Source organism: Astatotilapia calliptera, chromosome 13, assembly GCF_964374335.1.
Source record: "Astatotilapia calliptera chromosome 13, fAstCal68.1, whole genome shotgun sequence".
In the NCBI taxonomy this organism is placed as follows: domain Eukaryota; kingdom Metazoa; phylum Chordata; class Actinopteri; order Cichliformes; family Cichlidae; genus Astatotilapia; species Astatotilapia calliptera.
The window spans coordinates 9,010,070-9,298,427 of record NC_137434.1 but is presented as its reverse complement, the minus strand read 5'-3'; the positions used below and the strand labels follow the sequence as shown (position 1 = coordinate 9,298,427).

Here is a 288,358-nt window from a genome sequence, read left to right as displayed (position 1 = left end):
ACTTTTTAAAAAATCTGCAATATGGAAAATCATTTCAAAGAAGAACTTCACTAAAGCAGACAAAACAAGAAGTGAAACTCTACTTGAAAACAGGGGGATGCAGTGGGAAGATCAATGTAAGAGTGCTCATTCATCTCATAATCCAGGAAGCATTCAGTACTCCACGTCAGGGTCAAGGAGTGCAAAGTTTATTACTCCATCCCTGTTTTTAGCATGGATGTGCCAGCCACCGTTAACCTCTCCACTCGTGGTCCTGGTCTATTTACATTTTTCAGTTTATTTCTGCTCATTGCCAGGATATATAGCCTCAGGCAGAAGCAATTGAAGCACCTATAATATAAAGCCCCCAAAATCATTTCCTGTCACACTGCTTTGGTTTTGAATTGATGCCATCAGCAATCAGGGGAAATTGAACATTTTGTTTTTGCTGTAGACACAAGCAAATATGGAAAAGTGATGAATAATACTATTGTACGATCTCTGTTTTTACTGACTAAATTAAGTGACATTCATTTTGAAAGCTGTGATAATTAAACACGTGTCATTCTTTTGTCCAAGACAATTAAACATTCAAAATGCACTTCTTTGTCTACAGAAAAATGACAGATATGCATATGAATGGATGATTAGGGTTCGGATTAGTATTCCAAGTATTATGAGTCTAAGTGGAGGGATTTCAGTAATCACATTACATGCACTTATTTATTTTACTATATTTTGAATGTGAGTTTATAAAAAGGTTTGGCTAAAGCACACATACAACGCATTTACACAGGCTGAGATACAGCTTCATTGTGATGCAGGCCATGATAATAGTGCTGTTAAAATTGTAGCTCAGGAGCACTGACAGAACCTGACAAATGACTGAAGCATCTTAAAAGCAGAAGCAATGTCGACATTTACAAAACAAACAGTGAAAGTGCAGCTGCTTTTCTTTATGGATGAAAAGCAAAAAGAGTCTGAGCCTAGTACTTGGATTTCTCTTGGAGTTCCTGTCAAAAGTCCTTTAGACAGATGAAAGCAGTTGATTAAGCGGCCTTGTCTTTGATCAAGGTCTACACCTTTTGAGCCGGCTGACAAAAAAAAAACAGATAAAACTAACTTTGTGCAAGCAAAAATGTGCAACACAATAGCTAACGTGTTTACTGGCTTGTCCTTAACGGTGACTGGATGTGATATAGCAAAGAAATATTTACAAACAGAAAGTACAGCTTCTATGCAGAGGTGATTATGATAAGTCTAATGGAGCCATAGGCAAAGAGGTCATTGCTATTATATTATAAATATAATATAATAAAACAGAGTAGAATAGAATAGAATCAAATAGAATAGAATATAAATTTAACCCTGAGTGTGATTTCATTTTATGATTCTGAAAAAACGTTAAATACAAAATCTTTAACATTAGAGAATTAGAATTCCTGAAATTCAACTCTGAAGGTTGCTCTTGGGTGCACCTTTTTATTTTGTTTCTATTCATTTGATAGAAGCTCTGTAATATTTCCAATACTGACAATTGATGTGCTGGCGCCTGCACTGTCACATATGGGAAATACAGCAAATTACACACACCACATGGTGTTAATTTACACCTTAGAGAACACGCCCAAACTTTCTTGCATCTACATTTCATAACGTAGCATTCACAGCTTGATAGCTATGGCTGTCAGACACAGCTTTCATCAGTTTATTACAGAAAACTGTTGTCGAAGGTAGAAGATTTCACCTCTGTTAAACAGGTTGAGTTGCTACGGGATGATGTTAAGCAGGTAATTCATGCTGGAAAACCCTCAAATGTGGCTGAAAATAAATATTTCTGCAAAGAATAGTGAGGCCAAATTGATCTCCAATGAAATAAAAGACTCCTTGCTAAATATGCTTGATTGCAGTTCTTGCTGCCAAGGGTGGTGGAAACATTTATTACGTTTAAGAGACAATTAGTGAGGACAGGTAGGTTTGGATAGCTTTTTGCCCCTTTACAAATGAAACCATTATTTAAAAACTGCATTTTTTTTAATTTACTCGTGTTATAAATTTGTTTTGATAATCTAAAACATGCATCTGGAAAAATGATATAAACACACCCTACTCAGTTAACTGATATTAAACGTCAGCATACAAAAAAAAATAATGTCATCCTGCTCGGAGTTACATTTACTCCAATTATTTAGCAGTTTATTTAATCATTATTATATGTGTAACTTATCACTGTCTTACTTTTTTTCTCATGTTTCCTTTTCTTTATCTTTCTATTTTCAATCGCAGGAAAATAATTCCTCTTCGTTTTCATTTTCCCTAGCTGTCACGTTAGGGAGGTGTCTCTGAATGTCACTGCAAATTTTGCCTTTGTTGAAGTTTAAAGTTTGTCAGCCCTTGGGGACCCGGCACAGGCCAGGAGCCCCAAGCAGTTGCCTGCCTTGCCCAGGTGGCATGCTGCCCCTCTTCTTCTGTGTGAAGCTATGTAACTTAAAAAGATTAATATCTGATGAGTCCACCCATCTTTTTCACTTATCCAGTTCAGGTGAAGCCTATCCCAGCTGTCACAGGGGCAAGAGGTAGGGACAAGTCACCAGTCTGTCGCAGGGCTAACAAAGACAGACCACATTCACAATCATACCTACAGAGAATTTAAAGTCACCAGTTTAACTAACCCTATGTCCCAGAGAAAACCCACTAAAGTAGAGATCACACAAAGCTCTACATTGGTGGATGCAAACCTAGGCTATGCTGTCCATAACTAAAGTACATTTACGGCTCAAATCATACTTTTCTTATTTTTATAATGCCATATAAAATGAGCTGAATGACACATAAATGTGTATATCCTACATTTTCTCCATGGCTGCAGTACTCGCCATCTATCACCTGAAAACTTTGAATGGGCTTTTGAGAGTGTTGTAAGTGGCCCATTTTTTAAGCAATTTCCTAGCACAGAAGGTAAATCTGTAAGTACTTTAAAGGAAATGAGACTAACTGCATGCCTCATGTAGCTTCAGCTGCAACAATTTCTCCCTTGGCTACAGATCTATTGAAAGTGTAAAACCGAGTGTCTTTCCCCCCAGCTTCTCTCTTGTCTGAAATTCCTTTTTTCCTTCCAGCCAAAAGCCAACTACTCCACCAGATAATAACCTGGACCAGCTATTCAGACAGTGCTAGGGGAGCTGATAATGGCCACTGTCACGGTCTGTCAGCAAGAGCAGGTAACACCTGTGTGTCACCTTATTGTGATACTGGTCAGTTGGGGCTGAAGCCATTCCAGGGTGCGACAGATGGGCTGCGAGCAGACTGAAACTGAAATGGCCGGCTTTTTTTGTTTGTTTATACTGAGAATCGCAATCACCAAACAACTCACCTGCCAACTCCTCCTTTTAAACATCTGCACCACACAGGTAAATATTTGTACAGTGCTTTGAGTGTTTGACTGTTAAATTTAAAAAAAATGTCAGTGCTTTCATAACAGGCAAACTGAAATGACTGTGTGCGCTCTTCTTCATGTACAGCCTCTTGTTTCGAGGGTTTTTTTTAACCCACACACCAGAGACAAACTGCTTTATATCAAAAGGAATTGCTTTAGAATGCAGACATAGCTCTCAACTTGCAACCAGGCTCTGCGATACACATAACTTCTACATTTCACCCTGCCTCTGCTGCAGCCACACTGCATGAGTCCACGATGCCTGCTGGCTTCAGCCTAAATTGTAGTGACTGGATGTAGAGAAAAATGAAGGCTTCTGTCAATCATAGCAAGAAAACTCGCATTCCTCATGAAGTGTGGCTCTAAAAAAGGAAACACCAATACTTTTCCTCCCCTATAACCCCTCAGTAAACACAGACTGACAGTGTTGGTTAATCCTGCATTTGCATTTATTATATCCTGTCTACATAATCTATATAGTGTCCAGTCATCTCCTTTTGCTATGGGAGGGAGACCTTCACAGGCGACCTCTAATCCATCTCATATGCTTCCGCAGCAACAAACCCGGTGAATCGTTTAAGACTTAAACGTACTGTAAAATTAAAAGAAATTGTTCTTGTGGGACAGCCTGAACAAAGTTTCATCGTCAGAAGGGAACAGAGTGCAGAGATGTACAGAGAGAAAATGAGCAAGTTAACACCGAATGACCTGAAAGAAATGAGATGTTTTTTCAGCAGATTTGACATTCACCCAAATTTCCTCCAGTCCTGCAAGCTCCAAATGGCCTGCAGAGGATTTTGGAAGCCAAACTGTACCGACTCAGATTTCAGTGGGCAGAAAAGGAGTTAACTAAAAGAGAAACACTGAAGAGTTACCATAATCTGCACACATGCAGGTCACACGGCTCCCATGTAAGGCATGCCATAGATTTGCATATTTTGAAGCAGCGCTGGCTGAGCCCATAATCCCTGAGCAAGAATCCTCGACTGAGTAAACTCATCAGGAGTGGGCTACATATTAATGACACTTCACTTTTACTGGCCACCATCAGTTACTGCTTTCGCTGTCTTTAAAGGGACAGTTCAGTGCAAAAAGTAGATATAAATATTCTACCTCTGGCCTGTAGTGCTACGTATTCATCTAGATTGTTTTGGTGGGGATCCAATGGCTGAGCTGGCAGAAGGGCTGAGTGGAAAGGCAGTGCATAATGAGCAAGCAGGCAGGAGTTTGAAGCTGAACATGGTCAGTGGAGCTGCAAAACAGGGTGGCGGTGAGCGTGACAGAAGGTCGGTTTGGTTGGCAAGCAGATGGCTGTAGAGTAGAGCAGGCTGGCAAGTCTGACGCGCAGGGAGAAGCGGCCTTAACACGAGGAAAAACACGAGGAACAACGCATAGATTTAATGCGGGCCCGAGAGTTTTACTACCTCTTTAAAGGACCGAGCAATCTGGCGGCATATGGGAGGAAAACTGGCTTGATACTCAGCGGAGCAACGGCTGCACGCAGGCTGAGTGACTAGGAATTGTGTTGATGCAAGCTAATAACACTTGGCTCCATATAAACACAGGTTATCAGCCTCCACTCTTCAACTGTGTTTTCACACCAACTTCTGGACTTCGATACTTTCTAAACTCTGATCCTGGTCTGCTTTGGCACCATTTGCTCTTTGCCACTTTCTCTCGGTGATGGATTTTTTTTCCTCTCTACAATCAATTTCCACTTTCTGGGGCTGTTATTTAGTTTCTTTGAGGTTCACCTCAACCAAGACCAAGGTCTGCATGACCCTGTTGTTTTCTTCTTACCTTACAACACCCCTCTGTGTTTTATCTGTTGCGCTTAAAGAGCTCCATTCCCTTAAAAACTAGATCCACTACACTGTTAGATTCGGTTAACATTTCATCCTCTCCTTCTTTTTAAATTGTTATGCCTGCCTCCTGTTGAAACCTTATTCCCTATCTATAGCAGTAGCACACTGTGAATTGTACCCTTAGACGAATACAAAGGCAAAAACTGATCATTCCATTGTGTGTCGTATGCATTATCAATGGTAACATCAATCTTACGTTTGCTTTGTAAAACAAGTCTTTATATGCACTCCAAAGCTGCTATCACGCCCAGTCTCAAACCTAAACCTGCTCTTTATCTGTAATTTTCCGTTACCACTATTTTCTTTTGCAAAGATGGAACCCCTTTTCAGTTTTCTTTGTATTTAATTTTTTAATTGGTGCTGGAACTCGTATTCTTGCCAACCAGCACCTCCAAAGCACACTGATTAACACACTCATCTGCTTAATCTTTGTAAATGTATATGTAGAAGAGGGTGAATCCATCCAAATATAGATAGTATTGATTCAGTAGCAATGCTGGTATTGATATCTGATCGATACCGGTGCTAATATCCAAGTTTGTTAAGTAGCACACTGAGTTAAAGAAATTGGGGGTTTTTTCATTTTGTTTTCTTTTTGGAAATGGAAAATATACCTCACACATGCATTATATGAAATATCTGAATCTTTTTGTGTTGACTGTTGCGTGCACAGCACCTTAAAACAAGAGAAGTTGACCCAAAGTCCTTTAAAGACTTTGGGTCAACTAAAACTCAGTGATTTAGTGTAGTGATTCATCTCATAAATCATGATATACTGCTCTCCCCTATATAAGCCTTTATAGTTTAAAAGTATCGGTATCAGTATTTGTAGTATTTGTATTTGTAGTATCGCACAGGAATAATCTACAGTTTGCCAGAGGGGATACTGCAAATCCACAACTTGTGGTTTCTATACTTTCGGTTTTGTACTTGCTATATGTAAGTGTATATAATCTCAGTTAACAAGCTTTAGAGAAGCTGAATGGCAGATTTTGTTTCAACTGGAAACACGAGCTAAAAAAACAAAATGAAACAAGCAAAAGTCAACAGCTCATGCTCTGCAGGGCTCCAGTGTTATCTATTCTTTGCACTGAGAAAACAGATTACTCAAGCACACCTGCTCTTCAGAATCTGATGTTTGGTCTGATGGACTGCAGATGTGCTTGGAATGTCAAAGTTGTCCTGGTTTGTTATTGGCCCAGCATCTGCATGCATTTTTGTCTTCCCCTGTTTCAGGGCATAGCGCTAAAATAATCAGTAGCTGACAGGTATGTCCTTAATTTAAAGAAATGGGTTTTTAAAAAAAAACAAAAAACTAAACAATAAAAGAGCATTTTACCCGATACGTTAAAGTAGCAATAACCCACTTTGATATGTGTGTTTCCAGGTGGCAAGGCTGCACCCAAAGTTGCAATTCGACCTACCACAGTGGTGTGGATCAAGATGGATAGAATACACGGAAAGCGAAAACTGGAGCAGAGCTGACAGTGTGATACTAAAAACAAGGTTTAGGATCACAAGGAAAATAGGTCTGAATGAAAGATGATCCCATTTCTTTCCAATGTGTCCTCGTCCCCCTGTGCACTCTCAAACCCTTCGTGGGTTTGATACTCTTATACTATGCTGTTTACTCATCGGCAGCCAGGACCTGAAACTGGCACTTGGCTTGTGTTTGTTTGTTTAATAATGCAGGAAAAATGGAAATAAGCTCAAGATGTGTGATGAATATTTAGCAGGTTTGGGTTTTAAGCAACACATGCATATTCTTGTATATACATACATAAATTAGTATGTAAATGTTGAGCACTTTTGCTTATGTCTCACTTATCTGCTTCATTACCAGTTGTTCAGTATCTTCATTATCATACTAAACATTGTCCTCTAAATCCTTCAGAGGCATCCCTTAGTTTGGATGGAGTTTTGCTTTCACAACCAACTATGTGTTTTGAAAGAAATGCCTCAAAACAAAGAAGTTCCTTGTTATTTTATATATTTTATCATTTTTTATTTTTATTTTATTAATTTCTTTTTTTATTTATATATGTATTTAGAATATGTATTTCGACCTGGAGAAGTGTTTTTTTCCCATACATACCGCCTGCTCAAATGCAGTCAAATTGATTGGGTGGAGTTTCATATTACAGACAGACAATGACCCAAAACACACAGCCAAAGACACCCGGAAGTTTATTAAAGCAAAGAAGTGGAATATTGTTGAATGGCCAAGTCGGTCACCTGATCTTAACCCATTTGAGCATGCTTCAGGTGGGTTAAGATGGGTTATACTTATTGAAGACTAAACTTTGGACAGAAAGGCCCAGAAACAAACAGTATCTGAAAGCCGCTGCAGTAAAGTTCAAGACTTCAGGCTGTCATTGCCAGCGAGGGATTTCAACTATGTATTAGAAATAAACATTTTATTTTCAGTTTTTACATTCATCCACTTGCTTTGTAGCCCCTGAAATGAAGAGATTGTGTAAAAAGAAATGCTTTATTTTCTCACATTTTTATTCTTTTTTTTTTCATCTGAATTAAAGGTGAAAGTCTGCACTTCAACTGCATCTGAGTTGTTTCATTTAAAATTCAATGTGGTGATGTACAAAACCAAAATTAGAAAAAAAGTTGTGTCTGTCCAAATATTATATATTTTATAAACTTCACTGTTGACAACACTATTTTCAGATCCAGAAGGCAGATTTATAATACTTAATTTATGTATTCAAAATATGGATCTGTGTATTGCTAGTATATACGGTTCAAATGTTGATGACTCCTTTTTTCATTCCTCCTTTTCTTCCCTTTCGGATTACTGTGATACCACGCTTATAATAGGAGGAGACTTCAACCTAGTCTTTAATCCTGAACCTGACAGGCTCAATACAGCAGTGAGTCAAAGGAACTGGCAGCCTACAGATATTCTTAAACAATACATGAGTGATTTTGGTCTTTGCAATACTTGCCGTTTACATCACCCCACTCTCAGGGATTACACCTTCTTTTCACCAGTACACCACTCACAGTCTCACTTATACTGCTTTTTTGTTAGCGGCTCCATTATGCGGGATAACACAGACACTCAAATTTATCCTATCACTGTCAGCGATCATGCACCGGTATTGATCTCTCTGACACAGAAAAGAGTGACACTACCAATTAGGAGCTGGAGATTTAATACGACATTATTGAAATAACAAGATTTCATTAATTAGTACAAAAAGAAGTGGGCAATGTATTTAGATAATAATGACCTGCCAGGAATATCGCCATGTAATCTATTGGAAGCAGAAAAAGTAGCAATGCAGGCAGAATTTTACCTTACTGTTCATATAAAAAAAGAAGGGGAAAACAGTTGTATTAGAACTAGAACAAAAAATTAAATCATTAGAATCTGCCTATGCTTCCTCATCACAAGAACACATGAGTAACAACCTGAGAAAACTAAAACAATAATTAAATTAAATAATTAACGAGAGAACAAAATTTCTGATGCAAAGGCTACATTTGAGTGTGTGCATGTGTGTTTGTGTGTGTGTGGCTCGGCCTGGGTCTTGGGTTTGCTGAGCCTTGACCTCTGTAGGACACGGTTCCACTCTCCCGCTGGACTCTTCTGCTGTCCCTGGGACACAGGTGCTTCTTTGTTCCAGGGTGCGTGTCTGCATGTTCTGGTGCGGTTGTTGGCCCGCTCCTTTCGTGGGTGCCGGGTTCTGGGTGGTTCCTGGGCACCTAGAACCCTGTTCTTAACTCGTACCAGGGTTCTAGCTGGGTTGACTGCTCACTGCCTCTACGACTCTGAGACCTGGACCATGCTAAAAGGAGACCTGAGTAATAATGAGGTGTTTAGAATGAAATGTCTCAGGCAGATTACTGAGTTCAAATCTGTCTAAGACACATTACTAGTGCTGTCAGCGTTAATCTCGTTAAAATGACGTTAACGCCATAACCGCATTAACGCAGCAAATCTCTGTTAGCAAGTTAACGCGGATCACTTAGCTGGTGATGGAAAGCAGAGTGGAGGGCGGTGGAAATTGCATCCTCGGTGGACCTGTTTGCCCTATAGGCCAGGGCTCGCAAAATCGCTAGCCCGACATCCCAGTACTAGCAATTTTTCCAGTCAGGCTACCAAAATCTAACTCAGCGCTGCCCGTCTGGCTATCATAGGAAGGAAAAATATATGCGAACTGTGTATAGAGAGCGGCAGCACTGATTGGTGAGCAACAGATTAATTGCGCACTAATTCCTCTGACATCGTCTTATCACTCATTAGCTTACTATTCAAACATGATAAGAGAAATCTCCCACAGCAAGCTTAAACATGTGATAGAGGTTGATTGCGCAGGGAATCGCTGACCCTTATGTGTGTGCGTGTGTAAAAAAAGATGGATTTACGCAGGTATTTTAGTTCTGAAGAGCCAAATAAGGCAGGTCAGGGTGAAGAAGTCATATCTGCTCTTGGCTCTTGACAGAGGCGGTCACACTTTCTCCTTCTCCCTCTCCCTTTCTTGCTTGGCTTCTCATGTCTTTTGTATAGTCTCGCTTATTCTCTAACCCTAAGAGAGTCTCCCAGACTTGTTCTCTAAAAACCTAAAGAAGAATTATGGATTTGATCAACTGGTCCCTTAATGGAGTTGACACCCTCCTGGACTTGGGAGAGCCCGATTGTCCTGCGGAGACGTTTCCTGCCAGATACTCGATGGTTGGTTGCGTCGTGTGTCTGGTGACACTCTTGATGGAGGACATTGAACGACATCTACCAATTCGGAACTACGGTAACAGAGTTCTGGCTGATTGGAGCTGGCTCAGGCCTGGCTTATCGAAGAACAAGAAGCGGCTACAGCTGTTCAAAATCCCACAAGGCTGGCTGACATGATAAACGATGGGCATGGCTGTGAGTACTCAGACAGGGCTCTAGACTAACTTTTTGCCATGGGCGTACCGGTACGCCTAACTTTAAAAAGTTAGGCGTACCGGCACAAAAGTTAGGCGAACACAAATTTTATAATAATTTATATAATATAATGTGTTTTTCTGGATACACTGTGCTTTTTCAGCATTCAAAGATTGATGACACCGTGTCAGAGCACTGGCTATGAATTTCAGAAGGATCAGGCCTTAACTTAACAGAAAAGTTAGCAATAGTTCTTTTCCTATTACAGCTACATCCACTTCTGTCGTGCCTAGGCTGCTCACTAGGGCTGGGTATCATCACTGATTTCTATAATCCATTCGATTCCGGTTTTCAAAGTCCCGATTCGATTCAACTTAGCCTCAGACAGTCAGATATATTATAATTCTGATCATTTATCAGTACTGACTTCATCAGAATTGTGAACATCACAGCAGATGCCTTTGTGTGAAAGTAACTGAGAATAAAACACAGAAAAACATGAAGGAGATTTTCCTGGTCTGGCTTTTTATAGCAGATAACCTTAAAAATATTCTACAATGTTCTGCATATAAAGTTTAAATTTCTTCAGTATTGAACAACAGAAAAAATAGGCTTTCTTGTCCGAGGTCATTTAAGTGAAAAAAGTGAAAAAAAGTGAAAAAGTGAAAGTGAAAAAAAGAAAAAGAAAAGAAAAAGACAGCAGCCGACAGCGCTGTAAACAACGGTAGACTGGTGGGTAATAAGCGAATGAATAACACAGAAAACAGAGATTGGAGACGGGAAACTGTTCTTGAAGTACAGAGAGAGATAGAGAGAGAGCTAGCTGTGCATGAAGTGTGTTTTTAATAGTCGTGGAAGCAAAACAGCAAAATTCATGATGACATTGATCAAATGTGAAGCACAGTTTGCTGCTTCTTTTGCTGCTGGCTCGGTGAATTTTGGTTGGAGAGACAAAACCTGCAGCTCAGAATCAGCGCAAAAAGACGTAAACACAGCGCGGACCGGACGCATCAGGATCGCTAAGCTCCGACAGCGTGTCCGTCTACGGGCTGTCGGGTGAGAAAGCCGAGAAAGACAAAGTTGATTCTGAAGCGTCGGTCCGTTCTGTGTTTATGTCTTTGTGTGGAGTCCGTGTACCTGCTCTCGTTTGCTGTTTGGTTGTTGTTGAAATGGTTTTGTGAGCTTTAATCTGAGAATCTGGCGTTTCTGGCAAAACACAGTTATATTTAAAAGTCGATTCAGGATTTAATGAATTGATATCGCTTTATTCAAGCTACTCACCTCCCACTTCCACCTGCACTTTCAAGTGGACCACGGCCAATCAGAGAGGTCCTGCCCCTTACTATCTCTGATTGGTTTAGTCCACGATAGGGGCATAATGTGTGTCTGTTGTTGAACACAGGGAAGGTTGCAGATTTTTTTTTTTTTTTTTTGCTACCCGAACAGTTGGTCGCACAGGTGCAACCAAATATTTTTTTTTAGTCGCACCACTGAAAAATTTGGTCGCATTTGCAACCAAATTGGTCGCACTCTAGAGCCCTGTCAGACTATGTTCTTTTGAACGCAATATGGATAAGATCTTGGAGAAGAACAACGGGAATTGAGAGACCTGGTGACCAGTGACGGACATTAGACCTATTGTAAAAACTGGAAGCTGTGGTCTTCTACATTGTGCAATGTGATGATTCATGAGCTATGTGCTGAGGTGGGGGGGTTTTTCTGTTCTCAAACTGATCTCCCTGTTGGAGCTCAGTCTGGGGAGAGTTCTTTTTTCTCCTCGTCTTTCCTAATGTTGTGCATTTCCCATTGTTATACCTCACTGACCTGTCTCCCCCGTGATGTTTGTGTAATGTATGTATGGTCCGAAGGGTAAGATGGCGCTGGCACGGCTGGCAGCCTTAACCCAATTTCCCTCGGGATGAATAAAGTATTATCAATCAATCAATCAATCAATCAATCAATCAATCAAGAAGGGACAGGCAAAGAAAAGCCTACCACAAAACGGAAAAGTTATGACAAATCAAACTATAAGGCAAAAAAGTGCAGCTTTTTTGGTTTCATGGACAAAAGAATTTCTGTGGCTGGAATATGACAAGCTAAATAACATAATGTTCTGCCGGGTGTGTCGTGAGTTTCCCTTGATTTCTGAGTCGACAAGTGCCTTTGTTACTGGGACCAGTAATTTTAAGAAAGACCCCATCAGAACATATGAGAAATGCAAGAAATGCATTATTGCTCAATCTGCAGTATCTTTCCCAGAACAAACATCAACTGCAAAAAGCATACTAAAAATAAACCAAGCACAACAAGAAGTCCTGAAAAATCTGTTTAGAACAGCGTACTATGTTGCAAAGAGTGAACTACCATTGGCAAAATTTAGCAGTCTTTGCAAACTTCAAAAAGCAAATGGCCTAGATCTTGGTTCTACTTACCTCTTACCTGTGACTTCAGTGGAAATTTCAGATTGAGGATCTGACACAGACTGATTCATGTCCTACACAGTTCTTACAACTTCATAGAAATTTCTCTTCAATTAGAACCAAGTGGCAGCACGGTGGCACGGTGGTTAGCACTGTTGCCGCACAGCAAGAAGGTCCTGAGTTCAATTCCAACATCAGGCCGGGGTCTTTCTGTGTGGAGTTTGCATGTTCTCCCCGTGTTTGTGTGGGTTCCCTCCGGGTACTCCGGCTTCCTCCCACCGTCCAAAGACATGCAGCTTGTGGGGATAGGTTAATTGGATAACCCAAATTGCCATTAGGTGTGAATGTGAGTGTGAATGGTTGTCTGTCCCTGTGTGTTGGCCCTGCGACAGACTGGCGACCTGTCCAGGGTGTACCCCGCCTCTCGCCCTATGACAGCTGGGCTAGGCTCCAGCGCCCCCCGCGACCCTGAAAAGGATAAGCGGAAGGGAATGGATGGATGGATGGATAGAACCAAGTATTTGAGTTGATGATTGTAATTGTTGTAATTTGTGTTTTAACAATTTTTTGATTGATGTTTTGTTTCCTTTACAATATTATACTTTAATGTATAATATTGTAAAGGAAACGAAACATCAATCAAAAAATTGTTCTCTTTTTTATTTGGGCTACTTAAATTTATTTTGGGCTAACAAAAACTGAAGAGTGCCTGCCCGAAGGGCTACCAGGGATTTTGGGCAGGGCGGTGTGGATGGTGGGGGTGTTTGCAATTCTCTCGAAGCGGGCAAAGAAGTGGTTAAGTTCTTCTGCTAATGAGATGTCCATATTATCTGTATTTGTCCCGTTGCCTTTGTAATTGGTAATGTGTTTCAGGCCCTCCCATACCTTTCTGGAGTTATCAGAGAGGTGATCTGAAAGCTTATTTGAATAGTCCAGTTTTGCTGCTCTGATGCCTTTTTTAAGGTCTGCACTTGCTCTGCTGTAGATACTCCTGCAGAGTTACATGCCTTTAACAGTGCCTGAACCTTACTTGTCATCTTGGGTTTACGATTGGGGTAGACCCGGACCCGCTTTTCCGTGGTGACAGTGTCCATGCAGTGTGTGATGTAACACAGCAATATGTTTTAGGTGTTCCTGAGTGTTTTATGGTTTGGCTGAGATTAAAGTTATAGTTTTCACACAGCTGAATGAACGTCAAACAGAAAACTGATTAAACAGAAGTGTGAAATCGTAGAGAATTTACTCCAATGTCCTGTTATATTTTAGATAGCAAAGAGCTGCCGGCTGACTTTATTAAACTCCACTGAGACAGAAGGTGATGCAAATGTGAAGGCTAGACCGTCCCAGTTCACAGCCTCGCACTTCCAGCCTTCTAGGTCTTCGGAGGACCCGACCCACGACCCCGAGTCCTACGAAGGATGCAGCCCCTGAATTGAGACACAGCCTGTGTCAGACAAATGATAGGGGAAGAAAAGCCAAACATAACACAAGCAGGACAAGAGACTATCAAAATAAAACAGGAAACTAACATTGAGACTGAGACATATAGACATGACGAACGCAAAGGGAGAAACAGAGACATGACTGGGGAGACACACAGAGAATACACAGAAAACAAACCATCAAAATCACTATGAGAAAAACTAGAAGACTTCAACCAAAAATCCTTTCAACTAAACAAAAACAAGAATACAAAACTAATACTACTCTTAAGAACTGACCACACAATGTTGCATTTAAAATTACTTACCACTTAAAAAATATTACTCACTTTATGCTTGCTCATCTTGTGTAGGGCTAGCTAGATGCTGAAGTACTGCATCCACGACCTGCAGTCATTCCAATGTTGTGCAAAACAAAGAAAGAAAAACACTGGACCACTTTAACCCCTGACTATGCCATACTGTTTTGGCTCTTTCATCTATTTTTGTGGTGATTAATAGGTGAACAGGACATCCTTTCCTGTGTTGCTGTTTAGGCTCAAATTGGTTTGATGTTTAATGGCCCACAGTGATGAAATAATAACTTCCGTCAAATGCCTTAAAAAAGTAACAAGCCAATTTTGAAAATGTAAGGAGTAAAAGTACAAAGTTGTCAGAAAAATGACTACTTAAGTAAAGTACAGATACCTGAAAATTCTACTTTAGCACAGAAATGAAGTATATGTACTTTGTTACTTCCCTGGGTAACAGTGTTCTATTAATCACACACACACACACACACACGCACACACACACGCACACACACACACACACGCACGCACACACACACACATACACACAATAATAACACATCTAATCTCATCTAACTACCTCATTGGCTTGTGGAATGTTGATGTCACACTATTACCAACAAGGCTTTGATCCGTTTGAAGTTTTTGCATAAAGGGAAGTGAGAAGCAAACAACTTTTAGTCTGTTATTCGCAGCATCTGTGTTAGCAGCACTTATGTCGCAGCATTCAAGTGTTTGCTAGAAAAACATTTTAAAACATTTGGATCCTTTTCGTAGTCACTGTATACAGACTCCAACGTGTCTCAGAGAAACGATCAAGAAAGACGAGAAGCTGACCCCAGCTCTCTTCCCTGGGATGAACCCCTAGACCCTTACCTCAGCTCTCTTCCTTGGGGTGAACAAATAGCACTAGAGGAGAAGCGCTTGGAAGAATTACAGAATGAAAATCTCATGAACAGAGAGAAGATTTTGTTCCTGACGCAAGAAAATAAGAGAAAGAGTGCGGAATTTAAAAAACTGTCCTACCAGCTTCAAGAAAAAGAAGGAAAGGAGAAACAATGGGCTCTCCAAGACAAAAAGAATCGGGAGGTCCAAGGAAAACTGAAGCTCTGGGAAAAAAAGTAAAATCCTTCAAGAAAAAGAACAGCAGGACATAGAGCAGAGAGACATGCAGTGGAAACTCCAAGGCATGGAGGAAAAATACAGAGCGCTGCAGGTAAAGCACAATAAAATACTGCACAAAAATCAACAGTTGCTTCAAGAGAAGAAGCAACAGGGCATAAAACAGCAAGAAATGGACTTCAAGCTTGAAGACATGGAGGAAAAATGCATGGTGCTCAAAATAAAGCTCAATAAAACACAACTGGCCACATTTTACATGTGTCTGATCAATGCTTTCATTCAACGATAATTCATCTCAAGTAGAAGAAACAAGAAATGGGTAATAGCTGCATGTGTGTTCTGTGCGTGCATAATATACATACTTAAGTTGTTGGATCCAAATCCCAGAAGGAATTAAATAAAAGAAGAAGTCAAACAGAAAAACAAACAAAAGATAATACAGTTTTTCTCAAATGTTAAAACACAAAAGCCAATCCTGTAACCCAAATGACCAGTAGTCTAAACACATTTACTAAATGTAGCCACCATATTCCAGTACCATAAACACATGTCACATGAAGACACAATTCACAAAACACAACCCTCTGTACTCATAAATCTAAACACATTTTTCCTTGCTAAAACACATGTTGCAAAACAACTCTGCTCATATCCTCAAATGAAAGCCCATGTGATGCAAAATGCTTGCCACAGTCACCAATCTTTGAACACAGGGAACACACCTGGCGTCATTCACTACACACAATGACTCAAAATTGAAGACACTTGTTGCTAATGCTGTACTAGAGCTGGGCGATAGAACGATAACGATATGTATCGCGATATAACTTTTACTCGATAGAGAAATTAAGCTATCGCGATAGACCTCGCCGCTCTTGTCCTCTTTTTTTTTTTTTTTTTTTTTTTTTTTAAAAAGTCAGCCAATCCAAATTAAGTAACGCAGAGCCGAACCAATCACAGCCGCAGCGTCACGTCGCGTGGCTTGTTACGTACAGCACAAGTGCCAAGCCACACGTGTGTTTGTTTGGGAAGCAGCCAGCGGGTAATGGAGCCAGCGCATAATGGAGGAAATGAGTGTGCCGACTAGAAAAATCAACCGAGCGTGACCGAAGAGAAAACAGATGATGGTTGCAATGCCGGAGAGATTGTCGAACGGAAGAGCCATAGAAGTTCCGTAGTGTGAAGGTATTTCGGCTATTTCAAGTCTGACAAAAAACAGAGTAGCGTGCACTGTAAATTGTGCCGAAAGCAAGTCTGGAAATACAATAAACTGGTGCATGCGTCACACTGTGCGCCACGTTATTGTTTCGGTGAAATGAATTTCTACAATACTGTTACTGTTAATTCTACTCTCTGCAGTGTTTAAATGCTTACATATACACACAGTTACTCTCCGTCCACACATACGACTCGGTTCTGCTTCTATGCCCCAGCTTTGTTTACTTTTTCCCACCGAGGCTTCTAGACTTCTGATTGGCCAATATTTCTGCACGGTTAGGAATCTAGCGCCACCTGCTGCTTTGGCACGTTCATAGCAGCGTTTTCCTTCATTTCTGCCTTTATGTGTGGACGGGATTATTTTTTAAAACGAAAACGGAAAATCTCCGTTTTCAAAAATACCCGTGTACGTGTGGACGTAGCCTCAGTCTCTGACTGGAAGCGCTAATTCGTCATTCGGCTTTTGTCAGACTAAAGTAACTGTTAAAACTGTTTGAAAAGCTAAGCTATACAACAAGGAGAGATTGAGAATTTCCTTTTAGTTCTCAGTTTATTTGATATTGACAAAAGTTAGTCAGTTTTGTCTGTTCTTCTGTAAAACAAACTAAGATTTATTTTTAGAATTAATATTTTGTTTCTAAGTGGAATTGACAATTTAGTCTGTTTCGTTTGTTCTATTTTGAAACTTAAACGCTTTAGCGGCTGCCTTTTGTGTAGTTTGCAATATTTGCCTTTATCTATCTGAAAAAGTCTCATGTTCCTTAAGTACATCTACCCTGTTGAACTTATTATGGGAAATAAATATTTAAATAAAAACAAGCTGCTGATTATTTCACATTTTACTTGTGAGCAACGGCACATTTAAATCTTACAAATATAGTTATTTGGCTTATATCGTGATAGATATCGTTATCGCCTGAAATGAAAAAAACATATCGTGATATGAAAAAATCTCATATCGCCCAGCTCTATGCTGTACCCACATGTAAAAGCAAGTTCAGAGTGCACAGTATGCTGAAGGTTCCAAACAAACACAATGGATGAAGGCAGAGTCAGGGGAAGAGGAATTTGATGCAGAGGAGGGAGATAAGATAAGATAAGATAAGATAAGATAAGATAACCTTTATTAGTCCCACACGTGGGAAATTTGTTTTGAGAAGAGCTGGCCCTGGAAGAAGAGGAGCAGGCCAATGAGGAAGAGGAGTTCAAATGAGAGGAGGAAGAGGAGCGACCAACGAGGAAGAGGAGAAGGCCAACATGGGAGAGGAGAAGGTCCAGGAGGGAGAGCAAGACAACCTCGCACCATCATTACGGACGAGATGCGAGCAACAGCTCAGCGACATGATGCCGCACAGTGATTGTGGTGTGTGTGTGGTGTGAATAACGTAAATAAAAAAACTTCACACCCTGTTCATGTTTTCAAGATTACTGTTGTGTGCAATAGATTCTGTTTTTGCATTGAGTTGTGTTACAGTAGTGTACGTACATGCAGGATTTTCTATAGATTTATACTACTCATATGAAACTCACAAATCTAAATGCCTAATCCTCTGCAGAGATCTACGACGATCCGTTACTGTATAGTTTCTAAAATATGCATTGGCAGTTATGGAACAAAGAACCTTCTCACAAATTGAGCATTGTGTTTTCAATTGTTTTGCTGTAGTGTGTAATGCTGTGTATAGTGTTTACAGTTTTGACAGCTTCGAGCTGCTCTCTTGGTGTGGGAGTTTGAGTTTTGCAGTGGGAAGGTGTGGTTGTGTTTATGTAGCTTTAGAGAAGGGTGTTGTGTTTGGACATTGGGGGACCTGGTGGTAACATTTGTGAAATGTGTTTTAGCATTTGAGAAAAACTGTAATATGATTCCCTCCCTTCACAGGTTTGGTTTTAGATCCTGATTTGTATCAGCTAACAGTTAACCTACATTAGTTCCTTTCAGATTAATCTATGTTTCTTTTAGTTGTTGTAACTCTCTGATCAGTACGAGTCCACTCAGTTCTATCGATTTAATTTAGCCTGATGCAGTTCACCCAATGCTTTCACTCACTGTATGCGCAAAGTGGCTGGTTATGAATACCCAATAGCACTTCAATGAGTTACCAATATGTCAGGGGCTGGGTCTGTGATCCAGCACTTTGAGTTTATTCTGTTGTTTGTTTGGAACTGAGATTCCTTCATTGTTTATGGTTTATTGGCATAAGTTTATTGGCAGAACTTTGTGCAAGAAACTGAATTTGAATAAGTTCAATTCGAATTTGAATTGCTCAAATTGAATCTGAAATCTGAAAGTTAGCTAAAGATGATGCTGTGCAAGACATAAATAAACCTAAAATAAAACGGTTTGGATATTCTTTTGCACATTTCCCTACCTTAGGGGTCTCTGCAAGCATACAGGGCTCTGAGAGGGTACACGATAACAACTGTGGAATTCTACTGGAACCAGTCGATCATATTTGTTTGTCAAATCTCAACCCAGAGAAAACTAAGCAAAATTAGCGTTTTTAGCTAATAGCTACAATAAGCATAACAGTTACTGCTAAGCTATTGATTTTTTACATGATGCTTTTTCCTTATACAGGTAATACATTTATTAGCAACCTGAGAGTTTATCCACTGGTCATTTGGCATGACGAATGACTTCTGAATACTTGATCTGTGCCCCATTGCAGCTTAAGATGCTGTCGGTCCGCTCAGTAGCAGTGGGTCCGCAGGTACAACGTAGCTCTATTTACCTGGCACTCAATGACTCTGCGGCTTTCACGAAAGACCCGGATGTATGACCCATAAAACTGAATTTACTGAAATTGAATTGTAGAACTGAAATTGAATGGTAAGCAGTAAAACTGAAAGCATTCAAGAGCTGAATTTAAAGAAGGCTGGAATACAATTTGAAATTAAATTAATTCATTTTCAAAATATAAAATTCTGTTTCAATTTAGTGATGATAATTTTCAAATCAATACATTGGATTTCAAATTAGGCAAGTTCAAATTCAGTTTTAGAAGCTTTTATTCAAGTTGAGCAATTTAGATTCAATCTGAGCAAACAACAAAGTTCAGCCCATACATGATGCCGTAAAGCACAGAAGAACATGGATAGAGTCCAACATCCAGTGGCACCTACAGGAGCGTATTAGCTGTGAAGAAAACATTGCCCTCCCATAGCCAGCTAGCGGTTAAAAAAAGTAGAATGAATGAGAATTTTTTTTCATTGGCTTGTATAAAGATGCATGTATCATCTCTCCCTTTTTAAAACCTATTTAGCTCAGCCAAGCAAGTGTTTAATCATTCAAAGGTATTTGATATATTACAGAATCTAGCCATTTGTTCATTTGTGTTCCAATTGATTAAAGTCCATAAAGGTCTCTGCTCTTCATTGGCTTAAACGATGCAAACATTCTGATGATTTCATGATATTTATATGTAGTTGATGATGTCCCATGAGGTCAAATTTCTGTGCACAAGATTTCAAATGCACACAGCTACCATGAAGTGAAAGGACTCAATGGACCCAGTTTTAGCTCCACCTAATTCTGTCATCATGCTCTTACATATAAATCATTTCAGTAAATGTGGCAAATTATGACTATATACAATATAAGAGGAGCAACACTTTAACTATTACTTTATTAACTCTCTCGTCTTAAATTGTTCAGGCATCCTAGTCAGATCCCCAAACAACCGTAGCCAGTTCCTTTTGATGCAGAGGATGAGGAGCTTTCCTCCATCTGACTGAGCTGAGGACTGAGCTGAGCTTCTCACTGCTTTGGTTGTGCTGTGCACGTCATCGCAACCCTGCCACTCTTTATTCTGATGCCTATCATTCAGGCTGTCCTGAATGATAGGTGCTGCCACTAAGAGAATCAGTGTTGGTATGGGAGGAGAACGACTTAAAAGTTGAAACTAAAACTTGCTGAGGTTTCTCTTTTTTTAAGTTTTCTGTCTCCGTAACCAAACTGTTACTGAATTTCTTCCATAATCTGTAGATCTCTGACCTCTGTATGGTTGTATAATTGAAATGGTGGTAAAAGTCAATATGATCACATGCTTGCGTCTTCAACTCAGCCATGCCACAACAGCTGAGGTACAAAAGTCAAGACGTGTACAATTGTATTGCATACTCCTTTAATGACTTTTGAAAGAAAAAAATGAAGCACATTAAGTAGGTGATACAATGTCATTTAACTTGACATGGTCTTGGTCAGTTAATTTTTCTCAATGGTCATCATGATTTACTGCAACTAGCAGTTTCTATTTGCCAGACTTGAAAAGGATTTGTTTGAAAGCAATCACTAGATTGACCAATACTCAGAACAACGGGACAGTCTAAAGAACTCTGAACTGTTCATTGGGCCGACAATGAGCTCTCCTGCTCATCCTCCGACAAACCATGGATGTCCAGGCCGATGTCCAGCACGTCATCATCGTCCTGGGGAGCGCTGGCGGGCTTCAACTCAGGCTGAAGCCCGTCAGCGCTCCTGCATGGTTCCGGCTCGTCATCGGCTAACCCGTCAACATATTCCATGTGGTTAGCCCAGCTAATTGCGGGGACATCGACCGGAAAATCCTCGTCTTCGGGCTCAGACGAAGCCGGGGCTCCAGACTCGGAAAGGAGAGGGTCATGCCGTGTGACAGCCGAGCGTCCCAGCACTTTTTCCACAAACGTCACCCGTCTTTCCAGGGTCGAGCGCCGGAGCTGGCGACAAAACGAAAACTGCTCTGTTCCTGTGCTACTGAGTGTAACTACCACCCCTCCCCCCTCTTCCCAGCGTAAAGCACAAGGCTCGCATGCTGAGTGAAGCAGAAAAAAAGTGCGAGAGAGAGGGTGAAAGAAAGAAAAAAAAAAAAACACGGCTCGCGATAAGGAGCCGGCTCGCGTCGTTCACGTCAAAGATCCGGCTCTAAGAACCATTTCGTTCCCGACCGACCCATCACTAGTTCCGACAAGACAGTGATCCCAAACACACATGAAAACAGACTATTGAAAATTTGTGGAATACACTTAGAAGCTGGGCCTGTGCTAGGACACCAACAGGTTTTAAAGATCTCTACCAATTCTGTCAAGAAGACAGAAGCTTGTTGATGGCTAACATCTGGTTGAGGTGCAACTTGCTGAGGGATGTTTAACAGTAGTGATTGTAGGTTACCAAAATATAAAAAAACAAACTAACATTTGCTCAGTCTTCTTTTGCAAGGCCCACAGATTTGGTACACATTGTCACCAGAAATTAACTTAATTTCAGTTAACCAGAAGTTAACTGATCTTAAAATTTTTATTCAAGATCAGTATGAATGGTTGTCCTTAAATCTTTCTATTTATTTATTGCAATTGCTTTTTTATCATTATTATTAGTAGTAGTAGTAATAGTAACATTGCTTCTTTCTAACTGTGGGGCTATAAAATTGAGTCTTCAGTAGAGTTGTAGTCCATGTTTTCTAATTGGAAAACACCTAAAATCCTAATCAGGGACAAGGTCTGCATATACAAATACAACCAAAAATTAGTGGGGGTGTGTAAGAAACTCCATTCCGGGTTTCTCTGAGGCGTGGGCTTTCATCATCAGAGTTCATCCTTTAACCTATAACAATTAAAATATTCTCAAGTATGATCAACGGTTAATTACGGCACCGGCCGGAGTACCAGGAGCAGTTTGGAAGAACAAAAAGACGCGGAGACTGTTCTAAATTGTCATCCCAAACTAACTCAAAGTTTATTCTTTGTGCAGCAGTTTTTATAGGCAGACAACAAGTTTCAGTTCAGACCCTGCCCACTGGGTGGGGTGGTGTCCTTCGACAGTTGGAATCCTTTGTTCAGCAAGGGCAATAAAGATGCATTCACAAGGCCTATAAATCTTATACAGAGGTCTCCTACATCCATGAGTTCTGACACCACCCAGATGGTCTTCACATAAACATCTTCTGCAAGGGAGTGATAAGTAAAAGAGTGATTTGTTGATGTTTTCCTTCCAACCTTAGTATCTACTTTCAGTTGACAATGCAATTGAAAATGGTTAACATAAAGAGCCTTGTTGATTCTTGTCTAATATCATCAAAAAAAGTACCCAGTACATGCTCCCATAATACTAAAATATCTAACAGGGTGTATTTTTGAGCCTTTATGTATAAATTTGACCCTGTTTGGATTTGAGAAAATCTCAAATACATTCAGTGTGGACCCAATTCTTGTTTTTTTTTTAATCATTAAAGATTTATGCTGTACAGTCTTTTGGGGTTTGGGCAGGTGCAAGGATCCTCTGTGTTTTCTGTTCTTCCAGGTCTTTTTCATCCTGTATCTTTTGTTTTTGTATTTTCTTTTGAAGTCTCCACACTTCGCTCCTGAGTACACTAGAGACCAATCCCTCAACTAATGGTCAGCAACCAGTTGAGTTTTAGTTGTAGCCAACCCCACAAATCTAGTAAGAAAAAATGTCATACACTTGACCCAAAAGTAACAGCCTGCAAACAGAAGCTTTCATTATTTATATGCAGTGCAATTTGGACTAAAAAAGCACCAGAAAGTGCTGAGTTTGGCCCTGGAGGGACAAGCGTGGTGTAGCTTGCTGAGCAGAAAAAGAGATGAGTGAACTTGAAGGCATAAAATTGAGAAAGGCTGTAAAACTGCAAATATCAAAGATCAAATTTAATGGCTGTTAATATAAATTAATATCTACATATTTAATGAAGTTGATTTTGCATATCAAAGTTCAAGAGATAAATATTTATCCATCCATCCGTTCGCTTATCCTTTTCGGGGGCACTGGAGCCTATCCCAGCTGTCATAGGGCGAAAGGCGGGGGACACCCTGGACAGGTCGCCAGTCTGTCGCAGGGCTAACACATAGGGACAGACAACCATTCACACTCACATTCATTCGCACATTCACACCTAGTGGCAATTTGGATTATCCAATTAACCTATCCCCACAAGCTGCATGTCTTTGGATGGTGGGAGGAAGCCGGAGTACCCGGAGAGAACCCATGCAAACTCCACACAGAAAGACCCTGGCCTGATGGTGGAATTGAACTCAGGACCTTCTTGCTGTGCGGCAACAGTGCTAACCACCGTGCTGCCCCATAAATATTTAAAAAACCTTAAAATGTAGTACAGTTTTAGGTCAAAAGAAAATCCTTTTTTCTGTTTAATTAGCCTACTTTTCTTTGCTATTAGATTATTACGGGGGCGACCGTGGCTCAGGGGGTTGGGAAGCGTATCTGTAACCGGAAGGTCACCGGCTCGATCCCTGGGCTCTCTGTCCTGGTCGTTGTGTCCTTGGGCAAGACACTTTACCCTACCGCCTACTGGTGTTGGCCAGAGGGGCCGATGGCACGATATGGCAGCCTCGCTTCTGTCAGTCTGCCCCAGGGCAGCTGTGGCTACAACCGTAGCTTGCCTCCACCAGTGTGTGAATGTGAGAGTGAATGAATAGTGGCATTGTAAAGCGCTTTGGGTGCCTTGAAAAAGTGCTATATAAATCCAATCCATTATTATTATTTTGCTACTACATTTTTAACTAAGGTAAATAGCAAGAACTTCATTAAGAACCCCAGTGTGATTTTATGCAATATTCATAACACATATTTTGACAACAAGTTGTAGTTAAATGCTGCTAGTGATTAAATTAATTAGGGCTCTGTATTTAAATCAACAAGAACCCCCGCTGATATCATTAATATCACACCTTTAATATCACACCAGCTGGGACATATATTCTACTTTTACAAAGCCTACACATTTTTAGCTTTTTATAACATCAGAAAGGTGATCATTCTGATTTAAATGTTGTTATTAATACTGCTTTGGCGTTTGTATGGATTGCACGTTAGTGAGAGATGTTCCTGTATTTTGCACAAGATCGGTAAAGCGTCTGCATCGCTGGTGTGTCCCTTGAACAATGTGGAACAGATTAAACAGAGTACAGAGCCGCCTGTGCACTGCATTCGCTCCTTTTTTCATCTGTCTTGAATCAATAATTTCAATCAGTGCCGTCAGTGTTTCTCCTGACAGTGATTCTTTGTGACCTTGACATAAGTTTAGCCGACAATTACAGTTTCACACGCTGTCCGGGGAGGAACGATCATTATCATTGACAGGCTGTACACACGAGTCGTGAAATGAACATTCACAAGGGCTTGCCTTTCCTAACAGTGACTCAATAATATCTGCAAGACAAAAGTATCCATTGAAGGCTATTTCAACCTAGTAAACACCCAGCCCCCTCTGTCTACCGTATAAACCCACTTTAATTTACAGCTGTGCTTTTCAGCACGGTTACTGATCAGTATGCCCCAGGTGGCTCCACATAGCAGCATACAGGGTTTTCGCTATATTGACCCTGTTGTAATGACACCGCTTAGAGCACATGGGAAGCTGGCTGCGCTGCGTAAAGGCAGGGAGGTGAAGCCGACACACTGAGCCTTTGCGCTGACTGGGAATCCAGCAGCACCAATTTGACAGGCTTGATTTGGTTTGGTATATGCGGGGTAGTGGCCTCCACAAAACTGCTTTGAGATGCAGTTCTCAGAGACGACACGACTCAGCCCAGGCTCCTTTATGTCAAAGTTCTGGGAGAATGTCGAAGTCTGAAAAGCCTTTGTAAAAGTCTGCTCAGCTATACACGACATCCTAAGAAAGTTTAGACTTTTACAACTTGCCACACATCATCACTGGAGCCCACCAGCTTGGTAAGACACACACTGATATGAATCTGAAATATATCTTTAAAGGCACGGTTGCTGCTTTGTTCTTGACCGATGGAGATACAATTTGTAAGAAATAGTCAGAAATGAGACAACAGTTGAGCCATGGAACATAGCGCCCAACGTGGATCGCTACTAGTAATACGCGGTCTGAGGCCATCTTGCTGAAAGTCTTAGAGAAGATTGCAGCTAGTGTTAGAAGAGACTGGAGACCAAGGTGCAGCATTTTTAGCTGTATTAGGTGCCTGTGGTGTGTGTGTGTATGCGTGTGTGCATGTGTGTCTGTGTATTTCATTGCTAAGCTCTTACTTGCTACAACACTTGATGGCGAGCCAACACAGTTACTTTAGCCAAAAAGAGGATTTGTTGTTTCTGCTGTAGCTCCTTAAAGTATCTTAGTGGAATTTGAAGAGGCGTCATTGTTTGGCCACCCATTACATCAGTTTTCATATTTTCATATAAGCAATGACATGTCACATCACTGCAGATATAACTTCTTGACGATTTTTGTAATTTATAAGCTGACAGAAAAGCTGCTTTCTTTTTTGGACAGTGGAAACTACTTCACCATTTTCATGACAGGCTGGATGTGTCATATACAAAATGTATGCAGTTCATTTGCAAATGTATCCCTCCACCTTCTATTTGTGCAGGTAAATGACTTCCAGGATTGTCATGTCATTTGAAAGCAATTTTTGTTCCCAACCAACAGTAAAGTATTAGTCAGGGTCCACTGAGAGCAGCATTTTCAATGTGGATAAGAACATTTACTTACTTTCTATTTTTTGATTCAGTTTCACCATTATGCCTATTTTTAAACTGTAATTTTACTTCACGTCTTGCTGCTTTTATTTACTTATTAAGGAGGAAAAATCATCTTCAGTAATGCAAGTGACTGAAACGTCTTACCAATCTGCATCAACTCAATGTAGACTGATTTCGGGGCACATACTCTAGCCATCATACTGTGCATCTTATTACAGCAGGAACAAAGTGAGCATAAAGATTATTTAGTGCAAAAATGTCAGCGACAGCCAAGTTGGATTTCTTCCAGTAGGCTGAGGTAGTTGCAACATAAGCACAGAATTAAGAGTGATGAACTTTTTCCCGCCTTTTAAACTGTAAGTAGAAGCCCCCTGAGAATCTTAATGACTGTGCATACAAGTGCTAATCAGTGTGTCATTAAGCACTAACCACAGGATGTAAACTTGTCCACCATCTTGGACATGGGATATTCATGGTGACAGTTTAAGGTCAAGTGATTATGGCAGTGAGTATAACAAGACAGTCACATAGGCCTAGAGACCAGTCAATGGCCATCTAGCAACCACCATATTGTAAGGGGTTAAATGTTTATTTCAACTGGTTCCAAAAAAAATCCCTTGGACTCACGACTGGCCACCCATAGTTTGCATGGAACCTAACACCTCATCTACAAACACTCATCAACTACGCTCGGAGCAGTAGTGAAATTGTAAAAACTCAAACTACAAATGGAGACTGTTCACTTTCAAAGTAAAAGTTTTTCCTTTTGGAACATGTTGGTTTCACTGCTGACGCACAACTTTTACTTTAAAGACGAATATTCTTCGTTCAGTTTTACTATTACTTAACTAGCAGTTAGCAAGTAATAGCAGAGTAGTAGCAACTACTATCATCCATGTAGACTACAGCTGACGATGGCTATCTATTAGCAACCACCCCCCATCCAGTCTGGCAATATACAAATTTCACTAATGATGAGTTTTTATCATTCCCAATATTACGGACAACTGATAAGCAATGTGTGTCTGACTTCATAAGAGAACTCTCTATAAAGGAAGCTGAATATAATAATACCTCTCAGCTGTGCTGCCAGTTTTCCCAGTAGTCATTTGCAGTCCTGCAACAAGTAACTGTCATGTTTCGGCTGTGTGGCAGGCAGGAGAGGACCCAAACGCAAACTCACGGAGACAAAACGTAAACTCAAAAACACAGCTTTAATGCTGGCAAAAGGTGAAACACAAAAACAGTACTAAACTAAACTGGGAAAGCTAAACATAAAGTATACCAGGAACCACGGGGAGAATCACACACAGCATGAGGGAGACTACGACACTGACAAAGAGAAATACAGGGCTTAAATACACAGAGGGATAACGAGGGAATGAGACACAGAAGGAGGGCACAGCTGGGAGAAATCAGGACTGACGAGACAAGCAAAGCAGGACACATTCACATAAGACACGGAACTTCAAAGTAAAACAGGAAGGATCACACAGAGACGCGAACTTGTGTCATGCGGCGGCTGTGTGAAGGCAAGAGAGGACCCAAATGCACGGCTCTAGACACACGGGGATGAACTCAAAGGCCGGTCTTTATTAACAGGAACATAAGAAGTCATATAAAACTATACTGGGAGCAACTAAAAGCTGAGGCGCTGGGAAGACACGGAAAATGCACACAACCTAGAGGGACGACGCAACACAGAACAAAGGGACACTCTGACATAAATACACAGAAGGTAACGAGGGAAGTGGGAACACACGGGGAACACAGCTGAAGACAATTACTCATGGCCGAGCAGGGAGGACACGAAACTGACGATACTGACACCAAGATGTGGACCTTAAACACAACACAGTACACAGAGATGAGCACGGAGAGAGAGAGGCAGAGAGAGAGGCAGAGAAGAAGGATGAATACGAGGGGATGAGGAGAACACAGAACACATAGGATGGGAACACGGTACCAGAGCAAACACCACAATAAAAACATGGACACAGGGGGAATCCAAATACCAAACCAAACAATCCAATGGACATAAGAAACAAAATACAAAACTACAGAAAAACTAAGAACACTGGGTCAAAATGACCCAGGACCATGACAACTTGACACAGTGGAGACAGCAACTAAGAAACACAGAGACATAAACCATAAGGCAGAGGACTCTAAGAACCGAAAGACACAGAGGGGAAATCAAACATGCAGACACAGACTTACACAGAACAGAGGGGACACAGAGAAACATGAAGGGCAAGGGATTGAGACTAGAAACCATAAAATAACTCACACAAGTACAATATTACAAACATCACAAGGAACTAAAAACGCTGGGCCAGGACCATGACAGTAACCCCTTATGAACGGTGAGGCTACTTCCTGCTGCTAGCATTAGCATTTTAGTATTACTCGTCGCTTGTCACCAGGAGTCACTCCAGCAGGTCGCACCATATGTTTGATTTGGGGGGGTGTTATGCCGGATATCCTTCCCCTCTCCCAGCAGATTTATGTCTAAGGAGTGTAAATGAACCAGCTCACCAAGGAAATGTGTAAACCACTACTGAGTACTCTGGTCAAATTCCACAATGCGACGTAAACTAGCTATCATTTCAAAAATTAATTCAAATACAAGTTGTCCAAAGAAGTGTAGAGTTTCTTTTTACTTCCTTTGTAACTCCACTTTCGACAATGATGTTTAGGAGCTAAGGTAGAACCTGTGCAATTCTCACCTGCTGTATAATACTGCCAAGCTTGATCTTTGGAAGAAAAATGAAAGCAAAATACTTCAAAGAGTGCCGCTGTCTGATGCTACTCGCATCCATAGGTTCCCTGGGCAGGAAGAGACGAAAGATGTTTGCCAGAAATAGATTAGAATCTTTGGGCTGAGCCAAATGTGTGAGCATACCTAAAAACGCACATTAGAAACACTAATGCATGCTCAGTGGGCTAAACAACAATCAAAAGCTGAAGTTCAAAAACTCTTTAAGCTTGTGCAAAGTGCAACTCATTTTCATTTCAAAGTAGTGGCCACCGTTTTAGACTTTCAGGTGTGGGAAAATGAAAGGACTGTTTCTGCAGCAGTGCAAAGGCATTACAAAGATTATGCTACAGGATTACTGCTGATAATATCACCATTTCATGCAAAAGAAGATCCGAAGCCTTGTTTCTGGTTTCGTAATGTCAAGATTTTACATTTTCAACACTGTCTGCTGAAAAAGTTTTAGCTGCCTAATTTTTCAACAGATCCCTCCAGTATAATTGGGGTAGCAGATCAGAAAATGCTAATGAGCCATTTTTGAAACACTGTGGCTCATTTTGGAAAGCGTTGACAAATGACTTGCTGAATTCTTCCTCCTCCCATCAGAGGCAATGTCACCATAGCAACATCAGCTAGGTGACCATGAACTGGGCTTTCAGTCCGTGCCAGCATCCGTCACAAAGGTTTCCAGAAGTAGTCGTGTAAAAGTGCAGCAGAGTAAAGTGAACACATGTCTGTACGTAGCTTAAAGAAACTTAAAGAAAATATTTGTGAAACTTGGATGACTAATGTGAAGTCAAAGTAATCCAACCACTTGGACCCACTTAGAATAACTTGTATGTTTTCTCTGTATCCACAGAATCCTGTTAACTTCTTCTTGCAACTCTTTTTCACCCATCGTCTAAATATAGGCGGTCTGCTTTTTCTCTTTGAAGCCGCTCTGCTGCTTTGCGTTTTTAATGCAATCGATCCCAAACTGAATTCGCACGGTTGTACTCCCTGTCTTCTGCTCTCCCCACTAAAAGCTTGGTCCAGAAAAAAAGAATGGCACTGCACAGCTTCAGAGGAGACTGCAAATACACAGTTATTCCTCCAGACAGGCAACATATAAATAGATATTTAGATGGGACTGAAGCTCATAACTTGTCAAAAAGGCATACTGTTAGCGCGATGATAAATGTGACATCGGATCAGAACTGACCAATAGACTGTTGCCTTAAATGCCTCAGCATAAATACTGGAGATATATTTCTACCAATTTGTCTTTTTCATAAAACGCCAGCTCCTTTCCTTGGCTATTGTTCGTCAGCTTTTATGTCTCACTTTGCTGCTCTTTTAAACCGAAACCACCTCAATCAATTCTGCTCGTCAGCCCAACACCCTCTGAATGAAACCTTACAGCAGCAAATCCCCCCTCGAGCAACACAGAACCACCTGACAGCTTGTATTACGGTGAAATTGTGCAAGCCACTTCTCAGACATGGCATTTGAAGGAATAAGCAGTTGATTATCACTTGCGAAAATGCTTTTCTTTCAGCTTTCTTATCAGTGAGGAGGATGACCTTCAGAGCTGTGTGGAAGGAGGGGGGAGCCATCAGATTAAATTACAGGCTGCTGCCCTTGTCAGTGAAGTCCTGCTGGTGGTTATGACATGGGGGTGTGATCCCCCCTCCCTCCCCCATCTCACACACACACACACACACACACACACACACACACACACACACACACACACACACACACACAGTTTCTTATAAAATGACACCCAGCACTAAAGGCTATAATTATCACTGTATGCTAGGTAGGCAAGTACTAGATGTAAATGAGACAGAATAAAAGATTACAGGTATAGATCAACTCATAAAATAACTGAATACATCACCCTCAAAAGGACACCTGAATCTATTTTGCAATCTATCATCCATCATTTAACAAAAGGCAGAACAAACCGGGGGATGAAAAAAAGTCTGGGTGATTACGCCGCCCACTCCAGCCTCCTGACACACCAGGTCACAATGTCCCTCGAGGGAGCAGGGTGTCAAGGCCCGCTTAAAACCCCCAGTCTTTCCTTTCATAATTCACTCACATCTCACTCACTGTCTGTCACATCCACAGCTCACAGTCACACCGATTCTATGAGAAAAAATTTTCCCTCCCTTCTCTGCTCCAGACCCAGGGAGGAGATGGGCACATTTTAAAGAGCAATAACTAAAATTTTTACTGGCTCCCAAGTTCTGAATGACCACCATCAATCTAGAAGGGAGCTGACAGTCTTGTTGATCAATACCAATGACTTTAGGATCCCTTCACCGCATGCTGACATTCCTCACTTTCCAAATGTTATGCCCTTATTTTGAAAACTAATCACATTTTTCAGCTGTCGTACGAAGGGAGGACAAGGAGACCGTTGCAAAAGGCTAAAAAACAACCTTGAAAGATGCTGGTAATCAAAGGAGTATTTTAAGATGATTTATAACTTTATAGGATGTATCTGTTTGTGGAAGCCTGCAAATTAATGCCTGATCTGACCTGAGAACACATCTGTCAAGAAGAGAGCCCCATCCCACCCAGAATCAAAGATGTCATCACAGTCAGTAAGAGAGTGGAGGCAATGGTAGTCTGTGGTCTGAACATCGCTGGCTGGTTTTAGAAATAAACATTACAAACTGAACTTCATGTTTTATTCATTGTTACCTGCAATTTGCAATTGAGCCCATTAAGTTATCCCATTAAGTGTTTACTGAGGTCACAGGGCAAGGCAGCTAAGAGCTCCTTTCAAATTCAAATTCAAATTCAATTTGTCACGTACACAGTCATACACAGTACGATATGCAGTGAAATGCTTAGACAACTAAAGAAAAAAAAGGAAAAGGCTATGAATAAGATAGGAAATAAATGTGAAAAATTAAAAAGGGTAAATTTAACTAGGAAGGAATAAAATATAAAAAAAATTAAGGTTAAAAATGAAATAACTGTACAACACAAATTAGAATGAAGGGTAAATTTAACTGGGAAAGAATAAGATAAAATATATAAATTAAAGTTGAAAATAAAATAACTGTACAGCAAAATACACAATATAGAACTATATAAGAATGTATGAAGAAATATAAATAAATAAATACACTGTCATGGTCTCCGTGCCTACCCGGTCGGCCCCACAAGGCTACAATTGCTGTTGCTGTTTTCTCCCTCTCTGCCTGGGCGGAGCTCACTGTGGGCTCCCGCCCTTGGCCCACACACACACCTGACAACACTCACCCATCATCACCGGGAGCACTATTTGAGGCTGGAACACAGATCCTCTCGTCGATGGATGATTGTACCCCTAACGTTAGTGTTCTCACAGCTCTTGTGCTTCATATCCGTGACTTGTGATTTGTTGGTGACCTGCCTTCTCGTCTGCTTCAGATCCCCCCCCCCCCCCCCCCCCCGGACCTGCGACCTCCCTGCTACGGGAAAGTGTGTGAGTGTGAGCGGAGAAGACGTGAGCGAGTTACCCTGTGATTCCCCCCGGAGTTTTTGGATCCCTTCACTGTACATATATTGCACTGCACTGTAAATAAACCACACCTTGGAGATACCTTACCGCTCTGCGTTGAATCCCTGTACCAGATCGTGACATACACAATATAGAACTATATAAGAATGTATGAAGAAATATAAATAAATAAATATATATATACACAATAACAGCAGCTGTACAAGTATTAACTGGAAATGAAGAATATAGTGACCAGTGTTGTGCAATCCACATTATGTCTTGTGCAGTGCAAATATGCTTAAAGTGATTTAAGTGATGAAGTGAAACCAAAGTCCAGAAAGTCCAGTGTGTGTGTAAGAACCATATGTGTGGGTCAGTACTGTGTGGTGGTGTGATTGAGAGACCGTATCGCCTGCGGGAAGAAGCTCCTCCTCAGTCTCTCTGTGTTGGTCTTCAGGGAGCGGAATCGCTTTCCTGACCTCAACAGAGAGAACAGTCTGTTGTTGGGATGGCTGAGGTCCTTCACGATCTTCCTGGCCTTGGTCCAGCACCGCCTGCTGTAGATTGAGTGCAGGTCAGGGAGCTCGGAGCGGATGGTGCGCTCAGCTGACCGCACAACCCTCTGTAGAGCTCGTCTGTCCTGCATGGTGCTGTTCCCGAACCAGGTTAAGATGTTTCCCGTCAGGATGCTCTCTATGGTGCACGAGTAAAAGTTCCTGAGCACTTCCTAAGGGAAGTCTCAGAAAAAGAAGAGTCAGAAGAGTCTCCGCCTCTGGAGAGTAAAAATAATTAGGTTTAACACACTGACTTTACTTAACATCTGTCATTTATATACAGTCTTAATTGTTAGCCAACAGCTTTCACGAGCCTGTGACAGGGTTGCCCATTTAATCAAATTTTAGTCTTAATCGTGAATTTGGCTTTGCACAATTAAATGATCACGATCTAAGATTCTGTTTTAAATAGTGGAGTATGCCGTTTGAACAAAGTAAAATCAAATCAAGCTCCTCAGATCATGCTCCTGACCACATGCTTGCATGAATCAGTCTCAGCTGTTCCAGGCACCACGCAGCCTAAAATTTCATGGACTAGTCTGGATCTAACACTACATAAAAAGACACAGTTACTCAACAAAAATCAAAGGTGAAGAGCTTATCCCTCGAAATCATCTGTTGTTTGAGAATACTTTGGATTGTAGCCCAAGTGATGTTAATGAAAAAGAAATCACATGGAGTGCTGTAGAGTTTTGTCTGCAGCACAACTTAACTTATTTTATTGCTTGAAAGGACACCACAAACTGCAGTGTAATTAATGCATGAACAGTGCAATGCTTGTTAACACAGCCTTGCTTTTATGGACAACAACTCAGATGTCCATAAAAGCGAGGCTGTGCAGTACGCCAGTGTATCTTTCCTGCTCAAAGAGAAATTACGGCCCAGCGATGGTAGTTTGTTGGCAGTCCCCTGACAGCTTTGGACTGCCCTTCAGGGACAGTGTCAAAAATATGTGTTGCAACTGGACTGTGGGGTACCCGTGCTTGCCTTGTTGTTGGTCGATCAGCTAGCTGCAGAGGAGGACATTGTTATAACACACTAAGAGTGGGGAAGAGACCTCTACTCATGCTGGGCTCCTATGGGAGGACAGCATGAGAACAGAAAACAAAGAAAACCCTCTGCACAAAGAGCACATAAATGTTCACATCACAACATCATGAAGCACGTCACAAGCAACAGGGGTGGGTAAGGGGTGCGAAGTAAGCCAATGCAGACACAGCTATCCTGCCCAGCAGCTATTTTCCAGCGCTGGGCCCAGACCCGCCGTCTGTTTAAATCAACAGGACGCACAGTGTAAAAGGCTATTACATAAGATAATTTGCATTTATGTCTTAGGTTAGTCACAGTTGCCATTAGTCAAGAGGCAAGGTACATCCTGGACCAGTTTCCTGTCCATGACACTGTCACCAGTTAACCTGGCGTACACATTTTTGGACTGTGGGAGGGAAACAGAGCACCCAGAGCAAAACCACAGGCACACATATGACATAATGATTACTAATTATATGTAATGAACAGGCAGCACGGTGGCACGGTGGTTAGCACTGTTGTCGCACAGCAAGAAGGTCCTGAGTTCAATTCCACCATCTTTCTGTGTGGAGTTTGCATGTTCTCCCCGCCACAGACTGGCGACCTGTCCAGGGTGTACCCCGCCTCTCGCCCTATGACAGCTGGGATAGGCTCCAGCGCCCCCCGCGACCCTGAAAAGCGGAAGCGAATGGATGGATGGATGTAATGAACACATCTGTCCAATCAATTGGAAGTAAATTGGAAATATTTTAAAAATGACTGGATATTCATTTGTTGATAGATGTTCTTCCTCATATGTGATCTTTTCGGTACTTGATACTTGGCTTAGCTTTTGTTACCTTTCCTGATGAGACGAGCCATGTCAGAGTATCATGTGATCACTCTGCAGACGAAAGGTTCTGACAGACGAAAGTCATCGCTGCAGCACCGCTGCGTTTCTCCAGTAGCCAGATACCTTGTATCTCATTTCTGGTGATGTTACACTGGCTCATGTCTAATGGGATCAACTGCAAACATTATCTGTGCACGAGCTAATCCATTGTGTCTCATTAACTCGCTGTCATTCAGCATCAGAGAATGATTCTGCCATTTCTTTGTTTTCCTGCAATATCCACGAAATTCTCTTAAAATTCCTTAACAGAGTTTTTCACCTTTGGCCTGTAGAAGGAAGTCATGCCACTGGGCAGCCATAATGAAATGCCTCTGGGAGTTTGTTTGGCCAGTTATTTTGAAGCGCTATCTAAATGTACTTAACTCTAAATTAATATCAAACTGAATTTTTATAAAATAAGGAAAGTGTGGCTTGCTGGTTTAGCTCAGTGCTTTGAGCTAGCGACCGCATGCCACATGGCTGAGAGTGGCCGGCCCGCGTTCAAATCTAACCCGCGGCCCTTTGCTGCATGTCTGCCCCTGCTTTCCTATCCTTTTTTCACTGTTTCTATCAAAATAATGCTGAAAAAGGCCAAAAATAATAATTAAGGAAACTGTGACATTGTTGCAAAATTAGTTTTTAAAAAACACTTTTATCCCTAGGAGGTATATTTTACCATCATCCTTGCTTCTGTAGTTCTCAATTCAGGATTCATTTCTCTATTATAATATCTCTGATTTAGTCTAATATGAAAGGGAAAATTGCTAAATAACTTCATACTTCTAAGAATTGTCTTAGAATTTCATCACAAGGAGCAACTCTTTGTACTAGCAAGCTATATTAATACAGCCATTACTATTTTACTAGGGCATGCACCTAAAGATTGAGTAAAATAAATAAATAAATAAATAAGAGAGAGATATTTTTAATTAGAATAGGTATGCCTTTTGGCACAAAAAAAAGGTCAAAATGAAAGTCAAGAATGAAATAATACTGCTTCCTAGTCAAGTTGCTTTCTTACCTCGACACACCTGGGCAATCACCACAAGCCTTGAGTTATCAAAGCTGTCACAGGCGGCCTCTGTCACATTCCATTGTCCTGTAGTGAGGTGATTTCTGCCTGCTCTTCAACAATCTTCCAGCCACTTTGAGCCCCTGAGACTTGTTAGCAGCCAAATCACAAAAGAGCCAGTTATTAAACATTACCATGTCCTGTTTTGATAAGAACTCAAAAGCATCACATAACGTCCAGTAGCAATATGGTGTAAAATACCAACTGAATGATAAAAGAATTGCAATCAAAAAAGTCTTGCGCCGGCAGTGCCAGAGCTGTCAGTGGTGTTGCGAAATATCTTAAAAATCTCATGCGGCTTCACAGCAGAAGTGCGGAGAAAAGCCTCGTATCTTTGACTGGAGACAATGCAAGTAACTAATCTAAAAGGTATGAGCCACAGTGCCAACAGTACAGAGGAGTAAAAGGGAGAAATAATGTGTTTCATGTGAAAAACATTATTTGGACATAATGAAATCAACATTCCAAACATATTCTGCTAACAAGCAGCGACATAAAGAAAGCAACTCCAAAAAAAAAAGACTCTCAGTCATTTCTCCATTCACAGCAAAAGCACAGTCTCACGTTTATCACTGCATGCAGAACAGTGAACTGCTCTCCAGTGAAAGAATTGGAGATGTCCTTGTGTGTCCTTGTGTGCTTGGAAGGACCAGAGTGACTGATTCATTGACTCTTGTCTCCTCCGAGAAGGTTTTGATTAATTCCCATGGAGGTAGTTTGACTGCTGATCCAAATGAATTTAAAAAAACGACACATTTGCCAGCTGATAAAGGAAAAGGCAGCATTATCAGCATTTTGGTTGTGCAAGTGAACCTTTTTTCAATCTGATCAAAACAATAACAAAGTTTACAGTAAAAAATGTAATGATTACTGTTCATAGAGATCTCATGAGGACAACAGCAGAGTGTTATAACAGAAGGACTAACGTAAGAGCTAAGGACATCTTTTTCAGGTGTCCAGAAGAACCATGTACAAGGGATGATGTCAGCAATTGGTTAGTCCCAATTTGAAGCCTGAATTCTGCATCTTCACAAGCCAGTGATGGATCTTATCGAGAAACTGGCGACGCTACATCCTCCTGTGGCAGCGACTTGTCAATGAAAAGGCTGCTAAGTCCTAAATCATTCTGTTTTTTTGTCTATTTTCACTCCAAATAGGAACTTAAAATAAGTATCTTCGAATTAGACTTGTAACTAGTAGTTCAGATCATGAGTTCAATAAAATGGAAGGGGTTTAACGATCCTCCAAGCCCACAGTCTTGCTCATACACAATTTTATTAGTACCAATTTTATCTGGTAAGGGTGATGTGGAGATTAGAGAAAACCGGGGATAACATCAGCAGGGCGTTTGATTCAGGAAATCCATCTTAAACAGGAGCAACCTTTCTTCCCACAGTGGGTGGGGGGAGTATTGCAACATTGGGAGACAACACAAGACTGTTGACATTCATACTGCGATTCAGATCTCAGCTTCAGATCTTTTACTGTCAGGGTTGAATGTAGAGAGAACCCAAAGGCGCGGTTTATTCACAACAACAACAAGGGATAGAGTCTAAAAGTGACAAAGTCCAAAAAGTTAAATAGACAGAGAAGCAAAAACACAGGAGGGAGTAGCATGACAGGACATCAACAGAAACTATGATAAAGACTAAGGGGAAGATACACAGAGGGCTGATGAGGGAGAGACCAACAGCGTTGTGTACTATGAAGAGAGTGCATCTTACCCAGAGAAGCTTTCAGTTATCTGGATTAATTTACCCCAACAGTCGTAAATCTGATTAAGCATTCACAGGAAGTTGCTTATCATCTCGCTAATTTAACCCAGAGTTTTTCCTGCATATTCATCTGACCAAGGAGCATTTAGTGCATCATTTGACTCTGTCCTCAGAAAATGATCCCTGTGAGGGCCACATACTCCAATCACCAACATTATTAGATGATGATAAAATGGTGGCGAAAAATCTCTAAAGAACATTAAAAAGCACTGTTGCAAAAAGGACAAGAGATTAAAGCTGCAGAAAATCATTAATCTGCTGATTTTTCCCACGGAGCAGTAAAATAAACACTTTAATTCCAGTTAATTATTTTATTGGTGAGTGCACTCTCTTGGCTGTTGTTTATTTGTAAGGTGACGGCTGCACATTAGAGCTCAGAAACTTTCAAAGTGATCCTTTTAAACAGCAAAGGTTACAGGCCCATGGCCCAATAAAGGAGAGATGGAAATCGCTTTATTTTGTCGGTAGATCAAAATAAAATCAACTTTATTGATCGGATAAGTATTCTTGGTGTGGCTGCAGTTCCAGCAGTGTAACACAAACTTAGTAGCAGAATGAGGCGCAGTTTGTGCTTCATTCAGTGGTTTTAGTAATGTACAGCTTAACTCCATGCACATATAAAATATATTCCCTCAGCACAGAATCTATGACACACTTAAAACATGCTGTAAATAAAAGGATAAATAAAAACATGATGCTTTAAACCCAAACTCTGAACGTAACTCACAGAAGTTTGAATTTTTGCTCTTTCGGGGTTTGAGAGTAAAGATGAAACATTTTAAAAAAGAAATCAAACATTCAAATTTGATATGAAGTCTGCATTTACAGTGCAGGTGTCCTGTTTCAGGAACATATATTAATGCTTAAATAGGAAATAAGCAATAGAAATGTTGTAAATTGTTTGCTGTCAACAGAGGGAGAAAAATCAAGGAATAAAGAGGCATCTAAGAATCTATATTTATTTGTATATTTATGATCCTCCTACTCTGAGAAATCTTCTAGGAATTGATTTTCTGGAGCATTGATTGGTCAGTTATGATTTCATACATGGTGATCTCTAATCTAGAATCGAATCTGCTCCAGAGCAGGTTACACACCATAAGTTACCAGGGAACCACCTTGATGGTCACAGGACAAGAAACCTTCAAAGTAAAATGTACTACAAACACAGTGTAAACCTGAACAGAAGATACCACAAACCCTGAGAAACTGAAAAGTAGCAACACCAAGAGACTCAAAAATACTACAATAAAAAAAACTATAAAACTATGAGTGCTCAAAAAAGTGACAATAAATAAACAGGAGCTGAGACTCACAGAATCCTGAAAAAATCAACAATAAAAAGAATGTAGAGCACCAGGAAGGCAGTGAGAGCATCCAGGAAACACAGTGAAAAACTACAAATCCAAAAGCTGCAAAGCAACCTAAAGCCCTGGGAATAAAACCAGGTTCCATAACGCTTTACATCCCCAGGAAACAGGCAAATAATATGTCAGTATGATATATGTTTTCCCATTGTTCCACCTCCCCTACGTATTAAGAAAAAAATCAATAACTTAAAATCTGTTTCACTGAGTTTCCTGAGTGGAATAGTTTGCTTTCCCCAGCTAATAAAACAGTGATCAGATGCCAATACTGTCACAGGTGGAAGATCCAGATGGTGATACTGCTCATTAGAAAGGAAGCGAACATAATGGATGCCCTTTTTTTGTGCTCTACAGTCTAATTCACACAACGGTGCAAGATCAATGTTCCCGTCTCTAGTTCAGTTCCTATAAAGCTGTGATTGATCCCACACCTTCCTGACAGCCAACTAGTTCCCTTCGATTAAATGATTTTCCCTCCCAGAATTTAATATAATATCCATTTCAGAATTAAAGTTGAGTAGCATGAGAATTAATTGCTTAATTATTACCAGTTTAAGATCAAGGGTCTTTCTATATTAAGAGAGACGCCTTTCCCACAGAGAAAGCCCAAGATCCAAATCACAGAGCTCGCTTTCTATTCATGTACTAATTTTTAGCTTCAGTAGCTATGCCTTTTTTTTTCCAGACATGTGATAGCATCCTATGAGCCAGAGTGAATTGGCTGAAAGTGTCGTTATGACTGATTAGTTTAAAGGAGATGGAGACGAGCACTAAAGCTTGTCCTAACAGGCTTCCTCCTGTTTTGGGGGGTTTGTGTTTTTTTTTCTTCTCAGCACATCAGTAACCCCGCAGCATCCCAGATCTATCTGCACTCACTCTGTTGCTCAGCCTGTCCCCTTTCTTTCACTCATCAGATAGCGTCCTCCCAGGGCTCCCTCGGTGAACAAGTTATGTGGCTGTTTTGGGCTCCATCCTTTATGAGCAGTTATCAATCTAGTCTGGCATCTTCCAGTGCACTTGTGATAAAGCAGAGGAAGAAAGCTTCAGAGAACACAGAGTGATTCCTTTTTCATATGTCAGATGCTCGGTACAATATATCAAAGCTTTGCGGGAGGAAGAGACGGTCATGATTGGTTGGTGAAATTATTTTTCATTCCAAACATTTTCCATTTGGATCAGCCTGCTGCCGACTACAGATTTAATATGCCTGTTTATGAGTGAGACAGCCCATTTGTAGTGCCGGCCAGTAAAGAACGGAAAAGCTATTTTTTTTTCCTATGCATGCAGTACACGTACTTCCCGAGTAAACACCTGCAAATTATGTGTGTTTTCATCAAAATTAAACAATTAAAAACAAACTGCTAATTTAGGCTTGCAAGAGGGGAATAAGATTAGATCGTAAATGTTCAGTAAAACACCAAGAATCCTTAAAAATTATCAAATAAACAATTAATATGATCTTGTCTTCCTATTATGATTTGCAACCATGGGTTGTACATCAAACACAGACACGGCTCCCAGGTCTCAAATTGCAAAAGTGGAGGATAAAGCAGGATCTTCTGTAGGATGGGCCTGCCTTGTGGTGAATAAGTCGCTACCATACGAGCGTGCAGTTTTTCTCAGTCACATCCAATCCTCGCTCTTTACATATAATTTCAGAAGTAAATGCGGTGAAAATGCTCACCTCAAGGTTTCACAATGCAATTTCACCAACCAAAGCAGTGCTGTCATGGTCCCAACCAAACACCAGTGTTGCCTACAGTCAGGCTGGCTGTGATGACTTCATTTTGCTTGTGCAAGGTGTTCCCACTGTATCAGCTCTTTTACTGTATTTGACAGATGTTTGCTCAGGTCAACTGAGGATTTAATTTGTAGACTTCCTGAAGCATAAATTATGTTGAAATATGGTTTTAATTTCTGACATTTGTCAAGGTTGTTTCCAGCCTTTGTAAAAAATGTGTCCTATCAGCTCCGCCCTTCCCTTGTAGAGAATATCTGGAAATGTGATTAGATTCCTAAACAGAGCATAACCTTTGGAAAGTAAATCCAGTACTGCATCTCAAAGACATAATGTAATGGTTTTCAGATTTAATTCAAAAAGGTTATACATTCTGTATTTGTTACACGTAATGTGAACTATTTGTTTTGATTTTGATAATTATGGCTTATATGTAGCTCATTAAAATCAGAGAAAACCCAGCATCTCACATTATTAAGTATCTCCTAAAATGCATTGAAAGGATTTACAATACACGAATGTGCATCTTCAGAATACTCAGTACTTAGTTGACCCCTGTTTACTTCAGGTTACTGCATCAGTGCAGCGTGTCAACAATCAGCTTGAGGCTCTGGTCCGGTGTTTTTGAGACACAGGTTGCTTTGGTACCGGCTCTCAGCTCATCTGTATTTTGGTGTCGGGGTTTCGCATCTTCCTCTTGACCCCCTTTGATTCTCTGTGGAGTACAGGTCAGGTGAGATGGCTGGCCAATCAAGCACAGTAATAACATGGCTATCCAACTATTCGGTAGTAGTTTTGGCACTGTGGGCAGGTGATATCGTGCCTCTCCACTCTTCTTCCACACTCGGACCTTGATTTTCAAATGTAATCATAGTGTGCGTATAAGGGCTTCATCCCCCTGTTACTAAATGGAATGTCAATGTATTTTATTTTAAACTACAATCTTATTATATTTAACTACAAATACTTAAAGGTAGGCACTCTAACATAAGAGGTGTTAGCAGGAAACAAAGAAAAAGAGACAAATTATACTGTAAGTAATTTAAATACGGCTCAATTTTTTGGTTAGACAAACAACATTTCCCATCTTACTGGAGCAATCTGTTACCAGCGCCAGACCTAGGGGAAATTATTATGAGAAAAACTGTGGATTAATAGAGAGGAGACCAAAGTTAGGGTCTACCTCTAGGGTTGCCAACCGTCCCTTAAAATACGGAATCGTCCCGTATTTAGAAACAAAAGTACACGTCCCGTATTGAGCTAATAAGGGACGCACTTTGTCCCGTAATACAGTGAGAATCAAAAGTAGTCTATAACTTTTAATGGAATTAACACTTTGTTTGAAAAAATAATTCCCAGCCCCTCTCCTGCTTTGTGACCAATGAGCTGACAGCACACTTATGACAATTCGAGTATGACAATTCAGATTACCGCTCATCTCATTGGTCGAGGAAAGGTCGCTTACGGAGAAAATACCGGAAGACAACAGATGACCACAACAAGAAGCATGGCCAACAGGGAAACAAACGCCGACACTGCGGTGCAAGTCTCGGACGTCAGTACACCTAAAGCTGGACATACACTGGGAGATTTTCAAACTGCACGATTGACTCGCAGGGGTTAGACGTTGGTAGGTCACGATGCAGGTCTCACACTATACCGCCCGATGCTCTGATGCGACCTGAGTGCTCACCCTGTGCCTCCATAAAATGAAGGTTATAACAGACAATCTGTCGCTCGCTCTCTCTGTCTTACACTCACACAGACACACACACCACTACCATCAACTTTGCTAAATTGCTAATGAAAAACATTGATCAGGCAGCTGTGATTGAGCAGCAATGTAAATCCAACTATTTTCACGGTTGTTGTGGTCGTGATCATTTTGTGATGCCACATCGAAAATGCTCGGATGAGCTTTTTAAAGTTCTACAAGTTGTGCCTCCATCGCTTGTGTCCAGATCACACGCTGCACAGCCGTGCTGCTCCGTCTTTTTCACCGACGTTTACGTGTTTGCGCGCGAGCAGTGTGAGCGGCTGTGGTGAGACCCTCACGAGCGATTGATGATCGGGAGCTGGTCGTGAGGTGTTAATCACTTCTCGTTACCCCACGTATACTACACGACGCACGATGAAGGCCAAAATCGGTCCGATCACTCAAAAATCGTCTCAAAATGGGCCTAAAACTGCACAGTGTGAGCCCAGCGTTAGAGCAGCAATGTTTGTTCCCCTCAGAGAAAGGGAAGAATGGGAAAAGGAAAACACCTGGCTGGAAAAAGTTAATATGGGCATGTGCAGTGAATATCAGCGCTATGTGGTCAGAAGTGTGATAATATAACTTATTTTGTGTAATAAACAACTGCAAGGATAGATGATTACAACAAATAGATGACTAATACATAAAAGTAATACATAGATGAATAATGATGATGAGTTAAGATGTGTAATCATGGGAACAAGCGGGTTTACAAACAGGAGCAGCTGATTAGCATTAGAAAAGCTGAAATAATACCTCAACTGAAGCCAATTGTACTAAATGCACTAAATGTGCACTGTTACAAGAATGTTTTTCTTTCTATTGTTTTCTATTATTTTAAGTTAAGCAGGACAGAGTTCTTTTAAAGAAAGATTTACTTATATTCTCAAAAGTTAAGCATGACAGGCTTCTGTTTACAGTTTTTTACAGACACTAGGACACATTTCTCAATACTTAGGTCACGTTTGCAAAACTCCTCACACAGTGAGCACAACAGAAGTCTATGTGGGCTAAACTGAGGACCAGTTATCATTGTTTTGGCACAAAATGCATTCAATGACTACATCTCTCAAATTTCATGAATTATCTTCTCACTCAGACACAACAACTGCCAAAAATCTTTGTACAGACAGGACATTTTGCATGTGCTTACATACTGTTTTCAAAACTGTTAAACTTATGGCCAAAACAATAACACAATGCAAAACTTAAAAAGACAGCAAAATGCAACAGCAATATTTTATTGAAACATATTTTAAATCTAAAAATGCAGTTTAACCAGCCACAGCTCATTCTCATTGTAGATGAACATCTACACAGGTGTTACTCCTTCAATTTTACAACTCCTTCAATTCTGGCAGCCAGAAGATGCTTTCCTAGGTGTATTGCCCTAGATGACATGAGATGTGATATGGATGAGAACCTGTGGCCAAATGGAGGAGACCGAGTAGATTAGCATTACTATTGTATGTGTATCAGTGGATGGTGTGTATACAAATTCTTGTATTTTGGGATTACTTAGTGCAAAAAAATAAAAATACATAAACAAATATTACAGTTTTTTCTGATTGCTTAAGCACATTTTTTGTAACTAGTGGCTAATTTTGCAAAACTCTTCACACAAATAAGAAAACCTGTCACCCAATCATCAAAACATTGTAGTTCTCTTGCAAAAGCAAACACAGCTAGATTAACTCTTCACACCTTGGTAAAAATGGTGTTTCCGTATCAAACAGTACACACAAGCCATCATCTACTAAGCACACAATGCGCCAACTGCACACTGATGGTATGAATACAAAACACATCTGGCTTTTGCTTTCTCTGTGCACAAGGTAGGCTATGTCAGTTTGAGCTCATACTTCTGTCATAGATCCATAAGCATAGAGGGATCCAAACTTCAAGTACTGGTGTACTTGAAACACATCAAAACAAACACAAGTGTTTATTTCCAAGTATAGGATTATTTGCAATCGCCATAATGACTATATGGGTTACTTGGTCTGCAGTGAACATGCTTCCTCTGCCCCCAGCATCTGGTCATCTAGCAATTCTGTAAAGTAACAATTTCAGTATTTTTACATCAATGGTATTGGTGTGTTTCTCATTGGCATATGGCAGTGCTACAAATCTTTGTGCGAAGTGACTGTACTAACCGATTCTCATTTCAAGATGTCCTTATGGTACTTGCTACAGTGTAGCGGCTCGAGTTAGGCTGGACCCGTTGGCCAGCTACCCTCAGGGTCATTCCACGGTTGATTACATGGTCCACTATTGTAGCTCTGATGTCATCAGCAATTCTATTTCTTACTCTTCCTACCCTTCCTCTCCCCCCTCCTCATCTTCCTCTCCCCCCTCCTTGTCTTCCTCTTGCTCCTCCTTGTCCTTGTCGTCCTCTTCATCCTACTTCTTCACCTCCACGTCCTCTTCCTCGGCCTCCTCTACTTCTCACTCTTTCTGCTCCCTCCATTGTACTCCGCACACACAGCTTACCTGTATTACAGTTTTTTACAGTCGCTAACAAGCGCCTACCCATACTTCAGATACTTTTTCTAAACTCTTAACACAGACCCACACCTACAAAACACAATTGGCCAAATGGATAATATCCTTCCCAAAAATACACTTTGTTAAATATATACTAACTCCTCATTTCAAAATTAGAACACATCGTTCTCTGCACACACTAACTGTACAAAAACACTATAAATCTGACTCAAAATGAAATTAGTCTGTCAAAGAATAACACTTGTTTTCACTTCACAAGGTACATGCAGTCAATCAAAGTACACCAGGTTTCAAAATACTGGCTATTATTGACATTACAAAAACTGCATAGACTTTTATGTTTCAGTTTCACAGGTATTTGCATGCGAAACATGCAATCCACCATATTGACACCAGAAATGTCTTGGTTGGTAACTGTATGTCCACATGTACAGTAATGTTCATATTCAAAAGCATTCCAGTAAAAAGCAAACAAGTTTTTGTTTCTTTACTGTTTACCACAGGAGGTACAGTAGAAACACGGTATGATAGGACAGAGAAAGTTTTACAGTATTGCTTACAGTGAACAAAATATCCATGAAACACACAAGAGCATTCTGAACAAAAAAACAACAGCAAAAAGCCAAGATAAAAAGGGGGGGAGGGGGGCTAAAAAAAGGCAAAAAAGTTGCATCTAATCTCTGCGATCTTCAGGGTTAGGCCACATGTTTTCATCAACATCACATCTGATGTCAGCCAAGTCGATGCACCTGGGATAAAACCGCCTGGTATGTCGGATCCACCCTTGGCAATCGTCAACTGTGATGTCCCTGGAGCCAGCATCCATGGCTTCAAGGAGGGACATCTGGTCATGTGGCTGATGGTCATAAACCTTCCACCGCCATGCAGAAAAGAACTCCTCTATGGGGTTGAGGAAAGGTGAATAGGGTGGAAGGAAGAGACTCACCAGTCTTGGGTGGACTTCAAACCATGTTGTTATTGCTTGCGAGTGATGGAAAGCCACATTGTCCCAGGTAATTACAAAGGTCCTCATGTTTTCACCCTCCTGACCCTGCTCTGGAACCAGGCGCTGGTGGAGATCATTGAGAAAGGCAAGCAAGCGCTCTGTATTATAGGGTCCAACCTGACATTTGTGAAGGAGTAATCCTGCATTTGCAATTGCTGCACACATGGTAATGTTTGCCCCTCTCTGTCCTGGCACATCAACTGTGGCCCTTTTTCCAATTACATTCCGTCCACGTCGACGCCTTTTGGCCAGATTGAATCCTGCCTCATCGATGTATATGAATTCATGAGGGGCCTGGTTGGCCTCCAATTCCATAACTCTCTGAAACAAAGTTTATGTAAGTCATGTTAGTACTGTATACCATACTGTACTGTAACCTAGTATTGTGTAGGTTACCTACTTGCAAAGTGCAAAGCTTATAGAACTGGACATTGGATTGAATATACACTGTACCTGGACATATTGTCGTCGTAGCTCCTTGACCCTCTCACTGTTCCTCTCAAAGGGAACAGTGTAGAGCTGCTTCATCCGCACTCTATGTTTGGACAATGTCCGCGAAATGGTTGTGAGGCTGATTCTATCGATATTGTCGAATATCTCATGGTCCGCCACAATTCTGGTTTGTATTTCACGCAGTTTTATTGCATTATTTGCAGTAACCATTTCCACAATGGCAAGCTCCTGATCATTACTGAGGAGCTTTCCTCTTCCCCCAGAGGGTGGAAGACGTTGCATTCTTTAGAAAGACAGACAATTCAACATATGCATTACTGTATGACCATATTGACATGTCAAGTGAGAATAGGAACAATCCATGTAAAATGCAATACTTACCTGTTGGTTTGTTGAAAGGTGCGTATAATGGAGGCAACCGTTGACCGCCTCAAATTGGGCTGCACTCTTTCACCAGCCTCTCTTAGTGAAAGACCATGGTTGATTACATGGTCAATGATAGTGGCACGGATTTCATCACTGACTACTGTTCTTGCAGCCCTTGGAATGCCACCACCACGCATTCTTACACCTATACCTTGCCCTCTCCTTGGGCCTGCTCTTCTCTCTGGGCCCCTTGCTCTTACTCCTCCTCGACCAGACATTACAGTGTTTGTCTTTTTTTTGTTTCCAAAAACATCACTCCTCAAGGTCTTGCCTTATGAACCCCACTGAGTCTAAGCCAGAATGGAAGAAGGTGTGGTTGGCCCAATTTACCCAACATAAATCAGCTGTGTGTCAATTATTCAATTGTTTGTTTGTTTACAGCTGAGATATATTTTTGATATTGATATTGTTTTTGTACTGATATCATTGCAGGGGCAGAGGTTTTTATACTGTATCTACGGTTTGGAATATTGTTTTTGCTATTGTGGGATGTTGTGTGTTAACATTCGTAGATACTACAAGAACAGTCCATAGTTTTGTTGGGAGGTATAACTTGTCTGTTAAGAAAATGTAAGCATTGTGGAAATGTGTTCACTGACTGCATATTGGGTGAACACGACATGAAATGTGTGAATGGTATGGCCACAACAGACCGATCCTGTGCTAATTGTGTTTAGAGTTTTGCAAATGTGACAACTGTTTGGACAAACACTTGTTAGCGACTGTAAAAAACTGTATTGACATTACAAAAACTGCATAGACTTTTATGTTTCAGTTTCACAGGTATTTGCATGCGAAACATGCAATCCACCATATTGACACCAGAAATGTCTTGGTTGGTAACTGTATGTCCACATGTACAGTAATGTTCACATTCAAAAGCATTCCAGTAAAAAGCAAACAAGTTTTTGTTTCTTTACTGTTTACTACAGGAGGTACAGTAGAAACACGGTATGATAGGACAGAGAAAGTTTTACAGTATTGCTTACAGTGAACAAAATATCCATGAAACACACAAGAGCATTCTGAACAAAAAAACAACAGCAAAAAGCCAAGATCAAAAGGGGGGGAGGGGGGCTAAAAAAAGGCAAAAGATTTGCATCTAATCTCTGCGATCTTCAGGGTTAGGCCACATGTTTTCGTCAACATCACATCTGATGTTATCCAAGTCGATGCACCTGGGATAAAACCGCCTGGTATGTCGGATCCACCGACATATCATTGCAGAAGCAGAGGTTTTTATACTGTATCTAAGGTTTGGAATATTGTTTTTGCTATTGTGGGATGTTGTGTGTTAACATTCGTAGATACTACAAGAACAGTCCATAGTTTTGTTGGGAGGTATAACTTGTCTGTTAAGAAAATGTAAGCATTGTGGAAATGTGTTCACTGACTGCATATTGGGTGAACACGACATGAAATGTGTGAATGGTATGGCCACAACAGACCGATGCTGTGCTAATTGTGTTTAGAGTTTTGCAAATGTGACAACTGTTTGGACAAACGCTTGTTAGCGACTGTAAAAAACTGTATAGTGCTTAGGCTGATTGCAAAGTGAACTAATTATCTAAAAAAGTTTTCACATGTGAAAGTGTGCCAGACAGTTGGCAAATTAGTGTTAATGATAGCCATACATGTGTATACTTTTGCTAGGAGTGTGTTGGAAATTTGGTAATTGAGTGTTGTGCAGTGAATTGTGCCTACCGTTTTGCAAAGTGTGTGTTACAAAATTGCAAACTGAGTGCAAAGCAGTTTATGTGCTTTTAGTTTTGCAGACTCAGTGAGTGGTTTTGCTATAAGTCTGAATAGTTTTAGAGATTGTGCTACAGGAATCACAGTTAGGGTTTAAGCATTCAGAAAAAACTGTAACGAATTCTGCATGATGTCTGATTCATTCCAGTAACATATATTGAAATTATAAACAGAGATGTGTCCTTGTTTCACACAAGAAAACACTGTGTAATGCTACATGTTGTTAGTGTTTTTTAGGTCATTGTTTTGTGGGTGACAAAGTGTGTTTGTCGGCTGTCAACCTTTGCTAGTGTTCTGGAAGAATGAGTTTATTTGAGACCTGAATGAAGTGTTTTGGTAGTTGTAGTGCATTTTGAATGTGAAATGAACTGCTTTGCCAAGCTGACGGTCAGTTAGGAGGATTGTGTGAAGAGTTTTGCAAAAGTGACCTAAGTATTGTGACATGTGTCCTAGCGGCTGTAAAAAACTGTAAGAAGGAGACCTGTTTTACTGTGTTAATGTTGTCATTTTGAGCTAAAAATAAATGGCTAAATTATCATTTGTTTCACATGTGTTCATATCACAAAGAATACACATCTACTTAAATCAAATTCAAGTCAAAGGGTTAAAAAAATAATTTCACACACAAAAAAAGAGCTAGAAAATTCACCACACTGGGAAGGGTGAAGACAACTGGGTCGCCCGGCCCTGGCCACGAGGTGTCCCTTATTTATTTTTCAGGGAGTTGGCAACCCTATCTACCTCAGTTCATTTATTTCTCACTGCCATTTATTCATTCAACATATACGCAATACAAATCACACACTCATAGCTAAAGCATGACAGCATAAAAGAAAAATAACCGATTTAGCATTCACACAACCTTTCCCCACATTCCCGCCATATAACCAATCTGGTCTTTAAGTCTGATGTCATTATGCATCCCTGAGAGTTAAAAAAATTCTTTCATCTGCAATAAAATGCTCTACCAGGTGTAGCAATTAAGTTTAACATCCAGCCATCCATGAAAACCTAATTTATGAAATTTAAGAGAGTTAGAAGTTAGCAGGGCGTTAGCTCGCTGCTTTCCATCTAAATATAATATACCATGTGATGACTGAGGGATTTCTGAAACTAATTCAAACATACAGCTTTGCTATTACTTCCGACATAAATGAAGACGGAAAACTAAACAACAGTGACGTTTGTAGGGTTACTGAAGTTTGGCTAGCTGGTGATGTGCTACGTGATCGCTAGCGACACAGCTATGCTAGCACAATATAAACAGTGAAGCTGGAGGATGAACGCAAACTTTTTTTCCACTCGATTAAAGTTAACGTGAGGGTTCCCAATAGTTAGGGACAAATGCAAGCGCATGGCAGGATGCTGTAAAGGGACCAGACTTCAGGAGAACAACTGAGATAATCCATCCACAATACGAGGTTAGTCATTCATATACTGCTGCATGGGCTGGGCTGTAGCTACATTGTAAGGTTTTAAAAACTGAGCTTTAAAATGATTAGTGGTAATAAAAACCGAGAGAGACCAACAGTGATCACTGACTATTTTTAAGGGCTTGTTGAGATTAAATAGAATAAAATACAAAGCATTAAAACATATTAAAAACACAGCCTTATTAAACACAGAGTAGTTTGGAAACTAGCTTAGGCTGTAAATGCTGTGACGTGTTGCCTGGTTTTCGTCCCTATGTAAAAAATAAACTAAGCTGAATCGCAAAGCTTACTTTCATCTGCAAAGCAGACTCTGGACCACCGAGAAACAGTCCAAGTCTTTATCTCTTCAGCCCCAGGTTAGAAGCTTCTGAAGCTTTGTCTGGTTCAGGAGTGGCTGAGTGATACTAAGAATGAGTCTGTCAGCCTCCTTCCTGGAGATGTCTGTGGGTGGTAGCTCTTAATGCCTCAGTCCTCTACTTGTGAAGCGCTCTCAAGTTAGGTCTTCCAGTCAAGGCTGGTTGTGCACGTTTTCCTACCACACTTTCCCCTTCCAGTAAACCTTTCAAAAATATGTTTCCAGCCAGCGTTTTCAGCAGTGACCTCCCAGTGACTGTAAAATACAGAGTTATTTCTTTCTGTATTTTAAATACTCATTTTCAATAAAAGGTTTTTTAAAGACACAATTTTTTACAATATTTTGAATTCTGAATGCAAAATGCTCTATTTGTAGACACTATATTAAACATTTGCAAGCCAGGTTTACAAATCTGAGTAATGAGTAAGAGGTTTAAAAAAATAATAATAATAATAAAAACTTAAGAAGAACTTGAGTTGTAAACAGCCATCCCCCGCACTCCTTGAAGCTGGTAGATTTGAATTTTTTTAAGAGGAAAGCAGATTGTGTATGTATTATTATGATGAGTTAAGAATGTCTGTTCATGAATGAAATGCCTTTTATTTAAGGCAGAAATTATTTGGCGCACCCACTGTGTGACAGCGTGAAGTGGCTGCTTAATTTAAACTGCAATAAGTTAGTAACCTGATTTTGAAACACTCAAAAAAGACAGGTTGAATTATATTTTTAGTATTAGTGAGTTACTGTCAGCTATTTTGCTAATGACTCCACGGTGGTTGATACGGGCAAAAAGATTGATCCCAGACGGAAACAGGAAGGGCATCCAGCATAAAAATCTGACAGATCAAATATGTGGAGCTGCCTGCTGTTGCAACACCTTGTGAATAAATTGGCTCCAGTTTATTTTGATTAAGTTATTTAATATTTATACAATAATATAATCTTATTAATCATTTATATTTGAAGGTTATAATGATATCCAGATGTTTGCAGTTCTCGTAAGCACAACCTTAGATCACCTTTTTTAAAGAGTCAGACCCAAACCCTCATGTCGAGAAAGCATAGCTTCTACCTCATATCTTTTTCATCCACCTAATGCAGGACGTGTGTTTTCACACACAGATCCAGGCCTTAAGGGGTGTTGCATTTTTAAGCGAGTGTGTTTGCACTTGCAGCGTGCAGTAAATGCAAATGAACGTGTGAGGCGGCACACCAACGTGAATGCGCCTTGTTTGTGCAAGCGTGAAAAAGTGCAGTCAAATAACTGATATCCAAGGAGATCTAAAGACAAATAGCTGCAAAGGTAGCAGCACTAGCATGACAAGTGTAGATAAGCGATTATGCGTTGGGTCTCTCAGTGAAGCAGGTGATCCCTCGGGCCCGCGGGCGGGGGGATTGGGGGGTGAGGCGTTTCAGCAGCATGGAGAGACCACGGGAACATCAAAAACGCAGCGAGCTACGCCTTCCGAGATCAATGATAGGGGTTACATCTACAGCTGTTCTCACAGGAGGTTTTGTTGCTAGAAGTGTGAAAAATGAATCACAGCACTGATGCGGTGTGTTCATTATGCCCACTTTTGATGTGGGAAAAATGAAATTCATTAGTAAACATGAGAAAAGGACCTGGGAGAGACTTGGGTCACCAAAAGAGCAGTTAAAAGTTCAAGGGGAATAGCTGATTAATTGCAGAGAACACTCATTGGTGTGGTTTGTGATTGAGAGTGTCAAAAGTAATTAAAGACTGTTTGTTAACATAACACAGAAGGTCTGTAGTTCTTTTTAGCTGCAGTACCTCACCGCCGCGTCCTGTTGATGAAGCCACAAATCTGCTGTCAGCATGACCGTACATCCTGTGTCCTCCCACTGCGACAAAACTTAAGGCTCACATGAATAATTTGTCCTTCTGGGAGATGTCTTTTTAGCATAACTGACTCATCTATTCAGGCATGAAGCACAGTGCCAGTCCTAAGACTGCCACCAACACACAGTCCCAACTTTCTGCACATTTTTCTGGACGATTTTACACCAAATAAATTTCACAGAGAGAGTTTCTGCTGTTTTTTGCCGATCGCAGCTACATCAAACTGTCGGTGAAGATGCCACCCCCTGATGTATGAACAACTGAGCCATATCGGGATGAAAGTAAGATGTATGACACTCAGTTGGTTTCCATATGGCAGTGATGCTGGATAATTATGCCATAATTACCTTGAATGTTTGCACTCTGGACCATTTACCTCACCAGCTGTCATCGCGGAGGCATCTGCTGGATATCGCGGTGCACAGGGGCTCGCACCTTGGTCCTCTTTTGACCACCCAGAGAAACACGCTCATTAACCAACGCATTAAAGCCACCGGCAGCAGTGTCTCTACCTCCCTTTGTGGCCTATTTGTTCCTTCACTGCATTGTGCGCTCGATAAATGCCACATCTTCATGACTTAATTAGAGCTCCAGCCGCATTAAATCTCAGTGACTTCATCTTTAATAAGCAGCAGCTACTACTTCATCTGCCGAGCTCCTACTGCAGATAATCAACAAAAGATCATTTACATCACTGAACGTTAACGAGTTACGTCCTGTATTGTTGTTATTGTTGCTTTAACAAGTTTAAAGAAGCATCTTTTCACCTTGAGGCAGCTCTTCAGTGCCCCGCCGCCCTCTCTGCCGGTCAATGTCCCGCCTTACCAAGTGCCACTCATTTTGACAAGCTCTCTCTTATGAATGCATCTAGCCTGAGGCTGAGGTAAGTGCCATCAAACAAGGCACCACGGGGATTGTCTGTGAACACCGCTGATCTGCGGGAAGTGAAGCAATTCTGATATTCATGTGGCTTCTTAGCTCGGATTCCCACAGAGAGCACCGTGAAAAACCGTAAAGAGAGACTTGGGATTTATGTTTTGGCACACGGGGACATACTGTATATTTACTCAATACAGACTGTCAGCTTTAATTTTAAAAGTTGCTTGTCGCTCCTGTAATGTGGCCTAAAAGAATGAATGTGTAGCTGTCTGACAGACAGAGAAATATTTACCGCCTTCTCCGCTTTCGGCTGCTGAATGATCTCGGAGGCCTTCCTGGCTTCGTATCTGACAAACACATCTGATTTGTGTTTTGAAGAGAGTGCCGTGTTCTGGGGGGACAGGTGTAATTAGTCTGGATCTCTGAGAAACCAGGTCTGCATTTTTCGTGTGCTCATTTTTTAAGAAGGTGGGAGACGTTGGATTTATTTCTTCTTGTCCTGCTTTGTAATGTGGAAGTGAGGTATTGCAAATCTGTTGGCCTGAAAATCACTTTGACCTATGAAATGTTCCTAATTTTCCTATGAAACACATTTTTGCACTCTTTGTTATAATCCAAAAAGAAATTACTACACGATCTTCTCATGTGAGGAACATTTGACACGATCAGCTACTCTTTCTGAGTAATGTGTTTGTCAATAAGTCACTCTCATCCCCCACTGGGCAAGAGCTTATTAGTGTTTTGTTTTTGAAATTTTATCAAAGAATCAGTGGGAATGAAGTGACATCTAGCCTTTTTGTGAAAGGCTCTCTCTGTTTGAAAGAGCTGACGCACTGCAAACAGCGTTTATGCGGCGGAAGAGTCTCATAATTGTTCTATTGATTCTCAGTTTGTGAGGCTTTACATATTTATGCAGTCCGCAACTGCACGCAGCTAATCGCTCAGGCTGGGAATCAAACTGCCAATCACAGCACTTGTGTATTGTGACTATCCTACACGTTGTTGCAGGAAACAGTCAATGTGCCACAGCAGGCGCAGGGCACGGCTAAAGAACTGCAGACAAACTCCTCTCTGTGCTCCCAGTGAAGCAGAGGGATGTGCAGAACAATATCATTTGATTTTCCCACAGTGCGGCTCGCAGGCACGTCAGACTGATTCTCCACACTCCCTGAAGATCAATACTCCACGGCTCCTCAAGCCATGTGACTCTATGTGTTATCCACCATACACCAAAACCTTCCTGTATCTTAGGGAAAAATTGTGGGGCACTGTTAGAAAACGTAGCTTCATACCACTAATGGCAAATGTCTGTAAGCTAAGTTTGAAGACAGAATGAGCATGAACCTATATTATGTTCCCAACTCCAACTCCAAGTGCTGAAAAAAGCAACCAAATATGTACAACTGCAAGTAAGAAAATAACTGCTGTCAAACACCAAAACAGGAGAATGTTGCATATAATTACATTCCCACCACATGCATGCAGAATTAGGTTATCATATAAAGCTGAAGCAAGAGAAAACAGCATATTTAAAGAGCATGCCCAAAGGCATTTGTCATTTTTCTTATTAGTAGGCTCATATCTTTTTTAATCAAAAACAGTGACAACACTACAGGAAGTCAAACAAGGCAGGAAATTCCTCCAAAAGGCAACTAACGCTATGATTTCTTAGACTTCTTTGTTATTATTCTTTTATAAACCCGTTTCTGGGGAATTTATTGAAACATGTAATAACACATGGAAATACAGCATATAAGGCAAGAACTGTCTGTACAAAGCTAAAGTCAATATTTCATGTGACCACCTTTATTCGCTAACACAGCCTGAACTCTCTTTCTTGTAATTTCTTTAAGTAATCGTCAGAAATATTCCCCAAGCTTGTTGAAGGACATTCAAAGCTCTTCTTTGGATGTTTCTTTCAAACTCTTCTAAGATGATCCCACTCTGCTTCAATAATGTTGATGTCTGGGCTCTAGGGAGGCCAGTCTATGATTGATAGTGTTTTTTTAGCCAGGTTTGTTTTTACAGTATTGAAATGAGATGAAACGAAAGATTTCAAATTTAGTTAATCACTTTTTTTCTGTTGTTCTGGTGTAATTTGGCATTCTCTTCCTTCAGAATGGCTTAATGGCAGTCACTCTTCAACTGAGACTACCTCTAATGAGGCTTTGGAAAGCAGTAGATGGAGAAGCATCTCAAAGGTCCCGTGTCAGGTCTTCCCTGGATTGTTTTCCTATTTCTTAAGGATATGACTTTCAGATACTGTTCAACTAGTGTAGTTGTTTTTTGCTCATCTCCTTCTTCTTTTATCCTTCACTTACCCAGTTTCCGTGGATTTTGCTGCACACAATGCCGAGATATGCTAAATGTTCACCTAATAGCTCTTTGGGAATAACCCTGCTGATGCAAAAATACTGTTTTATGTCTATTTGTGTTGTCTATTTTTATAGAATCAACTAAAGAAATAAGAACAAATCACGTTTTTATGGTAACAAAGTGCCAAAGGTAAAGATATAATTTAAAACTGTCTCTGTTTTGTGTAGACACAGCACTAACTCATCATTTGAGTTAGGTGTTTTTTATGGTTGAATTAGTCATAGGTAAATGTCAAGTGGCTTGAAAAAAAAAAACAGAAAATGTGAGACCCAAAATAATGAGAACGATGCTTTAAACAGAAAGAAACATTTAATTAAGTGATTTTACTAACATGAACTGACTGAGACAGTTTTGATTAGGATGCATTAAATCCAATCACCTTTACTTTCTGGCAGAAGACACTGTTCCAGATGTAATGGCATAAAAAGCAAAGAGTCAAGGTCAAAGGTACGGCTAGTAATCATTTTGACTTCATGTGCTAGACTTTGTAGAAAAAGAAAATTAGCCCAGAAAGAGTCATTGTCTGGGAGAAATGACCACAAAGGCCTTTATGCACTCAGTGGTTCCAGCAAAAATACAAAGAAATCCATAAGGTCCCATAATGTCAGGTTTTAAAAGGAAAAAAAACTGTTGGTGGATATTCATTTTTCCACCACTCCCCACTGGCTCCATACATGGCTGCACACAGTGAACTTGGCATGGAGAAATTAGAGGATTAATGGTTGTATGTGGAAGCTGAAGGTTGTTCTGTAGAGCAGAGGTCAGAGTAAATTACATATAACATGCTGAATGAAAATGTGAGGGTATAATGAAAGAAATTGTAAGCCACACCTGAAATGAGATGAAGAAGAGGTTTGAAAGGTAATTATAGTTCATTAGAAACGTGCTTTTGGAGCAGAACTCTGACATTCCCCTTTAGGGGAAATTTCAGGGAGCGTTCAGAGGAGCGGCATGACTGGCTTTTGAAATGGTTTCTGTGGTTTTGCTTTTCTGGTTTAGCTTCCCCGGGGAATGAATTGAATGATGACATTTTATGTCTTGTTTGGTTGTTCTCAGACCTCTTCCGTTCTGCAGCAATAATGCTCCACTAAACATTGCACAAGTTTGCTTTGCTTCTCATTAGGAATTTATGCACTACTAAGCACTGGCACGGTAATTTGACTGTGGAGAGAAAAAGTACTCGTCCTGCATTATCTGTACAACAAGCATCAATACGAGGATAACTCTGGACACCGTGGGCTACGAAATAACCACTTGTTGACAACTTAACCACAGGCATGCACTTTAAATACTTCATTGTGACGGCATTAACGCTGGGAAATTATAACACATTTTGTGGTGCTCCAGTGAGATCGCTCATATTCCACTGGCTGTTGAAGATTCATTCATCCGTTTGATTGCATTAAAACAAAACGTGTAACCAAATATAAAAAAGGCATTTATGGATTTGGAGGCTAAGAAACTGATCTTATTCTTCTGCTAAGCAGCTTGGCTTCTAAATAAAAAAGAAGAAGAAGAAGACTGCAGACTACAACAGGCAAAGATGCATTTAAAATCAAAAAATCTTTTAGGAGTAACATTAAGTATATTAGAGATTGTGGGATAGCAATGGGAGCATAAAGCAGTCTTTTATTTCACCTCTTTGGAAGGCTTTTCTTGGAAGCTGCAGCATCAGCAAGACTCTGCACATTAAAAAGGGACATAAAACAAATCCATTAAGCAGAAGAGCAGTCTGCCGAAAGAGAAAAAATATGAAGTTGATGCGAAATTTAAATATTAGAATCACACGCAGCAAAATCCACAGGGACAGGTTGTTTTCGAGTATCAAGCCCATTAAGAACAGACAGGATGATGAAAGAAACACAATCAAAGAAAAGAAAAACAACCTGACAAACTGGCACCGCTCCTTCCTCTAGGCTCTGACAATTATTCTGACCTGATTTCACTATTTTTCTTGTGATGTGTAATAAACACTCTTCTCGGTAGTTTGTGTCTCACGAGTCAGGTTCGTCATGTTTTATATTCCACCGGCGTGCTTTGTAGAAATCACACCTCAGCTGTGCTTGTCTGTAAAAGTTCCGGTCAGTACTGATGCCAAACTATCCAACATCAGCATTATTTCTGAATATCCTGTCAGTAACTGCAGGAAAAGATCTCAAGGTTCTTACTCCTAAAGCTGCACATTGTGGGACTTGTTCTTATTAACAAAGTTGAAGGTTGAGACTGCCTCATGAGGCATTTTGCTGTTAGGCAGACAGGTATGATTCCTTTTGTTTCCATAATTCGTCGAACAATGAGTATTGCTGCTGAGTATCAGCATGTTTAAATGCATGAAACCATTTTGTAGTAATTTATTCAAAAGAATGTATTAAAAAGAGGAAACATCAATTTCATTTTTTAATCCAGAAGAAAATCTGTAGCTGTAAGCGTCATCTTGTTAACAGGTAAAAAAGATTTGCACTAATATGCGTCAATGCATACATGATACAAATCCTTTAATACTACAAATACTAATGGTTTTATATGTAACAGATTTAACAATGATGACAAATGGTGACAAATTCACCCCAAGGTCAGACCATGCAAGGCTTAGAAAAACTGCAAAAAGCCCATGAGCTACATCTCAGACTCGTCTCAGACTCTACAGGCCTGTTAAATGCTAACATTCAACAGTACATTTACAAAATAACTGAGCAAGTATAGCTTTTTGGACAAGCAGGAGAAAGTTACCTTTACTCTAAGAACATGCTGGGACAGATTAGATTTGCCACGTTGCATCTGAACAAACCACAGGATTTCTGGAAAAACGTCCTTTAGGCAAACAAGACCAAAGTGGAGACGTTTGCCCCTAATACACAGTCCCATATTACAGAAAAGCTACATATTAGCCGCAAATCAGCACAGACTCCTCATACCAACTGTTAAGCACGGTGGTGGCTGGGTGATGATTTGGGCTTGTTTTCAGCCACAGGGCCTCAGCCATGAAGTCCTCTCTATACCAAATTATTCTGGAGTCAAATGTAAGACCGACTGTCTGACAGTTAAAGCTTAGCTGAAATTGGACTCAGTATCATGGCAAAGTGTGAAATCGACACAGATTTAAAAATTGCAGTAAGTTGCAGTAAGCTGCAGTACCAGCAGAGGGAGCAATTTTATTTCTGGCGTAGAAAGACCCTGGAATGTACTTCAAATATTCCTTGGTCACCAGCAACTTCTTGGTTCAAATATATTTGGATATATCTGGTACTGCAGCTTCTGCATGTGGAAAGGCAAAGTGTGAAATGGACATGGTGGACCAGCGTGTCCACAACACGTTTTGCCGTGATATCGCGTTGAATTGGATCATGAAAGAGGACACTGATCCCAAACACAGCAGCAAAGCAGAACGGCTAAAAATTTAAAAATTAAGGTGGTCAATGGCTCAGTCACAGTCCAGACCTCAACTTGATGGAAATGCTGGGACCTTAAGAGTGCAGTGTATGTGTAAACAAATGAAGTAAAACAACCCTGCAAAGAAGAGTGGGCCAAAATCACTCAACAACAATGTGAAAGACTGATAAACTCAGAGACAAAAGCATTACTTCAAGTCCTTTCTGCAAATGTGCTTCTAAATAAATCATGGGTCATGCTTAGTTTTTCACACTATGGTTCTGTGAAACTTTTTTCGCAAGACCGTATATATAAAGAATCGTGAAGAAGAGGACACAAGAGAAAACTAACCTTCAAAGAAAGAAATGAACAAACCAAAGGAGACATATACAGGGATGAATATTAGCAACAACAAGGGACGCAGAGGGTCACTAGCATGGAAACAAGACTACTGACATTAACAGACATGACCAGCAAAATAACACATAACTAAATTCATCGCTAAAGAGACATATACACATACATGGATGGCGGGGACTTAATAATATTGTTAGGAATCAATCTCAAAATAAACGAATAAAGCAATATGGGCTCAAAATGTGGTCATAAATATTTTGTACTTGTAAAAAAGATTTGCGTGTGTAAAAAAGATTTGTGTGTGCGTAAAAAAGATTTGTGTGTGGACTTAGAAAAAAAAAAAACCTGCAAGTTACAAGTACGGATTTTGACCCTATTTTTCTTCCTTTCATCTGATTGGTCAATGTCATGTCAATCACAAATGTAACAATCCAATCAGAGAGCAGATGGGTTTGGCTGTCGGAGGGGCGCTTTTTTGAACTGCAGGTCCTTGAAGGGTGATACAGTTTGAAGCTGGAGGATCGCTATATAAATATCCGATAGCAGCTAGGTCCCCTTACTTTCAGTAGCTGTTGAAAGGAAAAAGTTGTGGTATATCAGTGGTTAGAAATACCATTATTACTTTAGGATTAGTTTAACACAAAGTCAGGGCTGACCCAGGACCATTGCTGTGAGTCACAGTGCGCAGCATAAAAGTCCTTTCACATCGGACGCAGGATGTGCTGCTAATGCTAACTGCTAACTAAAAGCAAAGGATCCAGAATTTGTTACGCTGGCTGCTGGGCTCTGTGGGTTTTTGCAGCAGCTCTACCTGTACTAGATGCACCTGCTCCTTGTCTTTTCTATCTCTGACTTTATGTCCTCTACAAGAGTTTGTTTTTTTTGCTGGTTCTTCAAATGTTCAATAAAAACATGTATGCTAATTCATAACGAAGAAAGCTTTGTAACGAAGACTGTCATTTCCAAAACACTGCCCGCCCCCACCCCGCGGTCCGCAGCGCTGTTGAAAAGGCTGTGGAAGTCCCTGTATTAAACACGTAGACCTGTGACACAAAAATCACCAAACTCGGACGACCACAGACTGTTTTCCTTCGTGGTGATGAAGGAAAACGCTGGGTTGGCATGTAAAAGGGCATTTATTCCCTTCAAAGACTGGCAGTTAAAAAAAAGCGTCCCTCGACAGCCAAACCCATCTGTTCTCTGATTGGATTGTTACATTTGTGATTGACATGACATTGACCAATCAGATGAAAGGAAGAAAAATAGGGTCAAAATCCGTACTTGTAACTTGCAGGGGGTTTTTTCTAAGTCCACATACAAATCTTTTTTACGCACACACAAATCTTTTTTACGCACACACAAATTCTTTTTACACATACAAATCTTTTTTACGCACACACAAATCTTTTTTACACATACAAATCTTTTTTACGCACACACAAATCTTTTTTACGCACACACAAATCTTTTTTACACATACAAATCTTTTTTACGCACACACAAATTCTTTTTACACATACAAATCTTTTTTACGCACACACAAATCTTTTTTACACATACAAATCTTTTTTACAAGTACAAAATATTTATGACCACGTTTTGTATGGGCAGAAATCTGTGCCATCAGAAACTGAATTTGAATAAGTTAAATTTGAATTTGAATTGCTCAGATTGAATCTGAATTGTAACTTGAATAAATGCTTTTGAAAACCGAATTTGAATTAGTCTAATTTGAAATTGAATTTATGGTTTGAAAATGATCATCACTAAATTGAAATTGAATTTTATACTTTGAAAATGAATTGATTTGCTTTGAAACTGCATTTTATCCTTTAAAAATTCAGCTCTCGAATAATTTCAGTTTCACTTCTCACCATTCAGTTTCAGTTCTACAATTCAATTTCAATTCCAAAATTCAGTTTTTTGGAACTTACATCCGGTTCCGGTTCAAGCGCAGATTAATAGAACTACGTTTTACTAGCGGACCGAAAGTGTTACTGACGGGAATCTACAGCGTCTTGAGCTGAATTAAGACTTCAGAAGTCATTCGTCATGTCGAATGACCAGCGGATAAACTCTCAAGTTGGTAATAAATGTACTACAGCGCCTCTACTTCCTGCGCAAACTCAAGCGGGCAAGTGCTCCACCACCCATCCTGACTACATTCTACAGAGGCACTATTGAAAGTATCCTCTCCAGCTGCATCACTGTGTGGGGCGGTAGCTGCACTGACTATAACAGAAAAGCTCTACAACGCATTGTGAGAACAGCTGAGAGGATAGTTGGTGTACCACTCCCCTCCCTGCAAGACATTTACACCACTCGCCTCACCCGCAAAGCCATCACAATTGTCAACGATGCAACCCACCCCGCGCACTGTCTGTTCAGCCTCCTGCCCTCTGGAAAGAGATACAGAAGTCTCCACTCCCGCACTACCAGGCTCACCAACAGCTTCATCCACCAGGCTGTGAGACTGCTGAACTCTCTTCCCTCCCGACTCCCAGCCAGCAGAATCACCAGATTGGCAGAAGTATAGGAAGACAGATTGGACTCTACTCCCCCTCACCCACGCACACTCTCCAACAAAGAAACACTCTCTGAACCAAGAACTGAAAACATTCCTGACTTGCATTGCAATTGCACACACCTGCAACTATATATATATTTTTAGTATTTCTTTTAGCACTATTTATATTATTATATTACTATTTATTACTTTATTGTTAGGGCTGTTTTTGTTGTGCATCTGCACCTTATTGTTGTCAATGTCTACGCATGGGACAGTGTGAAACGTAATTTCAATTCCTTTGTATGGCAAGTACATTTGAAGAAATTGACAAATAAAAGTATTCTATTCTATTCTATTCTATTCTACTACATGTATAAGAACAAGCGTCATGTTAACAAAGGATAGCCGTACGGTAACTTTTATGCTTATTGTAGCTGCTAGCTAAAAACGCTAATTTAGCGTAGTTTGCCCTGAATTTAGCTTTGACAACAAATATGATCGACTGTTTCTAGTAGAATTCCAAAGTTGTCATCTTGGACCCTCTCAGAGTACCCCCTCTGTATGCTTGCAGAGACCCCTACAGTAGGGAAACATGCAAAACGGTGTCCAAACCTTTGTATTTTAGCTTTATTTATGTCTTACACAGCATCCCAACTCTTTAGCTAACTTAATAACTTTAGCTAAAGTGAATAGTTAGTCTAATTCATTAGTGCAGCATTACTGGATCACCTCTGTTTGAAGTGATATAATATGATATACAACTATCACTGTGTTTAACTACCATAATAATTCTACTTAATTAGATTTTTTTTTTTTAAAGCATACTGCTCCATTAATATGTTTGACAGGCTGAAGTTGTCGGGTCACCTCCTAAATCGACCATCTGTTACAGGTGTTTTGTGCCAGAAATGGAGTGTCCACTGAAGACTGAAGATACTGAATCTCTACGCCTTGCCATCCATCCCTCTTGTGCCTTCATCTAGACAAGAGACAAACTTAACCACTCTCATATGCTCTGTACCTACATCACCTTCCCTGACAGTCGTAGCTTGGCTCATCTGAGGGTGAAATTATAAGAATGTGTTATTTTGCAAAGTGCTCTCTAGGGTTCCTAAATAAAATATGGCATTGAGGTCTTTTGAATTAATCCCTTCTTCTGAAATATAAGAACCTCTCCTGGTTTTAATGGCACTTTGGATTTCCTTACTTTCTATTCCACTCCCAACCCCAAATAGATGCTGACAAGCTGCCACAGTAACATGGAAGAGGGAAAGAAGTTGGAAAGGACTACTACAAATAAACCTAATGCCTAACAATGTAAAATAAGAACAATAATAAAGATAAGATGAAGTAACAAGTTTTTAGTTTTTTGTTTATTCCAAATGATCATCCAGATGTCTGTGACATGTGATGACAAACACCATAATGGAAGGCCTTAGTCATCACATGCTTAAACTCATATATTTTTGCATATGCTGAACAGGCAGTCAGACATGCTGTAACTGTGGGGTAGAAAACAGCATAAACACCATACAGCAGGGGTCTCAAACTCCAGTCCTCGAGGGCATGGAAAAGTTGCATGACACTGGCCCTTGAGGACTGGAGTTTGAGACCCCTGTCATATGGAATATGACAGGTGTGGTTGAACTGCATGAAGACTGAAGTTTCTCTTCTCTTCTGGCAGGACAGGAATGTGGCCTTGTCCTGTGAGCCACAGTAAGGATGTACTTAGAGTAGAACTGGACTGTCACCGGCCTCAGGCTCTTCACCCTTTTCAAAGACAAAGCAGTCATTTAGATAAAATATTAGATATTGTTTACCTGTAAATGCACAAAGTAAATTTAGAAATGTAATTATTGTTAAGAGTGAACAAGCGCTGATAGTGTAATCTACAGCTGTGGCCAAACGTTTAGAGAATGAGAAGTGTTGTTTGCTTATTTACAAAGTTTGCTGTTTCAGTGATAGTTGTATATCATATTATATCACTTCAAACAGAGGTGATCCAGTAATGCTGCACTAATGAATTAGACTAACTATTCACTTTAGCTAAAGTTATTAAGTTAGCTAAAGAGTTGGGATGCTGTGTAAGACATAAATAAAGCTAAAATACAAAGGTTTGGACACCGTTTTGCATGTTTCCCTACTGTAGGGGTCTCTGCAAGCATACAGAGGGGGTACTCTGACAGGGTCCAAGATGACAACTTTGGAATTCTACTAGAAACAGTCGATCATATTTGTTTGTCAAAGCTGAATTCAGGGCAAACTACGCTAAATTAGCGTTTTTAGCTAGCAGCTACAATAAGCATAAAAGTTACCGTACGGCTATCCTTTGTTAACATGACGCTTGTTCTTATACATGTAGTACATTTATTACCAACCTGAGAGTTTATCCGCTGGTCATTCGACATGACGAATGACTTCTGAAGTCTTAATTCAGCTCAAGACGCTGTAGATTCCCGTCGGTAACACTTTCGGTCCGCTAGTAAAACGTAGTTCTATTAATCTGCGCTTGAACCGGAACCGGATGTAAGTTCCAAAAAACTGAATTTTGGAATTGAAATTGAATTGTAGAACTGAAACTGAATGGTGAGAAGTGAAACTGAAATTATTCGAGAGCTGAATTTTTAAAGGATAAAATGCAGTTTCAAAGCAAATCAATTCATTTTCAAAGTATAAAATTCAATTTCAATTTAGTGATGATCATTTTCAAACCATAAATTCAATTTCAAATTAGACTAATTCAAATTCGGTTTTCAAAAGCATTTATTCAAGTTACAATTCAGATTCAATCTGAGCAATTCAAATTCAAATTTAACTTATTCAAATTCAGTTTCTGATGGCACAGATTTCTGCCCATAGTTTTGAGCCCATAAAGCAATTTCAAAAATAAATATATTTTCCATCACTAGGACAGAAAGTCTCAGGAGAAACTCAAATTTAAATACATTAAAAACAGGAAACAAGGATGCCAACTGGAGATGGTGACAGATAATATCATCATTTCTCAGTGGTCAGAATGTAAACGGTGCTAGCATGATTAAGAAGATTTTCCTCAACCAGATGGAAGAAGAAAAAACTATGACACTCCATCTTGACTTGGTTAGACAGGAAAGCTGCCAATAGTGTACTCCAGTGGAACCAGTTTCCCATTTGGCATGTTTTTATTTATTTATTTATTATGAGGTTTTGGTGTTCTTACATATTTTGTATGCTTATAATGTTTCTGTGACATGCTCTTATTGGAAAATTGTTCAGAATTTTAAATCTCCTCTCCCTGATTCCTCAGTTAAAGGACTAAACAAGTAATAACTGCTCAGTCCGCTCCCATGATAGACCCGTGATTACCAGCCAGAGAGACTCTCACTAAAGCTGGAAACATTAGTATTCCTGGGAGGTGGGAAAACTGTATGGGGGACAATGGAAAAGTGACAAAAGAGAGAGAGGAGGGAGAAAAAGAACACGAGTGAGAGTGGAGCAGACATTATGGATAGAAATAATAAAGTGTGACTGGAATTATATGGAGATGTTTTGCAGTTCGGTGAGTGCCTGGCAAAGTTGCATAACAAGCAGCAGCAGTTGCAGCACGGGGCAAATGGAGCACAAAGAAGTCTGCAGCAGGGGTGTGTTATGGCAAAGAGAGCCACAGACCTATATGCAGTCGGTGGTCCCCATTTTAAGAACCTGCTCACAGTGGGAACGACCACAGTGAAGGAAATGCCAGTTGGTTCTATGGGTCAATAAACTTGGAGGCCACAGACTATTTAAAAGATCCACTTGTCAATTTAAAAAAAAAAAAAAGTTGTCCAGTTTTAGTTTTATCAAAATAAAAATAAATACATTTTGCTCAACTTTTGGATTTGATCCTTAAAAGTCTTTTTAGAATTTATGTCATCCCCTCTGTTTTTCATTCTTCAGTGAGGCCACTGTCCAGAGGTGTGGACTCGAGTCACATGACTTGGACTCGAGTCAGACTCGAGTCATTAATTTTATGACTTTAGACTTGACTTGAAAAAATGTTCTAAGACTTGTGACTTGACTTGGACTTTTACACCAATGACTTGGGACTTGAATTGGACTTGAACCGGTTTACTTGAAAAGACTTGATATTTTACCCCAAATATAAAATTTAACATGCATATTATATAGAGATTGAAAATGTGACGTCATTCACGGGTAGAACCGCAAAGGATTCTGGGAACTCGTGGCAAGCGGTACTAACGCACGCAGGCTTTCAATTGAAATCAGTCACACAGCGATAAAAAGAAACACAAAAATGTCAAGAAGCTGTTGTATTATTAACTGCAATAGCCGGTCGCATGACAGCCACGGGAAGCCGACGGGTAAAGAGATCGGTTGGTCGTTGAAGAGAAATTGTTCGAGCCATGTTTCCAAAGTAACAAAGACGCGACGGATGGCCTGGATTGCAGCCATTCAAAGATCAAATATAACGTCCCAGAACACTCCAGCTCACAGGTTAGTCTGCTCCAAGCATTTACACGAAGGTCAGTGTTTTTTAGTAGTTAATACGTCATTTTCATAACATAATTGGTGATATAGGTTACAAGCAAGTCTGGCACTGAACAGAAATTGTCGCGCTATGCTCCTTTATTTATTGTGCATAAATAGTGAATTGTCCTGACACAATATTGCGTTTCGCTTCTGTTATTATGGTACATTGACAAAAACATATACTTTTATTCACAGGATAAAACAGGTTTTTTGTATCACTAATTGCCCAGTACGATTACAGCATACAATATTATTGTCACTGCTACATTTCTGTGATGCTACCAGAAATTATTTCCACTACTAATTAATTACCGTTGAGCTCAAAGGTCCTATTAATAAACGGTTAAGGAATGTGTATTTATGACGACGATTTGTGAGACTGGTAAACTTATGATACGTACGATGGTCTTTCGTTCTACACGGTGCATTTCAAGGTCCTGTACCCATCCGTCGGTAAACTGTACCTGAGCTTGTTGCAGTGACCTGAAGTTACTAAACTTCATGAGTGTATGCACTCACTCCAAGAACCTTATAATTATAAATATGCATATAAATATGCTACAATGAGATAGCTGACTTTATCTAACTAGCAAATGTTTTCCAGGCTACGTTGGTGATTCAGTTTTTTTTAATGTGTATGATATTTTTGTCATGCGATTTTAAAGTCGGTCCTACAAGCGCATCCAAGAATAACATGCAGCTTATCTCAGAACTGTCGGTGAAAATTATTCTTGGAGCTAAGTTTAATTGAGCTGCATTTTATAGAGGTGCAATTTCACAATTTGTGTATATTTTCTAAGTTCACTATTTTGTCATGTGTTGAGAAAAACACAGATTAAAAAATTACATGGTCTAATATTTACATTTAGCATAACTGCAACATTATTTTTTCGTTTTTTTTTTTTTAAAGACTCGAAAGGACTTGAAATTCAAAGTTTCAGACTTGTGACTTGACTCGGACTTTTACACCAGTGACTTGAGACTCGACTCTGACTTGCCTGACATTACTTGAGACTTGACTTGAGACTTGAGGATAAAGACTTGAGACTTACTTGAGACTTGCAAAACAATGACTTGGTCCCACCTCTGCCACTGTCCCTCCTATAGGATGACTATAAGATGCCCTCCCTGACAGTTACACAAAATGCGAGGCGTCACGGTAAGCAGCAGACTTCACAATAAAAGCATGCAAAAACATCAAGGAAAATTAAGACCATACAAAACACACAAACAATAAATAAATAGCATAAAAACAAAAATATTTCTCCCTGCATTAAGCATGCTATTGAAGCTAGCTGGTATACTTAAATGTAACACGATCTCCATTTGCAAAATAACTATAGCAATCCAGTACATGTCTAAATCGAATGGTAGATGGAAAACAGAACTTTTAGTCTAAATGTAGCATGTTGATTTTCTTAACCAAAGAGGTGTTTACCCTGGACAGGTCCTCAGTATTGATATTGATTGATATTTAGCATGAATCCCATTGTTAAATAAAACGATTTAGTTGCGCTGATATCAGTTAGTTGATTCTAGCTTTGTTAGTGTTAGTTGATATGATGGAGCAGCTAACACAGATGTGTTGAAATGACATTGAAGAGGCTCAGCTCATCACAGGGAGACAATGAGATCTCCCCCCTTGCAGTAAAATAGGTGGCTTACTTTTCAGCCATACCACACTTTCATACCGTTTGATTAATAACATCAAAGTTGAATGTGTGAAGTTACAGTGGAGAGATGCCCAGTTTAGAATTTGGGTGTTAAATAAGTAAGTCTGTACACAAGAAGGTTCTGCACTGAAATAAACCTTCAAACAGCTGGTCTGATGAGATGCTACTACACACAGTATATGACAATTGATTGAAGTATCACGCTTTAGCCAGCGACAGTAAATTCTGAGTGACCATGAAATGAAAAAGATTCACTATAAAAAAATGTTGAAGATGATTCAAAGATGAATCTTTTAGCATTGAAAGCTAACCGCAGTTTATGGCAGCAGCTCATGTGATTTGTTGAATGATCTCTCTCTATAACTTAGTTATATCGTCAACTTCTTTGCATAATATTACAAATACAGATTAAAGAACTACACCAGATGAAACGACTCCACTGCAGCAGTTCATATGCACTTATTAGGTTGGGTTGAGGGTGTACTCACACTAGGCTTGGTTGCCTTGTACCGTGCCTTGAATGATTGTCCCTCCTGTGCACTCCTCCTCTTGCACTCACACTGCGTTTAACATTCTGCGCCCAAGTACACTTCAATTTCTCTCAGCATCTCGACTCCTCTCTTGCACACACACTCACACACACGTACACACACTCACACTTTTTAAAAGTGCTCTTGCAGGGCATAAGGTTCATGATTTTATGCATTTAGAGGCTTAATTGGAGGGGGGGGGGGGGGTAGTGACATGCTGTCCTCACCCATGCCTTATAGATTTGTTAATTACTTAATACAGCAATTTTCACAGAGTTCTGTGCTTGAGCGCAATTAGCAATTACGCTACATGCATACCATGCCCAGATGAATGGCCCGGGCTCACCTCGTCAAGCTTCCCAGGGCTTAGTATGCAGCGATCACATCAGCCACAGAAACCAGACTTCAGCCACGCTTTGGATCCTCTACTTTAATTACACAGTCTTAACACAGTTTGCACTGAAAAATAACGGCTAGTGACCATCTGGATGTTCACCTGCTGATGCATCCTATTTTTACCCATCTAAATCCTTTGTAAAGGTATGTTTTAAAGGTACTCTACGTAAAATCTTACAACTAGATACTAGCATAATCCTGGCTTTAGGACAAACATGCTTTATTAAGCCAACAGAGGATGAAAACATTAAATTTAGCCTGTGTCTCGTAAAGCCCACAGCTGGCTTTACTGGCCGTCTACAGCTTTGCCTCAGATGGGTGTCCATGCCTATTTACAAGTTCCTGACCACTTATAAAATGTGTTCAATGTGCTGCCCATTGTGTTGGATTGTCAATGCAACCCTCTTCATCCACTCTTCACACACTGATAGCAACACCGCAGGAGAAATGCCAGCACAGGCATCCAGTATCCGTAATTTCAGGTGCTGCACATCTCGTATCTTCACACCATAGACAATTGCCTTCAGATGACCCCAAAGATAAAAGTCTAAGGGGGTCAGATCGGGAGATCTTGGGGGCCATTCAACAGGCCCACGATGACCAATCCACTTTCCAGGAAACTGTTCATCTAGGAATGCTCGTACCTGGCACCCATAATGTGGTGGTGCACCATCTTCTGGAAAAACTCAGGGAACATGCCAGCTTCAGTGCATAAAGAGGGAAACACATCATCATGTAGCAATTTCAAATATCCAGTGGCCTTGAGGTTTCCATTGATGAAGAATGGACCCACTATCGTTGTACCTCATATACCACACCAAACCATCACTTTTTTGTTCCAACAGTCTTGGAGGGATCCATCCAATGTGGGTTAGTGTCAGACCAATAGCTGTGGTTTTGTTTGTTAACTTCACCATTCACATAAAAGTTTGCCTCATCACTGAACTAAATCTTCTGCGTGAACTGAGGGTCCTGTTCCAATTTTTGTTTTGCCCATTCTGCAAATTCTGTGCGCCGATCTGGGTCGTCCGCGGTGAGATACTGCAGTAGCTGAAGTTTGTAAGGGTGCCGTTTGTGAATAGCTAATATCCGCCGAAGGGATGGGGGTTTTTTTTGTTTTGTTTTGTTTTTCTCTTGCCTGTCCCGTTTGGCTCTTTTGCCATCAGAATTATTGTCTAAAGGCAAAGAAAGATGCCCAACGGATTTACTTTACCAAATGGACCATCCCAGCCTTGCCGTAATGGTCTATTTGAGTCACCTTTTATTGTTTATTTTATTTTATTTTCACTTGTTAAATAGACTGACTTGACTGGGGAAAAGAAAGGGGAGAAAGAAAGGGAAAGAAAAACAGCGGGGAAGAGGGACGGGGATAAAGGGCAAAAAACAAAAAACAACAAAATAAGCAGACAAAAAATGCATATATCAATCACCTGGATCACCTGTTGAAAAAGAAAAAAGAGAAAACAAGCAGAAGAAAAAAAAAGAGCAACATAATAAACAACATCACGATGATCTATGGGAATGTAACAGTAAATACTAAATATTAAACATTATTGTGTAAGATCAACAGCGCACAGTGTGCTTTGAGGTAGGAGCCAAAAAGGGTGTAGTTTGTATGTGTGAGCACCCGTGTGTACACCTGTGAGCATGAGCGCGCTTGTATTTAAAAGGTTCCTTCATGTAATGATCTGCTAGAGGGTGTGGGGGGGGCCACAGCCCCGTCCTCCAGGGCATGAAGCAGGTATGGAGGAGATCAAGACTCCAGACATCCAGAGGCCCCCAGAACACAAGAGACCAAGGAAGACCAACAGAGGGGCAGCCGCGCCACTGTCCCAGAAAGAGCTGAGGAGAGTCCCAGATGAGGGGTGAGCCGAAGGGATGTTCGACTAATGCCACTCTCCAGTGACATGTGGCGAGTGCTACACTGTGGGCTCTTGCTGAATGAAGCTAGGACAGCCACTGATGTTTCTTCATTAGTGACAGTTTTCTTGCGTCCACATTTTGGCAAATCCAACACTGAACCAGTTTCACGAAACTTAGGAAGCAGTTTGCTAACTGTAGCATGGGAGATGGGTGGTCTCGTAGGGTGTCTTGCATTGAAATCTGCTGCAATGACCCGGTTACTGCGTTCACCAGATATCAAAACAATTTTGATCCGCTCCTCACGTGTTAACCTCTTCGACATGTCAATGGCTGTGAACAAAGAGAAACTTGTAAATAACTCACGAAAGAATAAAGATATGTTAAAACCAAGCACACCATTGTTTTTCTTGTGACATTACCAATAAGTTTGATGTGTCACATGGCCCTCTTCCTATTGAAAAAACAAAAGTTGTATCCAAGATGGCCGACTTCTAAATGGCCACCATGGTCACCACCCATCTTGAGGAGTTTGCCCCCTCACATATACTAATGTGCCACAAACAGGACTTTAATATCACCAACCATTCCCATGTTATTACAGTGTATCCATATAAATGGCCCACCCTGTAGATTAACGCTCACAGTACTAGTATAAATGTTAACTGGTCATATCTAAAGAGCAATTTGATCTTCAAGATCTTCAAATTAAAAGTAGCTTATAGAGCGTACAAAGTATGTGGCTGGTCTTTATCCAGACATGACAACGCTGAACGACCACCTCAGTCACTGTGTTCAAGACGGTGGCTTCCAGTGCCTGCTCCTATGAATTTTAAATTGAGTAATTTTAAATTTATGAAAGTGCATCAATCTGTTGGACGATGCAATTACACAATGTATATTTAAGAGTGCAATATTCTTTTTTCTTTTAAATAACCTCAAAAACTACTAAGTGTAACTTAAAATAGTATCTAGTTAAAATATCTGTGTCAGCATATGAAAGCAAAGTTATAACTTTAATTAGCAGCTGCTTAGCAACTATATTATGTCAGAGAATGTCATAAACCAGAGCCAGTGGGAATGCTTTTGTCATCACTACTCTTACCTGGTTTTACAGATTTGCCACATACTGCACCTTGTAAGATAATGGTGATGTAATCTGTGATCCGATTACTGTACATGCTCATGTTAGTTTCAGATATGTACCATAAAAGAAATCAACCCACTTGGAGCAACATTTCAATAAATTATTCAACTGCACATGCTATGTAGCAAGCTTTTTCCATCATTTTTTTCTTTTATCATCATTTTACCTGAGGCCTAGTTCAATTTTCAGGCACGCTGTCTGGTCTCTGAGGGGCTCTTCTGCCTCAAGGCTTTGCACACATCCCCTGTTAATTTCCTGTGTTAATCAAGGTGAAAAAAATCAACCGGCTACCAGACGGATAGATCCCAGCTAAACACCTCTTTTTGTTTCTTTCCCTTTTCTCCCCATAGTCACTGTCCTCTTCCTCTTCCTCCCTTTTTCTCATGTCAGTCCCTCCTTCATGTGAGAGACTTTTCCTTCTGATCTCATGGCTGCAGTTCTAGGCCCTGGGCACACTTGGCCACAGCGGTCTCTTGGGTCCCCTGTACTGTCAAACTCTCACTGAGCCTTTCTGCTTCTTATCCTCCTTCAACCCACCGCCGTTCAACAATGCTCATTTGAAGGAAGTTCATTCATTATGTAATGCTGTCTTAAATTATTTATCCTCCGCCGAGCTTCCATTAACATGCAGCGAGCTCATCCGTTTCCACTGTGTTCAACAGTGGTGATTTGTGTGGTTGCCACCTTAAATGCTAATAGTTGTCACGCAGTTTGTCATACAGCTCCCTGCAGACCAAATACAAGACTTATAATTCACACCATGTGTAAAATCGTTTTGAAGCTTTCCCCTTTCCTGTGTGTGAGTGTTTCAAAAGGTTTACTATGTGTGAGAGTCAAATAAATGCCAGCTTTTGCATCATAATCATTAACCCTTGTGTATTAATCACTTGTGCATTTAAAAAGCCTCTGTAGCCTCTTACGCTGGACACCCAGTTCTGTTATCTGCCCAAGTCCGCGGGTTTAAGCACTCTTCTGTGCAAGCCAATACTCTGTTTATAGGATGTGACCTTAAGTTTCTCTTTAGACTGCTGTCTGCTCATAATTTTTTGTGTCAGAGCAATTTGAGCCAAGTGATGTGGTTAAGTGTTGGATTCCCGCCAAGAAGTGGTCCTCTATTGATTTGAGTCTTTTATTGTACCATCAGTAGCCATTAGTTGGGGTTTTTTAACTGTGTTTTTATTATATTTCTTCATGAAATGGTTTCATCTAAAGATGCTGTGGAACTAGAACTAGAAATAACTCAGTTTTGTTGAAAGTTGGATTAAATGTTATTGTTTTTTGGTTGTTGTTTTGTTTTCAATAAGCTATCCTGTCAGCTGTACACACTTGGATCCTTTTCTTTTTTGTTAGTCCAAAGGCGCTGTGTGACCGAATTCAATGTGAGCACTGTTTAGTTTGCACATACAAATCGAGCGCTGTTATCCAGTGAGAAAGTTTACAAGGGTTGGAGTTACGTTTTGCTATTTTCTTTGTCGTAAAATCAATATAAAAATTGTCCCAAAAAGAAGTTAAAAATTGGCTTGAAGGAATGTGAGACTGTTTGATGTTGGGTTAAAGAAACAATAAAGAGAGAAAAGTGTTTTTCAGGTTTTTGTCTGATTTTCAGCTGAGTTTGATATTTTTTAGCGTCTCTGTCGTCTGTTGTCTTTTGTGTAAGGTTCCTTCTCGTGCTTTGTTGCACCGTTTTCACCAAGTAAACTGTTTTTTTATCATCTGGCCTCTGTTTTCTTTTTTTCATCGTTCAAATATTCCTTTTAGTCGTGTCTTGCTGCAATTCCTTGCGTCTTCTCACTTGAGACATTTGGTCTTGACAAAGAAATGCACATTTTCTCATGTTTAAACGTTACCGCAGCAAATAAATATGCTGCTTTGAGCTGCCTATCAGGTCTTTGAAGAAGCCTATCTCAATGTCATTTCACTATAGAGGCATGAAGAAGCTGAATCCAACAGAGTTCAATGACATTAATAAAGATCTTATATAAAGAAAATTCTCAGCAAGCACATTAATGACTTAAGGTATTCCTATTATATATTGAGAACCTACCATATTTACTAACAAATAATTAGTGTTTTGTGGTCATGATAATAATTTCTAATGATCTAATCCCTGAGAAAATCAGACTACATGTTTTGTAAGGTTTGCATTTTGTATGCTTTTTTATGCTTTCTACAGAACTTCTTTACCCCAACACTAAAAAATATGTCTCCAATGTGACTTGTGCCTTTGTAAAGTCAGTAAGAGAAAAGTTTAGGATTAAAGCCTTCTGTGTAAAAGGGGTCAGGTGAAGAGTACAGCACCTGGGCCAGAATGAAAGCTAGAATGTCATGGGAGATTAAGCCCTTTTCTGTCAAGGTCTCTAGCCCAGAATACCACAGAGTGGGCCTGTCATGGAGTTACACAGTGTAGGCAGGAGGTGCTTTCGAATGCATATCTAGGGACCTCTATAGGTCAACACTTTGAGATTCAAGTTTCTCACTTTTAGTGAGGATCCAAAGGACCTTGAAGTGCTAAAAGCAAACACAGGCGTTTGGCTCTATGGCCTTGGGCAGGAGAAGCATGAGAATAACATATAGAGTCTGACAGCAGCCTGAAACTGTCTGATGGCGTGGGACATCCTGTACAGCACAAGAGCGCCCCTGGGGCCAAAACTAACAGTTTGACATGTTGCTCCAGCAGGAATTGATGTGCCCTGGAATGTGTGAAAACCCTTCCTGAACTGTCTGTTCTGGTGACCATAAGCAGGAGTGAGTCCTGGTCTGATGATGTTTGAGGGGAGTCTAAATCTTGGTCTACTTAAAAAGTTATCGCCAGATAAACTGCAGTACCACTTTTATTGTCAGTGAATCTATCCTGGCAAACCAGGAGGTCGTAAGCAGAGCAAACAATTTCTTACATTTTCTGTCTCTCTCACACACACAGTTTAAGTGCAATAATATCATATAACAATAACATTCATTTATAGATTTCCTTAGTTTTGGTTCACTGATTGGCCTGCTGAAAATTACAACTTTCTGTTGGAGGTCACTAGTCATGGTTGCCTGGCACTTCCAAGGGGGTACTTTTGTTTTATTGTTATAAAGACATTATTAGTAGCATTACTGGTTTCAGCAAAAGTCCAGCGCCTCCTAGTGGCTGCTGGAAAAATGGCATGAAGGGTTGGGTTGAGATGGATTGTCACTAAAATTTTCGATTTTTGTCATTTAAGGTTCTTGTTCACTCCCACTTTCCCAGTGTTTACCTTTCAAACGTGAGTACAATTCTCAAGGACCTTAATGGTGGTTCTCGTTTTTTACTCATTAAGATAAAGGTAAGAGTACAGTGTGTTCCCTAGCCTTATCCAATGTTGGGATTATTACTGAAATAATAGCTAATTACTCATTACATTTTATAAAAGTAATGCTCTATGTAATTTAATCCTTCCAAAAAGTAATTCAATACACTGTTTGTTATATTAGTTTTCTGTTACACCACAATACAGCCTGTTCCAAGCCCTCACACAAATCTCTATCCCAATGCAGACATATACAAGATCTTTTAGTGTTTAAATTTTAAAGTTGAAAACTCACAAATTATTAACAGTGGAAATCATAGCTCCAATCCAACGAATGCTTTCTCCCCCTTTTTTTTTACCTGCTGAAAATGAGCCTTTGGTTTGGGGCTCAGCAGCAGCTTTCCCGTCCTGCTTTGTCTGCGGTTCTTTGCTACTAGCTTTGTGTTAGGATGCTGTCTCTGCAGATGCTCGCAAAGATTCAATTTCCTGTTACTGGAGAGGTGTTTCTAGCCTGGGCAAGATCTGTGCGTCACCTTTAGCTCTTCGTCCTTTTGTGCAATAAAAATGAATGTAAAGTCCATATCTACAGTCTTTAAAAGTTGTAAGGTTTCTGCTCCTTCCACGCAACGAGAAGCCCGCTGAATGTAGCACAAGTGAGCAGGGTAAAACATTAGATGGGTGATTAACCATAACTTACAATAATCTCAATTAACTGTAATGTGATAACTGAATTTTAGCATGGTAACGCTTTCCATTTTTACTTAACCCAAAAGTACCTTTACTGTGGAGTTTTTGGACTTGATTATCCTTTGAACTCAAGATTAATATCATATGTCAGATCATAAATAAAGTATTTTTGTCTTTTTCTATCAATTAACATTTTACTCAGGAAATGAACCTCTCACTGAAGCATTACAGAATTATTAAAAACCATTATAAAATATGTATCTATATAGATTTTAAGTTACTGACTGACAAAGATTACATTTTTTAAAATGCCCAAGTTCCTTCAATGATTCAAAAAAGAAGGAAGTCAGAGATTGTCAAGAGGAATCAGCCGAGGGACATGAAGTCATTACTATTTTTCTGTAACTGGCAGTTCTGCATAGAATAAAAATAATGTAATATTTCAGAACCTTGTGGTGATTTCTATCAAAATATCAAAATACCTACCAAATTAGGTATCACAGAGCGTAGACAGGCCCCACTCCTACTGGATTCATCCATCAGTCAGTCCATTGTAGTGAGTTACTATGAAGACGTGCATGCGGGAAAGTGGCCAAAAGAATCCTTTCTTGCACATAAAATAGATGTCCTTAAAGGTCCCTGCAACATCTGAGAAAGACTTCTAAAAGCGCTGACCCCCGCAGTCATCGCAGGCACTTAAGAGCCGAGGTCACCTCTCTATATCAGAACAAAGTTGTCTGGCAGGCAGTGCCAAAAGTGAAATGGATTCCGAGTCCGTTTAATACCCAGCTTTGACTCCGCTTTGTCTATGATCTCTTCTGAGTGCCTTGAAGCCATGGGCCATCATCGCAGGGTGAATGCAAACTTTCAGATGACAGGGATGGATTTGGTATATCAGCAGAAAGCACTGAACGTTAAATTTGAAGACCTGTCTCATCTATCAATTCAAGATCGACATACGTGAGTTAACGATAGCACATCCCTCTTTTCCTCCTTTATGAAATACACCTCCGTTTTTCTTTTCTTTTTGTGATGTGTATGAGATATATCTGGAGGTGACTTTTTGGTGCAGAGAATAGTAGGGGGGATTCTTTTTTCTTCTTTTGAGAAAATCAGGCAGCAGTTAAGAAACTCTATCCCTTTGATATGAGCCCAGGATAGACAGCTCTGAAGTAAAAGTAAGCTGCAAAGTATGGTAAAACTCCCAAGTAGTCGCAGAGTGCCAGGGAAAGAGAAGAGTTTGTTGAGGTCATTGTTAAACCCTGTAGTATAAGCTTCTCAACAATAGATTAAGTGGAGGAAGGGGGAAAAAACGCTTTACAGGCACAACACTTGGAAAACTGCACACACGGGGGAGAACTCTTGTTGTGCTTTAAAGTGCTAAAGATTTCACTGATCCCCATTTTCCGGACAGACGTGTTCAAAAACAAAAAAGAAAGAAGCAACTCTAGGCTGTTATTATGTCTTTCACAGATGGTGCCTATTGTTCGCTCCGCTCTTGCTAACAATGCGGCTATACAGATTATTCCAAACAGCATCACCAAATCACAAACTGTTTCCACCTCACCTTCTCTGTTTGCGCTCTCTCCACCTCCTACCTCGCTCTCCTCATCACTGTAAACATGGCTTATTAAGGGTAGAGAGACGTTACATTTGAATAATTAACGCAAAACCCGTCTCCTTGCGTATTGTGTGTTTTGAAGGGTGTCTGTTTTGAAGTCTTAATCTACTGAGCCACATTGTTGCAGAGTGAGCCGCCTGTATGTTGGTAGTGACTCGGTGTCAGTCAGTCAGTGTGAATTCTGCTGACTTTGTTCTCCTGGCGAGCATCAGAACAAGCAGGGGAGCGAGAAGATAGAGACCTCAGAACTTTGCACAAGCAGCCAGCCATACAAAATGGGGAAAGCAGTCTGCAGGACCTTGAGGGAAAGCCCTGATAAGAATTGTGTCTTATCATAAACCCCACAACTGAATTATTCATGTGCTGCAATTATATTCAATCTCTTATTTGATTCGCAGGAGAATGTGGGCGTGAAAGCATTTCTTTGAAGTTTGGAAATGTTGGCCGTTGGCTTGGGAAACAAGTTAACAAAAAAAACATTTTTGCATTAGCGGTGGATGCTGCTGTAGCCTGCTTTGATTACAAATGACAGCTGCCACTGATTGTCTCATATTCATTCAGGACGCGCTGTTTTTCTAAAACCAGCAGACAAAATGACAGATAGTGACAGATGGTTCAGGAGTTAAGTGATTTATTTTGTTGTATTATAAAAACACCAGCAAAACATGGCATCAGTGATGTTATCAGCTGTTGTGTGCATGTATTCATGAAGCTCAGTCTACATAGCTTTTAATGTAGTGTGCCGTTAAATGTATGACAGGTGTCTGTATACACATACACCCAGAAAAAAGCCACATGGGAGAAAAAAAGCCACATTTTATGACAAGTTCCCAAACTTTATTGCATTCACATAAGATAAATCCATTTGAGTGCATGTGATTATTTCATTCCTACATTTCACTCAATTGTGAGCAACATATATAGTTGGTAAAAAGTACGTCTTTCAGTGCTAATTTTCACATATGCATCAGGATATGATAAAAAATAATAATTTGGTTGCTATTAGGACTAAAAATCAAATGAATACAACCGCAGATGGACAACTACACATGATGGTTTTATTATTTATTTAAGAAAAACTAAGTAAAAATCCAGAGGCAGTCTATATTTCCATCCAATGATTCAGTAGTTTGTAGAACCACCTTCGGCAGCAATAACATGAAGTAATGGTGACTTCATCAGTCTCTCAGATCAATGTGGATTACATTTGGCCCACTCTTGAGGTTTGCAGGTGTTCATTTATGCACAGCTCTCTTAAGGTCCCATCACAGTATCTCAGTGAGATTAAGGTCTGGAATTTAATTGGGCCAGTCTAACGCCTTGGTTCTTTTCTTTTTCAGCCGTTATGTTATGCTGCTGTGCTTGGGATCATTGTTCTATGATTAATGACTGCAAGGTATCCAGGTCCTTTGGCTGTGAAACAAGCCCAAATTATCACCCCTCCACCACTGTGCTGACAGCTGATATGAATTATTTGTGCTGATATGTGGTGTTTTATTTTGTTTATTGCAACCAAACATCTCCACCTTGTTCTTATGTGTCAAGCGGATATTATTTGCAAACCTAAGTTGAGACAAGAGGCTATGTCCTCAGAACCTTCTAACCAAGTCTTACTTTTTCAGCATTTTTCTAATTGTACTGTCACAGGATCTAATATTTAACATGCTAAATAAGGCCTATAGAGTTTGAGATGGATCTCCCTGGGTTTTTGCAGCATTGTTTTAGCATTGCACAGTCTGACCTTGGGGGGAATTTGCTGGGATGTCCACTCCTGGGAAGATTGGCAGCTGTCTTGAATGTTTTCCACTTGTGAAAAATCTTTCTCACTGAAGAATGATGGACTTCAAATTGTTTGGAAATGGCCTTATAACCCTTCCCAGGTTGATGGGCAGCACCGGTTGCTTCTCTCTGATTTCATGGCAGATGTCCTGTCTATTAGGCTTTGAGCTTCCACACACCAGAACGCTGCAGACCAGCAAACTGCCAAAACTTCTGCTTTTATAGAGGTGCTCACACTCACACTGATAATCAGGGATTTAATTAGGAGCGCCTGGCTGTTACTTACCCTATTAATAGCTGTGAAAGCAGTAAGGGTGCACATAGTTTTTAATTAAACAGATATTTACACAGTGTAGAGTGCCATGTTTTGTTGTTATTAGGTTGAATTCACTTCATTTTAAGACTTGCTGAGAACCAAATGATTTTTTATGTATTTGATTTTATTAACATATGATATTCATATAAATATTTACGTATTTATTAATTCCTCATACATTAAAACTTAAATAAGAAATGAATTAAAGTGTACTTTTCTTTAAAGTGAAGAAGACTGATGGATGGATGAATATATATGGAGCTCAGCAGCAGCCATGAAGGGATTAAAAAACCCTGAAGATCACAGTTTACTACAACATACAAAAATACAATTCATACATGTTATTCGTTTTACTATGACTAATTCATTCCCATTTTCAATTAACTTGCTTGCATGATGAATGCAGATGAGTGCACATACAGCTGATTCACCCTCACAGCCTGTTCCAAAATACAGTGGAGCCTGTCACGGTCGGATGGTCTTCCCGGACGACCTGCTTGTTTGTTTGTGTGTGTGTGTATGCCCTCCTCTCTTTCTCTCTCCCTCCCTACTCTGCGGGTCTGGCTGCCGAGGAACGGCGTCTCCGAGAGAGTGAGAAAGGCCGATCTCTGACCCGGAAGTGTAATCTTCGGCTCCAGCTGCCGCTAATCTTTCCTCACTAGACGGAGGTATTTAACGATGTGTCCAGACGGCAGTCGACGCTGGATTGTACTCAGAGCTCGGTAGCTAAGTGTGCGCGTGATCTTGTCACCCGCGTGGCCAGGCAAGCCTTCTCATCCATTGTTGTGTTTGCTCGACTTTCAGATTGGAGAAGTACGGGACGGAGGAGTGGAGTAAAGGATTCACTGGTGTTTTCGGGAGGAGGAGCTCACACGGAAGGAGCGCACACAGACCTCACGGGAAAACTCACCTTCACCACTTCTGGGAACTGAAAAAGAAAGGACAATTATTGGATATATTGATGTTTAAGGACTATCTTTCACGCACTTTAAATAAACGCACTGTCTGCTTCAACCCAGAGCTCCGCGCTTGAGTCCATACCTTCCATCAGCCGTGACAGAACAATCCAGCCAGCAATGGACTCAGCGGACTCTACCCCCCTCCAGCGCGAAATCGCGCTTCAGGCTGAACGATTGGAGCGACACGAGACAATGCTGCAGCATGTCGCCAAAGAGCAGTCCGCATTACTAGAGGTGGTATCGGAGCTAAAAGGTATGCTACTCGCTACACCCAGGGCACCCGTTCAGCCACAAGGGGGCCCTGCGCAACCACAACCACCTATAGCCTTGCTTGACGAAGCGGCGGCGTCTCCCCTTCCGCCGTCTCCACCCCCGCCACGACGTGAACACGCGTTGCCGGTGCCTGAGAAATTCGGCGGGGACCTGGATAAATGTCGGGGGGTTTTGATTCAATGCTCCTTGATGTTTAGGCAGCAGACTCAAGCGTATGCTTCTGACATTACCAAAATCACCTTTATGGTCGAGCTACTGACGGGAAAGGCTCTGCAGTGGGCTCAAGCGGTGCTGAGCGCTCAGCCCTCTATCTCATACAGTAACTTCTTAAGCAAGTTTCGATGTGTATTTGATAAGGGGTCTAACCCAGACAGTGCTGCTCATCGTTTGTTTGCATTGAAACAGGGTCGGCGGACCGTGGCTGACTTCTCCGTGGATTTTTGGATCCTGTCCGAAGAAGCCGGCTGGGAGGAGAAGGCACTCCGAGGGGCCTTCTTGAACGGCTTGAATGAGAACATCAAACGTGAGTTGGCATCCAAAGAGCTACCTAAATCATTGAGTGCCTTGGTGAATTTGTGTATCAGTCTGGATGACCATATGCGAGAGTTTGGGAGGCGATCTGGAGATGGGCGGAGGTCAGCAGGGGGCGTGGGAATTCCCTCGCTGGAATGGAGGGAGGAGGAACCCGACTCTCCAGCTGATGAGGAGCAACCCATGCAATTGGGGCGGACTAGATTCAACCGGAGAAGAAGACGACTGGTGGGTGAGTGCTTTGAGTGCGGGAAGAGGGGGCATTTCGCGGATGCCTGCCCCTCTCGGTCAAAAGAGTCTGCCCGTCAGTAAAGGTGGGGATACTGACGGGTGCACCTGCAAGTTCGGTTCTCCACCTTAGCTGTCCCGCGAAATTACAGTTTCTTTCCTGCATTCACCCATGTAACGTTCTGATCGACTCTGGGGCCGAGCAGAGTTTTGTGGATGAGGCTCTGGCCTTCAAGATAGGTTTGCCAGTCGTCCCTCTCCCTGAAACGCTCGAGGTTTCGGCGCTTAATGGCAGCACACTAGCTTCTGTCTCTCACCGCACCCAAGAAATTACTCTCACCCTGTCCGGCAATCATACAGAGAGGATTCGCCTGTTTCTCCTCAAGGCGCCCCACACCCCCTTAGTTTTGTGTTTTCCCTGGCTTCAGCAGCATAACCCACATATAGACTGGGCTAGGGGGTGTATTACTGGGTGGAGCACGTATTGCCACGAGCAGTGTTTACGCTCTGCAGTGCCTGTCTGCGTGACTACTGATCCGGCCGGGCTGCCCACTCCACCCGATTTGTCTTCTGTACCGGATTACCACGACCTGAGTCAGGTGTTTAGCAAGGACAGAGCCCAATCGCTGCCGCCCCATCGCCCGTATGACTGCGGAATAGACCTGCTCCCTGGTGCTCCCTTGCCCTCAAGCCGTCTCTATAACATCGCTAAGCCCGAGCGTGAGTCTATGGAGCGCTACATAACTGACTCCTTGGCTGTGGGCATCATTCGCCCATCCACTTCTCCACTGGGCGCTGGGTTTTTCTTTGTTGAAAAGAAGGACAAGACCCTACGCCCTTGCATAGATTTCCGGGGCCTGAATAAGATCACGGTCAAGAACAAATACCCTCTTCCTCTTCTGGTGTCAGCTTTTGAGCTCCTCCAGGGGGCCACCGTTTTCACCAAACTCGACCTCCGCATTGCCTATCATCTGGTTCGTATCCGTGAGGGGGACGAGTGGAAGACTGCTTTCAAAACCCACCTGGGCCACTTTGAGTATCTGGTGATGCCTTTTGGGCTTACAAACGCTCCTGCTGTGTTCCAGGCGTTGGTGAATGATGTTTTGCGAGATTTTCTTAACCGCTTTGTGTTTGTCTATCTTGATGACATCTTGATTTTCTCCAGGACCCAAACAGAGCATGTCAAGCACGTCAGGCTGGTGTTGCGGCGTCTGCTGGAGAATCGCCTGTTTTGCAAAGCTGAGAAGTGTGAGTTCCACGTTTCCTCTGTCTCTTTTCTGGGCTTTATCGTTGAACAGGGCCGATTGCGAGCGGATCCCGCGAAGATCAAGGCCGTTCTGGAGTGGCCGGTGCCCACGACCCGGAAGAAGTTGCAGAGTTTTCTTGGTTTCGCCAACTTTTACCGGCGCTTCATCCGGGACTTCAGTAAGGTAGCCTTGCCTCTCACTCAACTCACCTCACCCAAACAGTTTTTTCTGTGGTCTCCAGCAGCTCAGCAGGCCTTCGACCGTCTCAAACGCCTGTTCGCGTCGGCTCCCATTCTCGCCCAAGCTGATCTCGCCTTACCGTTCGTGGTGGAAGTGGATGCTTCGGATTCAGGGGTTGGGGCCATCCTCTCACAGCGCTTCGACGGTAAACTGCACCCCTGTGCCTTTTTCTCCCGTCGTCTCACCCAGGCGGAAAGGAACTACGACGTGGGCGACCGGGAGCTGTTGGCCATCAAGCTGGCGCTGGAGGAGTGGCGGCATTGGCTGGAAGGGAGCGAGCATCCAGTAGTGGTTTGGACCGACCACAAGAATCTCGTCTACCTCCAAGCGGCAAAGCGTCTGAACGCCCGACAGGCCAGGTGGGCGTTGTTTTTCACTCGGTTCACCCTGACCATTACCTACAGACCCGGGTCCAAGAACACGAAACCGGACGCCTTGTCACGCCAGTTCGCACCTGACGTCGACCCGGGGGAGAAAGAGAGGCCCATCCTGCCCGCCTCCTGCTTTGTGGGGGTTCTTACCTGGGAGATCGAAAGGGTGATCCGGGACGCCCAGCGACAGGAACCCGACCCCGGGACTGGTCCGGACGGCAGACTGTATGTTCCCTCGGCGGCCAGGTGTAAAGTTATCCAGTGGGGCCACGCCGCGAGGTTCGCCTGCCATCCGGGTAAGAACCGCACTGTCACTTTTTTGCAACGGTTGTTCTGGTGGCCATCTCTTTCTCAGGACGTCCGCGACTATGTGGCGGCATGCCCAGTGTGTGCTCGAAATAAGTCATCGAACTCCCCTCCATTGGGACTCCTCAGACCGCTGCCAGTCCCCGGCCGGCCATGGTCGCACATCGCTCTGGACTTCGTCACCGGCCTTCCGCCATCCTCTGGTAACACCGTAATACTCACGATTATTGACCGTTTCTCTAAGGCTGCCCATTTTGTTGCCCTTGCCAAACTCCCCACCGCACTGGAAACCGCCCGGCTCCTTACCCAGCACGTTTTTCGCCTTCACGGCATTCCGCAGGACATTGTCTCGGACCGTGGGCCCCAGTTCACCGCTCGGGTGTGGAGGCAGTTTTGTGCGGAGCTGGGAGCCCAGGTCAGTCTGTCTTCTGGTTTTCATCCGCAGACTAATGGACAGGCGGAGCGAGCTAACCAGGAGCTGGAGGCCTTGCTGCGCTGTGTCGTCTCCTCCAGCCAGTCCTCCTGGAGTGACCAGTTGGCATGGGTTGAATATGCCCATAACTCCAGCACGTCGGCTGCTACGGGGTTCTCTCCTTTCGAAGCCTCCTTGGGGTATCAGCCCCCGCTTCCCTCCATCTCTGAGGGCGAGGTGGCTGTGCCTTCCGTCCAACAACACATGAGGCGCTGTCGACGGATCTGGAGGGCGACCAAGGCAGCTCTTCTGCGGACGTGCGGCCGTAATAAGGAGCTCGCTGACCGTCGTCGCGTTCCTGCACCGGCCTATCGGGTGGGCCAGCAGGTATGGCTTTCCTCTAGGACTATTCCCCTGCGGACCGAGTCCAAGAAGCTGAGTCCCCGGTTTCTGGGCCCGTTTTCGGTGCAAGCTGTCCTGAACCCGGTTACGGTCCGGCTGGCCCTCCCGCGCAACATGAAGGTGCATAATGTGTTTCATGTTTCTCAACTTAGGCCGGTCCGGACCAGCCCGTTGTGCCCGCCTCCTGAGCCCCCGCCGCCCGCCCGGATGGTCGCTGGCGCCCCGGCTTATGACATTACTCGCATTATGGATGCCAGGCGGCGCGGTAGGGGTTTTCAGTTTCTGGTGGATTGGGCTGGGTACGGTCCGGAAGAGCGTTCTTGGGTGCCGCGGTCTGCGATCCTCGACCATGGTATGGTGAGGGAATTCCGCCGCCGGCACCCGGATAAGTTTCGTGGGTCGCCCGGGGGCTCCCGTTAGAGGGGGGGTACTGTCACGGTCGGATGGTCTTCCCGGACGACCTGCTTGTTTGTTTGTTTGTTTGTTTGTTTGTTTGTTTGTGTGTGTGTGTATGCCCTCCTCTCTTTCTCTCTCCCTCCCTACTCTGCGGGTCTGGCTGCCGAGGAACGGCGTCTCCGAGAGAGTGAGAAAGGCCGATCTCTGACCCGGAAGTGTAATCTTCGGCTCCAGCTGCCGCTAATCTTTCCTCACTAGACGGAGGTATTTAACGATGTGTCCAGACGGCAGTCGACGCTGGATTGTACTCGGAGCTCGGTAGCTAAGTGTGCGCGTGATCTTGTCACCTGCGTGGCCAGGCAAGCCTTCTCATCCATTGTTGTGTTTGCTCGACTTTCAGATTGGAGAAGTACGGGACGGAGGAGTGGAGTAAAGGATTCACTGGTGTTTTCGGGAGGAGGAGCTCACACGGAAGGAGCGCACACAGACCTCACGGGAAAACTCACCTTCACCACTTCTGGGAACTGAAAAAGAAAGGACAATTATTGGATATATTGATGTTTAAGGACTATCTTTCACGCACTTTAAATTCAGTTCAGTTCATTTTTATTTCAAACATTTCAAACATGTGCCTTCACAATCATTACAAAATATCATTCCATTATTTGTTTGAAAAGGAGTAGGCTGAAGTATTTACTTATTTGTCCCTACCCCCTCAAGTTTTACCTCTCATTCATTTAATTTTTTTTTTGTCTTAAATTAAACAAACAACATATGAAACATATAAACATATGAAGTAAAACAAAACATAACATACATAAATCAAAAACAAGAAATTAGCAAGCCCCACCACAGTATAGTTTCTTTCATATGAAAAATACAGAATGTGTATATTTGCAGATACACAAGTTATGGAAAAACAACAAACCAAAACAAAACAAAAAAAACAACCAAAAAAGAACCGCAACACCATTACCAGCAACATTACCGTCCTGGGTTAACCCCGTTTTCTTCATTCTTATACTTATTTAAAATTAGGTTTTTATATTTTACTTTAAACTGTTTTATGTTTTGACTGTCTTTTATTTCTTCTGTTAGACTGTTCCATAATTTAATGCAATTGAGATAGACATAGTTCTTAAAGTTGTTCTAGCACTTTGTATTTTTAAATTCCATTTCCCTCTTAAGTTATACCCACCTTCTCTTTCTATGAACAATTTACAGATTTCTTTGGGAAGCAATTTATTTCTGACTTTATACATTATTTGCGCTGTTTTAAGCTTCACCAAGTCTTGGAATTTAATAGCTTGCATTTTGACAAAGAGTGCATTTGTATGGTCCCTGTACCCTACGTTATTTATTAATCTAATGGCCCTTTTCTGTATTATAGTTATTGTTTGTGTGTTACTTTTGTATGTGTTTCCCCAGACCTCTACACAGTAGCTCATATATGGCAGTAGTAAAGCACAGTATAAAATGTGCAGTGCTTTCTGATCCAACATATGCTTTGCTTTTCCCAGGACGGCAATGCCCCGTGCCAATTTCCCCCGAACATAAGTAATGTGTGGCTTCCAACAGAGCTTGTGGTCAATGATCACCCCAAGAAATTTTATTTCATTTACTCTTTCTAAATATACATTGTCAACACATATTTCTACTTCGATGTTTTTCTTTTGGTTTCCAAACAACATAAATTTGGTTTTATCGAGATTCAATGATAATTTATTTATATCAAACCACTTCTTTAATATCGTTAATTCCTGTGTGATCATTTCCAAAACCTGTGGCAATTCCCCACCTGCACACAGTATATTTGTGTCATCTGCAAATATTACAAACTTTAAAATCTCCGATACTCTGCAGATATCATTTAAGTACATAATAAACATTTTTGGACCCAGTACTGAACCTTGAGGTACTCCACAAGCTATATCCATCAAATTAGATTTATATTCATTTATTTGTACATATTGTTGCCTATTCCCTACATAGCTTTTTAACCATTCCAAAACCACTCCCCTAAACCCGTACTTTTCCAGTTTTTTTAATAGAATTTCATGATTAACAGTATCAAACGCCTTCTTTAGATCTAAGAAAACTCCGAGCGCATACCTCTTATTATCCATACATTCCGTTATCTTTTCCATTAAATCTATCAGTGCCAAAGCTGTTGATCTGTTGTTTCTGAACCCATACTGACTATCTGTCATTAATTCATATTTTTCCACAAAACTGTCAAATCTTTTTATGAAGAGTTTTTCCAGTATCTTAGAGAACTGGGAGAGTATTGACACTGGTCTATAGTTTGTAAAATTATGTCTTTCACCGGTTTTGTAAATGGGAATAACTTTAGCAACTTTCATTTTTTGTGGAAAAACTCCTTTTTGAAACGACAAGTTGAATATATATTTTAATGGTTTTACGATACCATCAATAACTGTCTTTACCGTTACCATATCAATATCATTCCAGTCTGTACTGGTTTTGTTCTTAAGTCCTCTAACTATGTCATAAATCTCTTTCTCTTCCACTGCTCTTAAAAACATTGAGCTACTATTCCTTTCAATATTTTCACCAGTGTCCCTTTCTATTCCATCAACCTTTATTTCTTCTGCCAGTTTTGGCCCTATGTTTACGAAGAATTCATTAAAGCCATTTACTATCTCTTCCATGTTATTAATACTTCTTGTCCCTTCTATAAAGTACCCAGGGTAATCATTATTCCTTGATTCATTTTTGATTATTCTGTTTAATACATTCCATATATCTCTTGTGTTATCTTTATTGTGTTCTAACCTTTTAATGTAATACTCTCTTTTACAGGATCTCATTATATTAGTTAATTTATTTTTGTAAGTCTTATACTTCATTTCAGTTTCTATTGTTCTCTTTTTTATGAATTCTCGATATAAGGTATTCTTTTTTTTGCTGGCATTTTGTAGTCCTTTTGTCATCCATGGTCTTCCTGCATAGTTGTGTTTCCTATTGATTTCAATTACTGGGCAGTTTTTATCAAGTAATGTGTTAAATGTTCTTAAAAATCCTTCGTAAGCTTTATTAACTTCTGTTTGTTCATATACAATATTCCAATCTTGCTTTAAAAGTTCATTTCTAAGACAATTTAAGGTCTTCTCTGTTCTTATTCTTTTGTAAATAATCTTATGTCCATCGTTGTTCACTTTATCATGGCAATTATACGATGCAAAGACTGGTAAATGGTCACTTATATCATTGATTAACAGCCCACTTTTTATCTTTCCTTCTATTATATTTGTAAATATATTATCTAATAGAGTTGCACAATGAGATGTTATTCTGGTCGGTCTTGTTATCAGTGGAAATAAACCTATGCTGTACATGGAATCAATAAATTCTTCTGTACTCTTATTATGATTTGGATTCAATAAGTCAATATTAAAGTCCCCACAAATAAACATTCTTTTCTGATTTATATTTGTAAATAAGTCCTCCATATTATCCTTAAATATCTCAATCTTAGATCCTGGTGTTCTATATATACAACTGACAATTAGGTTTTTCCTTTTTTCTATACTTATTTCCACTGATAAACATTCCATCACTCCATCAATAACAGTTGTCATTCTTCCCATTCTTTTGTACTTTAGGTTTTTATCAATGTAAAGTGCCACCCCACCTCCTTTCTTGTTGATCCTGTCTACATGAAGGAATTCATATCCATTTATTTTAAAGTCTTCTTCTTTTCCAGGAGTTATCCAGGTCTCCGATATGGCTATCACATTGAATGGCTGTTCAAACTGTGTTATGTAGTCTTTGATGGATTGAAAGTTTGCATATAAGCTTCGACTATTAAAGTGAACCATTGTTATACCCTGTTCTACCTTGAATTCCTTTTTAAGTTGCTCATTTGTATAATAATTGCATTCATTTGTCTTATTGTTAAAGAAATTACAATCAGGATCTATGTTGCTGTCATACATCAATGTCTTATTTTCAATATCTATATGAGTTGTTAGTTGAAAATTGTCAGACATCTGCGTTGGTTGTGCACTTGGACGGTCACATCATATTTAGCACTGCTTTGCATTTATCGGTTATATTTTTCTAGTTCCGTCATCTCTTTGATGACTAGAACCTTAGCCTGCTCTGGTGTTCCATTTAACTTAATGAATATTTTACAGTCTGACGTCCAAGTTGACTGTATTTTCTTCTGTTTTCTTAATATTCTTGCTTGTCTTGCAATGTCTGCATTTTTCTTGATTAGGTGTTCATTTAAATAAACATTTGTACCTTTTAGCTTTCTTCCTTGCTTGAGCAGTTCTTTTTTCTGTTTTCTATTAACAAAACGAATGATAATGGCAGGTATTTGATTTTTTCTCGGAAGAGGATGGCATCCCTCAATATTTTTACTGTCCATTTCTATACCTTTGCTTTTAAAGAAGGCCATTACCTGCTCTTCCAAAGAGCGTAGCTCTTGCTCGGGTGGCTCCCCTCTCTCTGCTGCTGCTACCCGTGCGTATGTCTGATGCTTGGTTTCCAGTCCTATCACTATCACATCATTTACTCTTGAATATTGTTCCAGATCTGACACCCGTCCTTCCAGCATAGCAATCTTCTTGTCCTTTTCCTCGCTCTGCCTTCTTAGTTCTTTAATATCATCCATTAAATTGAGTATCAGTTTTTGTTGTTTTGAAATTGTTGTTATTTCTTCAGACATAAAGTTTAGGGATTTCTTTATGTCCTCCAAATAAACGCACTGTCTGCTTCAACCCAGAGCTCCGCGCTTGAGTCCATACCTTCCATCAGCCGTGACAGGAGCCAGGGGAAAGGGCTCTTTTAAATATTTAGAGTATACTATTTTTGTCATACATCTCTACTTTTTGCAGATCTTGGGGGGAAAAAGTCAGAAATAAAGTGCTCTACATTAAATAAAGTCTCTCCCCTTCCATTATCCAAGCCCTTCTGACATTGAAAGAGCAACAAAGCATCTGCTTTTCATTTGTATTCCTAATCTTATGATCCATATTCTTACTTGGGGCTTCATTTATAAATTAAGAGGCACCAGAAAACAGATGATGTTGTTATGGCAGGTCAGAAATGACAACAAGTCACAGGAATGCACTGAAAAATAAAATCTGCAGTGCCTGAAGAACAGGTGGAAAAAACAGACAAAAAAAACTGTCATCAAAAGCAAAATATTATTTATTTACATTTAGTAATCAGAGCATTCACAAATATCTCTCGAAGTCAGCGGGGGGGAGGCGTGAAGAAACAATTGTTTAGAACTTGCGGCAAGCCTCGACGGTGACAAAGCGAGAGAGCTGCTGTAGCTGTTTCTACAATCTGTATGATCCCAGTCGGCGCCTACCTCACAGACAAACACTGTGTTTCCTGTGGCTTCTTCACAACTGAGGACTCTCCATACCTTTTGATGTGATGCAGCAGGTGTTGAAAACGTGGAGTTTACTGCATTAGCAGTAACACAGCTTTGAGCGTGTGTAAAGAGGCTGCACTTTAACTCTTCCACCCGCAGTGATGACACTCGACGACCTCCTCTGTACCGTTAGCGACATTTTGACCACCATTAGAATAGTTTCGGGGTATTTCCGAGGGTAGCTACATAGGCAGAGACCGCCCTTACTGGCTTCAAGGGTTTCTCCAAGTAAGCTTTCAAGGGGCAAACAGTTAAAAAGAGATGCAGATCAATGACGCAATATCACACTGGACTGCAATTCATGCAAATTCATTGTGTGAATCTATAGCAGAAAATGCACTGATCGTCATTTTATCCCACTGATCTGATTAAAGTAAAAAAGTCCGACTTTGCTGCTTTCATTTATGAGATCAAGCTTGTTTATTCACACAGAGCTTGATGACGCTTTGAGATAAAGAAGATCAGTTACACTAGTTTATTCTGGATTTTAGCTTGTTGATTATGAGTACCATAATCTTACGTGTTAGGAAGGATTATGTATTAGACGCCCCTGAGCAGAAACCTGCCCAACGGTGCTCTGTAGTTCACGTATCAATTTGCTGTTTGCACTGATTTTTTTGTATCAATGTAAACAGCAATTTCTACTTATTAATATTCAGCTGGTATTATCTTATAAACAGAGCAGCAAAAGCCCTGATATCATTAAACTATCACATAGTACAAATACACACAGTAGGTCAGGCATTTTTTCTCATCTCATCTCAGAGGCTTCCTTTATGATGTTAAATGCATTTAATATTAAAGTGAGCTCAAGAAAACTCCTTTGATATTAGAATACTCTTACTGTCCAGCTTTAAATTTAATGTATTAATTTTGTTAAGGGTGCACAGCACAGCTATATTTTTGAGAGCGTACGTAGCCAGATTAACCTTCTTAGCTTGAGTGGGTTTTTTTTTTTTAATGACCCGTAAAAAGTGCATCAAAAGGTGCAAGGTCGTCACGCTGAATGCTCCATATTGTGCACATTTTCAGCAAAAGCAAACAAGGACATTCCAGTTTCTCTAACCCCCTCATCGCTTCCCTTTCCAAAGTGGAATAGGTGTTATGCTATGTAATAGTGTAGCAGCCATTACGCTGAGAGCTGGTATAGTCTGAGCCGTCATCTGTCCTCATGACACTCAGGTTATGAGCGTGTGCAGAGTCTGATTGCGCTCCTTAATATGCAGCTCCAGTGCACTGAATTCCTAGGAATGAGAAAACAAATGGAAAACCAAAACACCTGCCTCGCTGGGACAAGAAAAGATATGCACTGCAAATGCGAGATAAGATCACACATAGACAGCTGGAAGCCAAATACATAATATCCATAGGACTGTAAGGATCACATGTGCAGATTCAGCCTGCTAAAGCTGCGGAGGCAAAGCAGATTTACTTTGTTTCTGAGCAGCAAGTTTATATCTTTGGCCTGAAGGGTGGAACTAAGACTCCCTCTGCGAGGGCCGGTCACAGCAGCACAGTATGGCATCATAGAGTGGAATGAGAAATAGCTGGAGAATTCAATGCATCTGCTGCGTGGTGATTTCAAATCGATTACTGAGTTCTGTAGGGGGAGTTATCCAATTGCTGAAAAGTCCCCAAACAACCCACTCCAGTCACATCTAATAACAGGCCATTTGTATTGATCCTGTATATGGAGGTTTTGTCACCGCCTTTGAAAATCCGAACTTATCTGACTCCATGTGGACAACGATAAAATGAAAAAGATTTTTTTTTTAAAGTTTGGAGAAACAGGAGCTATAGCATAGCATGTGGCAAAACTTACACACTCTGTTATACATGCTAGGCCCTTTAAGGGGAAAATATGCACACGAGGCCGTGGTTCGAGCTCTGCAAACAGGGACAAGCTTTGCTAAGCTTGTTACTATGCCTGTGTGAGGGACATGCACAAAGACTGACACACACACAGAGACGGTAAAAGGCTGTGTGCTCCGAAAGTCACTGTGCTGCATGGTCTGTTTATCTTTTACCAAGATGTTTCTCTTTGCTGAAACATTTTGGATTTTCAGCAGCCCCACTGCCACTCAATTTGGACTCTCAGAAATGTCAGCACTGAAAATTCTGCCAGTGTTGCACACGTTTGCTTCACCTGCACCGTGAGGTCTTTCATTTCTGTTGGGATTACACTTTGAAAGTAAAGATGGGCTAAATTGTTGTAATCGTGGGCCAACGGTAGTTTGAGGTATGCCCTTTTGAATTTACAATAATCATAAAAAAGCATTTAAAAGCATTTCTCATGGTGTTTGTTTGCCTTTTCAGCATATATGAGCAAGCAAATACTCGATCCTCTTTAAAAACCAAGCCATAGGATAAAGTTAATTTTCTAAATGACACATTAGACTGACACTGTGTAGTCATTTTCATAAATAAGTAAACAAATGAGCGAATCATTCAAACAGACAAAGCAACTGCATTAGATTAATCACAACGTCAAGCCATAAATTTGAGTCAGAAGTTGCAGATTCTGTGCCAGCAATTAGGCAGTGACAGATGAACCCTGTTTTAATTAAAGCGTTCGCGTGTCCGCTCCTTTCCTTTCAGTGGAGGCGTGCAGTGTTATATTGCCAAGATTTCAAGAGCTCTCTAAAGTATGGCTGTACGGCTGGGAGGGTTGGGGGTTTTTTTTAAACGAATCTTTGTACTGACAGAAAAATCTTGCATTAGATTCCAAATGACTACAGATTGTTCGGCCCCAGCAAATTCAGCCCAAGAGCAAAATGTTTGATGTGAGAAGAAACCCACACGTTCAATCCTGGATCTGCAGGTAACTCTTACTCCTGTTTCTGTCAGAGTCTATATGTCTACGATCAGAACGAGAGAGCACAGGTTTGAGGCCTCCAAAGAAGGTGGCACGTGAAAACTGAACATTAGAGCGAAATGAAAATTTGCCAAATACGTATAAGCAGCCCAAAATGTTTGAATAATGTCCTCAGATGGACAAATCAAATATAGAGTTGTTCGACTACATGAATGGTGCACAGGCAGGACAAGAAAATCCTCAAATACTATTCAGCCGATGAAAATTTGTATGAAGGAGAGGTTAAAAATTCCAGCAACTAATGTTGGAGACTGTTGAACAGTTGTGCAAAAGAATACGATCATTTTTCTCTGCAAAACATCTTTTGATCATATTGATCTTATATACAGTATATATAAATTGCCCAAAAGGCCTGAAAAGTAAATGATTGCCTTTACAGAAAAGTAAAAACCTTTTTCACAGGCTAAGTGATACTTCATGTGTAAAATCTTCAGACTGACCTTTTTAGCACAAACCTAATTAGGTATAAACTGAAATAACTGGGGATTTAAAACAAGGCTTTATAGTCAATGGGAGGTCTACACAAAGGGACCTCAGAAATTTCAAAATTACAGACTAATTGCCACATGGTGAACTGAGCCTCAGGCAGCCCTGAGGATCATGGGCCGCAGGGTAGCTCCCCAATTTGCCTCCTCAGTAACCCAGTCCCGACTGTAGAGTCAGTCACTTTGTTTTTATTGGATCCGTACTTCTGATTTGTGGACAAATACTCTTGACAAGTATACTCACCAGCCACTTTAGTAGGTACACCTGTTCAGCTGTTACTTAAGGCAAATACATAATCAGCCAATAAGGGGGCAGCAACTCAGTGCATTTAGGCATGTGGTCAAGAAAACCTGCTGAAGTTACAGTTCACAGGAGCTCACCACATTACATGATCTGATGAGTCTTGATATGAGAATTTGGCATAAACAACATGAAAGCATGGATCAGTCCTGTCTTATATCAATGGTTTTCTCTGGTTGTGTTGTACTGATGTGGGTTTGTTTTTTTTTTCCATGGGACGCTTTTGTCTCCTTAGTACCAACTGAGCATCTTTTAAACACCACAGCCTGAATATTGTTGCTGACCATGTACATCCCTTTATAACCATGACATACCCATCTTCTGATAGTTGCTTCGTGCAGGATAATGTGCCATGTCGCAAAGGAGCTGTTTATGTCCGACAAAATTTTCACGGATCGGCCTTTAAGGTGTCGTGGATAAATACAACAAAATAAAACCAGTAATGGTACCAAAAAAAAACAGGAGATTTATTCATAACACACAGGAAAAGACCCAGGGAAACTGAGTTAAATATAAAAACGATTAAAAAATAATAATAATGGATACTTTATTGATCCCCATGGGGAAATTACTTGTTTTTCTCTGCATTTGACCCATTCACTCAGTGAAGCAGTGGGCAGCCCACTAAGCAGGCGCCCGGGGAGCAGTGTGTAGGGACGGTACCTTGCTCAGGGGTACCTCAGGGTAGCCGTTAAGTGGATTCGAACCGCCGACCTTCCAATCATGGGGTGACCACTTTACCTACTGAGCTATCCCTGCCCAATATAACGATAAAACCCCTGAAAACCATACATTTCACATCGGAGTCTCAACTGTCGCGGCCCGGTACCAAACGACTCACGGACTGGTACCAGTCCATGGCCCGGGGGTTGGGGACCACTGCTCTACAACAAATCTCAATCCAATAGAGGACCTTTAGGTTGTGGTGGATCCAGAGACTCCCATCATGGATGCCTATGATGGCAAATTTACAGTAACAATGTGAAGCTATCAGTGTCTCCAGCACCTTGTTTATGCCATGAAGAATGAATGCAGTTCTGAAGGCATAAGGGAAGTCCAACCCCATACTAGCAAGGTGAAGCTAATGAAGTTGGTGGTGAGTCACAGCATTGGTGAAGCACTGGTAGAAGACATCACTATTTATGACCATCTTGAGAAAAAGTCTTTCTGCATTTCTAAGTTGAAGCTCACATAACCTCACAAAAAACTTTTCAACCTTTAAGAAACTGCTCTAATTACAAACCTTCATATAAAATAAATGCAAATGCAGTCTCAGTGACAGACATTTGGCCTCAAGTTCACACAAAGGAGTTCAATCAGCCAGTGGCTGCTCCGCAGGTCTGAGGCTTTCTCTTCAATAATAGATGATAGAAAGGTTCTGCTGGAGTGCTGGGAAGTGGGCTGGCAGATGGGGGTGTGCAGTATGGGGCTCAATAGGGGATGGTGTGTTGGTTTGTTAGATCCTATGGAAAGGTGCTGTGTATTTGATCTCATTCACACACACACACACACACACACACACACACACACACACGCAGAGAGGGGCAACAGTACAACACTAGTTCTTTGTTGCTGTCTTTTGTTTGTTTTTGGGGTTTTTTTGCTTTCTTAAATTATGTAATTTGAGGTCTTCCAACATTTTTACTGGATAAAAATGTATTTGTGATCTGCTCTGAAACTGTTTGAACAGCAGACATGCAATAATAAAACACTAGTATAGCATGTGGGGTCCGTGTATTTCACACAGCTCTCTATAAACTGTTGTTACTTCTGCTACACTTCACTTTAATTCCTATAATCTGGTGCTTTCATTCACAGGGTTCTTTTGTTTTGCCATATTTGGCTCGAACAAAAGAACAGAAAAGTTTTTATCTTCAGCACCTCTTACGTCTTAGTTTTCAACTTTCTGTATTGACAAAAATGACACAGCAAATTGTTCTAAATAGAAGTGATGCATGCAGGGACAAATCATTGGCTTTTATTTATTTATTTCTTCTTTTCCATCTATTCATTTACGGAGTGAAATATCTGAACAACTTAGAGATTGAATGAATACCCAGGCAATTCTGCACTGGCATTTCACTTTGTGTGGTTCATGGTCCTTGGAGAACGAATCATACAGGTTTTTGGTGATGCTCGGACTTTTCATAGTCAAAAGAGATTCTCAGTACACCGGATCATTATCAAAGCGTTGTCGTGTCTGAGCAAAAGGCAGCCTGTGGGGCTGAATTGAAGGCAGCACAAAAGTGCCAAACAGCAGCATTTCCTTCACAGGCCATTGGAGGATAGTTTTTAAAGCAGCTAAATCACCACAGACGTCCATCCTGAAACTTTACAGCAGAAATAAACGTGTTCACAGCCTGGTAGAAAAAAGTAAACCCCACCAGCAGGCGGCACAGGCACCCAGGTCTGTGAACACAATAACACAAGAAGGCAACGTAGAAGGCAACGTAGAAGGCCATAGATGTATCTACTAAAAATCTCAGAAAAGTTTAAATACCAGTGAAAAGGTCGAGTTTTCTAAAAATCTTCTTGAATAAGATAACTCGAGAAGATATAACCTAGGATTTTCAAATTGGTGCTATAAGCGTATCTATTAACAATCTTGGATTATTTAGAATCTTAGTGGTATCGACCTCTGAAGGAGATCAAAGGTCAAGTTTTCTTTAAATCTTGTGACTGTGATATTTCAAGAAAATTCACACCTTAAGTGTGTCTACTAGAAGGATGAGGGGTAGTACTGGCGGCCATTAGAATATCCACTATGTGATTAAGAACTTTCAGCTTTAATTTATTTAATAATTTTAATTATTAATGCAACTTGCTAACCAAACTAGCATGCTAGCTCTACGCTCTTTCTCCAAATATTGTCGTGTCTGATTTGATTAATTTGATTGATTTCAAATAAACCACTGGTGCAAACTAGCCCAAATTATTTATTGGCCAACTGATATTATCTGTATAGATATTAGCTATTTAGCTATCTTTGGTATCTTCATTTATAATGGCCAATGAATGAAAATGAAAACAGTCAAAGCAAACAGGTGAGAAACACAGCCATGAATGTTGATTTGCATTGTTTCTCCAACAGAGGGAACTCTGCAGCTTCCTTGCTGGCACCACACAACAGCTAGCTGATCTGAGTAGAATCAAGCAGAGGAAAAGCAAGTAAAGACACAACTATGCATAACAAATGTTTGGGATATGTGCTTATATATGGGAATGTTGTGCTTTAAAAACACCAAATATCATTACCATATTAGTCTCAAAAATCCCTTATCATCCAGGCTCTAGTGCAGATCAAAAGGTCACAAAGTAATGGCTGCAGTCACAGTGGTTGCGTCTATCTTTTATGTGCCTTAGTACAGCCTCACAGGGCTGCTAGCATGACTGCAGACACTTAGTTCTGTTGAAATCATAGAATACATGTCAGCAGAAATCTTGGAGATATCAAAGAATTAATATCTGCTATACATAGGACTGCCTTTTTCAGAAAGCTCCATATTTTTGGACTTCCGCTTTGGGATGATTACCCAACTAGAAATATCAGGCTCTCTACTTATTTGACATGACCCCATTTACATTTGTGCATTATGCGACAGCTCCCAGGATATACAGAAGTCTAATCCCAGTTTATTCCCTTGTTGTTCCCCTGGTGGCTTGGATAATTCTCAGAGCAAGGACGAAAAAGAAGACGACACCAGCTCTGAGAATTATCCAAGTCGTCAGCTCTGATGAAGCCTGTATTGATTAAATAATTGGGGGATTTAAGGTGTTAATGGTTGCACGCATTTGTCAGATATTTGCTTTCTTATGTGACAGCGTGGTTAAATGGCATTTTGGGCGAATACCAGCTAAATGTACCAAACTGAATAAAGCCTTTAGTTTGTTTTTGCAGCTTTGTTGCTTTATCTGACATTTGACTCACTACCCATTATATTATTTGATAGGTGCATCTGTCAAACCATTCAGAATCTCCCACTTAGGAGATAAAGCCAAACAACCATTAACCATTTCTTATCCTCAAAGTATGGCCAGATAAATTCCCCATCTTCCCATCAGCTTTAGAACTGCAGTATGAAAGTTAATAACCGGAAAGTCATTGCTGGAATTCAGTGATATGTTTATGGTGATAAGGAGTTATGAAGATTGGTGTGAGAGGGTAAATGAGGTGACGGGAACTAAGCTGCTTTGTGACTACGCATTGGGCTGAGGAAGAAGCTGAGTCACTGAGGTGACAGTGTGTGGAAGAGATAATGAAAACTTCCGTAATATCTAAGAGGGAGAGAGAAGGACAATAAATCTGTAAGCTGTGACCCAAGATGTGATAACCCATTACCCACATAAAGATAACATCTGGTCCCCACACTCCTCCCTGGCATGAGATAACAGACCATTTTACATTTGAGTTTATTCTTTTCTAATCCCTCAGCATCGCCAGTAAAAGCCATCCTAGTAATCATCTGCACAGCCACACATAAACAAACTCCTAATCCTCTCCAACCCAGAACTTCTGAAAATTAATAAGGCTTGTTTAATGTGAGCGTTCAGGTCATTTTCGGTCATTTCAAACGGCTGGCGAACCGAGACGCTACTTCAAACCGGAGCTGACGTATCTCAAAGCAAATCTGGAAACCAAAACCTCACCTCCTCGTTGTTACTTTGACACCCTTTCCTCTGTATGTTTTGGTTAAAAAAAGTATAACTCTGGCTTAAAAAATACATTCTGATGAGTCCATTCAACATTTTGTGAGAATCTGAAATAGCTTTCTTTCTTTCGCAGCTCCCAACTCTGTACTTGCTTGCCTTATTTATACACTGCCTTCAGCAAGAACCTGAAGTTGAAGTCATTTTAAGCAGCAGTGTAGGTGCACACAGTAAAAACTCTGTCACAAGAAAAACATTCTTGAAGGTGAACTTTGCAAAAGTTTTGTTCCGTATTGTGAGCTTTTTATTTGTCAGAGCTAACCAAGTCAGCACAAAATAAATCAAGACGAGAACGGTTACCCTTGATGGGAGAAGAATCTAGCCTCCAGCTGGAAAGGCAGCAACCTTGCAGCTCCATTGTACCATGTGATGAATTTCGTGGGTGTCTCTATGAACAAATACACAACCTGTCATGATTAGGCTGTGTGCAGGCAGGATGAGGACCCAAACGCAAACTCAACTCAAAATACAGCTTTATTGCTGACAGAAGTTAAGGCGATACAAAATAATATGAAACAAAACTGGGAAGTCATAAAGGAACTGACTCACGAGGAACCACACGGAGGGGCGCACAGTCGTGAGGGAGAACACGACACTGAACTGAGGGAGTCGCGGACATAAATACACAGAGGGTTAACGAAGGAAGTGGGAGCACACGGGGAACACAGCTGACACAGATAATCGTAATGAGACAGGGCAGGAGTGAAGACAACATGACGCATACTGACGAGAGACTGTCAAAGTAAAACAGGAAGTACACAGAGGTTCAGACAGGAGGAGAGAGAGCACGGGGAGAACACAGACATAACGGGCTGGGGAAAACATGGAATAAAACACAAGGAGGGGAAACGAGGGCTCACAGATACATAGAGGGGCACACAGGGGGTAATCAAATAAGGAACATCTTAACAGAACAACCTACCAAGGCATAAATAAGGAAAAAATACAAAACACACGAAAACTAAGAATACTGGGTCAACCAGGACCATGACACAACCCACTCAAAATTGTACTGCTGAGGAGTTTTCAGTTCAGTTATGTGCAGGATTAACAGAATATGATTAAATAATAAATGCCTGGGACTCGTGCTTGACATACCCTGCTGCTTCAGATATTCTGTTTTCATATCTAGGTCAAACATCCCACTGAGAAGCTACCTAAGCTGTGGTTTCTGACAGATAGGGTTCTTTGATTTGTTTGGTCTGTTTGGTTCCTCCCTTTTCAGGTTTTTGCACTGTTCAACTTCCTGTCACAATATGTGCCAGTGCATGTGACTTCCAGATTAAACAACATACACAAAGAAAACCAGACTTTTTCTTATCAATTCCACAATAGCAACATATGCTGTCTCAAAATCGTATTCATGTTGTAGAAAAATAGAAAAAAATTCCACTTAATGTGATGCATGAAGTGCAGGGTTGCTTTAAAATTCTACTCAAGCCTGGGCAAAAATTAGCTTTGGGCACCATATATGTATTGACCACCTATACTCTCTTAGCATTATGTCTGTATTGTATTTCACCGGGGTTGAGTCGATGCTTCAAAATACCAAGGACCTGTCATTACTGTGAGGGTTGCCAGGGGAGTCGACCACTCCAGGAAGTCTTTGTGCACAGCCAAGAAATAGTTCCAGAACAAGAAACACTCAAGAAAACTTTGTGTGGATTGAACCAACAGCAATAACATATAATGTGCAATGTCAAGTAAAAGCATTGCTTTGGCTGTGTGGTCCATTTTACTGTCTACTTTGACAGCTACGAGATATTTCTGCTGTTTATTTCCAGTTTTCTATGGCACACACCCTAAAACATAACTCTTATTTAAACATGTGCTTTTATTTTTCCTGGATCTAATGTGGAGGCTTACAGGTCACACACCGAAGCACAGCTTCACTTTGACGGCGTTTAGTTTTGACAGGGGTCAGGGAAAATGCTCCCGACATTTAAGGCTCGCCGACAAGATAAAGCAAGTACTGTTTTTCCGTTGTGGCCCTCGGGGTAGTGTTTGCAAAGTGATCCCTTCCCCATTTCTGTTCTGCTCTGTCTGTGAAATTCAGATATCCTAGTTTTTCCATGTTGCCTTAACCTGTCCACAGGCAGAGCGGTGAGAGACGTCAGTGACAGGTTAGGGCAACAGTGAGGTCAAAGCATGGCCTGCTGACATTCAGAAGGTACTGCATGCTTCCTGTCACAGCTCAGTGCCTGCTGAAGGACAACGTGAAGCAAGGACAAGCAGTGCAATAACAGCTTTATCTGGTAACAAGGACCAACATATTCTCTCGGAAACAGTGGCACTTTTATTTCATTACTGGCAGCTTGGATAAAGGGATCATATTTACAGCATCTCATCAGGCTTAATCACAGATATTTTCTTCTTGTGCCCATCCATCCTTTCTCCACAGTTCAATAAGAATGGACACATGATCAACTATTCGTTTAATAACACAGCAGTGTTAGTTATCGTCCTCTCTGTTGCTAAAATCTTAAAGCGTGAGTTCTCTGACCTACAAAGCCATGAACAAGGCACTCGTAACTGGGGACTGAACCCAAGTCTCTCTGATGATTTGTGATTTGTACAAAGCAAAGTAAATGTCTGCTGGTACTTAGCTTCTTCTTCTTCTGCCACAGTGGATCATCTGTATCCACCTCATCCTGTTTCTAGCTTCCTTTTATCTCGCACCAACCCTCTGCATGTCCTCCTTCACTACATCCATAAATCTCCACTCTGGTCTTCTTTCCCCCTTCCCTGGCTCTATCTTCAGAATATCCACTACCCCTCCTCTCCACATATCTAAGCCATCTGAACCTTGCGTCTCTTGGATTGTCTCCAAACTGCTTAACCTGAGCTGTCCCTCTGATGTACTTGTTTCTAATCTCGTCCATCCTAGTCATTCCCATCTTCAGCTCTGCCGCCTCCAGCTTAGTTTCCTGTCTCTTTGTCAATAACAGCGTGTCCAAACCATGCATCTTAGCAGGACTCATTGCTGTCTTGTAAATCTTCCCTTTCACTCTTGCCTCAACCCACACCACCTTGCATGCATGCTCTTTTTCACCTCTCCTTTTTACTGCCCCCTTCTTTGGGTGCATTTAAGCTTATCCACTTTCACTACCTCTAATCCTCTGCATGTTCACCTTTTCACCTTAGTCCCTCTCATTCACACACATGTATCCTGTCTTATCTACAGTACTTACATTTATGCCTTTTCTCTGCAGAGCATACCTCCACCTCTCCAGGCTCTCTTCTACCCTCATTTTAGATCACAGTGTCATCTGCAAATTCCTTCCGGACCTCATCTGTCATCCTGTCCAACAGTAAATAAGTAGGGGCTCAAAGTTGTTGTCTTGAGTAGTTAGAAAATCCCCTTCCTTATTTTTCTTTCTCAAAATAAGCTGCAGTTGTATTTTCAAGGATTTTATGTCTTAAATCTTTCGCTGTACTTTTGAAATAAGGTTTCCATGCAGTTGCTCTTTTTTAGACATATCAGACAGGCCATTGAAGTGTGTAGTTCGGAATGCATACTTTAAACAACTACAATTGAAATGCCGCTGTTCTCGGGGGGAATGTGCAAGAAAAATACATTTATTCTGAGTAAGTTGCCATCCCAGCATCACAAAGAAACTCTGTCTGCCATCACAGAAAATAGTCATACTGCACAGAAATTGATCTTAGATTAATCTTGACAGCTCAGCTTTTTGAATTGAAGTCTATCTTTGGATGGGCACGATAAACAATGTGCAAAGACACAAAAACACACACATATAAACAACACTGGCTGTGTTAACCGCATGTCGGACAGAGGGAGCGGTATAGCCTCTGTTAGCATCGCAGTTTGCATAAGGCATTTCAGGACTTGTTTTTTTCAGGGTTTGCTTCTTCTCATCAGATGGCTTCAGGGAGTGTTGTGATAGGCAGATACCTTTTTTATTTAACAGTAAAAAATAGATGAAGTTTGTTTTTGTTTTGTTTTTTTGGGGGGGGGGGGGGTTGTGTGATTGCAGTGCAAGTTCAAAGGACCAAGGAAGAGCAATCAAATGTACCCCGGGGCTGCCATTTTAGATATCTGGGTTAAAAACATGGAAAACACGCGCTAGCAATTCCAGCTACGATTCAAATGCAGAAAAATAATCAAGCGAAGCTTAAAAGGACTCGTTAGGAAATGTTTTCTCTGCGAGGAACATGTCGGCAAGCCGGGAGTTTCCCCCTGTGCCTCTTGTTTTACCCTGGGAAATATAAATGCAAAATGGTTCCTTTCAACAAAGGTTCCCATCTGAGCATATTAAGAAGAAAGGAGGAAGGAGAGCGAGATGGCAGGTGCATTTCCTGCTTCCACTTAAATGGTAATCTTAATGGCTGCAGAACATTTCCCCATGTGTTGGCCATTGTCCAGAGTTGCCCTTTGTAAGGCTACCTGGCTTCAGACCTTCAAGGCCCTCACGTGAGATGCTGCAGGTCTTAAGCACTCCTACAGGGCTTTTTGTCTTGCCTGCTTGTCTATGCAGCCGATATTGATGCAAATGGATTTTGTAGCTCTCTGCTTTCTTGTCTTTTTAGGCTCTATTGTCCACAGTGGAAACACAATATGTGTTGGGAGGGGGGGGGGGGGGGGGTCTGCTTGTGTATTCAGTGAAGCTACACTGGTAACCACTGAGAGACTTCATGTACTGCGAGTTTTGAAATGAGATTTAAAGCCGACACATGATGTCTCCCCTTATTTGCATATTAGTATCCAGCAAGATCACGTTTTCATTTTCCCCTCGGCCAGCTCTCTTTGTTTATCATCTCCTACTATAACTCTGTTTCTTAAGTACACTGTTATCACTCTGAAGGAAAAAAATGGAGAAAAAAAATGACTTTATTCCACTCGAAATGTTAATGCGCCCTGCGTAAGGAGGGTTTCCATAAACAACCAGCACAAATGCATCTTGGCTAGATGGAATGGGAATGTCTCTGTTATTCATGTGCAAATACACAATAAATGTACCGAGTTGTTAGGAACCTCTATTCACAGATGCATTCTTGCCTTGGTTTATTTGTAAGATGATGAAGGGCTTGTGTTAAAGAATCTCATTTCACTCATAACCTCCAAATGGGATTTTCTTTTCAGTGATAAGTGGCAATATGAAGTATTGAATCTATCCCTTTTTTCGCTGGGTTGCAGTTTATTCACAACTGAAATTAAAATACATTTTTTGAGAGTATTTGAGACGTTCCAAAGATCTGTTTTGTAAATTTGATGCCATGTTCTCTTTTCCGAGGATGAGGATGCGTAACCCCTCAAAAAAAGCATCTACAATAGTGGTTTCATTACTGGATATCCATCTTTTATATATATATATATATATATATATATATATATATATATATATATATATATATATATATATATATATATACATATTATTTTGAAGCTGTTTTACAATGGGGCAAAAACACAGTAAAAAAAGGGGAAAAAAATTGGCATCACCCAAGGTCACATCTTTAAATCTTGGCTAATGTACCGATACAGCTTTTACTGTATATAATGGTACATACCGAGAGGGGAGGCAGATTTTAATGTTGTTGCAATACGTTTCCTAGCTACGTATAAGGTGACCTCTATAAATTTTACTTGGTGTTTGTTCACAGATCGACTGACCACGTTTCCCAGTAAACTCAATTCAGGATCTAAAGAAACAGCGATTCCTGTGATATACTCAATATAATTCAGAGGTCATACCAGAAGGGGCCACTTTTATACAGAGCCAGGTACAGTGTACAAAGAAATCAATATCTATACCACACCTAAAGCACATAGAAGAAAGTGAAGACAAAAGAGGTGTTTGTCAATTGTTATGTTCCAGTCTGACTCCCACATCGCTCTGGATTTATGCAAATCTGGTTTGAGGCTCTAACACTGTAAAAAAGGAAAATGCTTCTTTTCTTAATAAATGTAGAGGCTACTTTCCTCTTTCTTGTCGCTAATCCCTAAGCAAAGATCATAAGTGAAAGACAAGGCACAGCAACAAAGATCTTGGGAGCATATGGGAAATTAGAAGGGTGAAATGTAGATAATAATGTTAACGATGAAACATTCATTTGAGGTTCCTTTGAAGGATAATCAGTCAGTCACATACCTGCTCTACTGGGTTACACTCAGTCATAAGACTAGTCCAAATAAGTACCGTGAATAGCGTGACACTCCTAACTCCTACAGAGAGGTATTCACATCACATGCAGTCAGGCAGCTGGTTTTCAAAGAAGCATACTATAGTATGCTATAGTATGCTGCTAACGCTATAAGGACGTTCAACAGCCATTCAGCTGTATCACCTTGCGTTTTACCTGCTAAGACTAAATAACTCCTATTTTCATAAAGAAAAAAAAAAGATGGGAAATAGATTCAAAGTGGATTTTTGGAAATGTTGATTTAAATGAGCTTTGCCACTCAGGTTTAAATTCCTCTGGTGCTTTAGTTTATTTTTTTAGGGATTTTTTTTGTGTGTGTGTGTTTTTCTTCTTGCTGTTGACAGATTTCAGTCATATTTTCTCATTTGTTTTCAGACTCGATGGGCTTCAGTTTCATCCCCCTTACAGATGCTTGCAGCACACAAACTCAAACCAAGCACAGGATTCATGATAATACCTGAGATCAATCAAAAATTCTGGAAATTGTACGTCAATTGTGCTTGAACAGACGATGTAATCCAAGAAAATAATATCGTTAATGTGCTGGGATTGCAAAACCTTAATTAGATCAGCAGCTTATCTGCAGCTGTTAGTGTTTTGAAGTGTTATTAGTAGCGAGAGGTGTACAGAGAGCTCATGAAGACGAAAGAGATACGCTTTGGCTTTATCTGCTCTATACACTGTGTCAGGCCATGCGATAATGTTTTCAGCAGATTACAAATAGACAAGGTCTTTAAATTGGGCCCGACTACTCACCAAAGACCAATCACCGCGAGCCGACACCGGAGCCGGCTGTAATATGTGTGTGAAATGAGAACCATCACAGTAACGCTGTGCACGGCTTCCCTGATGAACGAGACCCCCTTTAAACTAATGTTAAATGGGCTGGCTTTGATAGAGCAGAAAGTTAACCCTTTTTTCCTCTGCAGACCTTTACACCGAGCACTTCAATGAAAGCACAGATAGCAAACTCGGTTAAAACCAACCTTTTTTTAAGATCCTTTCTGTTTTTAAACGGTACAAAACACCTCTGAAATGTGCAATTAAAATTAGAAAAGATGGAGCTCTTTTCATCTGTCTCTTTTGATTGTGTCCACTTAACATCTTTATATGCACAAACTATAAAGTGTGTAGGAAGGCAGATGCTGACTCTGCCTCCAGAGGCACAAACTCAAATAAACACTCTTTGCTGCAGGTATCATGCTGCTCCCACGCAGTATGTTGTGCTGCAAATGAGTATCCATACTCTTCCGCAGCACCACGCCACTGCGCACCTCGGGGGTCAGCATATGGCTGGCAAGAATTTATTCTATGCCCCTCAGCGGGCCCTAAACACTTCTAATTAATGCACCAATATGGTCCAAATTTTGCTGCATACAGGCACCCACTTGTGAACAGATTGACAGTGCTAATATATTCTCTCTCTCTCTCTTCTGGAACAATAGCCACATTATCAGATTTGATTCATTTGCATTGTATAGCCAAACTGCAGTGAGATTGTTGGAGATATTTAGCTTACTTCCTATTAACCTCCTATTCGTTAGACAGAAAAACAGCAACAACAACAAAACAAACTGCTGGCTCCCATTTCTTGGAGAGAGATACAAAGTTTCCTACAAGTCTTGATAACTTTACAAGGTTTTGCAAACACTAGGAAGAAAAGAAAAAAAAGACTGATGCCCTTGAAGTTCTAAATTTAAGCTGGAACATGTGTGACTGGAGCCTGCGCAGTGATTGAGGCGAGTGCTGTTTTTAGCTTCTAATGAAAGGCTTGTTCATTAAAAATGCCTGACTTTGATGGTGTGGAGGTGGTACGCAAACAATGTCACAAGTCTAGAACAATAGCTCACACACCTAAAAATAAAGATGTGCTTGGAAACATGCCTTTGCTTTTTATCACTCTGGAATTATGAAAGATGTGTGGTTTTTATTCAAGGAATAAATCAGTGTTACCTAAGAGACAACACGTTGTTCACTGCCTACAGTATAGTGGTGACGTCAGAGAGGTGCATTGCTATGTTCACTTTCCTGTCTTTGCTAAAGCCTGTCAGCTGTCAGTGCACTGCAGGATCTCTCCTTTCCCAGATAGTTGTTCTCCTGATATTAAAAGCGGAACAATTTCTTTAATTTTGAGGCCGTACGGCTGTCACTGAGCAGGTGTTTATGTGACAGTCTAATGGCTGAGTATTGTAATTCTTGTTGCTGTAACTCAATAAAGGTGAGAGGCTTGGTAATAAAGTGTCAGACTGTCGTGTTGTGGAAACATCAGCAGTGTCACAGTGTCAGAATATATGCATCCACCCACTCACACTTATAGGAGGAGGAGGTTCAATCGAGAGAGCGAGACAAAAAGAAGAAGAGGAGAAAAAGGCGCAGCTCTCTTGTAATATTGATCCATAAATGCAGAAAGTGCGCCATCTATTGGGTGAATTTCAACTTGCAACCATAGCTTTTTAAAGTGTCCAGATTTTTGCTGGATGTAGAGCTATTTTCAAACACTAGGTGGCGATGCACTCATTCAGTAATGCATTTTTATACTAAATAGCTTACTAGTTTTCCTTCTTTTTATTCGGATTTCTATACGCACACTGCCTTAGGGTGGAAGATTAATTCTACACTGTTTTATTGTAATTGATCAGGATTTTGACATGTGAACCATAACATATTTGACACTGTTTTATGTTTGCTACCCTCAGTCAGAGATGTGTCTACTGTCAGGTGTGATAAGGTTAGGTTTGCAGGCAATAAAGAAGAAGTTCTTTCATTAAAAAAATTCACATTTGTTTATCTGTGCGAGCTCTGACAGTGACTCATTGTTGTAGTGAAAGACTGGAAAAAAAACTCTATGAAAAGTAATTAAAGCCAAGGTGAATACGCCAGCAATGATCGATCAGGAAATCCAGAATGACGTGTTAATATTACAAAAGACCACAGAATATTTCAAAATAGAGAAAGGTTTGACAAATGGAGTGTGTGTGTGTGTGTGTGTGTGTGTGTGTGTGTGTGTGTGTGTGTGTGTGTGTGTGTGTGTGTGTGTGTGTGTGTGTGTGTTTTCCCGGTGCTTTAAACAGGCTGTCACACTCGTTACCCAACCCTCCTGAGCATGTTATGTCAAGTCAGGTTTCTAGAGTCTTTAGTCACAGTTACACTCAATGCGTTTCCCAACAACTGCCTTATGAGAACAATAACTGAATCAGGTATCATGCACCAGGTGTTATTATGCAATAACTGACTCACGGTAAAGACTGATGATAAATCTTGAATAACATTTCAACAGTTATTTGAGGAGGAAAAAATATGCACCTGAAAGTGGGCAGATTTTGAATTAAAATTTGAGTACTGAAGATAACTGAAAAGATTTGGTTTGTGTCATTGACGCGCAGTGCTTTGATATTAGTAAACAATTTAAACACATTCACATGAAAATAAAAATAAAAAACAAACCTAATCAGTTTTGGTGGTATTTAGGCTGTCACCTGCTTAGATTCCGTAGATATTAAATGAGGTAAAAGGCTATTACCTAGCTGAATGTTTATTTTGATCTTTATTTTAACTCATTATTTGCACTTTTTTTGAAAATGTAAAAGAATAGATAAATAAAGGACAGTAACGAACTGGATTAAATGAAAGGATAAAAAGACTAAAAAGTCCAGGCTGAACTTTTAATGTAGGCCAGCACTTTTACCCAGCTAAATGGAAATACTAATTAAATTTCACCTAAAACAAGGCCAGAGATAGATTAGTATTTTTATGACGTGTATTTTTTTAATGTATCTATCGTGTGTATGCTAAATTTCAGTTTAATAGTAAGCATGTCCCACCCTGGACGCAGCGACGTGCTCTATCAGTGGTAACAGGCCCCGCCCCGACTATCAGCATCTCCAGTCAGTGGGGAGCAGCTGGGAGTCAGTGTGGAGGAGCAGGAGCAGGTAGCAACGGAGTTCAGCGGCTCCCGCGTTCGTCCGACACTTAGCTAGGGCTGCTCCCCAAGCAGTGGTGGTGATGATGGCGGCGGCTGTAGAGAGAGGGGGCGTCCGTGCCGCTTTCCTGAACCCGAGCAGCGGTGGCGGTGGTGGACCAGCGCCGACGAGCCTCCCGACCGGAGCGTTGGCCGGGGCTGTGGTCCTAGGCTCGGGCTCCGGCAGCATGCCTGTGCCCATGAACCTTTTTGCGACTTGGGAGATAGACCGATCATCTCCAAGCTGCGTCCCGAGGTAACGTTAACATTGGCATGTTAGCGTGAAAATACCACAAATCACAATGTTTGCAAGCCTCCATAACGTTGAATAAATCTTTGGCTAACGTTTGCTTTAACAACGCCCTCGCTGAGTGGAACGTTAGGCAGGACGGACGAGTTGCCTCACATTTCCAAAACACTGTTGGGGAGCTAACTGTCAAGCTAACTAGCAAGGTGGCTAATGCTAAAGCTACCTAGCAAATGTTTTGAAGTTACTATAATGTTTTGTGCTAAATGCACATTTGTTTTGCCACGTTAAGGTGCAGTGCGCCAAAAGTACCAATGTTAAAATTTCCATTTGTATCTTAATAGCTTAGACGAATTAACAAGCCTGTAATAATTTATTAACACTCGGTGTTTTTAATGTATTTCGACCGTTATAACTGGCTAACAAAAGTTCAGCTAACCAGTTCATCTGTTAGACGGATTCTACTAGGTTTCCTTTATGTTCTTTTTATGGTGATGAAGCTTTGCACATAATAAATGTCCGGATAGGCCTGTAGTTGATTAGGTATAAGGAATGCTTGCCACCCAATAGCGGCATAACTATCTATAAATACAGTGGCATGGATGCCGTTCGTCTCATAAGCAACAGACATCCTTTTTATCCTTTTGCAGCCCTATGTGTCATGAGCTGCCTGACCAAACGAGCAGTTTTGCAGCTGCCTGGCGATTTGAAATTCCCAGAATTTTTAAGTTCTTATGCTGTGGGTTGTGTTGTGATTACGTCTCTATAGATCGGAGTCGACTACCCCGTTATAGACAGCAATAAACAATCACAAACAAAGCGACTCACAGTAATGACGAAACAGCGGATATGACAAGAAATTAAATACTTTTGATTGTCTAATGTTATTGTTTTCCTGTTGCGTTATCAGTTATCTGCGACACTTTGCTTAGTATTCTTCAGCAGTGAGCAGGCATTGGTGCCACCTGACCAGAAACCTCTCGGGAGCTGTGGGCACATTAATCAGCTTTGACCTAGATCTGTTCCACTCATTGGGATAGAAGTGGGCTTGGAGGGGAGGGTTTCCTCTACAGTCAATGTGCCGTATGTGTGTATATGTGCCTGTGTCTCTATAGTGCCTGCATGAGCATGTATGTACGAACGGAATCATTGCATGTGGGAAAATTCCTGATCTTTCAGATCCCTGTGTGAATGTTGAATATTGTTCTGTTTGGCTGTGATGGTTCAAACGATTTAAAGCCAGCTTGAATGAGAATGAATCGTCTTTGAAGTGACAGCACTGCTTTTAGATTATACAGCTCCCTGCCCTTTTTCATTGTAGTCCTGTTTCTGAAAATGTGATTTCACTATTTATTTAGTTCCTGGACAGGCCACAGCAAATGCTGCACAGTGACTAATGCATGAGATTATTTTGGATAGTTGTATCTGTTAAGTTTTAAGACTGGATTGCAGAAAACAGCATGTTGTGCATTCATACAACATGCCATACTATGTACATTGATTTCCTACGTCTGTCATTACACTGTTCTCTGAAGTGGATGATGTACAAGGCACTGTATCCGAGATGAATATGGGTGAGGATCACAATGAATTATTAATGAGTTTTACAGTGAAGGTACACTGTTACTCGACCCACAGCTTTCTTGTTGATGAATGGGATACTTTGTTAGATCTGATATGTATGGAGAAGAACTTATTAGGCATATTAATTCATGACACAATTATTTATTCAGCCTGAAAAGCCTTATTGTAATTATTGTTATATGCGGTGGCTTTGAGGTATAGTGCTCACAGGCTATTCTGCTAGTGTAAGCTAGTGTGAAAAGTCCAGTATGAAGCCCAACCCAAGGCTTGTTTTGGGGATTCTGCCTTGGCATTCTTTCAGGGGCTGGGCCATGTTGTGTGCAGCTGTTTGCTCTTCAACTGGCCTTTAGCAAATGTGGGTGTCCAGCTAAGTGGCACGGTTTCAGATGAGGCCACGGGGCTGTTACCAGCTGAGTGTTTTTTATTGTGGTACTCCAAAACATCACGCACAGCTGTTGTTTTCTAATAATTACAACATGGTAAATAATCCTAAGCCCTTCAGCTCCATTGAAAGCCATGCTCAGGAAAGGATGTTTTTGTCAGAATGGAAAACATGTTGTTAGCTTTTATATGCTATTATATTAGCACAGATTTATGGTTTCTAACTGTGGAGCTGGATGAAACAAAATTCATATTTTAGAATCTTGCGCTTGTTAAATTCTGGGTATATCCAAATGCAAATAGAGTTTTATTGCAGTGCACCATACAGTATTCTGGCTCCTACCTGTTGGACGTAGTGTTGTGACAGCTCCATCCTTAACAGGCTTGTTGGAATGGTTAGAGAAGCATTGTTTTGATTCCAGCATTGCCATGCCTGCCAGTCTGCCACCCTCCAGTGAAATACAGCGTGCTGTTCATATTGCAGGTTATTTCTTATAAGCTGATAATTTTTCCCCTTGTTTTTCTTGTTTTTATTATTATTGCAGTGGAGGGGGGAAGTGCAGAAGTCTCACCTGTTTTCCCCTCTTAAAAGAATAGACAACTGCTTTGCTGATGTTGCAGATTTACCAAAGACAGCTGAGGGACATAATACCCACATTATTCATCTTCATGTAACCTGCTTACTGGACACATTTAAGTGTCTCATTGATATTTTGGGAAATTGTGCTGAATATAAAGTTATGCATGTAAAACTAAGCTTTTAAAAAACTGGGGTATTTTTGTACTAGAGTAGATTTAAAAATAATTTAGTCAGTGCTCTGCATGGTGGATGATGTGCTTTCTTAGCTGTTTTGACCCTAACAGTTTTGGTAGAGTGGTTTTATTTTTACCAATCCTTTCCCCTTTATTTAAGCATACGAGAATAATAAAGAGACAGGTGTAGCTGCGGTTACACAGCAGAACTAAAGAAGTTTAGTGGCCTGTTCAAAAATCCAGCTGAGCTGTCTACAGGCAAGAATTTGTTGAGGTAATGATGTGGTATTTGCAGGAATGGCACTAATGCGACGGTCAAAATATGGTCCTGTGTTTATCTTATTTTGATAAAGAATTTTCAGCAGGATGAGAGCATTGGCTTCTTGCCAAGTTCAAAATAGAGGACTTTTTCATAAACATCTGCACTGATAAAACCCTAAAAGAGCTGAAAATATACTACCTGAGACTAAACCAAGCCCAGACATTATTTGAAAAGTGGCACCTAGCTCAAATCTGTTGCAACATCATCTCTACACACGAACAAGCAGCGTGCTAATGTGTCCATAAAAGCTCTCCAACCTCCATTGTGTCCAAAGCTTTAGGTGCATTATGAAGCTATAACTAACTTACTTTCAAGCTGACAATTTGTCTGCTTTCAGAGTAAACATCATCCTCTTTGGGTTGCTAAATGGAAAATGTTTTGTAGATCTGAAAATGTTGGCGTGCCCTTGATTTTCTTTTTTAAATCCTCTGTGTATAAAGATCCCTCTATTACATTTCTCTGGACTCAGAGAAGTGAATACATCTCAGTTAGCTCGCAAGCTACGAAAAAACGTCTTCCTCTTCCCGTCTGATGTTTATCTCTGCCGAGTAGTGCGTCCTTCTTTCTGTCTGTGTGATTCATGTGAGTCCCAAGATGGCTTTACTCTCTCATGAGCGGCAGAGCCTTATCTTGATAGTAATTGAGTGTACTTTGCAGACTCTGGTCAGATGTTTGTATCTTCTGCCTCAATCTGTAGTGTATCAAACAGATTTGTGTTGTGTATGGCAGATATAGATGATAAACGAAAACAAACCCGGGCTCAAGTAGAGCAACGTTATTGTGTCATATTTGTTCTGGGTCAGCAGAGATGAAGCCATCAGCAAGACATTTTTTACTTATCCCTTATGCCTTTATGCTGTGATGCATAAGGGATATGTAAAAATATCCCTCATGCATAACTGTTAGCGTGCAGTTTCTAGTATCATCCATGGCCTTAATCTCTTAGATTTATTTTCGAGTTTTCTGTAAATTCAGTGATTAACCCTTTGCTGAGACCATTAAATCTGGGTACAAGTAAAGAACGCCTGACTGTCAGATAATATGATCTAAATTCACCCTTTCACCTCCTCAATAAGTGTTTCATCTCAAGGCATGGGTATTGTTTCTCTTAGCAGGGGAGCTGCTGTAATCTGATTTCATAACAGGAAAAGAGGAGCTAGTAATCTCATGCTGCACACACACTGTCTGCTTAATCCTCTGCTTCCTTTTGGAATCATATACATCAGCCGCCTCCAGTGCCCTTCAGGATTGTGACACAGTCGCCACATCTGTTTGCACCATGTTTACAATCGTTGTTTGACACCTGATGCTAAATGTTCATATTTGATATGGTATTTTGAATGATGTAAATGAAGCAAGCTTTTAGGCTGAGGAATCATCCCCAAAGAGCATGTTGTTAATGCTCTGTTACAGAAGCAACATTTGACTTCATGGCATGATACTTGGCAAGATGCCCATGCAAAATATAAACAACTCAGAACAAAGGTGCATTTAGAGGGATGACAGCTCCATTTTTAAAGCAGATACTGAAAGTAACAATATTGCAAATGTAACTGGATCGTGACGTTTTTATTTTTCTTGTTAGAGAAATAAGAATCCATAATGTGGCTTTCTTTTAAGACATGTTTCATATTTTAGTCACATTAATAGTTAAACTAGTTCCCTTTTGTTTTATCATGTCTTCAAATAAGATTTCAACTTGGCTCCATGCTGTCCATGCTGTTCACACACTTTGCTGACAGAAGACCAATCAGCACCTTCACGCCCCTCTTTTTCGTGCTTACTCCCACTGCTTGATATGTGTCAAAATTCTCTTGGTTTCCTTCCCTGCTTTCCTGGAGGAGGAGGAATTTCCTTGGGAAACATTCCACATTCCTGGCAACTAGAGAGCTGCTGGTGCAACTGAAATCAGCCTCCTTCAGTCTGGTTTCAGTACCCTTCTCCCTTCCGTTGTTGACTAACAACCTGCTCTCTGGAACGGAGCCAGGATTTGAGCTGTGGATTGTCCACTCTATTGAAAAGTTTTGCTGAATTGGCCCTGAGCTTTATGGTGATCAGGCATGCACTGAATGCTCATGTTGAATGTCTCACAAAGGGAAGAAAGGTTTGTTTCCCCCTGCGTGGACCTCAGTATGGGAGCGAGGCCAGATTCTTCTGTGGGCGGATACTGGGGTCTCTGCTAGTGAAGAGATCCAGCTTCCTGAGCCAGCAAGCGAGGCGAGGAAAGTGTCCTCTGATACAGGGAGGATCCTGTCAAAATAAGCACACTGGGGACAGCGTCTCTCAACTCATATTTTCTCTCTTGTTCTTGCACTGTTTATTTCCCACCTCTCCCAGTGAGGCATTTCCTGAGCTGTATATGCCAGCAGCAACACAGACACCATTATTTCAGACACAAAACATTTATGATGTTGATGAATGAGAAAACATGACAGACCGTTTTAAAACATGAAGATTTGTCATCATGGCAGTCTGAAATCCTGTACTACATTTCTAGCAGAGTCTTCTCTTGTAAACAAACACAGACTGGCAGTGCAGTTATATTTATCCTTCGTCAAATCACTTTACCTTAACTGTCAGCCATACTCAAAGAACATTTCTTTCATCTTACTGAGTCTCATAAATAGAAGATTTTTTTTCCTTGTTTTGGCTAACAGCCCCAGAAAAGAATCAGCATCTTTGCCTTTTCTGTCTGGATGAGGACATAACAGTCCCTGGAGTGAGAAATCTCTGATAACATGGAGTTGGATGCCCTGCTTGCTTGCTCGTCTAATCACAGATTAAGGAGTCTGAACTGTCTGGATTCCAGTTTCTGTCCATGCGCCTTTGATCAGTTGACCCACACTGCAGTTGTGCCACCTTCTCTTTTTCTGTGCATTAAATTCAAGCAGCTTTATTTTAACAAAGAATTAAGTTAGATCTGCACTGAGGTGAAATTAAATTAAATATGAACACTTACTTGGTTAAGGACAAAAAATTGGATGTTACTGTTTTAAATCTAGGTGCCGCAAAGCATTGCACATGAGAATTTTGTATTACATAGTCTAAGATTAATGTTAAAAAGATGGATCGTTAACATAGATCCAACATCTCCCATCTTCATCTCACAAACTGCATTAATTAACGATTCACGGTATTCTAATTTTTGCGTCATAACTTTTGCACTGTCCACTTCCTGCTGTGACAAAACAAATTTCCCACGTGTGGGACTAATAAAGGTTATCTTATCTTATCTTATCTTATCTTATAAAAATGGGCATTTTTCATACTGCGTTCACATGCTTATCTGTGGTAATGGAAAAATGACTGTGCTTGTTACTTGGCAGCAAACAGCATCAGCCTAATTGGCCTCACCTCTCTATTTTTACTCACCTTGCTATCACTGGTGTTAAAATTACTGCTGAACTGATAAAAAGGAAAAACATGATCTGTGTGCAGAATCTCTGAAGAAGCTGGAGCACGGATACAGTTAGTCCATTAGTCATTTGGATGTATAAAATGGGGGGTGGGGTTGTGTCAGGTTTTTAATCACTTTAGGGGGGAAAGTGAACTATTTGCTGATGCTGACCGTTGTATAGTTGTTTGCACAATTCCCAGTTCAGTGTCCTGATCATTTTTCTTTCTTGAAAGTCTTGTCTACTTTGCAGAAAATGGTACGAGTCAGTGCAGGTTTGGAAGGGTGTTTTTGTCAGCTGAAGTCCTTCTAGCATCATTAGCAATGACAACAGGCAAACCTTGCTTCGTCAGGCAATATTTTCTACACTTGATTTATCATACTGCCATATCTGGTTCAGTTACCATAGAGCTCAATACAGACGCGAATCATCTGTAGAACCTGAATAAAGTCGATTTCTTCTTGTTTCTTTTCTTAGGAAGCTGAGGGTGTTTCTAAATTCCCAGATCATTAATGAGAGCAGACAGATTCGGTGTGGTGGATGCAAGAATTAAAGGGCAGACCTAATCCTGTCTGATGCTCAGCAGAGGCACCATATGTCAGTATTAAATATGTATAGGAAAGCTGCACTGATCCTTTAGATGAAATGTCAGCAATGCTTAAATGTAACTGAAAGATATCATCAAGTTCACTCAGTTTCAATGCCGTGTCCTTACATTGGAGATAGGAGCAGCCATGTACATCTTTGCTGGCTAGGTTTTACAGCTTTGAAAATTGATTCTGCTTATTCATATTCATATTAAAGGTGGTAGATTGTCAGACTGCATTAAACAGGACTAAGGACTTCAGATTTACTGTACAATATCATGAAAACTCAGCTGGGGTCTATTCTGACGTGGAGCAATGGATGTGTCAAAGCTCTCGGGGTCAACGCAGCGGTCTGGCTGGCTTTCCCTTGCCAGCCCTTTCATTGCACTTTCATCTTTTCACAATGCAGCCCATTCATCATGGCTTTTAAAGATGAATCATTGTTGTTTTTTTAAAAAGGCTTATATAAGCTCAGCATGCTATAAATCCAGTCTCCTACAGGCTGTGTACATTTTAATATATTCATGCTGTTTAATGCCATTCCAAACATTTCTTAGTATGCATGACGATACAATAAGATTTGCATTATACTTCTTTGTGGATGTGCACATGGACTGCTTTAGTCATCCTTATACTACTTTCTATTTGCCTTTGAGGGCACATGCTCACTTGGTGTCCTTGTTAGTATAGTAGCAGTCATGACAAATTGGAGGGGTACAGAAACCTTATGGAGCCTTGTGTACATTCACTGATCCACTCTAGCATCAGAAAGTGATACTTATATAATGAATGAAATGATATCCAGTAATATTGTGTTTTAAAATTATCAAACTATCTCTGCCAACAAATAACAGTCCCAGATTTAGAGGAAACTGACCTAATGTTAGCCCTGCCTTCTTTTTTTTAATTTAAATCCTCCATTGAGTTTTTTCAATATTTTGTTTCTTCTTTAAAAAATCTAAAACTTGAATTTTCCTGATCACTAGGCTGGACAGAAAGAGTGGAAGAAGGCTTCGCTACTAAGCTTTTGATCAAACCAATAGAACACTTGCAAAAGAATATTTCTAGCAGGAATACTATTCACCTTTAATAGGATTTTAAAATTTAGCCACAACATTGTCAGTGGCAGTTACCATTCACCCGTATCTATTGGAGTAGTGAATGAAGAGTCACATGGAAGCTACTGAATACAGCAGACAGGAACTTATAAACACTTTTATTAAAATAATCTATCATCAGTATCATCTGCATGCTAGCAAGATACTATCTTCCTTGTTATATTCTTTTGTGATGATGATGATCTGGTATCTTTGGATCTGATATTGCCTGTAGTCATGCCATGTTTGGTCTTGTCATGTCTTGCATTTCCTCTACAAACATCGGGTTGCTGACCTCACCAATATGTGTTCAGGGCAGAGACAAAAGAGCTGTTTACCACTGCAGAAACACAACAAAGGATGACAACTATTTACTGAGCTCCTGAAAATTACTGTCAGATCACTGAGGTGTGACTGCAACATGGAGTTGTATTTTTAATTAGTATTAAAGAGGCTGGAGAGTTGAATAAGAAAGTAGCCTGAAAGATCCCAGTGGGAGTGTCTGCAACTGAAAGCTTTTGTTTCAAGGATTCTTACTTGCTGACTCACAAATCATGTTACTGGGTTGTGTTAACCCAGTTAAGGACCAGTTTGGTAATTTGGTAGATTTCCAGTACAACTGGGAAAAGTGCTTTCTCAGTTGGTTTACTGCGTGGTAAAATATAGGGCCAGGTTAGATGTAAGCATGCATTTCCTGTTGTCACTTAACAGCAAGCTTTGCATTTTTTGACTTGCCTCTAACGATGGTTTTCCCTTTAACCCATATTTATATCAGCCAGGAATATAAACTTGCTACCCATTATTTTCAGAGGAGTTTACCAGAACGTCCTCACAACAAGCACATACTGCTTAAACCTCTGATTTACACTTCTCAGACATAAATCTTTTTTCATCTGAGTATTTGAGGTAAAGAACTGAAGGCCTAACTCACCAAACTGAAATAAAATCTAGCACTGAGCTGCAGTGTACCACTCACTTGTAAAATTACCTAAAATTAATCCCGCAGTCATATTGTACCACTGCTCAGGATAGCCTCATGACCAAGAACTTCATAAAGACCTAATTACAGAGTGTTATGACCAATCCCTCCCCTACCTTTGTTTTTTTTAATCACATCTGCCAGGGTGCTTTCATACCTGACTGATGAAACCAATGGAAAGTCATGCATCAACTGGCTTTAGAAAGTAAATGTTCAATTCAGCAGTGACTTAAACTATGTATTGAATATGAATGCTTCCTAAATGGCAATATTTCTATTTTGCACAGTATTAATTATAACCTGTACACTGTTTGTGGTTTGAATCTGTGTAAGATTTTTTTAAAGACGTATTTCCTGTCTCTTGGGGTTTTCCCAGTGGCCGTGTTCCTCCAAAAATCCAAGGAAGTTGTGCACTTAGCCATAGTTTGTCAAAATATGATTTATTGAAATAAACGGAGCATGCAGCCGGAGAAGAGAGAAACCAAAGACAGCACCCTGTTCGACAAGTCTTTGATGTTTCACTTGGAGCTTGATAAACATAGTCAGCTGATGTTACTGATAAGTTTAGGTTTGCTATTTTTATTTATAAAATTAAATGCAGAAAAGTTGATTTGTGTCCTTTAGCGAATTTCTTGCAAATTCCTTAAATCGTGCATATAGACTCAGTGCCTGTGAATCAACAGTCCACTTCCTATAGTGGAGTATGCATCACAACTGAGCGGACCTTGCTTCAGAGTTGAACGTTGGCTTCATGTTATGTTAACAGTTTCCGAAATACATTAATGAACAGTTCATAGAAAGATTGAGTTGTTTTAGTTTTCAGACTTATGGCTGTTATATGTTTTACTACCATAAAAACTGGGCAGTGGATTTAATCACAACAGGAGTTGACTTGTTCTCTGCAAGCTCAAGTATTTGATATTGAAAAGATTTGAGCATTTGATTGCATTGTAAGGATTCTGACTTAGTGAAGTAACCTCAGAGGGGTATACTCTGAAGGTCAAGACAGCCAGAATTACTTTGTGTTAGCTGGCTTGACAAAGCCTAAATTCTCAGTTGGAGATAACAGTTGTCAACTTTTCTGTTTAGCCAGGCTTTCTGCTTAGGGCCTTTGCACACTCACAAAAAAGGAGTTTCACAGATTATATTAGTCTTCTTACATGAAAAACGATCCCTGTGAGTGCACCAAGCTCCAATCAGGGATGTTCAGTTGAGCAGATGATGGTGATGATGATAAACGTGTGATTAAAATTCTATCAGGATCTTTAACATAATATAACGCAACACTGTTATAAATAAGATGAGATTAATTCTGCAGAAAAGTGTTTATCTTGGGATTTATGACACCGGGTGGTAAAATAAACATTTAAATTCAAGTTAATTATATTATGGCTGAGTGGACTCTTGGTGCTGTTCTTTATTTCTACAGTGACAGCTGCACATTAGAAGTCTGAAGCGTTAAACTGGATACATTTAAATATTATATATTACTGTCGCAGCGCCTAATAAAAGATGTGGGAAGCACTTCAGTTGGTTGGCAGATCAAATTAAAATTAGTGTTAATGAGGCAGTATTCATGGTGTGTGCTCTACGTTCTAGTAGTAGTTCCAGGGGTGTAAAAGATACTTAGCAGCCGATTAGAGTCAAGTGTAATTTGATCAATACATTGTCTGCATCACCATTTGTATACATGCATATTCCTGTGACAGTGCAACAAAAACAGTTTGCACTTCTCGCAGTGGTTTTAGAAAGGGATGGCTTAACAGCCATCCATCCATCCAGCAGGAAAAAAATCTATAATTCACTTATAACATGTTGTGGATAAAAAAAGATATATGTTCTGCATAACTTAGCCAGGTAAAGAGAGCTGCTTTTGTGACACAGAAAACTCTTGACTTTAATCTTGACATAGCTCACTAAGTCATTAATCTCGCTTTGTAGTACACCCCTCTGTTAAGGGATAAGCTGCCATCTCTGTAATGTCTGACTCAGTTCTGGCCTTTTGACATTCAACAATGTGCTGGTATAAAAATGGACAGACAGCACGGTCCCCCAAAGTCTATGACTGCAGCTTTAAAACCTCTTTGGCACCATACACACCACTCTACGAAGAGACAGTCTTATCAAAGATATGTTTGCTTCCAATTTTATATTGTTATGGCCATGTGTGTTTTTCCTCACACAAATACTACAGAAATCAGGTTTTACCAGATTAATTGCTTCTCTTGTTCCCTTTGTCTGGTCAAAGCCTTTTCCTGCTCTGTCACTGTGACCATCAGAAGATTTCATTCAGGGAATTAAAGCCCAACCAGCATATGGCCATCTGGCACAAACAACTAGATATTTGGGGGCTAAAATAGCTTTTGCATGCAAGCCTAAGTGCAGGCTAAGCTCTCATGGCACATTCTACTTTTTGAACTTGTTTAAACTAATATATTTGGTCTCATGTATTAGTCCTCATCAATCATAATTTATATTTGTATTTAAAAAATACTCTAGCAACTTTCAAATGTCGTATCACACTTACGTTTGCCACTGCTTTGCAGCCTCTATTGCTTTGTCATATTTGTCTAAACTTTAACAAATGTGAAACAGAACTTTTAAGTGGGTGTGTTGGAGTTTAGATCAGCGAATGCAGGGCTTTGTTTTGTGCCTTTTCACTTTCGTTGCAGTTTGATTGAAAGATGATGAATAAAATATTAAAAAGACAGAGAACATAATTGGTTTGTGGCCCAGACAAACTCAGGAGTTCCATAAGCGAACCCTCTGATGAATAGACTTTTCCTTGTTTTTTGCTGTAAGTGAATGAAATATTAAGTAGAAGTAGCTTTTATACTAGCGTAACTTTTATTTGGGTTAAGTTATGCAACCAGATGTGAAAAAATTATAGTGTTGTTGAGGAACGCAGTGCTGTAGCTTTTCTCTTCAGGGACATGGACTGCAGAGAATTTTGCTTTTTGTCAGTCCCCCATGTATAAGCTGGTACCATATGCAGCCTTCTTAAGAATTTCATGCACTGCATTATGCTCAGCGGTGCTTTATTAGAATGAATGCAACTGCATTTACATCTCAGCAGAGAATACGTAAAATAATACGTTAAACCCACTAAAAGCATTCCCCCCCCCCCCCCCCCCCCCTTATCTGGAAGCCCCCCAGCACATATCCACCATAGACTGTTTTTTTCATTGAGCACTCTGTTACATCACTCATCCTCCATCTACCACTTCCCTCTGCTTTGTGCCACTGACAATTGCTGTGCAGTGATCCGAGGGCATGGAACTGGCAAAACATCAACTAGAATGCTGACCAAGGGATTACAGGATGAATTACAAAAGTGTGTTTTTGTTTAGGCAGCATATAGTTAAATTCAGAGGTTTTGTTTGCCTCCCTTTCAGCACCATGCACATTTGCACATTCATTTGTGTAAAGAAGCATGTCCATATTTGCACAATAAACCTTTTGATGGTCTTGTATATGTTTAGATCTTCTTCTTTTTTTTGGTCACTGGAAAAAAAACTGTCCAAATTAGAAAGCATTGAAGAGCTACGGGTGTTTGTCATTTCAACTGATACGAATGTGCATTGGAAAAACGTGAAGAAGCTGAAAACCCAGCTAGAGTCATCCTGCGCAAGCACCGTTATCAAAATAGGGCTTCTATTTTTCTTGGAATTTTGATTACTTTAGCTGCTGGCTCTTTAAAGGCTCTGAAATTTAGAAGTGTTCTTATCACCTGTGACATGCAAATACAGATATCCAGGAATAGTTTGGTGATAGTAACTGCATGTACTCCTAAGGGGCAGTACATGTTGGGCAACCAGTTTTCAAAGATGTTGATGTAGACAGAATGAACGCCCGTTCACGCCAGAAATACACTTAACTGATGTCGTGATGATGTATTTTTCTGTAGTAAGCTGATTGTTGTCAGCCTAACAGTGGAACTGCATACAGTGGAAATAATAAATACTTTCAGCCCCAAGATTTCCATTAGACATGCACTAATTCCAGTTTTTGTTTTTTTTATTTTGAGTGATTCAGTTTTTCTTTCTAAGATGGCACACTCAATCATTCCTGTAGCTTATCTTTAATTGACTGATGACTTAAGTTTAGTAACATTTATCCTTTGATGACTTGCACTCTAAATCGGCGAGTTGAACAGATTGTGTTTGAGTTTAAGCTAATGAATGTTGAACAACTTTACTGAGATTCTTGCAAAAAGAGAGGAGACTTTGGAATGAATTAAGTCTACGCAGATTTCTAAGAATGATCGAAATGAGGAATCGGATTACTGACCAATCATAAGGTGCATGTCCATTTCCAGTCTTGTGATGGGAAGCTAAGGTCCATGGGGTTCCAGTCTTGAGTTTTAGTTTCTTTTTTTTTAAATACCTTTTGAAGTCAGTGAAATATAGAGTGTATGTGACATAAGCAGTCTCCACACAGTCATATAATTTTACTAAAGTGTCAAACTCAAAGAGCTGACTCCAGAGGAACCTGTGTCAGGCCTCCTCGTGAAAGAAAGCCAGCCTGGCTGCAGAGAGTAGATAGCAAAAAGAATTATTAGCGGTGCAGAATATGTGTTTGACTGACTGCTACTTTGCTGTCCACCTTTTAATCCACCTCTCAAAATTGATTTTCCTCTGATGTTCATACATCTCTTTGATAAGGGGTGAACCGAAATATTCAGTCTTTAGAGGTAGAGATGGATTGGCTTGACTATGACTCTGCAAATTCTGTTGTTATTTCCTTATTCTGGGACAGGTTGAAAGGATTATTCTTATACAAAACTGAACTTTTAAAACTTCAAATGTGTCTTTTACTTCTGTACCTTTATTTGTTATTAGCAGAGAGAAAAGATAAGATGATATGTAAACCCTTCCACAACCCACAATCACAGGGCTCTTATCTGGAACCAAATATTTGGCCACAACTGTTTGAGTGGACTGCCTGATAAGTTGTTTTGTTTGTCCAACACAGATAAAAGTGAAAGGATTCAAGTGTAGCTACAGACAGACCGTCTTTTACAACAGCAACTTCACAGTTTATTTTGCATCCGAGGAAAATTAGAAAAGATTGGTTAAACCTAAAACCAAATACAGCAAAGAGAAACATTTGATCTATAAGGTACATTTTTTTTGCCAGTTCACAGCGTCCATCTGTCTCATAAGAAGTGTTGATTATATTGATTTTTCTCATTGCAGTAATACAGTTTTAGTTCCATGGTTAGACCAGAAAAAATTGATGACTGGCAATAAACTACCAGAGAAATGAGGTTGTGTTTATAGTTGGCAAGGTTTGTTGTGTTTGCTATTTCAGCTACAGAGATTTCCATGCAAATCCTTTATCTTTCCTCTGCTTGTCTGAACAGTTCCTTGCTTGTCTGGATAGTTTTACTTGCTTAACACAAATGGAAACATTTGCCACCTCCATAGTTTTGATTTCCTTGATGATATCTGAACGTCTGCTTGATCTAAAAGGCGGAAATGGCCATGCAATCTAATGACCTTGCTCTACTTTAGAGGCAGAAAAGGTTAACAGTTAGTAATGGTGCAGTGAGTGACTTGGGCGCGCTAATGGACTTAGATGGAGAAGCATTACTCATGCAGCTGAGTGATGACATACCAGCTGGGCTGAAGCAGCCAAAATTATACCAAAGCCACCACGCTCCAGCAGTTGTGACATCATTTTTGACGTGCCATTTGAAAGGAAGTCATTGGTGAACTTAAGCGTCCTGCTAGGATTTGTACAGTCTTTACGCATAGCACTATTTGAACTTAGCATTCTTAGTCCACTCTTCTCTGTTGAAGGTAAAAATGATGTGATGTATAGAGTTTGAATGCCAGGTCAAAACCGTGAGTTTCTTCTTGTGTTTCTTTAGCTGTTTCAGAACAGTTTGTGTGATGTGACAGGGCTCATTAGTCTACCAGTGAAGGTCACTGCTATGGTAGATACACGACAAATGTATAAATCCTTTCCTAACATTCAACTTTTATCAAATAACTGTCTGAGCAGGTGTCGATTCAACCTTCCAGTCATTTTGTAGGCTGTAATCCCCTCTCAAACTCAGCCTGTAAAGACCTTATAACCAGGATTCTAGCATAAATAAACTCAGTGTATCACAATGATAACTCAATCAGAAAAGCTTAGCAGGCAGTTTATTGGCTGAACCAGCACAAGCATTGAAATTGAAAGGAATTTCATGGACTCTTATCAACTGGGAAACAGAAAATATGTCACTTATCTTTCCTTTCCACTGCCTGTTCACAGAACTATTGAATTGGAGACTGTTTTATAAATTCTGCACTCACCCTGCCTTTCCTTATGGATTGATAACACTGTTTTGCTTTGGTCCCATTTGGCACAGACAGGCGTGCTATGATTCCACCCCAGGGTCTCTCTGGGAATGTGGGAATGTTGGGAAAGAAAAAAAAGGGAGGATTAATGCAACTTGTGAAGGGCTCCTGCAAGCCCCTATTTTTATCTTGAGCGTGTGCCAGTGTCTACTAAGTGGAAGGGAGACCACACACAAATAGCAGCCCCCCCCCCTCTTCTGTTAAATCACACACTGTCACAATCTTTTCTGAAACTAGTTAAAATGTCCTTGAATCATTGTGTACTACTTATTTTACCACACTGATTAGTGTTTTTGTGCTACACCTGGTTTGTCACTGAAATCACAGTTTGAGTGGCAAAGTAAACTGGCTCTATGTAGGAGCACAGGGCCAGCCTGGCACCAGGCCACAACAGATGGCCATGAGTTTCACTTACAACACAACACACTGGCAGGCAGGAGTGGTGATAACACTTCTAATAATAATAATAAAAATAAAAAAATTCCCAGTACCCTAGGTGACCCCCTTCAGCGCCTGAAGCTGTTTTGATTACATGTGAATCAGAGTCTGGAGAATGAGTGTGTGCGAGGAGAGATAGCTGTGATGGGATAGAGATGTTGTTAAACCATCAGCCCTACTTTCGGTCTCTCTCTCTCTCCTTGTGTCCTGACAGAGAGCTATGGCCGACTGATGAGTCATTCTCACAGGAAGGCAAGCTGAATCCGTGCATTACCTAGAAGATTTACCATTTAATTACTCCAACCTCAAATAGATTTGCAACTGTTATTCCAAGGCAGATGAGGTACTTTATGTAGCCAAGTGGACTGTCATCACTAAGTGGGCCTAGAGAGAGTCATCACAGGAACACTGAGTTCGTGACCTGTTCAGATATATTTTTTAATTCATAATTGAATGTGTATAAATATTTTGGGACACTTGGAAAAACCTCCCTTGGAATTTATTGGTCTTTATCTCATTTGAAGCCGTATAATAAATTATAGTGTTATTATACAATTTGTTCTTAAAATCTTATTTTAAACTGTTATTTTAATTGTTAAAGCTATCTTTGAGCCTTTAGCAGCAGTAAAGACACAAAAACAAAAAAAACAAACAGTGTTCGTCATCCTCCTGCATGGAATAATAAACAACCACTCCATTTTTGTCATCTGCAACACCGCATTTTTCTTTGTATTGAACAGTATGAGTCTTTGTGAATCATAGTCGTCTAGCAGGAAGTGCCTGGATGAAGTGAGTATAGCAAAGTGGCTCTTGAAAAAAAAAATTGAGTGATTGATTTGTTTTTCTTTCTTGTCTGCATCTCTGGCTCAAGCTGATCACAATTTAATCCAACAGGGCTGGTGGGAAAAGTGGGTCAGGAGGAAGTTTAGTAAACTTGGCCTAAGAGTTGTTGACTTTTTTGTGGAGTATCTCACTGCAGAGGGAAGTTTCCTTGGGGGGGAGCTGGTGTGGGTGAAAGGAAGCAGAATTGTGAAATAGTTGTATAGCCGTGAAAGAGGAAAGGAATTTTGTGTGTGTGTTTGTGTGCATTTTCTTTGTGTGTGTTTGTGTGGGGTTTTTTTTCCTGATTAAACATTATGTGTTACTGTGTTCGATTGCTTCGTTGTATTTCACCCATCCTGGATCACAGCTTAACAGCTCCCACTTAAAAAAACCCCCAAAAAACCAAATTTTTCCTCATCTTATTTAATCATAAACACGGCAGTGAATCCCATAAGCCTCTCTGCTCAGCATTTTAATGTGTATTATCATGCTCAAACAGCATTTGCAGGCTTCACTAATGGTACTTTGTGGCTTGTCAAAGCATCTGTGCTATGCCATCTTTTAGAAGGAATTTGCCCATTAACCAGACAGTATGAATTGTAAAGCAGCAGTACTTTTGTGTATCATCTGTTTACAAAAAGGCCATAGATTTTTCCCTAAGGGGACACAAAGCTGAATAGAAGTAGCCTTGAACACTGAGATTCCTCATCAAGTAATGAAGGTGCTCTTGTACTTGTGCCTTTACTCGGGTCTTTTTCTCAACCTCTGTTGTTTTCTTTTCCACAGGCTTTGCACCCTCACACTGAAAAAGCTGGTCGTCCTCAAAGAACTGGATAAAGAGCTGAACTCTCTGTCTATAGCTGTCAAAATACAGGTGGGTGGGTTAATCTCCCTAGTGTGATTGGAATAACAGGCTCAGTTGTAAGATCGCGGTGTGTCACCATCTGGAGTCTGTGCTTCACTGCTTCCTCTTTACTTGATGCTGTTGAATGTAATTGCAAAGCCTAGACACTGAGAAGACAAGCTAGTAATCCTGCTGGTTGATTAAAAAGAAAAAACCTCCCTAGGTGAACAGGAAGCTGTGGTGAGTCACGTGCTCTCAGGTTCCTTAAATGGCAGACTGGCATTACCATGCTAAGCAGTAGCATTAGCACCTTAAGACGGATTGTGTATCTTTCATTGATTGCTTGTGCATGCACGCCTCGCCTAATCTCGGTGTTATTCAACATTTCCGTTCAATATATTGTATGGAGGTTACTTTGTGTGTGATTTTAATGTCAGGTTTAAAAAAGCTGAGTGTTTTGGACAGTTTTTTTTAAATAAATTAATTCTCTGTCAAAACAACGACCCCTAAAATATATGAATATGAACAAGTGTTTGTTTGGTTTTTAGACCAAATTGCATCAACAGAGACCTCACTTAACATGATGAAGCCTGGGTTTACATGGAGATTAAAGTACAAAGTTGTACTGTCATGTTTTTTTTACTATTTCCAGTTAAATGTATGATTTATATATATATATATATATATATATATATACATATATATATATATATATACATATATATATATATATACATATATATATATATATATATATATATACATATATATATATATATATTAGGGGTGCAACGATACACAAAATTCACGGTTCGGTTCGATACTTTGGTGTCACGGTTCGATATTTTTTCGATACAAAAAAATGTTCATGCATTTTTAATTTGTCATTTATTAAAATTATAAATATATATTTTAACTCAAAAGTACAGTTTTTAAATTTAACCCTAACCCTTGTGCGTGTTTTTTATTTTGACAGCGAATGCGCACCTGCGGACCACTTATGTGCAGCCCTGGTTATTTAGCTCGTCATATTGCAGCCACAGAAATTCTTTTGTCCATGAAACCATAAAGCTGCACTTTCTTTTTGCCTTATAGTCTGATTTGTCATAACTTCTCCGTTTTGTGGTAAGCTTTTCTTTGGCTGTCACTTCTTCACCCTGACCTGTCTTATTTGGCTCAGCAGAACTGAAATATATATCCTGCTGCTTTTACACACGCACTCACATAAGCTCAGCGATTCTCTGCGCGATCAACCTCTCACATGTTTAATAAGCTTGCTGCGGGAGATTTCACTTGTCATGTTTGCATAGTAAGCTAACGATTAATAAGACGATGTCAGAGGAATTGGTGCACAAATTATCATCACTCACAGATCAGTGCTGTCGCTCTCTATACACAGTTCGCGCAATTGCAAAGTGAAAGCAAAAAAACAAGCGCAAATTCAAACGCAACTTCAATATGTCACATATTGACAGTGGCTCACCGATGCCAATGACATAATTACCCAGCTATATTTCTGAAAGAATGCAAAAGCATTGACATATATTTTTCCTACAATAGCCCGACGGGCAGGGAAGAGATAGATTTTGGTAGCCCGACTGAAAAAATCGTCGGGCTAGCGATATTGCAAGCCCTGTATCTGATTGAGGAATCACTCATCTTTGGAAAAGAGAGTTTATTACAGAGAAATGGCTCTTTCCAAAATAAAAGCTATACTATCCGCTTCTTCTGGGCTATATTCTCAGCAGCATAAGGAGAATCATGTGCTAACAGCTGTCTAAATGACTCGGCTAAAGTTAGTATCATGCTTGCTTTTTTTTGTCTGCTTCCACTTGTCTTTGCACTAGGATGATGTCGGCGTAAATGTGCAGTCATATTCGTTGTGTTCCCACTAGTGCTTTCAGGTTAATCTCGTTGAAATGACCTTAACGCCACAACACGGCAAATCTCCGTTAACGAGCTACCGCCGATCGCTCCGTGCATGGGGCTAGACGGCCAACACGTTAACAAGCTAACTGCGCTAACACACTAGTTCACACCAATGTAATTGAGCATTGCATGGCACATTCAACATACTGTTTTACTTTAGTCCATGACTCGCTTACCTTCAGGGTCATACGTCACATGAAAACCAAAATAATTCCAAACGCCAGATCTGAATGAGGGTCAATTTGCCTGTTGCAAGGAGAGCTTAACTTCTGTCTCGCTAGCTTGCCCTGCGCTCTTCCTTCTGACTATGCTGTCTGTGTTGAGCGCTCAGTGGATCTGCGCTGGACAGTGCAGCCTAAGCGGAGTAGTCGAACACAGATTCACTGAGCGCTCAACACAGACAGCATCGTCAGAAGGAAAATTGATAAAATAAATTACAAATGTTGTATTGTTCGATACATATGCGTACCGAACCGAAAGCACTGTATCGAACGGTTCAATATCGATACGAATATCGTTGCACCCCTAATATATATATATATATAAATAAAAGACACTTTATTTTTAAAAAAATCCACTCTTCGTTATTTGACCTTTTTTTTTTTTTTTTAAATCCCATTCTCAAAAGTACCCCCCCTTTTTTTAAATATATATGTATTTAATTGAAAATTTGTCTATGTAGTACTGGACTGGACAATTCTGTTCTAGAAGGAACAAATCATCCTCTCTTTACTGTCATCCTGAAGGAGAAAGAAAGCAACCACATGTGGCTTGATCCATGAGCTACACCGTCTCCAGAGCGTGAAATCTCTCCATTTCTGCTGAGCCGCCCGGAGGACAGCAGAGCGAAGCTCTGTTCACGATGGCTCTGGAACTGGAGCATTAAATGCAATTTCTAGCAGGTTTGGTTAGAGAGAACAGAGACATTGAGGGTATAAAAGAGACAGTCGGGGAGGATGACAGAGGAAAGGAACGGCTTTGTTTTCAGTCAGTAAATGACAAAGCTTCATTACTGCATGTCATCGGGTTGTCTCTGCAGCATGGTCCGTGGCCTTCTCTATTCTTTCTCTGGGCCTCATTAGGTTAAGTGGTCTGCATGCACGCACAGAGCTCATGTAAAGACATTTGGATCGTCTGCTTAAACTGAAGCAGAAAGAATGATGACGTTGCATTTTAGTCTGCAAAAAGTTGTTTTTGTTTTTTTTTCTGGCTCTTTTCAAGTAGCTACGTGTAATACATATTTTTCCATATGTTGCTTCTACGTATGTACTCCATGATCCCAAATTTTTTCCTGTCTTTTGTGTACAATTGACTGAGGCTGTGGGCAGGCCTCAGTGTCATCTGGATTATGATAGGAGAACATCATTCAATTCTCATTTTAGTGCAAGTTGTTGTCCAAAGCACTTCCATTTGCAGTATACTTAGATATGATCCAGTTATGTGTTTGTGCATGTTTGACTTACACTGTTTAATACAATTTCACATTGAGCTCTCATCCCTACCCTTAATCCTTCTCATTACTGCAACAAAAAAAGGGATGGGGGTCCAATTAAGGGAATTGAAAATGTCTAAAAAGGAAACCTTGAGACTGTATAGTTGAACTTGTTTTCACAGGCTTGTAAAGCTTGGGAGAAGGTCTGTAACATAGCCCATCTGGCCCCAGAAAGACAGTCAAAGTGTGCAGCAGGGGAGCGAGGATGAGAGAAAGGGAGGGCCAAAGGACATTCAGTACAAGCTTTCCTTGCCAAGGCTCTGTATTGTTAATGCATGTCATGCAGTTTCAGAGTGTTCTGCTTTTGTGCCTTGATTCATTGTACTAGCCAGTAAGCATGAGGGTGCATATAAGGCCTCTTTATAGAGCTCAAGTTAGTGACAAGGTCAGACTTGGACAGAGATTTGACCTTAATGTTTTATATAAATATATCCATACTTAACAAAAGCTGCAGGTACTGTCGAGGCACTGGCAGCACGTTCCTCTCTGGAGCATATCGTGCCATTAGGTTAGATAGAAAAAGAAATGAATGATTGTTAAGAGTCAGCAACGGTTAACATCCTTAAACCCTCAGTCCTTTAAAGTTTTGTGTCTCACCTTCTGCTTTTTAAATGCACATTGTTCTCTATCGCCTTTTGTGAGTTAAGCTAGAACATTGCATTGTGTTCTTGCTGCATTGAGTTTTAAAGACATAGAAGTACTTAAACCAGTTCTGGATGTGGACACAGTGGAGTGCTTAACAATTATTTTATGAAGCTAAAAAAAGAAAAAGAGTTCTTGTACCCCGGGGCAATGTCATATTAAATATGTTAAACACTTACATAAGTGATTTTCCTACTGCCATCCCACATTGTGTCATAGAAAAATAGTTTATTACCCTTTATTTTCACATGATTGCTCAGTACTAGAAACATAGCAAAAGGCTTTAAGTGTGTATAATGCAATATATGTGTGTATGCATGTGTGTGTTGTGGTGATACATATCTGCACCATTATATTGCTAAAACTTTAAAACGATGAACGAACAGTCCGATCATCTAATTACTCTTTTTTTTCCTGGGTTGCCAGGGAAACAGTCAAAGTAGGTTCTTTGTAGAAACCTAGTTACTGCTGCTTGTACTAAAACCTTGGTACTTTCTCACTACTAACAGGTTGTGACTATGTGAGAGGATGTTTCCATAGTTCATCTGTTAAACTGTGAGTTTTAGGCTCAGCTCTATCTTCGCTGTTACAGCACCTGCAGATTCCTCTGTCAGTCTCTTACTCTATTCTTTCCCACTTGTGAACAAAACTCATGAATTACTTTTACTACTTGACTTGAGGCAACTACTCTTTCCCAACATATGGCAGGCATTCCACCCTTTTGTAACTAAGGGCAGTGGTATCAGATCCGGAGGTGCTAATTGTCATTTCACCTGCTTTACAATCAGCTGCAAACTACTTCAGCGTCTACAGTGCCTATAAGTTTTATGCTTAAAAGCTGCAAATAGAATCTGTGACAAAGCTAGGTCTGGTTTAGCTTAATTTGTACAATTTGCCAAAGAATGTCTTGAAAAGGAAGCCACTTAATCACAAGGACATACAGACAGATCCACGCATTATCACTTAGAACAAGATTTTACAAGCCATCTCATCTGAAGTATATTGCAGTGTAAAGTGACCCCTCTGGTGTCTTGTGATGATTCCTCAGCACACATTCAACTATTTTATTTGGTATCTGTTACATGATTTGGCAGCTCTTGCAACAGTCAGATCCAATGTCGTACCCACTGCGTGGGACTATTCCATGAGTTTCTCTCCTGGGTATTAAGAGAGACACTGGATATCCTCACTACTCCATACTGCTCACCAAGTCTTATTTAATTCTATCATCAGATAGAGCACATACCTGAACTAAGCTTTGAGTGTTCATGACATTTTTGTAGCTGTCAATGGGATGACACAGCACTGCTACTCTGGCAAAACATCAGGAGCCAAAGGCTTGACATGCTATTTATTTCCTCATAATCACACTTTAGTTCCCAATTTTAAGTTTATAAGAGGGAGAAAAAGACGCTTAGTTGTGGAAATCTGTAATTTGGCAAGAAACACGAGAGGCTTTAATCCAAGGCATATCACAGAAATCTAAGGAACTGCTGAGGGCTGAGACAGGTCATCTGAGGACACGCTGTGTGTTGCTGTCTTTACAGTTACACTTAGGGAAGAGGCGGCGTTCAGCCTGTGCCATTTAAATCCCCCGAGAATGTTAGGTCGCCATATCATTGTGCCAGAACCCAGTACTAGCTTAGGTGATGAGACTTTCTCAACCGGCTTAACAGACAATTCTCTACAAGAATAGAAAGCATTAGGTAATGAAGCTAATTTTGGTTTTGAGTAGTAGCTTGAATATCAGTGGAAGTAAAAAGTGTAATACAATAGCTGTGTGAATGTATTTATACTAATAACTTTCTTAGTGTTATGCTCTTAGTTCTGCGTGAACTAGAGATCGCACTCAAAGTATGATTAAGAATACTCACAGCTGTTTCCAATATGTTGAGTATAGCAGGCTTTTGATTAGAGAGTTACTGTTTTAAATATATTAGCACAAGCTATTTAACTTATCCTAGTAGAAGCAAAGGAGTTGAGGACTGTTTGTACTAGGCTACCACAAGGCGCGAATCTGCATAAATGTGTGAATGTGAAGGAGGCTGGTACTAAAATAGGGTATGCACACTCACTCACTGTTGTCTGCATTGATAACCGGTTAAGAAAAAACACAAAATATGTGATTTGTTGGGATTTTTTTTTGTCTTTTTACTTCATTGATTTTTGTGTCAAGGATTTTTAGTCAATTTATCAACCAAGTAGCATCTAATGATTTCATGTATGTGATTCTTTTCTTTTTTTTAACTGTTATTTGTTTGCCCTGATGAAAAGCAAACAAGCGCTTTCAGCCTTGGTATTGGATATCTGCCAGTACCAAGTACCTGTCCAATACCGGTGTTAAAATAAAACACTGTGGTCCTTCACCTAATTTATTTGCAGAAGTCTCATTTCGGTTCATTGCGCCATTTATGGTCTTACTAGTTCCAATTCTGTATCCTCGCAGTTTCACTGTGGGTGCACGACTTCACATGTGCATTACTTATGTAGTGTAGCTGTAAAGCAACAGTCAAGTTGAGGACATGTCATGTTACAGAAAAAACAAAGCCTTCCAAACAAGTTAAACACTGACAGCAAAACAGACAGAAAAGACGTCGTCGTCATCAACAGAGCTTTTATCAACTCACATAACTGCTGTTGATCATAAACTATGCAAACAAATAAAGAAAAGCTGTTGCCTCCTACATGCTGTTAGCTCTCCTGCTAGGAACTTGTGCGCTGCTTCTAATGTGTGGCTGCAAACAAAAAACAAATTGAATGGTTTTGATCAGTCTGTTGTCAGCATTACCTGATATATATTTTTTGAGCCGGGATTGGACCACTAGTCCTTCCCAGTGTCACATTGGAACATCCCGGTCGTGATCGTCTCACCGGCCACGACTGTAACTCTAGCTGTGGTTTTAAGCAATGAAGAAGGGCTGCGAGGCAAAGCCCCCAGCACATGTCCACAGGAAAGCAGTGTTTAAATAGCTGTGCCGAACGCTGACCAGGTGTTTCAAATTTCCACCAATTTCTCTCAGCTCCGGAAAGGATCCCCCGCAACACAGAACAGACAGTCGCGCCGCAAGAGGGCTTGGGAGTGTAACAGTTCCCAGTTTCAACAGCAAACACTGTCATTTTTATTTTTAGAACAGGCTTATGGTGTTTTCAAGTAAGAGTAAGTCACTCCTGGAAGTCCCTGGGTGTGATGAGTTTTTGTCTAGCATTTTTGTGACATTTTGCTTTGCTTTGTCTCCTACAGGGTTCTAAGCGTCTTCTGAGATCAAACGAGTATGTCCTCCCACCCAGTGGACTGATGGAGACAGATCTGGAGCTCACATTCTCACTGCAGGCAAGCGCTCTGACATTATACTGTGAATTCTCACACAAATATGGCGGTTACTTGAGGAGCAAGAGCGTGTGGAATCTGTTGTCTACCCCATTTATAGATCGAAGTTCTGCAGCATCTCCTGTGTTGTTCTCATTGACATTTTTAAGGCATTTGTAGACTGCAATAGTAGAATGCAGTTTACAGAGGTGAAAAAATTAAGTGAACGAGTTTTATAAAGTTGTATAAAAGATAAAAATGCACAAGTTCAGAAGAGTAAGAACTGGGTGAAAATACAGTGATGTTGAGTGAAGGCTTGATGCTGGTAAGATGGAGATGACATGTAAAGATCTGGGACAGTGTGACTTCCGAGGGAGGCAAGTACATCCTAAAAGGTTGAGAAAAAAGTGACGCATTTTTCTCATAAATGCATTTATGGGCTCTAGTTGTGAAAATTTAAATTCTTCAATGGCAGTCCAAGGAGCACAGTGGTTGGTAAAATACCAGATGTATCTGATGACTAATAATATGCCTGTTGCCACAGTATATACTGCGTTTGATGGCAGTTATCTGTGGGGCATCTAAACATTTGTCAGATCAGGATAAAATACTGCCTGGAAGTAAAAACAGTCAGAACTGTTTTATTTTATAAGTATGCAGCAAAAGCTCTTACGTTTTACAGGACATAATGAATTTATTATTTTGCTTGTCTTACTTGATTTGTCTTATTTTCAGTACCCCCATTTTCTGAAGCGGGATGCCAATAGGCTGCAGATTATGCTGCAGAGGAGGAAACGTTACAAGAACCGAACCATCCTGGGCTACAAGACTTTGGCTGTGGGAGTTATCAATATGGCAGAGGTACTGCACAGTGCCTTAACTAAGGCAGCTATTTCACTCACTTACTTTTGTTTCATTGTAAGCTGTTCTTGAGGAACATTTCATTTTGCTTGGAGCCTGCGATGGCATTCTTCTTTCACAGTGATTGACATGGCTATTTGCTTCTGTTTATCATGTCTTGGTTGCCAGAGAGAGAGGCCCTCCTGTGATGCACGTTTTTTTTTTCTCAGATGACTCAGTCATCACACATATTGCCGTATGAGATTATGAACCATCTGGATCTGCCTTCATATGCACTTGTATAAAAACAGTGCAGTCAGGCATGCTGTGCAGAAACACCTGAGTGAGAGCTGGATGTTTGTTTGAAGTGGAATATTTTTTTTTTGTCTTGATTGCAGTCCTTTAATGTGAGTACAGTGCTCAGCTGGATCCTGCACGTATCTTCGGCCATCAAACTGCTATATTTGACTTTCAAAACGGCCGTATTTGTTTTTCTGTTATCAGTGTTAATATCAGACGTTGAAACTTTGCTGCAGTCGTTCCACTGTATTCACTCTCTGCAAACAAGCAAAGATCACTGATCAATAACTGTCATCCCCTCAAAACTGTACAAAGCCGAGTGTGCTCCATGGTTGGGTGTTTGTTTTGTTTTGGTTTGTTTTGTTTTTTTTGGTGGTGGTGGTGGTGGTGGGGGGCGTCTTCAAGACTGCCATTAGGTTTAGACATAATTATTGAGTTCTACATTTATCTGTAGAAAGAAAAAGGTGACAGTTCTCATTACAGCTCCTGATGTGCCTCTCCAAAGTTATTTTCCAGCAGGAGCCCCAGGACGGCAATTGATGGACAGACTAATGCATTATTGTATTTTAAAATACCACTCAGCTGTTGTGCTGTTGGTGCTTGCTGCAATGAAGCAACTCCCAGACCTCTATGAATAAAGCTAGATAGGCCATTATTGGATGCTGTTGGGTAATTGCGTTGTCATCTGCTGTGGCGTAAACCCTCTTGTGCCCTCATTCTGAAACTATCGAAGCATTGTGTAGGAGGAAGTCGCTTATTGGACTTTGAATGGAACATTCAAAGTGCACCCCTGTCAGCGTTTGAGCAAAATGAGCCCACTCTCTGTACAGCAATTCATCAAGTGAAATATTGAAAGCACCCCACAGATGGAGCTCGGAACGAAAGCTCATTCCTTCTCATCTGATTCAAAACAGTTTATGTAAACTGTGTTATTCTGTTTGTCTGGGTGATATGCACAAATTGGCTTGGCTCCTCTAGACATTCAGTTTTTGTGCTAATGAAGATTTATTTAGAGGTAGCATAGCTGTCTGCTTGTAGTCAGTTGGTGTAAAGCAGTGTGGCAGAAGCCATTTTGATCTCTGTGGGATCGTTATCTGCTCTGTAAAGAGACAAATTCTTCCATCCTGATTGTCTGCTGCGAAAAATGTTTGTATTTTCAATATTTGATCCCTCCTGCTCCAGCGTATGCATAGCAAGTATCGAAGTCATGAAGTCTCAGCAAAAACGTTAAAAAAAGAAAGGTATAAGGAACTTTTCAGTGAGGGACAAAAAAGGACTAAAGTGGGGGTTTTTATACCTCAATTTTCAGCCTGTCATTTGAATGGATTCTAAAAAATTATTCCTGGCCTCAATGTTGAACTATGTCCAGGTGATGCAACACCCAACAGACGGAGGACAGATTCTGGGTCTCCATAGCAACGTAAAGGAGGCGCCAGTGCGTGTGGCGGAGATCAGCGTGTACTCTCTTTCCAGCCAGCCCATCGACCACGAGGATGGTAGCGGCCAGGCTGGCCGCAAGACCAAAACCTCAGGTGGGCACAGCAATCTCTCACCTGCCTGTGTTGGGTCTGTTAGACAGGCCTGCACCCATGCTGCCCAGCCAAGTTCTGCTTGTAATTTTAGCCAGCTCACCCTACTCAGGCCTCTTTCTTCCCTCCTTCCACATGGCTCCTATTTCCCAACTGAGGACAGAATAAACTCTATTAATCCCAGGCTGTGCTGTGGCCAAGGATATGTTATTCTCTTTAGCTATGGTTGTAATGTTGATTTGAGAGTTGAACAGATGTAGGGCCTATTACCTTACACAACTCTAATTCTGGACTGAGGAGAAATACTGGGCCCTATTCGGACTCCGTGCTTTTATCCCGCTGTGCTGATCCGTCGCTGTTCTGGATGTTATTAGGGAGGCCGCTCTAACATAACAGATGAGCTCATGCACCAAGTATTAAACTGGTGTCACTCTGAGGGAAGAAAAGATGTTTGCCTTTCTCTCCTCTGCAGTGATCTTTAATAGCATCCATCCCACCTAGGAACGCAGAACAGGATGTTTGACGGGCAAAAGGAAGTCTGCATTAACATTTACCAAAAAAATAAAAAGTAAAGATATTCCATCACCTGATTTGCCCTCAGCTGTCAAACTAACAAACTGCCTCTTTAAAATGATGTCCAGTTCAGATGACACAGAATTTATTAACCATTAGACCTGAAAACTAAACAAAAAGAGCTTTTCCGTGCATTTTTGTATTCTCATATATTTTGCCCATTATTCTTGTCCTGTAGCCGAAACAGTCTACTATTAACAAACAGAAGAACATTAGGCAGAAAACTGAAAAACCTTCCCCGCACAAAATGTAAAACTGCCTTTGGCCTCACCCTGATATGTGTGAAAAATGGACTAAACATTTAATAACAGCCTGATTTACATCTTATTAGCATTATGCAGTTTGGTATGTGTAAGACATTATGCTTTGCACTGGCAGGGTAAGAAGAATATTTAGTGAAGAAAACCATGTTAAACATTAAGTTTAGGAGGTTTCACTTAATAAATTCCTGACCAGAACAATTTTTAGAACCAGAACCATTGTTTTATTAGATATTGCAGTCATCTTGGATTATTGTTTCACACTTTGTATCTCTGTCTTTTGAACTTTTAGAAAAGATGTGTCTTTTCAAAACTTTAAATTTTAACCTTTTTGGTGTAATGCTGCTAATGTTAGCCTAGATATATTCCTCTAGACTTATACCTCAATGTGTTTGTTTGTGTGTGTGTGTGTGTGGTTGGCGTACCTCAGACCGCTCCCCAGATATGGATAACTATTCTGAGGACGATGACGACAGCTATTCGTCAGAGCAAGAAGCCAGTGATGACGCAGTTCACGGCCAGGTTCGTGCCAGAGAATGTTTAGATCCAGACAAATGTATAGTACATACACCAAGAAATAAAATCTCCCATATAAACAAAAGAAGTCTACATCAAATGTTATTCAGGAAGTAGAGAGGGTTTTTTTTCTTTGTTTATAAAAATATAAGAGAAATTGATTTTAATAATTTCTCTATTTCAGGATCTTTACGATGAGGACGACGAGGTCAGGAAGCCCAAGAAGGCCCGCAGGAAAATGATCCGAACCACTTCCATGACTAGGGTTAGTAGCTTTCTTTTCCACTGTATGCAGTTTTCCATGCTCAGCAGTCACTTTGTGAATAGCTTAAAACCTGTGTTTGCTTCTCTACAAGCTTTTAAGGGAAAGCACACACTGTGTTCCTTGTTCAGGCCATTAAGACAATGTGGACAGACGTGTAAATGAACCCAGTGAAGTGGCTAAAATGGCCTTTACATAGAACAGCTCTGAATATGTAATCCAGTGAACAGTTACCTGGAGTGGAGCTATCGTGCTTATTTAACTGTGACTTGGTATCCTTCTATTCTGTTAATCCTTCTCTCGTAACTGCATGTGGGGTTTTTTTCTGTTTTTCTGTTGCAGCAACCTAACTTTAAGCAGAAATTTGTGGCCTTGCTGAAGAGGTTCAAGGTGACCGATGAGGTGAGTTGCAAAAAAAAAAGGTAATTGCATTTGTTTGAACTGACACCGCATAAGAACATGTTCAATGTCAAAGCAAATGAGGGATACAGCATCCTCCTCGCTGTGCCCCCAGGAATTTCTGTCCTTCTCTTATGAAATCTTCTGGAGGTCAGCTGTGAAACTTACATTTAGTAAATTACCCTCGAGGCAGGACGGAATAATCTCAGTATTGACTGTCTAAGCAGCATTCTGTTACATCACTGCTAATGTGCTCCTGACTAGAGGGCAATCACCAGTAGAGAAATCACTGCCACAACAGGGTTACAAGCATCATTACGCTGCATTACATTTCTCCTCACAGATGCACATTTCCATTAGCAGCGATTTATATCTGGAATCCATTAACCATCTTATTTTTTACTACTTAATGCAATACAAAATGTATTATTTAGATTTGCGCTCTTGTTATGAATAAATGTCTCTCAGCATAATGCCTTGTAATCAGGTCATCAGCAGGACATTGACAAATTGTATGCAGCAACCCCTACATGTCCATTAGTGCATAATCTGTGTTAAGCCCTTTGGATGAAAATATTATCCTTGAACTGTAAGAAATCTATAGGGAAAACCTGGAACATGCCTTGTTTCTCATCTTTCTTCCTCCTTGTGTTGCAAGCAATCCAATAACTATATCAGCGAGCATGTTTCGAAAAATCCTATTCATAAAAACAAGTTATGTGGGTTTTCAGACTGAATGGGGATTCGTTTATATGTGATCAAGATCTAAAAAGTTCTGTCTGAGATATTTAACCTAGTGCTGCTTTCACCAGCATTTTTGCCAGTGTGTGTGTGTGTGTGTGGGGGGGGGGGGGTTGTTGGATGGTTCTGGAAGCTCCAGGTGGCCCGATGATCTTTTAATCACGTTCCCTGTCGCTAATCTCCTTCTTGTGGCTGCGGCTCTATAAATACATAGCCGGGAGGAGGAGAGGGGACAGACTGTGTTTGTCTGCTCCCTGCCAGCTCCTGCACTTATGGAGTGGCATTAATCACCTGATTAGTCCACAAGCCTGGCTGTGTGTAGTTCCTATGATATACATCTCCACTGTGCAGCTGGTAGAGCAAGGCTCAGCATCTTAGCACTTCGCTAACGCTCACTTTTTATTAGCTCTTCTTTGAACTAAGGCAGGACTGTATATATATATATATATATATATATATATATATATATATATATATATATATATATATATATATATATATATTACATACAGATGTTTGTTTTACAGCTTTCACTATTCTCATTCATTCTTGAAGCTCCATTACTCCAGCTGTGAAAGTGATTAGTTTATGCACAGCGCCCAGTAACACCCTGCCCTTATTTAATCCATGGCCATAATTACAAATCCTTGATTACAGGATACTGATGATGTGTCTATCCTGTGTGGCAGGTCCTGGACTCTGACCCAGTAGACCAGACACAGGAGGTTGAGGAGGATCTGGACTTACTCTATGACAGTCTAGAGGTGTATAATCAGAGTGACAGTGGGCCAGAGATGGAGGACAATGAGAGTGTCCTGAGCACTCCTAAGCCCAAACTCAAGTATGTCTGTCTTTCATATTTTTTTTCCAGATAAAATGTTTATAGTTGAAAGTTTGTATGTGGTTATAGGGTGAACTGTTACATTTTAAAAATGTTAAATAATGATCGAAAAGTACGCATATACATTGTCGGGAAAAAGCGCCCATTCATTTTTATACTGTGATTTGATCTTGAACTTATTCTTCACCTTTAGCAGCAGTAACCATGACAGATACTTTGTGTCTGTAGGTCAGACCAGCATTCTTCTTCTGCAACCTGTTTTCAGTTCAGTAATATATTTCTAGGATGAGTGACTCTCTCTAGGTCATTCCACGTAGTAGTAGTTTCAGTAGCTCTGAATGGGTCACTCTGAAAAGCAGATATTGTTTGAAGCTGTTCTGTTGTAGATTTACTGCAGTGTTTAGGGTCATTGTCCTGCTGCAGTGTCCTTTATGATGCCCAGTCATTGAGATCATCCCTATTTATGAACAGATATGTTCACCATCTCCAAGGATTTGGCTGGGAACATGAGAGTACTGCTCGCTCATGTGGTACTGACCTGCCACATCCTAAGTCATATGCTGCTTTAGTATTTATGCTGTATAAAATAAGCCTTTAAGCTACATCCAAGACCATAAACTCATAAGGGAAGTGCTTGAGTTCAGAAATAAAGTGAGAAGTAGCATTGTTTCCCATTTGACTTGTATGCAATTGGATGCCTTTTGGTAACCGGAGAAGTTGCCCTCTGCAGGCTGTAATGAAGAACAAAGGGGTGAGGCTTGAACTGTGAACTGGAAGCTACATCAATTTAATAGTCAATGTTTACAGGGACGGTTTGACATCAACAGATTGACAATTTATATGTTATTGATTTATAAATATGCTTTGGGCTTTCGGACTATTGACTGCACGTAGCTTTGAAGGTTCATAGTTTTCTAAACTACACTGTAATTGTTTGACACCTGTAGTATGGACAAGAGCAATATGAATTTTGCTTTATTAGTTCAAAAATGTTTTTTTCTTACTTTGATGCCCATTTTACTACATCTTAAAGCAAACGTTTCGATCAATCCGAAGGCTTCCCCTACTTAAACTGTTTGTTCTTGTCTAATTCAAATATTTGCTCTTGCTTCTAGGCCGTTTTTTGAAGGGATGTCTCACTCCAGCTCGCAGACAGAAATTGGAAGCATCCACAGCCAAAAAAGTCAGCAGAGAGAGATGTCATGCCCTGTGAGTTGATTAGCACGAACTCTATGAACAGACCCCTTTGCCTTTGAGTTGCACTGTTTATCTATAAAGTTCTGCCTCGCAGTTATTTTAGACGTCCTTATAAACAGTGTTACGTAAAAGACTTTCCCCTGTATTGCCCCAGTGTTTAAATTCCTGGCAGCCCTCTGTTCATATTGTGGTTCAGGGATTCCCAAGGATACTAGAGAGAAGATATTCTTAGCATGTCCGCCATGTGGACCCTGGCAGAAAAGGACTGGGTCCTGCTGTCCTTCAGAATTTATAGGGTCTGACACAAAATGACCTTTTCACCACCATCACTGCACACAAATATGCTCCCATTTCTCAGAGAGAAGATTGGATGGAGCAATCCTGAACTCCTACTCAGAAATTTATGGCCCATCTGAACAACAAGAGAGACACGTTGAGTGTGATGGCGAGAGAGCGAGAGGTGTTTATAAATATCAGGGAATCCATTTTGGCGTGTAATAAAATGGCCCAGAGCAATTCAGGCTACTACATTCTAGTCGAACTGCATAAACATGTCTTGCTGCCAGAATGTAAACTATTTAATCTAATATTTAAATAAATCACACTTTACAAGAGCCGTTCAAACAAGACGAGAATTAAAAACAGGAATGTGCCTCTTGCACTTCTGGGGTTTATATATATTTCACCAAGCAGTAGTGAAATGTACAGGCACTATAGGTGAGGTATTTATATATACTTACCCTGTAAAACTGGTCGGTTACAAATCTTGCATTTCATTAATTATGACATGAGCACTTCCATTTGGAGCTTTTATTTTCACCAGAAAGGTGAGCTTCATGGTTAAAATGATCTAATGTGTTGGCATGTGTGTTTTACCCCCCAGAGTGGAGACTTTCTCACTGTGGACAGATGTAAAGTACAAGGGGGGCGATATCAGGATGACAGTGTCACAGACACAACTATTGGGGTATGTTTTTGGAACAGTCATACATTTTTTTGTTTTGTTTTTTTTTATCCCACTTCTTTCTTTCTTTCTTTCTTTCCTTCTTTTTTTTCTTTTACTTAATACCCTTGAGCATCCCTTTCTCACATTTTTCTTTTCCAACCCCCTACCCTCTCCACTTGAGTGCCCTTTTGCTCCCGTGGGTCTTAGTTGTTTTCCGGGAAAAAGAAAAGAGGGGAGGGAGTGTGCGAGGGCATGCAAACTAAACAGCATAGTCATCCATTATGGATCAGCAGAGCAGGCAAGGCAGCTTCATGCTGGATAAATCTTGACTGATGAGGATGGAAAGAGGGGTGTTTGTGTTTGTTTTTGTTCTTGTGCTGTCGGGTCGGTCTAACCTTGTTCATCGAGCTCCAGCCGCCCCTCTGAGCCACTCACCACCCCAATCCACTGAGTGAGTTCAAACTGAATATCTAAGCTGCAGGAGCAGTGTTTCCCCAGCCACCTGCTAAGAGACCATGACTTTTTTATCTCGTATGTCATGGTCGGCTTACACCATTATCTCAAACCTCAAAAAAATGAGCTCAGTTATTCACCAAGCCAGTATCTTTCTAGCTCCTCACCCTCCACCTCTGCTCTTTCAACTCTCGTCTTGGCAGCAGGAGGGCTACACACAAAACCACAGAAAGAGAAACTGATGCCGTTTGAATTGGAGATGCCATGCAATACCTGCGAGTGTTTAAAAAAGAAAAATTCAAAATCGGAAATATTCATTTTAAAGGTCTTGATCTTTTAATGTGCATATGGAAGTGTGTATGCAGGAATGATATGTTTGACTGTATGTTGGACATTTTGACACTCGCCTTTAATGTGTGGTTTGATCCAAACTTTGAAGTACTTTCTAATTGTGTGCTTTACTATGCAGACACATAGAAAAGCGTTACTGTAGACACACAAATAAAACGTTAGGTGAAAATTTTGGTTGCCAGGAGACAGTTGCTGGGAAGCTCATTGGCCCATGGAGTGCGTATGGAGCTTTTTTCTGACAGCAGCCGATTTGACATGAAACAGTTGATAAACAAAGCTTTAATTAGCAACACATGCTTACCTGCTCTCTTCACGTTGCAACGGCTGCTGGGAAAAAGCTCTGTTTCAACCAAATTGTAATGTGACAAATGGCTGGACTCAGCCCTGCAGGTTGAAACGTACTTTTGCATCTTTCTTCTGGATTTTTAAATTTTTTTTTTTGGTCTTGTTTTTCAGTCTTTTAAGTATTTTAACTGAGCTCTGTAACTTACAGAAGAGACAAATTAGCTGTTATTTTCCATAGGCCTGGGATCATGGAGCCCTGGTTAATTTATTATTAATGCATGACTCCAGCTAATATTCGTTGTTAATAGAAATGAACTGTCATATTGTTTTATACAGTTTTGAAATGTTGAAAAAGACGTGACGTTAAATGCACTTGTATTATTTGCACTTTATTTTTTGTTTTCCACTAATCTTGTGGTATGACTGAGTTAGATTTTCTCTCTCAAATTGATTGTCTTGAACATTTGCAAACCTGCAGTGCCTGTGTTTGATAAACATTAGCGTTGTCCTCTTACAGCCCTCTTGGCTCATCTTTGCTCCCCCCCTTTTGGTTCAGGAGCCAGAGACTGACGACAGCGGGCCAGGGCCTGGGGAGGTGAGCAGCTGGGATGTTAACATTGAACGGGTGCCCTGCTCCGTTGGCAAGCTCTGCAAGACTGAGTCCCAAAACCACATGTCTCCCAGGTAAAGTGCTGATGACTACATCTGGGAATAAGCATTCAGTATAGATCTAATGTTTGTCTACTTTAATTGTTAATTTGCTTTTCTTATAAACCGGATCATTAGGTTCTTTTTTTTCTTCCTGACTGTCATATATTTTATTCTTCGCTTGTTGTCGCCTCAGTAAAGTGGAAAACAAGCTGCAGAGACGACCTCGCAGCACCTCCATGAAAGACAGGCAGAATTCCAAGGCCCAAAGCGACAGGACCAGCAGCATGGAGTCTGAGTGCTCCCCAGACTCAAGACTCATAGCGCAGGTAGACAACGCATCCAGGATCGAGCATCAGACTCTGTTCTTTACACTTTTTTTTTTCTTTTCAGTCCAGTGGAAATGTGCTGACTTGTGTCATTGTCATACTTTGCGCTCCTAATTTGTGTCAAAGGTTCCAAGGAAGTCCGTCTATGACCAACTAAACCAGATTCTCATCTCTGACGAACGCTTACCAGAGAGCATCATTCTCATCAACACTACAGAGTGGCAAGGACAGGTCTGTTTTTCTATAAGTAGCATTGAATCATGAATTCCTTTACTTTCATTTGTTCATACATGCGATAGAACCACACGGATCATGCAGAACAGGGCTTATTTTTACCCATGCACACATTACAGTGTTGCAAAAAGAGGAAAATACAAAAAAAAATGTGTGTGTGCTTCCGAGTAGCATTTTTTTTTCTTTTTTCCAACCCTGCCTCTGGTATATCCATTAACTCATCGTGTCCCTCTCATGTGTGTTTCTGTGCAGTATGTAGCCGAGTTGCTCCATGAACAGAGCCAGCCCATTGTGTCAACCTGCTCTGCTGCAGATGTTCAGGCTGCCTTCAACACCATCGTTACTCGCATCCAGAGATTGTGAGTCACATACATGCATACATACACACGCATTGGCTGAATGACACAGCCCATCAGATGGCGTGATTTTTATTGTTTATTTATTTTTTATTTTTTTTATCTCATTATCTTGAGCCAATCTTCACCGAACTATATGTGTTTGATGGCTACTCACTAGATAATTCCAGGATGGTATTGCTCATGCTGCTAAAGCGCTCACTGTGCGTGAACCCATTCTATCAAAATACGGCCGTTTCCTCATGAAAAGCTTAAGTTCAGCTGCCTTCTCCGTTTCCTGGATCCACCTGCTTGGCTGTCATCTCCTCAGGATGTCATGTCAGTGGGAGACGAGGCTCTCTCGGTTTGCTGTACTGCTTCTGTCAAACATGTTTTTCTCCCTTATTCAGCTGAACTGCAACTTTTTAGCGCTTTAGACACCTGCTCCTCAGTCAACGCATTTACTCCAGCTGGGGCAACGTCACGCAGAGCCGCGCATGTCGCTGATGTTAACGTGCTTGCTCAGTGCTGTGCCACCGCTAACAGAATGATGTTTTCTGAGATGTTGTCACTTGGAGTAAACACAACTTTCTTGTCTTTTTAATACCAAATGTATCAACATTCTCTTCTGCTTTAATCTCTCTTGACATTACCTATAAATTCTTTAAGATGATCCATTATATGTTACAGCATGTAAGTACTTTTAGGGTTTGATTGCTGCTTTAGAAAGAGCTTCGTGAAACTTGAAATTATTTGCAGGTTTAAGACTCTTTTGATGAATTTTTCCTGGCTAAACTGAATTTATTCTTCTTTCTTTTTTTTGTCGTTTAACTTAAAGATGGAATTGGTCTTTGGTTTATTATTGTAGGAATAGGATCTAAAAAATGTCGTGCCATTTGCTCTAGAAAGGCTTGTAGATACTCGCAAGTACCTAATAAATTATAGCCTATGACGTATTTTGGCTTCCCAAAAAGGTAAGACCGGTTTTAAACCAGACGGATCTTATTGAGAAATAAATCTCTGCTTCAGACTTCTGTCACTTCTCTCACACTCATGCTCTGACCCATATTTCTAAGAAGTTGGATCTTAGTCTTCCTCTTAATTACTCATCTGTTGTCTCCATTTTTTATCCCTTGCAGCTGTAACTGTAATGCACAGACACCACCGACGATGAAGGTGGCGGTGGCGGGTGACCAGAGTTACCTCAGCACCATCCTGAGGTTTTTTGTGGAGCAGCTAGCCAACAAGACTCCTGACTGGCTGAGTTACATACGCTTCCTGGTGATCCCCATTGGTAATTCATTGATTTATACAAAATCCATACAGGCATATTCTGTAATTTTAGCATTTGTTTTATATATAAAAATCCTCTCCACAGGCTCTCATCCCCTGGCAAAGCACGTGGCTTCTTTTGACAGCCGGTTCAACAGCATCTTTATGGACACTGCGTGGAGGGAGCTGTTCTGCAGGACAGACCGGCCCGCCTCAGGTAGGACACGCAGCTCTGGTGTCTGCATTTCTTATGTGCAGCCAACTTGAAAGGGAAAGAAATTGGGTGGGAGCAGAGGTCAGGGGCTGATGAATTGGAGAAAGAGATTTCTTCCAATTGCAAAAGACAGCTACATCCTGTTTGAGATCATGGCATTATTCCGTCTTCCTTTAAACTGCCTGCTGCTGATTAAGAAGACCGCCAGACTGTCAGAAGTCTTATTCTCATTTTTACCCCGAAGCTTCTAACACATTGTAATATTAAAAACAGAGGTTGTTGTTTTTGAAAAGGCACATCATCATAACCTTTTTGGGTTTGTTTGTTTCAACTTTTTCCAACATCTCCAACGATTTTAGCTTTAAACCTCCCAGCTGTGTGCCAGTTGTAGCTAATTAGTCTGAAACAATAAAGTAGGAATCCGTAGGATTAATCCAAGCAGCCAAATCGAAGACATTTGCGTGTTTGATGTTTATTTTAGGATTTTCTTGTTAACTTTAAGCCTTGAATATATTTTTTTTTACACTCTCACTATGTGAGAATGTTACATAAAATGGCTCACATAAATCCATGCTTAAGCCTCTATTCCAATCCAACTCCTCCATTATCACTTGTTCTGCCCAAACATGCCTGATAATCTTCACCCATCCTCACCTATTAATTCCCTCCCTTTAATCCCCAAAGGTGCAAGAGTCACAATGTTACACATGGTGTTAAATCATCTCAAAGCAGTTGGGTTGAACCAAAAAACAAAAAAGATCTAGAGCAGAGGTCTTTTATTCTTAACATAAGGTGTGATCCCGACACTGAAGGCAGTTTGTAATAGGACCGACTTTGAGTGTTCTCAGTCGATTAAGTGCCGAGAAGCTACAGGTCAAAATGAATTGATTAAAACTCAAGTCTATATTTCAAGTTGCCAAAAAAAATTGCGCCCCAAGATACGAGCGACCCCCACATGCATTTTGTTTGACATATAATTTATCCCGTGTGTCACACGGTCGACTTCACCCACATTTTAATCACATTTTACACTCAGCAGCCCCCATCTCCTTAATTCAGTGGAATGTGAATGATGAATGCACAGTCCCCTAGCACACCGCTCTATGTGAAAATTACCATTTGCATCAAATGTCAGCTTGTTAGCAAGACATAAAACAGGAGAGGCTTGTTGTTAACAATCTATCTCTTTGCTCCCTGAAGATAACATAGATGTAGCAGGACGAATCATTCAGTATCTGGCCGGTGCCAACGTGTCCCACCAGTTTCCCATCTCAGAAGCCATGCTCACCTACAAGCAGAAGAGGTAAAGTGACTGTGCTTATTGAAGTCGTGGCTTATTCATCCAATGTTTTCTGTATTTGAGCATGCATCTGTGCTTTTTTTGTGCTCTAAGCAAGTCTGTGTTGCAGTTATTCGTAACTGATAGTTCTGATGTTAATTTTCTTCTATGTTTCCAAAAAATGAATCATTGAACTAATGTTGCATTGACAGCCCATCATAAACTAGCACTTGTAGTGAATATCAGCTAAAACTGCATGAGGAACATAATTAGATGAATGTGCATGTAAGCATGCAGCTGCAAGAACATGCATTAAACACACAAAGCGAGCGTCAGCTCAGTTTCCACACTAAACTCACTTCTGTTTATTTTGACTTGAATGAAAGCAGGACTTGTAGGTTTTGTATGATTTGATAAAAATGTTAAAAAGTCCAGTCTAGGTGTCTCACAGTCACATCTGCAGACAGAGACAGTCCACTGCATTTCTCTGTGCATTTGCTTGTTTTCTTTCTGAGATTTGACCAAACCCTTCCCCCTTCTTTGTGAGAGTGGCTTCCTATTGGTCAGAAGGTACTAAATACAACACAGTTTTAACGCTGTTGCATTCCTTCTCCTCCCCTTTCCCCCCTTTTTGATTTGCATTCAAGGAAAAGAAGTTTGTATTTTGATTTTTACATCAGGTATCTAATTCAACTCGTGTTTCGTTTCCCCCCCCCTTCCCTATTTTCCCTTCTCCATTTGGCTTGAGCTCCTCTTGCTGTGTCTTAACATTTCCCTTTTCACTTTCGATACTCACTGTAACTTCACTTGGCACTCTGTCCCAGCGTGTGTCTTTGGTTTGGTATGACTTTGATTCTTACTTTGTCCTCCGTGTTGTTGCTGTGACGATTTGCCTAACAACCTTAAAATAAATATTCACAGCGTGGATGGTTTGCTGACTTACAATATCTAACAGTATATATGTATATATGATGCTACACTTAAAACCGCTCCTTGTTTTATTATAGATGCAACTGTTACTGCAGGGCCAAAAGAACTCCATATCAGTCACAAGATCAGCTGTTTTGTCACCTAAACACTGTTTCACAACATTTTCAGATTATCTTTTAAAATCTATAAAATGTACCAAAAATGCTGATGATGTGAACAGAGACAACACAGTATAAGTTAAATTACATTCCCATTCGAAAAACTAAAACTGAACTCTTAATAACACTGCTAGTGTTCTGAATTGCATGAATGATACTAACTACTGACAAATGCGTTTTGTGTGCACAACAGAGTAAAGCAAAGCCTGTATGCAAAAGCTTGACAGTTAAGATTATTTTGTAATTGTTATTTTTGGAAGTTTGTTACAGCTCACAGTGGTGCTCAGATACCTGAATGTTGTGCTTACAGTCGAGTTGCTTCCTGTCGGGCAGATGTTTTTTAGAAATAATACGTGGGTATTACGAGTTGACACACTCAAGTTTTAATAGTGCAAGTAGATTTAGCATGTCCATATTTTATAAGATGTTTTTTATTAGGATCTTGTGAATGACCTGACACACAGTAAAGAGGTGGTGCAGTTCAGTCCTGATGTAGTTGTTCGATAATGTTACTGGAATTCTGTGTAATGAAGCAAGGCATTAAAATGTTTGGGAAGTGTTGTCCTGCATATGCGTATGGGAGTGGGTACCAGCAGTGCTTCTTGTGTTGTTTGATGTTGCAGCAGACTATTTTTGTAAGCTCATTAAAGACTAAGGAAGAATCAGTGACTTGTTTTAAAAGTGTCACTGTTGGACACTTGCAGAACTATGGTGCTAACCGTTTGCACTCTGATCATGGGCCTGAGCGTGCCTCAAACTTTACGGGATGTTGACTGTCATCCTGTTTTTTGTTTGTTTGGATAGGCATGTAATCTTGGACATAAAGCAGCCACACAGTTACTGGACAGATCCAAAACAGTCGTGTATTTAAAAGCAGACACTTGTTGTTATCGTCCTGGTTGACAAGAGAGACCCCACCTCCCCGTCTTCTTCTGGTTGTAAGGAGCAGGTCCTCTCATTCATCTCATTGTATCGTGACTCCCCGAGATGATCCCATTCCACCCAAGCCAGTCATGTGCCATTTCCGCTGTGATGGGACATGGTGCAGGCCATGCCACAGCCATCTGCCCTCCAGGACCATTGAGTGTTCATGTGCATCTCTGGAGTGTTGAAAGTGTTTCAGACCCACCGTTGGTCAAACTCACAGATTCTTTTTGTTCTCGCTCTTTTTCACAGCCCTGATGAGGACTCCTGTCAGAAATTTGTGCCATTTATTGGGGTAAGAAACACATTTGTTTACCATGCAAACATGTCCTGCACTTTTTTTTTAATTCATTCTATATTGAATATTTTCTTTAACACTGGCTCTTATTTTTGTTACAGGTAGTGAAAGTTGGGATTGTGGAACAAAGCCTCTCGACCTCAGGTAAGAAAAGCACATTTTTAAAGATGTGTTATCAGTTTAGTGTCATTGGGATTTTACTCACAGGATACTGACCAGGAAAATAAAGAGAGAAGCCCTCTTTTCCTACTTAATTCAGTTATAGGAAGAGTTGGCATAATCTGGAAAGCATTAAATATTTTTTAGGCACAGTTTTCACTTACAGTGATTTTTTTCCCCCCCTAAATCTGCAGTGGACTCAGATGATGCCATGGGAGGCAACACAAGCATCTTGTCCTCCCCGACGCCTCCATCGGCCGGTCCGTATGGAAAAGAGATCGGGGGCACGCCCCCACAGTCCCCCTCTGTGTCCACCACCCTGTCTGGAGCTGGGTATGAAAAGCCCACGTCTCTTATTAAAACAACTACTCATAATTGCCCACATCACTGTAGCTTTCAGGGTAAACGGATGTGGAAATGAACAAACCACAAACAAACCAAAGCAAAGCCGTGTTTGTTTCCCTTTGTAGCTCTCCATGTTCGGGCAGTGAGGTGATGGGGCTGCAAGTGGACTACTGGACATGGCAAGGCCCCGAGAAGAAGAAAGAGGGCGAGAAGAGAGACATAGGACTGAAGAACACCCTGAAGAGTAACTTCCGTTCACTACAAGTCAGCCGCCTTCCCTGCGGCGGAGAACTCACTCCTCCACCCAGCATGGCTATGACTGTTGTTACTAAGGAGAAGAACAAAAAAGGTACACTTGGAGGAGTTGCACATAGAAGTTACTAAAAAATCTTTTTCAAATTTGTATTTTTGGTTTTATTTGCTTATTTTTCTCCACTCTTTGAAATTTTAGTCTCCACTCTCTTGTTGTAGTTACAATGAACAGTAAAAAAAACCAAAGCAGGCAGAACCAGATAGATTACCTCATTTATTCCACATTTTCTATTTCTTTCTCCAAATTATAGCCGTGATTACTGAAAATACAATTATATTGAGTCAGAGTCACATGTGCTGTACACAAAAAGATTGGCGGTTCAAGGAGGAAACACAAATCAGCCTCAGGGGGTCACAAGCCCAGATAAATGGGAGGGTTTTGTCAAGAAGGGCATCTGGACTGAAATTTATGCCAAGTGAAACATGTGGACACATCCACTGTGGCGAACTCTTGGGAAATAAGGGAGCAGCTGAACGTAGCTTTATTTGGGTGTGTTGTACCAGGAGGAGCTGATGTCAAATCAAGTTTGTGGTTTCCAGCAGAGATGTGAAGCAGGCTACAGAGGTCCAAATGTTGTAGTGTTCAGCGCTCTCTGATGCTGACTCAGGCGACATTGCTTGAGGCAGTTTATGAGGCTTCTCCCAGCAGGCTCTGTGCAAGTAATGCAGCAGCATCCTCCATGACCTGTGAAACCAAACTTTGTGGATTTCTCATTATTAAAGTATTTTTTTTCGCTCTTTTGTATATGACTTTGCTTCTTTCTCCCTTCCCAGTGATTTTTCTCAGCAAGAAGCCGAAGGAAAAAGAGCTGGACTCTAAGAGCCAAGTGATTGATGGTATCAGCAGGTTGATCTGCACAGCCAAGCACCAGCACACGATGCTGAGAGGTGAGAGCTGAGAGCCTCCACTGTTGGAGCTCCACTGCCACCTTGTGTTCATAATACAGCGTAGCCATCATGTTTTTCTCGTGCATTTAGCTCTGTCTTTTCTGCCCTTAGTAACTATTGACGGAGTGGAGTGGAATGACGTCAAGTTTTTCCAGCTCGCTGCCCAGTGGCCAACGCATGTCAAACACTTCCCGGTGGGAATCTTCGGTTACACAAAGCCCGTGTGACCCCGGCCGCCACCAGAATCTCTCGGCTCTACCCGACTCAGCGAGAGGCTGCAGAAAATTAGAAGAAAAACCGACATCCTCCTCGTTCCTCCCGGCAGTAATAGTTTTCCTGTGGAAATCTTACTGACTCACAGACTCACACGTTCAAGACAAAATTTCATGTTGATGTTTTTGATGTTGTTGGATGTTGCTGTTGTTTTCTTTTCTTTTTTACACACTACAAAACAGAACAAGTACTAATTTGTAATATTTGCGCTACCGCCTCGGAGGTATTTTGAGGTTTTTTGACAATTTGCCACATTTCGATAATGGCAGCTGTGTTTGCACTTTGTTTTTGTTAACATTTTATTATTTCTGTGAAATCCTACATTTATTGTTACTCTATAGACAATGGAGGAGTGTGATGGTGATGTGCAGTGGCGTGCGTGAGGTTGTTGGAGACCGTGTTTGTGTTTCGTTGTTGAAAGTTGGAATATTGCTGTGAATCTAGATGGAATCCTTTTAACTCACTGCTCAGTTTTCTTACTCGTCCCTTTACTTTCTCAGTAAGGTAAAGCTTTTATAGGAAGGAACAGAATGTTCTTTGCCTCGTTGCTTTGAAGCACACTGTATACCTAAAGCAAGTCAAAAAAAAAAACCCAAGTCGAGCAATGTATTTGAAGGTAGCTATAATGAATGTAGCTATGACACATTTGTTACGTGTAAGCAGAATATCAGATCAGTTCATTATTATTAATGCAGATGTTTTCCCTTTGCTGTTGGTGTACATGCAAACTGTACAGTAACAGCCACTTAGAAGCAGGGTAACTACTTATTTCCCCACAGCTGAAATGCCAAATTTAGTTGCGATTGCATGAGCTGTTGTGCTGTTTTTTATACTTTCCGCCTTTACATAATTTGACCTTCCAGGTGGAATTTCAGCATTTCTGTGGTTAAACGTGGTCGCCCCTGTGTTCAGCTTTACCTGAGCAGATCTGTCACAGACCTGCAGTAACTTAGCAAAAACTAGACTGTGCAGTGATGTGCCAAAGTCGAGTCCTTTTATTTTTTTAAACAGTCCAGTCACAGGAGTATCTTGGCCAGGCCTAACTTCATAGTATGTCAAAGTGAAAACTCAAATTGTATATGTGATGTGTTTGTGGTCCCTGCGGAGATCAGTATTACGATTTCTGAGACAAATTCACCAGTTAGCGCTCCACATTTAGCCAAATCTAAACATTTCTAAGTGATTACAATTGTGTAATCTGCAGCTTCACTGTGGTTGGATGTGCACGTTACTGAAAGGGTTCAGCATTGCATAAGGCTATGGAGGGAATATTACAAATGAGTCCGTCTGACTCGGAGGGAGGGGACAGCCAAGTGCTGACTCGCTTTGGAAATATGATTACAAGTGTATGGAGTCTTGCCTGACGTCCAAGTCACTGCCCCCCCCGTGTGTCTGTGTAGGTGTGCTCTATGTTCGATGGTACTTCCTGAGTAGTGTTACGTGAAACTTTTGCAATAGGAAACCTTTGGACAAAGGGCCTTCTCTATGAGGTTGTTGCTTTTTATAAAGTGAAGACTTAACAAGCTTTGATAGGCTGGCTTTTTTTTTTTAGCATTGTATATAAACATGTACAAGATATACTATTGTGAATCACAAACTCCCCTCCCTCTTCCACTAAATTGAAAGCACAAATAGTATACCTTTATTTCTTGACATAAATGCCAAATATATTTCCAGAACTCATAACTATGAAGTACAATGCAAACACTATTAGGTATGTTTTCCTCATATACATTTCCCTGATGCACTTTCATATGGGTTTACACACATTGTAGCTCAAATTGGGACATACTTTGGTTCTCAAGGTAAAGTGTTAGGTGTTACTTTTGGAATTTAAACCACTACCTGTAGTCAGGAGAAGGCTCTTGATTTCTTTTTTTAACCATAGGGATGATGTGTTACATTGATGGCTTTAACTGCCATGTTTGGTCTGAAAACCCCATCATGGCTCATTTGTTACGTAACCTTTTTGCCACTAAATGTTGAGGTCTGTTTTACAGCTTCCACCGCACGTGTCTGCCTGTGACTTGTACAGTCAAGTTATTCCGTCTCCTGCTTTTTGAAGAGTTCACCCTCTTTCAAGTCAGGAGCGCAAACCGAACCTTAAATATTTCAGCATTAAGTATTAACAGCGGCAGAGTTATGTGAGGGGAATTTGTCATGCGGGTTAGCTTTTCATATACTAAATAACAAGTGTATTTCAATGTATGTAACCTCAAGACTTTTTTTTTTTGCCCAAAATCCAGAGGTAGCATGGGGGCATTAAACAAGGCTGGATCAATGAGCAGGCATGCTCACTTTGCCACCGTGATTTAGCACCGCAAACAAATGAACGCATCATCAGCGTTGATCCTTCTATTCCTGATCTAGCTAAAGTTACATCATGCCATCTCATTGCTCCGGTTACTTGAAATGCCACCCAGTGTCTTTGCACAAACCCTATTTTAAATGACATGACAGTATTTTTAAATTTACCACTAAAAAAAAAATCTTAAAAAAAATAAAAATATGGGTTACTTCTGCATGTTTTACTATAGATGTAAATATGTTTTGGATTTTTATATTGTTTCTTTCCATGCTCTCACAAGCAGTTGTGTTTAATAAAAATTTTTAATCTTCTGTACAAACGGCTCGTCTTTATTTAGATTTATTTCTCAGAACAACGTTAGATTTCATCCCAAGGGATCAAAGAAAAAAATCTACAATCCGCTAAACATGTCCAACATGTGCCGTGTTAGCTCGCTGAGACTGAGGGCAGGTTGATGTAGACCTTCATCGGAGGCAGCGGTTTAATCTTGCGCCCTGCCCAGCCTCCCTTCCTCTGCCACAAGCCGCTGGAAGGGCGGATGCCCAGCCAACGATTGCGCCCGGCTTTGCCGATGATCCGTTTATTGTGGTCGACGTTGGAGATGCGTCCCACTGTGACCATGCAAGTCTCCAGCACCTGTGTGTGTTTACGAGACAGCATTTAGCCAAACTGAACGTGTCTTTAACAGCGGCTGTAATCCTATTCCAGATTACTTCACCTGAACCTGCTGCTTTGAAGGAAGCTGAACGATTGCCGTTCCATTTACTTTACGAAGCAAAACGCCGCTCGTGCCTGAAAACCAAATGAAACACAGCGTTCACTTTAGTAGCTTTTCTGAGCAACCTCGCCTTCCAGCAGCTTACATAGTGAGGGATACAGTACAGTAGGTTACCTGCAGCCCGGATATACTCTGATCCCTTCCCAGGTCGTAACTCCAGGTTGTTCACCAGCGTCCCCACAGGAAGAGCCCCCAGCGGGTAAGCATCTCCCTCATTGGCCGAAACTGCAAAATTAAACAATTCTCATTAGATATACAGGTTACGAAGGCCGACGAACCTCCAACTGAAAAACTTGGATCCTGTACCTGCCATGCGTCCAATAACCCCAGATGTTTTAATGATGTCTCCAGCCTGCATGTTCTCTGTTGCAATGATCCATCTTTTTCGCTCACCTCCAGCTACCAGGGCGATATCAGCAGACCTGCATGCAGACAAACCCAGCTTAGTGTTTTCAGTACTTTGAGCGTACACATTAGACTCCGGGCAGTAAGTGGTCTCACCTGCACGGGTCGTATCGCACTTCAACAACCTTCTCCTCAAAAGGCTGGCCCTCTCTGTTGGCTTCATACCGTAGACGATGGAAGTCTACCCACCGGTATCTTTGTTTATGACCACCGCCAATGCCATGTGTACGTATTCTTCCTGTAGAAGGAAGTAGGGCGGCAAACGCTTGAAAGAAAGCCACAAGCCTTGAATTCTGAGGCTACACAGGAGTTCAAACTTTTACCTTGAGCACAATTTCATACTTTAACTATAGCACCAGGCAGGTTTCTATTAAAATGTGTTTTACAAAATGTAACAAAACCTTTCCTGTAGCAGACTGCTACAAAAAATAAAAAATCTGTTGAATCTAATCTGTTCTTTTGAAGACAAGTCTCTTTGGTGCATTCACACTACAGGCACTGACTCAAATGTGATTTTTTTTTTGCAGTGTGACCTCAGTCTGAATTCACGTGACTTTCACTCCACTCTGAGTGTGAACCCCCTGCATCCACCGATGTCTGGGTATAGAGGGAGCAGGCATTAAGGGGCCATTTCACCATAAAAAGCTTTCTCTGTCCTCATTGATAAACTAGAAGATGTGCAGCATTTAAAAGCTGTACATCAGCATTTAAATGCCACCATAAACTCTGACTTCAGTGGCATCTTTTTGTTTTAAACACAGTGGCTACATAGTGTAGTGCTTTACATATTCGCAAAACAAGGGAAAGATCCCTGGTTCATTATGGAGAGGAGAAACAAACCCCTATGTGGCTGTATCTCAAAAACATCCTGTGAACATACAGCTATTTTTTTTACCACTGCACTTTACCTGTGTGATCTCTGCCTCCTGTCTTCTTCATTCCGATAGGCCTGATGGTGTACTTCTCCCTCTGCTTCCATCTGACCCTGTTCTGCTCCAGAGAGGCTGTGGTGAGGAAGCCTCTGCACTGGATCACCGCACTACTGGGCACCTGAGCTCCCAGCTTACTCCATGCAGCTGCCTGTCAACACCAAAAAGAGCCGCTCAGATTGTTCCTGATGTCATGTTTACTGTCTAAATATGGCTGACAGGACCAAGGCAGGAGGCGTTTTTACCTGAGAGGAGACCAATGCGGGCTGGGAGAGAGTCAGGGAGCGCAGGGCTCGAGTTAGACAGGACAGCGCCATCACAACAAGGACCTGCAGACTGGTGAAGGGAGACACTGTGTTTAAAATCAAGTAAGTGCTAACATTTCTCCTGCTTTCGGCCCCGACTGTAGCTGACACAAATCGGTCACATAATCGATAGTTCGCCTGACTTTTATCGGTGGTTGCATATGCGCCTCAGCTCTGCTTAGCATATCTTCAGTTACCAAATGACAAGCAAACGTGAACCACCGCTAGCTTAGCGTCTCTCTACAAAGACAGCTCCATCAGCTCAGTAACGTTTCTTTTCGGTTTTAATGAACAGATCTTATTTAACCCCTAGTCTGAGGTCAAGTGTGTGATATTACCGAACCTAACCGTAGCATTCGACTAACCTTTATATTTTAACTTATTTCATCCCGAGCGTCTCTTCTGCGTCCTTCGCAGTCCTGCACGCGATGTCGCGCAGTGATGACGTATGTATTGCTGTGTCCTGTCTGTCGAAGCGTCGAATGTGGTGGGTTGAGAAACGGATTGTTTTAGTGAATCAGCTGTTTAATCCTAATGGGCAGCTCATGTCCTACTCAGAATTCTTAAACACCTATAAATTTCCAGCCACACCCAAAGAATATGCCATATTATTTGATGCAATACCTACGGGTATTATAATGCTTTTTAAAGGTATTCAACCTTGCATATCATCTGTTTCTCTCCCCAACCCTTTAGATTCACACATAGGAAGAATCTGTCTAACAAACCACAGTAAAAGTAATAAGAATATCCGTGCTTTGTTCCAGACAGAATCTCTAACTATCCCACATGTGGTCTCTTATTGGAATTTCTTTGTCAGTGACATTAACTGGAAAAGAGTATGGACAATTCCTAACAAGTATCTGGTAACGAATAAAGTGAAGGAAGTCTCATTTAAAATATTGCATAAATTTTATCCTGCTAATCATTACATGACGAAGTTCAAAAGGGACATAAATGTGAACTGTGGATTTTGTGGAAGCCATCCTGAGACTGTGCAACACCTCTTCTGGATCTGTTCATACGCTAGAACATTTTGGAAGGACTTCAGTAGATTCATTGCTGGACATCTCTATAATGACTTTACTGTGAAATGGGAAAATGTTGTATTTTGTTTCTTTCGAAGGCAAAAAAAAAGAAGATGTTTACTTTATAATAAACTTATTAGTTATCTTAGCTAAATTTTATTTTCACAAATGCAAATACAGTAACAAAAAACCTCATTTTAAACATTACTATAATGATGTTTTATGTTACATAAAATTGATTAGTGGATCACTTAACAAAAAGGCTATGAAAACTATTACTATTTGTAGTAATTACAAATTATTTGAATGTTTGTAATTCTTTGTATTACACCCCCTGGCATATGTTAATTTTGTTCTGATTGTGTACATGTTCTGTATACTGTTTCTTAATAAAGTTTAATATTTTGAAAAAAAAAAGCGTCGAATGTGTCGGGTAATCTCGGGGGCGTTTTTATTTTTCTTAACTTTATTTAACAAACAATGAGTATACAACATACAAACAGATGAAGTATACAAAACAACAGAACATCAACACAAAAAGCCAAAGGTAAAAGAAAAAGGTAACAATTATAAGAATACATGCAAAAATTCACATACATATATTGTTTTGAGCCTTTTTGTTGGTGGAGTCTGATATTGATTGTATGTACATTTCCACATCCTTAAAATAATGACAGAAATATGGTGTTTTGTTAGTAAACTTACATTTATGGATAAAAAATTTAGCTAAAAGTATGAACAAATTTATCATAAAAAACATTTCTCATACTTCTTGGGGAACTTAAAGAAACAGAATAAAACATTTTCCCATCGTAAAGAAAACTCCCTTAAAATATGGACAATAACAAACCTGCTAAATTCCTTCCAGAATCTCTGTGTAAAAGAACAGTACCAAAAAAGATGTGTCACAGTTTCTGGATGATCCCCACAGAAAGTACAATTAGTATTTATGTCCCTTTTAAATTTTACCATGTAGTGACTGGCTGGATAACATTTATGTAGAATTTTAAATGAGACTTCTTTCACCTTATTTACAATCAAATATTCATGGGGGACCATCCAGACTGTCTTCCACTTGATATCTGGAACATATCGGTTCCAATAAGATGTTATATATGGGAGAGAGACGATATCTTCTTGGAATAAACTACGTATTCTCTTATTGCTGTTACCAAGTTCCTGTGAAAAGCAGATTTTTCCTATTGGTGACTCAGCTGGATCAGGGAGAGTGACTGAGGTAGATATTGAGCTGTCAGTGTTTTTATATAACATTAAAGTCCCTGAGGGTGTGGCACCAAGCACCATTGAGAATTCCTGAACACTGATTGGAAAATTATATAGTGCAATAAAGTCGTTGTAAGTAAGTAAGTAGTTGTCCCTCTTTACTAACCAGCTGAGCCACCAATAGGATCCCATTTTGGACCCAAGTTTCCAGGAAAAGTGATTTATTTTTATATAAAATATCTCTGTTGTTCCAGATAAGATATTTGTGAGGTGAGAAGTTGTGTTTATAAATGAGGGTCCACGCTAAGAGGACCTGCTTATGGAAGGATGAAAGCTTTACAGGGAGTTTCTCAACATTGTAATTACAATTTAAAACAAAATTAAAGCCACCAAAACGAGAGAAAATATAATGTGGTATAAAGTTCCAGATAGAGGTAGGGTTTTTAAGAAAATGTTTAGCCCAATTAATTTTGAAAGTGTTATTTAAAGTAGAAAAGTCTAAGACGTTAAGTCCACCTGATTCGTACTTATTCATCACAACAGTTTTTCTAATATAATGCGTACGGTTTTTCCATATAAAATTAAAGAGCATACGGTCAATATCTTTACTAATTTTCTTATCCAGATGTAAGGAGAGAGCAGCATATGTTAATCGGGATAACCCTTCAGCTTTAGTAATTAACACTCTACCTTTCAAAGACAAGTCCCTTTGCAGCCACTGGTTGAACTTTTTTAGGGTTTTCTGTATAATTGGAGTGAAGTTTGAAGAGCATCTTGATTTTTGGTCTTTGGATATTAACAGTCCCAAGTATGTGACTTCTTGTTTAACAGAGATATTACAGATAGTATTTGCAGGGCAGTCTTTAATTGCTAGTAACTCACACTTTTTTAGATTTAGGCATAAACCAGAGGCCTCAGAGAAATCACTAATCACAGTAAGGGCTGGAGGGATTTGGTTTGCATTCTTCAAGAAGAGTGTGGTGTCATCGGCTAACTGGCTGATGACGAGCTCCTTATCTCTCCTAATAAAGTATGCACACAGTAATAAATATCACAAATGATAAGCATCATAATATAAATAAACAACACTACAGATCCTATAATCTGATTTCTGTCTTTTAGTTTATTAAAAAGTGAAGCACCAAACACTAGTTTGTGTCATTATCCAGATGTAGCATGATTACACAGGTACTAGGAGCGGGTTTTGATTATCGATTAAAATCGATTCTAGCTTGGATAACGTGATATCGATTCATTAAAACCCTGAATCGATTTTTAATATAAATATTACTACATTTCAACCACCACCAAACAACTGAAACAGTAAATGAGAGCAGGTACATGGATTCTGCACAAAGACGTAAACACAAAGCGTGGACCGCTGACGCATCAGAATCAGTGAGATGTCGCCTTTCTCACCAGACAGCAGGGACACGGTCGGGGCTGAAAGCCGACAGCTCACTGATTCTGTTCCGTCGGCGGGTCTGTGCTTCATGTTTACGCCTTTTTTGCGCTGATTCTGAAGCTGCAGGTTTTATTTCTCTTCAAACAATATATTGACCGAACCAGCAGTAAAAGGAGATCCAAACTACGCTTCACATAAACATCGTCATGAATTTCCTCTTACTTTTGCTGTTTTGCTTTCACCAGGATAAAATCAACTTCATGCACAGCTTTCTCTCTCACACACTCTCTCTCTCTCTCACTCACACACACACACACACACACACACAGTATACTTCAAGACCAGTTTCTCGTCTAAAAATCTGTTTTCTGTGTTATTCGCTTGTTTGTTATGCATAAGACCTCCGTTCTTTACAGCGCTGTCAGCCGCTGTTTTTTCCATTTTAAATACTTCCGAAAAGAAAACCTAATTTCTGCCGTTCAATAGGCTACTAAAATAATTTAAACTTAACATTATGCAAAATTGCAAAACGCTAAGGTGTGTCTCTAATAAAACCTCTGTAATTTGCTCTGCTTCAATTCAGCAGCATCAGGTAATGTTCATTTGTTGATTATTGGTTTTCTTTCGGTTTTGATCTACTGCTGAATATTTTTATAAAATCGTTTTTCTGTTTTAGCCTCAGCTATGTTGACACAAAGGCATCTGCTGTGATGCTTACACATTAGATAAAGTCTCGAAAGTGTCAGCTTTCTTTTTATAGTTATAAAAATATGCAAATGTACTGATCTATGATCTGAATTATACTATTGACTGACTGTCTGAGGCTAACAGTTACACAATCATACCAAAACTCCGTCCTGATAGTTTCCACTTTCTCTTTTGTATCACACATACTGAGACAATATTCGGGATAAATAACCATGAAAACTATTTATTTATTCCGTTTAGAGGTTTACACATTATAATCACAGAGCCCGCTTCACTTGAATTGTCCACTTGATGGCGCAGTAGAGCAAATGAATCATCACAACGCTTCGAACCATGAGTCGACCAATTGGGTGGAAAGCTTCAGCTCATCATGAGGCTTCATCTCACCATCACTAGACGTATGCCCCCAACTCCCCTTCAAAGTCTTTTTAACAGATAGTCGGAGGGTCCCCTTTGTACCAATTGTTATTTTACAGTTACAGCGAATAACTATTTCTAAAAGTTAATTCAATTCAATTTTATTTATATAGCGCCAAATCACAACATAAGTCGCCTCAAGGCGCTTCATAGATACAGAGAAAAACCCAACAATCATATGACCCCCTTGTGAGGGACCAAGCAGCCAAAGCAAAGAGGACACAAGCAAAAATATCTTCAAAAAGGGTTTTCTTTATTTTAACCCTCAAAAAGTCCAAAATTAACAAAATTCAAAACCATACTTAGCAGGCCCATAAAACAGGTCATATAACTCTACAAAAAGTAATTTCCAAAACTTAAACAACAAAGTGAGACACAAACTGACCTAATTAAAAAGACACATGAGGGTAGCTTTTATAATGATTTGGCCAAACCATTTGAACACAATAGGGGGGAAAACAAAAACACACACTAATATTAACTAAGCACAGAATAACCTAACTAAGCCTAAAACACCCCTGCTCCTGGTAAGCCCATGGTTGGTCCTGCTGAGCAGGCATTTTGTCCCCAGAGTCCTCAGCCACGCCTTTTGCCCAGACAGGAAACAGCCACCGCCCAAACCCAGGTAACTCAAAGAAAGAGAAACATAATTAATATAACAAAACATTTTAGAAAAACCACACAATGCTACTATGTGCGCGCCTCATAATACCAGTGTTAGGTTTAACCAAATGATTAATGAAGAAAACCGCAAAGCAAACTAATAAAGTGAAAAATGGACTAATTTACCTCTGTGTGGCTGATGCCATCACACCCCTATGAGCAAGCACTTTGGCGACAGTGGGAAGGAAAAACTCCCTTTTAACAGGAAGAAACCTCCGGCAGAACCAGGCTCAGGGAGGGGCGGCCATCTGCTGCGACCGGTTGGGGTGAGAGAAGGAAGACAGGATAAAAGACATGCTGTGGAAGAGAGACAGAGGTTAATAACAGATATGATTCAATGCAGAGAGGTCTGTTAACACATAGTGAGTGAGAAAGGTGACTGGAAAGGAAAAACTCAATGCATCATGGGAATCCCCCGGCAGCCTATGTCTATTGCAGCATAACTAAGGGAGGATTCAGGGTCACCTGGTCCAGCCCTAACTATATGCTTTAGCAAAAAGGAAAGTTTTAAGCCTAATCTTAAAAGTAGAGATAGTGTCTGTCTCCCGAATCCAAACTGGAAGCTGGTTCCACAGAAGAGGGGCCTGAAAACTGAAGGCTCTCCCTCCCATTCTACTTTTAAATACTCTAGGAACAACAAGTAGGCCTGCAGAGCGAGAGCGAAGTGCTCTAATAGGGTGATATGGTACTACAAGGTCATTTAGATAAGATGGGGCCTGATTATTTAAGACCTTGTATGTGAGGAGCAGGATTTTGAATTCAATTCTGGATTTAACAGGAAGCCAATGAAGGGAAGCCAAAACAGGAGAAATCTGCTCTCTCTTTCTAGTCCCTGTCAGGACTCTTGCTGCAGCATTTTGGATTAGCTGAAGGCTTTTCAGTGAGTTTTTTGGACATCCTGATAATAATGAATTACAGTAGTCCAGCCTGGAAGTAATAAATGCATGAACTAGTTTTTCAGCGTCACTCTGAGACAGGATATTTCTAATTTTAGAGATGTTGCGCAAATGGAAGAACGCAGTCTTACATATTTGTTTAATATGTGCATTGAAGGACGTGTCCTGGTCAAAAATGACTCCAAGGTTCCTCACAGCGTTACTGGAGGCCAAGGTAATGCCATCCAGAGTAAGAATCTGGTTAGATACCATATTTCTAGGCTTTTCAGGGCCGAGTACAATAACCTCAGTTTTATCTGAATTAAGAAGCAGAAAGTTAGCGGCCATCCAGGTCTTTATGTCTTTAAGACATTCCTGCAGTTTAACTAATTGGTGTGTGTTATCTGGCTTCATGGACAGATAGAGCTGGGTGTCATCTGCATAGCAGTGAAAATGCATAGCAGGTCAGTTAAAGCTGACCCTTTTGTTGCATTTGTAGCTTCTCTTGTTTAAATGCTTGCATTAAGGACAGCTAGATTAAACTCCGCCTCTAGAGGGCAGGCTTGCCTTCATACAAATATCAAACCATATGACAAATATGCAAAGTTTTGATTAATACATTTCTCTGTATCTGGAGAAAATGGAGTAGACATTCCTTGCCTTTAAGTTTATTTTTTAAAGCACCTAATAAACAAAAATAAAAACAGAATAAAGTTTAAAAAAAAATTAAAGCAAGTATTAACAATACAAATAAGATTCTGAACAACAAAGAAGTGCAAACAATGTCAGCTGGCATTGGTGTCAGAAGCCTTACCTAACCAACTGGCCTCAGTCAGTCCCACTTGGCCCCCACCCTACCCCCTTCTGTCACTATGCACCAGATGCCTGCTGGGCCACGTTCTCAGCCCTGTACACCAACCCAACCAACCCACGTCATCATCAAGTATGCCAATGACACCACCCTTTCTGATGGAGATGAGACAGCGCACAAGGCAGAGGTAGAGAACTTGTACCACTGATGCTCAGAAAATAACCTGATGCTTAACATCCTTAAAACAAAAGAACTCATAATGGACTTCAGGAGGCACAGACAGGTCCACTCCCCCCCTGGAGAATGGGTAGAATCTGTCTCCAGCTTCAGGTTTCTGGGCACCCACCTCTCCACCAATCTCACCTGGACCCACAACACCAACACCCTGGTAAAGAAGGGCGTTGGTTCTGCTGCTGGCCTTCCACTGTTCTTCAGTGGAGAGTGTGCTCTCCAATGCCTGGGTGTTTGGTACGCAGGGGCCCTACTGAGAACAGGAAGGGTCATTGAAACCGCTCCAAAAAATCACTGGCTGCCCTCTGCCACCCCTGGAGCCCATCACCAGATCCTCCTGTCTCAGAAAAACCAGGACCATCATAGGTGACCCCGTGCACCACGTACAGTTTGACCCACTGCCCTCTGGTCGACGCCTCAGGTCAGTCAGGTCCCACACCTCCAGACTCACTAACACTGAGTAACCCTAATCACTCAGGGCACTCACAGACACACGGACTCTATTCAGGCCAAGTCTTTTTCTTTGCACTACCTCCAAGCACTTTGCAACTTTTTCTCCAATGTGTGCCTTTCTATTGCTTGTATATATCCCTCTTGAATGTATATCTCCTGTATGCTACTTATTCTTGCTGTCTGCCAATTATATTTAATTCCAACATAGTTGGTGTGGAGCAAACACAATTTCGTTGTACATGTACAATGACAATAAAGGGCTATTCTATTTTATTCTATTGTAAAAGCTTGGGAAATGAACTATTCATCCAGCCTGACAACGCACATATTTCTATCTAGTGTTCAATATCCTTCATACTGTGATTGAAAGAGACCTATTTGTCTGTCTGTGTGTCTTTTTCCTCAACAAATTCATATTTTCAGCTTCATCATCTGACCAAAAATATACTAGAAAATGTTTCCAAACTGCTACAGTTTAAATACTCATATCCACCAGGTGGCGCTACATCCTAATTTGAATTCTGCTGTAGAGTCATTTATGGGCTTTCATAGCGTACTGGGATTTCTTTGTAAGTAAAAAAATTAAGCCGAACAAACCACACTTATGTCCATTTGTTGTTCTGGGGTTATATGGGTGACCCTATCTTGTTATGTATTAGATAGATAAACGAAAAGTGACGAAAAGTAAGCATGACGTCACTCTCGGTCTGGCCAGTCGCAGAGGCTTCTGGGTAGCTGCCGTGTCGGAGACATTTTGGATTTAAAGGGGCTGAGCTAGCCGTCAGTCCCAGCTCTCGGTAAGTGAAAAGCTGTATTTCCTCCGTGAAACGTTAGTGTTGTGTGAGCTTGTGTGTGCTTGTGTGCGGTTGTGTGCTTCGGGAGCATGGCTTTTAGATGCTGCGTATAGAAATGAGCAGCTCTGCGCTTTGAAAAGGATGAACTTGCGACATTTAGCCGGGGAGTGGTGACGCTATCGCTGGCTAGCTGAGAGCTAGCTGGGCGCTGAGCGGAGCTCTACACAGATCGGGCAGTAAGAGCTTTCAAAACTAAAGAGTCTTCGATCATTAAAAAACCCACGGTAAACCCATCAAAATTCAAGTGTGACCCTAGAGATCATAACGAAATTGGTAGGTGAAAGAAGAAAATGTCATGGATGGCTAAAGCTATATGAAATTGTGTTATTCTAGAAAAGCGTCAGATGTCAGATTACCTGGTGTGTTTTGCGCTTTGAAGTGATGTCAAAATGTACACAGAGCTTTCTGTCCACATTAGCGGCAGTGCAGTGCTATTAACATGTAACTACCACGACTTTAGGATGGCGCCTCTGTTTTCAGCTGTTTCCCGTCATTATCTTCTCGGCTTGTTTGTGGGGAACTGCGATCTCGTCACAGGTGTCTGATTTTCCTGAATAATACTCCTCGGCATGGTACGATGCTGAAGTGAACATCTCTTCTTTTTTCCTAGCAATACGCAGGCATATTCATTTGTCAGACAGCCATTAGTGGGAAGCAGCCCTCCAGCTGCTGGTTTTGTGTAGTGATGGATGACTGAGGACAGTCAGTGGCACCTCCCTGCTGGTTGTTTCCAGGCCCTGCCACACCCTCTGGGTTGGCTGGCTCTCCTTTGTGTCTCTCACAGTGATACCGACACTGTGTTGGATTGCTGTTTTATTGTGCAGGAAATAAGGATTATTAATCCGGTGGTGTCAAACTTCACCAAGTGGACAGGAAAGGCGTCCCCTTGGGAGATGGCTTTGGTTTCTCCCACTGGCTTGGCTAGGAAGTTGCTGACTCCTCTCTGCCGTTTTCCCCCCATTTCCTCTCCCAGTATGCATCACACCCTTTCTCAAAAAGGGTAGGCTAGTAGGATTGTTTACAACTAAACACAGACAATTTTAAAGAAGACTAGATTATTATCTTAAGATGAGAGTTTTTAACCCTGCCTCACAGACAAAACAAAATGACTACGAAATTAAAGTTGGTAGCAGAGCGTCCACATTTATGCCAGTTGTTATTGCGTTAATCCACTGTTGTGATCTCAGTGGGGGGGAAAGCACTACCTTCACAAGTGACGGTAGTGATGATAGATGGGTTAGAAGAAAAGAGACGGAGTGAGGATGGTGTTGGCCGAGAAGTAAAGTAATAATGTGAATCTTAAGGCATCCCGGGAGATGGAGACGAATGAAGGCTGTAGCTTCTGGATGAAGGTACGAGGCCCAGATTTCCACCGGTTAGAGGGGAGTGAGCCAGTCAATATGGAGTACGCCGACCTCTGTTTAAATTGTATTTCATTCAATACATTGTTCCCTGCTCTCATACTGGCCTCGTGGTGGGAAGTGCTGTAATTGCAGTTGTATGACCTTTGAGCCTTCTTCAAGAATGACTCCTCTAACTTGTCTTCCCGGTCCAAGTTGGGTAACAAGAGCTAAATCGTGCCTATTCTGTTTATATTTTTCAGATTATTTTTAGGCTGCGTCTGTACATATGAGTGTAACTGGTGTGAGTCACAGTTTAAAGTCCACACATCACATCTGTTGAGATCCTGGAGTTTGTGAATTATGATTTTCTTTAATCATAGTATTCAAACCATCCAGTGCTCAACTGCACACCCCTGCTGCACGAGTCAGCCTATGAACATCGCTCGGGCGAGGCGACTGTGTGAGTGACGTATCATGGCAGTGTAAATATTTTCTGACGTGCTGAAGGTAAACGGTATATGAGGCATTTCATTCTTAGTGCCATGATGAGTATTATATGTAAATAAGCTCAGTATTGATATAAGAGCTCCTAGGATGCCAGACCATTTTGAGCCTGTGTCACTGAGGCTGTTCTGTTGTGCCTCATTAGGTCTCTTCCTTTGTGTGTGATGAGTATAGAGGAGAGGAGCAGGCTCTAGATCGGGATGACTCCCTCCCCCATCTGACCTGCTCCTCTGCACTCCTCTGTTTTTGTCCCTCTGTGGGCGGGCCCGTCTCCCGACGTGCACCCAAGCTGATGCTGGTTGTTCTGACGAAGCACTGGGGAAGGTCACATCATCCCGCAGGCAGCTCCTCGTCCTCATCCTCACCAAAATTAGCATTCGTCACTCTCATTACTGTCCAGCTTCATTTCCATTCGCTTCATTTTCACACTGAACGTTTATTGTGTTATTTTGTGTTTGTTTGTTTTAAAAAAAACAAAACAAAGGATCTCTCTTTGGATTAGGAGGGCAGGTTTATGATGCCGTTTGCTGGTGTGTAGCGCTTTTCCTCAAGGAGGAGGACATTATTTCACCAGCTTTTCCCCGTGCCAAACTGTGAGGTTCTGCTCTGCTTCTGAAACCCAGGTTTGTTTTCTGGTACAAGCTGTAGCAGCAGAAAATATGATGAATGGCTTTTAGCCTTTAGCAGCTATTTGTCGCTTTGTTTAATGACTTTGTCATGCATCGCTCTATTATTCCTCTATATATTCCACCTCAGTTTTTGTAAAGCTACATTTCCTTAAAAACTCCATCTGCTTTACCATGGAGCGAGATGAACGTCTGTTAAAGCAATGCGTGTCGTGTGCTTATTGAAATGGCAGGTCATGTAGCTGTGGGCTGGCAGTTTTGTTCAAAATGCTTTCCTGGTATGCATTTTCTAGCAACCTGACTTAAGCTGGAGAACCTTCGGTCATACTTGACCCTCATTATTCTTGAACCCAATGATGAGGTCACTTGTATTGAAGCCTGCATCGAGTGAATGTATACTGCTGCGCACAGTAACGTGTGCATCACGAGGGCACGTAAAAGCACCGTTGGCCTTTTTGTTGGTATAAGAGGTCATAAACTAGATGTGTTGTCTTTCATTTATTTTGCTAGCATACTGCATTTTTGTGTTTCCATTTGATGATATCAGCTATTTCCCTCCCACATGATCTCATAAAACAAAGTAAATGTTAAAGATTAATCCAAGGGCAGAGAACAACAGGACTGCTGGACTTCTCATATACCTCTTTAAACACTTGGGGAAATATTAACTCGAGCCGTCTGAGGAAAGAAACTCCCTAATTGGAGTGCTTTATTAAAAGTAAAGATGCTGGCTCACATGAAAGCACTTCTCTTGTAGACCCGGCTTTCATCCATACAGGTGTTAAACAGCTGAGTCGGAGGAGCTCTACAGGGTAATAAGCTGTTTGATCTGCGAGCAGTGTTGATCTTTCAAAGAAAACATTTCATATCGTGCTCGCAGGAGTGAGGCGTCTCACAGCCAGACTTTCAAACGACTGCAGGCACAGATGAAAAATATAAAGCTGTCTGACACGCCTTCATGCAAAGTAAGGGTCTCTGCAATATTTGCTTTGGCTTTAATGAAGCCTCAGTCCTTTGGCATCTCTGTTGATCGTGCAAATAGAAGTTCTAGTTGATTTGTTTTTGGCATTTGAGTTTCATGGAACTGAGTGAGGGTTTTTCTTTTGTTTTTGTTTTCTTTTGAGTCTTTTCTGTTCGCTTTCATGTTTGCTTTCGCCTTCTAAAACCCTTATCTTCTAACGGCTTATTATTAGATTTTATAATGCATATTATATAATGTATTATATAATGTATATTGTGAAAGCAGTTCTAAGCCAGCACCAAATACAACACTACAGAGTTAATATTTCTGTAGGATTGCTTTTGTACTTTTAATTAGAGTTCAGTCAGTTTGGGATAGAAAAGGGGGCTTCTCTTAAGAGGTTGGCTGTCTCTTTGAATTTTCCATTGTACTGCTCCCCGATTAGAATAAGTATAGAGGGGGTGGTTATATATGAAGTCGAGCGTGCTCCCCTCGTGGTACCATAGCTAATAAGCTCAGCATTGCTAAATACCATTGTTGAAGTGTTTTAACAGCTTAAACAAATGGCTTCATGCTTTACCTGGGCTGTGCAGAGAGTTCAGTCATTTCTCTCCCTAGAGATAAATTTGTCACAAAACAGAAAATTTTGCTTTTTTTTTTTTTTTTTTTTGTATGTTTTGAATTCGCAAATTAATTTAATCTGTCGGATTCATGAGGATAGCAAAGGTTTTAATTAGAGAAAAATGGGTGGTGGGGAGAATTAAGACCGTTCTGTGTCCCCCCCATAACATATAAAATAGTTTTAGGTCACCCATCTCTTATCGGCCCCTGCCGCTGTCCTGCCCAGCCGGAGACCCCAGCAGTTGCTTATTTTGTTGCTTTCCACAGGCTCATTGGCATTCAGTTGTCCACTAGGCAAGTACAGCAGCTGGCCCCTGGCTGGCTGTTCGGCGTGGTACATATTAGTATAATGAATAACACCCTCATGACAGAGCCCAGCTGCAGTTACATGATGTGACATGCACAGGAGGGACATGATTGCCCAAAACTAGCTGTAAACCAGCTGGGTTTGTTTACCATGTTTGATTTAAAGCTGAGTCAAAGTCCTCTGAGAATATGCAAGCAGATAAAGTCATCTTTACAGGAGGTTTAAGGACATAAGAAAGCAGCAGTTAGTCCACCAAGAGAAATTAATCAGCAACTATCTTGATAACTCATTAATGGTTGTGCCTGAATTAAGCCAAATACGCCCCCGCCATCATGCTTCCTGTTGTCACAATACAAAATAAAGAGCTCTTCACTGCAGTTCTTTGGGCCTGTTTTTAGTCTGTTTATTTTCTCTGCTGCTTTAAAAGACAATTGGAAGTGGTAAAGAAGGGAGTGGCTCACTAATGGTGTATTTTTATTTATTTATTTTTTACTGCGGATGGGTCTCAGCTGGTGTTTTTGTTACTGCAAGCTCCCGTTTTTCCTTAACTATTTCTCCTCAGTGCTGTTAAAATGCAGAATGCAGTAGTTCCAACACTGGCTGCACCCCAGCTGGAAGGGCAGGGCTGCGTTTTGCACTGACATTTGCATGATGTAGCCAGTAGTGATGTGGCTCATTGAGTCATAAGTTATCTTTATGTTATTTAGGTAAAGTGTTCCATGGACTCGCCCGAGGGCTGACATTTCTAAAAACGACCATCACATTACTAACTCGCAGAGGTGTTTTTAAAATCTGTCGAGTTGGCCAGCTGCTGTGCTGCTGAAGCTTTTGCTACATCATTCTCTCCTTCAGTCGCCAGTGAATCATGCACCAAGCATGGCTGGCCTCTGTTTGGGTGCTGGCACCAGAGAGAAACCATACTGCAGCAGCTGTGTGCCCTGTGTTACACAGCGAGCTGCAGCCCTGCTCCCAGCCTGAGCTTATTATAGGTGCCAAGTCCCAGCAGTCGCTCCATCAGCATGATGTGTCCCATGGCTCTCAGCTAGGCAATATAATATATATATATATATATATATATATATATATATATATATATATATATATATATATATATATATATATATATATATATATATATATATATATATATATATATATATATATATATATATATATATATGTTATGTTTTATGTAGCCACCCTTCTTTCTTTCTGTTTGTGCTCAATTTGTGTGCTTATACAACTGCTGACGTACTTCTCTTATGAAATTTGAATCTCTAATCTGAGCTGTAGCAATAAACATGCATTCATTTCCCTTTTTATTGCCATCACCTTGCTGCAGGATGAGGTTGTGATCTTATTAGCAGAGTAGCATCTGTCAGAATTAGGAACATACATAATCAGAGAATGCCTTAAGTGCTAATTGTGTAAATGATCATTAAAAACTAAAGATGCATTTGGTTAAAGAGAGGAACTGTACTGAGACGTGTTTTGACATTTGCAGTGAGCTGAGCCAAATTAGCTGTGCTCTTAGGTTCTGTTCTGTGTTAAGCAAGCACAGCTGTATGTTTGACACATCATTATGAAATTGTTACAGCTGCTGCTGGAATTTTCCTACAGTGTCTCAGGCTTTTCCTCCAATCTTTTACAGGTTTCCCTGAGCTAAAAAGATGTCCACCATGGTGTACCCACGGGAAGAGAAGCTGGAGAAGCTTTCTCAGGAGGAGATCATCTCGAACACAAAGCTCGTGATCCAGGGTCTCGAGGCCCTGAAGAACGAGCATAACTCCATCCTTCACAGCCTCCTGGAGACCATCAAGTGCCTAAAGAAGGATGAAGAGGCCAACCTGGTGCACGAGAAGTCCAATCTTCTCCGCAAGTCAGTGGAGATGATTGAATTGGGCTTGGGAGAAGCACAGGTATGACTGAGAAGTTACAAGGATTTACAGAATTGTATGTTTGAACCTAAAGAGGAGATTCAGTTTAACCACGCTGATGATATGAGTGAAAGAAAAATTTGTGTGTTGTCAGACAAACAGAAGGGTTTCTAAAGTGGTAGATTTGTTTTATTATCTTCTTTGGTTGTTCCTGCTTCCTCACAGCTTCCTCATTCTATACTGAGCCTGTGCTGTGATCATGATTCACTGAAATTCAGACCCAGTTTATACTCTGCCGCCCTGTCACCGTAACATTTTGTCCTTGATAAATATCGCTGCTCTTCAATGTTGTCTCTATCCCAGGTGATGATGGCCCTGTCCAACCACTTGAACGCGGTGGAGTCGGAAAAGCAGAAGCTGCGCGCACAGGTGAGGAGGCTTTGCCAGGAGAACCAGTGGTTGCGGGATGAGCTGGCCAACACCCAGCAGAAGCTGCAGAAGAGTGAACAGAGCGTGGCCCAGCTGGAAGAGGAGAAGAAGCACCTGGAGTTCATGAACCAGCTCAAAAAATACGATGAAGATGTCTCACCCACTGTAAGTAATGATTATACAAAGATTATAGGCCTTAATGTGGGATTAGATTGGTACATTAAAGAGAACTGATTTTTGTGTGTATATGGTCTGTATTGCAAGAGGCATGTAGGAAATATATTCGTCCTTATTTATGTTCTTAACTGGAACATTTTCAGCTAAATAGATTCAAGTTGGATTTAGCATAAGAAGGGAAATGGAAAAAGACTTTAGTTTTTCTTGTAGTTGCTGATATAACTCTGAAGGACACGAGACTGTCAGCATAATTGGCCGCAAGGAAAAAAACTCACTGTTTTCGTTAAAACAAGAAAACTTTGCATTCCTTCCTGGAATGAGCCATTCTGGTGTGGTCCTCATTGATCTGGTGTCAAGGATAAATCTCTCTATTTTCTTACCATATTGTTAGTCACAGATAGTGGATGCAGGCTATTACAGCCTCTAACTGCTTAGCTGAGCAGGGGCCCATCCAGCCAGAGCCGGAAAGTTCTTGTCTTCCATTTTCCACATTAAAGAAATCTTTTAGTGAAGACGGATGAGTGCAGTTTATCCTTAAGATCTCATTTATCCTTTCAAGGGGAAATAATTCTTGAATAGTCTGTTTAATGTTCCCATCCTAATTGTTTATGATGATGATTATTACCATTTTTGTATTTGTTAAAATAATTTTTGTTCATCTTTGAAATTTACTCCTTGTGATGTATTATTAAGGATGATGGTAAATGAAATCTTCACTTTTCTAAATAACAGGCTCGCCTCATCTCTCCCTGTTAGACGTTAACACACATTTCACATGTCTGATAAAGGCAACTCTTGAATTATACCTGTTGTTCGTTAGAGAGTCTGACTGGCAGGTTTTTCATCCTCTCAGCAGGAGGAGAAAGACAGAGAAACACCAAAGGACTCCCTGGATGACCTCTTCCCCAATGATGAGGAGGAGCACGGCCAAGGAAGTAAGAACAAACGGCAACAATGACTCATCTGATTATCTGAATAAGAGAGAGCTGTCTTTCTTGGTTTGCTGTCGGGATAATATTGAATAAATTGTGTCATGCATGATCTCGGTGTAAAATAACCTGGCTACCTTATTCCAGGACAGTGGTGTGTGTTACAGTTTTCTACTCACTAGAGCCAATCTGACCTTTTGATTTTGCACGTTTCCTTTGTCCCCCACAGTGCAGCACCAACATAACAGTGCAGCCGTGGTCGCAGCCCAGCAGGGAGGCTATGAGATCCCAGCACGTCTGAGAACCTTGCACAACCTGGTCATCCAGTATGCCTCTCAGGGCAGGTACGAGGTGGCCGTGCCCCTGTGCAAGCAAGCTTTGGAGGACCTGGAGAAGACCTCGGGGCATGATCACCCTGATGTGGCCACCATGCTCAATATCTTGGCTTTGGTGTATAGGTTAGAAAACATACTGTGTTTGGCTTTTCGGTGCCGTGTATCCTGTTTTATTTGTTGAGCTACACATGGTGTTCTCTGTTTCTCCTTTGCACAGGGATCAGAATAAATACAAAGAGGCAGCCCATCTGCTCAACGACGCTCTATCCATCCGTGAGAAAACCCTGGGCAAGGACCATCCTGCTGTAAGACTTCACGGTTGCCATGGCTACCATATCTTCATATGGACTCATCCATGTTTAGACAGATCAGATTAGTTATCTTTTGTTTGTTCATAACTCCCAAAGACTCAATAGGAAGGCAATATTCTTTTTTACTGTCCTACTCAATCAGCCCGTATAGATTTTTCCGACTATTAAAGTATGGATTTCTGACCATGTGCCTGCAGGCTTGAAGAGATCAGTCATCAGTGTTCAGTGTCTGCCTGTACATCCGGCATTAACCATTGAATCCTTGCAGTTTTAATACAGCAACCAAAAGGGAAACGTTAAAAGACACCGTTTCCTTTTTGTGCACAGATGTGTAAGACTACTAACACCGAAGCACTAAAACTCCCCACAAAGCCTAAAGGAAGCCTGTAAAGCTCAGCTGCACTGTGGCCTTTGCAGTTTGTCACAAGGCACTTACTATCTAGGTTTTTCTGAGAACACTGAACAGCATACATTTTCGGACTATGATAATTCCTTGAAAACAGTGAATTTTGAAATCTAACCTGCCAGTACAGTCATTCTGGTTTTTATTTTTTCCAGGTTGCTGCCACCCTGAATAACTTGGCCGTGCTGTATGGAAAGAGAGGGAAGTACAAGGAGGCCGAGCCTCTGTGTAAGAGAGCTCTAGAGATCAGAGAAAAGGTAGGCCATATCCCTGGATTGCACCAGCAGGGCACTGCTATCGAGGTCTCATCTCAAGGCTAAACCAGTGAACAATTAGCCCATTGTTATAAAGTAATTAACAGTGGTAACATTTCCAAAATGTCAGTCAAAGCTAGTGTAATACCAGCTACTATAAATAGGAAAAAGAGCAAATGATTTTCTTAAATTGTCTGTGAAGTTTCCACTGGGAGCCATTCCTTTGTCAGCAGGGAATTAGGGTTTAATTGAGAGCGCAGCTGAAAATGGATAGCAGGCGTTGGGGGAGCGAGGAAGGAGATGGATAGGAGACATGACAAAACTACCGAGCTCAGCATGGTACAAAGAGTCTCTCTTTGCCCGAAAGCTCTATTCTGTAGCCTCGCTATTGATCGGCCAGCCTTTTATTAGATCTCCTGAGTGCCTGCAGCAGGCTGACGTGCTGCCTGGTGAAAGCAGCAACAGGATTTGGAGCTATAGAAAGGAGAGATGCACTGAGGCAGAAAGACAACCTGAACATATACTTTTCTGATATCCATCAGGTCCTGGGGAAGGACCACCCAGATGTGGCCAAACAGCTGAACAACCTGGCCCTGCTGTGTCAGAATCAGGGCAAATATGAGGAGGTGGAATATTACTACTGTCGTGCCCTGGAGATCTACGAGTCCAGGCTGGGCCCAGATGATCCAAATGTGGCCAAAACCAAGAACAACCTGGTGAGCGAGAAGTTGACAGGAAATCCACTCGCATGGTCCTTTTTCTCGTCTTTCTTTCAAACCTTTCACTTCTAATGCTGTACTTGTTGATAAGAACTGCAGTCTCTGTTGAGCTGTGAGTGTAACGAGGTAAACGCAGGCAGAGTTTTCTTTGGTTGCCAACAGACTCGATCATTTGTTCTGTCAGCCTTGGTCTCTGCGGAGGTGTTGAGCTTGTATATTGGTGCCAGCCTGCAAAGATTCCACTTGAAATGTCTTTTAAACTCAACTGTTTTTTTGTTTTTGTTTTTTTCCCCTCCCTTTTTCTTTCAAAAGGGCACGACTTACTTCAACACAAGATTTTTATAAAAGTTAGCAATCAATTTACTCTTGCAGCATAAGATTTGTCACCTCAAAAGGTGTTTAAAGAACTGTTTCGTGTCACTTAGCATTGCTTAAAGAGCACAAGGTTAGTAGTCTTTTATCTGCTGTTCTGCTGCATCTTCAAGGCTTTCCTTTTCACTTATGTCCGCACTGCCTCACTGATGATGGAGAGAATTTATGTACAGCGAGGGAGGCAAAATCTGATCCAGTAAGCCCGTTTGGTTCAACACTAAAATCCCCTTTTACCTCTTTGTTCTTCAGGCATCCTGCTTTCTCAAACAGGGGAAATACAAGGAGGCTGAGATTCTCTACAAAGAGATCCTGACTCGTGCTCATGAGAAAGAATTTGGATCTGTTGATGGTAAGGTCATATAATGGCTACTGGAGCGTGCATGTATAGCAGTAAATGTTTAATTATATTAGTACAAATGAGAATTTTTATTCTTACCAGTGAATGACTATAAAATGATCTCAGGAGAACTGCAGCTCAGTAATTCAGCATTATTTTGTTGTTGTTTTTCACTTTTCTTATCCATCCACTGTTTGTGCCACACCAGCGAGCAGTGATGGACAGGTGGTTAAAAAGTGGACTTGTGTCTAAGCACGGTACCAAGCTTCACCATTCAGAGGACTCGATCTTTCTGAAGAAATAAAGAGTTTGCTTTGAAAGATGAACTCTTGCAATTTTCTTCTCTTTTGGTTTAAAGTAAGCTTTTTTGTTGGCTTTCCTCCATGGATTAGACTGACTGCTTTGAAAAAGGAATAAAAGTCACTTGGCACAAAGCAGCGCTCTGACGCCTTTTGACAAAAACATCCAACTTTTTCAGAGAGGTTTATTCTTTGTGTGTCACTTACCTTGATAATATTGTAAGATTTTTTTTTTCTTCTTTTCTTTTCTTTTTTTAATACTAAAGTGCTTTGAAGGTTAAGGTGACGCAACTTGAAGCAGCAACAGTTAACCATAAATATTCTTTCTTCTTAAGGTGGCAGCACTTTATGCAATAATCATGTTTTATCTTCTTTGTCTTTATTACCTCAACAGTAGTATCGTCTTCCTCTCTACACCATTAAAAACAATTTTAATGGTGCTTTTGTACTGTCTGTAATTTGTTTGGGGACGAATCTGCAGTAAATTTATTAAAGCTGTTACACTCGTACTCTATTACTAAACCACCAGCACATCAAGCAGGTGCAGATGTTTGCCTAAACCAGTAATGATCTTTTAAATGAGTTGCAAGTTTGCAAACAAAATGTCATAAATAAATTCCCTTCTTTACACCACCTGACCTGGAAACCCGAATCAGCCCAATATTTGATGTGCTCGCACATGCACAGAGGTATAAGTAACTGTCCCAGGGTGTCAGCAAGATGGGTGCTAGACTTTCCTCAGTCATGACCTCACTTCCTGTTAAGTCTTATTTCTGTTGGCTTAAATAGTTAAAATAATGCTTGACTTTTTTAATGCTTGGTCAGATCTACTGTGCCATCAGTCTAAAATCTTAGATGGATTCTGGTGAATACTTGGAAAAATATGAAGCCTCAGAAATGTTATAAAATCCATTATGGTAGTAACTGGAATAACCCGTTGAACCCACATTCATTTTCGACCCACTGGTGGCGGTACAGCACTTGAATACTTAATAATTCCTTTACCCCTTCGCAGCTCTGCCTCCTTCTGAAATGGCTCAGTCACATGTTTCCAGATTCACTCTTTAGCCAAAGCGACACACGTTCACTCTTCCACCACATGTAGCTGATTTCACTTTTCCAGGCATGAGGCTAATTATTTAAAATCCCAACGCATACACCATCTCTCCTGTCTGTCTGCAGCTGACAACAAGCCCATCTGGATGCACGCCGAGGAAAGGGAGGAGAGCAAGGTGAGCGGCTCTCTGTAACCGACCTCGCGTGAATTTGAGCAAAAGCTAAACAAACAAAACTTGTTTCAAACAGCTTTTCTAACACAAGGCTGAGAAATGAGGAAAGCATGCCACTTCGTTATAATAGAAATGCAATCCTTGAACTAATCCCCGGAAGTTAAATGATAGTTAAACATAAACACAGGAACACAATATTGCTCATTCATTTGAACCACACCCCTTCACGTTTTTCTTCCTCTTCTCTCTTATTTACTTCCAGGGCAGGCACAGAGACAATACTCCATACGGAGAGTACGGAGGCTGGTACAAGGCCTGCAAAGTCAATAGGTGAGGCGGAGACTGATAAGAGTGTTTTATACAACATGGTCACGTGACAAAGGCAGAAATTAATTATTTAATTTGCTTTGTATGTCACTAACTTGTATCGGAAGCTTTTTTTTTTGTAAAAATATTATTTTTAGACTTGCGTAACTTATGTAACTTACTTTATTTGCTTTGTTCAGATTCAAATAACGAAACTTGTCTGTGCATCCAGCCCTACAGTAAACACCACCTTGAGGAACCTGGGGGCTCTGTACCGCCGCCAGGGCAAGCTAGAAGCTGCTGAGACCCTGGAAGAGTGCGCTGCGAGGTCTCGCAAGCAGGTCAGCATAGTTTTCTACGTGAAAATAGTAATATGTTCCCCATGTTAGCACAGTGAATCTCATGATATTTCTTTCCCTTTCCCTACATTGCTATGGATCCAGAGCAACACAGTAAGTTGATTTGTCTCTAACTAGAGCCTCCACTTCTCTCCCCTAACATCACTCCCATCTCACAGTCATTTAAAACGTGTCCCAGTGCTTTGAAAGCATTAATAGGGGAAAGGAAACATGAAATCACGTTTAATTCCTCCATTTAACTTTGCACTCCTGCCAATATTGACATGCTGACGGCTACATCAGTGCTACTTCTGACTGTTTTTGTTTTGTTTTTTTCTTTTTTCTTGCATCTGTGTGTTGCACCCATCAGGGCATCGACCCAATCCACCAGACACGTGTGGTGGAGATCCTGAAAGATACAGAGGGCGACAGGCGGAAGAGCAGGGACAGTCTCGCCAGCGTTAAGTATGAGAGCGGCTCTGAGACCGGCGAGGAAGTGAGTATGGGCGTGGAGTGGAACGGGGTGAGTACAAATCCACTATGGTTGAGTCAACGTGTCCGCTGGCCTCTCTGGAAAAACGAGGCTGTGTTGGTAATATCACAGCGAGGGTGTACTGGTACAGGATGCTCAGAATAAAGGACAAAGACGTGTTATGTGTTTAAAAGGAGAGCCGAGAGGATTGCTTTCTGTTAGGTTAGTGCAGTGAGGACAGCGACTCCGCTGGCTCAGAGCCCATCAGGAAGCCCTCAATGAGTCCAGACTTTACCAAATCACCTGGATGACCTTGTAATTATGCGAGTCATCACATTGAAGCACACTTTATTTTGCTTTAGTGGATTATCCACTCAAAAGCCTGTTCTCGATTTGGGCTCCACCCAGTGAGCTATACCTGTACCAGTCCACCATCTCCCTGTGAATATACCACCATGAGATTTAGCTGCAAGTTCAAAGTGTAACGCTGATTGAGTGTCTTGGCATGCTGCACCCTCTTTATTTTGACAGCATCAAAACTCAGTTTTGGACTCCATGTTAACCTTTTTAATAAAGGCAATTTTTCTGGCGATGCTTTTGCACAAGTGAAGCAGTAACTATGAGGCACAGGTTTAGACTGTGGCACCCTGGCAACACATTAAACATTCATATGCTCAGAGATATAGCCTGTCTAAATCTCTAATAGGATGTGTCATGTTTCTGCCATTAAGCACAACTGACAAGGTTCCTGATATCGTCGGTGCTCGTGCCTCTGCTTGTCCCTCTGCTCAGTAATCAGAGTGGATGATATGTAAGAGTTCATCCTGCTGCCTTATTGTAATGTTCACTCTGGCTGTTAGCTGCACTTTTGGCCTTTTACAGTGAGAAAATAGGCTATAAAACATGGCGCTCTATGCAGTCAAATTGGCACCGCTGTTGCTGGGGCGCAGTTCACCCCCAAATAATGAGACTTGCATAAGGCATGAGAGCGTTGGCAGGGATGCCTCATCTGAGCCTGTGCCTCACCCCTCACTTAAGTGCAGCCACGCCCTCCGCTGCGCCAACCCAGTCCAAACATGCATGCAGCAATGCCAGCCCGCTGGGCCTCCCCTCCCCTTAACAACACACACTAACGCACGTCATGTGTTCAGTGTGTTTTCACTTGGTTGAGAAGTGTCTTTTCTTTAACCTGATGTCTGCTGCTCTGCACATGTTCATAAGCGTAACACGGCTACTCCACACTGCTTCACAGCGCACTGCAGCAAATGTTAACGGCATGTGTGTCTGCATCTGAGCGTGCACCTGTCTGTCTTTGAAACATGGCCTGGCATCCAGAGGTGTGTGTGTGTGTCTGTGTGTGTCTGTGTGTGTGCCTGCATTTCATTAGCCAGCGTGTAGCTATAGCAGCAGGAGTTAAACTGACTCAGTTCAAACAGAAAATGTATTCATGACATTCTCATGCTTTTTCTGACTATTTTCTAGTCATGTTAACTTCTGCTTTTTGACTAAGCAAGTTTTGTTTTTATTTATAACAAATTCCATCCATCCATTCGTTTTACACAGCTTAAAATGGTTATTGTCTTTCAAAGATTAGTGTAGGAAAGAGTCTACTTGTGTCTTGCCGCGTGGTGATGTGGTTCAGAGCTGTCACTCACCTTTGCTTAAAGTCTCATCTCCTCTTTCTTCTGCACTCAGTCTGCTGTGTCATTAACGTTGTGGAAGTTGTTTACATGCTTCAGATGTCTCAAAAAGCACTTCCTGTTTTGCTATTAAAGTGGCGCTTGTCTAGGAAATAACCATGAGACGACAGCTTGTCAGCGCGTTTGTGCTTGTGTACAGGTTAATTACTGACGTGTATGTGTGGCTCTTGTTTAAAAAAAAAAAAAAAATTGCATGATTCCACTTCCTGTGTGTCTGTAAGTGGTCTGCTTTAATATGCTGCCTTTTTAGCTGCATGTTTTCCAGATTTCACCTTCTGACTTTTTTTTTTCCTCATCCCCCTTCCCCCCCTTGTGTTTGTCAATAACGTGCCTCCATGTCAATTCCTCTTGCCATGACAACCAATCAGCCTGTCAGTCAAATTTGCTCTTCTCATTCAGTGGATTGTACTCTCCCCCTCTCCACACAATAAGCTTGGGTGGGTTGGTATTTAGGTACTCGATGAGTAGAATAGATTAGTTTGTTAGTCAGGTGAGGACGTAGGTGGAGGATCGTGTGTTAGATGCAGCTTCTGTGAAATGTATACTACTTAGGTTTATTCATGTCCCACCATCAGTGTGATAGTTATCGAAGTATTCCCATTTCAGTGCTGCTGCTTGCAGATGTCTCACGTCTGCAGTGCACAGTCACCGGCTGGGCACTGTGTGCCAAGTTCAGCCTTTCTGGTACCCCAAGAGGAAAGAGAAACAGCTGAGTCACGGTGACTGCAGCCAGCACCTACTGCTTCACTTACCTGCTAGTGTAGCATCTAAGACAGATGTAATCTTTCAGAGAGAATCGGAGCCTGATGCTCCCGTATCATTTACCGTTTACTAAATTAGGGTTTAGAAAAAGAATAATCAGCCTCCAATCTGCAGGAAGTTACTGAATCTAGTGCAAGTCATGGGTAATTTATCAAAGCGTAGATGTCTAGAGTAGGAAGCCCAACCCAGAGCTCTTAATCTTACGATGTGTGCCTTCTTTTTTTTCTTTTTCTTTTTGTCTGTTTCTCTCTTTTATCAGGCCTAAGCCATCAAGACTATTCCTCCATCCTTCTCTCCTTCCCCAACACAATAGCAAAAGGATGTGTGTTGTCATTCCCTCTGGCCTTCTCTGTCCAACAGCTCCTCTGCCATTCCTGATGCTCCCCCCTCTCCTGCGGCAGAGACTCAGAAAGCCCCCCTCCTGGTTGTCACCTCTCTCCCCTGTTCAACTGACAGCTGCTGGGACGTTTGGTCTTCTCACCTCTGCTCTGTTTTCTCCTCCTTACTTTCTCTCTCCCTGTCCTTCCCTCTCACTAACCTGCGTCACCCCTTCCCCATGTCGGAACTTCAACTCTTTCTGTCACAAAAAAGACAAAAAAAAAAAAAAGAAAGTCATTGTGTGTAATCTTTCCACGTGAGGAAGTAACTCGCACATTTTTCCTCTATTCAGACCCGTGTGTCTTTACCACAGGGGCACAGCAGATTTATTTATTGGCTCATAAGAGGAGCAGCCATTTATTGAAACAAGGCAGAATAGCTCCAGACATCACTCCAGCACATAACCAGATAAAGCGCTACAGATAATGAACTTCCACGGTTACTCTGCATTGTTCTCACTCCAAATTTGTTTGCCTTGAGCACTACAAATGACAGCTAACATCAAAGCTAGCATCCAACCCGGTGCCTGTATTTAGCCATAATTGTATCTTTTTGGGTTTTTTGCCAGTGTGTATTTGACAGTTTGAACTAACGCCTGCGATCAAATGCTTAACAAGTTTTAAAATGAATGGTACTGTATAGTTTGACACGTTGACAGTCAGCGGGAAGAGTAAAGGGAGTGTTGCCAATTTTGTTTTGGGGTTGTTTTTTTTGTGTGTTTATAGATATATTTGCTATTAATTTGTTTTGGTTTATTTTGTATGAAATTGTTTACATTTTCTAAATACTTTATTATTATGTGGCTCAATATAAAGGCAGTAGTATGTCAACATTGCGTTGCCCGCTGTGACGGGACCGGAACAGGATGGAGGCCAAAACGTGACGGCAGATTAGCCAGATCACAGCAAGCTGTTGTGTCGCCATGGTAATTTATTTTCAGCTTCTGCTTACTCGCTTCAGTGTGACTGTTTCAAGCTTTAGCAAAGGCTCTACAGTCACGTGCATTTACAAAGGGAATTAGCAACATTGGCTGACACTGTGAAGCCCACACAATAGCAGAGACCTACTAGCACAAACACTGGCCACCTGAGTGATCTCTATATAGTTTAATAAATGGGCATAAATGCCCACAATTGCCTTGATCTGTCGGTGTAGCAGTAGAGGATAGCATCGTAAATCAACAGAAACCTGGATCCTACAGTAGTTGTAGTGTGTATTCATGTGTATGTTTGGTGGTACAGTCGCAGCGCCCGCTATGGATGCTGTATTTTGAACACAGTTTGATGGACTTTTTCTCACACAGTTGTTTGCAAGTAAACAGTCGGTGAATCATGTTTTTAGACACCAGGAGTACAGTGCGAGTGTTTCCTCAAGATCAACATTATTTCAGATGTTTAACTAACTGAATGTAAATGATTTCACATCTTGGAAGTGTAATAGTAGGCTGTATTAATAGTTGACAAGTGCATTCACTATATGGCTTTTCATCATGCTACTCGCCTTGATTCTTCATTCCTTCCCATGCGAACACCTATACTTCTAATGCAACTATGAACAAAATAAATAAATAAATAATAAAAGACTGTCCATCACATAATTATGGCAATATTGTTGTGTTAGTGGAATGCTTATTTATTGAACTGTCTGTTCTCGACATATGTAGTGTGACTTTCAGTTTCCTAAAGAACATAAATGGAAAAGTCTATAACGCACTTAGTAAGTAGGATTGCATTATAATTACCATTCTGCATTGTGAAGGTTATTGCATCGACACTTGTTGGTATTCTCAAATAAAGTTTTTCCATTTGTGAAGTCTGTCTTTTCTCTGCTTCTGATGCAAACAGACACACACACTCCTGCTTTGAGGTTTTAATGTCAGCTGCTGAGCCAAACAAGCCACAGAAATCGCATCTGTGCACACAGCTCCCTCTGCTGGTACTCCTGTAGTAGTGCAGTGTGACAGCCACTTTATAGAAAAAGTTCCGTTTTATTTATATTGCACCAAATCACAACAGCAGTCGCCTCAAGGAGAAAAGGACACACTGGGGAAAGCAAGACAAGTACATGTTGTATTTGCTGATTAGAAATTAAAACAGACACTTTACAAATTGGTTGCTATTACACTTAGACACACACGCACAGGAGAATCTAACAAATGAATGAATGGATGGATTATTGCAATTAACTTTAAGGTCATTTTAAAATTTGTCTGAATAGAACATCCGGATTTTTATTAGTATGCTACTGACAAAATAAAACTGTCATATTTAAGTAAATCTTACAAATAAAGCTATTCGTTTAAGGCAAATACGACAAATTAAACTGGTTACGCTGGTTTCTATTGGGCTTATGTAGAAGTGTGTCACAGTTTGTGTATGAAGATCATCAGATGTTTGCTGTGTTACCAAGTCCCAGGAACCTAAAACTGCATATCTACTCCACTCGTGTAACCATGGTTACATATCTTCTTAAAATCAATCTCTGCTTTCTTTCTGCTGAAAATGAACTTCAGATTATTCAATTTATCAGACTGCAAGGTTGCCGATTTCCTTCCAACATGAAGTTTCATGTTTGTTTTCCTTATGAATCAAACCAGCAACGATACGACAGATCTCTGTGTGGGAGTGAAGTAATAAGTGCACAGTGAGAATATGAGGTGTCAAGAAAAGCAGCAAAAGCTAATTGTCTCAATGAAGATGTGCCATGTGTTAATAATGACTGTATATATATATGGCACTCAGCACAACCTTTGGATCAAGCTATAAAGACTTGCATGTAGATGTTTCCAGCTCCGTGACACCTAATTTAATTGTGTGAGGCACCACGAACACGTCGTTTGGCTGGGAGCAGCCGATTAGAACGCGTCGTGATGTGCTACACGACTCAAGCGAAACACAAACATGCATCTTGATAATTGATGATTACTGGCTAATGATACGAACAGGCATGTTTGCAGCGGGGAGTGTGGATGAGCTAACGAGCATCTGTGTGTGTCTGCAGGATGGCAGTGGAACCCTCTATCGCAGTGGCTCTCTGGGGAAGCTCAGGGATGTTTTGCGTCGCAGCAGCGAGATGCTGGTGAAGAAACTGCAGGGCAACGTACCCCCTGAACCTCGCAGCACCAAGTAATAACTCAAGCAATCCTCTCTTGTGATGGATGTTTTACTTTATAAATGATTCCAAAGAAATGTACTGCTTCTACAAGTTCTCAGAGGGCTTTTCTAGTCTTAATGACACCACAGAGCCCTTTACATGATAAGCCACATTAAACCTTTCAACATATGTTCTTAGTGCAATTTCTCTCCACTGAATTTAATTAGCAGGTCACACTTTATTGGACATTTACTCCCCAAACGTGGTCAGGCCTGGTTTTGTGTGTGTGCTCTCCTCTCAAAGAAACAAATGCCTAATCTTTGTTTTCTTTGTCCATCAGTATGAAGCGAGCCTCTTCCTTGAACTATCTGAACAAATCTAGCGATGAAACGTTCCAGGTGATGATCAGTTTTTGTAAAGATTTGCATTTTGTTGTTGTATTTATTTATTTTTGAATGCTCCACTTGAACCTGTGCTGTTTCCTTGCCAGAATCGAGGGGGCAGTAATTTCAGGGAGAGCCGTGGGCTCAGCTCCAGCACTGTGGATCTCTACTCTGGAAACTGAGCAGCAGGCGGTTCTGTTCACCCATCCAAAGACACTACTCCCCCTCCTCTTCCTCCCTTTGGCCTTCGGCAACAGAACCGTCGGACAGTGTCGAGTCCAGCACGCATTTTGTCCACACGCCTGACCCAAAGATCCTCTTAGATTCCCACTCATCAGGATGAATACCTACGTAACCAGTCTGATATTTTTCCCGTTGCCACATTTCTGCATTTCCCTCGTCGTAGTCCTAATGTCTTGTTGCCTTGGAGCCTTGGTGCCTCCTAATTGTGGCCAAGAAAACCTGCCGTACCTCATCTCTGCCCTTAATTCATAATCACTGACTCTGCACTTTGAGTTCGCCTCTCGCCATAAATGCCACCTTTTGACAGTAATAACCGATTTTTAGTTAAGATTACGTTTTTCTTACATGTAAATAAAAGATACTTTGTAGACTGTAGATTTATTTTTGCCTTCGACGGTAGATAAAGATGAAAAGGTTTTGGGTTTGAAATGACGACATGTAACGTTTTCCTTTTAATGATTTGCCCGTTGAGATTTATTGCGATGTTAGGGGTGTAGCTTCAAACTTTGGGAAACAGGGTGAAGATGTTTATTCTACTGACGTGACTGTGACTGAAATTATAGCTGCTGCTTTAACCACTACAGCTGATCTCGTGCGTTGCAGAGAAAGACACAGGTGTAATCGTGTAAACCATGGAAAGCACTCCTTAAAAAAACAACAACTTGTGTATGTACATATATGTGTGTGAAAAAGTAAACCAATCAGGACTGAACTGTTCATCCTGAACAGTGGTGCCATGCAGGACTTGACTGCTGTATGTTAGTCCACTCTGCAGGTTTGAGTTGCCAACTCTGAGCACATCTTTCTGTAATGCTGTGATTGGGGATGTGTGATTTGAGTGTGTTGTTTGATTGTATTTTTCGTGTCGCTACTCAAAAACAACTGGAATGGGTTTTTTTTCTAATTCCCTTATTTTGCCTTTGTTTTCATTTCATTCTATGTAATAAATATAAAGGATAGAATATGATCAAGTGCTCAAATTTCAACAAGTAGAAAGCGCTTTTCATTTAAGGGGACAGTTGCACACGCGTCTGTTTTGATCTGATACTTAAAACGACCCCAGTTGGTGTCTGATCTTGATAAAAGAAATAAAACCATTTTCTACTCAGAATTGAATTCGCTTGAATATCTTCGTCTTATCCACTTACGCTCTTCCACCAAGCGAGATCTTACAACGTCAGACTCCAGTGTGAGTGTGGGAACTCGGGGAACATAGATGTCTTACTAAGATGCGAGACTTCTGAGTTTTCCTCCTCCCACCTGGTACAAATCAGCGTGGAGGGGGTTTATATGAACCCATACTCGTGGTTTTGGGTTCTGCTGAGAGCTGCCGGATTCCCTTTTTTCCTGTTTCTAAGAGGTAAGTGACTAGCAGCAGAGTTAATTATTGCATGGGAGCTGACACCATGCCCTCAGACACTTCAAATAAGAGTGGGACTACTGCCTCTCTTTCCTCCCTCAGGAATTCATTTTGTGAATGAACTTGTTTTCTATATCTGCCCCCTTGAAAAGGTTTTACTAACCCTCTATTAATCCTCTAAAGTGTTTCTGTCAGCCACAGTCATCCGTGGGCCAAGTGGACCAGCAACGTGGCTCTGGGCCCACACATATCCCCAACGGTGGCGCCAGCAAGGGGCCGTCACCTCGTGGTCAGAGTGATGTGAACTCACAGAAGGTGTTAACAGGGACATGCATTCCTGCTGAGGTCTGTGAGGTCCCCTCAGTATTGTAGAGTCTTTACTTTAAGCTATAAAGACGACTGTTGTTGTGAATCGATGCTTTTTGTATGCATAACACCGAACTGAGAGATAGTACAACATTAATTAGGTTAGTAATATGCAAACACGTAAAAGCGTGCAGGAATTACAGAGTGAAAAAAATCTGACATGTGTTTCTTTTGGACCAGTTATGTTCAATTTGTAAATCTTCTGCATAAAAACAACTTTAAGATATTGAAAATATAAAACATTTGAATAAAAATCTGAATTATTTGAGTGATATGTAAGGTTTCTGTATAAGATAACAGTGCTCAGGTTGAACCAGAGGGTCGCGGTGTTGTATTCCTTATCCCACATCAGGCACGGCCACCGGAAGCTGCACCCGAGGAAAAAGATGGAATAACCCGTGAAGTAACCAGAGTGATACGGGAAGTTTAATTTCAAAATAATATACATTTGTTTTTCCATGCCGGTTACTTAACAGCATCAATGGCATAGAAAACAGTGTCTCGATAATATTGAACACGTAATTATTTAAAAACACGAGTAAAGTTAATAAATAATAAATTATTTATTATGTGCAGTAGTAATATAAAAATATTACTACTACTACTACTACTACTACTACTACTACTACTAGTGTTAGGTATTTTAGTACCATGGTAGCATTTACTGGATATTGTTTTATAGTGACATTATGCAGGAAAACTCTGTCATTCATTAAGGCCCCTTTGTTTTAGTTATTTTTCTCTTTGACCCAAGAATTGATGTGTGAGAATCACAGGCTGGTACAAAGTTGAAATACCACAGAGATCACTCCCTCAGCTACATTAGTTTCTTAATCTTTTAGACGCCTGTTGAAGGCCAAATGGTTTGTTTCAGATTTCACTAATGAAAGAACTCTTCGTTTTGTGCCTTGAAAATATGTCGCTGAGATAATCACAATTGTAGCTGAACTAATAAACTACACAAAGGATGCTTCTTCACCCAAGGGCAGGAAGACGCTGCCTTATCTTGGTCTGTACTGGTTTAAACTGATAATCTGCTGTCTCATGAATTTTACCCTCTATATAAACTGTTGTACTTGTGAATAAAGTTGAGTCACTTTGGGAAGACAATCTAAAGCAGTCTCTGTTTTCTTGTTCTCCCAAGCTGCTCCCGAGCTCGTACTAACACGCTGAATGGCATGCTTGAATATTACTTGAGAATATATTTGACTGTGTTACAGACTAAGGGACATTCTCTGCTGATAGGTGAAGGTACATTCTCTGCTGATAGACGTCCACGCCTCGGAGGAAGCCGATCCACGGAGTAGGCCCTGGAAACAGTTTCCTTCAACTAGTAGTAGTAGTAGTAATAATAATAACAATAATAATAATAATGATAGTGATCTATTGGACTATTACTGGCCTCACCCAGCATGAAAAGACTGATAAACTAAATTAAAATACATGAATTAAAGGTTAAAATATACAAATGAGAAATTGTGGAAAACTCGGTATTTAAAGTGGTCCTTGTTGTTACATTTATTTTGAAAATTCCGACAGGAACTATCGTATGTTGTTTCCGCCCACTTAACTCTGGAGTAAAAAAATCACTCAGGCGAGTGGGAGGAAGCCAACTTGGAAACACGGCGGAGAGAAACTCCCTCTTGTTGGAGAGCGAGGTGGTCCAGCGGCTCTAAGAGCGGGCACACGGCGGGCAACACAGACCGGGCTGTAATGAACCACCGCAGCCTAAATTCACAGCAGCCCTCCCCTGCGAGCCACCTGGAAGTTTAAACTTCGCTTCAAACTTTCGGCGGGGCATCTCAGTCTGAACTCGTTCACTCGTTTTGTGTGAGCAGCCTGAAACCCGAAGCGTCCACCCCACATGTTTCTGTTGTGCTCTCGCTAGTCTCCGGAACAACCAGGTGAGCAGGCCGTCTCGCTTTTCCCGGGAGGAGCCGCGCAGGCAGCAGTGTTGGTTTACCTGTAAGCACACGGTGACGCACGGATCTCTTTGACGCTCACCCCCCTGCTCCTGTGTTTCGCGCTGCGGCTCTCCCGTAGCCGCCGGAGAACAGCAACCCAGGAAGCCGCCGAGCACCGGAACGGTCATGGATCAACGAGGAGGGAGCGAGACCCGGCGGGGGGAAGGCTGGAGAACCCCCGCTGCGACTACCAGGAGGAGAATGCCGGTGGATATGATGTATGCTGTGGGCTTTATCTGCCTCCAAGGTTGGTAACAAGCTCCTCTACACTCCTACTACGAGCAGAGCACATATGGGTTTTATTTACTCCAGAGCATCCAGATACTGTAACTCCAGAAGAATGAGTTTAAAAACATAAATAAGTGCTGGTGGAGCCAACATGGACCTCCATGCTTTTGTGACTACTTATGTAGCTGGTTGAAGTTGGTGCACTGTTGGAACTCCGTGCAAAGAAGGGCTGCTACAGAGAGTCAAAGGTGATGCTTGATGACTTTTTCATTCATGCAAGGAAAGTGTTTGTTGTACGTAGTGGAAATTTAAAGAAGTTAAATTTTGTTGGGCAGGGAGCGGTGGTCAGTGAGGAAAAGGGGGGTACCCCTCCCCCACTGAGCCCGTTTTTTTTAAGGGGGGGGGGAGACTTGATTTTATGAGTTAGAAAGGCAGTTTGTTCCAGGACTGAGAGAAAACTTTAGGGAAGTTAGAGTGCGGGGGGGATGAAGAGTAAAAATGCTTTTAAATTGAAAGGTTTGAAATTGTTAAACACTTTCTTTTTCTCACAATGCTGCAGCTCTTCTGTTTGCATATCACTGTAATTACACAGTGATTAAATTTCTCATCTGCAGCAGCAGAGGGGAATGATGGGATGATAGCTGGTTGTAATCTATCACTGAAGCAGCCCTGCCATGTCATTATGTGTTCCCTTGAGTATACTTCAAACCTCACACAACACACTGGATACGCCATTCCTTGATTATCATATTCATAACTCTGTTTTGGGTGTTTGAGCTGCCTCTCAGCTTTGGCACGCTCCATCATGGGTGACGGTGGAGAGGAGCTACAAAAAGTGGGGTAAAAAAAGATAGTCACGATCCTTCTCCGTGGCCTCCCATGGCGTGAAGCCTCTCCGGAGTTCATAACCTCAGCCGCAGAGCGAGAAGAAAGCCGCAAGAAGATCCTTCCCGAGTTTGTGCAGAGGAATGCTGCTATCCTGCCGGGGGATCGGGATCAGAGACTCTTGTGTTCCTCGTGTCAAAACCGAGTCAAGTTTTATCTGATCTGCACAGATTGGGCTTTTGCTCGCTCTGTCGGCGCCGCAGTGATGGTCAAAAGTGGCTGAAAAATTCCTTGAAGTTGAAGTGTGTCTGGTGCCCACCCCCCTCCGTCCCTTCCAGTCTCCTCATGGTGCCCGCTTTGGGGGATGAATGTGTCCTCTGTGTGCAGGCAGCAGCAGGGGAGACGGAGGCAAGCAAGGCAGTGGGTTTATGTTTATAAAATGAATGAATAGAGCCAAGCCAGGTACCTTCACGACAGCCATGCTTTTTTAACCCAACCTTAGGAATGCCCTATTTTTGTATTTTTTTTAAAAAAAGGGGGCCTCTGAATGGGTGAAAGCGCCACAGAGATCTTTACTCCCCACATGAAGCAGTCCGCACCAAACACTCCATGTTCCTGTGGCCAAATATTTACTGAGATCTGTCTTTATTTTGACTTGGCAGTCATAACTCTTTGCTCGGCTCTCTGCTCCTCTGTTGATCTGGTTTCTATTTGTAGCCGACGTGACGTGGCAGCCCTCTGGAGTACATGAAAGCCACTCATCCAGTCAATGTCCATAACGTTAATGCAGCATCTCTCTTATCTGCTCATCTATGGTGTATTTTTCATCATCTTTGCCTCTTTGTTTCTCTCCCCGTCCTGAAAGATTTATGTGAAAAAATGACTGGGCTGGCTGCAGAGGAGCGGCTCTTGTCAGGCCCTCGTCTTTGATCTTTCTCCCTCTCTCTGTCTCGGGCAGCTGGAGAAAATCACTCTATCACGCTAATAATCATCATTTTGCGATGATTAATGCACATCCTGTCCAGCTTCTTCTTGGGAATCACTTCTGAGTTTAGACTTTGTTTACTGTGTGGATGTTCTCTCCGGCTTTTCAGAATCTGCTATAAAACAAAACGCTGTTGCTACACTGCGCAAACCACAGAGCACGGCACTGGATCTGTTCATCTCTCAAAAAGGGGAAGAAGGTTTCAAGTAGAAGGATGCAAGATGTCAGTATCCCAAAGCTCTCCTATCCTGGAAAGTCGACCAGTGGCTGTGAGGATGCCTCGCTGGCGTACCCACCTGCTGTTGCTCTATTTTAAAATCCATACGCTTGCCTCTTATTAGCCCTGCTGGGGTTGAAGGCTGTTTGGCTGCACACAAGGCGGATTCTCCGAATGCTTAAAGTCAGAGGGGATGGAGGGATGTAGACTAAACAAAGACAGAAGTGCATTGTGTTGAATTTGGAATTTGTCTGTTTACTGTCAGAGGCGTGCGCAGCTGTTTCTAATAACTGTGTTGAAACTGAGCCATTGAATGTGGAAAAAAAAATAAAAAATCCATATATATTTGATTGGATTGCAGTACAGACCGCAGCATGATTGTCTTCATGCATTTTGAAATTTCATCACAAGATGATATTGAGAAAGACCGATGAACATCTGTGCTGTGCAATGCATCACCTAACAGCAGCCTTTCTACACGTGTTATATTATTCCACTTATTTAATGATCTGATGGTAAATTTTCTTTTCAGTAATAAAAAACTCCTCATGCCTCATTTTGTAGCTGATGGGTGTTTCAGAGTTCGTTTAGGTGGCCTTCTAATGTAATGTCATTACCCTGTTTTCTGTCATCTCTATTAACAGTATCAGTCACGCCTACACAAAAGTGCTTCAGTCGCTCTCCTTGAAGTTTAGAAAACATTAAGTTGCGTTGCCATTGGTAATTTGGCCTGTTGTCGTTGAATGGCACTGACTTTCTTTTGGTCTCTGGGTTGCCTTGTTTAGTCCGATCCCCCGATTTAGGATTTTTAAGACCCATACTGATATTTCTTTCAGTCGCACTTAAAATATACAGAGTTCCCTAAAATGTATTATGTGTAGTTATTTATTTACTTGTTCACACTCTGTTGATCAGCCTGTTGAAACTTCCCAGTGTCCATGGCTGACCTTTATCTGTGTGCCTTCAGTTTTGCAGTTAGGTAAGATATGATGAAAAGATTAAACACTCAAAAAATGTTCTTTTTTTTTTACTCTGTCAGAAATAAATATCAGCAAAAGCAAAATAAACACAGAAAATACAAATATTTGTTCATCTCCTTTTTATCGTAATTGATTTTTGAGAATCTCCCAAATACCCCAGTGACAAAGACAAACGATCTGGGTTTCTCTTCTCCAATTTATGTTATTTATTGAGCAATATACTCTCAATATAAGCTGATGGTTATCAGTTATCAATACCTCGTGTTAATATTGGCCACAATACAGCCCCAGCCGGTTTACCGGTTAGGCAATAAGAACAAGAATCAAGAACAGGTCCAGTCTGTGACATTCATATGCCTGTAAGTGTTATAAATGGTGGCGTGTCACAACAGTGAAGCTTTTGCTCATCTGAGTCACACTCGCACCTTTTTTTCCTACTATTTTCAGTTTCTACTGTTAATTAAACAGTTGTGTTGACACTGAGAAGCCTCGATGATTCCCGATCAGTTTTCTGTGAGTGGGAGGGGGGAAAGGGAGCAGCTGAAGTATTGATACGCAAATGGACCCATAAGCAGACTTGATAAAACCCCTTGGAAGCAGTGAAATAGCACAAACCATTCCTGTTAGAGCATAGACCAGCGATACAAAGCAAAGAGGAGAGGAATGTCCCAGCAGCCGTTTAGACCTTTAAAGAGTAGGTAAACAAAGGCGTGCAATGAAAGTAATGAAAGCTCTGCTGTATTTAGCTACCGGGCCTTAATGAATATAATGAGTAACACCTGTGTTTATCTACGCTCTCGTATCAAAATGTCTTCCGCGGATTTTGTCTGTACAGATCGGGGTCTCGGCGCGTTTGTGCATATGGGAGACTTTAACTGGTAGCACTGGTTGTGTGAACAAGGGGGGAGGATTTCTCAGCGTCTTCGGTGGCTCTTATTTCTGGTCGTTTATCAGCCGTGTTTATTCAGGTTTAGGTGAAGCCTTTTGAACTCCACGGTCCCCTGTTTTCCTAAGCCGGCTTGCATTCACTCCCATTATGGAAGGCTCTTTTCCCAGGGGGGAGGATCTTCTTGCACTCTTGCAGAGGCTACACTCATGGCAGCCCACTGGGGTCCATGTCATTTTTAAATTGATGCGTCTTCATCATCTCGGTTTTCCGTCCTTCCAGCGACCCCGAAATCGATCTAGGTGTGCCAGCTTTAAGGATGCTGGGAACTGGAGGCACACAGCACTGTTGAAGATTTGTCAGCTGGCAAACGCATGTCACTGTGATGCCTCTGCACATGGTCTCTCTTGTGTCAATAAAAGCCTTCTTTTTTTATGTTATTTTTCTTATGGGGAATAAGCTCTTTTTCGTTTTAGTTTTCCTGCCAGCTAAATGAGTTGTTTGGAGTCATTTTGAAGTTATGGATCAGTGGTTGCCAAAAACAACACTCTCACCAGCCCCAGAGGGAGAGTAAAGAAAGAAAGATGGATGTGATAGCTTATAAGATGTAGTGTTGACTACTATTTTCCAGGCGCTGACATTTAATGTTTGGTATGTGCGCCTAAGGAAGCTTACCTGCTGATATGTGCAGGTTTATTTTCTTTATACTGACCACTGCTCTTTGCAGCCCCTGTTGTTTCTGTAATGACCCACTGAGTGCTGCGTGCATGTCTCTGTGATGCTGTGCATGCGTGTGGTTGCGCTGGCTCCTGCTGCAAGGCCCTGTGGTCGTGATTGGAATCAACCCTTGTAGCTCTCCCGTCTCCTTTTCCTTGTTTCCTGTTGCATTTGGTTTGTTGCTTCTTGTGCTCGACCGTCTCATGTGGAAGGATCGCTCTTGTTTATCGACTCGGTGCCTCTACGGCTCTGTCTCCTGTCTGGACTGGACTAGCGGTTAACCCCCCCGTTACTTATTTTGTGTTATGCACAGAAATTATAGCGTTTTCAATTACTTGCCTACCCAGTTGGCAAATTTATCAGAGCTCAAGTGGTGAAATCTTCCAATCAGATGGGCTTTTTTGTTAGTTTATATACACACACACACACACACACACACACACACACACACACACACACACACCTAGAAAGCAGTGATGAGTGATTAGTCACCAATCAACAATCAATAGACAGAAAATAAACTGCAAGTCTTAATTGAGTTATTTTCATTGGTCGCCATTGACTTGTTATAGATCCTGTAATAAATGAATCTCATTTTGACTTCTTTTATTTGTGTAACCAGCAGACATCTGTTTGGGCTCTACTGGTAAGTCTGATTAGCCAAAGCAACACTTGTTAAAATGTCTTATTTTAGAGGATTGGATCTAAATTAGAGGTTTTTAAGATTTAAGGTGGGAAATGTTTGAGTTTGAAAAGGACAAGCACACACGCACCTACTCAGCTACACTTTTTTCCCATCTTTTATGATAATTAGGCGTCATCTGGAATGAGCTTTCACAGCCGGTCGAATGCCTTCACACATTCCTGGAGAGTTACTTTCTAACAAGAACGCTAACTTTGTGCTGTTTGTCTTGCAGTCGCTGCAGTGAAAGGGAAAGTAATCACTGTTGTGACAGAGTCTGGAAAATCCACCTTATAAAAGTAAAAATGTGCAGGGTCTTTTGTTTTTTTGTTGAAGGTTTGGCCCACATGAGGCCTGCCTGAGATTGCATTGAGGGTGTTTACGTTGGGGTGTTGTATATTATCTTATCTCCTGATCCTTTTCCCAGGTCCGGTCTCACTTGTGAAGGAAAAGGTGAAAGAGTGAACTAACTAATCTAATAAATCAGATCAGGTTTTCTTCCCTCGTTCACTTGATGTCTCACTAATGTGACATTATTATTCTCTTATCAGATGACGTGCGTGACACCTTCTTGCCATCCTTCACCTCCACCCTGTCTAATCTGCCGTGGCTGAAATCACCCTTCTGCTTTTAGTGATAACCTGTAGTATCACATTTACCTTAAATGATGAAATACATGTGTTTTTACTAGCCTGACACACTGCAGCTGTAACCCGCTCAGACGGTTGTAAATCCTTACAACTTTTCCCCCTGCAGGGCAGGTGCGAGGCCCTGGCGAGGGGAGGCTTCGGAGTGAAACAAAACCCCTGTTTTGTTCTCGCATTGGTGCCAAAGCATGCGCGGAGCTAACGTCGCATTCAAATGCATCTGATTGAAACGTGCAGGAATGCCTAATTTGGCTTGCGCCCCGTTTGAAGGGGAGTTGGGGAAGAAAAAGGAGGGCAGGAGAGGAGAAAAGGCGTCTGGGGCGCCATTGCATAATCCCAGCAGCCATTAACTCTTTGCGTCCTGAGGCTGAATGAACTCATCATAGCGATAGGCCACAGGCAGAGTGACACTGGGCTCTCAGTCACCCCTCAGCTCCTCCTTGGCACGGCAGCGGATTTAAACAGATTGACAAGGCCACTGGTGTTTATTGAGAAAGGCCGTTAGCGATGTTTGATCTTCAGATCTCCAGCTGGCTCCGACTGACCCTGCGGGCAGACCAGTTGTTGTTTCTGAAGACTTTCTTTTCTTTGAGTAGATTGCATATTTTTGTTTCTATCCTAATTTCTCGTATCGTCCAGCCTCCTCCTGCTATTTTTGGCCGTGTTCCTGCTGTTGCCGTTTCATCTTCCTGCCGTGGCTTCCAGGAGGGCCACGTCTGTCTCCATGGCAGCCTGTACAGTGTTAACCTCCTGGACCCGGTACCTGACTAAAGCTGAGCAGCTGGGATTTACTGATGTAGCCAGCATAATGTATGAGTGAAGCTGGTGGCTTTATCAGCTCTTGGCGCAGGGTGGCTGTGAATGTTTTAGAGCTCCCCGGTTCCTTTGAATCCGCGCTCATACATTTGAGGTGCAAACTAGAGTACCGCTCATGTTCTCCGAAGCTGTGAAGAGTAGAAGAATATCTCAACACAGCAGTGTTTCTCAAAAGCGTTTTCTTTAATACCGCACTGAAAGAAATATGGGGACAAAGTTGGGGATGTCTCACTTAGAGATTTATGTGTGTGTGTGCAGACGTGTTTACAATTAACTGTAAGAGTTATTGACCTAAAGTGACAAACAGGGACAGCTGGTACTCCTGAGCACCAGGGCAGTCCTTGTTAATTGAGTCTTTGAGAGCTGAAGACATTTAGATTATATTACCATGCATCTGTCACAGTTCGCTCCAGCTTTGCTTTTATTTTTGTCTCTGACTTTGTTTTTGTCTTAGTTTCGACTCCTTTTGCTCTCGTTGTCATTCAGCGCTTTACTGTTACACACTGAGGTTTTTAATGCAACCGGTTCGAGTTTCTTTGCAAAACAGTGGCGACTGAAACTGAGCTGATCTCACTGAAGCTAATCGATACTGAGCAGTCACAGCGCTACGGGAGCAAGAGAGACACATGTGGCTACATTAGCAGGATGATGGCTTGCATTAGCATCGTGCAAGCCAGATGCAATTACAGCCCATTACACATGACTATTTTGATTAAAGGAGGCATCGCATTTAATATGCTTACCAAGTGGACCAATCAAACCGACTGAGGTCTTTGTTGCCGTGACTCGTATTTACATTTCTGGCAGGCGGACTTCAGTCTGTGGCGTAGGGCGAAGAAAAATCCAGCTGCTCATTTCTGTGTGTTTATTACTGTCCATCTGTAGCTGGTTTAAATATTGCAATGGATAGCGGAAAAACTAACTGGTCGTTGCCTTTGTTTGCATCTTCTACCTCCAGCCAAAGTTCTGCTTAATATATTTGCTTATGGTTTAACTTTACAACAAACTCTTTCTTAGTAATTGACCTCTTTAGGTTTGTGTCGTGTTAGTATGAAAGGAATTGGTTTGTATTTTCTCATAAAGTCTAGCTAGTGTTCAAAAGAAAGGTGACTTTTAGCCAGAAGTGTAAGAAAGCTTTGTTGGCTTTAAAGCCAAACATCAGAACAGCCCCCCCCCACCCCACAGGCCCTGTGAGTAATTCATTCATTTGCCCTCTTGCAGTTGACGCTTTTAACCAGGATTAAACCTCTGCTCTTTGCACTGCTTTGCCGTGCTCAGTGGGTATGACACTATGGGCTTCTTAACAGCGTGAAAATACTTCGAATTAGATTTAATCTTTACTCTGTTAAGGCCTCTTTTTCAGGATTGCACACACTCGATTAACTTTTGTTCATTTGCGTGGGATTTGCCCTGTAATCAGACCCTTACAGCGAAGGCGGTCGTTCACTAGATTTATTTAATGGCGACATAATCGGCCAGTGAAACCTCTGCTGACCGGAGTCTCGGTACGCAGGCGTGCATAATTACAGCCGTACATCCCCTCCTGCAGCCGTGCACGCTCAGGCAGCATTTGCACATTATGGCCCGCATTGTTCTGTGTTAGCAGACAGTAATTGTCACCGCTAGTGAGAGAAGCTCATTACACAACAAGCGTAGTTATTTTGTGGTTTTTAATTATGTTAAACAACCTCCACGGCATCCCCAGCTTCATCTTGTTCCTGCTCTGCTGCTACTGCTGCTGTACCGTTTCACCCTCCTCTGCCCCTTTTCACTTTTCTTCCTTCCAGTCGCACAAACTATGCCAAATGCTGAAATCCCTTTAAACCCCGTCCTCCTTTCTGCTGTCCTCTATCTGAACCTCCCTCCGAGTCTACGTTAAGCCAGACTTCAGTGCTTTTTTTAAAAAATCGACTCCGACAGAGGGATGGCACAGCACAGTCAGAATAACTGAGTAGGTTTGCAGCATGATGGTTTTTTCCCCCTCCCTGTAAAACTATGCCTTTGTTCGATGTTTCCTCAGCTGAAATGAGCGTGCAGCTGTGTTTTATTCAGACAGCTGCTTTGGGGATGTTGTTTTTTTTGTCCAAACAAATTGTCTGTATTGATTCAAAGGCGTCTGGTTCCTCACTCTGTTTCGGGCTCATGTCCTCCTGACCAAAACACCTCCAGGCTGTCCAGCAGCGAGGTGTCATGTCAGGAGCGGAAAATTCAGTCGGTTCGCTTGTTTTCTGACTTGTTTTCACCAGTCTGGAGCATCTGCTGCAGAAACATCCTTCCTGTTAGTCTACACTCCCTCCTTCCTTCCTCACTATTCTAGCTTTTACTGAGCAGACTTTGTGATGAATGGGTCAGCTCTTGAAGTTTAATTAAAATTTAATTCTGTCTTGTTGTCGTACTGTATATTTAATGAAAAATTCTTGTGTTTTCAATGAATTAAAAACATCTCTGGGTTTCCCTGGATGCCTATTTTTCACCAGTCTAAAGCTGTTTTTTCCACTGCCAAGAATAAAATTCCTCAGGGGCAAATTTGATCCGAGTATCCCTTTTTTTTCTTTTAGGAATTGTGCTGCATTAAGAGAAAATAAGAAGTATACAGAATCTCTTCATCCCTACTCCCAAATACACCAAAAATTCATAAAAGCTTTCCAACATAAATTACTTCAGTCCATCTCTTCTCGGTTATCTACACTTGGGGTCTTAATAGTTGCATCGGAAACCTTTTTTAACAGGTAGTAAGTACTGAAAAAACACAGTACCCCTTATGCTCCGTTATAATTTCACAGCCCAAAATAAATGGTTTGAAATCTCATTTTTCTCTATAATACTACAAAACATTACTGGCTTTGACAAAATGTCACTATGATTTTCTTTTTTGGACTTATAACTGTACATACATCAATGTAAAATCAACATTTCTTCAATTAATTTCATTTTCATGATGAAAGAAAATATTAAACTTTGCAATTTCCCCCAAAACTGCAGGAGGTTACAGGGTCTTCTCTCAGTGGTTTGTTACTGTGCACCCACCGTTATGCTATATATGTATAAATAGTTCGATTTAAAAATTGCTGCTTTGGTCTGATGTAATTTAATCTGGTTTCTTAAGCTTCTTTCCCCCAACTACAGAGAACAGCTTCTCTGTAGGGCCATGAATTCGAAAGTTTTCCTCATTGTTTTGGGCTTATCAGTGCTCATATCAAGGGAAGATAGCAGGGCCTGCTGGCCTTTGTCTGTCTCTGAGCTCTGGCTCTCCTTAGCTACAGCCACTTTCACGTTTTATCTTCCTCAAACTGAGCATATTCAGCTGGTTGGTGCTGTTTTAAGTGAATGATTAGATTTGTTGTCCTGAATGTTTTTGTGGCAGTTCCCTCCTTGAATACTTGCACTTATTACAAACTTTGTGTCTTTTAACAGCATGTTGGCATGTGGGTGTTAGCGTGCACGGACTGTGACATTGCTAGCGTCTCACAATCGTGAGATATGAGAAGATGAGAAGGTGCGTGAGACTGACCGCTCAGTCAGGCAGAGTGCCAGCTAGGGCGCTGAGCATTGACCCTGGATGGGCAGTCAATGCATCTCTGTGAAAAAGGAGGATTAAAGTTATCATTTGTAGAGGCGGGGAAAAAAATCAGTGCAGCATTACTTGACACACTTTCTTAATTAGCTTCGCTTGACAAAGCGAAGCTAATTCAGTGCAAGCTAAGACTGAGCCACAGGAGTAGAAATTGGACCGCGCAGCTGGCCTGGTAAAAACCAACCTCTCCGCAGACAGTTGCAGTCTGACTTGGACTGACTACAGTCACCCTCAGAGATTTTTGATGCTGTTTTAAATAATCGAAGCCTAGTTTATAAATGCACACAGACTGCCAACGTTTGTCAATGAACACAACTCGAAGGGACTCGAGTCAACTGGCTGCCAGCTGGTTGTGTTCTGGTTATATTTTACAGGGCAGGAAGTTGCTTGTTTCTGTTAAATGTGAATTTCTGTGTATGCAGACAGCAGCAGATGTACAGTTTTTGATGATTTATAACAGTTCATTGCTCTATTATTAGAAATGGATCTAATTACCAGCATGTAATTTCCGACTTGACCCCATTTAATCGCAGACTGATGGCAGACCTTTGCAGCAGTCCTTGCACCTTTTAATAATACCAAGCCCACACGATGAATGCTGTGCATGCACTAACAAATCATCCAATCTGCAATGTACCATTATGTGCCCATTTAATCGCAGACGGACGGCAGTGCGAGTGACAGTGTTGTATGCATGACAATCTTATTTTGCACCAAATAAACCAAGAATTGAAGATAACTTTGTCCTCTTGGATAAAACCCCCAATAATATCGTATTATGAGTGAAGTGTTGTGATAACATTGTACCATGTGGTGTCTGGTGACTCCCACCGTTTATTTATTTGGTTATTAAAGAAGGTCAAAACCACCTAGTTCTTCATGAACACCTGCAAAACAGTGCTGTTATGTTCTAGTAGAAAGTATGCACTAAATATTTTGGCACCAACTATTCCTTTGTTCCTTGTTTGTCAGCTGTCTGTGGGTGAAATGAAAATGGAAATCTAGACATTGTTATTACCAGCCTCAGTCAACAATATCTGTATTTGCCCTGAAAAACCCCACACCACTCAATCCCTACAGAGGACAAACATTATACACACCACTACAATAGGCTGCTCTGTGCAGGTGCAGCCAGCCGACACAACCTGGCCGATTATGGAGCGCAGGACAGTGTTTCCTGTCCTTATCTGTAGAGGTGAGGATAGACAGAAATGCCCATGTTGTGTCTGACAATTGACAATGGTCCTGGGTTTGTGCCAGATAGCAGAGGAAATAGATGTTTTGTTGTGGTTGCTTCCTCCTGGTGTTGCGTCAGAGCGGATGAGGATCTCCGCAGAGTCCTCTCTGTCCCCTGCTGCAGCTTTCACCTTTGCTCTGTGTCCTCATCCAGGTTAGGACCCAGACAAAGGACCAAGGTCCTCTCTTTCCTCGCTGAGCACTGTGTGGCTTTGGTTTTAGCCTGAGCGTGCGTGTGTTGTCAGGGTGGCGGGCGAAGACTGCAATCTCCCTACGGGTCTGGCCAGGAGCCGTGGTGACAGGAGAAGGCCAGCGGCTGTTTGGCTGTTGACTTCCTGTGGTGCAGATGGGGACCGTGTGCTGTGGGGTTTCCACTGCCACTGGAATTTTTAAACTATGTAAACACAGACAATAGACTTTTTGTTTAAGTGTGTGTTTTACATCACCGCATTCATGTCGCTTGTGCACCTGCGAATATTTATCTGTATGTTTACATCAAGAGCTTTGTTTGTGTTGAAGCAGGTCGGCGGAGGAGCTTAGTTCAGACTTGCAGTTTTCAAACTGGACACCCACTTTGCTCTTTTTTTCTTGTTGCACTGAAATGATGTGTTCTCAAATAATCTTTTAGACCTTTGCAGCAGTCCTTGCACCTTTTAATAATGTCCAGCCCAGATGATGAATGCTGTGCATGCGCTAACATATCATCCATGCGTTGTAGCATTATGCGCCCTTTGCTTTCTCCTGCTCTCCCTGTCTTTGTAATCGAATGCTCCTCTCACTCGTTATTCAGAGATGGAGCCGCGTATTTCTGCCCGTTGCGTTTTTGCACCATGACTTCACCGGTGCTCTTTCATCTCCCCATGGATGGTTTCCAGGCAGACATCTTACTCTGCCATTGTGTGCACACATCCCCCCTCCCTCCCTCCCTCCCTCCTCTTGTCCTGTCATTTTGCAGGAAGCAAAAGAAAAGGTTGTAGTGAAAGCTACACCTCTGCCTTCCCTGCAACCTCCCGGGTCCATCTCAGAAATGAGGTCAGATGACACACGAGCCCTGGGTGAACCTCCTTTGCTATCCCTCGCTCAGGCTCTTTGAACATTCTCACGGACGGCAGCATGCTGTCAAGGGATAAAAACCAGCCCGGCTCTGCAACCATGTCTCACGCTCTTGATGTAAAAACGGCGAGAAATCCCGTGGCGTGCTTTCAATAAATGTCATGTTCGTACTGTAGGTGTCTCGCAGAACGATCAGAAACGCCCCCGCCGAAATCTTTCAAAGTGGAAAAAACAGAGCTGTAGTATTTTCCGGTTGTGTGCTCCTTTTCACATAGTGTTGTTGGGATGTTGCAATCACAGCTCCCTCATGGTGATTTATACAACACCTCAAGGGGAAGCTGGCACACCTTTCCACTTAAATAGTCGGGTTTGACAGACTGTTGCGCTTTAAATCGATTCCTTTAAATGTTAAAGCGCGGCAAACGCACTGTATCCTGATGAAACCTCAGCTATCTTTACATCAGCTTCACTCATTAGACAATCAAGGCTTCAGATTTTCAGCCTGCCGGGGCCAAACTACGCTGCACCTTGCAGAAAAAAACGAAGCTAGTCATGAATTAAACAAGCACTGCTATTCATAGACACACAAATGTTTCTCATTTCTTAGGAGAGAGAGGGAGAGCTGGATGTCCTGCAGCTTTTTTCTCCACCTCACATCCTTTGTTTGATCTTTTTTCTGGCATTGTAACTCTTCCTAAAACTCTACGCCTTTTCAAAAGGCATTAAACATGAGCGAGTTCCCCAAGAGCAAGGAAACGTTAAGAGAGGTTCAGAGAATATGCTGAGTGGATTGAAGCCATACGACGGGGCCTAAGTCTCTCAGAACCGCTGGTCTGTGCGCCCTGTTTATTTCAGTAAACACACACATCTACAAACCCACACTCAGGTTACTTATTTTAAGTCCAGCCTTCTACACAAATGTTTAGCGAAGGTAGCAGAAACCCCCAGCAGGCTTGGGTTTTATTTTTACGCCTAGTGGGAACACATTGACAAACAGCTGCATAAACCAAAAGGCTTAAATATGTCTCATTTTGTGCAAAAATACATCGTGGAGAGCTGGATAAAGCACTGATTTTGATGTAAATCTGGATATAGTTTTTTCCCGCCTCTGAAATAACAAGCGGAGCCTTTTAACTGACACTTCAAAACCAGACAGCCACAAAGCAAAGCCGCCGCCTCCTCCTTTTCATTCCACGCATGGAAATCACTGTGAATCATAGTGAAAGCCGTTAGTCGTTAGGCCATAAATTCAGACAGTGTTTTACCGCGCTCCTGTAAATGTCCTAATGAAGACTTAAATTTGTGGCAGGAGTGTGGGCAATCTGGCCAGCCGGAGGATATCAGGCCACGAGAAGGTGGAGGGTCAGGGAGAAGCTGAGGTCGCACCCCTAAAGACCTGCTCAGGTTTCAATGCAGATGGACTCTAATGAGCATTAACCAGCTTCAGAGTGAGGAAGAGCTGCAGGTTTTAAACCACCACAGATGGAAGTGGGAGCTCCCGAGTGGCACTCTGGAAGTTTTAAAAAAAGTGTAATGAATGATTAAAGGTCGGGGTCACACACCGGGGGATCCGCTTGCTCCAGATTCACTTTGTTTTACAAATGGCTTCCTGAAACATCACATTTCAGCGGGCGCTCTTTGGGTAGGCGGGCTGCAGAGGAAATGCAGAGCAACTGGTCAGCGCAGCTGTGAGCTAACGATAGGGGAGCGATTGTTCTTGCTCGGATCAAGGACTGTCCCAAAAACACGGATCTGTAAAGGGAACTAACCTAATCAGTCCCATGAAGAACTGCGTGTGTGGGTCCGAGTAAACAAAGGAAGTCACTCACTCCGCCGAGGCGATCGTATCTTGGCACTCGCCAGCTTCGTCCTGTGATCCTGATCTTCTCCGCGGTCATGCGATGCGACAGAGATAGGGCCCGTGTTTCTGTGCTGATAATTAAATTAGTTAAGTACAGGCTGTAAAATTCGCCCCCTTCCAGGTGTTTTCACTGCCTTTTTCTCTGTTGAAACTTACAAGAGGGGGGAAAACTCAACCGTACAAGACGAGAAGCTTCATGTTTAGTGTCGCCATGATATCATGTTGCTCTGCGGTTACAGCGTCATAAAATCACAGCACTAATTTGTTCATTACAAGAGGCTGCATGAGTTTACTTGTTGTAAGTAAAAAGAGGACATCGCCACACATTGCAGCGCGCTATAACTCTGCGCTCATGTAGGACTTGCATGCAGGGTCTTGCTTCGGCTTTTCAGACGCAGGATTGAGTAGTTTTAAAGCACATGTGGGTTAAAAAACAGATTTTCATTCATAGGAAGTCATCTGTTACTAATCCCACGTTTCAGTTTTATTTAAGTATTTGTAAGTCGACAATTTGAATAGGATTGGACGCTAAAATGCAGTTGTGATTTATTGCCGTTTTTACAGGGAGCTCAGTGGATTGATTGTCCTCGCTGTGAGTCAGACTTTAGTCATTTTTTTCTGCTCTATGCCCACAAGCTCTACGTTTCACAGGATCTTGTGGTGCGTCTGATGTCCCTTTAAGGTCTGTTTTTACGAATGAGGTCTGCTTTAAGGTGGCTAGTTCCTGAGGTCGCTATGGGCTGTGGTGAGATGATGCCTCAAGATGTTGTTTAGTGGAGAACAAGTGGTTCTTTTAAAATGAGAGCTGGAGAGAAAATGGCAGTAATTGAATGTGAAACCATATGCTTCTTATTTTGGTAATTTTTTTTTAAAGATCTTGTTAGAGTTAGTGCCAGCGCACACTACTCGTTTAATAAACAGGGGCCTTTTTTAGGATGTCATGGTGGAATATGAGGACGCTTCAGTGAATGAACATGAAACAGTTGCTGATTTTTCCACTTTGTGATTTAAGTGTCCTTTTAGCTCCGTTCACTCGCAGTTTGAGCTGTCGGCAGTCACAAATGTCATCAGTGCTGCACTTGGGTTCTGTTCGAGCTTGCCGTGCACCTCCATGGTTTTATTGAAACCTGGCATGCGCAGTGAAGTTACAGTGGTGAATGATTTAGCCGACCTTAATAAGTGGACATATGGGGAGTCAGATGAACAAGTAAAACAGGTGTCAACTGTTAGATTTGGTTCTTTATTCCATTCATGTGTAAAAATAGTTAAGAGGAACTAAAGCTAACAGGATACACTACCAAACTCAGCAGCTTTAGCTTTTGTCTTTAAAAGAGTTGGTGTCTCAGAAGATCAGACCTCTGGGTTTGGATGGATCCATCCATCCATTTTCTTCCATTTATCCAGTTCAGGGTCACCAGGGTGCGGGAGGCTAACCTGCCTTTCACCCTCAAGCTCAATCATTTGGGAGGGACTCAGAGCGGAGCTGCTACTCCTCCACATTGAAAGGAGCCAGTGAAGGTGAACATCAACCTTCACAGACATCTGCTCTTAGCTCGCGCTTGGAGTTTTCATGTGATTTCCATCCTCGCAGCACACGGTCTTATCAGACCTTATCTTATCAGTTTAATATCAAAGACAACAACACCACCTTTGACTGTGCTCCAGTCTTCAGACCGGAAACGACAGGAAATTGCTCGCAATGCCATTTTCTCTTAACTCGTTTAGCGCACGGAGCAGCGAGCAGGTGGCCGCGTGAATGTGAAAACAAGCTGACTGAAGGTATTTGAGGAGACTGATCTCCAGCGTGCTGATCTTCTTTTTTTGGTTTGTTTGTTTTTGGCCTCAATCCAAGAAAGCTCTGCTAATCCAGATGGAATCATGGCTTCATGCAAAATCAACAAAACATCGCACATACCTTTCAGCCAGCCTGTAGGTTTTTTTCCCTCCCTCCCTTAATGTCAAGTGTTTTCTTTGTAATTTGTCCGTTCAACAAAACACTGATGTTGCAAGAGGTTTACATTTTCTTAGCCTCAGGAAAGAGGCGGGTTCTTGTAATAGAATACATTCAGAATATTGAGTTGCAAAGCTCGGATATTTTCCTTGTTGTAATCCACAAGTGGCAGAAAGCTGTTTTTAATGAAAGTCACGCAGGGAGGCTGGGTGTGCCTCAGAGTTTAGTTTGTCTTTGTTACAGCACGGGAGAAAACCATTATCCTGACCCTCAGCTGTAAGCCACGGCAAACTGTAACTGACATGTAAGCCAGAGTCGGAGTCTGTGTAGTATAGGATGACCTCTGACCTTTAAAACGAGGCAAATCTGCTCCTTACAAGATCATTATCAGATTTTTTTCGCCTCTTCCCCACCTTGTTATTTCACACAGGAAACCCCATTGCAACAAGCTGCATCCCTGTTGTGTGTTTAACAAGATTTTAAATTCTGACACAGTGTCACTATTCTGTAAAACGGTCTCAGCTGCTTTTAATCGTGCGTGTACTCGGACAAAAGCCGCACTGTTAGTGTTGATAACTCTCAGGATGTAAATTTTTGGGCTCTTTGTGCCGGGGGGCAAAAGTCTCTACAGAAATTGTAGTTTATTCAAACTTTACAGAACGAACGCCGCGCTGATGCAAACGCTGTCAGCCCACCTTGACCCTATCTCTTTCTGTTTGTGTGAAACTCAAACAGAGGCCGTGTCACCTTGCATACCTTTGCGAAGTTTAATTGATTTTTTTCTTTTTTCTTTTCATCACGTTAAAATAAAACACATCATTCTCAGGGCCGAGGGAAATGAGGCAGAGGTGAATATAGGCGGGGTCCACTCGCTGTCCAGTCACGCACAGCCAGTGGAGAAGCTCGGTTTGAGCGTGATTCCTGGCAACGTGTTAGTCTCTCTTTGGCGAAAGGCAGCTTTCCTGGGCAGCTTTTCAGCGTGGAGGTGTGAGTCGGGGAACAGGCAGAAAAGCAGGTTCCAGATTGATAAATGGCAGGGCTGCTTTGGAAAGTGTCTCCTTTCTGACAGAGGATTGAGCTTTGTCTTGAAATGCGAGCTGCCTCTCTGCAGCCAGTGCCAGCTTCTCGGGGGCTGCGACTTTCAGCAGCTTAGAGCGACGGGTGGAGAGCGAGATTTATGTTACAGGGGATGCCTCGGGGTGACATGGAGGGATGAAAAAGATTTGGGTAGCTGTTGCTGTCTGTTAAAGGGGATTACCATTTAATTAGAGCCCAGGTCAAAGATATCCTAATCGGTGCATTTCAGCATGAAGAGCTGTTTCGGTGTCCTGTGCTCAAACCCCGAACATTACCAAGATGCAATAAAGTGTAAACTACTCTTTAATGCATCCACAGGCTGTAAAACCACCTGGCTAGCTCCAAATTTAATAATGTATAACATTTTCTTTTCTCCTTCAACAATCAACAGCATCCAGAGTCCTAATGTGGGAAATTTTCATGCTATAATTGAGATGTACACTGTAACAGCTGCTGAGCTTAAACTTGCCAGGCTTTGCTTGAATTTATGACTTTTTAAAACTTTTTTTCCCCCCATTCTGTTTTAGAAATCCCCTTTAAAAAATGTAACTAATCAAATGACATGACACAGATTATAGAGCTGGGAACAGTTTTCCTTTCTTCTTTCACACAGCTACACCATTTGGAAGAACTGGAAATTCCAGCGGCTTAGGAGCTTCATCTGTCACTCAGTTAAAAAAAAAAAAAAAAAGTGCTCTTGCCTCTTTTAAATACCTAATGTGCAGAGGCCAAGTCGTCCATTAGAACTGGCAGTTATTATGGACCACTTGGTCCTTGCAGGAGATGTGTTGAAGCAGACATTTGTAACAGAATCAGTCTTTTGCAGACGTCTCTCTGTGGGTTTAAATGAATAATTCGGGCAGGGAAAGGCTGACCTTTCGTGTCTTGAGATCTGCGATTTGCCTGATCCCTGTCTTTGCTCATCCTGTGCAGCTTTTTGTGCACAGTGACTATACATGTGATGTTCTTGCATGCAGGTGATGGTTGCTATGCCAAGTAACAATTTGAAATAGGGATTTTTTTTCATTTATTTTTTTGGCAGCGACAGGCTGAGTATACAGCGTCCCTTTTCATGGGTCACAGATCTAATTTTCTAGTTCCTATGCTCACAACTGCCCAGAAAACACTCACAGATGTACACACAGAGGAGGGAAACTGAGTGCTCCAGATCTGGTTTCCTTGGAATATAAAGCCTGTAGGAATAGCGTGCATTGTCAGGTGATGGATGCAGTCCATCTAATCCGCCCCCTGTGTGTCACTGATGGATGCAGATGACTGGTAAGGAGATTGTGTGGGCTCATTACCAAGTGTCAAGAGTGCCTGGACTCAAGCCTTTTGTGATCCATGCATGCACATACATGCATGTACATACATGCATGGAATAGCATTTGTTTGTTCTCGCAGTGGGCTTTCATGTGCTAAATGCATGACACGTAGGTGTTAGATCCGTCTTTGGAAATGCATGTAAGCTTAACAGAGGTGTGACTCACAGGATTCAGTGATTTTCATTTAAATGCCTTTTCTGAAGCCATGACTTGTTTTTTGGTCACTGTGAATGTTTACCCCCCAGCGCGCCATTAAAACACAGACAGAATGAAACACTTAACCTGTGGCTGATACAGCTGGGAGATCTGGGGGAGCTGTGGGAGATAGAGGCATTGTTTGTCTGAGATTCTTGCCAGTGGGAGTGTGGTTTCCTGGGCCTATTAATATTAGCTGTGAGGTTAGAAGATTACAGTCTCAGCTAGTAGAAGACTTTGATCAGCCAACAAGATCCAAGAGAGAGTTTAGCCAAAGTGGACCGTCCTTGACTCATCAGAGCTTTTAGTGAGTAAATCCCATTTGCACTAACAGAACAGCATGTTGCAGGCATATCACCACTCTGAATTCTAAACTTCCTATAGGAAAATATGCAAGGTTATTGGGTTTAGCTATGCATGCAAAGGAAGTGTGGGCTTTCTTCACTGGAAGAAGAATAAAGAGACTGATATCTAGTTTTCAGCAGCATTTTTTAAAGTTTTTTTTCAGACTCGCTGTGAAATCTGCCCCCCCCCCCCCCCCCCAATAGGAAAAAAGCACTCCATAATAAAAATGCAAGAAGAATAATTTGTAAAGTTTAAGTATAAAGTCCTTCCACTTGGTTAAAGCTCCTTTTGCAGCAATGTAACCTTGAGATTTCTTGGAAGTGATCCTACGAGCTTGGCACACCTTTTTTTTTTTTTTTTTTTGGAGGTTTTTCTCGTCCTTCTTGGCAGAATTGTGGGGAGCGTCAGTTGAAAGCCGTTATTAAGTCTTTCCTATGTGCTGTGTGGTGACCAGGTTTGGATCTATTCTGGGACTTTCACAAAGATTTTCAGAGGCACTGTTTTTGGGCTGCTGTCTTGTTAAATGTTAACTTTTGTTCCAGCCTGAGATCCTGAGCACCCTAAAAATATTTTCCTTTCAGTTCTGTCTGTTTTGGATCCATTGTAATTGTTTTCCACATTCCCTTTGCCGAAATACATATATTACCTCATACATTACCTCAGTGTGAATGTTCCTGTCAGTCCAAAAACTCCTCTCAGACACAGTTTAATGATTGCACTTTGATTGTGACCTGATGATTTTGTGCTACATGTAACGTTGCACCAAATGCTATCCATCAATCGAATAAGTGTTAAGATATTTCTGAGAAAACTACAAGTAAGGGGGGGGGGGTGTCAGAGATTTACCAGTGTTGCATCACATGGGTTAGCTGTCCAAAACATAATGGAAGTCATGATACATTTTTCTATGCAATCCTAGATTCAAAAATGTCAGAACGTTGCATAAAATGTAAAGAAAAACAGAACAAGAGAGGCAAAGTTCCAGAGAAGTACAGAGGCTCACCAATTTGCAAAAAGCTGTTGCAGATTGTGGAAAAATTTCAGAATAATGTTCCTCAATGTAAAATTGCAAACAGTTTGGAAAGAATATCTCATCATCTACAGTTCATAACGTCATCAGAAGAATCAGAGAAGGCGGAGAAATCTCTGTGCGTGAGGAACAATATTTGATATCCACGATGTTCAGACCGTCAGACGGTGCTGCACTGAAAACAGTGACCACTCTGTCATGGAAATCACTGCGTGGGCTCCGGAAACACTTCCACAAATGATTGCCTGCGAACACAGTTTGCTGCGCCACCCACGACTGCAGGTCAAGGCTCTATGATCCATAGAAGCAGCATGATTCAGAAATCACCATCTTCTCTGGAATAAAATATGAGATGGTTTATGAGATTTGCATTCTGTTTGTATTCATATTTTACACAGCATCCCAATATTTTTGGATTTAGGCTTGTAGAAGTCGGTCTCATTGTTTTCAACAGACTGAAGGAGTTGAAAAGGGGCTCCAGAGCGAATGTGGCTAAAGGGTGGTGCGATTTAAACTAGAGTGGGACCATTAATAATGGGCTGCTGTATAATAATCCCTACTAATCCACATTATTCACATAGCAACACACACACATGCAAGTTGTGAGTGAGCAGAACATCATCATACATAAGGATTTAAATGAACTATCAGCACATTTTCTCTCATTAATCAGTAGTGGTGATAAGAACGTATGATCTGATTTTGTAATTACAACTTTAATTTATTCACACAATCTTACGTGTGTACTCAAACCGACGGCGGTTTCTGGAGTGCTGTTTAATTGAACCATTTCATTAGTGCTCGCCAGCCTCGTTTCCTCTGCGCTGTTTTGTTTCTGTCATGTATGTTGGCCGTCCCACTCTGAATGAGTGGCTGTCCATACTAATGTCGAACGGATTTTAGCGGAACCACTGCAGAGATCTCATTCAAGGCGGGGTTTTTTACTGGGGTTTTTTAGGGCTGGGGGTTGGGGTAGCTGGGTTTCTGCAAGCCTGTCACTCTCTCATTGAGGAGCCGAGAAGCGCGCCTCAACACATCTTACTCCGATACAAAGAGAGGCTGTGATGTACATACAAATGAGCCTATAATAGGTGGTTTTGTCACTCAGTTCCTTCTTAGTTTAATCTGACAAACAGCCCCTCTGTGTTCCTGCGTCTGTGTGTCATTCCTGTGTTCAAGCGTGCACATTTCACACACGCATGTTTAGGAGTGCGGTCATCTCACGCTCCTCGGCGTCTTCATCACGTCGCTGCTGACACGGAATCCCGGGAAAAAGCAAAAACATTGTTCGTTCTCTGCAAGCATGACCTGCAGGAGATGGTGTGTGTGAAGCAGGAAGTTATTAGAGCTAATTATTCTGCTTTAATCATAGTGAAAAACTCCACCGTTGAGGCCTTACCGCTGTAGCTGGCTAACCAGCGTCTTCACCATATAATTATTGCTCATAAGCGGTTCATTGTTCAGTCAGAGGCAAAGGCACAAGATGCCCTTGGTTTACAGCCACTCGGTCTTCTGAAAGAGTGCCAGAAATCTCAGATAAACAAGCTGGTATCAGATGGCAAATAATTTTTACATCCAGTAATCTTGTTGTTCTTGCATTTGTCTGATATTATCCAGAAACCTGCAGTCACAGTGCATGTGTTAATAAATCTATAGGGAACATTCCACATTGCTTAATTATTTGTATATGTACTTCCCTAATGGTATTATCTTTGGATAGGTTGCCAAAGCTGTTTTTCTTACTAATATTGGCCTCCTTTACTTCCCGTTGTATCCAAGTAGTGTAAGTACCAGGGAAACAATCCATCATGTCCTAACGCCCTGTAGACAACTAGCGGACGACAGGTGGAATCTTGTCCTCGTGCCACGGCTCAGTCGCAGGAGAGTCGGCCCCCACGGCTCGTTCACAAGTACCTGGGGGGGAAGTGAATCCTAATTGCCAGGGGAAATGGGACAGCCTTACAGGGAGGTTTCTATTGTAGCCAAGGCAATTAAGTTGCCTGCTTTTATCTGAGCTTCTCCTTTGAAAAGAGACATTGTATTGAGCTTCTCAGTGAGCACCGGGATGGGACCGAGCCGTTAGCAGCTACATTCCACTGCAGTGCCAAAATGAGAGGTGTGTGTGAGAGCGAGAGAGAGAGGGTGGGGGTCTTGGGATTGTTGTTGGGACGCCACAGACTTGATGTCCCTGATTGCCTGAGCGTGTCGCGTCCCTTTGCTTAGTGAAAGAGACCTCCAGTTCTTCAGAGCTGTCAAGACCAATCTGCTTTGTGATCCCTTAGTTAAGTCTGTTTTGGCCGTGGGCTGTATGTTTGCTCTACAGTATTTCACCTCGGAGCAGTTAGCACAGAGTCTGAACTCACTTTACAGGCCAGTTGTTGCAGTGCACTGCTTGATCTTCTGCCTGAATTCTTATAGCTCTTTTTTTGAAGCCAGAGAACTGTTGAAATGATTGGATATATGCCTGCAGGGACTTGGCTTACTGTAACGAAGCCCGGACCAAAATCTGCCCAGCTCTTTACAGCTTTGAAAGAAGTAGATGGGGTGTGCTGAACCAGGATTGAGCTGGTACCAGGGGGGTCTCGGCACATCACGCCAGACAGTAAAACCAGGTTAAGAGAACAATGGAGAGCTAAGGAGGAGGAGATGAGACTGCGGTCTGTGAAGTCTTGCAGCCAAGCATTTACGACAGTCCTCTGCATGTCTGCTTCCCAGTGGAGTGGAAAGGAGGCCATGCAGGGCTGAAGGGGAGCCAAGCTGCGCTGGGCCAAGGCATGTGGAGGAAGCGGTGGGATCCAAGGAGAGGTGGGGGAAGACGCCCCATACCCTGAACACTACACTGTGAAAGAGAAACTGACAACCGCAAATTAATTCCAACTTTTCACTGAATCATCTCTTCATTTAGTTTCACTAATCCACTGCTCCCTTATTTTTCTCCCCCCTCCCCTTACTCCCTCTTCTATCAACCTCCTCCTGCACCCACGCAATCCTTTATTTTTTATTTTTTTCACCCCCTTCCAACTATTCAAACTCCTAAAGCTCCGGGACCCCCGGAACGAAAATTGCTGCAGTGTTGCATATCTTTTTCTTCCTCCTGCTCATCTACATTTAATTAAAACATCAGAGACAACAGACAAGAGTTTAGGAGTGTGAACAGTGCTGATCTTTTGGGAACATATGGCACTGTAGTCCTCTGACCTACTTTTTCATTAGCTGGTATACCCTGCAGGAATTTTATATTACTTTTGGATAGATACTGTAGACAGAAGACTGATTAAGCTGTTAATGTGTTTGGAATAAAGTTGGGATTTTGACTTTTTCTGTAGAGAGCACCCTGCTGTTTGGCTGAAGCGTTGCTTTTGAGAAATAAAATGACTTTAAAAAAGATGAAGCGGGAAAAATGAATAATTCTCTCCAGATTTTTAGAAATCGGGATAATAAAACGCTGCATAATTTATTTATTTTTTACTGTAACATTAATCACCTTAGCAAAGAGGCAAACTGTGAAAATGTAAACAGAACAGACACCAGTAGGTTAATCTAACTCACTAAAAACAGATGACTGCCTTGTTTTTTGTTTGGTTTTTTTGGCTGAAATGTTGAAAAAATACCATGCTGGAAACGACTGAAGGCAGTTAACTGAAGGATGTACATTGTGGCTTTGTTGCCTGGCTGGGATTTGTGCTTGTGTGGCTGCACGGTGCCAATATATATGTCGGAAGCGTGTCTCTGTTGAATGCTTATGGCGGCCAAAGTGGTTCTTTAGACCTCTCTTACCACAGCCTGAGCCGTCTTCCTGCTCTTATGCTGCTCACTCAAGGAGAGGAGCTTGACGGTCCAGTGCCTCTCCCTGTGAATACCTATCATTGTCCCCCTGGTCCGAGGGAACTCTAGAGGCTGGCGTTGGACACGCTGGCTGGGGTTCAGGAACTCTGCAGGGCCAGAGATTAGCAAGGCATGGCAGGATCCCTGATAACTGACACCCTCCACGCAGGCATCTGAGCCCCTCTCCCATCCTGCTAAAGACTACAGCCACAAAGACGCCTTTCAGCGCTGGGCACGGTGGCGCTAATCCCCTAAGCACAAAGACCCGAGCCACCGATAGCATCTAAATAACTCCTCAGTAAATGTCATTTGCCTGAATTAGCTGTATAGTATCTCATGATGTTGGTGGATTGTGCTGCAGGGCGTGCAGAAATATTTGTGCCTGTTGTGATTTTTCTTGATGTGCTGTTGAGCGCTGGCGGTTTAATACGCCTTGCATACAGGTCGCCCACTGAGCTGGTTGGCCGCTGGCTGCTCGGCCCAGGGCTTTAGGTCAATTTAGCTCTGCGGATTTGTTTAAAAGCGTCCTTAGCATTCATGTGGCATCTAGGAGTCTTACTGTTGGCCCTCACTGACACAATAGCATTTTAACCCTTAAACAAGTGCGTCTGGATGGGGCATGCCCGTGTGGGTGAACACTTAACCTGCATACAGTCGATACCGCTGTAGATTTCTCATATGTGAAACGCCTGTGGGCATCGCTTCGACTGTGGGCTTATTTAGGTCACCGAACATGGTTAGATTGTCCTTGTAGTGCTGTTGTCATAAAATGGGTAAAGAAGTGGTGATGCCCCAGAGGAGATTGAGGGCTAACAGTGTAAAAAAAGAAGCTGCCCTTTTCTGCTATCGTTTACAACATCTGTAGTACAAGGAATTTGGGGAAGTATTAGGAAAGCAGCATTGTATTATGCACATATTTTAAGGAAATTTGGGAAATGCGCACTGAAGCGAAAGTCAGTCTGCTGAACCAGAGGGCTTCTGGGTAATGCTGCTGTATTTTATTGAAGCAACAAAATACAGCAGCCAGAGAAATCAGTCACTGGTGGATGTTTGAATATCAACACTCCCTTTCAAGTGAAAGCATGCTAGTAGGGTGGCTCGTTGAAGATGGAAAGATTATTGATTTTTCTCAGCAAAAATGTATTAACCTTAATTGACCTTTGACCTCAGGCGAGGCGTCTTCTCCACAGTTGCCATAGAAACGCCTGTTGAAAGATGAATGAGGGATGTTTTGAGTGCTACGCATTGTTCACCTTTATTGCTACCACACACAAACCACCACCTCCTTCTCGTCTTTTCTTGCAGAATCTACATATATGATGTATTTATGTGGACATTTATCACCGGTGGTTCGCCGGTAGGAGGATCTTTTCCATCTCTTGGTAATGCCGCTCACATCCCATCCTTGTCAAAAGCTCTCAACCCATTGCAAGGGCATGTCTGGGTCTCTGTTAGACAAGACCTTCAGCTGCACGGGGCTGCGGATCAATACATGCCATCGAAATGAAGAATAAAAACAAACAGGCTGTGTGTACAAGTCTACAAGGGTTGAACGATCCCTATCCTGGTGGTTTTGTTCTCCTCCCCTGCTGTCCCACTGGTCCTGGATCTGTTTCAGAATATGAAAGGAGGCGGTGGCCCGTCCCGCCTGGCTTTATTTCAATAGGACTGACACCTGAGAACTAGACTGGGGCTGTATTAGCCCCTGTAGGCTGGCTTCTGGGGTTAGCCCAGATGGAAAGATGGATCAATCTGAGGTGGGTAGGTTTGAGAGCTGAATTTAAGCATGCACATGCTCCTGTGTTTACTGTGTAATTTGATCCATTATTGTTTGGCATTTGCTGGTAAAGCATGGCTGTTTTTCTGCTGGGAAAGATCATTTTGGTAGCAGCAGGCAATTTAAAAGGCCAGGCAGGGCTCAGTTACTGAAGCTCACCCAGCCTCTGAAGCCTGAGAAAAATCATTAAATCACTAGGTCTGGAGGCAGCGGTCATCATTGATGTGAAAAGAGGCAGAGCTGCTCTCTGGGCTACTGATGCAAGGGGTGGGGAGCGAGCCAGCTGGTGATGATGCTCGAGAGCAAGAGTTTCCTTTTCACCTTTGAAAAGCTGGCTGAGATGTAATAGACATCCTTTCTTTGAAGATGCGTAAAGACAGGGGGAGTGGAACCAGAGTTTAACTGGGGACAGTGCGGTTCACTGTACACCGCCTTCAACGAACTCTACCCAGACTTCATCCAAGGTCACGTAAGGCTGCATACATGTGCTGCATTGTCCCTGTAACAGGTCCTCCCCTCAGGCTGTGAGTGCTGGCAGAGACCAAAAAACCCTCCTGCTGTCTGTCTTTCTTTACTTAATCCTCTTATAAATAGGCCACTGTGTCTATTTTACAGGCAATAAAGCAATGTGTTCACAGGGTGAGCAGAGGGGCATGGGGTCTCCATTGGTGGCAAAAGGTCTGGTCTTAAAGAGTCTTCAAAATGGATATCCATGCATGTCTCACTTTTTGGATCTGCTATCTGTTATGTAGCTTTTGCTTCTTTCTTTTTCCATCTTCCTGTGGTGTTCACACTGAGCCAAGATGAACCCAAAACAGTGGGGAGAATATAAATGTGGAGACGGAGCCAGTGAAGAGGAAAAAAATGGATTTATGTTTCAGTGCTTGTGGGGGCTTTCAGTATGTAGTCAGTGCACCTTTTTATAGATTGTTCCTTTGAGGCTGAGAGAACTCAAGAGAGGAAGATGTGTTGACCTGAAACACCCCCCACCCCCCCTCCTCCTCCCATCAACCACCCCTTGAAAGCATTACCCAGAAGCCCTCTGGTTCAGCCCACGAGACCACTCCTGTTGTTACTGCCGAGGTTTATGCCGCCAGCAAAGATCAACTGTGAATCCATTGCAGCCATTCAGTTTTGTAGGAAATGGATGAAGGATGAATAGATAGCTTTATGTTTACACCTGGATTGATTTATTTTGTCCTGCTTTCCATTTAGGCGCTCAGGGGGCTTCTGTGCCAGGAGGCTTCACGCTGTTATAACAGTGTTTCTGTACAATGCTTTTATATTTTTGTACTTTTGATAGAGGTACAATGACAAAGAAAGGGGCGAGACTATGGTACGCCACATGCTATACCAGGAGAGCGCCTGAAAAACATACAAAATATTCTGGTTGCCTCAAAAACGAACAAAATAAATCAAGAGGAGAAAGTAGAAGCGAGCAGGCTGAAACCACCTCTTTATTGTGCCGTTAAGGCTGTGTTGACATTGAGCCCATGGTTAACATTCTTGTTTTCTTTCCTTCTCTCCTTATGTCTGCTTGGACATGACTGATGTTGGCATTTCCATCAAAGGTAAGCTTAAATATATTCCTATATTTCCACTACTTTTTTTTGCACTGCAACCCAAACACATTGACTTTGTGGTCATGGGAAATGGCCAGCTGATTGCTTCCCAGCAGAACTTGGATCAGTAGGATTCCCATACTCTTGAATAGAAGTACCGACTTTGTTTACTTGCAAATTATATGAGTTTGTCCATCATGAGTTTTTTCATATGAGTTAATGATTAGGCTGATTAAAACCCTAATTAGATGTGTGTCATTTGATTGGGAATAAAAGATGGACTCAGCCATCATAATGTCACCCAGTGGTTAGTGAAGGCCTAATTTGAAGCCTTGAGCTGAGCGACTTGGCTGAACTTGGGGTGATTAAGGAATACAAACAACATGTTTACATGGTAACAACTTGCCAATTGCAAGGTAACCCCGCCTTAAAGTATACCCACATATTTTAATCTCCTATTTAATTGTAATGCTAACTAGGGCTGGGCCATATTATACCGTTCACGGTAATACCAGTATAATGTTAGGCAACGATAGGAAAATGAAATATCGCGATAGAATATGAGTAAAACGCACATGCGCAGTGCCTTTGTTTTCATACGCACATGGCCGATTGTTGAGTGAAACAGATGAACCAGAATTGGTTTGTAAAAATGGTGCAACTTCAGTGATGTGGAACTGGTTTGGTGTTTGTCCGTCAGATACACAACAAAGCACATTTTTTTGCAGAACATGCAAGCGGCCGTTGTTATTGTCATATTTGTCGGACTAAGATGCTCTTAAATGTGGGAGTAATCTGGGTCCTAAACTCCGTATGCTTCTGGTCAAACGAACACTGCAGCATCACTGAGAGTTAAAAACTGTCTAAATTCTTTCATCTTTAATAAAACGATCAGCATTGCTGCTTTACCAGGTGTAACTATGAAGTTTAACTTCCAGGCATCCATGAAAACAAAATTTATTACATTTAACGGAGTTAGAAGTTAGCAGGAAGCTAGCGGAAGTTAGCTCGCTAGTTACCTAAGCATGATATAGCATGTTCTGACTGAGAGATTTCTGAAAAAATTCAAACGTACAGCTCTGCTATCACTTCCAACATAAATGAAGACAGGAAACTAAACAGCAGTGACGTTTGTAGGGTTACTGAAGTTGGGCTAATTGGTATATAATGATGTGCTACGTGATCGCTAGCGACACAGCTATGTTAGCATAACATAAACAGTGAAGCTGGAGGACGAACACTAACACTTTTCCACTTATAAAAGTTAAGGGGAAGGTTCCTCATGGTTAGAGACAAATGCAATCGCATGGCAGGATGCTGTAAACGGATCAAACTTCAGTCAGGAGAACAACTGAGATGATCCATCCACAATACGAGGTTAGTCATTAATATACTGCAACAACATGGGAATAGAGCAGCTGCCAGAGAATTCAACATTAATGAATCAATGGTACAGAAGTGGAGGAAGCAAGAAGAATGAGTTTAATAAAGTTTGATTTATCTGACTGCTTTGTTTCGCTTAATGTGCCTTATAATCCCGTGCACCTTATGGTCTGAAAAATACGTACTGCACACTGCAGTTTAATGTTGCAAAGCACCTCTTTTTAACTTCAGTGGATATTATACATGGTTATGCTCAGTATATGTCAGCCCATTTCTACTGAAAATGCCTTTTGGTTAAACTTTCAGCAAGGAATTTGCATTTGCACTGTTAAATTTTTATAAAGCTTTAATGTACATAAAAACCAGCTTCTTGTTTAAGTGAAAATAAATGGAAGGTTGTCTTTTTGCGCTAGTAAGGTTGTGGAGTTGTATTTTGTCTCGCATCAATTATATCGTCGGTTAAATCGTTATCGCAAATTTTCAAATATATATCGTGATAAATATTTTTGGCCATATCGCCCTGCTCTAATGCTAACCATAATTTACCAAATGAACAACATGATGAATTCAGTAAGAGATGAAGCTAGTGCTAAAGTGTTTATTAGATAACAGGAATCTGATAGATGGGTTTCCCTTTAAGCCTGGATTATACTCTGATATGGACACAGACAGCTGCAGATCTGACGGCTGAGTAGCCATTCCTGTTTTCCTTCTTTGAAGTTGGGTAAAACTCAATTATGCAAATTGATATTTAATTCCCCCTTTTTTTTCTTTTTTGTAGGAAGGTTCAGTAAACACTCAAAAATTAAAGTTTTCTGGCACTTATTTCATGGTTCAGGCTTTAAGACCTGTAAATCTTATGTATACAGTAGTCTGTTGATTTTAGGCAGTGTTGCTGGACTTACAGAGTTGATGTTGACTAAAGAAAACTGGATTAAAAAAACAAAACAATAACTAATCTCAGGGTGACTCAGTGGATAAGTGCATAAAACATGAGTGCCAGTGCCCTGAGCAGTAAGTCCTCAGCTGGACGCCCTGCATGTTCTTCATTTATTCTCTTCCCTCATATTTCCTGACTCTCCCCCACTTTACTGTACATAAAGAGGAAGAACATGCCTAAAAATGTAGCAAGTAAAAAGAAAGAATTAAGAAAATAAAAACGAAACATTCAACTTAAAAAAAAAAAGTTCTGCAAATGACTCAACCTAGTAGGTTTATATGCCAAAATATTCTCAACTGGGTAAATAAGATGACACAATAACTTGTCACTTGTCAATGCGAAACAAAGCAATTACAGACATGAGAGGCAGCAACATTTTATATGCAAATGAAGTGTCTGTATTGATGCTGGGGGTGAATCTGTCCTTGGTTTTGATTCTGGGCTTTCTGAAGACACTTTCTGACAATCTGTTCCATCTGTGATCTTCCCTTCAGCTAACTCAAATCATTGTTTATGTGTCTTTGCTCAGAAGTTGTTGATTTGTTATTCATCAGTTAGCACCTCCGCTAATAAGACTTGTAAAGAATTCTTCAGAGTCTTATTTCTAGCAGCTACATGTCTAATCATTAAAAAGAGCTGTTTTTCTTTGCACTGTGGAGTGTAGCTTAACTCTTTCTGCCTTGGATGTAATTTCTCTCATATTTAAGACCTGCTTCCAGAACAAAAAGACTAGATGTGAATGTGAAGTTAGTGAGGGGGATTCTTGGAAAAACCCAGAAAGTTTGCAACATGTTTTTACGATTAAGTGAGGAAAATCATTCATCCGTTCTCTTCCGCTTATCCTCGTCAGAGTCCCAACTCCGGGTGGTGGACCCCATCCCAGCTATCATAGGGCGAGAGACGGGGTACACCCTGGCTATTACAGAAAGACAGACAACCATTTGCGTTCACACCTATGACCAATTTAGAATCGCCAATTAACCGAACCACACTAACTGCATGTGTTCTGGTCAGGAAAACCATTCAAACCTATATTACACATGGACAGGGCACTTTTTCTCTTCCATGATGTCAGACTGTCGCTGTTAAAAAGGGGTCAGAATGCACTTAGGTGGCCGATAATATATCTGGGCAGTTCGCCCAGCTCAGTCTGTATGTGGAGAAACTCAAAACTCCACTATAGTACAAACTGTCTCCTCTGTAAAAGGAAATGAAAACAGACTAAAGAGGCCAAGGAAACAAAATGATCCAAATGCACTGATGTGTCAACGATTATGGGATAGACGGTGGTCTCCCAGGAAGTCAGGAGAACGCAGACAGGAAGCGGCATTGTCCAATCGCGCTTAAAGACGAGACGAGCTCTGACAGAAAGACAAGGGAGGGCTCCGGCTTCTCACACAGGTAATTGGCTGTCGGCACGGGAGACAGCGCAGCGTGACACCAGATTCTTTATTCCTCTCACACACAAACTCTCTCCCTTCCTCTTCCTCTTCTCTTCCGCCCTTCTTCACCTTTGAGAGAAGTGCCTATAACAACAGCTGCTGCCCCGCACCCAGTTAGTATTCACACACAGCCAAGCAGGCCAATTAGGGGCCTTATAGCATATAATTGCGTGTCTGAGACTTACTCCAGTGTGTGCGTGTGTGTGTCTCTCTGAAGGTGTCATTTCGTTAAGTCTCAGGGGGTCGCGCCACCTCCTGCAGCGAGGTGTCTTTCCCCAGAGTGTGAGTGACAGTTCACTCGGAGGGAGGCCATTGTGGCAGTCAGGCCTGACTGGTTTCTAATGCTGTTTACATTTAGGGCAAGAAGAAACCAGTATGTTATCTTTGTGTGTCTGTGTGAGTGTGTGTGTCTACTAAAGACTCCACAACACACTCATTCCATAAGTGGTGGGAAAGTTAACTTTTATGTTTCAAGTTAATGGACCTGAGTCTTTATTTTCATGTTTTAATAAAAATTTAAAAACCAATAAAGTGCTCCATGCTGACCTTGATGACTTTCACAGTTTTGTTGTGGTTTTAGAGAAACTCCCCCCCCCCCCCCCCCCTCCACCCTCCCTCCTGCTTCTACACCCTCCACCTTCCTACGTGATATATTTCAGCAGCTCTTGCAATTTCCTCATTTTCTTTTTGTGTAGTAGGATTTGTGAGCAAATTCTGTCTCTTTAATATACGGGAAATGATATAGAGAGGAGTGCTTCCTGTACTCAGGAGGCAAACACGTCTCTCCATTATGAGAGGAGAGAGAGCTGTGGATTAGATGTCTTGTCGGAGACATTAGACTACAGGGCTTCCCTCACATATTATTAGGATATTCTTACTTAAGTAAAGTGGCTGCATAAACCATTAGATATCTAAATTAAGCTCAGCACAAATCCTTCACTAATACCATTAAAAGCAGGCACTAATGCTTTTAGATTCGGAGCTCTCGCATATTTCACATTAACTGTATTAATTTTTCAACTGAGTAAAACACAGGACACAGATTACTGTGGGAATTAAATTCTGCCCTTAAAAGCATCAACTGATAGCTGGCAGCGACAGACTACTTTCAGATTTGGGAAATGAAAAAGCAAATGTGATGTATTTATAGCGAGTGACTCAGATGATTTTTCTTCGCTCTCGTCTGAAAACGGAGTTGTGAATCCCTGCTGAGCCTGGAAGGAACTCGCGTTGGCCGGTCGGGATCTCGGTCTGTAACTCCACACACTGGTATCCTCATCAGACGTGAGCCTTGAGGAGAAACTGTACATCTAGCTGAGAGCACGCTGTCCATTTGATCCCCGGGGCACTACCCTGAATCATCCCAGAAAACCACCAGCGTCCTAACCACGACCCAACAGGCAGACTGGAAAAGCTTAAAGGCAAACACTTCCATTTTTGTTTTGTCTGTTTCTCTTGAGGTCGATTCATCCTTCTCGCTCTCTCTCCAGAGCTTTGGCTCCCTCACTTCCTGTCTCGATCAATCTTTTTTTTCCGCCAGTGTCAGTACACTCACTCAACATTAACATTTGTAGAACAGATGTAGCGATGGATGCCAGCTGCAGTTCTCAATTCTGCTCCGAGGGCTTCTTAAGGGAGTCCTGCACCTCTGCAGCAGACAGATGGAAACCTTGTCTGTTGTTTGTACGTTTTTTTTCTCTCAGTTTGTTGATAGCTTTCTATAAACCCTTTGCTGACAGAATGGCGCCTTTTAAGCTGTTTGAGCTGAGAGGTCGTACGTTGGTCCAATCGGCTCCGTCGTCTGAGGCCCTTTGTGTCTTTGTGTTGCCGCTTATCGGTCACGCTTATCCCAAAGGAAGTCTGACTTCCTGTCATATCTTAGATCTTTGCTTAAAGATCGCCGTGTCTAGATGCCTATCAACAGGTGCGGTACCTGGACAAACACTGCACACAGTCGCGACGCCGAGAGATTAAACATTTCATTTCCTGTCCCCGCACCCTTAATCTGCAGTGCGTACGAGGCAGTGAGCCTAGAGTGATCTGGTTTTGGTTGATACACAGCGCCTTATTTTTTGCGTGCCAGCAGTGGGAACACAGAGCTGTTCTTTTTCTTAACGCAGAGGTGTGAAGGGCGAGTGCTGAGCTGTTGAGTTGTTCGCTGAAATAACAATCACCTGAACTGTGTTCAGCTCAACCTGAGTGGGAGGAAACATGACAAGTGGCTTGTGTTGCCAAGTAACACAGTCAGTTAGCGGCTGTGTGACGCTCCGTACTAATGGTGGCTGTAAGTGCTTGAATAAAGCTACCGTGCTGGGCGACAAGACATCTAGAGCGCTCGTATCCAGGATTCGCTGTATTTTTGGAAAATTGCAGTAATTTATTCTTCGGTTTGATTCATGTGCTGCTCTCCTCGGTGTTTACATCATGAGCAGCACACACCTGAGTGCCTGTTAATGATTTCAGCTAAATGGTACATAGATTATACAAAGACCTGCTACACTGGAAATTCATTCAAACTGTCTGGCAGTGAAGGACACGTTAACCGTTTGCTTTTGTCGCTCACATTTCTTCTGCCGTCTGTATTGAAATGCTGTCTATGCAAATGAAAACGTTGACATTGCCTTTAAATTCAAAGCGAGCCTCGCTGGGGGTCTGCTGGATCCTGCCCCATTCCTCTGTTATTCAAATAATCAGAGTCATTGCAAATGTCACGGCCCCCCTTTGGCTCCTACAAAGTCGTCACAGGAGATTTGAAAGTGGCACTTATAGCCGAGTGTCCTTTAGAGGCACTCCACTGTATATGAAACCTAACAAAAGAGCCTCTCTGAATGTTTTTCTTAAACTCGCTGCATACAAGGATGTGCACTGGTGATGCATTCAGTCTCGCATAACTTATTATGTGATCGTTCTTTGGAGGTAGATAGAAATCTGCTTCCTTGTCCCAATCTGAATTCTTTTTGTCTGTATTATAAGATAAACTCCAATTTGAATTGTTAAATAAACAACTGAATGTTTGCACCAGCCATGAAGTGGAGTACTGGTGAACTGGTGATGTATTTTCTTTAGCACAGGACCTTATAAACAAATGCTCTCTAAGCCACAGTTGAAATGGATTCTGCGACCAGGTGTGATCTGCAGTAAAATGTCGTTTGCATCCAGACTTAAGATGGTCTCACCGTGTGTGTGTAGAAGAAAAAAAGCCTGAGCAGCCATAAGAAACAAAGATTTAGTGCACCAGTGGGTTTTTCTAACCCCCCTGCACTCCTCCTCTTCGTGGCGGTGCAAGCAGACCGCCTGCCAGCATCCAAACATGATGTCACAGAGTGGCTTGCTTAATTAAAAGATTATACAACCTAATTATTATAATTTAGGCTGCAGATGCATGAAGAACACTGGGCTCAATGCTGGAACAACAGACTCACGAGCTCTTTGCAACTCGTAATGGGATTCTTTTGATGTCAGATTTTATTAAGATGACACACGTTCTCATTAAGTGTACCATTAGTTCCTTGTTTACTGTGTGTGCTTTTAGCTCGACTTCTTTCCTCTCTGTCCCGGTTGCGTGGTTTCAATTAGTGAGGCAGAGGAAGGTGAAAACACTGTGTTTTTGTGTTGTTGCTGCTTATGCATAACTACGTTAGTCGTTGTTGTATTGCAGCGATCTGTTGTTATGGGGTATTTTTGAGATTTTTGAAATTGTTAGTCTGAAAAAATTAGATTAAGTTCAGATTAGCTGTGTTATCTCGTGCACGTCAGCATTTACAATGTTGGATTTGTAGAAATACTTCTGGGATCAGTGTTGAAAATAAAGCGAAAGCATCTTTGCGCACTCGTAAAGACTTGCATTAAAAGTTCCTGCTGTAGTGTTTGCTGAGTCAACATATTTCTAAAAAAGCACCTTCTCGCACCCATGTGGTCCAGAGTCACAGAGGCTTTTCTTACAGCACGAGAAACGCCAGTTACTGTACTTACAGTAGACGTCTGTCCAGGAAGGTTGTGGCTAATTAATTTGTGGTGACTGCACTAATCCCGCTCTGGAGCGCCAGCCAAGCTCTGCCAGGAAACCTACACCACAGAAGCTGACTGGCAACTAGCTGGAAACAGCCTAGTTGCCAGGTTTGTTTGATTCCCTCCTGCCAGCATCAACATCTCTGTGTGTGTGTGAAGGAAAGCAAAGAAAGGAAGATCCAGAGAAGCCCATGGGCCATCCATGTCCTAAATCTGTTTTTGTGAATGAAATAAGAAAGGTAGACACACACGCTTTCCTCTCTCTGCTTCACTCAGGCATGTGAGTCCACGTGCTAGAACCAAAAAACCCACGAGGATAATACAGATAGCCTTTTTCCAGAAGTATCCAGGAAGCTTTTAAAATACAGTTCTGAAGGTCAGTGGCAAATGTGCTGTAATAGTGTGATGGAGAGAGACAGCAAAACAAAACAGGAGAGAAACGGAGGTTTAATGGAGTAGTTATTGTCCTCTGGAGCCTCATTGAGCGACTGGAAGAATCCGACTCTTAAAACTGGGCATGCTCATTCATCCATCTATCATTAAGAGTTCCTTCATTTCGTCTCTGCAGTTCCCCTCATTAGATCACGTAACTGAGGCTGCCATGACAGAAGAATCTAATTTCAAACCTTTTTTATTTTTTTATTTTAATTGTCATGCTTAGCATATTAGCAGTTGGACGTCGTAGCGGAATCTGAAATTGAATTGACCTAGAATGAAATCGTCAATCGTCAAGGGGACTGGGTTATATCCTCACACAATCTCCGGTCCTCCTCGAAGCGAGATAGAGTAATGACTATAGCAGACTCTGTGCTCTCGCCTTTATGAAGCCAAAAGTCCCCAAAGACTCCAGCCATAATATACACTGTCAGCAGATTGATGGAAAACAAGCGTTCAGGCCCTCATCTTCTCTTTTTTTTAGCACGAAAGCCTTCTTATCTCAGCTCGCTCTCATCGGCGCTGGGGCGTCTGCCAGCGTACCGAAGAGCGCCACCACCACATTCCTGGCTGGCACGGATGTCTGGACATAGCCGAGGTGCAGGCATCAGCCAGAGCCGCCTGCAGAGGACGGGGCTGGCACAGGCAGTCGAGAACTCAGCGCCCATCTGCTGCTGGAGCCAGCAAGGGGAGCCATCGTTTATTACGACTGATGTGAAAAGCAGCTCCTGTCAATCTGGAGACATATTGTGTTGTTCCTGCACTATATAAGATTTCTGCACCAAGTCTGCATGTTTGGCTTTGGCCTGTATAGTCGGGGTATTTTTATTTTTTCTTTCCCCTCTTCTCTGTTTTTAATCCGCCGAGGTTATCCTTCATCACAGATCACATTTCAGAAGACGGAGACTTGGAAAGAGCATCCCACTTCTTCAAACTCTGTTTTATCTCCTATCTGTCACATCACTCTGCAGCATCCACAGGCCTGCAGAGCCAGATTTAACCATGAAGCCAGCTTCAGTTCTCAAACTCCCACCTAAACAGCAGGCTCTTTTTGTCTGCAACGTCTATCAGACCTGCGTGTTTAGCCTGGCTGCAAAGTGCCGAGCTCCTCTGTTCAGCTGTGACTTAATCTTCCATCTTTGGCTCATACTTCAGGAAAAATATTGACGGTGACCCCAGATGTTTGACATTACCGTTGCTTTGTGTTTCGCTTGATAACTCTGTGGTGATGTTGCCCATGACCCCTGCAGGATAGTTTGAGCACTTATTGCGTAAACCGTTAGCGGTAGGCTTTCACATGCTCGCGTGGAGAGCCTTTTGTTGTGTTTCTGTACTTAAAGTAAAGTAGAAAAATTCCAGCCCGTTTCAAGTTTTCTTTTAAAAGTGTTCTTACTGGATTACCGCCGCGTTTTTCAGGACCAAAGAGACAAAAACGGCCCAACCTACTTTACCTGAGCAAAGCCTAATCCGTCTTAATCTAATAATTGCTCCCATATTTTCTGTCTCCTAAGAGCACAGCTGCAGGGGACGGCTGTGGCTCCAGGTCGCTGTGCACCATGGGTAATAACACCCAAGGTCGCTTTCATGGTCACGACGAGATCTGTGAACTGTCTGAAAGGTTTTTCCCCGTCGTCATCATGTGGGCGTTGCAGACAGATTGTTTAAAATCTTATCACAGCTCGTTCTTTTCTTCCCCTCCGTCTCTGCTGGCTCGCGCTCTGTCCTCGGTAACGTGTGGGTTACGCAGAGATGCATTAGGCCGCCTGTGTTTCAACAGCCCGCCTTTTATGAGTGGGTGTTGAAAATTGGTGAGAGCTGGCTGTGCTCAGATGTCTCTATTTTAGATGCAGCATGACAGTTATGAAGCCGGGTGTCGAGGGATGAAGTCGAGGGGGGCGATGAGCGATGTGGCACACATCATCTTTGAAAGGCTTCTTTGCATACTGGAGCTGCATCTGCCATAAAGCAAACCGATCAGTCTCAGTCTGCGGCTGTTTACACATCCTATGATAACGAGGAATCGCTTTACAACGTTATACTGTGGTAATACTTAAATAACCTCAGCAGTGGAGTGGGAAGAAGACAGGCCTTTGAATTTCAACACTTTGTTTTAGTCCTAGAACTAAACTGTACTGAATATGCAGTGCTGTGCAAAGCTAGCCATCATTTCTTCATGTTTTGCTAGGAAAATAATAATAAGGGCAGTAAATAAGCATGTAAGGCAAAAATAGAGTTGTTATGACCTTCAACACAGCCTGAACTTTTTGCACAGCTTTCTTATAATTAAAGTAGTCTTCAGGAATAGTTTAAGGCTTCCTAAAGGTTTTTGAATGTTAGTTGCATTTTCTTGTGTCCTGTCAAGATGATCCAACACTGTTTCAATCATGACAACATCCGTTACATGTGGCTTGTTTCAAAATGGCTTGTAAATTCAGGTATACTTCTTTGTGTGTTTGTATTTTATGTATAAGTGGTTGCAACGTTGGGCACTAGCAATAAAGGTCAAAGCCAACCTCGATACTTGCATGTCCCTAGTATATTATTGGGAAGTTTGAAAATGATCCATCAAAAAAAAAAAAATTGTGGGTAATATAACATTTTTATTGATTTTTCACATTCGGTGTGACCTTGATCGTGACCTGACTTTTACCAAAATGAAATCAGCTCGAGCTGTTATTGGTATCTACTATCACACGAAATTTTAAATGGTATCTTGGAGGCTAGACTGCTAACAGATAGACAGACAAACAAACAGAACCAATTCCCCTTCCAGGGGAGAATTGGGCTGCTTGGAAGCAAAATACAACAAAATGAGGTCTGGCTCAAGATTTTTGCACAGACACAGATAATTTTTCCTACTTAAACCATGATTAGGTTTCTTTTTGCAAATGGAGCTCCGCATGATGCCCCAAACTAGTCCGCATCCTCCGTCCCAGTCTGAATTGTGCTTCGGGCCTCCTGGTATGACTATAATGAGGCAGTGATGCTGTGTGGCCTATTAAAACACTGTTGGGAGTAATGTTTGGGTGGGGCATAGCCAACACTTTGATGCTGCTGACCGCCTCCCAGTGTGCTTATTAAGAGATTTATGGCTCATGCACCCCCCTCTCTCCTGTTCACACTGCCATTTGAGTGTTGTTTTTTGTCTCTCCTGTCATGGATACCATATGGAGTACTTCATTTGAAAGAGCGAGCTGTGTTGGCAAGCAGCGGCTCGTTAGAAGTGATGAGAGAGCTTTTCATTGCTGCATAGGAGAGGTGACATACTTCTGTCAAGCCCTCTTTTTTTCTCTAAGACAAATTAATTTCTGTCATCTGGAATAATTTGGTGAAAAAATATTCGAGAGTTTTCAAAATGGGAATCAGTTCAGAAGCTTCTTTTTTTTCCTCTTTCTCCTTTTTTTTTTATATAATGGAAGGAGTGAACCAAGTCTACCTGGCGAGGTTGCACCCCGGTTGCCATGCCAGTGTTGCCTGGTAATAAGTTGGGGAGGAGGGGGGGGGGGGGGTTCTTTGTGTAGTTGGTGCCGTGCGCGCTCCCTGCCGTCAGCGACGAGATGGAGTGAAACACACACGAACCGATAGGGATCTCAGCGAGGTTTCTTATAATGAGCCCTCTCTTTGCACACGAGCAAGCCGCTTTGCAGAGAGAGACCCTTTCCACAGGGCAATTACCCGGTACAATAATGGCAGCGATTGAATTTAGGTAGCGCGCGTGCATATGAGTGTCACCGGTAAAAGGGCAGGCTGGCTTGGCTGCTTGAAGATGGTTTTCAATTAAAGGAGATGAATAAACGCAGGAAAGCGCTGTGCTGATGTGCACCTCGCAGAGAATAAAACACTACCTGGGGTCAGTTTTGTGGATTTAATGGAAAGAGTCAGCAGGGTGTTATCCTTTTGTATTACTTTGATTCATCTTGACTTGATGGAGTTTGGGAGCCTCTGTAATGACTGGGGTTGAACACTGAAAGCTGCCTTTTAAGAGGCTCCGATATCATTTAAGAAAACGTGAACACTCTGAGGTTTGTGTTCACGTTGAGAGAAACATTATGGAAAAGTAAACTGCTTAACTTGTATTTAAATCGGCTTTATCTGCAGGGTCCAGTTAATCAGATGTTTTTTGTCACTTCACAGCAGATCTTGAATATATTTCTTGTGCTTGTTGACCTTTTTTGTGTCCTCGTTTCTGGATTTTTCTGCAATAAATAAATCCGGGACATTGACACCCAGTTAAGCGTGCATATCTGTCACTCGCGTTTCAGTGAGCTGACAGGGAAGTCGTACCTGGTCTGACTCGATCTTGTTTATCTTCACTCCTGTCGAGTTCAAAAAGGCAACCTGACCTCTTCGTTTGGCGCCGTTTCTGTTCCGTGTACGGGCGATCGCTCTGCGTCGTTCACGCTGGAGAAGACGAAACTGTTGCTGACAGACAGAAATGTTAAAATATTGGCCAAGAAATCACTGAAGCTGAAATTTCCTGGATCACCGCAAACAAAACGCCGATATTTGTCCGTGATCAACATTTTCCAACCCTGCGATGCATGACTGAGACGTACTGGGAATTTAAACTGTCACGATATAAGTCACAAGATATTAATCACCCTCCCTTACCTGTTTCGTGCTCTCTCTTCCCTTTTTTCCACAGCACTTATTAATAAACCATAAAGTCAATTTTTAGGGAAGATCTTCTGCCAGCCGGTTTTAAGTCAGGCAGCCAGTGGAAAACTGAAAAACACACACCCACACACACATAGACACAAATCTAGTAATTTGTTGACGGGCATTGAAAGTTCTGTCAGTGGGCGTCAGAGCTTCCCATGACTTTGCCACTTATTCTCCTTTCCATTTGATCGTTCTGACATCTCGGTCCACCCAACCGAGGATGAAGCTATCACACTTTTCCATCTGAGGTTTTACTACAGCTTGTAAAAACACACTTGCCTGGACTCTGATAGATGGTTATCAGCATGTGTGATCCCAGCATGCCAGTCATTAATGAGGTCACCTGAGATTTCTTAAAGATCAGATTTTTCTCCCAAGTATTTTGCTTATGCTCAGGAAAAGTCGACTTTTATCACTTGGTGCCGTTTAAACGGTGTTTAGGTTCAAGCCCAGAGGCTCTTTCCAGATACTGTGTGCAGGTTTCTGTTTTGTGTTTGCCACACTCTGCATCTGTCTTTCTTCTCATAACCGTGAGGAACATCTTCTTCCTTTGCTCTGTTTGACATACAGCCTAATAGGAAAGCTAATCTTGTTAGTTTATCACTCCAGTGAAGCAGTAGGAATCTGCAGCAGCTGCTAAATTTCAGAGCAAATAAGGTATGGTCCTCTCCCCACTGCTGGCATGCATGTCTGGCTGGTTTAATGGATTGCTGTAGGTTTGTATTCATAACCCCAGCTTGAAGATGAGGACAGTCATCCACCTCTGATTTTGATTCTGTTTTTGTTTTTGTTTTTTTGTCCTGTAAAAATGACCCCGTGTGGAGCATCGCCATATTTACTCGTGTAGCCATGGCAGGGCTGCGGGGACTGAACCTACTAAAGTGGATGCTTTTAAAGAGGGAGTAGTTGCATCAGCGTGCCATCTTTTGCATCCTGAAAAATTGATGACATCTTTTTCCAGTCTGTGCTTGTTGCAGTGCTGCTTGTCTTACCTCCTGACTGACATTGACTGAATAAGATGTTAAACCTACTTTCAGATCGTATGTGAACTTTTGGAGTCATGAATTATTAATCAGACGGAGTCTTATTTTTATTTCCCCCCCCCTTTTTTTTGGTGTACTCTTTTGAAGTTTCACTGTTTGTTGTCGGCGTGTGCTGCTTGAGCTGGGAGGGCTGATGTTATCAGCAGTCTTGCAGGTCTTATCCGTAATTGGGTTATGTAGATATTGCGATTTGGGAGAGGATGGAGTAATGAAAATGGAGTGATCACGTTAGATAGTGCCGTTTTCATGGGTTATGGACTCTTTGTTACCAAGTGGCGCTTTAAATTGGTTACTCGTAGTGTAAAGAAGTGCGAGCATTGGGCACACCTGGTGCTCTGCTCTCTGCAAAGGATGCTCAAATATTGCAAAATTTATAATCACAGGAGGTTTTTTTTCCTTTTCAATATTTAGACCACAATTATTGCCATGGCAACCCAACTTTGAAGCTCTAATGCATTTGTGTGTGTCCAGTTTTATTATTTGACCAAAGCCTCTGTCAACCTACAAAAAAACCTATTATTATTATACATGTGATTACAAATAAAGTTTATTTATGTACACAGCCCTTCTCTGCCTTAGTCCCCTGCTTGAAACCTAAGAGACTACCATAGCAGAGCTCATGCACAGCTTTCAGCCTCCAGAAGAAGTCATACTATATGTACTAAATTCTATAAAGTAAAGTGAATCTGAGTCTTAAAAGCTTTGTAAACTGTCAGCGGCAGCCTTTGACTGTGCTTTTCTTGAGTGCCTTTTTTTTATCTTTTGAGGTTTTTTCATACTGTTCCCCTTCATGCTGAACTCTGCTGTCACTCCTTTTCCTGTTCAGGCCAGTTCTTAAACATTCAGTGTCACCGTCAGGCTGCGCACACATTTGATTTATTTATTTGAAGACTGCACACATGCGTGCCCACACTCCTTCGCTCTGCGTAGCCAAATGCACAAACAGACACAAACATGGCACCATTTATTTCATTTCAAACGTGGTGAAAGAAAGAGGAGAGTCAAAAACATCTGGGACTCCAACGCTGTGCTTAAAGGAAATGAGTGCGCATAAATAAGGATGGGAAAGAAAAGCATAATTAAAATACTTTAAATACTAAATAATTCATCACCTGCTGATCACCTTTGTTTACCTTTTTAATTTTTTGACATTTCTGAGGACATAATAACCTCACTGTATATTTTAATAGCAAACAGGCTGAATTACAGAACCTTTAACGTCTTAAATATTTATCAGTGTTTTGCTTGGATACAGCGTATCAGCTGCAGTTGAATGTTTGAGACTCTGCGATATGCGTGTCACTTTAAGGATTGAGATTAATGTCTAATGTCAAACGCTCCAATCACTGTCTCACGCGCCGTCAGCAGCACTCATTTCTGCGACTCCAAGGCTCCTTGTTCTGCTGTCCTGTCATTTGCAAACATTTCAGCGCAGCTGTCTCGCTTTGACACGGTCCACTGAGAAGCTGTTAAACCGCACACATATGGGGCTATTCGAGCTCCCACAGTGGGTGTGTGTCTGGTGCCACGTATTTGTGGCTCCTGTGTGTGTCTCTCTTTAACCTCATGGAGCCTCGGGCTCGTGTGTCATCCTTGGATGTCGTCACCCTGCAGAGGCATGTTTGGGGAAACTTTCAGAGATAACATTGTGGTGTGTGTGATGGCCTGGTGGAAACACACAGAGCTCATCGCAGGTTTTTTCACTGATAACATCTCTGATGCTGCTCATCTCAAAGAATTCATTTTTCTTTTTAAATGCAGAAATGTGAAATCTTGTTTGTATTCATTAGATTGTGTTATTAGAACACTGATTTTGCCCACACATCTTCCGTCTGCATCTTGCATCTGTTCTTGAAAACTGAATCGGCTCGGCCAGCCCTGCCTGTCAGTGCCAGCAAACAAAGTTGGGAGAGACAGAAAGAAAGGAGGCGGTGAGTTTCAGATGAACCTATTATGGTGGGTTCTGGCTGTCAGGCTGACTTAAAGGCGACTCCCACCTGACAGCCATGACAGCCGTGCCAGGCTTAATGGGGTCGGCAGTGCAGTGAGCTGAAGAGGCGAATCCCCGTGTGCAGATATTTCACCCTCTCAGCAGTTTCCTGCTATATCTTTAACCCAGTTTCTGTCTCGTCCGACTTATTTCCAGATACGTCAGTTGAATTCTGAGGAATTGTTTTGAAATGTGTCAAAAACACCCATGTGCTGTGATTGACGTGAAATATTAACAGGGCTGCAAGTTTTTTGGGCTGCTGATCGGTATCGAAGCCGAGGCGTATTTTTGTGGATGCGGGCTGAAAGATATTTCACTGTTTTAATGGCTTTCTAGCTTAAAAAAAAAGTATTTGAATAGTAGAAACTTTAGGTATCAGTTTTTCAACACTGTTTACGCTTTTCATATGTCAGGACATGCAGAATTTGTTTCACTCATACACTGCAGCTCCTGAACTCTGAGGTTTTCCAGTCATATGGCAACGCAAATGCGTGACACGTGTGATCTCGATGCGATGACAGAGCACCAAATATTCATCCAGTGTTTGTGAGTGAATGTCACGTGTGCTGCTGATCAGGCAGCTCCTTCAGCTGAAGCACACAGAGCGTTTCCAGTAAGGCGAACATGTGTGAAGCGGACCGTTTCCTTCTGTGTGATTCATATGAGAAAGAATTTCGTTGAAAACATCCCGGCTTGTTTGTGCAGAAATTGCACAAATTTTGGGAAACATATCCCAAACGATTTTTCAGAAATTGAACAGAGTTCGTGAGTGAAAAGAACTTTTATTAATGAGCAAGTTTTAAAATGAAAACTTGAGTATAAAATGTAGTTTTTTGTTCAAACGAGCGGTCTAAACCAAAATAACACACTAATGCGTCATTAATGGATATATTGGTTTGTTAAAACTTTGCTAATTGCATCTTGACCAAAAGACGGTGGTGCGTTGTTTACTTGCAGGTTTGCTACCGTGTGACGTTCCTTCTCACTCCTTCTGATGGCACATTGCTAGTCGCAGCATTCTTTGTGTTGAATGTTTTTTGTCATAAGAACAGTCCCGTCCTGTGTTCCTCAGTCTCACTCTCTTTGCCTTTTATCTGCAACTCTCCCTTTCAACTGCTCTCTCTTTGAAGGGCCCTCAGTCTGAGTTTGGATAGCATTTACCCTGCTTATCTATCCCAAATGCCACACAGCGAATATCCAAGCATTCCTCTTTTCTGCAGCCCTCTTGTGACTCACTGAAAAGCGTGACCTAAATTATCTGTGTCGATCTGGCCAGACTGATACAACTTCAGTGAAATTTGGGTTCCTGAGTGAGTAAAGTGAAGGTAAAAGACAAGAACAGGGATGGCAGTTGTGATGCTTTGTGTGCATGACTGTGTTTATACTGTTTGTGCACGTGTGCCCTTGAAGTCTGCTCTTCTGCGCCAGTTTTGAGAAGCAGGATTGGAGCGCGCTTGATAGATGTAGGTCACGGCACCTTCTCTGTTTGTTCAGTACAGTAAACTTGGCAGACTCGCGCGCCTCACTCTACCCACCTCACTCTCACGTCTGTCACTCCGTGGAATGTGAAAACGCCTTATCTGTCTGCGCCGCATCTGCCGGGACTTTTTCCGGAAGTTGTTCCCTCTGCGTCTGCGTGGTTCTAAACTCACAAACTCGCGCTGTTTGTCAGCGAGCATCTCAAATGAAACCATCAACCGCGTGCCTCCGCCAAAGCTCGTAACATTGCTGCGCAGAGGAGGTTCGGTGTGATGGAAGCTGGCATGCTACCTCGCACCCCAGCTGTAGGCTTGGCACGGAGGCGGAAGGCTGTCTGCGAGCATAGATTGTCTGAGGTGGATGGCGAGGATGACTTCGCTGGTGTTTCCAGCCCATCTGCTACCTTTTATCCCAGTTTTGCACAGATGGAACAAATTCTCAGTCCCACAGGAGAATTGCTGGAGACCATTTGCTTATACAGACGAGGAGTTGTTACAACCCTTTGTGCAATAAATCATGGGGAACCTTCATGGTAGAGCTCGTTTCAGAGGCTGTGGGAAATGATTTATTAACTATGTCAAAATATTATTAATTGTTAATCAGTGAAAAAGAAGAAATCATACATTTCAGAAGCTGAAAGAAATACAATAAAAGTATTTTTGCTCAATAATATTTTTTTGCCTGAATAATAGTATAAGAGCGTGACTTCTTATGATTATTATGTCTGGCATGAAGTCACGAGGAAAAAACTGAAAAGTAGATGTGATCATATATCAAAAACTGAGTGAAAATTATGCAGAAGCTGGTCATGGAGGAATGATTCGAGATAAAGTAAAAGCCAATCATCGGGCCTTTGGTGTCTTTGCTAGAACCGATGAAGTCGTCTATATAAAAATAGATTCCCCAAAGAAGAATAAAAAAACAAGAGTCTATTCAAATGGAAAATGACAAAATGAAAGCATACAGTCATTGAGCCCTCCATTCTTAGCTATTTTAACCAGCTGATAAAGGTGTAGCCAGAGCCGAGGTTTTACTGGCGACCGAAAAGGTTTATACGATGGTCTCAAATATTCAGTTGTTTTTCTCTGGATTTTAAAGAAGTACTGCTTCAATTTATTTGATGTCAGTGTTGAGAGATGTTGCTTAGCATTTCTACGAGTAATCTTTTCTCTGATCTTCTGCGGTGCCGTGACCTTGTCAGAGTCGGCACGCTTGAGCCTTGGAGAGACAAGTTTATTTTCCAGCGTGCTTTGCACAACCTTCCTAGCAATTGAAGGCTATTTGCCCACCTTTCATGTAACATTTAGATGGAATTTTCTGATTTCGGTCTTGCTGATGCAAATAAAAGTCCATGACTTAAGCTGACACACTGTTTTCTTTGAAATGCTGTAAGTAATACTTGTGGCCATATAAGGCAATCTGATTTACACTGAACCTGAACCTTACTGCAGGCTCACCAGAATGGAAGTCTTGTTTGACCATCCTTTCTAACTCGCTGTGTCTTTTCCCGCCTACCTGCCTGTCAGCGCTAACCACCTGCAGGACAGGAGCGGTGGCATGTTAGAGGGTCAAAGATGGGAGCATTTCATTGGCTCATTATCAACATCTTCCTTGATTTAACTTTATTGAAAGATCTACCTTTTTTTTCCAGCCAGACACAGGCAGACACACACGCCGTCACACAGGTGTAGGTATGGTTAATCAACTCTGGTGGTGGACCGTTACTTATCATAACAAACCCCAGACAGGCAGGATAACATTGTGTTATACGGGGCTCATGAGGGCCTGCCTCGACAACCTTTGCAGATGGCTATTGATAAGTGTTTCATTATGGTGGTTGTTCAAACTAGTAGGCAGCTGCTGAGTTTAAATCAGGTGCACTCTGATAATGTCATCTGTAGTTGCCAACAATAAAGAGTGTAGTTTGTCATAAAAAAAACATATTAGTGAACCGAGATTTACAGTATAAACAAAACTGAATTGAATGAGAGGAAAAAAATACTTCCCATGATGTTGGTACTCTGAGGTAGACACAATAGTCTGGTAAGGATATGCATGACTGTATTTAAATGAGGGTAGAAACTACCAGCTGTGGGACACAAGTTTCGTGATCTGAATCTGTATAAAGTCATAAAATATTATGTAGTATCAGTGTGTTCTTTTTAACTTGACCGACTGTACTGTCAAAAAGTTTTGTCTACACATAGTACATAACAATCAACTTAGCAAAAAAAAATTTTTAGGCACTTTGTTACTAGCAGCAGTTACAAAAACACTTAATCTTTCTTTTTTGGGTTTAATCTGTGACAAATGCTGGTCAGCTATTGGCTGAAAAGTGTGCATATGTCAACAACGGTGTGCAGTATGTCCTTAAAAAAAATGTGAGGAAGCTGGACAAGCAGAGGACACAAGAAGCTGTAGCAGATCTAAACAAATGTTTGTATCTTTAGGCATTTTGTTACTAACTGGATGTTACAAAAACACTTAATTTGAAGAAATAATTTCAGGAAAGTGGGTGACCTACAGATGTCTGCAGCAGATGAACAGCATCTGGAAGTAATGTTGTTTCAGGACATGAGATATCAGTCTGGCCCTTTAGTGTTGGTCCATCTACTGTTGACTGCAGCCACATCAGGAATGGCGTCAGTGGGAGGGTGGCTGTGAAGAAACCACTGAATAGCCTGTTGTATGATGAATTACAAAGAAATGGACTAAAAATCAGAGCTGTCTTATGAAGTGATGAATCCAAATTTCACATATGCTTCACAACAGTATGCAAACAGTGGGTCGGCTTTGTCTTCTGTTTCCTCCGTCTGTTTGGCAGAGACTTTTGTGATTTGTGCTACAACGGTACTTTCACGTTTAACTGAGAGCACGAAACAAAACTGAACGGACCGATAATCTTCTGAGACGTGGATTAGTAGAGCATAAAACATGTCTCACACACAAATCTTGTCCGCAGCACCACGAGGGACAATAAAAGATTCAAGTGTACGTGAGGCTGTGTCTTTGTGTGCGAAGCACATCACGTCTAATTTAAGAGACACGTCTTCCTGAGCCGATGACAGCATGTGACCGTGGGCGTGTGATGTTTGAGTGTCAGAGCACCCACTCACATCAGTCTATCTAACAGGGAAGGTATTTTCCCCCGGCGCAGAGGCTGATGATTTTACGAGAAAATAATTCACAGCTAGCCGTTATTGTCTAAACATCACATTCCTCCACAGGGCTAAGTGGTTGCTATGGCGTACACTTAATGAACGGAAAAAGCAGTAAAACGTTAACAGCAGCCCCATTCTAATCTGACTTTCCCCTCTTTCTCCCTTTTCTCCTCCTTTCCAGTTCTGTCCATCCAGGCCGCTGCCATTCAGTTCACCAAGGAGCCCAAATCCCAGGATGCCTTGCACGGCCGCAGCGCCATGCTGCGCTGCGAGGTCAGCGATCCGACCGACATCAGATACAGCTGGCTTCACAACGGCCAGCCCCTGGAGAACAGCGAGAGGCGCTTCCAGGAGGGCAGCAACCTCAAATTCAGCGCCGTGGATCGGCGGCTGGACGCAGGAAACTTCGAGTGCGTTGCGGAAAACACGGCCACAGGAGAAGCGCTCCACTCCAACAACGCCTCCTTCAATATCAAGTGTGAGTGTTGAGTTTCAGGCCATTTTCCCTTCCTTTGACGGAGGAAATAAAACAACCCTCTTAAGTGAAAATTACCAACTGACAGGGTTTCATAATGGCAACAAGGGTGTGCATCCAGTTTCTGGATCAAAAAAGCCAAACAAAAGTTGCAGTATAAGATGACGGGGTAGTGTAAGCTGAAGGAATGTTTCCACCTTGTTGCCTTATTCTTCGTGGCTTCTCCTCTCTATAGGAAACTGGATATGTGCGCCACCAAGCATGTGTTTTTTTGTTGCTTGTCTTTCCTCTCCGTTGTGTAACACTCTCTTTCCCATATACTCTGAAAGGGCTTTTTTGTCAGGAAATTACTGAACAGTCTAGTTCACCTTAAAGCAGTATAATTATTTCAGTTTAGATTAGCACAGGTCTGTCTGCTCCAGTTTTTTTATTTGTGTCATGCTTTTCACATCTTCAGCTTCTAAATGTGTTGTCAAATTAAGGGGAAGCACGCTAGTGTCTTAATTTTGTTATTTAGCCTCATAACCAAACCTCAGTGACCCGCTTAAGTTTCAGAGCAGAGGAAGCCGGGAAATTCTGCACAGCTCTGTTTGGGATAAATAACAACCTTGTTTGGGTCTCGTCAGAGGCCCTCAGGTACCAGTTGTTACTGTAAAGCTTTTGTGTCATACAAACAGAGTTTTCTGTGATGGTAGAAAGAGGGAAAGGAAAAAAAAAAGCAGGCAAAGCGGGCGAAAAATGATTCCATCTGGAATATGTTCCCCTCTCTTGCTACATTCAGCCTGGAGGTTTGTCTTTGCTGTGATGGTGCTTGTTCAAAGGGTGATTACAAGAACAGATGAGTGTCCAGACCTCCTAGTTGTAAACTGAGAGACGGATGGAGGGAGAGAGCAGCGGTTTAACTCCCTCTCTATGATGTGTCTCCACAAGTGGATATTTGAGGCGTGTGATGTCGAGCACCGTCTCTCTCTGAGTGCTTGCAGTTGTAGCCAAAAGACCAAAGAGGCCCATCGGTTTTTCCCAAACCCTGTCCGATCTGACGGGAACCGCTCACATGTGTTGCAATTGAACATGATCTAGTGTGTGAATGAAGCTCAACCGACTTACTCCCACAGACTTAATAGAAAAGAAACAAGTTAGACATGAAGCACCAGTTCTCCAGAGCAGAATAAACTGCATTATCTGCCAAGCCATTAACATTCCCACGCACTGGAAAAGCAAGGCATAGTTTTCTTGAAAGGAAGGGCATGCAATATAAATAGGCTGAACTCATTTAACCGTGGAAATGTTTATATAAGAGTGGTCGTACCTTTTTGATCGGTGTAGATAGCAGTCGGGCTCACACAAATGTGCCCGTTCTTTGACGTGAGCGCTGACGCTGCACAGTCTGGTCCCGGTTCATGACACACATCGATCGTAATAAACATTAGTTTGCTTTTGTAAATAGATTTTTCTAGAAGTCTGTGCGTACGTTTGGATGCGAGAACTGGCTGCTAAGTTGTCTGCTAATGCTACCAAGCTAAGTTAGCAAGCTACATCTAAACTGCCATAGAGTGCTGAGCAACGGACCAATTAAAGACCTGAATTTAGCTCACAAAAATTGGGGCACAGACTTTGTTGGTACCAGTCTGTAAACATGTGATTTTGATGTAAAGTTAAGAATGTTACAGGAGTCATTATAAGAGACTTTCTGTTGTTGACTGCCACTGGGGGCGCTGTTCAGTCAATAAAAAACTAGAGACACAGCGGTGTCTGCGGCACTGTTGCCTCACAGCAAGGAGGTCTTGGGTTTGAATCCAGTCTGGGCCTTTTCTGTGTCGGGTTTGCATGTTCACCCGCGTCTGTGTGGTTTCTCTGCGGTCACTCTGGCTTCCTCCTAGAGTCCAAACACATGCATTTGGCTAAGTTATTTGGTGATTTTTAAATTGACCGTAGGTGCGAATGAGAGCGTGTGCGTGATTATCTCTGTGTGTTGGCCCTGTGACAGATAGGCGACCTGTCCACGGTGTCCCCGTTCACTCTATTTGATGCATGGATGACAATGAATGAATGGATTCTCGGTGGTTTATGTTGGAGCATCATATTAGGCACTTTTTACAGACAACCTAAGAAACCGGCACACAGCTGAGATGCTGGTTATGAAGTTATTAATGCACCGCACATTACCATTCCTGTAAAAATGGTAATAGCCTGAGTCAGCTTGATAAGAAATCACATAAGTGGATTCCTCAGGCATAGCTTCAGATAACAAACATCTACGAACAAGAAACACTGTTATTTAAGAGCTTAGTGCACACTTTTCTCAACCAGATGCTCAAACTGCAATAGTAAATCATCCCTAACCACTTTCGGATGCTACATCTGTGTGTGCGTATCAACACGTTTACCTCTGCATCATTATCTGCGGTTTGGCTGTCCGGCTCACTTTAAGTGGATCAGACCACGCTATGGTGGCTGTTGTCATATTTCCACTCATATACAGTTTTAACAAGCGGTCAAGCTCGTGCAGCTTTAAAGTAGACGTCTTCTGGCATTAATCTTGACCGTGCACTCACTCATGTGTACGCTACTTTGCGTGCTTGGTAGTGAATGTGGACTGTAGGGGGTGGTGGTGGTGGGGTTTTCCATATGTACTGTATCAGGGACATTTCTGGAGTTCATTCGTCCGCCCCTCCCCCACTGACGAGAGAGGGTTAATGTATTTTTCCTTTCAATGGTGGGTGGGCAAGTCCTGCCAGCTGAGAATTATTCAGAGTAATTATCCCCCCTCTTGTTTTCACCAATAGAGGTTTTAACCCCCCCCCCTCCGCGCCCCCTTCACCCTTTTGTCCCGCCCGGTCACTGGGTCTCCATGGCGAGACCGGGCTCAGGCGTCGCTTTCGTCAGCATGCTTGTTGCTCCTGGAGGCACGGCTTTCAGAAGACACACACGGACGGTGTTTTTGGATGTCAGTGTCATACAGCAGCACGCAGCAATGAGGAGAAGATTGAGTAGAAACACATTTTCCTCCCTATTCAGTCACTCGCGCGTGAGTAGGCATGCGCACGCCGTCTTGGCTTAGTCACACAGCATGTGTCCTTAACCCACATTTGTTCAGCAGACACATTTTTAAAGAGTCTGTACAGACCATGAGTACAGCTCTAGTTTTCCCCCATTTCGTTTCTCACAGTTCCTACAGAAGGATGTTTTTTTTTTTTTTTTTTTTTCTTGCTGTCTTTTGTGAGCTGACAAAACGCAGCTCTTCATGTTTAATGACCCGGGCTCCATCCGTCAGCTTCTCTCCTGTAGAGTGACTTTGCTCCTGTGTCAGTGTCTCATTTTTCCTCCTCCTTCCTCCTGTCTCTGTCTTGTCGCTGCAGCAGCATCTCTCCCCTGCAGTTTGCAGCCTGGCCTGCTGACCCCTGTCAGCCACAGCTGATAAAATCTGACACCTCGTCTAACACCGAGCTGGCTCAGTTAACAATTTTCCCCTGGAATCTGCCACACCACTGTTTTTTTGGGGTTTTTTGGTTTTATAGCAATGTTTACAATACGAGGACACTATGCCATATGTTTTGGTTATTTTCATCCCCATATGGTTTTGTCAATCAAATGAAATCCCCAGCCGTTTTGCAGAAACCCTTCTCTATGGCAACGAATCAGCTCACTGAGTGAAAGAGACGGACACGCATTCAGCTGCTTTTCAGAGTGATGACTGAACGAGCCGTCCGATCATCTGTCTTGATGATATCTTCACGTTCATCCGTTATCATCCCCGTGTTGATAGCGCTTCCTGTTCTGCCTCCAACATAATAATTATAGGCTCCTAATTATGCCGTTAGCTGCCAGGCCCGCTCCAACACTTAGTCATGCATTCTGAGAGGGATTATGGGGAAGCATTTGCCACTAATAGGTTATGAAAGAGTGCCTTCTGTTTGTCGAGCGGACAGCTGGAGAAACCTGAGCTGTGAATGGAGCTGTGAGTGGTAAGAACGTGAGGCTGGTTTAAAAAGAAAGAAAGAAAATCCAGGTCAAACTGAAAATTAAGTGGATAGCCAGAATCGGTTTTAACGTGCCACAGAAGAAAATAGGTCAGGACTGGTAGAAACTTTAGATACACAAGGCAGAGTGTGTTGTCTGCTGTTGTTTGCAAATCTCTGTTGAAGGCTCTGATTAGCCAAACAGCGCGTCTGGTATTTCTCGTGCTGCTCGCTGTTTTATTCCTGAACATGCAAATGAGCATCTGATACATGAATTCAGATGACACCCTCCCTGATACTGAACCCACTCTCCGTCTTCAGTGATTCATCGTCTCCCCGTCTGGTTTTGTGGATCGCTTTTTGCTTTCAGTTCGCTAATAACAGGTCTGAGCGTCGGGCCTTAGGCCTCGATAGCGCAGTTGCCCTTCATTACCTCCTCCTCCTCGAGTTAGTGGAGCTATTGCCTGGAATGGCCTTGAATGAGACACACAACTAATTTGCATCTGCTGAACTGTCAGATATTTGAGGACACTTGCACACATGCACTCAGGCTCGCAGGCAGAGCATCGTCAGCTGTGTTTCGCATACACCATTGCATGTACAAACAGATGTATAAACACACGCACATACTTGCTCCACTGCTGAGCTATGCTTCCACACACACACACTGTTGTCGGCCGTCTGTGGTAGGAGGGAGGTAATGAGCAGTGCACGGCTCAGATGGGATATAAGGAAGGAGAATGGAAGCCCTGTTGCTGTAGAGATGGTTTCCCATGATCCCCTCAGGCTGCACAGCACTGCCAGTTCCTGAGTAATTCATTGTGACAGTTTTCCCTCTAGCGCCCCTTGTGACCTCACAGGGGTGCTGCGTCCTTCCTCCCTCCCTCCCCATCGCTCTCTCAGGTGGGCTCATACCATGCATATTTCATACATGATCCACACTGCAGCAGCACTGTTCAGCCAAGGGCCATAGGAATGGCGCAGCGTTAGTGGGATGTCTTACACTAATACACGCACAGCATACATACACAAAACCCCCACGGACTCGTGTAGAAATCGGGGGCAACCGAAACAAACATGCTCTCTCAGTGATTTCACCCACTAACCGCAGTGTTTACACAGTCTCTGCACATCATACCTCAGCCTTTATACTGTCACGTAAATAACAATTAGCCCTTGTTCTCATTCAGTGTAAACACCAAGTGTTTGTGTAGTCAACAGTGGGAGAAGGGGAATTCCAGCAAGGTGTGCTAAGATGGTACTGCAGCTAAATCTAAGCTGTCACTAGCTAGCTTTTGTCTTTCTATGTAACAACTTTTTATCTGTCTCGCCAACCTGAACATGTTGAAGAATCTTGGACTTGAGCAGGATGAAGGAAAGCTTTGTTGATGTCAGGTTTGACACACTATCTGCACATGTGTACTGGGCGAAATCCTTAATGTGCTCTTTGTTTCTGCCTGCAAAAGCTTGCTTCCATGTATGGGACTAATGCGGATCACTTTCCCACAATCTGTTTTTCTTCCTTTGTTCTTTTGTTCATCTATCACCGAGACGCAAGCGATCAGCCTTCTTGTCTTTCATCGCGTTGTTGTGGCATTCATTTCTCCCTTGATGCAATAATGTAAACACACATAATTAGTTTTGAAGAACTGTTTTTTTTTTTGATGGGCGCTCAATTGAAGGATTACTAAAATTATAACTAGCAGGTGCTTTGTCACAACATGTTCACTGCTGCCTTATTTCATGGGCCGCTCTGACAGCAGAGTGTTGCTATTAGCAGTTAATGAACTTTTCATTTGAAAAGCGCCTCAAGGACTTGAATTACTGTGGTGAGTGCAGGACTGTGGTATGCTGATGTAAGCTGACCCACTAATGTGGTAGATGTGGAGTCATAGTGCTGTCGCAGCGATGTTCCCCGCTCTCCCCTCGTCCCTGCTGCACTCATTAGCGTCGTCATGTGTCGCATGAGGACAGGGCGACCACTTAACTCAATTTTTCCTCCTGTCCCTCTCCTCAGCTGTTCCCCCTGTCCTCTTGTGCTCCCTTCCATCACTTACGGGATTTTTCTGCCTCTTCTATCACTGCAGGGTTGGAGAGCGGAGGTGTGATTTTGAAGGAACCCGTCTCTGACAGGGAGATGGAGAACTCTTCGCTGGTCACGTTGCGCTGTGATATTGATGGACATCCCCGGTGAGTCTCCTCCCACTTCAAGATCAAAATTCAGGTTTATGAGACGGTATTCAGAACGATTTCTCTTCCTCTTTCTCTTCCTCATCCTGCTGCTTCTCAGGCCGACATGCCAGTGGTTCAAGGACGGCGTGAAGCTGACGGAGAAAACTCATCAGATCAACAATAAAGAGAGGACGCTCACCTTCAAGAATGCCAGTCCGGATGATAATGGCCTGTACTACTGCTGCGCCAAAAATGCAGCTGGGCACGTCTGCAGTAACACCAACTACACTCTTAACATTATAGGTGTGTGTGTGACCTTGTGCAACAAATATCAGATCTGCAAGAATATAAAACTGACATATGATATATTATAGAGAAACATTAGGGCTGTAAGATGATACCATATTGATTTTACTTTGCTGTCAGGTGTGCTACTCGATCCACTAATTGATTGTAGGTCACTAATCAAAGGTTTTCAGGATGTAGTGAGTTTCCCACATTTCCGCACCTGGAAATGGAGACGACCAGGTGTGTGTGGTTAAAGAGCATTAGTGGTGAGAGAAAGCAGGAAGCAGAAAAAAGTTACAGTGCGTGTAATGTGATTACCTTTAAGTCTGTTAGCGACTTCCTCCCACACCACCCACACATACAATATTGTAACATGTCTTAAAAGAACAATAACAGCAGCTCCCTCAGCATCAGGGTCTCCTCCGTGTGTCTAACAACAACTACCTCTGCTACAGTTTATTCTACAGGTAGGTTCTTTCCTACAAGCTCTCGTCGTGTTGTTTGCTCTGTTTCTCCCCCGTGTATAAGGTTTGCAGCACAGCACCCAATCAGCATTAGAAACCTGACGCCCTGTTCCGCTTCACATAGCCACCTGCAACACAGAGACATCGGATTAGCACCTGGGTTGAGAAAGAAAGGATAATTGTTCAGTTTCAGGTTACGGTGTCACCACCCTCTGCTCTTCTATAGGGCTTAACCTTAAGGAAAAGGCTGACAGATTTAAACTGGTTTTCAGTGCATGCTCTCAGATCGTAGGCTGAGGCTTCCCGTTGACGTCCTGGGTGGGCCAGGTGTGCTCTGAATGCACGCCTTTCTTTATCTTCACTCAAACCACTCGTAATGTCCTATAACTGCTACTGCCACCATTCCTTCAGCAGCTCTGCTGATACTCACGTGTTTTCCCGATCTCTTCCTAGTGTGTGTGCGTTAACTCGACGTCCTTCTGCTTTGCATCCGGAGTGTAACAATTTAGTAAAATCTGTGTAGCTATTACTCCTCCTTTAGGTTGTACCAGACTTAATCTGAAGTTTTGGCAGGTCTGAGCAGTGTTGGCTAACACTGAGAGGTCTGCTTGTGGCTGGTAGAAAGGGCCAAATGAAAGTGAACATAAGGAAAAATGCAGCAGCGAAAGCATTTTTCAGGTCATTTAAAACTCAGTGATTGATTTAATATGCAATTTAAAACTGGGGTTTGTGGATTTTGCACTGAGTTTTTCTTCTTTCCTGTGGAGCTGTTTCTAACCCTGTTTTCCAGGAATAACTAGTTTATGGACCATTGCAGAAAAGAAAAGGATTATCTCTTATGTGTGATTCTACGATCTGTAAGAGCGAAAAAAAAAAAGAGAGAGAAAAGGCAGGGAAGCTGCTGGTTCTGTTTTCTGACCTCATTAAGTCTGTCCTAGGGGCCCCTGTGGTGTTGACACACTGCCACCTGAACACTGCTGGCTCACCAGCCTCCTGCTGCTGTTGGCAGCTTTTAATAAAGCCGGAGTAGTTTGGTGTGATGCACGAGCGTCCACGCAGATGGAACTTGATGGTCCGTTGCCTGTAATCATACAGATGTTCTACCTCTCTAACAGATAAGAGCTTCCCGCGGCCGGTGGTCACTCCTGAGGACCAGGTGGTAGTGAGGAACGGGGAGGCTGTGTTCCACTGCCAGTTCACTGCAGAGCCGGCGCCCACGTTGGAGTGGTACCACGAAAACGAGCTGCTGGCAAACAAGTCCAGGTATGTTGAGTGCTAAATCTTTCCCTCTGTGTCACTTTGTTGTTTCTCATCATACAGTATTGTGTAAAAGTCGTGAGTCACTTTTCATTTCTTTATTATTCTTCCTTCAAGGAGCAAGACCTTGGTATAATTTATTAAAGTGACCTTGAGCAATAGTTCTCCAGACTTTAATTTTTCTTTCGACATTGGCTCCTATTTGACTTTTTTCCCCTTGTCCATGGCCATTTTCAAAGGAAGGTTTGTTTCTTAAGCCCCTTAACATTCATATGAATCATTCAAGCACACAAAAGACACCTAATTCCAGGGATGAACCAGTGTAGTGTTTATATATAAGAGATAACCGAGCAAAGAAAAAAAATGATGACAGTTTCAGGGATAAAATAGTGTTTCCACACCAACAAAGTGAATCATATTTCAGCACAGTTTGATGTGTGTTCTTACAAATTTGAGGAAACTGGACAGAAGGAGGAAAGAAGTGACAGGCATGTGCAGGACTTGAGAAATGCATCTGGCCCTTCTGTTGATCCATCTACTGTTTACTGACGCCTCATCAGAAATGGCCTCAGTGGAAGTGTGGCTGTCGTGAGTGCCTACAGCCATCTGTAAAATGTGGTGAAAGAAAGCCTGAACAAGAGAGTACAGGCTTTGCAGCATGATTCCCAACACATTGCCAATGCAGTAAAAGCACACCTGGATAGAAGAACACACACTGGAACACTATCAGTCATGGATTGGCCTCCCGAGAGCCCAGACCTGTTGAAGAATAAAGGTGGTCACACCAAACAGTGACTGATAATTTGATAAATTGGGCTGTTTTTGCCTTATATACCTTATTTCCATTTATGCTTATGTATGTTTAACTAAACCACTCTACCTATTATATATCTTTTCTAGTAAAATATAAAGAAATGAGATGTGGCTCAAGGCTTTTGCTCAGCGCTGTACGTCTTAACTACGATTCCTCCTCTTCCATCTTGCATCCACCCCCTTTTCACCCCTCTTCCTTCTCCTTACCATCATATAAGCATGATTCCTGTGTATCTGAGTGTGCATTAGGGCTGCCACGATTAGTCGACTAGTCACGATTATGTCGACTATTAAAATCGTCGACGACTAATTTAATAGTCGACGCATCGTTTGAAGCTTTGTAAGATCACAAAGGACGCAGGAATGAGTAGTAGGATTTAAGGGTGTAATAACGGACTGAAACAGAAGATGGCAGCACTGCATGTACAAGGATGCCAGCTGCCGTTAAACCCGAAGAAGAAGAAGCTGTGTCCCAGAATTCATAGCGCAGCCCAGCGCAGTTGTCAACAATGGCGGCAGCTAGTTAGTTTTAACTTTACTCTTATTATTCTTTCTGGGTCACAAAATAAACGTTTAACATATTTTCAGGCGAGAATGTAGCTGTGTAAACCTCAAATATCTGCTCAGTTTATCAAGACACCACATATTTTCAAAAGCTCTCCGACGTTTTCGGAGACGTCTGTTACCCACTAGCTCGTTAGCTAGGCGGGGGCAAGGCTCACTAGAGCCGTGAGAACACCGGACTCCCGGCAAATCGTTTTCAAACCCACCACTGTCTTTCGCTACTCAGGTTAAACATGATATATAAGTCACTTAGATAACTTAAAATGTTATTGTTTGGCTTTCTTTAGTATTTTATTTGTTCCTGAGTAAATCGGTTTGGCTAAGATTAAAGTTATAGTTTTTGCACAGCTAAATAAACTTCAAGCAGACAGCTGATCATCAGAAGTTTGAGACGCTGGATAATATACTCCGGTGTCCTGTTATATTTTAGAAAGCAAGGAGTTTATTAAACTTCACCGAAACAATCTGCAAATTTCATTAAAAATTAATAAACTACCATCTTGTCTTTATTTTTAGTTAGCACAAACACTTCAAGCTGTAAGCTAATGATAGTTATATAAGACCAGATGCTGCTGGTGCAATAAGCTGTACGCTGTACGTCCAATGGATGATGATCTGATTAGTCGACTAATCGCAAAAATAATCGGTGACTAGTCGACTATCAAAATAATCGTTTGTGGCAGCCCTAGTGTGCAGCCATTGGTATTCCTATGAGCCCGATGAGGTGGAACCCCAGCATCGGGCTCTCGCCTCTCTATGTGCTGTTTCAACACAAAGCTCAAGATAAATTGCACATTGAGGAATGTTATTACTGGGAAAAAAAGCACGGTAAAGTTTTTTTTTTCTTCAGTCTGCACATCACTGGAACAAACCCATTCTCTGTAACCTATCAGAGAAGTCTGCAGGTCTCCAGTGTCCACGCTCTGAGAGGAAAAGACCCTCGAGCTACACTCAGATTACCAGCATATCCCCCGTCTTTATAAATAGGACTTCATAATAAATTTCTATATATCATGCCAGCTTTCATAGCGCCTCATGCTTATACATGAGCCCGTTCCGCACGTAGAGTACAATCCTGCTTTTCTATTTTGAAGTGATTACTGTGCTCGTTGAGCTAGGCAGGGTGAATGACTCCAATATCAATAGTTAGTCATTTGTGTAATGAGCCTGTCAGAGGCAGGTTTGGTCACCTAGGCAGTGATGAGGACTCAGTAATAAGCATGGAAGCCTAACCTCTTTGTGGCTAGGTTATTCCACAGCAGCCTGGTGTTTTGTGTGATTTAGTTTATTGATCTGGGCTGATTATAGTCCCTAAGTTACGCAGCTCTCTGCAGTGATATCATCTGTGTCTGCACTTAGGCTGTTTAGATAACCTCCCCTAGCGAATGAATGAATAACTAGTGTAGACTGTTTTTCCAAATGTGTGAAACCAAGAAAAAAAAAAACCCCACACACACCATCTGGAGCTTAAGGCTATTTTTTTGCAGCCAGTTTCTGCCCCACGGGTCAAACGTGTGAAACCATACTCGTGATTGCCTTTAAAAATCGCTCTTTGCTCATTTTGTTTTCTAGTTATTTTGGCCTGTTTCCACAGACTAGTTCTCCGTCTCTCAGGTGGAAATGTACACCAGCTCCCAAAGCTCATTTCCCTCTTTCTCCTAAACAAAGAAGAAGGGATGACACAGAAATCTCACTTTTCCTGAGGGAATCCACTGTGGAACTAGATATTCTTATATGAATCCCCGCTTTTGGAAAACTCTTCTGAGGGAATGCAGATCATTCTGCAGTGGCTTTCCTTTTTCCTCTCCGAGTATTTGTTTTTCCCATGAGCTCTGCAGTGACTTGGGATCTTCTGTTTTTGCTGTGCCGGATGCTCAGCTCCTTTTCTGTCATCCCCGAAGCTGGCTTAAGGTCTGCCTTTAATTACTCCTCATTCTGTCCATCACTGACACTGATACTCCCATCGGCCTGATAGACTCCAGGGGCCAGCTGTCAGGACAGGCCTCCTGAAGCACGAGATTTTTTTTCTTTTTAATTAACTCAAAATGTAGGACACATTTGTTTCTTTGTTTTCCGTGGACAGATTCTTAGCATTTACCTCTACAGATTTAGAGCAGCAGATGGCTTGGGTTTACCGAATTGGGCCAAATTAGAATGGAAAGTCCAAATTTTCGGGCAGTTGACTTGCAGGTCAAAGCGAAACCTCTAAGAAAGGTTTGCAGATGCAGACTGAGAAAGATTTGAGGTTCGTTGGCTGTATCTGTGCAGAAATCTTCTCTCCGCTGTGCTTTTCTCTGCGAAGAATGTGCGAAATGTTGTTTGTGGATCAGTGATTGAGAGAGATTGTTTCTTTCTCTTCTTCTACAGAGTCTTCCTTCTATCCAACGGGACGCTGCTGATCACCCAGGTCAAGCCCAGGAACACGGGGACCTACAGATGTGTCGGTCGCGGCCTCAGAGGATCACAGGTTACGCTGGAGGCCTCCCTCCTCATAGCTGGTGCGTCACACACGTACACACATACAAAACTCGAGCGTAAACAATTAGAAACCCCTGTTATCCTATAATCTGAGTGGAACGGGCTACATATGAACACTGCCCTCCATCTCTCCTGCTCTAATCCCCCCTCCCTCCCTCCTCCTCCTTCTGCCGCTTTCACTTAGTGCCCAGATCTCTCCGATGATAATCACATTCCTGTATTGACATCCGGCCCAGCTGCATCCACTACCACGCGCCGTACAGAAGCATTTTGCTGCTTCCCCTTCATATTGTTTCCCCTTAGCGTCCAGCTGTTTTCCAAGCTTTTTTAACTCATCAAGTTTCCTCCAAAGTGAACAGCACCTGGCAACCGCTTTACTCAAGCAGTAGATGTTACATTAGATAACTCATCAGTGTGACTCAACCAGGGTAATGAGCAGTGTAATTAGGAGGTTGTGAAATGCCGAACGTCATTAAAACACGCTGCAGCTTTCCTTGCATGAGATGACTGTTTCTAAAGTGTTATAAATCAGTGTAATGTGAAAATGACATTTTAAGACTACAACAAATAAAAGTCTTTGGTGGTGCAAAAGAAGAAGAAGTTAAAAGGAAGGGGAACCAAATTATATACAAGTCCAAACACAGTGAAGCTGTTTTAATATTGTGCATGCACTAACAAAGCCGGCTCTTTCCTTGCGCCGCGTCTTCCCAGATAACCTCTTGAAACAACTTTAAAACAGCTCATTGAGGTTGAAACTACAACAAGATGACTGTAGTATCTTCTCATCTTACTAATCAGCCAGCTTTTTGAAATGCAAGTGCACGCACGTCAAATATTTTGAATAAGCTCAGGGCTAAAATTTCTTTGCATTTCAATGTCCCGGGCACTTTTTTTTTTCCTTCCCCTCTCCAGCAGCCCCTTTTCTCCCCCCAAGGGTTTTGGATTAACAAGGTACAACTGTATCTGCAGTTTTAACCCAGTGAACCACAGCTCCATTTAAATACCTTAATTCACTTAATCTGATGCTAATCCCTGCAGGCATTATAGGGGATTGTGTCACAGTAGAATTCAGTGTTTAGGGACAAGTTGAAACAGTCGCTCCCATCGTGGCTCCGCCTCATTCATTTCAGTGCCCTCCCTCTTCTCGCAGCTCTGCTTCTCTTTCATTTGCTGAGAAATGTGTTTTCTTCTCATTAATTGATTTAGATCTTAGGCTCGTACAAGGTTAAAGCACAGGTTGATGATTATTAGCGGTCCTCTAATGAATCAGCGTCAGCATTTGAATTGCTAAGTCAGTTCGTAACATTTGCTCGCTCTCTCTGGTTCCCGCTACAGAAATAGAAGACATGGTGCCCCGGGCGTCGAAGGTTTTCACAGTGAACAGCCTGCAGCAGGTAGAATGCAACGCCCCACGTGGCAAACCTCCGCCAGTGGTGTGGTGGGAGAGAGAAGGTCAGCGGGTGCCCACAGAGGGCCGAGTACACCAAGATGGGAAATATCTGGTCTTCAGTCCCACGGAGAAGGGAGATTCGGGCACCTACACCTGCGTGGCCGAGAATAAGGCTGGACGCAGGATACAGGAGGTCACCTTCACTGTGGCCAGTAAGTCCTACAAAGACCACTTTAAATGCACCCTAAATTCACTTTAACTAAGTACAGAAAGTACTTTTAAAGTGGTTGTTTGTCGTTTGTATGTATACACGGAGATGATCAAAGTTTAGATTGTAACTGTGGTGTTGCAGGCATTTAAAAGGAAGATGGGATCTTGAGAGCTAAGAAGCATGATGCGTAGAGCATGAAGTGAGAGGGCAGAGCGCAAGCTTGCTAATGTTAGCAGGATACATCCAGTATCCCAGATGTATCCTACAGTAGGTTTATTAATGCTGGGAGCATTGGGTCCTCTAACAGAAGCTAATGTGTATTTTGTCTGTTCAGTGAGCCTAGGTGATTGACACATTGGATATTCCTTCAGGGCAGCGATATGTAGCTGAAGAGTTGTCTCTTTGTCCACAGCTCCCCCAGTGTGGGTGGACATGCCTAAGGACAGCCATTTAGAAGAAGGTAAACCCGGTTACCTCCACTGTCACGCTCAAGCCAACCTCCAACCTGAGGTCACCTGGTTCCGCAGCAGCAACATCATTCAGCCCGAGGTAGGTTTTCACTTTCCTCACTGTCTTTTTCTTTTAACGACATACAGAAGAAAGCTGGTCTGTTTGTACCTTCACAGTTTTACTAAAACTTTTTGTCTTTTTTTTTGTCTCACCAGGACATCCGGTTTAAGATATTCCCTAACGGGACCCTCAGGATCAACAATGTGGAGGTCTATGATGCACATGTGTACAGCTGTCAAACCAAAACTCTGGGTGGACAGCTGACGGGATATGCTAAGGTCGCTGTGCTCGGTAAGATGCGTGGGAATCACTTAGCTGATCAGTATATACAGTGGATCATCCTTTGTTTGCTCCGAATCTATTTGAAGATATTTCCCGGAGATAAAGATGATGTGTAATGAGCGAGAGAATGATGAGCAATACGGCGCTGAGATGAAAAATAAATGCGATGTGGTCATGGCTGTGGGCTTGTGTGCGTGGTTTTCTATAACTGTGTTGTGGATCTGTGGACCCTGCAGGACACCCACAGAGATGTAAAATATGACTCACACACAACAGCTTTAGCTTAGCCTCCATTTGTAACGTGGTATCTCCATGATCAATTCTTATCTGATCTCATAAAAGGTGTGACATGCCATGATCTCAACCTCTGATAGATCTCAGCTTTTACGCTCATCAGATCTGTGTGCTCGTCGTGCCTGTTGACACATTTTTCCCAAATATGTCTGAACATGATTTGCGTCAGCTTAGTGTCATCCGTGTGTGACGTGTGCTGTGCTTTTACTTGTGTTTCAGAGAAACTAAAGTTCACCCCAACCCCGCAGCCTTCCCAGTGCTTGGAATTGGACAAAGAGATCCCCATCCAGTGCTCGGCTAAAGGAAGAGAGCCCCCCACCATCCGCTGGTCCAAAACAGGTCTGCTGCCACTGATTCCACTTGCTATAGCTTCAGATCTGATGAGGAATGGCTGTTGAGCAATATTTCACCCAGAACCCTTTAGCAGGCATTAATTCTTCAATGCTTATGATGACAAATGTCATTTCCGCAAGAATATGTAGCAACCTGTGTAGGATAAACACAACGTGAGGGCGATTTATCACCACAGATCACTTCCCTCCTCCATCTGCAGTAGCCATAATAGTCTAATTAACCACTTGAATCCCACATGGATAACCAGACCAGCTCTTGTCCCTGTGTGTCTCTCTGGCTCCCCCTGCAGATGGAGGAGAGCTGCCGCCTCACGTCAAGCAGAAAAACGGCCAGCTCCGTTTCACCAAAGTCACTCGAAGCGACGCTGGCAACTACACCTGCATCGCCTCCAACAGCCTCCAGGGGGAGATCCGGGCCTTTGTGACCCTCACCGTAGCCGGTAAACCACTGTCTCATCGTCATGGAAGCAGGGAGTAGTGAAAGAAAGGGTCCACGCTACTGTATTAGTCATCAGCCCCACATCAGGAGGACTTGTGGTCTTGGTGCATGTGAGGGTGGTTTTATAGCAAGGCGGTCACTGATCATTGCCATTAAGTTTCAAACACAGCAGCATTTATTGTGTAGTTGGTGGCCTTTTTACAGTCTGGTTAATGAATTGCGTTTGGGTTGTAGATTATCTGGGAGGACAGTGACCACAATCAGCACAAGCTGTAAAAGAGGTGCTGTCGCCCCAGATGTGGTTAAAGTGTTGTATTAATATGATTTGTTTGTTTCTGTGCGTGTTTGTGTGTGTGCTTTTTGTGCACAAACAGTGCACGTTCGCTTCAAGGTGGAACCAGACAACACGACGGTGTACCAGGGTCACACTGCGATCCTGCACTGTCAGGCAACGGGCGATCCCAAGCCTCACATCCACTGGGTGGGTAAAGACAAGCCGCTGGACATCAGTAATAACAGAAGGTAAACGAAACACATTTGTCTTCTCCACAGCTCAGCCTTCATGGATTAGGATTACACAGTTGACACGACTGATTAAAGCTCCATCTCCACACATTCGTTGTGGATTTAGCTTGTGCTAACATAGAATTATAACCTTGGAAACAAACGAGTATGAGAGTTCACGTTTCATTTGCTCCGTCAGAATGTGCCAGAGCAAATAAAGCTATTATTTAAACACGCTTTCCCCACTTTCCTGTGCTGGGCCAATCATAGCCCTGATGGTCTAATTTGGTAATGTTAGCTAAATATATTAATGTATTCTGAAAGCACTGCATTTCTTGACCCTGAATTGCACAAATTATAGCCATTATCTTTAAATCAGATGATTTTTAATGATGCAGATATAAAATCAGATTCAGATTGGACACTGAGACCTCTGTGTTCTTCTGTCTCGCTCCTTCTTCCAGGTTCCAAACGATGCCCAATGGCTCCCTAGTGATCAGGGACGTGACTACGGATGACACCGGCAAATATACCTGTGTGGCCGGAAACAGCTGCAGCATCAAAGACCGCGTGGCTCAGCTGTATGTAGTGGGTGAGTTTGGCACACTCGTACATATTTGCATACACAGGCTTTGCTTTATCAGGAGCAAATGGGCACAGAATCACAAGTGTAGGATGAAGGCTTTAATTAAACCTTCAGCCTCTGTCTGTCATCCGTGCGGACAGGTTAATAACCACAGGCGCGTCTCTGACGCCACGGCTGTCACCGAGGTGATGGGATCGGGCAGACGCTGGATCTAATAAAGCTTCGCACTCTGTGGCTCCTTGTGTGCCGACTAAAGCTGAAAATTACAGTCACGCACTAGTACTCGTGTCCCACATCACCTCATTTTCTCCCAAAGTAGCAGGATGGTATTCCAGCTTTGCTTTTTTGTTTTGGAGACAATTAAATTTAGATGTTTGTCGCGCCTTGTAAAAGACAAGTAATTGACTGTAACAGGGCAGCTCAGATATATGGAAGGACCGTATGTATGTTTGTAAGTCGGTTTGTGGTTTTAACTGTGTTAAAATTCACCACAAATACCTTTTCTATCATCCGCTTGTTCCAATCTTATTTTTAAAATCCTGTTCTATGAAACGTTTACGTTCGTGTTTACACTAAAGTTGATGCTTTTACCATCAACTGTGTTGCATCTTTCACTGTGGTGAAAGATTTAGCGTTCTGGTAACACAGTCTGTTGTGTGTGTAAGACTTAAATCCATGCACAGTGTACTTCTTAGCCACGTTTTAGTCAGCCCCAATTTTCACCTGTGCCAAACAGACAAACCGGTGCATTTCCCGACTGAAGAGGATGAAAAGGCTCCTTACAAGATGATCCAAACAATCGGTCTGTCGGTGGGAGCGGCTGTGGCCTACATCATTGTGGTCCTGGGACTCATGTTCTACTGCAAGAAGAGACGCAACGCCCAAAGAATGCAGAAGGGCCAGGATGGAGAGGAGCCCGAGATGGAGTGCCTTAATGGTATGATTGCTGATAAAGTTGTGGTTACAGTTACACAATAATCCTGTATGCTATTTCAAGATCTTTGCTGCCACCCTGTGTTCATTTTATTGATTACACTTAACATGTAAAAAGGCAAAAAAAAGTTTTGAGCAGAGCAACAAGTATCAGTTTGTTTCCTCCGTTCTATATTCTGTATATACAATGCATTTTAACATATTATATAAAACATGTTCTAAATCGATCAGATTTATTCATATTTGTACTACGTCTGTGACCTTTGACCCAGTAGAATATTTGTTGTGTTCATCAGGCGGAGCAGTCCAACAGAACGGCCACACCACTGCTGAGATCCAGGAAGAGGTGGCGCTCACCAACATGGGTACCATCGCAACCACAGAGAAACGCCACAGCCACGTCAACAACGATAAGCTCCACTTTCCCCGGACAAACCTACAGACCATCACGACTTTAGGTAGAGTAGTCTATGCATCTCTGTTTTCTGTGAAAAAAGTGTATTGCGCTTCTGCGCTCACATTTTGCTGTGTGTCACGTGAATGTTTGCTCAGGAAAAGGGGAGTTTGGGGAGGTGCTGCTATCCAAAGCTAAGGGAATCGAAGAGGGCGAGGAGGAGACGGTGGTTCTTGTGAAGAGCCTGCAGACCAGAGATGAGCAGCTCCAACTCGACTTCCGCCGGGAAGCAGAAATGTTCGCCAAGCTAAGCCACCCCAACGTCGTCCGCCTGCTGGGCCTCTGCAGGGAGGCGGATCCTCACTACATGATCCTAGAGTACTATGACCTGGTAATCTCACACTAACACACATACAGACACAAACGCAGAAGAAGTGCAGAAATGTTGTTTTGTACCTGACGCACTGCTCTCTATGTCTGCTTTTCTCATGCCAGGGAGATCTAAAGCAGTTCCTGAGAATTTCCAAAAGCAAAGATGACAAAGTCAAGAGTCAGCCTATCAGCACCAAGACCAAAGTAAGCAGTGAACTGTGCAGCATGAGTGACATATAACAGCCTTCTGCACACCAGAAGCCATTGAAATAAACGGAAACGGAAATAAACTGTTATACAGAGCTCTGTATTTTTGTCTTTGGGCTCTGCTGCAGTATCGTGTAGGCCATCCTGTCTGAAACAGGCCATTGTAGCTTGACCTTTAACCTTCTGAACTCATCACTGTTAAGTTACAGTAACCATTGAGGAATTGTTGAACTTTGCTCACTTTGAACTTCTATGTTCTTATCAAAGTCTCTCTACCATGACCCCCCCCCCCCCCTTTTCCCCCTCCAGGTTTCCATCTGCACTCAGGTGGCTCAGGGCATGGAGCATCTTTCCAATCACCGCTTCGTTCACAAAGACCTCGCCGCCCGAAACTGCCTGATCAGCAGTCAGAGGCGTGTCAAAGTGTCGTCACTCAGCCTCAGCAAGGACGTTTACAACAGGTCTGTTCAAAAACATACAATAAAGTCTCCTCTGAGTAGAATCATCTGGTTAATATTTCCATCCCTTTGTTATTTCTCTGGTGTTCACACGTGTAGTGAGTACTACCACTACAGGCAGGCGTGGATCCCGCTGCGCTGGCTCCCAACAGAGTCTGTGTTTGAAGATGACTTCTCCACCAAGTCGGACGTGTGGGCCTTCGGAGTGTTGATGTGGGAAGTATTCAGTCATGGGGAAATGCCATACACCAAACTGAGCGACGACGAAGTGTTAGAAGGTGAGTTTGACGCTGCAACACATTACTGTCTTTACCCCAGGAAGAGGGAATCGCTCTTTAAAAGGCATCTCATCCCATTTTTCTGCAGGTCTCCAGGCAGGAAAGCTGAAGCTACCCCTTCCGGACGGATGCCCCTCTAAAATCTACAAGCTGATGGTCCGCTGCTGGGCACTGAGCCTCAAAGAGCGCCCCTCGTTCACCGACATCGTCCACGCCCTGGGAGAGCTGCCCTCTGACAGCAAAGTCTGAAGTGACCAATCATCTCACAGCAGAAAGGAACTGTTACCAACTCTGCCCCGCCCCCCTTCCCCTAAAATACAGACAGGAATGCTGGATTATTTAGTCTCACACATTTCAGGGAAGAGAGTTGAGGGGGAAGAAAAAAGAAAAAAAAAAACTTTAATTTTTTATGCATTTCAACAATTTTTTGAGTGTGGATTAGACTTGTTTGCTATATGAGTGGAACTGCACTCACCTTTGTATGAATGGCTTCGTGCGAGCAGTGCCAGGAGTTTGCCTTCACCGCAGTATGGACGATCCTCCCCCACCTCCAGCCTCCGCCTGTGGTTCCACTGTGACCCCGCCCGTCTGCGGCCGTTTTCGTTTCACGGAGCCTCACAACCTCAGTGCCTCTGCCCCTTCACACACACTCACACACACTCTCTAAGTTTGTAGGAATGATGGTGCATTCGCTGGCTCTGATTAGTGCAAAGGATTTGCCTGAAATGTCACGTCACCACTTAACCCCTTGGAGTTTTCTCATTAATCTAAAGAGGATATTGAAGAGAAAGTGGGGCACAGTGGGACTGCAGTGGAGCGATGAAGCCTCTGTAGATAATCAGCCACTTTACTAGTGTGTCGAGTGAGGTCGTTTAAACTGGTCTGTTCCCCTCGCAATTACATCGAGCTGCATCCCGAGTCCGCCACCCTGACCCCTCAGGTGTCTGCTCTCTCTCCACCGGGTACAATCCCCCAAATTGTTTGCTTTTGTGTGTTTGAGTGAGTGTGTGTGTACATGCACTGAACTGTTGTCCCTACAGACAGATAAGGAATGGGGTTTTGCATGAAGGTTTGTGGAAAACAAGTAATCCGTGTTACGGTAACACTTCCGGAACAACGACAACAAAGAAGCATGTTTTATAGCCAAGGAACATGTTGAACGGATGAGATCGTGCCAGTGTGGGCTTTATACATTTTTATAAGTGTGCTCTGTTAACTTTGAGGTGCTTACAGGTCACTGCTGATGGGTAGGAGTACTCATTTTTACCACACGAACACCATCGTGTCCTCTCAGCTGCAGGAATTGAACCCGCCGCCACGTTTGACCTGCTTTATTCTCTCCAGAGGTCCAATCACAGTTTCTCTCCTGGTCCACCTGTTTTGTGCAATGCTGCGAAGCGGACCATCACACCAGGCAGTGTGTACATAATGTTAGAAGCCTTGCACTAACTTCACTTAAAAGATTATCCCTTTTTTATATATATATATAAATATATATATCATGTTGTGTAGAAGGACATGCAGGTGCCTGGTTATTTATGATGAAGGTCCTGTCTTTTGTTTTTTTAACTGTAATAGAAAGGTACTTCTGTGAGGTGGTTTATGCTATGTATTCATTCTCACGGTCCATCTCGGTGTGCGTTCAGTCTGGTAACCGGCTGGGTATGCTAACACAAAGTACAAAGGAGGTCAAAAGAGTGACTGCAGGTCACCAGTGCTCGTTTAAGTGCCTAGTAAATGAAGGATTATCTTAACCGTTTCCCTTTCTGTTTGTTGTTGTTTTTACATCATCTAATCATATGCGATGGCCTTTGTTTATGAACCTGTTTTTGTACGTTGTTTTTAGTGTAATATTTTGTTTTTATGAATGCTAGGCACTCACAACTAGACCTCTTTCTTTTTTAAAATCTGCTTCAGCACATGTTCACAGTAATCACAGATGTATACAAAAGCATACATGCTGCTGTCAATAAAGGTTCACAGTGTTTTTACCCAGTTTGTTGTGACAGTTACTTTAACTTCTTAATATTTTCAGCTCAGTGTTTATGCTGAGGTTGTAACAAATATTTGAAAAAAAAATGTGGTAATTCAGCTGTGTACAAGTTCACCCCCAAATAAGGTGTTGGAGTGGTGAGAAATAAATGCCTTGTTTTTTGTATTGAAGTGAAAATATGTTGTAAATCATGGAGCTGGTGGCTTCTTCACTGATACCAGAGTGTTGTGTGACACGCTCTTCTTGCAGCCGTGTTACAACAAAATATGAGGTTAAGCATAAGTGATGAAATCTTAAATGAGGTGGATTGTTTATCTCTTGCAAGTCTCTACAAGTTACACACACAATTAAAGTGTGTGTGGTGGTGGTGGTGGTGGTGGGGGCTAGAAGTAGGACTAAAAGGATTTGTACTTTATAGTGTTGGGCTGTAGTTTGTTAAACCACTCTTATGACCTTGTAAAAGTACATCCAGTACTGTTTTTTTCTTTATCCAAATAAAAAGTCTCTGTTGTAGCCACTAGAAGGCGCTGTGTGGTTAGGTAAGGATTAAAGCTGACCCTTGAGGCTTGCCAAACATTTTTTTCCCTATTATAATTTGTTTACAGTTTAATGTGATAACTAGCTTTTAAAGAAGTTTCCTCAATGGGTCTATGTGCTTAGTGAGTTTTAGCACTCCCTCAGTCATTATGGGTCTCCTCCTAACTTTGAGCACTGTGCAATTTGTGTGTGTGTGTGCGTGCGTGTGTGTGTGTGTGTGTGTGTGTGTGTATGGGGGGGGGGGCTTTGATGGATCTGCACACAGCACCGTGCGCATGTCACTTTTGGGCCTCGTTCGGTGCGCGTGACATACCGAGAAGCAACACTGAATAGAAATGAGTCTGTTAACGCAATAAATGTCTTTCCACTGCGGTGATGTTATAACAATTTTCCGAGTAAATCTGCGTTTCACCGAACTTTCGATTTTGTAGTTCACTTGCAATAAAAATCCCCTGAGCATCCTGCCAGTGAACCATTTTCAAATGCCTCAAAACTCTGGCGTTTGTTTTAACTTGCCCGTAAGACCAGGTGGGTGGAGGTTGTTCCATCGTTTCAAACAGTGCACCTAAGTGCCTCTGACTGATTTCCCTCTGATACCTTTTTCTTCTTTTAAATGAATACGGATTACACGTTTCAAAGAAAACCTAATGATGAATGATATCAGTTTAAGTTGTTTTTTCTTTGCTGTCAGGTCCACTTGTAGAGGAGGAAGCCATCTCTGACGACACTGGTAACACATTTTACTAAGTGGGCAGGAACTGTTGCAAAGGTGAGCAAGATGAAGTAAACAGACAGTGACTGCACCTTGCTTTACAGTGGCGTTATTAAAAAGTTGGTAGGAAGCAGCAGGCTTCATACTCAAAGGAACTTGCCTATTACAGTTACATTACCTGTTCAAGTCGATGTGCGATAATCTGGCACCTTAAATGATCTCATATTGCTGAATTATCTACAGTAACAGTGCCGCACACATGCACTTCAGATAAAAGGAGATGATATAGTTCAACTTCCGGGAAAATGGGAGTTTGCTGTGTGGTATAGGCGCCACAACCTGTGGGTAATTAAAATAAATAAATAAAATAAAAGTTGGATGTTTTGTTATGTTAGTGCCTTTTTACTTCTCCACGGTGACGTTGTCGGTTAGCGCAACCATTTTGGTATTTATTCTAATTAGTGTGCTTCGCTGACCAATGACAGCACTCCTCAGATAATCCTCAGCCAATCCGTACACGACGCTGTGACTCACCAAATAAGGAGAGACAGCACCAAATAAGGAAACATTGTATCTCTTTATAAGGAGGGAAGTAGTTCCTCGGCTGAGGTATTACTCCGCTGTCGCTTTCGCTGTCTTAAATTTTGAGGTTTATGTTCGTTTGTGACACACGGAAAGAGAAATACTGTAACATTATCTGAGAGAAACTTCGACTTGTGTGCGAGCAAATCGACACTCGAGCTATTTTCGGTTCACATGGCGGACTAGGTGACGTGGCGCAGCAATATGGAGGTCGCTCTTCGCGCTTTCCTTTTTGAGAAAGTGCTCAGAGTTTTGGAAATAGAGGAGGAGGGTGAAGCAAACTGAGCCGGGGTTGAAGGGTCTTGGGGGCAGCATCACTTTCGAAAGTTTGTCTCGGTAATTTCCTGGAGTCTCTGAACCATCATTTGGTCGGGTTTGTTTACATATCGTGGCCCGGACGTGTATGCGTTTTATCAGTCATTTACGAGGCAACCGAATCCAGCTGTCTTGGCTGGTGTTTAAAAAACTCGCTCCAGTAAATATATAATGTTACCGAGCCAGGTTGGATCGGCACCACCTGGAAACGGCTCGGGTTCAGGCAGGGGTACCACAGGACACGGCTCGGGGTTGGTCGGCAGCGGGATTCGTCCCGTTCTTGTCAGATCAGGGCAAGCTCTACCCGGGGTCAGCGAGAGTACCGGTGCTGCAGGGCGACAGGGGGACAGAGATACCATTGGGATGCTGGGAGCTAATGGTCCAGGGGGTCCGAGAGGTGCGAGGCCGGGGAACGGGACCGGTGTAAACCCTCTTCAGACTTCCGTTCAAAGCAGCATGGTGGGCTTAAGTCCAGGAGTAATGTTGCCTCACGGAACCCGCTTCGATCCGGACCGGGAGAGTGCGCCTCTGTGCAGCGGCTCAGATAACGACTCGGACTCCGGAGATGATGACGAACCCGTGGGTTCACTTGGGGACAGTAGGAGAGGGGTGAAGCGGGAGAGAGGGGAGATGGAGGCTGCGGTGTCGGGGCAGGAGGTAGGAGTATCTCCCGGAGGTTACAGCATGGTGCCCGGAGGGGTCGCCGGGGCAAAGCCGGGCAAGAAGACACGTGGACGCGTAAAGATAAAGATGGAATTTATTGACAACAAGCTGAGACGGTACACCACTTTCAGTAAGAGGAAGACGGGCATAATGAAGAAGGTGAGTCAGGTGATGCGTCTGGATCTCATCCAGCTGCGCCAGCGTTTGATTTGAGAGTCTCTTTTAGCTGTTGATTGGCCTGGAAGTACAGCAGTGTCACACTGTAGGGTGCTTTGCAGTCATTCATGGAAGTGCACTTGTTAATAACCTTTTAAAAAAATCACAACACCCTGGGACAGTGTGCATCTGTTATTACAATAACCACAAGAAAGACTTTGGGTTGGGGTTTTTCTTTTTTTTCATGTGAGCCTACATGCTGCTGACCTGATGTCAGTCTTGTGTCAGTGTATTTCTTATGAAAGACAAAGCCATTGTGGTCCAGAAGTGACTCAGTGGATGTGAGGAAGTCAGAACATTCATGACAGCCACTGGGCTTTAAATAGAATAGAGCAAATGACAGGTCTATTTATGACACCCCCAATCCCAACTATCACACACAGAAACGTATAAACTGATTCATGCATGCATACCCGCACACACCTTCACAGACATCCTTGCAACTATTAGATGTAGTTCTCATCACAAGTCACAGCCTGTTCACTCCGTCACTGCTTACAGGCGGCAGCCATGTGGCAGTAAGCAGCAGTCGGCCTGTATGTGCCAACAGCTAACTAAACCCCAGGGAAACAGACCAAAGAACGGTCAAAGAACACTGAGACAGAAGCGAGAAGCCTGGGTTGTGTGGTGGTGGTGGGGTGCTGTCTGTCTGTGCATGCATTATGGTGCTGTACATTACACAGACGTCTAAGTCTCACTGATGACTTGTCCTGGTTTCCAGTTTTGTCAGTTGACTCTTGCTCATAAGCAGGCGACATTAAAGATGACAAACCTTGCTTCTCAGTCATAACTGCTCTCATTACTGTCTCCTTAAAGCAACATTTCTGAGGAAATTCACAGCTCACCCACATGATTTGATGCCACAATAAAACACCACCGTTTGGTATAGAGTCACGGAGAGTGGATTACTTGAGCTGGGGTCAGCTGTTGACCACAAGCCCAGCAGTTATTGTGATGTGGACTCGACCACTTTTCATCATGACTTTAAATAAACACTTGTAAGAGGTGCTTTATTGGAGTCCAGGAGTTTTTTTTCCCCCCTCTTTCCTTTAACTTGTCCCTGTGTTTCTTCGGCTGCACCATGCGCTCTGCTGTGTTTCTCTCTTTTTATGTATCCCAGACTGTTGTCGTGGAAACTGAGGTGTCTTTATGTAGGCTCTTGGCAACATGAACACTATTTGACACAGTGTGGGGATGGTTTTCTTTTCTTTTTCTTTTTCTTTTTTTTTTTTTTTGAAAAGGTTGCCCACACTATGCCAGCCATCACAGAAAATGACAGGTGGGTGGAGTGGGAAGATTCATAGATTGGTCTAGGATGAGCCCACTTTCATTTTGAAGGATGCAGTTAGTGTAGCACAGGCCTGTTTGTTCTCTTCTTATGTGTGCCTCAGCTTGCAGCCTTGTAAACACACACTGTTAAATAATTACGTCAGTTTGAGGTTCAGGGTTACTCAATTAGTACTAATATGTGGCATATATGATATGACTTTCTATAGTGGGGAAAGCAGCACAAGTGGTATGAAGAACATTATGTGTGACTCAGCTCAGGTGCAGTGCTGTGGAATGGCCTCGGCTAAATTGAGTGCGTCCATATATTCATTATGCTATTACTTACACCTAAAGTTTTTCCTGCTTTGATGAGTTTAATGAAAGAATGATTTGTCATTTAATTGAAATATTACATTTTTTTTAAAAATGCTTTTGTGCCTATGAGTAATGACTTCATGAATTTCTTCACAAATAAAATTGTAACCATTAGAGAAATCATAACTTGTCAGCGTCACACACATTATTTGCTCCAAACCATCGTCTTCTAGACAGAATTCCTGCAAGACTGCTCAAGGAAGGATAAACCTATATTTATTTATCAGCTATGTACCACAGGCCGTCAGGTAGTTAAACCATTACTTAGAAAGCCACCACTTGACTCGGCGTCCTTAGCAAATTGCAAGCCAATCTCCAAACTTCCTTTTATCTGCAGAGAAGTGGTTTATTTAAAAAGTTTCAGTCAGGTTTCAGAGCTCATCACAGTACAGAAACCACTTTAGTGAAGGTTACAAATGATCTTCTCATGGCCTCTGACAGTGGACTCATCTCTGTGCTTGTCCTGCAGGACCTCAGTACAGAGTTTGATGCTGTTGATCATAACATTTTATTACAGCGATTAGAGCACGCTGTAGGTATTAAAGGTACTGCGCTGCAGTGGTTTGAATAATTTCTATCTAATAGACTCCAGTTTGTTCATGTAAATGGAGAGTCCTCTTCACATAGTAAGTTTAATTATGGAGTTCCACAGGGGTCCGTGCTAGGACCAATTCTGTTTACGTTATACACGCTTCCCTTAGGCACTATCATTAGAAGGTGTAGCATACATTTTCACTGCTATGCAGATGACACCCAGCTTTATCTACCCATGAAGCCAGATAACACACACCAATTAGTTAAACTGCAGAAATCTTTTAAAGACTCTAATTTTTTATGCTTCTAAATTCAGATAAAACTGAGGTTATTGTACTCTGCCCCAATAAAATCTTAGTAACACAGTTTCTACCCAGATGCTTTCTCTGGATGGCATTACCGCCCCTCAAAAGCCTTCAGTTGATCCAAAATGCTGCAGTGAGAGTACTGATGGGAACTAGAAAGAGAGCATATTTCTCCTATATTGGTTTCTCTTCATTGGGTCCCTGTTAAATCCAGAATTGAATTCAAATCTTTCTCCTCACATACTTTTTTTTTTTTTTTTTTTTCTTTCTCCTCACATACAAGCTCTTGAATAATCAGGCCCCATCTTATCTCGGTGACCTTATAGTACCGTATCACCCCATTGGAGCACTTTCCTCTCAGACTGCAGGTTTACTTGTGGTTCTTAGATTTTTAATAGTAGACTGGGAGGCAGAGCCTTCAGCTTTCAGCCCCCTCTTCTGTGTAACCAGCTTCCAGTTTGGATTCAGGAGACAGACACTGTCTCTAGTTTTAAGATTAGGCTTTAAACTTTGATACCTTTTTGATAAAGCATATAGTTAGGGTTGGATCAGGTGACCCTGAATCCTCCCTTAGTAGTTACACTGTGATAGTTCTAGGCTGCTGGGGGGTTTCCAGCACCTTTTTCACTCACTATGTCTTTAAATACCTCTCTGCATTTAATTATTTGTTATTAATCTCCAGCTCTCTTCTACAGCATGTGTTTTTCCCGTCTTCATTCACTCACCCACAGCTGGTTGTGGCAGATGGCCGCCCCTCCCTCAGCCTGGTTTTACTGGAGGTTTCTTCCTGTTAAAAGGGAGTTTTTCCTTCCCACTGTCGCCAAAGCGCTTGCTCATAGGGGATTCATATGATTTTTGGGACTTTTTGTTTTCTGTTATTAATGGGTCTCTACCTTAAAATACTGTTGTTGCAATTTGGTGCTATATAAATAAAATTGAGTAAAGAATACATTTTTCTGCTTCTTTTTCTTATAACTTTGGTGATTTTATGAGACTTTTAAGGCACAGTGTTAGGTTTCAGGAACTTTCTATTAGTATTTTATTTATTTCTTGACATAGAAGGTGAAGGACTGCAAACTACTGTGTATCTGGCAGTTATTCATTTTTCCTCAGGAATACATTGACATACGATTGCATTTAGTCTCAGCTGAATGGCTGATATTCATCTGCTGTGTTAAATATTTTAGTGTTTTGGGGGTTTTTTAATGGTAGCGTGAAATACAAAAAAGGAGAGGCATTGGCTTTGGCCAAATTGGAACTTCAGTATGGGTCAGTCCTAGATTTTTCAGCTACATGATGAATAATTTAGTCTACTAAAGTTTAGAGGATTAAAGGATGGCTGCCAATTTCACAGAGCCCTGCTTCTTATCTTCAAGTAGCATATTTGGTCTGAAAATAAAATAAAACATTTAGTAACACAATCATCAAATCCTTCTGAGAATATCTCTGAAAAGTTAGAACAAATATTATTTTCAGCACTTGAGATAGCTGCTGTACATAAACTGACTGCCCACTGTATTAGGTACACTTATTCAATTACTCTTAAAACCCAGATGTCTAATCGGCCAATCACATGGCAGCAGTTCAATACATTTAAGTACATTAGCCATGATCAAGACGACCTGCTGTTCAAATGGAGCTCAGGAATATACAAGAAAGGAGATTTAACTGATTGAAGCCTGGTTGTTGACAGGTTGGTCTGAGTATTTTAGAAACTGTTGATCTGCTGGGATTTCTTCACAACCATCGAAAATTTATAGCGAATGCTCCAAAGAAGAGAGATGGGGAGCAGTTCACGGGGTGAAAATGCCTTGTTTATGTCACAGGTCAGAAGAGAATGACCAGACTGCTTCGAGCTGATAGGAAGGTAACAGTAACTCAAACAACCACGGGTTACAACCAAGATATGGAGGAAAGCATCTCTGAATGCATCACATGTCAGACCTTGAAGTAGATAGGCCGCAGATGCAGAAGACCCCACTGGTGCCACCTTATCTGCTAAGAACATGAAACCGAGCCTAAAATCAGACAAATTTCGCTTGATCTGATGAGTCTTGAGTTCTTCTGCAACATGCAAATAGTATGATCGGAATATGGTGCAAACAACATAGTGTGGGCGATCAAGTACCAACTGTTAAACAGCATAGCCTACTTGACCATGTCCATCTCCTTATAACTGCTGTGTAACCATCTTCTCTAGGCTGCTTCCAGCAGGATGATGCATCATGTCACAAAGCTCAGATCATCTTACTGATTTCTTGAACACGATAAGTTCACTGTACTCAAACGGTCTCCACAGTCACCAGATCTCAGTCCAGTAGAGCACTTTGGGATGTGGGGGAATGGGAGATTAACATCATGGGACAGTTCCACAAAGATGGTTCTGAAGGCAGAAGGGTTCAACCAAGTATTTGCAAGTTGTACCTGACTAGTGTATGTAAGTTAAGCCAGCGTCCCCAACCCCCGGGCCGGTCCGTGAGTCTTTTGGTACCGGGCCGCGGGAGTTGAGGCTTGGGTGTGAAATATATGGTTTTCAGGGGTTTTGTCGGTTTATATCTTAATTTTTCTCTTTAGCGTTTTTATCGTTAACTCGGTTTCCCTGGGTCTTTTCCCTTGTGTTATGAATAAATCTTCTGTTTTTTGGTACCGGTACTGGTTTTATTTTGTTGTATTTGTCCGCGACACCTTAAAGGCCGGTCCGTGAAAATATTGTCGGACATAAACCGGTCCGTGGCGCAAAAAAGGTTGGGGGCCGCTGAGTTAAGCGATTGATCCTTACTGTGGCCATCTTTGTAAAATTGCTGAATGCGCCTTTGCATGAGAAGGGAAGACCAACCAAGACTTTCAAGGGATTTAAACCCACAGCTGACTTCTCTTAAGACTAAGTTTGGGACTTGCATTAATTAAGAAGACAAACCCTGAAAACCCTTTTTTGGGTGGGAGTGGGTTAAAACTACATTTACTTTCAGTTGTTTGTGGATGGGTCTTTTCTTTTCTTTTTTTTCTCAGTTATTTGATAAATAGACCTGGCTGGCATATTTTGTGGCATAAGAACCAATTACAGTCAGAGGAACACCACCGCCACCAGCAGCACCACCACACACACGCCCTGCAGTCATAAATATTTATGTGAAAATCAGCAGAGCAAGGAAACTTATTAAAGCACTATGTAGCTTGTGTTGCCACATAGCACTCTCAACTTGATAAATTATTCCTTTTCTGTCATGGATGTTGGCCAAACATCGAGCTCTGTTGTTAGGGACCCCTCCTCTGCAGGCAGCACTAAGTCGGAGTCGAATCGTTCAGGTTAAATAAGTGCAGCGTGCCGGCGAGCCGCTGCAGTTGCAGCTAGTCATCATTAGCCTTTATGTTCTCTGTCGTCATGTTACTGCACACTAAAGCCGATTATGTGGTCAGATAGTGAAGACAGGACAGATACGGTCCATAATGAGCACACTATGGTGGAGTAGACTCGGACAGCGACATGGGTTTTATAACTGCTCAATAAAACGCTTTAATTTGAATGTGATTCATGTCCTCCCCCTCCCCCTTTTTGCTGCGTCTGACAGTGTGTTCCGCTCCACCTTGCAACGGCACATCTGTCAGCTCGGCTCTGGGTACGCTGTGCTTGCCAAGGCGATGGTAACGGCACTGTGCCTTCGCAGCACCAGGAGCATCCTCCAGATAACTGATGACTCATGTAGATAAAGGCTTTCTCAGGAGTTCACACCGAGTGCAGCATCAGGGTGCACTCGGTCGTGTGTGTGCGTTGGATGGAGCTGAATCTCGGTGTGCTTCTCCCTTCGCTCTGGGGAGCTTTAATGCGAGTGTCTGCAAGCTGTGCGATGAATGACGAGCCGGCGGAGTGCGACGGAGACCTCGTGTTTTGCAGGCAGCCACCTCTGAGTGTTTAAAATATTCCTCCTGTCAAGACTCAGTTACTACTATTCCCCCTGTCTATCAAGCTTGCACTTTCCTGCAATCAGTCTCTCGACTATATCACACTCTCTATTCTGGGAAGCCTTATCTTGTGTTATTTTAGTTTCATTTGTGCTATACGTCAGAGTCCACCAAAGAAGTATTTATAGATTCTAGTGTTCTCTTGGCTGTTTTCCCACAGATTCATTCCCTCCTCCATTTTTAGGGTTAATTTGCACATGATGTGAAGGTAATCCAAGCCCTAATTTGGCGAACTAGCTCTTTTTTTTTTTTTTTTTTTTTTTGATGTTTGGATTTCTAGCTCGACTCTTGGCCCGTTCTCTCGGTCGGTTAATCACATCTTCTTCTCACTTTCTCAGGCCTATGAACTCTCCACCCTGACGGGAACCCAGGTTCTGCTACTTGTGGCCAGCGAAACGGGTCACGTGTACACTTTTGCTACTCGCAAACTCCAGCCCATGATCACCAGTGAAACGGGCAAAGCCTTGATCCAGACATGCCTCAACTCGCCAGACTCTCCGCCGCGCTCCGACCCGTCCACAGATCAGCGCATGAGCGCCACCGGGTTTGAGGAGACTGACCTCACCTACCAGGTGTCGGAGTCGGAGAGCATGGGCGACACAAAGGTGAGTATCATAAAGTGAAAGCGGTTGCAGGCCGGTCCTCCAGCTGGCCAAGACAAAAAATACAAACATTTAATAAATAATAAGACTCGCTGCCTCGTTTCAAAAGAGCAAAGGTCAACTATTAATAATTTGCGCTCACTCCTGTATCTGTCTCCACAGCTCATCTCTCCTGCGTTCAGGTACTAAAGTCATTGTGACTCACTGTCTGTTCTCTAATAGAGACATGGATTTCAGTGCAAATTAAAGAAAAACCCCAAAACCCCTCATAAAGCACAGTAGAGTCGCTAATGGATATAATGGGAAATCTCTCCAGAAAAGGCCAGCGTACAAGGAGAACAAATAAATCAAACCCACAAGCAGCTGTGGAAAATAATCTTTGTCCTATTGTAAACACACTTTTGAACTTTTGCCCGTTAACATGTGAGGCTTCTGGTTTGGGCTCGCGGTTTGGTTCTGGGCACCAAATCGTTTTTTTCAGTGAAACCAAGAAGTCTTCAGTAGTCCTTCAAAGCATTCGTGCAGAAGGGAAAGCCGGATAAGACGTGCAGAATTTATCCCCGCTCCACCAAAAAGAGAGCCGTCTTCACTTTTACCTTTTTGACCCCTCATCCAGGAAAACCTCGTAACACTCGTGAAGATAAATCACTGCAGGCCTGGGCTGTGTTTGGACGAGAAACACGCCGTCTGCTATATGGAGGCTTTTGCTGTTTACGTTTGATTTTTGGGACAGAGACGTCTGATATTCACTTTGAGTTGTTTAACAGAATGTGTGAGTCTTAAAATATTTGGATGTTGCGCATTTTCACAATTTGCGTCATTATAGAAATGATCAATAATAATACAACAGGTAACCTTTCACTTAATTTCTCCCAATTATTATTTTAAGTTTGAATGAAAAAGTTTGGTTTCTGTGTCGTTGAACTTTAAAACATCTAAGGGTTTGAAGCGTTAGCGTTGAATTGATCGGTGGCTGTTGTCAGCTTTGTGCAATCACGTGCTGGATTCCCTCGACTGTTTACCCAGCTTAAGTATTCCCCTTTGAAGACGCACACTTCCATACTGTTTGCCCGCATGCTGTTTTCACAAGGCGCTAACTAACACATGCCATACATCGTCAGGGATGGGAGATCAACCTTTGCATGTTAAGCCACTCTCATGCCCGCTCTGCTCATTGATAAAAATTAGTTCTGCCTCTGTTGCCATATATGGTATGGTTTCCCTGCCTGCACTCTTGGCTGAGGCCCCTCACATTCCTTATAAGCTGCAGCTGTCTTTGGAGTCCTGTGATTCACCCCCCCAACACACACACACACACACACACATACACACACACACCCTCCTCCACCACCAGCACCACCACCTCCTCTCATTTTAGTGATATGGAGGGCAGGGAGTGGGGGGGTAGGGGGTGGGTTCTGGAAGTAGATATGAGCGGGTGTATTGGAAACATTTTTCGTCCCATTTCATGTGACAGCTATTTGGGTGACTGGCTGTGATACTGTGACCTCTGAGCGTCCACTCCCACCCACCACCCCCAACTGCAGTTTTGAGTGTGGGAGGCTAGCGTGAGACCTCGTGAACCCCTGTGTACAGTGGGACGCAGCAGAAATCGTCAGCGGGCGAGATTTCGTCAGGCGGTTAGGACAGGACAAGCAGGTGGATCGGATCCCTCGAATGCGAGGGATCGTTTTATGTGTGTGCTTGCAGCGTGAACTTCTGCCGAGTCTGGACGCTGTTCATCAGGAATAGTATGTCATGAATACACTCCACTGTAGTCTAAACAATCCGGGTTTTGCAAAGACTGGTGGGGGAGCGGATAACCTTTTGAAGAAGCAAAAAGGAAAAGCTTAGATGATTGAAGTAGATGTAATTTGGTGCCTTTAGCATCGCTCATAAAATCAAATGACAAAATAAACTGATAGGGCTTAACAGAAACAGTGTAATAGCTAGTTCACTGATTGTCTTTCAATACCACTCTCGAGGCAAGCACACAGCGGCTTAGTTTAGATTAGCGAAAAGCCTGGAAAACAAAGGAAATGGCTAGCGTAGCTCTGTCTGTACTGGAGAAAAGGAAGATTTTATGCCTGAAATTATTCCTTGGATCAGAAAAGCTCAAGTCTCCCTAGTTTTGGAGCAAGTATCGTCTTTTAGAGTACAAGCCTTTATTTCTGATTTATTTGTATGTGTGAACTCTTTCATGGCATGCATTTTTGATTTCTCTTTGCTGATTGGGACCTGATGAATGTAAAAACAAAGAATTACCAGATTTTTTATTGATTTCTTTTTTACCTGATTTTTGTTTGAGAAAAATGAAATCCACATATGAGGACATTCGCTTTAAATTTTGAAAAACAGTGGCAGTATAACGTCCGTGTAAGTGGATATCAGGCCCTTGTAGAACAAAGCTTTGTATTTTGGGTTAGACAACCCAAAATGTGATGTCCACATATGTGGACGCCAGGTCCTAGGAAGTTAAAGGAGAAATGATTTGGTCTGCAGTACATTTGAGTGGCATGGTAGTGGAGCATTTAACACTGTTGGGTCACAAGCAGGTAAGCAGGTTCTCAGTTTGAACCCCAGCTTTGGAGTCTGCATGTTCTTCCTGTATCTGTGTTCACTTCATCCCAGAGTCCAAAGACATGCATACTGGGTGTAATTGGTGGCTCTAAATTGGCCGTGGATGTGAGGCAGATAAAGTAGTGGGAGATACACAGAATAAAGATTAAGCGTGACTTGTAGTTTAAAACACTTTGAGTGGTCAGCTGGAAAAGTTCAATTCAATTGTCTTTATTTATATAACACCAAATCGCAACAGCAGACATCTCAATGCGCTTTACATTGTAAGGTAAAGGCCTTACAACGACACAGAGAAAACACCAACGATCAAAGATGCTGCACTTTGGGAGGGTGAGAAGGAAGAACTAGCTTTTAACAGGAAGAAACCTCCAGCAGAACCAGGCTCAGGGAGGTCCATCCATCAATTGCTATATAGATGTAAGCATGTTGCACATTTCACAAAGTAAAACCAGTTCTGGTAACGTTGCGATGCTGGGTAAAATATAAAGACTGTGGTAGTGGGATCTTATCCATTTGATTTCCTATGCAAGAAAGCAAATGAGTCTATTCACCAAGCTGTGCACTGATAGATTGTTATTAAGCTATAACCTGAAAAAGCCACACGTCACTGTTAAACATAAAACATCACGAGTAAATTGGCATGATGGGGGAGGGGAGTTCTTCATTTCAAATAGTTGTTTATGAAATGATGGACAGCTCCTTTCTGCCTCGCAGCGCAGTGTCTTCTTTCCATCTGACTGGACCGATCCGTCACTAGCTGGGCTGTCATGTGTCTTTGCCTCTGATTTCTTCTTTGTGGTAAAACGCAGCAGCTGCTGTGGAAATGTTCTCACATTTTTCCCCTAGATATTGGTCGAAATTAGTCGGCACAGACTTCTTTCCTGAAGCGTTGCTTTGGCTCTACGTTCAGCAGTCTTCCAGTGCAGGATCAGTTCATTCCCCCTAAGAGTGCTTTTATTCGAGCCGAAAGGAGTCCTGAGACGATAAGACATTAAGATTAGTGTGTGACTCACTGTGGAAAATCCTCGCTTTTTTGTTGTTATTGCTCTGTCAGCACACATAAAAGCAGCAGTAACTTCAAGACGGTCCTCTCAGGACTTTTGAAAGGAATTGTGGGAGAGTGATGTGTGACGTAGAGTCTGAGTGAGGCATGTTAAGAGGAAAAGGTGGAATACATGAGAAATGAAACCACATTAGAGGGCAGATTTGTTGCTTTTTGCGCATTTCTTGCATTTTTTTTGGAGATAGTTTATGAGTAATACTACGTCCCTACAGTGCAGATGTTTGTTTCTTATGCTTTTTGGGTTATTTTTGGAAGGGGATAGCAAATCCCACAACTTATGCTTACTTAGATGATCTATCTTGGCATCGAATTCTCAGTATCAGAGTCGGCTCTGGTTTTCCCCCTCCTCCCACCCGCACTGTTTCCTTCTCCTTTTCTCCCGTACTTCATCCCTCACTCCCCCCTCCCTCCTCTTTGGTTCTGGTTGCTGGTGTCACTGCTGTTGTGCTCCTCGTGAAGTTTATTTGTTGCTGCGCTCATTATCACAGTTCACTTTGCCACGCAACACTGACCAGAAAACGTCCAGAGTGAGCTCACTTGTCCTGACTGAGCGGCGGCATGTTTGTTTTCCCCGGCAGCCCCGAGTTCTGGAGAAGAACAGATCTGACAGCTTATATCGCACATCTGTAAACATGTATGAAGCACGTCGATCGCGCTGGAGGTGGTGGAAAGCAACGTTGCGACAAAAGCCATGTCATCCACCCCCCGCCTCGCAATCCCGTCCTCCACCTCCCCCTTAAGTTTGCAGCAAGCAACTGGACAGGTCAGCCGCCATTGGCTGCACCTCCTCCACTTGGGCTGCCTTGCCTTTTTTAGCAGTCCCAAATGGAGCTGCAAATTCCATGTTGCTGGCAGGGTGACAGACTGGGAGATGGGAGCCAGCAAATGGGAGATTAGACGAGGGCCAGCCACCATTAAACTGCACAATGGGCTCTCCAACCAACACTGGACTAGCCTGCCAGTTGTCACCTTCAATTTGGAATGATTAATCCCACATGAATAGAGAATCATTTGTGTCCTTCCCTTTTTAATTACTCTCTCATTTCCTCCGCCTTTAAAACGGCTCCTTGTTTGGTGCCTGCGAATGTTGGGAAGCTTTTATTTTAATTTTTTTCCTCATGTACACAAACCTTGAGGATGCAGAAAATTTAAGAGAAATGAAAGAGCTATAAGAACATATTCTCGATGTGCGAATGTTGTTGTTTTTTTTTCTCGTATTTTGTGTGATCTGTTTTTTTTTTTAAAATCTCATATGTTCACCGTGCATAGAGGAGAGCCAGGATGTGTAATACTTGAGATCCCCCCATCGCTGGGGAAAAAGATGTTCCTGTCTTGTAAAATAGATTGCATAGCAAACTAAGGGCTGCGCAGTCTGACTCCCAAAGATTCATTTCTTACTGGATACGACTCAGCCCTCCACTGCACAACTATAAATTTTGCCTTCATGTGCTGCGTTGGGGTACCTCATTATACTAAGCTGGATGTTTTACAAGGTCGTGCTTTGGTTAGGTTTAGTTTAGTTTTTAGTGTTCTGAGCCATAGTGAGGCTGATTTGAAAACCACAAATAAAAGGGTCGACTGTAGTCAACTTTTATTTAGATCAGCAGTTTACATCCAGGTTGGTGTGGCTGCTGCTACTGATGGATGTTAGTGGTTTGAGGCTGCGGCTGGCCACCTCCTAAATACACCAAGGTTCGTCCCCGACTCCTCCAGTCTGCATGTCAAAGAGTCCTTGTGGGGTGTGTTGGGAAAGATAGTTTAGCATAGAGCAAAGTGTATGGATGTGCTTGTTAATGAATGAGCAGTTTGAGACCTCTATTAGTGCCCTTTGTATTAAAATTTACCCATAGTTATGCTGAGACTTAAAACATAAAGCCTTAAACACTTACCATTTGAAGTAATATTCATTGTAAATGTAAACATTAATTAGCTATCAGTCACCGTTTTGGGCAAGTCACAGTTTTTTTCCTTGTGGTATTTCTTCCAAAACTAACAGATCATACCTTGATGTAACTTTCTCTCCCTATGAAAGTCACAGTCGGGATTGACCACCAGTGAGAATTTGGTTGGATAAGAACAAATAGTTGAAGGTACAGTCTTGGTACCTTTTTATTTTCACCGTTACCCTTTGAACTCATGCAGATGTTGCAGTCATGACTGTGAGTGTTTTCTCAACTCGCATACAGTGATTGTAATGATTTAAGATTTCGGTAATTGTGTATATGTGGTAGGATGTAAGTGGGCAGGAAAAAGTACCTGCTGAGATTTCCATCCACTCAGTAATCTGAACCAAGGCGGCCGCTTAATATCGTCTGCAGTCAACACAATATAAAAGTATAACAATAACTTACTGACTAGTTAATTCGGAGCCAATATTAAGTGTTATCTGCTAAACAGACTGTTGGTGTGTTATGGTAAAAAGGGGTGGAGTTCATGCTTATTAATATGCTGTATCATTTTGTAACCGTGTACTGAGATAGGAGATGAACGAGGCTTAAGCAGGAAATGACAGAGCTGAAGCGTTGGCTACATCACAAGAATGATCCTCTGCTCTCGCTTCTGTTCTGAAAGAATGCATTACACCACCTCGGCCTATGTTTACTATGCACCGCCGTGACTGAAATGAAAGCCAGCACCGTTTATAGACGGGCCAGTTGAACAGGAGACACACGGAGATGGTCAAACAAACCAGTAGGTCAGAGCAAACTTGGCTATGTAGGTCACAGAGATAGTGGGGGTACGGCTGGACTGTTTGACTAGCACAAAGGCTAATTGCTCTATTTGACCCTCTGAATGCCAAACCCCTGCTCCCTATTGGATCTCAGGAGGGACAGGAAGCAGAAGACACACGTTTAAAAAAAACGGAGCAGTTCTTCAGAGCGGCATATCTGTCTGCTTCAGAGTCGTGTTTTGCGACCTGAACGGTGAGAGCTGCTTGGTGTCAGATGGCAGCCGTCTTTACACGTGGCCTCCTGCTGCCTCTGCGGGCCGGAAAGGGTTAATTCTCCCTCAGAGGTGCTCAGGTTTCCCGCCAGCTGTCTGTGCCCTCAGCTGTTTGTACTCTGCCCCTGTCCTGTCCCCTGTCTCAAACCTCACACACAGGTCTGACTCTGCTCAGTCTACCCCCCCCCCCCCCCCCCCCCCCACACACACACACACACACACTTTCTACTGCTACTGTAGCTAAAACCCTACAGTTACACTTCAAGCTCTGTTGGCTTTCATGAAATACTTTATATCTCCATTTTTACTTGTGGTCTCATTGCTTTTTTCCCTCTGTGCCATCAGTGATACCTGTGGCCCGTGCACCAGTGCAGACCCGGTTACCCCCCTTTGTCTAGTTTAGTTTAGTTTCATTGTTAAGCCTCCTGGGAGAAGGACGGTGCAGTGACAGCTGTGCCTCACTCTGTCAGCAATCACTCGCTGATGAATGACAGTTATAGTATAGCAAATGGGCGACGGGCTGTTGTTGTGTGAATTTATTTCGTTTTCCTTTTTGGTTGAAAGGGCAGAACAGCGCTGCGAGGCCCTCCCCCCTCCAACTTTCCAGCTGCTGTTTAACTAAAGAGGTAAAGGACCTTGAACTGTCACAGCCCCTCAGCAGAGCCTGGAGTTGAGTGGACCAGCTAACTAAGAGCAGTGCAAAGTTTTGCACTTGTAGATTCTTGTAAGCGGAGCAGCTTTTCTCAGACTTGTCTGTCTGTAACCCCACAGTTAAAGAGAGTGAAGTCTGGAAGACTCTGCGTTAACTGCGACACTTAGAGGAGTTTATAGGCTTTAAAAAAAAAGCCTTTGTTTAATGATTAGTCGGAGCCATGCTAAAAGACTGTTGTAAATATTACTATTTGATTAGACTGCAGTGTGGCGTAAGACAGCAAGCTTGTCCTTACAGTAGCTCCATTTATGTGTTTGCATGGCTAGTGTGTGGTTGGAAGGGCTTATCAGTAGCATGCTGGTTTCTCCACCTCTCACCCACGTTATCAGTTACATATAAAAGCCAATAGGACTGAGAGAAGAAGGCTTCGCCTACTTCTATATGATTTTCCTCTTATCAATAGCAGGTGCACACTTACTTTTTTTTTTGGAATTTCAACCCTATAAGATGCAGTACGCTTGCTTCACTTGCTTCCTCATAGTAAGCCGGTGTGATGTTGCAGGCAGATGTGTTTTCCAGACATTATACATTTATTATTCACTCACTCTGCATCTTTGAAGGATCCAGCCACGTAACCGACCACCTAAATATGCTCTAACGTGAGGTGGAATGTTTCTTTTTTTTTTTTTCCAGCTTGTAACATCAAATATTTTAATCGTTTATCACCAGGAAGTTGGCTGGCCTCAAACTGCTGACAGTATAAATGACATTGGGGGGGTAGGGGGCAAGTTCCAGAGTTCATAGGCAGCTGACAAATAGTGCAGCAAGTTAATGGTAATTGTATTATATCCATGTAATATTTCATTGTGTATGCAGCTGAAAAAAGCAGACGGGGTGATATATGATGACTGCTTCTAACCAGACTAAAGGGAGCTGATATGTTGGCCACATCAGGGTTAGCTTTTGAAATTAAAAATCCTTTTTTATTTTTATTTTTAAATCCTCTGTGGAAATGTTAAGAGTCCGAGGATCCCTGTTGGATGTGGATGCAGCTCTCTTTGATTGAATCCAATCACCTGGACTCAAGCCCTCAAAGAACACTGAACCCACATGGACGTGCCAACTATTAAATGCCTTCTAATGTGTAGGCTTACTCCCATTGTGCTATTAGAGATCATTAGTATCATGTGAATAAGAGCTTGTGCGAGTGTGTAGAAACGGGCACGGTGGGTTTCGATGTACTTTATAGTCTCGGCCTAACGCCTACTCTGCTCTTATCATGCAGCCCACTCGCCAACACATCCTGCTCGGCGGTTCAATGGATGTTCGCATTAGCTCTTTGGTGCGATGCTACATCTCACATCCTTTCATCTCAAGTTTGCCTCATCTGCCTTATTTCTGTGCCTTTTTCAAAAAGGTATTATTTTATTTTTGCAAAGCCGCCGTGTTACGCGGTCAGTTAGTTGTCATAGAAACTCAACAAAATTATAAAGCGGCGGCAGATCGGGTAGGGCTGGATGTTAATTGCAGGAGAAACGGCTGCAGATGATAAATGGCTGATGCCGAGTAGTCAGGTGTTGCACAAAAGAGGATGCACAGTCATGTTCCTCGCTCTCACTGTTATGATTTTAATAGGTTTTTGTTTTTTTTCCTCTCTCGGGGGTTATGGAGTTGCATTTTAATGGGGTTTCAAATGTTTTTCCAATTAGTCTGAAGTTGCCATCCATAATAAAATCCCTGCGTTCGGAGCTGACTTGAGAATCCATCTCGCTGCTCTTTGCAAGGCTCGGTGTCGTCGTGCAGAGAAATGCTTCCCTGTGCTGCTCACTGTTTTACATATGGATGCAATTAGAAGAGTCCCAGGCTGTTTCTTTAGCTTGTTTATGCCATTTGCCCTGTGATTGTTAAAACCTGCTTTGGTTTATGTCAGCCATCCATTGGTCCCTGAAATGCTCCGAGAATTAAAGGCTTCTCCCTTCAACCGTCCTCGTGTTCAGCTGCCCGTGGAGGAAAAGCCCCATTAATTGTGTTGTTTTAGGTGTGCAGTTGTTGGCGTTTCTGGAGCTGGAAATGCTAGCCTCAAAAACGCCACCTTGAACAGTTACTCATTTAAGCTGAAGTTTTTAATTCGAGGCTTTATTAAGTCCTAAATTTCCAGTTCGGAACATGTTTTCAGAATTTTGACACGAGCCGGGGAACGCCGAACTAAACCCTTTGGTTTCTTCCCACAGGACGCCCTGAAGCCGACGTTCACAGTAGCGACCCTGCCAGGCTCGGCCAGCAGCGCCCAGTCCACAGTACCCACCACCTCCACCACCATGCAGGTGAGCAGCGGATCTTCGTTTCCCATCACCAACTACCTGGCCCCCGTCTCGGCCAACAGCAACATCAGTGCCAACGGGACCGTCCTCAAGACTGCCAGCGCCTCCACGGGGGTCATGCAGCTGCCCGGCGGCTTCACGTTCATGCCCGGTACGTTGGAGAGCAAACACCCACCCGGGCTTCTCGTCCTCATCATCCACAGCTCAGTTTTTATACTCCTAATGATTTGTTTGTTTTGACCTCATCCTTTGGAAGAGACACTCCTGCTGGCCTTCATGTTTTGTTAATGTCATCGTGCTGTCTAGCTTATTAGCTGATTAGAATGAAAATGGCACTGCGGCGTGACCTCAGCCGTCATCTCAGAGTGCTCGTGCCCCCCCTTCTCTCTCTCTCTGGGCTGTTTACATCACACAACAGCTCTTCATAGCCAACACTCGGGTTTTTACAAAGCCCCCAGTATTCAGGGGAGCCACGTCTGTTGGCGAGTGGCCCTGCCTTTGATTGTCACTTGGGGACAGGAATAATTAGGTGAGAGGGACACAATAGACCTGGCAGCGAGGGCTGATGAACAAGGGCCATAATTAGTCATGAATATTCAATGAAGGATCGGTGGCTTGCGCTGACATTATATATGAGGATGTGAGGCGGACTTTGTGGAGACAGAGTGGTCTCGACCGAGACGTGACCCTTCATTTAGGGCAGACGCTTTAAAACCCAAGGGAAGTCGGTGAGGACTTTAGGGCTGCAGGCTTCGATCTGAGGTCCCCTCCAGAGTGTCTAAATGATTTCTCCCTTAATTGTTCATTACGCTTCCCCTTTTCAGATACGGGTCTATAGGGGCACTTCCAAGAGGATCACAGTTGCCCGTCAAGGCATTAAAAATATAAAAAATTCAATAAAAGATATTTAAAATGATTCCTTCTGTATAGGATGCTTTGGAATATTTATTTGCTCTGTTCACAGTTCTGAGGATTGTTAGACAGTGGGGGCAGTCTTTGCCATGTTGTCTTCTGTCACAGTAGTGTCGCTACAGCTGTGAAGCCAAACATGCCCAGCGCTCGTCAGAGTTGTATTATCTTAGCACTGACAGTAATGTCACTCACTAGATTTTGCTGTCTGTGCTCCGCCACAGCGTCTGACGGCGCAGACACACGATGGCCTAATGGGGACTATTTGTTATCTTGACTGACGTGTGAAGGACAGCCAGGCAGTGCCTCTGTCCTCCCGCCTTTTTAAAAAAATGTGGGGTTTTTTTCTTCTTTCACCATCTTACTCTGCAACCTTTACGCTCTCTCTCTCTCTCTTTCTCTCTCCCTCTCTCTCGCTCTCTCCCCCCCACACCGCACCCTCTGTTGCTTTCTCTCTCGCTCGCTCACTCGCGCCCTCTCTCCTCCTCACCACCTGTCTGGCACATAGCAGCAGCGCCAGGTGGAACAACACACCCTCCCACACTAAAGCCTCCTCAGCTGACAGCTTGAAGGGGCCTGCCCCCACCCTACTCCAGCAACTGTCTGTGGAGCATATGACCAAACGTGAGGGTGTAGCTCCAGAGTCACGTTCTAGAAATGAAATGGCTGGCATTAGTTCACTTGGATGGAGGAAGATGAGAACAAGTTGTGCAGCAGGTGGATGATTTGGGATTTACAAAAGGACAGTTTCACCTAGTTAGTGTTTACGTCACATGACCTATCACACGCCTGCAGATTCAGGTTTTACAGCTTTTTGAACACACACCTTTGAGTGCTGAAAGTAAACGCCACACCACTAGGTGACCTCTGATTTGTCGTTTACTCACGTGGCTATCTATGAAATTTCAACTTCTGCGTTATTTTCAGTCGGTGACCTTTTATAAAAGCGTCACTTGCTAACCCAAAGCACACTGTGGAATTTTGACCTTGTAGGAATGTGTAGAAGTTGATAGTTTTGTGCACTTATGTGCACGCTGGTGGCACAATTCACACCATGCCATCGGTGTCAGGCTATCACGCCAACATAAGAGCATCAAGCATTGTCCAAGGAAATAACTACATTTAAAAAATCCAGTTTAAAAGACTCACAAAACACGCTTTGCAAATGAGACTCACTCACAGAAAATCATTCATTCTGTTTGTTTGGTTGCCGTCACGTTATCAGGCCGGTGTTCTAAACGTTAAACATATTGATTAAAGCCCTGGTAAATGTTAAAAAAAGAGAAAGTGTGTTTCCAGCCTAAAGTGCTGCCAAAATGTCGAGCAACTGAAGGTATTAAACGACTAACAGTGACAGTGAACTCCATGCGAAATGAACGTATTAGCTCTTTCTCAAACTGCATTATCCTTTCATATTTAGACTTAACCTTAGAGTGTGTGTGTGTGTGTGTGTGTGTGTGTGTGTGTGTGTGTGTGTGTGCGTGCGTGCATTTGTGTGCACACCCCTGCAGCAGGCACTCCTCTCCCTCCTGGTACCCCCACCATTCCTCTGAGTCAGTTGCAACAGCACTCCTTGGCCCTCCAGGGGCAGCATGGTCAGGCCCTGGCCGTCACCCCACAGCCACAGCAGGGACAGCAGGCTGTCTTCCGCTTCCCTGCTGCTGTCTCCCTCACAGGTGACATGCTCTGCATGCTGCCACGACTGTGCGTGTCCTGTGCTAATCATGTCTTCATAAACCTTCTGCTGCTAGCACTGCTAACGCTCCCTTTTCTGCTCTATAATCATGCACCTAATGCTGCTTGCATGACTTCTACCTCGTCTACCATTCGCTGTCCTCACTGCTGCACCCCTCATCCCTAACACACTACTGCAGCCCTTCTGGGCCTGGGCGAGGTGTTTGATGACTTACCGTAGTGGCTTTTTGCCCGCTGTGTCTCTCCAGGCCCAGGGGTACCCCAGCAGCTCCAAGCTATCCAGGTCCATCCCAACACCCAGCCCACCTCCAACAGTGACAGCAGCCCTGAGATCTCCCACACCTCTACAAACTCCACTGGTAGGCCAACCACACAGACACTCGTGTGTCTTTCAGGCAGATTTACGTGTTCCAAACAGGGTTTGTAGATTTTCTTAGTGAACCAAAGTTTAACAAAAACTGCACACTGGTCCCACAACATTAAAACTACAGTGTACATAATTATTCCCATCATGATGGCGAGTGGAAATGGGATCCCTTTGTGAGTTTTTGATTGTTAATTTTTAGTAAGAAAATCCTTTTAGGTCATAATATGTTGTGTTCTTACTGTGTGCACTGTTTGTTTTTGCTCTCCTCTTGTTTGGATGAGTTGATTCCCAGAGGACGGAGTAATATTGCCACTCTACATTGCATGAGTAGGAGTTAGCAGTTGAATTTGGATAGATATGAAGTGCCATCTGCTGGCCAGTGTGCATAAACACCACTTAACCCATTGAATGACGCTTCCCTCCCTTTCTGGCTCTTCTTGCAGCCACAGTAAGTCTCCCAGCAACCATTGTCACTTCATCAGTGCCAACGTCTGTGGCAGGTCACATGATGTACCCCAGCCCGCACACAGTGATGTATGCCTCCACGCCCACGCTGGCAGACGGCGGGTTGGCTGTGCTCAACGCCTTCTCCCAGGGGACCTCGGCAATGCAGGTGTCCCACGCACAAGCCCAAGACACAGGTGAGGCTCCGAGCACACACAGCTTCCTGAGTGGCTCATGTGGATTGCATTGTAATTAATTGTGATGTCCACGGGTCATTTTTGTCCTCTAAAGAAATCTTTTGCTATCAAAAATGTGTTTTTTATTCATCAAATGGGCTGAAAATAACAGAAGTTATTCATTACTATACTATGAATGATTGGAATAAGTTTCAAGTAATTTGATTTATTTATGTGGTTTTTATTGAATTTTATAACGTTGTTGGCCCTCGTGGACAAAAATGACCCCAAAGTACAAAGTGTTGCAAAGAGCCGTATTTTCACACCATACTGTTTTCAAACATTTTTGATCTTGGATCACTGATGTGTGGGGTCAAGCACTGGTCATAACAACCACAACAGGCAGCACAATGAGGAGGCAGGTGCTCTATATTCAATGAAATTTTATTTATACAGCGCCAAATCACAACAACAGCCGCATCAAAGTGTTTCGTATTGTAAGGTAGACTCTACAATAATACATACACAGAAAGTATCCTCAAAAGCCTCCATTGCACTGGAGATTTGCATACTTTGATGAGCATACTTTTTTTTACCATGTTGTGCAAAGCAATGACCAGTAGGACAAAGCACATATTGTCCTCTAGTATAATGAGGAGGGAGAATCAATGTTCAGGAAGATCCAGGGTTAGAAGATATAGAAAATATTGTCAATATTTAGAGCACATGCTACCCTTTCTCTGAAAAAGCACATCAGCCACCTGCAGAAGTGGAAGAAGGCTATGAAGTGAAGAAAAGTGATGAAGAATCTGAACTATGTTCAAGTAGGTTCTCAGGCATCCAGGACATGGTAGTCTGAGGAGCTTGGAGAGAAAGTGACTGGGCTTCTTGAAGTTTCTTGAATTTTCAGAATGTGAAACTGAAATAGAAGATGTGTCAGAGGACTACACATCATCCATTTCAATTATGATGAAGACAAAGAATCAAGCAGGAAAGAGGAATCAGCTGAGACAGAGGAATATTTGCAGTAACGTGAGGAAACACTGATCTGGTCTTCTAACCTTCCCAGTGACAGACGATGCCTGACTCTCTCATGTGCCTCAGAGAAAGATGATCTACCACAGTCCAAGCACATGTGCCAGGTCCCATACTCCTTCAGTGGCTTTTCTACTCGAGTACTGAAAGCATTATACACAGTGTATTCTGCTTGTATTCTGCTTTTTAACGTTCACATGCCAATGGATGCATCAGAGACCAAGTTGGGGTTCAGTAACTTGCCCAAGGACACCTTGGTAAGAACTCCAGACTAGAGCACACAGAGATTGAACCAACAACCATCCAATTAGCAGATGACCTGCTCTACAGCCAACTCGATGACGAACAAGGAGGGACAACAAGAGAGGAAGAAAAATGGACCGAATGCAGCTGTAGGCATATGTGGGTGTGTTGATTCTTACTGCCGTGCATCCAGTAGAGTCGCTACGGCCAGTTTATGACATCCTGAGTCTGGTAGAGAAGTTTTCATGCTGACACAAGATTAATCATAGAAGCACAAAAAGGACATAATTTCTTGATAAAGACACAATAGATGATCGTCGTTCATGACACAAACGTGCTCCCATTTGAGGTGTATGATGTGTGTTGGTGTTGACTTGACTTGAAACACAAGTGGGTGTTCCTCCTGCTGTGATGTAAGATCCTGGTACTGATGTGACTGTATGAGCACCAAGTCCCCTTCAGAGGACTCTGTCCCCTCCAACAGAACATCCAAGTAAACCAGGGAACTTTGAGACAAAAACATGGGCAGCATGTGATGCAGGTCCAGCTGTACATGGAACATGCTCGTGTGCGATGGCAAACCGTCTGTCCTGCAGTCAGGACACGAGTTGTCCCTAACATTGCAGGTTTCCAAAAGAAAACAATCACCTGTAACAGCTTGTTTACTGTATATGCCCCTTGGCCTGCAACTGCAGAAAGAATGCTGTCCATGATGGGACCAGTGCAGAGGAATAAACCTGAGCTTCCTCCTGCACTTGGGTCAAATATGGACACGCCTTTGTCCTCATGAAAGTTTGCCTTCACTCAGACTCATGCCCTCCTACCATGCCAAAATATAGAAAACTGTCAGGCAATGAGTTGGAATAAAGTTGAATAAAACCTTGAAACACAGAGATGGATGATATTTTATACTTGTTGCTTCAAAGCAAACGGGGTCATTTTTGAGCCCTGAGGACCACAGGTGTGATTATGTGCTGCCATTTAAAATTTATAAATGGTTCAAAAAAAGAATTCTCACTAAAGTTCAACATACAGCATTCTGTATGTTGAACTTTAGTGAGAATTTTTAAAAAAAAAATTTTTTTTTAAATATTTAATTTAATTAAATATTTAATTTTCTTGTTTTATTTTCGCTAAAAAACAGGGTGTATTTTTTGTAAAGAAGGTCTGGTGGCCCTAAAATGTAAAATGTTGGGTAAATTATGTGTTAATGTGTTGGTCTTAAGTAAAACTAAGGTGTAACACTGAATTGATTGACAATTTATACTTAATACTTTAAAAAAACAGTCAAATGAAGTGGGGACATTTTTGACCCCTGAGGACCACCAGTGTGATTATTTGCTGCCATTAAAAATTTATAAATGCTTGAAAAAAAACTTTCTCACTAAAGTTCAACATACAGCACTCTCTAGTTATTCAGATAGTCAAAATTATCTAAACAATTAAATATTTTATTTTCTCAATTTGTTTTGACCCCTGATGAACTGCATTGTATGCAAATCGGGAGGACATCACAAGGGTTAAAAAAGTGTAATCAATAAATTCTAATCAATGTATCTTTTCCTTTTTTTTTTTTTCTTTCTTTCTTCACATAGGTGGTGTCCCTCAGGTGTTCCTCACAGCACCTCCAGGCACGGTGCAGATCCCTGTCTCAGCAGTGCAGCTACACCCAGTACGGCAAGATCTGCATTTTACAAGTGAAACTCTCAAATTCCCTACGCAACCAGCATGCCATGTGACCGCACTAATGCATCCTAACAGAGCACTGGCACTCAGGAGGCCACAGGCTCTATCGAGCCTGTGGCTCTTGTTTTTTTGAATGAAAGCTGGCATAGTGTCTTACTTGTTTTCTACACATGCTATAGACTCAAAACCACCTTGTCAGTGCATGGAAACCAGAACTTGAATATTTAGGAGTTTATTGATGTCATTTTATATCAAATTAATCTGTATTTTATACTATATGCAGATGGGAAAATCCCCTCACTGAACTGGAATAGGAGAAATAGTCCTTTAATTGGATCTAACGTCTTCTAATAGATAAGACCGCAGCCTACACACATAACAGAGAAAACATCAGCATCTGTTGCAGCATCACTCTGTGATAAATGGCATGCACTTTAGCAGGATCTCCATCTGTGTGATGTGATGACGTGCGATGGCTGTCTGATGTAGTGTCTCCTGACATCGCTCTGTTGCCTTCCAGATGGTGATTGGCCAGCAGTCGAGCGGCAGCAGCAGTAACCTGACGGAGCTCCAGGTGGTGAACAGCACAGAACTCAAAGAGTGACTGACAGACGGCTGGAGCTGTTTAACACGGCAGACCCAGGGACACACACACACACACTGACTGACATCTCTATTTATTGATGCCTTCCTTTGTGGGTTCACATCATACTTCTGAATGTGACTTTATAATACATACACACACACACACACACACACAAAATCAAGGGCCTATGTGTGGCAGGCCCTTACACAGTATGTTTTGGAATATATATATATATATATGATGCATAGGAGATATAGCGCTAAATCCATCATCGGAACCTATTTTCTATGCCGTTTGATGGTGTTATTTTTGCGCGTGTGTGTGGTTTTTTTCTTTATTTTGACATTATGTAATTACATGTGTGTGTGTACACACACACACACACACACACACACACACACACACACACACACACAGCAAAGTGCCACAGCTTCACACCAGCCAAAGAGACATTTGTTTGTCTGAATGTTCCAGTGTGAGCAGTTTGTGCACAAGCATGTGTCAGTGTGTGCGCACATATCTGAGGTTTGTAAATGGGCGGGGAGATGCTTATCGACTTAAAAAATAAAATCGATTTGGAAATGTACATATTTTTTTTTTTTTTAATTGATGATTTGTATTTTTATCCTGGTTAATTTTGTGCAGCGGCATGTAGTTGTTTTGTTTTTTGTTTTGTTTTTTTAACGTAGTGGTTTTTGTATGTACATGAAATTGATTTGGATAAAGAAAAAGAATTATTTACATGTCAGTGTAAATTAATTTAATGTACCATCATTTGCTGGTATATACTGTCACGCTGTTGGGAGTTTTCACTACAAGATGGAGAAAGAAACCTGGATGTTTTTTGGACGTTTTTTTTTTCCTTTTGTGATATTTGCAGGACTGTCCTTCAGACTCCGGGTAGCTGGGTCACAAAGTACATCATCATTTTCATTTACTCTCCACATCCTTTTTTTGAGCGAGGGTGGGGCTGGGAAATTTTCCATTTGGTATTACATCAGTTTCACATGTGAGGTTTCCAAATGAAGCCGAACCTGGCACTTCCAGTGCAGAAGTTATTTAAACTATGACAATCCAGTGGAAACAAGTTTCCTTTGTCACAAATCTGTATTTTTTTTATTATTTTTACATTTTGTGTTCACGCCTAGAGACATAAAGGAATATTTAAGTGACATTAGATGGAGATTGTTCACTTATTTTTGTAATGCCACCATATTTGAAAGACTGACTCGTTAAAGCAGAGTGCCGATTAGCATCTGTTAACTGTAATGATGCTAATAAAGCCGCATCAAGGCACCGGGCACCAAAGTCTGGTTTTAACAAGAGCAGGTAATCGCACTGTACAGACGTTGCATTGCTCTTCAGCACACAATCACAGCACTGTTGCTCAAGTGATGACTAGAATTATTTTTCTAAGAATGAGGATCTCTTAATTTGGCAAAGTGACTTCAGGTGCTTTATGTTATACTCCCTTCAGCTAGAAGTGTAAGACCCTGTTTGACTGCAATCTCAGTATGTACCTCAACAATCATTAAGAATGAGTCATTAGACTGAGAGCCTTCTTTCTGCACCATAGTGCCTCTCCTCTTCCATGGCTGATTTTAAAAAACAAAGTGAATGCACAGCAAAAAGGGAGCTTTACTTATTTCCAACCACCTCACATGACTTTGGACCTGTCATACAATCCATTGCTGTGCCCCGAGAGTGAGATTATTCACTCATTTCTGCAGAATTAGTCGGACGACTGAGCATGGCAGGCTTGAAGCCAAAGAGAATTTGACAGAGGCTAAAGTTCCCATGCCCACTTCTGTTCAGCTATTCGCTGGCAAGCGCGGTCATTTTCACACCCGATGGTTTCTCTGCTCTATTCATGTCGTCCTACAGGGCTGTTTGCATAGGAAAATTACATGTTGCGGGCATTCAGTTCTCACATTGGAAATCTTACTTTGAAAGGGGATTACTGAATAGAATTTGTGGTTTGAAAGAAAATGGTTATTTTGTGTGTTTTTGTTTCACTGTACAGAACTTTTGTAATAAAACAAGATGAAACACAACGAACTGTTCAAAGAATGACCACATCTCCTGCTGAGGAACTTTGTTTTGTTTTTTTTTAATTGGGACGGAGAATGTCAAAACCATATTGTCCTGAATGAAACCTTTTGTGTGTATAAGAGCAGTGATGAAGACAGCTGATGAGGAATAAATCAACCGATGCCTCTGAGTGCGCACAATACTGCAGTGATTGCTTCTCGGTATTCTGAAGCATTGGGAGGCGCGAGCGTGCACCTTTTCCTGTTTAAATTAGCCATCGCACAATCACAGAATGAAACCCCAATGAGATGGAAGTAGAACACTCTTCCTATTTAAGAGATGAGCAGTGATCAACATGATACAGTGATTGGTCTAAGATGACAAGACATGAAATTAACTGGCATCAGAGTTTTGACTACACAGAGTCCTGTATATCTTCACAAACCAAAACAAGCCCACATAACATAAGAGAAGCATAGTAAGATTACAACAGACTGCAAAGAAGCAGAAACCCCCTTCCACACTGATTCCAGGAGCCCTCAGAAATCCACAGTGTGAAGTAAGGCGTCTTATTTCCAAAGACCAAAGTGCTGACAGCAGAGAAATCGTCACAGATGGCTGGACTGCCTT

General features: G+C 41.9%; 6 protein-coding genes and 3 long non-coding RNA genes across 26 annotated transcripts; 4 read left to right on the top strand and 5 right to left on the bottom strand.

Moving 5' to 3' along the window:
* Positions 1-45,502: 45,502 nt before the first annotated feature.
* Positions 45,503-47,642, bottom strand: LOC145419636 (uncharacterized). Its single transcript, XM_080287838.1, has 3 exons — positions 46,870-47,642; positions 46,489-46,771; positions 45,503-46,356 (listed from the first exon to the last, which is right to left on the bottom strand). Exons 1-3 carry the CDS (start codon positions 47,130-47,132, stop codon positions 45,703-45,705), a joined length of 1,200 nt encoding a protein of 399 aa, XP_080143964.1. The 5' UTR covers positions 47,133-47,642; the 3' UTR covers positions 45,503-45,702.
* A 32,574-nt stretch (positions 47,643-80,216) lies between these two features.
* LOC145419613 (uncharacterized) lies at positions 80,217-89,823 on the bottom strand. The gene is made up of 2 exons (XR_013900913.1): positions 89,736-89,823; positions 80,217-80,636 (listed from the first exon to the last, which is right to left on the bottom strand). It is a non-coding gene; the product is annotated as an uncharacterized LOC145419613 (long non-coding RNA).
* A 5,615-nt stretch (positions 89,824-95,438) lies between these two features.
* LOC113034577 (uncharacterized) lies at positions 95,439-99,732 on the bottom strand. The gene is made up of 3 exons (XR_013900946.1): positions 99,042-99,732; positions 97,290-97,440; positions 95,439-97,173 (listed from the first exon to the last, which is right to left on the bottom strand). It is a non-coding gene; the product is annotated as an uncharacterized LOC113034577 (long non-coding RNA).
* Positions 99,733-108,703: 8,971 nt separating this feature from the next.
* Positions 108,704-152,733, top strand: LOC113034572 (phosphofurin acidic cluster sorting protein 2). Of its 3 annotated transcripts, none has more exons than XM_026189236.2 (25): positions 108,704-109,120; positions 126,606-126,693; positions 133,968-134,057; positions 134,769-134,894; positions 136,543-136,705; positions 137,966-138,057; positions 138,236-138,316; positions 138,656-138,715; positions 140,143-140,294; positions 141,410-141,503; positions 142,375-142,458; positions 144,083-144,210; positions 144,371-144,503; positions 144,630-144,734; positions 144,990-145,096; positions 146,212-146,366; positions 146,451-146,561; positions 147,759-147,861; positions 148,485-148,517; positions 150,102-150,144; positions 150,249-150,291; positions 150,501-150,639; positions 150,777-151,000; positions 151,738-151,851; positions 151,963-152,733. In XM_026189236.2, the coding sequence occupies exons 1-25, from the start codon at positions 108,909-108,911 to the stop codon at positions 152,076-152,078; spliced, it is 2,796 nt and encodes a 931-aa protein (XP_026045021.1). In that variant the 5' UTR covers positions 108,704-108,908; the 3' UTR covers positions 152,079-152,733. The 3 variants fall into 3 exon arrangements, with proteins under 3 accessions (XP_026045021.1, XP_026045019.1, XP_026045020.1); XM_026189234.2 differs by having other exon boundaries at positions 144,044-144,210; XM_026189235.2 differs by lacking the exon at positions 148,485-148,517 and having other exon boundaries at positions 144,044-144,210.
* Positions 152,734-154,740: 2,007 nt separating this feature from the next.
* Positions 154,741-157,354, bottom strand: mrpl2 (mitochondrial ribosomal protein L2). The gene is made up of 8 exons (XM_026189250.2): positions 157,215-157,354; positions 156,790-156,880; positions 156,524-156,695; positions 155,712-155,853; positions 155,517-155,632; positions 155,325-155,435; positions 155,151-155,224; positions 154,741-155,068 (listed from the first exon to the last, which is right to left on the bottom strand). The coding sequence occupies exons 2-8, from the start codon at positions 156,859-156,861 to the stop codon at positions 154,859-154,861; spliced, it is 897 nt and encodes a 298-aa protein (XP_026045035.1). The 5' UTR covers positions 156,862-156,880; positions 157,215-157,354; the 3' UTR covers positions 154,741-154,858.
* A 4,509-nt stretch (positions 157,355-161,863) lies between these two features.
* Positions 161,864-166,463, bottom strand: LOC145419635 (uncharacterized). The gene is made up of 2 exons (XR_013900945.1): positions 165,875-166,463; positions 161,864-162,591 (listed from the first exon to the last, which is right to left on the bottom strand). It is a non-coding gene; the product is annotated as an uncharacterized LOC145419635 (long non-coding RNA).
* klc1b (kinesin light chain 1b) lies at positions 162,167-186,337 on the top strand. 9 transcript variants are annotated; one of them, XM_080287832.1, is made up of 16 exons: positions 162,167-162,256; positions 171,532-171,799; positions 172,121-172,351; positions 173,217-173,298; positions 173,522-173,750; positions 173,845-173,932; positions 174,497-174,598; positions 175,138-175,311; positions 175,936-176,035; positions 177,505-177,554; positions 177,814-177,881; positions 178,090-178,198; positions 178,566-178,718; positions 184,508-184,632; positions 184,941-184,998; positions 185,091-186,337. In XM_080287832.1, the coding sequence occupies exons 2-16, from the start codon at positions 171,551-171,553 to the stop codon at positions 185,163-185,165; spliced, it is 1,893 nt and encodes a 630-aa protein (XP_080143958.1). In that variant the 5' UTR covers positions 162,167-162,256; positions 171,532-171,550; the 3' UTR covers positions 185,166-186,337. The 9 variants fall into 9 exon arrangements, with proteins under 9 accessions (XP_080143958.1, XP_080143961.1, XP_026045032.1 ...); XM_080287835.1 differs by lacking the exon at positions 162,167-162,256 and adding an exon at positions 165,362-165,461 and having other exon boundaries at positions 173,220-173,298; positions 178,566-178,691; XM_026189247.2 differs by lacking the exon at positions 162,167-162,256 and adding an exon at positions 165,362-165,461 and having other exon boundaries at positions 173,220-173,298.
* Positions 186,338-188,496: 2,159 nt separating this feature from the next.
* ptk7b (protein tyrosine kinase 7b) lies at positions 188,497-258,929 on the top strand. The gene is made up of 20 exons (XM_026189413.2): positions 188,497-189,163; positions 237,435-237,731; positions 243,775-243,877; positions 243,978-244,162; positions 245,727-245,874; positions 249,613-249,743; positions 251,059-251,325; positions 251,737-251,873; positions 251,990-252,125; positions 252,630-252,749; positions 253,054-253,203; positions 253,577-253,724; positions 254,171-254,298; positions 255,029-255,229; positions 255,522-255,683; positions 255,778-256,010; positions 256,115-256,195; positions 256,508-256,659; positions 256,756-256,934; positions 257,023-258,929. The coding sequence occupies exons 1-20, from the start codon at positions 189,043-189,045 to the stop codon at positions 257,181-257,183; spliced, it is 3,240 nt and encodes a 1,079-aa protein (XP_026045198.2). The 5' UTR covers positions 188,497-189,042; the 3' UTR covers positions 257,184-258,929.
* Positions 258,930-261,010: 2,081 nt separating this feature from the next.
* srfb (serum response factor b) lies at positions 261,011-286,440 on the top strand. Of its 8 annotated transcripts, none has more exons than XM_026190466.2 (8): positions 261,011-261,895; positions 268,734-269,000; positions 278,467-278,707; positions 280,977-281,141; positions 281,409-281,519; positions 281,971-282,168; positions 285,021-285,097; positions 285,632-286,440. In XM_026190466.2, the coding sequence occupies exons 1-8, from the start codon at positions 261,245-261,247 to the stop codon at positions 285,713-285,715; spliced, it is 1,794 nt and encodes a 597-aa protein (XP_026046251.1). In that variant the 5' UTR covers positions 261,011-261,244; the 3' UTR covers positions 285,716-286,440. The 8 variants fall into 8 exon arrangements, with proteins under 8 accessions (XP_026046251.1, XP_026046252.1, XP_026046253.1 ...); XM_026190467.2 differs by having other exon boundaries at positions 285,021-285,122; positions 285,632-285,834; XM_026190468.2 differs by lacking the exon at positions 280,977-281,141 and having other exon boundaries at positions 285,632-286,431.
* Positions 286,441-288,358: the final 1,918 nt, after the last annotated feature.

Coding starts and splice junctions, on each gene's coding strand:
- LOC145419636 (XM_080287838.1), bottom strand. CDS start 47,132: ATGTCTGGTCGAGGAGGAGTAAGAGCAAGGGGCCCAGAGAGAAGAGCA. Junction 46,772..46,869: donor ACCTTTCAACAAACCAACAG/GTAAGTATTGCA, acceptor GTCTTTCTAAAG/AATGCAACGTCTTCCACCCT. Junction 46,357..46,488: donor TACGACGACAATATGTCCAG/GTACAGTGTATA, acceptor ACTTTGTTTCAG/AGAGTTATGGAATTGGAGGC.
- LOC113034572 (XM_026189234.2), top strand. CDS start 108,909: ATGATGGCGGCGGCTGTAGAGAGAGGGGGCGTCCGTGCCGCTTTCCTG. Junction 141,504..142,374: donor AGAGAGAGATGTCATGCCCT/GTGAGTTGATTA, acceptor TTTACCCCCCAG/AGTGGAGACTTTCTCACTGT. Junction 147,862..148,484: donor CTCACCTACAAGCAGAAGAG/GTAAAGTGACTG, acceptor TTTGCATTCAAG/GAAAAGAAGTTTGTATTTTG.
- mrpl2 (XM_026189250.2), bottom strand. CDS start 156,861: ATGGCGCTGTCCTGTCTAACTCGAGCCCTGCGCTCCCTGACTCTCTCC. Junction 155,633..155,711: donor GTGCGATACGACCCGTGCAG/GTGAGACCACTT, acceptor GTCTGCATGCAG/GTCTGCTGATATCGCCCTGG. Junction 155,069..155,150: donor CTTCAAAGCAGCAGGTTCAG/GTGAAGTAATCT, acceptor AAACACACACAG/GTGCTGGAGACTTGCATGGT.
- klc1b (XM_080287832.1), top strand. CDS start 171,551: ATGTCCACCATGGTGTACCCACGGGAAGAGAAGCTGGAGAAGCTTTCT. Junction 177,882..178,089: donor AAGGCCTGCAAAGTCAATAG/GTGAGGCGGAGA, acceptor CTGTGCATCCAG/CCCTACAGTAAACACCACCT. Junction 184,999..185,090: donor CTAGCGATGAAACGTTCCAG/GTGATGATCAGT, acceptor TTTCCTTGCCAG/AATCGAGGGGGCAGTAATTT.
- ptk7b (XM_026189413.2), top strand. CDS start 189,043: ATGGATCAACGAGGAGGGAGCGAGACCCGGCGGGGGGAAGGCTGGAGA. Junction 245,875..249,612: donor CTGCTGGCAAACAAGTCCAG/GTATGTTGAGTG, acceptor CTTCTTCTACAG/AGTCTTCCTTCTATCCAACG. Junction 256,660..256,755: donor AGCAAGGACGTTTACAACAG/GTCTGTTCAAAA, acceptor TCACACGTGTAG/TGAGTACTACCACTACAGGC.
- srfb (XM_080288072.1), top strand. CDS start 261,245: ATGTTACCGAGCCAGGTTGGATCGGCACCACCTGGAAACGGCTCGGGT. Junction 278,708..280,976: donor CGGCTTCACGTTCATGCCCG/GTACGTTGGAGA, acceptor ACACCCCTGCAG/CAGGCACTCCTCTCCCTCCT. Junction 281,142..281,408: donor TGCTGCTGTCTCCCTCACAG/GTGACATGCTCT, acceptor GTGTCTCTCCAG/GCCCAGGGGTACCCCAGCAG.